Source organism: Pinus tabuliformis, chromosome J (assembly GCF_031772625.1).
Source record: "Pinus tabuliformis cultivar Carrire ecotype Pingquan chromosome J, CPIR1, whole genome shotgun sequence".
In the NCBI taxonomy this organism is placed as follows: domain Eukaryota; kingdom Viridiplantae; phylum Streptophyta; class Pinopsida; order Pinales; family Pinaceae; genus Pinus; species Pinus tabuliformis.
Window position 1 is genome coordinate 1,210,663,149 of NC_142295.1, and position 246,539 is coordinate 1,210,909,687.

Genomic DNA, 246,539 nt, shown 5'->3' on the forward strand with positions numbered 1-246,539 from the left:
TCCAGAAGTTTTGGACCTGAAAAAATGCCAAAAATAGTCATTTGTGCTACAATTAAGGAAACTGAAAAGAAATAACAATAGGGGTCCAAGTGGAACAGGCGAGTGGCCACAAATATCCACCTAGATCAATCCTCCCGCCTTAGGAAGCAATGGTCCCCATTGCGTTGAGTTCCTCCAAGAGATGGGGAAACTTCTGCTAAACTTGGTCCCTGGTGAGCCACTTTCCTTGGTGCAGGAGTTGGCCAACTTGTTGTATACCCTGTTCGAAGGTGTTCTTGATTTACGTGTCCATGATCTGATCAGTTGTGGTATGTTCCATGCAGTCTCGATTTAACTCTTTTGGTGTGAGTTATTCTGCAATGTCTGATGTGTCTAATAATGGTGGAAATTATGGCCGAAGGTAGTCCACATTGAACACTGGGTGCAAGCCAAGTAATAGGGGAATGTTTAGCTCAAAAGCAATGTCTCACATAGCTTTGGTAATGGTGTAACGCCCATATCATAACAGGTGAGGCTTGCGGTGGAGCCTAGCGAGGTGCTCCTTCTACAAATGTAACCAAACTTTATTGCCCACCTGGAACATGTGGCACCGATGTTGATCATGACGTTGCATGTACTTAGCATTAGCTCTTTCCAATATGTCATAGACCTGGTGGTGAATGTGTTAAATGTGATCAATGAAGATGTTAGCCCTCTCAAGTTTGGACTGGACATGAGTTGAATCTGCCTGAGTAGCTGTAAATAGTATGGCCACATCAATGGGGCATAGTGGTTGGAATCCCAACCCCACTTGAAAGGGGTTATGACTAGTTGAGCTATGGAGAGCTCTTTTGTAGTTGTTCTGGACATAGGGGAGGCTTTCATCCCATGTGCGTGGATGCTTCAAGTTGTACATATGAAAAATGTGCATGATCATCCTATTAATGACCTCTATTTGGCCATCAGTTTGGGGGTGGAAATTCGTGGACTTAGTGAGTTTGTTATCCAACATCTACCAGAGACTTGACCAAAATTTGCTTAGGAACCCGATGTCCCAATCTGAGATAATGGACTGTGGGATCCCAAAATGTACCCACACTTGTTTAAAGAAGAGCTTAGCAGTGCCTTCTGCTGTGATACTCTTCTTGTAGGCCGCCATAATGGCCATCTTAGAGAATCTGTCGACGACCACGAAAATGTAGTTGTTTCCATGCTCAGTAGAAGGAAGGCCTGAGATGTAATTCATGGAGATGGATTCCCAAGGTCGACTAGGAGTAGGCAGAGGATTATATAGGCCTTGCTTGTTGATGGTTAGTTTGGAAATGGCACAGGCAATGCAGGATTTAATGTACTTCCCAACACCCTGTCGAAGGTCCAACCAATAAAAAATACTTCTGCAACATTGCCACTATTTTCTCTACCCAAAAATGTCCAGCGACCCAATTGTAGTGCGCCTCCCAAATCATCTTTGCATGCTCGCTTGAAGGAACACATATGTGTCCCAAGTGGCATAACAGTGCATCCTGGAGGTGAAAATTTGAAACTTACTTACCTTCCAGGAGTGTCCGGTATGTGCTGCCAAATTCCAGATCACTTTTGTAAAGATTCGGCCACCCCGTAGTCTCATGCCCACAAGAGTCGAGCACAGTGGTCAGTTGAGGCAGCCTACAACATTATTGGTGCTTCCCTTCTTGTACTTAATGTTCAAATGGAATTTTTGCAGGTATGTGGACCATTTTTTATGGTGATTATTCCACAACTTCCCTTGTGTCTGTATGAACTGTAGGGGTCGGTGGTCTGTGTGGATGACCATTTCTTTCCCCATAATGTAATGCTTCCATTGTCAGTGGGCCTGCACAATGGAATACATCTCTTTGTTATAGGTGGGATAATTTTGGACTATGTCTGAAAGTGTCTCACTATGATAGCCACTGCATGCCCCTGCTGAGTAAGAACTACACCAATAGCAAAGTCGGAGGCATTTGTCTTGGTCTCAAATGATTGTTGCAAGTCTTGTAATGTGAGCACTGGTGCAGAGCAGAGATGATGCTTCAACTGAGAACACACCTTCTGTTGGGATTCAAACCAAAAGAACTTTTCTTTCAATCTTCCCTTGGTGACTTAACTTAAAGGCCAAGTGATATGAGAGAACCCCAACACGAGCCTACGATAGAAATTGGAAAGACCCAGAAAGTTGCACAGCTCTATTAGAGTGGTTGGGGCTGGCCAATCCCAAATGAATTGTATCTTGGATGGGTCCACATGCACACCCTTCTCATCAATGATGTACCCCAAATATTGAACCTAGGTCATGCCAAAAGTACATTTCTCCAAATTGGCACACAGCTTGTGTTGTTGCAAGGTTTGAAGGACCTATCAAATATGGTGAAGGTTCTCTTCCCAAATCTAGCTAAAGATCAATACGTCATCTAAATACACCACCACAAATGCATTGCTGAAGGGTTGCAAGATGTCGTCCATCAATCTTCATGAAATTTGCGGGGGCATTCTTCAACCTGAAAGGCATGACCAACCATTTGAAAAGGCCCTCCTTGGATTTGAAGGCAGTCTTCCACACATCATAGGGTTCAATAGGCACCTAGTGATAACCGGACTTCAAGTCAATCTTGCCGAAATATTTGGCCCCCTTGATGTGGTCAAGAAGGTCATCAATCTTTGGGATTGGGTACCTATTATGGACAATGATCTTGTTGAGCGCCCAATAGCCAATACAGAGTCTCCAGGTCCTATCCTTCTTCTGTACCAATACGATCGAGCTCCCACAAGGTGATGAGCTTGGCCTGATGTTCCCTCTGCAACAATTCCTAAGTATGCCTCTTGATCTCATTGTTTTCTAGAACAGAGTGTCAATAGACCAATCCACTGGGTAGTGGTGCGCCTAAGGTCAGATCTATGGAGTGCTTGAACTAACAATGCAGAGGTACCCCTGTAAGTGAGGCGAAAATGTGCATGTACTCCTCCACAACCTTATCCATATTTTGTTGATATGCGAAGGAGCCCTGTCTAGAAGTCATGGTGACAAACTTCTTCTTTCCTTGAGGAGAATCATAAGGAAAGCAAATTTTCCTGGTGTGGGAAATGATCTTACTTCATTGCTTTGCAGTGATCAAAGAGATGATGGTAGGCAGGGCTACTTCCGGTATCCTATACAACTTATCACCCAAATTAATAATCACAGGGTGGGGTCTAGATTCATATACAGCATGTCGCTTCTACAAGTATGGTTGTCCTAATAATACATCACAAACTTCAAGAGGAGCGACATCACACAGTACCTCATCCATGAAGGGCTTGATGTTGTAGGGAAGGTGACATTGTTAGATGACACGAAGATCTTTTCCTTGATGAAGCCACCCGATGGTGTATGGCTACGGATGTGTTGTAGTCGGTAGGCCCAGCCGCTTCACGACCTCTATTGAAATGAGGTTCTTTTGGCTCCCACTATCGATCTGTTTCCCTTTGTCCTTCCCCTTATTGGGTTCTAACTCAGAGTCAGAACATGTGTTTGATTCGGAAGCCTTCAACTCGGCCATGAGTGACTGTTTAGTCCGACATTCACTTGTGTTGTGAGTGGAGCTCTTATGGAACTCACACCATTCCCCCGTGTCCTTCTTTGTCTTTATGGTGTTGTTATTTTCTTGCGTCTTCGGCAGGTTGTTTTGGGTCGCCCCACCTTGGGCTTTTTCCTTTTCTCTATGATTTGGAGGCGCCTTTTCCTTGCTTTGGATTCACAGATCCAAAGTCTCACTTCTTCTATTTAAACTTCTACTCAATCTTAACAGGGTATCGGTATGTTGTGCCGAGCAAGGAGATGTCCAGGAAATCAATATCGTCCTCGATGTACTTGTGTAGGCAGTCACGGTACTTGAGTACCAAATGCTGCTCATAATCCTTTATACCCAGCTTCGTGCAAAGGGTATGGAAAATATTTGTAAAATCTGGCACATCTTGGTCCCTTCCCTGCCATAACATGGTCCACTTTATGTATTTATCTTCATAGCTCCTGACAAGTTAATATTGTTCCTTGATGGCGTGTCAAAAGAATTCCAAGTGGGTGTGGCTGAAAACAGTGATGGTTCCCTCTCATCCTTTTGTTCACAGTGGGTTTCCCACCAATCCTTGACGTGTGGGGTGGCTTTGATAAGTGAAAAATAACCTTTTCCTAATTGGAAAAGTTAAGAACTGAAAAATATCCTTCCAATAGATTTAACAATTTATCTACGGTGTCTGCATCTATCTAGCCCTCAAATATGGGAATGTCAAAGTTAAATTGTACCATAAAAGGAGTGGCGCCTCCAGAGTGGATGTTGGACGAAGATGTGTCACCTCTAGGTAGTCGTCAAAGGATCTAGGCAAAGTTATCCATCATCGCATTCCTTTCTCGCTTGAGGGCTTCCTTGAGTAGTGTCTTGAAAGGATCTCCTACCCCCTCGTCTTTCTTTTCTTCCACCATGGGAGGTCATCAGGTTTTAGGAGGCTGGTCTTGCAAAGGTTCAACCAAATCGAGCCCTAACTCCTTATACCCTGACCTCATCAGTGACATGCAAAGAAAAACGGAGGAAGAGCAGACCGCTCTAATACCACTAATCCAGACTTATGCAGGAACGCAACAAAATATAGAAATACCCATATACACAGAGATGCAGCAGAAATAAAAACTTCATTTCATTGATATCAAAGAACTGAAATATGCTTACATACAAAAATAAAAATAAACTAGCTCGAGTGATGGGAGATTATCTTTGAGAAGAGATGCGGTGGCTACATGCCTCTGAACTGTGTTAAAATGAGGCTCAAAGGCCTATTTATTATTGAGAAACAATGGAAAACCATAAACATCCAAAAACCTAAATCTAGGAGATGAAGCGCCAAAATTGTGGGCACCGTTTGGGTAAATTGGTACATCAACTTCCCGGGATCATAACTTTGGCATACGATCTCTGTTTGGCTATCATAATACCTCGTTTCGAACATCTTGGAGGAGAAATCCGAGATGGTACAAAAAGATATGAGGGAAGGAGACACTTAATTGTTGCTTGTCCTTAATTCGTTGAATAATGGGAGCCAACTTTTATTCATCTCCAGGACACCACCTATGTTCATGTTTTCAAGGTTATTCATATTTCCAAGGTTTCTCTAACCTATCATTTATAGTAGTGATTTCTTATGTGAAGATTTGATTGTCATCTATTTAGACATGATGTTTTGTTTTGAGTAATTGTTATGCAAGGGATGAGATGCAATTCTTTCATTTTTTACATCAACCTCATTTTATTTCATCCTTATTTTAAAAGATCTTCCTATTTCGCCAATATAGCATAACTCATAGGAGCAAGAAATTTTGTAGACACCTTTACGTTGATGGCTACTAATGTTATCTTTCACAAATTTCATTCTTTGTTTCATGATTAAGGGTTTGAATGAGGTTTTGAGAGCTTTCTTTCTTAGGATTTTGACAATATTATCAATTACTCCTTGAATATATGTGGGGTAGGCTTTTTTGGCATTATTATCATGTGGATTAATGCTTTAGGATTGTGTTTTTCTTCTTGCATATTGTTAAAGGCTTTCCCCATATATTTGTCCTTGTAACTGAATACTTATATTAGATGACATTTTTTTTTTCATAGTACCCGTCGTTGAATATTCTTACTCAACAAATTGGTCTCGAAGATCAATTATGCTGAGGATTTGAAACATCAACCCCTCTAGAAAATAAATATTGTGAAAAGATTCTCCAAAAAGCCTTCAATCAAATAATCCATCCCACAAGAATCTTAAATGTGCCATCAATAATGATAGCCATTTGGAAAATGTAAAAAGCAAGAATACATAAATAAATAGGGATTTAAAACATGACCAAAGCAAGAGGTACTGTGCCAAAACATATAAACACAATTACAAAATTAATCATAATATTTACTATCATTTGCGATGTGAGAGCAATGGGTGGAACTATATGTTAGAATAAATTCAAAATGATGTTCTTTATTTTTTTATTATGCTTAGAGGTATTTTTATGTTGAAATAGGGATTTGGGTGCTAGAGGATAAGCTCTTCAACGAGAGGCAAATATGCATGGTCAGGATTGAAGATGCTCGGAATATATTTTTCCTCATTTTTGAATAAAAGATAGAGATTAACATTGCAATTAAAAATTGATTAGTTACTATTTAAAATTTAATGGTTCCATTTAATAAAAAGAGTTAAAATTTACCTATCACCATGCATTCAAGTGAAGTGGAGTCGAAAGGATGAAAAATCATTGTGATAAATATCATGATAATGCGTATAAGTGCTCATCAAGTCACAACTTGTGTGGTTGTGCTACTATATTTACACTGATAGGCGTGGCTATTTTAGAATAGGGATTTTAGAATTTTAACTTAATTATAAATTATTACTAGGTGGATGGTAGATATTTGATCTGAATTTGGAATATTAGATTTCTATGCTAAGATCCTCATCAGAATATAACAATGTGCTTGATGTTTGTACTCCAAAATAGAAAGTAAAAACATGAGTTTTTATGTGTGTTTTCTTAAGTTAGTTTCATGAAAAAAATTAAACATGAAATCAAAACACTAAATGGAAGCATGCATCAATCAGTGATACACCAGCCATTGTTAAAGGATTTCACCCCTCCTGGTCTACATCTCCTCGGATCAGCTCTAAATGCATGACCCCTTCTCATTATTCTCAATGTCTAGAAAAGAAGAGTACATAAACTGCTGAAATGGAATGGCTAGTTTCTCCTTCAAAGAAACAACTTCTGTAAGAGTTCTCAATCCATACACATGTTAACCTACAGTCAAACATGTAAACCTTCAACAAACGTAAGCGTCTTACACCAAGAACCCATACTCCAACTTCAAAGAGCATAAATAGTACCACAATCCACTTGAAGTACATAAACAAGTCTCTTCTCCAAATCATATATAGAGAAAATAGGAATAAAATCTACAACACTAATGTAATGGTTGTTACAGAAGCACATGAACGCTGGAAAACCCCTGCAAGGTCATCTCCATCTTCAAACTCCTCCATAAACTGAATTAACACTCTGGTTGACCATGGCACCCCTAGGCTTCAATTCTCAAAAAGCTTATCCAGAAGTGCTCCTTTGCTCCTGAAACCTGCTCCAATGAGTCCATAATGTCCAAAAATAGCTATCTAGCCTCTTTTTGCACCTAATTTGGTCGAAAACTAGATAATTTATGGCCTCTCATAGTTAGGCCACTATGCGCTCCACAAATTGCTAAAAAATTAGCAATGTTCCTACAATTTTGCCCCAAAAAGCACTAACTGGGCGAAATTGTAGGACTGTTGAAAAATCCTATAAACCTAGCGCGGTCATCAAAAATACCAAGTGACTTGGTCACATGCAGCGGTTAGGCAGTGGCAGTCTTCTGGGTGGTCACAACAAATGTTGCAGTCAGGAGGTAAAGTGGTCACATGCCGCTTGGACCAACAGTTGCGGTGACGTTGACCCTGGCGGTCACAATAACTGCTACGGTTTGTTGTAATGCATTCACATGGGAAGGCCACTGGCAGTCTCCCCCCAACCTCTGCGGTGTTACATGTTAATACAAGCCCGTGCCCCATTGTAGTTAAGAACTAACGGTAGGTAGCACGGTAAGTCTTGGCACTGTGTGTTGAGAGGTTCTAGTTTCGATTTCTGTGGCCTCCGGTTCAGTTGTTGAACCAATTTTTGGTGCCCTCCTAGGCTGTCACATGGCAGCCTATGGTTGGCCATAAACCCACCAATAAAACACTGCCATTGCACCCCAGTCATGGAGTAACACTTGTCACCTTCTAATTCGCCACTTGCACAAAATATTCCAAGAGATATTCTTTTTGCTGACTGAGATGTATGGATGCCTAGTTAGCATCCCTGCCAACTCTTGCACCAAATTTGCCTGTTTTGGAAAACAAACAAATCGTGTTTCTGGGAGCATATGGTGTATGTTTCACGCAAAATGAGTTGCGCCGGATTTAGGATGGCAAGCACTACGTAGTTGTTCGGGTTCCACACCGTTATGAAAACTTTGATTTTTGGGTAAATTTTGAGCTCCTGATCACTCTTCCCCACTAAAAAACTTTTGGTCTCCAAAAGTGAGACCAAAATTTTACTTTCAATTGTTCAGCATTTGAAGGTACAGTTCCTTCATTTTTCCAAACTCGATCCAATCGATGTTTGTAGTGCCTTGACTTTTACTTGTCTTGGCTCTTTCTCAAGCTAAACTTCAAAAATAACTTAACCAAATAATTCAAGTTCAATGTTCTTATCGACTTGTCCATGTTGCTATGGCCATCCACAACAACATCCTTCCCAAGAAGAATTCCAAGGCTCTCATCTGCAAAATCCTTATCGAGGATAAGATCCTAAAAGACTTTGACAAATGAACCAAAACAAGCTTCACATAGTGAATACTTGTATAACTTGAGTGCTTAACACATTTGTAACATATTGAATGTGCTACAACTACTCATACAACAATTTTAAAATTCTTTCTTAAACTACAAATAGAAATGCATTTTACAAAATGGAATAACTTGACTCCCAAATTTTCCATTCAAATTGACTATCAACAAGCCAAACTAGCATAATAATGCCCAAAGAAAACATTGTTGCATATAAGTGATTTATTTATTAACATCACTTTTACAAGTTACCCAACTATGACGATATGCAACTAGTGCAAAGCAAAGATTTACAAACTTCAGCTAGACAAATAGTTCACCCATTTCTTACCAAACCAGGTAAATGAACCCTCTATTTGAACTTTTTCTTCTTCTAAAGCTTCTTTAGGGATAGTCACATCTTGCGCCACTTTTTCTTTTGTCGCTTCCTCTTCTGGTGATTGCGTAATTTTCTTGCTCTTACGAGGATGAAGTTGTGGAAACAATTTCCAACACTTCTTGACCCAATGTCCACTGATATTGCAGTGAGTGAAAAAGTTATTTTGAGCTTCCCTTGGCTCACATGCCTTTAACCTTGGATGAGATTTTCTCTTTTCAGTCTCAATTCCATTAGACATGAACATCTTCTTGACGATTTCTTTCCTTTTATCACACTTATCTACACAATGGTTAGATGAAAGGAAAAAGGTGCATGGAAACACATTCCTCAACATGTTATTCAAATCAGCATGTTGTTTTCCATTATGAAAAGCATTTGAATTAACAGGACGATTATACCTCCTTTCATTGTCCTTTGGCTTACGCTTCTTGCGTGAGTAACTTGCATGGCAAGAATAACTTAACTTTGTTTCTTCTTCAACTTGTTTATCTCTCTTTGGAGATGTTTTTCACTTCAAGTCCTCCTTATTCTTGAGGAACCAAGCAGGTACCAATTTTGGATGCAAATCCCAACATCTTGCCTCCTCGTGTCCTCTTTTATGGTAGAAGGAACACGATACCCAAGAGTTGTCACTAGAAGACCATTCTTCTTTTGCAATATAACCTAAGCCTTCATATTTAGGCCTCTCCTTGGCCTTAATTGTATTTTTAATGCCTTGAAGGTTTACTCCAAAGCCTCCTCCCTTGTAAACTATTATCCATGATAACCACTAAAATAAATTTTTAGTTTTATTAGTCAAGGTTTTCCACCACTGATATTTTCATCTATCTGTTGTTCTTCTGAAAGAGGTTGTTGTGCTTTATATTTGGAGATTAAGGAGGAAGAACAGGTCTATTCTATTTGTTTCGAAGAAATTCCCATATTCCCATATTCTCATCCCATTTCATCTGTAGACCCATTTCCAACTCTAGCCGTAACCCATTTCTCTCACTCGACCCATTTCCTACTCTAAGCCGCATTTATCCATTTCCAAACTCTAGCCATGACCCATTCCCCTTTGAAAACCTTCATAAAACATGTCGCAGTCCTTTTATAAGGTTGTTCTTGCAAAACGTATCGTTATCATCCCTTCCCTTTTTCCCTTGCATATATCTCCGCCCGTCCCCCTTCCCGATTACGATTGTGATATTGTATATCGTAATATCCATTCTCGTCGATTATCATATCCAAGTCCTCCTCCACTATCCGATTGCGATATTACATCCTCCGCTGATTGTGATATTACAGTTCTTCGCCGATATCGCATATCGTAAAACTTTCCCACTTGTTGCAATAAAGTTCTTCTCCCCCCCTATCGATTTCGATATCGCATTTCTACGCTGATATCGCATCGCAAAATCCCTCTGTCGTCGATATCACATATCACTTAATTCTTCGTTGATATCGCATATCACTTAATTATCTGTCGATATCGCATATCGCTTAATTCTCTGTTGATATCGCATATCTCTTAGTTCTCTACCAATATTGCATATCGAATAATTCTCCGCCGATTGTCATATCCAAGTATCATTACCACTCCATCTGCCACTTGCGATAAATTCAGCCGATTGCGATAAATCCTTCTCCCCGTCGATTGCGATATCGCAATCGAGGATCGCACAGTCATAAGTTTATGTTCTACTGAAGTCCTCTCCAACTTGCGATTGCGATGTAAAAAGGCCCAAATCAACAGCCCAGGTTAAATCAGCTCGGATCAACGGCCCAGATCATGAATATTAAAATATCTATTCTGCTTCCACTCCGTGAGACAACGAGGGTGTTTTTTGGCGTTTCTTCAGCAACATGGTCATTAAATGAAATGTGAGAAAAGAGGGTAGCGAGACACAAAGGGCAGTGAGGCACTCTCAACACATTTTACCAGAAACAACACAACAAGATTTCGAAGAGCCAGATGTTCGAGTTTCCACAAATACAGTGCCACACTACAACAATTTGATTTTCCTAAATAATTGTAACTGTTAGATAGGTTTTGTTCATACGAATCCCATTTGTATTCAAACTCTGTTGTAATAGAAATTCCTATGAAGGCTCAAAGTTTTATTAATCAGATAGGATTAGATCTCATAGATATCGATGGAATCTAGCCTAGGTGGCAGATTTTGTAAAAGAGATCTTTCTCTATAAATATGTAGATTTTCGACTCTGCAAAGGGGGATCGATGTAGTGAGAAAACCACTATTGTATTGTTTTCAATTAATAGAAAATACAGTTGCAGCATACTCTGTTTTAACTTGAGATTCATTCCGGTTTCAGTCATATCTTATCATGTTCTTTTGTTATTAGTTTTCAAAGCTTATTTGATTACTTGGAATACAATGTTGCATTTCTCCAACTTCCTTCAATTTGTTGTGATCACTGTGAATGTCCATTTCCACATTAGTAAACCAAATATGCCTCAACTTCCATAAAATAGTGTTGTTTATTGTTATTTTTATTTAATTGACTCCATGCCCAATGGTGGTTGTCCTCACACTCTTTCACCTGAAAAATCACATAGAAAACAAAAGTTAGCCATCTTTATTTTTATAAAAATATTGAGAGAGCCCTCTCAGATTGGAAGGGCTAACTTCCAATCAAAAGTGGTTTTAAATAGTTATGCTTGGCTGAAGGGTTGACACAGCCCAACCCCCACCAACCCGGTTGATAACATAACCCATCTTGGTCAAGAGGTTGGATCCAATGCCTTTACTATGTTTTTCAAAGGCTGCAAATGAATTTACATCAACACTTTCATGTAAAGAAGAAGCATGTAAATGCTTACCATTTGCCTCATCTTTTGATTGACATACAAAGATGTTTTCAAACTTCCTTTTGATTTTGGAGGTGTCCTCTTGGACTCTTTGTCTCTCTTCTTTTAGCTCCTTGAATTTGGATGCTAATAGAACCTCATCTTCCACATCATGTGGACAAAAGGTACAAACTTGTCCATCTTCCTTCTATTAGGGACTTTCTACACTTGCATATTACATAAGAGTTGTAGAAAAATATGAAGATTGTGGAGAAGATGGTAGTTTATCACCATTGTTGCTACCTTCTTCCCTTGGAGAACATTCTCCTCTTGGAGGTCTAGTTGCAATTTGGTATTCATCTCTTCATAGAGGGTTTTCACCATTTCTACCATGTCTAAGAAAGCCTTTCTAAAAGCCTTCACATCCTCTGACATTCTTGCAGGCTCTCCTCCTTGGGACATGCTTTTCTTGAAGCTTCTTCTGCAACTTGAGGTAGAACTAGTGGTAGAGATTGTAACAATCTTGCTCTCCTTTCCAAAACCTTCTCCTCACTTGAGCTTCAAAACACATTCACTTGCAAACAATAGTCAATTCCTCCTTGCACAAAGAAAACCAGTGCTCTAATACCAACTTGATCTGAATTTGGAATATTATATTTCTATGCTAAGATCCTCATCAAATATAAAAATGTGCTTGAGGTTTGTACTCCAAAATAGCAAGTAAAAACATGAGTTTTTATGTGTGTTTTCTTAAGTTAGTTTCATGAAAAACTTTAAACATGAAATCAAAACATTGAATGGAAGCATGCATCAATCAGTAATACACCAGCCATTATTAAAGGATTTCACCCCTCCTGGGCTACATCTCCTTGGATCAGCTCTAAATTCATGACCCCTTCTCATTATGCTCAATGTCTAGAAAAGAAGATTACATAAACTGCTGAAATGGAATGGCTAGTTTCTCCTTCAAAGAAACAACTTCTGCAAGGGTTCTCACTCCAAACACATGTTAAGCTATAGTAAAACATGTAAACCTTCAACAAATATAGGCATCTTACACCAAGACCCCATACTTCAACTTCAAAGAGCATAAATAGTACCACAATCCACTTGAAATACATAAACAAGTCTCTTCTCCAAAACACATATAGAGAAAAGAGGAATAAAAGCTACAACATTGATGTAATGGTTGTTGTAGAAAGCACATGGAGGCTGGAAAAATCCTGCAAGGTCATCTCCATCTTCAAACTCCTCCATAAACTAAATCAACACTCTAGTTGACCATGGCACCCATAGGCTTCAATTCTCAAAAATCTTATCCAGAAGTGCTCCTTTGATCCCGAAACCTGCTCCAATGAGTCCAGAATGTCCAAAAATTGTTATATAGCCTCTTTTTGCACCTAAGTTGGTCGAAAATGGGAGAAGTTATGACCTCTCATAGTTATGCCACTATTCGCTCCACAAATTGCTCAAAAATTAGCATCGTTCCTACAATTATGCCCAAAAAAACACTAATTGAGTGAAAATTTCACTTCGTGGCAGGTGAAATTGTAGGACCATTAAAAATTCCTATAATCCCCGCATGGTCATGAAAAATTCCAAGTGACCTGGTCACATGCGGCGGTTATGCAGTGGCAGTCTTCTAGGCGGTCACAACAAATGTTACGGCCAGGAGGTAAAGTGGTCACATGCCGCTCAGACCGACGATTGCGGTGATGTTGACCCTGGCGGTCACAACAACTGCTACGGTTTGTTGTAATGCATTCACATGGGAGGGCCGTCGATGGTTACGTTGGCAGTCTCTCCCCAACCTCTGCAGTGTTACATGTTAACATAAACCCGTGCCCCATTGTAGCTAAGAACTAACGATAGGCGATATGGTAATACTTGGCGCTGTGTGTTGAGAGGTGATGGTTTCAATTCCTTTGGCCTTCGGTTTGGTTGCTGAACCAATTTTTGGTGGCCTCCCGGGATGCCATGTGGCGGCCTCCGGTTGGGCCACGTGGCAACCTGTGGTTGGCCATCAACCCACCAATAAAACACTGCCATTGCACATTAGTCATGGAGTAACACTTGTCACCTTCTAATTCGCCACTTGCAAGGAATATTTTGAGGATATTCCACATAATATTCCAAGGGATATTATTTTTGTTGATTGGGCTATACGGATGCCCAGTCAACATCCCTGTCAGTTCTTGCACCAAATTTTCTTGTTTGGGAAAAACAGATCGTGTTTCTAGGAGCATAGGATGTTTTTTTCGCACGAAACGAGTTGCACTAGATTCAAGATGATGAGCACTATGTGGTCGTTCAGGTTCCACACCATTCAGACAACTTTGATTTTAGGGCAAATTTTGAGCTCTTGGTCAATATTTAGCTTAATGGATATCTATGGAATATTTTTAACATGTCATCTAGTTAATAGATGGAATGGCCCTTTTCCGAACACTTTTCCTAGACAATTTTGTCCGTTTGAGTTGTTTAATCTGTAACATTAGTGACCTTCAAAATTCAGGTCGATTTCGTTGTGTAACACAACCTACAAAATGATCTGAAAAATCATTGTCTCCAGGATCAAGACAACCTTATCAAAATACATCTCTCCTAAACAATTTGGGTTTCTAGAACATCGTCAAATCCAAGACACGATGGTGATTACACAATAATGTTTACATTCCATCCATGTTAAAAAAAAAAAAAAAATGTTGTTATTGAAATTAGACTTGATTAAGGTTTTCGACTGTGTTGATTGGGGATATTTGAGACTGGTTCTACATGAGATTCACATGTTTTATAAGGTATTGGAATGGATTATGGCATGTATCACCATTGTTAACTTTGTGGTGGTTTTAATAAATGGAGTCCCATGTTGGTTCTTCAAAGCTACACGTGGGCTAAGACATGGGTGCGCCCTCATCCCGCTCTTATTCTTGATTGTCATTGATGACTTTAGTAGGAATATCTCATAGTGATGCTCTAGTGGTCTATTTTTTGGGTTTTGGATCACCAAGAATATATCTATTGCCCATATCATTTTTTTTGGTGATGTTTTAATCATGTGGTATGTTTCCTATTGTGAATGGAATATCTTACATCAAATCATATCCTCCTTTGGTGATACTACTAGTCTATTTCTAAGAAAAAAAAAATCACAACCGATTATGGTGCCCACGTATGAGGATACAACATAAGAGATTGAAAATTTATTTCAAGTTGAGTTGCTCTGCTTGATAGCAGGTTTAAGTATTGGGTTTCTTTATCAAACCTAACAAATATGGTCTCGGAGACTAGTGTTGGATTATTGAAAAATTTGAAAGGATGTTGTCAACATGGTCACATAAGTGGCTTACATTGGGTGGTAGGGTGGTTCTCTTTTAGTTGGTTCTCTAGAGCATCAGGATCTATTATATGAATCTCTATCTACTGCCAAAATTCATTCTCAAGTGGATCAGTTAATACATCTCCAATTTTATATTCGTTAGCACCAAGGGTGAAAAGAAATTTCATCTAGCCCGTTTGGAGGTCATCTCCTCGAGGAAGGTTGATGGGGGTTAATGAAAACATAACTATTAAAATTGGTAACTAAGGTAAAATTCCACTTTTAGAACCTCACTTGATGTAGATAATGATTGCATTGAATTCCTCTTTTCGAGAGGACCAAAATCGACTTAAACATCACTCAAATCGGATAAGGTAAACTGTACTTATGAAGAAATTCCCACATGTGCATATTTGATCAGGTCGACCCTAAAGAAAATTGGAAACCCTTGGAAGGCTATAAATACAAGTGACCTCAACCTGATTTGGACATCATCATGAGACATTATTCTATTCTCTTTCTTGTTTTTAGCTCGCATAGGAGAATTGGTTCACACGAAGGAGAAATTATAGGGTTTGAAGTTCACACACACTTTTAGGGTTTCTAGGTCGCAGTCACAGGCTTGCTAAAGGCAGAATTCAATTGTAGTCGCAAGCTTGCCAAAGGCAGAATTCGAATGTAGTCGCAAGCTCAAGGGAGTGAAAGAAGCTTTTCAGTCGCACGCACAACATGTCCTCCATGCGACCAACATCTAGGGTTTATTTTTTCAATTGTCTGAAGTTTTCGCTCGTTGACCGCAGGGTTCAATAGTTGACCACAGACAATGACAGTTCATTACAAACTTTTGAATCAGGGTTTTGAATACAAGAATTGTTGGGTTCATTTCATAGATGTTGTAATTATTTTTGCTGGATAGTTGTATGGATGAAGATATGGATCATTGTACTCTCTTTTTCAAATCATTCAATGACAATATAATAAGAAGAAGAATTTGAAAGGGTTTTCTCCATAGTGGGTTTTGCCTAGGTCTCTGACCAATCCTGGTGTCTCTATGTGTGAATGCTTTTCTTCTATTATTCCTTTATGTTCCACTGTATTGATGATGATGATATTTTTCTTTCTATATAGTTGCATATGTTGTTGAATAATGATGTGAATTTGAATAATGTTATGATGTTATGGGGTGAATGTAATGTTTTAATGAAGAAATGCAATGATCAAAGCAAAGAACAATATAGCCCTAAGAAAAATTAACATGGTATCAGAGATGGACTGAATGAAAGTCATTGGAGATCACCCATATGATGACACCATTGATGGAAGAAAGAGAGGATGGGGGAGACCGAAAAGAATTCTAGGGTTTGAAGGTAACCTTATGCAATTTGGTTATTAGGGTTTGATGGATATTATGAGGTTAGGTGATCTGAACTTAAACAGGAATGCGAAAAATTACAGATATAACCATAAATACAGAGATGCAGCAGAAATAACACTTCATTTCATTAATATCAAATAGTGAAATATGCTTACAAATAGAATGGAAATAAGACTAGCTCGGGTGATGGTAACTTATCTCTGAGAAGAGATGTGGTGGCTACATGCCTCTGAACTGAGTTACAATGAGGCTCAAAAGCCTTTTTATTAATGAACAATAAGAGAAAACCCTAAGCAACCAAAACCCTAACCCAAGGAGATGTAACACCAAGAGTTTATGGGCCCTTGGGGTTAGTTGGGCAACCAACTTCCCAGGGTCGTAACTTGGTCATATTATCTTCATTTGACGTGTATGATACCTCGTTGGAAAGATCTCTTCAAGGAATACAGCTGACAATGTGATTTCCATAGCAATTGACATGGGAAATTATTCCAAAAAAACATTGTTTAGGGCCTCAAAATGGCTCTGGAAGTTCAAGACCCGAAAAACTGCCAAAAATAGTAAATTGTGCTACAATTAAGGAAACTGAAAAACTGAAAGAAAAAATGGTGACGGTCCAAGCAGAATAGGCGGGTGGCCACCGATATCCACTTGGATCATTAGGGTTTGAGAGAAACCCTGGTTTATGGCAAATATTTGAGGTATGAAATCTAGATCGATGGGAAAATTTCCAAGCACTTGTGTCATATTTAATGAAGCCCTAGATGGGATAGTCTCTAGTAGGCTTGGTTGTTGATAAAGTTGGTTGAAATAATGAAGGAAACATTGTCATATGGACAATGGACAGTGATGGCTCTTGAAGATTGGTTCAAGAGGGATATGATCACGTCTCATTTAAGATAAGTACTTTTTGATTTATGGTGCTCCTTTATGTCTTTAATTTTGTTTAGAATTATTGATCTCATTATCCTTTTTATTATTACTTATACCACCTGCGTGTATACTCAAGTATTTAGATTCTTCTAACGTCATGATGAGTTGTGATAAGTGGTTTTCTTGAGGATCACATGAGATGCAAAAAAGATGGCTAGTGCAGGAAGAGAAGAACTAACATTGGAGAAAGTAAAGAGGAATTTGATGAAAAAGTGATAGTTGTTGATGTAAAATAAGAAGGTGCATAGGTATCTAAACACTACAAGGTATGTATGGTGTTATTTCAATATTATGTTTCAGTTGCAATATTAATGGCAAGGTGTTGTGGCCACAACTACCACCCTATTAAAACATGCTCTGATAGCAAATTTTGAATGGATCCCCTATAAGTCTAATCTATCATCTCTCTAAATGATCCTTTTCATCCTAGTGATTTTAACTCTATGAAGAGCCAAATCTTTCATTCACAAATGGGTAAAGCCCTTTAACGAATCCCTCACTTAAACCCTTCATTCCTATGTTTATCAGGATTTGTTTAACCCCTCAAAACCCTCATCGCATTATTATTCCCATTACAATGCCTTATAGCGGAGATCCTTCACAAAGCATGCATAAATCCTTTTCGGGGCCTATCGCAATCAACACAACGCATTCATGGTTTCTGGACCCGACAGGATTTATTAACCCCAATACATGTATTTTCGGGTCTGAAAGCCCCGTCGCATATCGCAATCGGCCTAAGTCCAAGGTTTACGCATATATATGGCATGCCACTAACCTCCGGACCCGACGGCATTATTAACCGCATTGCATACATTGTTAGTTCCGGGGCCGCATCGCATATAACATATCGACGGAGCATGGACCTTATACATAGTGTGCGCGGCGATGTGGTGGATCCGCCGATTTCTATGAACTCGAGCGTATAACATTTCAAGTCCGGCATTATGGCTAGACATGGTTTTCCCTGTATATTCCTTTGTTTCTCAAAAATATTGAAATCTCGGTTTTCAAAGGCAAACCTATACTGCAGACCCGCTAGCAGTATTAACGTGTATATATATGTTTTTGGGTCCGGGGCCATATCACATATCGCATGTCGGCAGAGCCCCAGGCTTATGCATATTGCGATATATGATCTGTCGAACCCAACGATATTTATAAGCACCGATATATAACATTTGAGGTCCGGATTGAGTGATCAGGGCGGGATTTTCCTTGTTTTCCTATGTTTTCCAAAGTTTCCGAAATAACAAAGGGATCAGGTTTTTAGTGTAGAAGGCAACGCTTGTGTTTTATGTGAATATTTCTGTTATATTGTTCACAATCATGAAGCTAATGATAGCTATCTCTGTAGGTGAGAAGTAAAAGACACAGGAGTGGATTCGAAGAGCCATATGTGCAGAAGCATTGTGTTTGAAGGTCTGGCCTCAAGCGTTCCGAGTCGGAGCCCCACGCGTTGGTTGTACAGTCCGAGAGCAAAGCTGGCCCAGTTTTCATCATGAGGAGGCGACACACAACCACCCCTTTTGCCAACATCTGTTCACTTCTTCATGAAACTAATCGCTCCAGCAGATATGCTTCCTATGCGGCAGCAGTTACGCTGATGGTTTTATCTCTGTATACTCGATTTGCATATCGAAAGCAGTAGGGAAGATGAAGAGGCAGGGTAGACCTAGAGTCAAGAGCTTTTGCATAAATATTGCCTCTGAAGAGGAAAAGGGGATTTTTGGGCTTGGAGAAGAACAGTTTTGATTTATTGTGAATAAAGGGGACTATTTGGTTCAAGGAGGAGCCATAGTTTCAGACTCATTGTATTGTTTTGGATCAGAGTGTTGTTACTGGCATGAATGTAAATGTGATTTGTGTTTATGCATATTGATGACTTACAATTCACTATTAGCCTTGTTAAATTCAATGTGATTCAGTTTCATGGTTAACTTGTGAATGATCTCTGATTTGAAACTAAGTTAAACATCAGTTGCAAGTTTTAATTCCATGGAAGAATGTGGATTCCTACATGAGTGATTGGATTGAAATTTGGCTTTAATACAGTCTTGTCCAGCTGTGAATTCAGTGATTGATTCATTTGGACTTGAATTTATGCATGATGTTTAACCTTCTTTATCACGCTCCTGAAGAACATATATGTGATGTTTAAACCTCTGTATTATGCTCCTGCAGGATAGATTAGGATAGCTAGGACTAGATTAGAGTAGTTAGAAGTAGTATAGATAGGATTTAATACATAGAGGTTAGTTGTTTTATCTTTGGTTCTCTAATTGAAGTCTCCCTCTCGGAAGCAATCTTTCAACATGTTCAAACAGTTTACGGGGTCCCTTAAAACCCGTCGAAGCTAGCCATTCCAAACGAAAGCAGGTCTAATTGGGGCTTGCGATCGAGTTAGTTCCCCTTGTTGGCATCGTGCACATTTTCCATGTCAACACAAGGTAATGAGTACATCACCTTCAAAAATGGCTCATGTATGCATATGAAAGGAAGTTTGATTCATGATACCTATGATGAAATGATGCACTTTGTAGTGAACAAGTATCTTATCTTTTAGACATGATGAATTTCTTGATTCTATGAAGATACTTAATATTGATCTATGACATATTAGTATACTTGATGTTTGTCTAATATATATCATAAAGAAGGTTAGCACCTTGATTCTAGTAGATGGTAACTTGGTACTATTGATATTGTTTATAGCATGGTAGCCATGATGATAGAATTGTAACAATGAAATTGATATTTAGGATCTTTTGGTTACCATGGTTATGTTTTGATGTGCTTAGTAATTATGGCATATGGTAAAATTGAATGCCCTGATTTGATGGATTGATTTATGTGACAAAGAATTAATGTTGTGATCGTGAGTCTTGAAGTACACTCCTATTAGCTATTTGACACTAACCCTTGATGAAATATTGTTGTCATGATGTAATGGTGAAGTAGTTGATGCTAACATGATATGACCATGATAAATATGTGATATGGTTTGACTTTATGATCTAACAGATCTGCTAATGCATGACAGTATTATAGACATGTTGATGACTTGAATGAAGATGACTGAAGTGGATTCCCATTCAAAGGGAGAATCTTTCCATAATATCCCTACTCATATTATTATTTGCATTATATGTATAGAAGATTCCTTATTGTTGAAATATGATTTATGGACATGAATAGACAAATATCTGATATTGTTGGTCTGCAACAAAGTTTTGATCTAAGAAGAGAGAGTTTCCCCTTACTATAAGCCCCAGTCGGACAAAATAAGGCTTAAGGGTGCGATTGTAGCCTCTCTACCACACAAAAGAAGGCCCATGGGTGCATTTATGCCTGTAGGACACAAAAGTGAATTTTTGTGCATGAAATTAGAAGTTCACCTGAAGGATGACAATCCTATAGACATGGAGAAGACAATAGAAAGTTTTATGAGCAGGGAAGTTTGAATGTTTGACTTACTATAATATGAATATGTTGACTAAACTTTTGTTTACAGGTGACCGGGATATGCATATGAATATGTCATTAATATTTAACCATTGAGGCTTGTTCATGGCAATATTTGATAACGACTGCAATGGTTTGACTAGATATGGTTGATTGATAATTGAGATATGTTTTTGGATATAGATCTCACCGTGATAGAAAATTTGGGATTTGACATGATGACTAATGATTTGATCTGAAGACATGATTGAGATATGTTTTTGGATATAGATCTCACCGTGATAGAAAATTTGGGATTTGACATGATGACTAATGATTTGATCTGAAGACTCATGATTTGCCTTGATAATAATGTTATATGGGCATAGTGACTTTCAATTGCTTATATTGGTATTCTGTGTTGACATCATTAGCTTTGATACATTGGTTGAAGTATAAATAGTTGTGATTTTATATGAAGTAATCTTACAATAAATGGATGGAACTTGCATGACTTACATTCACATCTAGTGACTTATATTATGACCATGAGGATGAATTGATGAAGTTTGGTTTGATATTGCTTGGTAAATGACAACTTATTGTCATGATAATAGATAAAATCATAACTTGATATTTGGATGACAGCTCTACCTGGCACCTAATCTAAAGAATTTGATATAGTGACATTGATGATTTTGATATTAGTTTGATAAGTTGACTTAGTTGATTTGGTTACACAATATTGATCTATGTAAGTCTGAGCATATTGGTTTGGTAAGTTTTATGAAGCTACCTAGTGAAGCCAAGAAGATGTGTCGATCCAAACCTCTACTTCAAAAGTGGTACAAGGTATAACTTTGATTTTGGTTGTATATATTGATGGTCTTTTCTTGACAGATAATGAGCCTCTGATGATCAAATTAAGAGGGACCTCTGAAGTTCAAAATGAAGAATCATGGCATGATGTATTACGTCTTGAAGTTGGGAAAATAAAATCTATGCTATTAAAGAAAGTGGAAATGAAAATCCTTGGAAACTTCGATCAATTCTCAAGAAGTTATGAAGAGACGTTGTTGAACTTGACTTGGCAACCGATAGTTGATTGAATCATTGATGTTCTATTTGAACACCCGTCCGTATATATATGTGTGTGTGTGTGTTGTGCATAGAACCTAAGTAAATTCTTTATTTAGTTGTTTTATACACATTAAGTTGCCACCGAGCACCCTTCGAGATATTTTCATGGGAAGATCAATTTTTGGTCTAAGATATTATTCCTATGATATGTAACTGCATGGATGTACTTATGATGATTGGGATCATTATTGATGAGATGAGCACGTCTAGGTGTTGCCTTAGCATGAGATCTTCCATGATATTTTGATGAGAATTCCATAGATTCAAGCACGACTGAGGTTGAGTACGAAGACACTATCATGAATAGGTATGAGGCAAGATGAAGAAGCTCTTTGGAGAGATGTTTGAGCAGGTTCTGAATATGGCATGGATACACTGCGATGACAAAGAGTGGGATTTGATTGGGAGATAATCCCATATATAGTTGGGACTAAGATACCTTCATATATTGAGTCAATGTTGCTATATGAGACAAGCTTAGGCTTGTGGTTGCTACATCCGAGAGAGGGAGGAAGACTATGGTATCCTTTTTGTGATATATATATATATATATATATATTCGTTCTAATTTGTTCTAATATGATATTTGATTTGTTATCATGCCAACAAGTTGCCATTTACCATAAATAATAAAGTACTTATATTGCTTGGTAAATGACAACTTGTTGGCATGATAATAGATAAAGTCATAACTTGAAATTTGGATGACAGCTCTACCTGTCACTTAATCTAAAGAATTCGTTATAGTGACATTGATGATTTTGATATTAGTTTGATAAGTAGACCTAGTTGATTTGGTTGCACAATATTGATATATGTAAGGCTGAGTATATTGGCTTGGTAAAGTTTTATGAAGCTACCTGGTGAAGCCAAGAATATGTGTCGATCCAAACCTCTACTTCAAAAGTGGTACAAGGTATGACTTTGATTTTGGTTGTATATATTGATGGTTTATTCTTGACAGGTAATGAGCCTCTAATGATCAAATTAAGAGGGAGACGACCTCTGAAGTTCAAAATGAAGAATCATGGCATGATGTATTACGTCTTGAAGTTGGGAAAATAAAATCTATGCTTTTAAAGAAAGTGGAAATGCAAATCCTTGGACACTCTGATCAAATTTCAAGAAGTTATGAAGATATATTATTGAACTTGACTTGGAAACCGACAGTTGATATATATATGTATATATATATATATATATATATATATGTATGTATGTATGTATGTATGTATGTATGTATGTATGTATGTATGTATATATATGTATATATATGTATATGTACACACACACACACACACACACATATATATGTTGTGCGTAGAACTTCAGTAACTTCTTGATTGAGTTGCTTTATACACATTAAGTTGCCACCGAGCACCCTTCGAGATATTTGCATGGGAATCTAAGATATTATTCCTTATGATATGTAACTGCATGGATGTACTGATGATGATTGGGATCATTATTGATGAGATGAGCATGTCTAGGTGTTTCCTTAGCATGAGATCTGCCATGATATTTTGATCAGAAGTCCATAGATTCAAGCATGACTGAGGTTAAGTACGAATGCACTATCATGACTAGGTATGAGGCAAGATGAAGAAGCTATTTGGAGAGATGTTTGAGCAGGTTTTGAATATGGCATAGATACAATGCGATGACAAAGAGTGGGATCTAACTGGGAGATAATCCCATATATAGTTGGGACTGAGATATGTTGAAAAGTGTGCAACAAGAAATGCTTGTTGAGATTGCAACAAGATGATGGAGCTTAGTGGAAAGGAGTCGCCTTCACTAAGTGGGCCCGCAGGCAAATTATGGCGCAAGTTCTATTTTTTATCACAGTGTGGATGATCACAGTGTGGATGATCACAGTGTGGGTGACCACAGTGTGAGTGATCACAGTGTGAGTGATCAAAGTCTATTTTTAGACTGGCTGTCAAAAATAGAAAAGTCAAATATTATTGTCTCATAATAATATTTGGACTATAAACTTGATCTTATTCTCTTGGAGCACTTCAGGATGAGCTACGGATGTGGTACATGCAGATCCCAAAGGGAAATACGTGGTTACCTATGGGATGACTAATATTTTCATGTAGGACTTCAGTTAGAACTCAAGTGAGTTGAGTTTAGTGGACTGGAGGTGCAGTTGATGGAGTTGTGTTCAGTTTAGCTTTGTTAAACTAGTTGTATTTAGTCTAACTGGAAAATAGACTAGAGATGAGTTGGGTGAATTAGTTAATAATTAATTCACAAGTTATTAACTCATAATGCAACTATAGAATACATCAGTTAACTCAGTTGCATGTCAGTGCATGTTCAGTTCAGCAGGGAAAGGTGTTAGAGGATCAAATTGCTATCAGTTGTGACTATAGCTGTGCATGATGATTTGCACAATCAAAGGGATTGAGTATGCCAATGAATTGGCCAATATCAGGAATTGTAGCCTGTGCTCACGTCCAACAAAGTGTGAGTGATTATTTGCATGTCAAATACGAGTTTGGTAAGCCATTCTCATCAATTCTTGAGCAGGTATTGAGCTGGAGAGGCAGGCAAGCAGTGGAATAGATTTGGAGATCAGATCTGAGCTGTATTGTGTGTAACAGGTGGAGTTGGTACTGGATTGCTTGTGATAAGCATTGTACTTTGTAATGTTACATGATTCAATCAATATAATATACAAATAGTGTGGGGTTTTTAGCGAGATGCTTTCCCCGGGATACATACTGTGTTAATGAGTTTGATTGATGCTTCTATGTGTGCCTATGAATGTTTTTGCTTCTATAAATTGATGATCAACGTAGAGGAGATTATGTATTATACATGTTCCTCTTATAATTGTATGATCAGGATAATCTCTGTGAATATGTGTTAAATTATTCAAAATTTCTACATGGTATCGGAGCTGCTTGATTTGTAGAAGAGATTTTTACAGGATATCAAGCGAGGATTGATCATCAGATCTATTATTCAGAAAGTGTTTACATTTTATTTCTTCAGGCAGAGTCTGTAATCGGGCCAGGTAGCCTCTGGATTCATCCTTCTTTTGGAAGGTGAGATATCCGGTGAATGCCCATACAGTCGATCTCTGTACAAGAAATACTTTGTTCTCACGAATTCTAGATCGGAAGCGGTTGAGTTTTGTGCTGGTGGAATTCGAATTTAATTCCAAAGCAAGAGATAAAACTCAGAAACATTAAGTGTGAGAATGGAGACAGTATGCCCCAGTATCTCACGAAGTTCACTCAATGTCGGGATGAACTGGGAAGTGTGGGGGTGACTGTCGGATGAGGAGGGTGAGTCTAGGACTCCTTGACCTTCCTAAGAGTTGGAATAGCTACCAGGACTCGGTGAATGGAAGGGAGAAACTGCCAGGATGGGAGAGACTTTGGTCGGATCTTGTGCAGGAGGAGATTAGACGGAGCACCAGAGACGATTCTTCATCCATGCAGGATGAGGAGAACTGTGCCTTAGCGAGTAAGGCGAAGAAGGGGAAGGGGAAGGTTTCTCTTTTCGAATCCAATTCTTCCAATGATGGGAAGAAGGTTGACAAGGCGAAGGTGAGATGCTTTCGTTGTCATGAGTTGGGTCATTATGCTACTAATTGCCCAAAGAAGAAGTCCAAGAAGGGATCCGGGGAAGGATCTGAAGGTGAGGCACTTGCTTCACAGTTTGAGTTGGATTTCACACTCTTCGCATGCATGGTTTCATCCATGATGGGAAGTGGTTGGTTTCTTGACAGTGGAGCTTCTTTCCACATGACCAGTGACAAAAGTTTGTTCAGTACTTTGGAGGAGAAAGATCTCCAGATACTCATAGGGATGGGTAATGATGAGAAGTATAGTGTCTCAGGTGTAGGCACGGTTATTTTTTAGAGGGAGCATGGAGCTCGCCTTACCTTGACCGATGTCAAGTATGTACCAAGACTGAAGAGAAACTTGGTGTCGATCGCGATGCTGGAAGACAGAGGCTATGATGTAGTCTTCATTAAGGGAAAGGTTTTCCTTAGACACATCATCACTAGACAGGTGACGCAGATTGGTTCACGGGTCAAGAACTTGTATGCTCTTGAGGTTCAAGAAGCATGCAAAGCCTTGAGCAGCGAGGCAACTGATGGAGACTTGGTGGTTGAGAGGGAGCGTATATTACCGCTCAACATGCAGAGCCAGAAGAAGTCTCAGACGATTGTGGAGGAGCCACGATTGGTGCAGCAGCTTCAGGAGGTTGTGGAGGAGCCACAACAGGGGAAGCTGAGAGGAGATCGAGTATAGACATCTACTCATGCAGAGACCTCGAGTAGGGGGAAACTTCGAGCGAGGTGGGCTGAGGGATCGCATGCAGGCATACCTCCAGGTAGGAGGTGGGGTGATGTGGATTGATCGTCCCAAGGAGGAGGGGCAGGATCCTTGAGGTACCCAACCTCTTGGATGAGACCTTGCTACGGGAGCCCCAGATGTGTAGTAGCAGGAACTGACTGATTGGGTAGAGACAGATGCGGATGGAGCGACAGAGAGAGCAACAGTGCAGGGAATCCCAGGACAACGCATAGCTAGCAGGTTGCAGCAATGCGAGAGGCACAAGTGTTTTGCACAGTGCTAGGTGGCACAGAGAGGTGTGCAATGGTGCGAGATGCATGGAGATGTTGCAGTAGCGCAGATGTCAGAGAGGGAGCACTTGTCAGCAGCAGGTAGAGCTTCAGCATCAGAGGATGTTTCTAGCCCAACAGGGAGGTCAGTTGGGAGGTGCAGTGCGGATGCAATGCTGGGAGATAGAACCAGCAGCAGCACGGATGCAGTCAGAGATCAAAGTGACAGAGGCTAGAGCAGTCAGATACTGAAGAGCACAGAGATGCAGAGTCTTCAGTCGACAGAGGCAATAGCAGTCAGAGACTTTGATGACAGAGCAAGTGGATCGGCCAGATGTGTTGCATGGAGAACATTCGAGAGTTACAGGATCGGGTTTGAGAGGAAGCCTTTCTTGTTGAGAGGGAGTGTTGAAAAGTGTGCAACAAGAAATGCTTGTTGAGATTGCAACAAGATGATGGAGCTTAGTGGAAAGGAGTCACCTTCACTAAGTGGGCCCGCAGGAAAATTATGGCGCAAGTTCTATTTTTGATCACAGTGTGGATGATCACAATGTGGATGATCACAGTGTGAGTGATCACAGTGTGAGTGATCAAAGTATATTTTTAGACTGGCTGTCAAAAATAGAAAAGTCAAATATTATTGTCTCATAATAATATTTGGACTATAAACTTGATCTTATTCTCTTGGAGCACTTCAGGATGAGCTACGGATGTGGTACATGCAGATCCCAGAGGGAAATACGTGGTTACCTATGGGATGACCAATATTTTCATGCAGGACTTCAGTTAGAACTCAAGTGAGTTGAGTTTAGTGGACTGGAGGTGCAGTTGATGGAGTTGTGTTCAGTTTAGCTTTGTTAAACTAGTTGTGTTTAGTCTAACTGGAAAATAGACTAGAGATGAGTTGGGTGAATTAGTTATTAATTAATTCACAAGTTATTAACTCATAATGCAACTATAGAATACATCAGTTAACTCAGTTGCATGTCAGTGCATGTTCAGTTCAGCAGGGACAGGTGTTAGAGGATCAGATTGCTATCAGTTGTGACTATAGTTGTGCATGATGATTTGCACAATCAAAGGGATTGAGTATGCCAATGAATTGGCTAATATCAAGAATTGTAGCCTGTGCTCACGTCCAACAAAGTGTGAGTGATTATTTGCATGTCAAATACGAGTTTGGTAAGCCATTCTCATCAATTCTTGAGCAGGTATTAAGCTGGAGAGGCAGGCAAGCAATGGAATAGATTTGGAGATCAGATCCGAGCTGTATTGTGTGTAACAGGTGGAGCTGGTACTGGATTGCTTGTGATAAGAATTGTACTTTGTAATGTTACATGATTCAATCAATATAATATACAAATAGTGTGCGGTTTTTAGCGAGATGCTTTCCCCGGGATACATACTGTGTTAATGAGTTTGATTGATGCTTCTATGTGTGCCTGTGAATGTTTCTGCTTCTATAAATTGATGATCAAAGTAGAGGATATTATGTATTATACATGTTCCTCTTATAATTGTATGATCAGGATAATCTCTGTGAATATGTGTTAAATTATTCAAAATTTCTACATGGTATCGGAGCTGCTTGATTTGTAGAAGAGATTTTTACAGGATATCAAGCGAGGATTGATCATCAGATTTATTATTCAGAAAGTGTTTACATTTTATTTCTTCAAGCAGAGTCTGTAATCGGGCCAGGTAGCCTCTGGATTCATCCTTCTTTTGGAAGGTGAGATATCCGGTGAATGCCCATACAGTCGATCTCTGTACAAGAAATACTTTGTTCTCACGAATTCTAGATCGGAAGCGGTTGAGTTTTGTGCTGGTGGAATTTGAATTTAATTCCAAAGCAAGAGATAAAACTCAGAAACATTAAGTGTGAGAATGGAGACAGTATGCCCTAGTATCTCACGAAGTTCACCCAATACTGGGATGAACTGGGAAGTGTGGGGGTGACTGTCGGATGAGGATGGTGATTCTAGGACTCCTTGACCTTCCTAAGAGTTGGAATAGCTACCAGGACTCGGTGAATGGAAGGGAGAAACTGCCAGGATGGGAGAGACTTTGGTCGGATCTTGTGCAGGAGGAGATTAGACGAAGCACCAGAGACGGTTCTTCATCCATGCAGGATGAGGAGAAATGTGCCTTAGTGAGTAAGGCGAAGAAGGGGAAGGGGAAGGTTTCTCTTTCTGAATCCAATTCTTCCAATGATGGGAAGAAGGTTGACAAGGCGAAGGTGAGATGCTTTCGTTGTCATGAGTTGGGTCATTATGCTACTAATTGCCCAAAGAAGAAGTCCAAGAAGGGATCCGGGGAAGGATCTGAAGGTGAGGCACTTGCTTCACAGTTTGAGTTGGATTTCACACTCTTCGCATGCATGGTTTCATCCATGATGGGAAGTGGTTGGTTTCTTGACAGTGGAGCTTCTTTCCACATGACCGGTGACAAAAGTTTGTTCAGTACTTTGGAGGAGAAAGATCTCCAGATACTCATAGGGATGGGTAATGATGAGAAGTATAGTGTCTCAGGTGTAGGCACGGTTATTTTTCAGAAGGAGCATGGAGCTTGCCTTACCTTGACCGATGTCAAGTATGTACCAGGACTGAAGAGAAACTTGGTGTCGATCGCGATGCTAGAAGACAGAGGCTATGATGTAGCCTTTAGTAAGGGAAAGGTTTTCCTTAGACACATCATCACTAGACAGGTGAAGAAGATTGGTTCACGGGTCAAGAACCTGTATGCTCTTGAGGTTGAAGATGCATGCAAAGCCTTGAGCAGCGAGGCAACTGATGGAGACTTGGTGGTTGAGAGGGAGCGTATATTACCGCTCAACATGCAGAGCCAGAAGAAGTCTCAGACGATTGTGGAGGAGCCACGATTGGTGCAGCAGCTTCAGGAGGTTGTGGAGGAGCCACAACAGGGGAAGCTGAGAGGAGATCAAGTATAGACATCTACTCATGCAGAGACCTCTAGTAGGGGGAAACTTCGAGCCAGGTGGGCTGAGGGATCGCATGCAGGCATACCTCCAGGTAGGAGGTGGGGTGATGTGGATTGATCGTCCCAAGGAGGAGGGGCAGGATCCTTGAGGTACCCAACCTCTTGGATGAGACCTTGCTACGGGAGCCCCAGATGTGCAGTAGCAGGAACTGACTGATTCGGTAGAGACAGATGCGGATGGAGCAGCAGAGAGTGCGACAGTGTAGGGAATCCCAGGACAACGCATAGCTAGCAGGCTGCAGCAATGTGAGAGGCACAAGTGTTTTGCAGAGTGCTAGGTGGCACAGAGAGGTGTGCAATGGTGCGAGATGCATGGAGATGTTGCAGTAGCGCAGATGTCAGAGAGGGAGCACTTGTCAGCAGCAGGTAGAGCTTCAGCATCAAAGGATGTTTTTAGCCCAACAAGGAGTTCAGTTGGGAGGTGCAGTGTGGATGCAATGCTGGGAGATAGAACCAGCAGCAGCACGGATGTAGTCAGAGATCAAAGTGACAGAGGCTAGAGCAGTCAGATACTGAAGAGCGCAGAGATGCAGAGTCTTCAGTCGACAGAGGCAATAACAGTCAAAGACTTTGATGACAGAGCAAGTGGACCGGCCAGATGTGTTGCATGGAGAACATTCCAGAGTTACATGATCGGGTTTGAGAGGAAGCCTTTCTTGTTGAGAGGGAGTGTTGAAAAGTGTGCAACAAGAAATGCTTGTTGAGATTGCAACAAGATGATGGAGCTTAGTGGAAAGGAGTCGTCTTCACTAAGTGGGCCCGTAGGCAAATTATGGCGCAAGTTCTATTTTTTATCACAGTGTGGATGATCACAGTGTGGATGATCACAGTGTGGGTGACCACAGTGTGAGTGATCACACTGTGAGTGATCAAAGTCTATTTTTAGACTGGCTGTCAAAAATAGAAAAGTCAAATATTATTGTCTCATAATAATATTTGGACTATAAACTTGATCTTATTCTCTTGGAGCACTTCAGGATGAGCTACGGATGTGGTACATGCAGATCCCAGAGGGAAATACGTGGTTACCTATGGGATGACTAATATTTTCATGCAGGACTTCAGTTAGAACTCAAGTGAGTTGAGTTTAGTGGACTGGAGGTGCAGTTGATGGAGTTGTGTTCAGTTTAGCTTTGTTAAACTAGTTGTATTTAGTCTAACTGGAAAATAGACTAGAGATGAGTTGGGTGAATTAGTTATTAATTAATTCACAAGTTATTAACTCATAATGCAACTATAGAATACATCATTTAACTCAGTTGCATGTCAGTGCATGTTCAGTTCAGCAGGGACAGGTGTTAGAGGATCAGATTGCTATCAGTTGTGACTATAGCTGTGCATGATGATTTGCACAATCAAAGGGATTGAGTATGCCAATGAATTGGCCAATATCAGGAATTGTAGCCTGTGCTCACGTCCAACAAAGTGTGAGTGATTATTTGCAGGTCAAATACGAGTTTGGTAAGCCATTCTCATCAATTCTTGAGCAGGTATTGAGCTGGAGAGGCAGGCAAGCAGTGGAATAGATTTGGAGATCAGATCTGAGCTGTGTTGTGTGTAACAGGTGGAGCTGGTACTGGATTGCTTGTGATAAGCATTGTACTCTGTAATGTTACATGATTCAATCAATATAATATACAGATAGTGTTGGGTTTTTAGCGAGATGCTTTCCCCGGGATACATACTGTGTTAATGAGTTTGATTGATGCTTCTATGTGTGCCTGTGAATGTTTCTGCTTCTGTAAATTGATGATCAACGTAGAGGAGATTATGTATTATACATGTTCCTCTTATAATTGTATGATCAGGATAATCTCTGTGAATATGTGTTAAATTATTCAAAATTTCTACAAGATACCTTCATATATTGAGTCAATGTTGCTATATGAGACAAGCTTAGGATTGTGGTTGCTACATCCGTGAGAGGGAGGAAGACTATGGTATCCTTTTTGTGATATATATATATATATCTATATATATATATATATATATATATATATATATATATATATATATATATATATATATATATATATATTCTAATATGATATTTGATTTGATGCCCTGTATGAACAAGAGACAACCATTATTGAGACATGATGATTACCAGATATGAGCACGATGATATGTTGATTATCTACAAAGAGCATCGCTGATCAAGGAAAGTGAGCTAGCTCTTCCCCCTATTTGAGCTCCCAGGGTGTGGAATTGAGATGGAGGGCTCCTGGGGTTGAGGGATCTTTGGAAAATAGGGTATTATCCCTATCTGTTATCCATAGGGTTGGAGATGTTGCTCCCCTATCCTGGTCTTTGTATAGTATACCCGAGTTGGTATCATACCCACAATCCGGGTTTGCTGGGATTGTCCATCCCTGTCTCGCGATTAGGTTGAGGAAGCATCCTTACATTTCGGTAGGTCGAGTATCTCGCCCAAGCTTAGATTATGATGCAGGTGTTCTACCACATGACTCTTGAGGGTCATTGCTGGGAAGATCGATATGCAATATGATGGGTTGAGATGTACTCCACTATATCACCTATTTCTCGATATGGGGTTGTATATGTTTTTCTCCCCCATAAGATTTCAGGTTGAGACTGAGCTCCCTAATGTGGTTCCAGATTGAGATGTGCTCCCTGATGTTGGTCCAGAATGAGCTAGGCTCTCCGATGTTGATGTGAGTCATAGATTTGGCTCCCTATTGATGTTTCACGAGTGGTAGCATTGGGCTCCCCACTGGCAGTGATTCCGGGTGGTAGCAATGGCTACTCGATAAATAGAGGATGGTAGCTTAGGCTCTCCTCTGATGTCAAATTCTTCTTCTTTTAGATTCGATAATGTTCATTTATGAGTAGGGACAATCAAGAGATAAGTAGGAATAAGCAAGAGATGAATAGAGACGAATAATGCCGATACGTGATGATGAGATACTTGAGATTGGATATGATTTAATGACAGGATACACCTGACATGATTTAGGTGGAATTCTCCTTAGTTGAGAGGGAGTATTCAAATTGGAAACTAAAGTCAAATTCCACTTTGGACAACTCACTTTATGGAGATAATGATTGCATTGAATTCCTCTTTTCAAGAGGACCAAAATCGACCTAAAGATCAGCCAAATCGGATAAGGGAAAGTGTACTTATGAAGAAAAGCCCACATGTGCATATTTGATCAAGTCAGACCTAAAGCAAATTAGACATCCCTGGCAGGCTTTAAATACAGGTGACCTCAACCTCATTTGGACATCATTATGAGACATTCTTTCATTCTCTTTCTTGGTTTTAGCTCGCATAGGTATGAGGCTCACCTGCGAGAATTGGTTCGCACGAAGGAGAAATTACAGGGTCCAAAGTTTGTGCACACTCCTAGGGTTTCTAGGTCACAGTCGTAGGCTTTCCAAATGCATAATTTGATTGTAGTCGCAGGATTGCCAAAGGCATAATTCAATTGTAGTCTTAGGCTTGCAGGCTCAAGGGAGCAACTAAATCTTTTCAGTCACACGCACAGTATGTCCTCCATGCGACTGACATCTAGGGTTTGGTTTTTCAGTTGTCCAAAGTTTTCACTTATTGACTGCAGACAATGACAGTTCATTACAGGCTTCAGAATTAGGGTTTTGAGTACAAGCATTGTTGGGTTCATTTCATGGATGTTGTAGTTGTTTTTGTTGGAAAGTTGTATGGATGAAAATATGGATCATTGTACTCTCTTTTGCTGAATCATTCAATGACAATCTAATAAGAAGAATAATTTGAAACGGTTTTCCCCATATTGGGTTTTTCCCTGGTCTCCGACCAATCTTGGTGTCTATATGTGTGAATGCTTTTCTTCTATTATTATTTTATGTTCTATTGTATTGATGATGATGATATTGTTCTTTCTATATAGTTGCATATGCTACTGAATAATGATGTAAGTCTGAATAATGTTATGATGTTATGGGGTGAATTTAATGTGTTAATGAAGAAATTCAATTATCAAAGCAAAGAACAATATAACCCTAAGAAAAATTAACAGGAACGTGTTGGATCGGTTGTTGACTAAGAGTTTGTGGCAAGCATTAAATGGAAGTGGCATATGGCAACAAATTATTAAAGAGAAATACCTAAGATCATTTTCTCTTCGAGTGTTGTTATAAGATGGGTGAGGGGTCCTTCCTCGACATCATATATTTGGAACAATTTTATGAAAATAAAATAGTGGTTTCTTGGAGATATGAATTGGGAGATTGGATTTGGTTCGTCGATGGTGATTGGACTAGATCCAATTAGGGGTTTTATTAGAGATCATACATTTTCTGTACAACTTATAAGGCTTTTGCGCAATCGAGGCATCTACGTCTTAAATCAAATTCAGGTTTTTGTTGATCCCTCCTCTTTTTGTCCAACATGGTTACGATCTTGGGATATTGGTTTATTTGGTGATATGGAAGTTATTTGGGACTAATATATTTCCAATATGTTTATGACTAACATTTCCCTGAATGAGGAGGAGGACATTTTTCGTTGGATGGAAAAAAATGACCATATCTTGGTTAAGGAGGCTTATGATTTTATCACTCCTGCTCAACATTTTATCAAGGATCCTGAGTGTTTCCATAAAATTTGGAAATGGCACATCCCACTAAACTTAAAGTGCTTTCGCTGGCTTGTATGGCAGAACAAGATTTTGACATGGGACAACCTGTGTAGGAGGGGTTTCAGGAGCCCAAGGAGATATGTTTTATGTGAATCATCACTTGAGGATGTTCTTCATATTTTTTTGGTTTGTCCTACCACGTGCTCCATTTGGACTTGTGTTTTAGAAATATTAGGATATCAACAGATTGGAATGCAACCTCCTTGGATGCTTGCTTGCAGGAGTGGTTCTCTAGATATTTGGACCTACACACATTGCCTTGTTTCATTTTTTGGGGCATATGGAGGTGTAGGAATGCTAAAATATTTGAGGAATCTCCTTTGGATATCAAGAGCATGAGTATTAATATTGTTGCTTTCTACAAATAATATGGGAATTAGATGCAATTGAGGCTTGAGAGATATATCCATCTCACCAAAATTTGGAATTACTTCCTGGTGGGTTTCTTCGATGGGGTTTCCTCCAAGAGTAGATGTGGGAGCAAGAATTTTATTGTATTATAACCTAGCACATATTTATGTTTTTCATGGAACAGTGGGGTGGGTTCAAACACTTACCAGTTTTTACTGCCCACCATTATTTATGTGTTCTTCGACATAAGTATGAGTAAAAATGTAAATGCGGAGACATAATAAGCAGAGTAAGGAGTAAAAATGTAAATTTGTTATGCCCACCAAAATTTATTTTTGCCTCTTAGTAGGCAATTGATTTTTCAATTTCTTAATAACAAAATGAAATCTTATCAACCATTAATTAATTAAAATGTAACTCAATTATTTATAATATTTAAATTACTTTTATAATAAATTAATTAATTAACTAGTTAAAATATTGTTAGTTAGTAGGTTTAAAATTTTATTAGTTGAATTAAATAACTTTATCCATAAACAAATACAATGAGATAAACTCATTAATAATTAAGTGAAAATTAATTCAAAACATCATTTTGTATTTGATGAGTACTTAAAAAAATTTAACAAATAAATTAAATTAAAGTAAAATTTTATATAATTTTATTTTCATAATGAAGACTTTGTGGGAAGAGTAATTTTGTTCTAGCGTTTTGGGATTACTCACATTTAAGTGCTCATTTATGTCCTCAAAATTAGACACACTTCATGGCTCGAAACATCCACCATTAACACATCTAAGTGCTCATTTATGTCCTCATAATGAGACGCACTTAATGGCTGGAAACGTCGACCATTAAAACTTCCATGCGAGTAATCTAGAAATAATAGAATATATATAATTTTACAAACTTCCATGTGAATAATGTGAAAATATTAGAATCTATAAAATTTTACTTAATATCAATACAAAATTAGTAAAAAAAAAAATATTAATAATAAATTAAAATGGTTATCAATTTAAATAACAAATAACTATTCAACCTATTTTCACTCACACATATATATGGCAAGAAGAATTACATTTTAAAATATATCTATCTATACTTTACACAGAAAATGTAAAACCTTTTAGACAACCCTCTGAATAAAAACATTATCACTATAATAAGACATTATTATTGTTGTTGTTGGGTATGACTCTATAAAAATGTAAAAGCTTTTAGACAATCTTCTGAATAAAAATATTATCACTATAATAAGACATTATTATTGTTGTTGTTGGGTATTACTGGATAAACATTATTACTACAATAAGGCATTATTATTATGTTACTGGATTCTCCCCTACCACAATGCAGAATTACAATTAACAAAATACCTCAATTTACCAATTAATAAAACCTAAATCACTGGATTGTAAACCTTAACACTAACTTGAATTCAACAATATTACTTTAATTTAGCTGTATTTAAAATGTAGCACTTGTTACTTATTGTTATTTTATTGTATTTTGTTTATTACATATTCTTTAGATGTATATATATTTAATTTATGTATTATTTTTTTTATAATTTAAAATCTATATATATATATATATATATATATTTTGATAATATAAAATGTATAATACATCAACATATAATAATTGGCTAAACTAAGTGTGTTGAAGGCCTAATATGATGGAGATAAAGATGTTGCACTGTAATGTTTAATATTTTGACTAACTTAAATTACATGAAAAATAAAATAAAATAAAAAGATTAATGTAATGTAATGTAAATTTTTTTAACTCAATCAAAATAAAATAAAAATAACAAAATAAAATAATAATAATAATCCATGGTATTTATGTGGAATATAGCCTATTTAAAGGGGAAAATTAAACTAGCCTAGATCCATTTTAACTTCCCAATCTACCAAGCACCAAGAGGGGTCAAATCTCTTGTGATGCAAACCTCTTTTAGAGTGAAAAGAAATTTGATCCCTCTCAGAGCTTGGTAAATCCAGAGTTAAGATGAATCTAGACTAGTTATAATTAAATCGAGAGGCACTCTTTAATATTTTGACTTAGTGAAAATAAATAAAATAATTAATAATTGAGCTGAGAAGCTCATTCTACAGTTGTCCGTCCCTCTTTAAAATAAAATTAGAAATTAGAAATTATGTTCTAAATAGAAAAATAATGTATGAGTAAGATGTTCAAATCTCATACTTTTAAAAAAATATTTCAAAAGAGATTTAAATAAACTATTTGAAGATCTATGTTAATTAATTTACATCAATATCAACTTCATATATATATATATAGAAGAAGAAGAAAAATTTGTTAAAATAAAATATTTTAATAAGAATTAATATTGACATATACTTAAAAATATATTAATAATAAATAATCATTTTAATTTGTGTGATAAAAATAATTGTATTTTGTAGTTTAAAAAAGTTTGCATGTGAAGAAATTTGATCCCTTTCAACCCATATTAGATCCGTACTTAAGATGGATCTATGTTGGTTATAATTATCAAACATTTTAACTCAAAAATAAAATAGAATAAAAAAAAACATAAAATTAATAATTATAATTATAATGAACTTAAATGAACTCGTACCATTTTACTACGAAACCCTTGTCTATTTCACACCCTTGTTATGATGCCAACCTGTTCGAGCCGGAGGCGGAGGTCAATTCTTTTTCGAATACCTGTTCAGTGCTCTGATTGTGACGCGATCTGAACCGCTGACCTCCGTCTATCATTCCCACGACTTGTTCCGTCACCAAATATAATATTCTATCTACATATAGAGACATATCGACGCTTGGAGACAACTTCCCATTAATCTAAGCCGCCCTGGGAAAAACGGTGTGAAGCATTTCCAACACAATGCAGAACAAAATGGGATCATCTCCTAAAATTCATAATCTTTGCACAGATTAAATTTAGCAGGCTGGTAATTCTAAACCTGTCTCAGACCAATTTTTGACAGTGGTATTGGAGCGATGTATCAGATTTGGAGTAGGGTCTTAGTTTCAAAAACTGGGAACAAGTCGTTCGTAGAAATTGAACAGTGTTATGCCTTAACCAAGTTGGGATTATTGAGGAGCAAGGGTTAAGGAGGATGGATGTCGAGGTTTGGGCCGCCTGATTGGATGTTGCTTTTATCTTTGAAGTTTTTTGTTGATAAGCAACGTGGACAACAATGTGAGAAGCGTGGTCAACAGTGAGAGCAGCAAGCAATGAACAATGAGCAGTGTGAGAGCAGGAAGCTTTTATGCAGCAGAAGTATCGAGTAGCGAGCAAGGAGCAGTGATAACCTGAACAACAAGGAGCAGTGCGAAGTAATCTTGGTATTTTATAGACTTACATCTTTCTCGAAACAAGTTGGACGACAATGTATTCAAACATGACAACGGGACAAGAAATTTTAGAACATGTGGAGACAAATGATTTAGGACAAGTGAAAATTGCCTCATCTGCCAAAGATGGGAAGTGGGTTTGGGTCAATGCCAAACAATATCGGGGCATTTTAAAACGAAGACTAGCCCATCTAAAATGGGAGCAGACAAGGAAAAAATGGTCTTAAAAGGAAAGTACTTGAGCCCTTCCTAAGAAGCACTCAAACAAGTCCCCTCTACAAGCACATGACAACAAGAAGTCTAGAGGAAAATTCATTGATTATTCTACCTTATATAGTCACACATCCACACCTCTCACATGGTCATCTAATCTTTATGTGAAATAATTGTTCAATGCAAAACAAGGGTTGGAGGTTTTAGAAGCTAAAGAGTAGGAAAGAGATCACGAAATTCATATAATAACAACTAAGAACAAGGCTTTAACAAAAAGTAATAAAGATTTAAAAGAACAAGTGGCATTGCTACAGGAAGCTCTCTTGATAGGGAAGACAGAATGGCAATGCATGAAGGCAGATGTGCAAAACATAAATAAATTTGTAGTGGAAAGTACAAAGGTGGTGAATGCGTAACCATCCCAGGATAAAGGGAAAATAATTGCCCAAATAGACAACCATGAAGAGAAAGAAACAGAAGAAAAGAAAGGAGATTCCACCAAAATTTCTAAAACTTGGGCTCAAGTTATTAGCAATTCTGCTAGTAAAGAAGGAGAAACAAACATTCAGGTTGACAACATGCAAGATAGAGAAGGCAAGGAAAGACAAAAAAAGGGCAGCAAACATAATTATTAAAGGGGTGAAAGACTATGGGAAAAATGAATGTGCTCTTGACCTTGCAAGAGACTTCTTGAAAGACAAGTTGCTATGGCAAGGACAAATATGCCAAGCATGGAGGGTGGGTATGTTTAACGGTGAGAGAGCCAGGCCAATAAAAGTCATCATGGCTAGCTTGCATTATAAATATATCATTCTAAGCAAGAAGCATCTCTTAAGGGGTTCTCGCTTTTTCCTTTAAGAATATTTCACTGTAAAACAACAAGAGGAAAGGAGGGAGGAAATGTTAAAGGTTAGGGCAGCAAGAGATGAAGGAAATAGAACATGGATTTATAAAGGAAAAGTTGTGATAACGAGATTTGGACCTCCTTGCAAAACAGAGCAACAAGATGGCAATAAAGAAGAGGCAACAAACTCTTCAACAGGAAATTAGGAAGCAAGGTCAGTATGGGAAAGCAAGGACAAAGACTAGAATGTGAGTCTTGCATGTCAAAATAAATAGCAATCAAGTCATACCCAGGTTTCCTTAAGATTAGTTTGTTGGAATTGCAGAGGTTACCCATGGAAACGAGGACTTGGGTTAGGGCCTATTGCGGAAGATAGAGACATAATTTGCCTCATAGAAACACATGAGCATGAAGGGTGTAAGACACCTCTGTTTGAAGGATACTGGAAGATGGCAATGTGGAAAAAGGTAGTAGGGAATGGAAAAGGGCATGGTGGTATCATGGTTTTGGGAGAAATAAGGTCATCTCATTCAATTAGAAAAATAAGACTCAAATAAGCAATTCATTTGGCTTAAAATATTAGAAAATGGAAACCACATCAGAATTGCAGCATGCTATTTTGCGACCCTATTTGGCTTACAGAAGAGAGTAATCATCAGTAGGATATAATTTCAGAGGACAAGGGTTGCAATCCCTTTGGTGAACAATTGCTTACTCTATGTGGGGCCTTTGATTTAGTCATTTGTAATGGCTCAACCAGATGGACAAAGTCTAGTAATTTCACTTGCAATACTTACAATGGAGAAAGTGTAGTAGATTATGTAATTTTCTCGCATGGTTTGTGTGAGAAAATGGAGGAATTTTTTATTGGAGATCAGTTGTGGGACCTAAAATCATATCACAAGCCAATTTATTTATGTTTCTCTTGGACTGGAAAGAAACAATTAGAGTTAAAATCTCAGCATGTCCAACAAAATCTCCCAAGGGGCAGAATTCTTTTGACTCCAAAAAATTGTAATACCTTCAAAATGACATTAGAGAGGCTCTTTGAGAAGGAGAAAATCACAATTCACAGCCTTCATAGCCTGTAATATCCCGTTTCAGAGATATTCCCTAAACCCCAGTAAACTCCAACCAAATACGTACAAATGATATAATAATCGGGAAGCTCAAAATGATGGAAATAACAATGGTGCAACATATAATAATATAAACATGAGATATAAGCAGATACTCAAGAAATGCAGAGAGGAATGCTAAGTCATTTTATTATACTGAGTAATAGAATGAGTACAGGAGGTGATCAGAAAGGTGGCACCTCGACTTGCACAAGGCAAGTGAAGAAATACACTCAGAATAGAAAAGGAATGGCCTCTCTCTGAACTGCATCCAAGTTGATGTTGCTGGAAATCAAATGAGGATTTGGGGTTGTTCCCCTCCTCAGAAAATGCTGAAACTTTGGAATTGGACTCTACTCAAGAAACCCAGAAAAACCTAGAAAGCTTTTCTGAAATAGCCGACCCTCGAAAATCATCCCCTTGGGGATCTACGCTGTCCCTCAAGGCTCTGTGCTGCCACTGAATGGAATCCTCCAAAACTCTGCCCGAACTCTGCCAAAAATCCTCCAATATGTAAGGGTTAATCCCTTGCTCAATCTCCCAGCTCAAATCCTCCACAAAACCCCCAATCTGGAACTGCCTCAAGAAGAACTGTGTCCCTCTCTCTCAAGACTGCGCAGTCCTCAAATGCTCAGCTCCTTCTCCATGCAAAAGATCAATCCTACTGCAAAATACTGTTGAAAACTACCTTGCCTGAGTAGGCACTCGAAGTCCCCTGGGGCTAAGGGTGAGATCTCCGAATGGAGACACTTTATGCACTAAACAGTGTTGCAGACAGGCTAAACAACCAGTGTGATCCAAGTCGAAGTGACTAGCTTAAATGCACATAATCGAATGCCAAAATGAGGAGGCTCCTCTCTCCTTTATAGTGTTTGCCTCTCTCAATCCCAAGGCCCACCTCCTCCAACGTAATTCCTCTCTTGCCACGTGTTTCTTTCCTTCTGTGCAGTCCCTCCAAGTGTCTGCGTGGGCTCCATCTCTACATGCCCCTTTGGCCCCCTTGGCTCCCCTTTAAGTCACAACATTGTGCTACTAGGGAGTGACTTTATTCTAAAAGTGAGTTATGTCCCCTTTCCCTCACTTTTTTATTTATAAATAACTATAGAAGGCAAAATTGAGCAAAATCGAATATTCCAATTAGCCATGGCTAATTAGGAATATTACAGTCTCCCTCGGCAAAATGTTGTTTGTCCTCAAGCAACTTAAGTGATGGATGCTACAAAATTTTCTCACTCTCCCAAGTGGCATCCTCATCTGGTAAATTCTTCCACCTCACCAAGAATTCCTGGATTGTTCTGTTCCATAGCTGCCTCTCCCTGGTATCAATAATAGCCTCTGGCTGCAACACCAAATGCCCCTCATCATCCGTGGGTGGTAGCTCATCTGTCACTGTCACATGCTACCCCAATGCCTTCTTCAGGCATGATACATGAAAGACGTTATGAATCTTGTTGCCTTGGGGCAGCTCCAACTCATACGCAACCTGTCCAATCTTGCATATCACCCTGTATGGCCCATAAAAACGAGGCTTGAGCTTCTCAACCCCCTTTTGCTTCAGTGACGACTGTCGGTATGGCTGTAATCATAGGTAGACCAAGTCTCCTACCTCAAAATGTCTCTCCACCCGACCCCTGTCAGCATACAACTTTTGTTGGTTCTGCGCTATAGCCATATTATCCTTGAGAGCTCAGAGAATATCCTGACTCTCTTGGATCCAAATCTTAGCTCTTGGAGCCTTGCGAGCACCAAACATCATGTCAACAAAAGATAAAGGATGATATCCATATAAAGCATAGAATAGTGACATACCAATGGACATGTGATGTGTAGTGTTGTAGTAGTACTCCCAGGATGCAGCCACTTCAGCCATGCTCATTGTTGCCCACTGACATAGTTACGCAAGTAGCCCTCCAGCCGCTTGTTAACTATCTCTGTCTGCCCGTCCGTCTGTGGTTGATAACTGGTATTCAGTGTCAACTTTGTCCCCACCAACCGGAAAAGCTCCTGCCAAAATCCGCCCATGAAACGACCATCCCTGTCACTAGTGATGGTCTTGGGAAGACCATGTAACCTGAAGATCTCTCTGAAGAACAACTCGACCACCTGTGCTACTGTGTAATGTGTGGATATGGCGAAAAAGTGTGATTACTTTGTCAGTCGATCAATGACGGCAAAGATGCAATCCTTACCCTATACCATGGGCAACCATGTGATGAAGTCCATCGAAATACATTCCCATTTCCCCTCCGGAATGGGAAGAGGCTGCAATAATCCTGCGGGATGGTTCATATCCCCCTTGTTCCTCTAGCAAACATCGCACTCCCGGACATGCTGGAGTACGTCCTCCATGAGGCCCTTCCATGAGAACCTCTCTCTAATGGCCCTGTAGGTTTTGGTAAACCCCTAATGGCTGGCCAACGATGAATCATGTGATGCCTGAAGTATCTTCTTCTTGAGTTGAGACCCCTCAATCAAGAAGATCTGGTCCCTGTAGTAGATGATCTCATCGACCACCCTGTACCTATCATCCGCCACCTGCCCATCCAGAACCTCACATGCAAATCTATCCTTGGAGTACTCAACTAAGAGTCGAGCCCTCCAGTCTGTGTCCAAGCTCATAAGAGACAACGTGGCTGGTCTACATGAAAGGGCATCTGCTACCATGTTGTTCTTACCCTTGACATACTCAATGTCAAAGTCATCTGCTTGGATCTTATTGATCCACTTCCGCTACCTCTCTTATAGTTGCTTCTGCTCCAAAAAGAACCTGAGGCTGTTGTGATCAGTCCTCACCCTGAACCTGTTACCCACTAGATACTGCCAAAACTTGGCCAATGCATGCATGATGGCCATCATCTCCTTGTCGTATACATAATACAACCTCTCATGCGGAAGGAGTTTCCAGCTCTCAAAGGCTATAGGGTGACCTCCCTGCATCAATACTGCACCGATCCCCTCTCCCGATGCATCACACTCCAAAACAAATGGCTGCGAAAAATCCGGCAATGCAAGCACTGGGCAACTGCTCATAACCTCCTTGAGCCTATCAAAGGCTCGCTACACGGTATCCGACCAACTGAATGCCCTCTTCCTCGTCAAATCCGTCAGGGGTGCAGCAAGCTGTGAGAAACTCTTGACGAACTTTCGGTAGTAGGTGCAAATGCCAATGAATCCTCGAAGTTCTGTCATGTTCCTCGACTCCGGCCAATCTCTGATGGCCCTGATCTTCTCCTCGTGGACCCTCACTCCGTCCACCCCTATGGAAATAAAGGGTCGACAAGACATTCCTTTAACTCGTACTGGTGATAATGTGAACCTAAGGGAGATCGAACAGAAAGCTGTTGAATCAGCCTGTTTCTTGCGTGTATCCATTGAAGATTTTGATTGGAAGGAGATTGAAAAGGGGGTGCTGGAAGGTCAATTGGTCACGATAAGAAAAGACCCTCACCCAAACTCACACTTGCAGAGCTTGGCATAGAACTGCTGCTCCTCCAAGATGCACTATAGTGTCTCAATATGCTGGAGATTCTCCTCCCAAGTCCTGTTGTAAATGAGGATATCATCAAAGAACACCAACACAAACTTCCTTAAATGACTACGGAAGATGTGATTCATGCAAGACTAGAATGTAGTGGGGGCGTTGGTTAGCCCGAAGGGCATCACCAAAAACTCAAAGTGCCCATAGTGACACCTGAAGGCGGTCTTGGGAACGTCCTGTTCCCTCATGCGAATCTGATGGTACCCAAATCTCAAATCAATCTTTGAGAAGAACCGTGCTCCTCTCAAATCATCCATCAACTCATCGATCCTGGGTATGGGGTACCTGTTCTTCAGTGTTTCCTTGTTCAAGGCCCTGTAGTCAATGCATATCCTCAATGTACCGTCCTTCTTCTTCACCAACACCATGGAAGAAGCAAAAGGACTCGTGCTCGACCGAATGTGCCCAAGAGCCAGCAACTCCTGAATGGCATGCTCAATCTCATCTTGATAGGCCTTGGGATGCTTATAAGGGGTAGTAATCACTGTCTGTATGCCCTGCTCAAGCTTGATGGTGTGCTCAAACCCCGGTCTGGTGGCTATCCCGGTGGAATCTCCCCAAATATTGTGGCATACCGGTCAAGGATGGACTGTATCTCTGGGTGCATTGTTTGCCCTGAAGTCCCTGCCTCTGATGCACGCAGCTCCATTGCCCACTCTACGTCTCCCTTCCGGAAGACTGCCTCCATCCAATGAGCTAAAACAGTCTAAGGCGGATATGTGTGCTGTCCCCGTATCTTCTCATGCCTCCCTGTCTTCTCATCATCCCACTCCATCTTTAGAGACTTCCAATATGTCGTGACCTTCCCTAGAGTGATAAGCCACTAAACACCCAGTACTATGTTGGTGTCTGGAATATTGACCACGAAGAAGTGGTCAGTCAGTTTGTAGGTGCCCATCGTCACTGATAACTCTGGAACATAACGAGCACACACCATGGTCTGATCTCCTAGGACCAGAACTGAAAATCCATCGAAGCTCTCTGTCGGTATACCTCTCCACTCAACCATCTGTGCATCGATGAAGTTATGGGTGGCCCCATTGTCAACCAAAACTGATACTCGCTAGCCACGTACTGTCCCCCGTACGTGCAACGTCAAATACTTGGGAACTCCTCGCAATGATGTAAGGGCCCCTCCGATAGGTGCAAAAGCTGCACCACTGCTACTGGTGGTGGAGGTGGCAAAGGACCCTGCACGACATGACTATCTCTTGCCTCCACATCATCCTCCTCATCTTCTTCCCCGCTGCTCTCGGAGAAGACCTCAATAAAGTGTGCTTTCCCAACACACCTGTGTCCTGGTGCCCACGACTCCTGACAGGTAAAACACAGCCGCTTCTTCTTCAACTCCCTCCTGGCATCATCATCAATTTGAACTCGTCCTGGATTCCCCTTTGGAGGTGGAATCCTCACATCCTTCCCCTTAGGTTGGAAAGCCTGTCTCTGGGGGTAAGGTGTCCGAGTCCTGGGTAAGGCATCCTATAAGTCTCGGGTCCTGCTAATAGAATCTTGGAGTGTGGCTGGTCTAGTGGATCTGACTAGACCTTGAAGTGGCTCTGCTAACCCCTCCACAAACATGTAGATCCTCCATGCCATGGATAGATCTAGCACCATCACCGAAACCCTCAAGAAGTCTGTGATGTAGGTCTCAGGGCTCCCGGTCTATTTGAGCCTTGTCAGCTCAACAAAATTCTGCTTCAGATCCCTCCGGTCAAACCTTTCCATCAATCTCCTGGTGAACTCGGCATACGTCGTCACTGTGGAATGTCCGAGTGTAACCATTCCATGGAACCACCAATCCTGGGCCTCACCATCCAAATGTAATGTCGCCACCTTGATGGCCTTTGCCTCCGACATCTGGTTAAGCTGAAAATAGATGTCCAACTTCTCCACCCAAGACCTTGCCGAACTGTTTGATGAACCATCAAACGTAGGCAAGTGGAATCTACTAGCTGTGCGGTGGGTGTCTCCATCGTGATAATGCCAGTGTCCTCTGTGATGGTCGCGGGGTCTACTATCCCGCTGGAGCTGAACAAAGTCTTTGAATGAGAAAGCATCCCTGAACTCCTGCCCATAGGCTTGGTACTCTGCAAAATAATCGCCCATATGACCGGGCTTTGCCTCCTGTTGGGCTCCGGCCCCCGTGTTTGCTCCTAGGAAAGTGGGCATGGTAGAGCGAGTAGGGGCATGTGAGGTCATCTGCGGAGTAATATCACACTGAGTGGCACCCTGCTCTGGAAAATGGTGAGATGTACCTGATCCCTCACCAACCTGGAAAACTCGTGGGTTCTCACACTGTCTAGCCTCCACTGCCGTGAATCTCTGCCCCATCACCTCAATCTGCCTCGACAGATCCTGCACCAATTTGAGGAGCATGTCCACAAATCTCTTCCCGTCCTCATCTGCCATCAGATCCTCCTACTCTGCGTCCACCACAGGCTCCTTCTGTTCTGCGTCCTCCACAAGCTCCTCCCGTTCTGCGTCCACCATAGGCTCCTTCTATTCTGCGTCCTCCACAGGCTCCTCCCGTTCTGCGTCCACCACAGGAACACAGTCTTCCTCCCCGTAGGTGTTCTCCAACCTACATCCAGTGTCTCTGTATCTCCTACTTTTGTAACAGATGTAGAGATTTTCCCCCGGTGTCATAGATTGCTAGCTCCACAAGCTGAGCCAGATCTATGCTCTGATACCACTGTAATATCCCGTTTCAGAGATATTCCCCAAACCCCAGTAAACTCCAACCAAATACGTACAAATGATATAATAACCGGGAAGCTCAAAATGATGGAAATAACAATGGTGCAACATATAATAATATAAACATGAGATATAAGCAGATACTCAAGAAATGCAGAGAGGAATGCTAAGCCATTTTATTATATTGAGTAATAGAATGAGTATAGGAGGTGATCAGAAAGATGGAACCTCGACTTGCACAAGGAAAGTGAAGAAATACACTCAGAATAACAAAGGAATAGCCTCTCTCTGAACTGCGTCCAAGTTGCTGGAGAACTGCCGTGTTAATGCTCCTGCTGGAAATCAAATGAGGAATTGGGGCTGTTCCCCTCCTCAGAACGCTGAAACTCTGGAATCGGACTCTACTCAAGAAACCCAGAAAAACCCAGAAATATTTTCTGAAATAGCCGACCCTTGAAAATCACCCCCTTGGGGATCTACGCTGTCCCTCAAGGCTTTACGCTGTCAGTGAATGGAATCCTCCAAAACTCTGCGCGAACTTTGCCAAAAATCCTCCAATATGTAAGGGCTGATCCCTTGCTCAATCTCCCAGCTCAAATCCTCCACAAAACCCCCAATCCGGAACTGCCTCCAGAAGAACTACGTCCCTCTCTCTCAAGTCTGTGCAGTCCTCAAATGCTCAGCTCCTTCTCCACACAAAAGATCAATCCTACTACAAAATACTGTTGAAAACTACCTTGCCCGAGTAGGCACTCGAAGTCCCTCAGGGCTAAGGGTGAGATCTCCAAACGGAGACACTCGATGCACTAAACAATGCTGCAGACAGGCTAAACAGCCAGCGTGCTCCAAGTCAAAGTGACTAGCTCAAATGCACATAATCGAATGCCAAAATGAGGAGGCTCCTCTCTCCTTTATAGCATTTGCCTCTCTCAATCCCAAGGCCCACCTCCTCCAACGTAATTCCTCTCTTGCCACATGTTTTTTTCCTTCTGCGCAGTCCCTCTAAGTGTCTGCGTGGGCTCCATCTCTGCGTGCCCCTTTGGCCCCCTTGGCTCCCCTTTAAGTCACAACGTTGTGCTACTAGGGAGTGACTTTATTCTAAAAGTGAGTTATGCCCCCTTTCCCTCACTTTTTTATTTATAAATAACTATAGAAGGCAAAATTGAGCAAAATCGAATATTCCAATTATCCATGGCTAATTAGGAATATTACATAGCCATGAATTAACACATTTAATTCTATGCGCACTTACAAAGTGCAAAAGAGAAAAAATTAAGAAGTCTGAAACAAATTGCTTTCCGGTTAATGCTTGGTTTGACGAAGAATGAAAAAGGGCAAGGAGAATGTGGAAAGATTCAAACAAGGATACCATAAAGCTCAAAGCTTACAAGTAGTTATTAAGCAAGAAAAAGGCCGATTTCATGGTTTCAAGGAGGGAAGAACTAATCTTCCTTGGGAAAAATAATCCCAAATTGTTTTGGAAGGAACTCCAACAAAAAAGATACAAACTGGAAATAGTATTACAACTTCTAAATGGTTTGACTATGAAAGACAACTCTATGAGAAGGACCCCAAGGTTGACCCTCCCCCCTTGGTCAACACTGATATTAAACTCTTCAAGGTGCAAGAGGTGGTAGAGATGGGTATCAAGAATTTGGGTGTTGGAAAAAAAAAGACTTAGCTGAACTCCAAGAAGAATATCTAAAGTGGGGCTCAAAGATCGTTGCACCTCACATTAAAAAGTTTTTCAACAACATCATACAACAAGGGCTCCCCACAGATTGGACAACTAGTCTGGCAATACCTCTTTTGAAGAGCGATGATGTCAATAATCCCTCCAATTATAGGACCATCATGATAAACCCATTGTTTTCAAAGCTATTTGGAAGCATGTTAGAAAATAAAATTAGCAAGTGGGCAGAAGAAAGGGATAAGCGTGCTAAAGGGCAAGTAAGTTTTAGACCTAAACATTCCATAGTTGATCATTGTATAACTTTAAGGCACATCATTGAAAAAGTTTGGGAGAAAAAGGAAGAAGCCTTTTGTTGCTTTGTTGATTTCAGAAATGCATTTGACTTGGTTCGTTGGGATAAGCTTTGGCACAGAATGGAGGAACTTGGGGTTCCTAAACATTTGAGAGCAGCGATGCATAGGCTGTATGAAGAGGTGAAAATCAAAATTAGAACTTCAACAAGCATTTTTGAAAGTTCTAGAAGCGATATCTGGCTCAAGCCAGGTTGCCCATTGTCTCCTACCCTTTTTGGTTTATATATCGACAAGCTTGAGGAGTGGTTAAATTTGCAAGGGGGTGATGGTATCTATTTGGGAAAGTTTGTTATAAGGCTTCTTTTGTATGCAGATGACCTAATTCTGATTGCTAAATCGACTCTTGGTTTGTAAGAGCACTTACCATCCCTTGAGCATTTTTGTAGAAGTGTGGGGATGCAAGTCAATATCATCAAAACAAAAGTAGTGGTTTTCTCTAAGAAAAGAAAACATAACCAACATAAGTTCTACTTTGAAGGCAACATTCTGGAAGAAGTTGCGGATTACAAATACCTTGTAATTGACTTCAACAAAAATCTAAGCTGGAATGGTTGTAGAAAGAAAAGAACTTTGGGGGATTGGAAAGCATTTTATGCTTTTCAAATGGGATTGGAAAATCACTCAGACTCTTTTTGGGCTTCTAGTGATTCCGATGATTCTCTATGGTTGTGAACTATGGGACAGTAGTACATTCGACATCAGTGGAGACAAATTGAGAAAATTCAGAAGCGTTTGATCACAAAAAAATTCAAGATTAAAAGTGCAGTTCCTTATGCTATCTTGTTAAGTGAAACTAGGGCTGCTCCCATTGAAGCAATTGCTATGGTGCGAGTCATAATATATTTAAAAAAAATTGAGCAAATGGAAGAGGGTAGATGGACTAAGGTTGTCTTTAATGACAGATTGTGCAACAAAAAAAAAAACTTGGATGCAACAAAATAACAAATGGTTTAGTATATGGGGTATTTGCTTGAACACGTGTCCCATAAACAACAAAGAGATAAAAGCTTTTGTTATGGAAAAGTTCCACAAGCGTACTTGGGATAAGGAGCTAGGAAGAAAGAAAAAGTACTATATTGAAGTGTTTAATCCCACTCATAATCATCAACCAAAAGCATACATAGATGCCAATATCTCTTGGAGAGCCAAAATTCTTATTGCTCAGTTAATGACTAATTCTCATCAACTTTGTTGTGAAGCAAGGTGCTAGAAAAGGCCAAAAGAAGTGAGGGAGGAAAGAGTATGCATTTTTTGTTCTTCCGGAAAAGTGGAAATAGAAAAACATTTCATTTTAGAATGTGAGGTCTTCAAAGACAACGGAGAAAGTTATGCAGATATGTTGGCAGCTAGCTCTTGGGATAATCTATTTAATGAGGGGTTTGTCGAGGAGTTGGGAACATTTATTGTGAAGCTTCACAAAAAAAGGGCTGAAGACATTAAGCAGATGAAGAAGCAATCTGTCCCATAGGTTATCTTTAGCCTCGTGGGCGTTAAAATAATTTCTTTATTTCTTCTTTCAACATTTGACTCACACTTTAGTCCATATCAAAATTTGACTCCAAATGATGAGTCACGGTGTAACACCATACTTATTACCTCTTATCACAAGAAAGAATAAACCTTATAAAAAATGAAATCTTTTGAGGTACAAACCATTTTTTAAAGTAAAAAAAAAAATTGAATCCTCTCCATCCGAAATTTCCTTAACCTACCATCCATATTCTTAATATTCTTCCACATCATATGTCAAACCATAAAAAAACAAGGCGCATAGCTGGTGTTCCCTGCCACTTAGTTTAATTATTGAACTTTGAAGAGATATGAACCAATGACCACATTTGAACAAAGGCTATATTGCATATACACTTAGTTTAAATGTAGCTAAATTAGAATAAAAAACGAAACTTTCATTGAGGGTGATTGAGAAAAATATAAGCATAAAATATCAATTACTTTTAATATATATATTTTTAATTTTATATATTTTATATATTTTAAAAAATATTTGTTGCAAAAAAATTATTTAGAAAAAACACTTTGAGTTGTAAAATTTCTTATTTGATAATGCCCATATGTTTGTAAAGAATTACTCTTATACAATGAAGTGATTTTCATTTCAGTATATACTCAAAGAGACTTTATTTAATTAAATCTTTTAAAACATACGTTAAACAATAGAAAATACCATTATCTTTCTAAGAGATTGTTTTTAAAGTTAAGTGATTGTTTAACTAGTAGAATTGAAATGAATGATCACGTTGTTAATTTAAAATATATTAAAAAATTAAATTAATTTTATTTTTAATCAAATTACAATTTTAAATTTGTCAGTAAAATATTTTAAATTATAAAAATTATTTAATTTTAACCATTAATACGTACAACTTTAATTACTCTTTTAAAATCAAATTAAATTTTAAACACAGATGTATAACTAAAATAAAAAAATTCAAATCCAAAAAATTAATATGCATGCAAGATGAGCAACATTTGTATGACAATTGTGCAGTAGTTGAATCAAATGTCAACAAGGATCCGGAGGCAATAAGGATTCAGAGGTAGGGGCGTATGTTCAGTGTTCAAAATTGAACATGTCGCAACCAGTCAAGAGGTCTCCAACACGTCAGAGAAGTATTAACTGAAAATCACTAGTAAAAAAAAAATTAAATTTTGAAATTTTATACGTTTTAAAAAAATGTAAGCAATATTTTAAAATGCCGCAAGAAGGATTGCCAATCCATTGGACATTTCTGAAAATTTAACTGCTATAGCCTTGCTGATCATCGTCAGCCTTGTTCCTCGACCACCTAACCTATAAGTTCTAGAGTCTAAAGTATGCCACTACTTGGCAGCAAGAGGTTGTTGAAGGAATAAATAAATGTAATGGAGCATGGATGTTGTTGGATTACCATCCAACAATCATAATGACAAATGTTCAACTTTCTTCCTCTATTAATTACTTAGTGGCAGGAGGTTGTTGAACGAATAACTAAATGTAATGGAGCCCAGAGGTTATTGGATTAACATCCAATAGTCAGTCCAACCTTCTTCCTTTGTTAATCAATGTAAAAATATTTACACGAGGGTTGTGATAAAAAGGCTTGGTTGTTCCCATTTTAGAACTCCTCAATGTTCACAACTAACCTTGCTAACTCATACAATGGAATAGAGCCCACCCATGAGGAAGTCTAATCTACCTTGGTGCACTCTTTTATATCAATTCCTCTGATTTGCTTATTTGGTGAGGGTTATTAGTCAAGGGTTCAAACCCTATGTCGAGGGCTTAAAATTGTAAGCTTTTTATTGCAAGACGCCTATCTTGAAGTAAGGGTGTAGAACCTAAGGGAGGTGCAACGCTGCTTGCTCGACTAAAGGGAGAGAAAGGAAGTCTAATGAAAAAAACATATTGATTTGACGCCAACCCTTGGAAGGGGAAACTCTGATTATGAACCAATCTACTTGTCTTATGATTACGAAAAACTACTAAAGTATATATGTTGTCCCTGCCGGAATAAGGCTAAAAAAATTGAGAGAAGGACATCAGAATTCCAAATTCCAACAGGTTTCACAGGGATTTCTCCGCATTGGTCATCCTTTTTATTGTCTTGCTTTTGTTTTGTTTGTTTTAAAACCGGATGCATGGTCTGTTTTACTATTGATTTTTGTTTTTATACCATTGCTTTTTGTTCCTTTGAAAATAGATCCACATTGAAATTCAATTATCTGCGATCCACATTGAAATTCAATTATCTTCATGGGTTGGTAGCTATTGGGAAATAGATATAAAATAAGAAACAAAATTGCAAAACACGTTGACAAAATTATACATCATAAGTATTTAGAGTTAAATGTTTGGATATAGAGAAGAACATTAATTTTGAACATATTATTCAATGTATTACAACACTACACCATTTTATCCAACTTTATGATTATCTAATGCTCTTCAACATGTCTGTAGCCATTTTTTAAATCAAATACGACACAAAACACTAAAGTGGGGATTTTTTATTTATGGAGTTTTGGGTTGGAACTTGGTAAAACTATTTTTAAATTATTTAAAATTTCTTTTGAATATTTAAATGAGTTTAACTAAACTAGTATAAAAGTTTTTATACATGAGGATTGTGTGGAGTTGATAAATCAAATTTAAAATTATAACTAATTCTTGTTAAATTCTGTACAAATTTGATTAAAAAATATAGCAAAAGACTTATAACACACAGAACCGTTAGAATAAGGCAAGCATTTAGATATTCACCTGAGATCCTCCATTGACAAGGGATTTTCCCATAAATAAGGTGGTTGTGGCATATATTTTACTATCAATGATTTTTTTTTTTTTTTTAAGTAACTACCAGAATGATATTTTATAGTTAGTTTTAGCCTTTGGGAATGCATTAATTATGTGAGCTATAAGCAACCTTGACTGGAATATTGAAACTGATATGAAATTGTTATTTATTTCATTCCTATGGAATTTTGAATTGACTTGAATATGGGAAAATATAATTCAAATAGCAAAACCCTATAAAATTACATATCTCAAATGACTTAGGATTCTAACCAATTGCATAAACCTTTGGCTAAATTGTGTCTAAGCCAACCTAAATTGTTGTTAATCATTTTTAAGTAGTTTTTTCGGCTTATCTACTAGTGAAATATTTGATCCTTCTGTTTCATTCTTGGTCCAACTAGTGTCATGTTCATAGTCAAGTTCATTAAATTTCACTGTGCAATGGTACACATTTGCTTTTGGTTGAGGGACGTAAAATAAAATTTTGCTTGAAAGTTGGAGGTTTATGTGTGTTCTTTTGCTGGAAAGTTGGTCGTTTATGTGTGTTCAATGTTAGTAAAGCTCAGTTGGAACCTTTTGTTTGTTTTGGGGCAGAGGTAAAACTTATAATGGGTAGGGAAATTTCGTTAATTTCAATGTGGTAGGAATAAACTTTGATATAGAAATTCAAAATAAATAGTATTGGTGACTTTGATTACCCATTTTCAAATCCAGATTACACCTTGCTTTTGATGGGATTTTAATTATAGTGAGGTTGAGCTGGTACACATAATAAGAGGGCCAAAATTGAAAAATTACAAAAAACATTTGCTTGATATAAATTTCAATAATACCTACACCAAATACTTTAATTTCAAAGGCTCAAAATGGAGTATGACCTAAAAAAATTCATCTAAACTTTAGAATAAAATTATTCCTATTTAAATGTTGAAAATATCTTTTTTATTCTTTCATAATGTGTTTTTTCTATGATAGTGCACAATCTTTTGGATAGATAAAGGAATATGACACTGAAAAGTCCATAAAACAGAAATAAGAAAAAAGAAGAAAATGATTTGCCTCCAAGACTCTGTCTATAATAAAGATTTAGTGTGTTTCATCCCGGCCAGCCATGCCATATCATGTTGATCCAACGATAGAATTGATAAAATAAAAGGAATATCGGATAATGGTAAAAGTTTTTATTGGAATGGTTAAAATAAAATGAATAATAATATATTTTAATGGTAAAAGTTTTTGTTGGATTTGTTAAAATAAAATGAATTTCTAGTAATATATTTTAATGGTAAAAGTTCTTATTTCGGTGACCTATACAGTGATAAAATTTAAAGAGTATGTTTTTGTATTTATTTTTCTAATTCATGGAAATGATATATTTATATTTATTTTTCAAACACAATAATTTACAACAATTTAGCGCGAGAGCTATTTATTAACTAAAGAGTGACGAAAGGGTAGTGGTTACAAAGTATAGCCCTTGTTAAGCTGTGCTGACATTAATCGGAATTGTTTGTTGGGCAGTGGTTACAGAGTATAGCCCTTGTTACGCTGTGCTCACATTAATAGGAATTATTTGTTATTCTGCGCTGACATTAGTAGCAGGGATTATTTTATGCTTAATTATTTCTTTCTCTTTAAAGGGTAATGGATAAAGGGTAAAGGGACATGGTGTAATCAAGAATTTAATGATTACTATAAATTGGGTATGTTCAATACAAATTATAAAAGACAAATGAATGGTTAATAAGGTTGATTTAGAAAGACACTATTTCATTTTTTTATTTTTTTTTGTGTGAAAAGTTTATTTAATATAAACTTGTCACTAAAAGTGCAATTTTTTTTTATAATTTTTCATCTCTGAAAGGTTAGATAGATATATGCCCTTCCAAATTAAATTGAGAGTAACCCTTCAAATTTGATCACTACGTGTGTGGCCGGAAGATATCTCACACACAACGAGGATCCCAGGTACAATTAATTACTAACCATAACCATCGATGTGACAAGTTCATTATGGTAAATTAAGTTCATTATGATAATGGTAAATGTCTAGCTCCTCTCCACCAATTAGAATTTAAATAAATAAAATTTAATAATTAAAAATAATAAATTATTTTTATTATTTCATGTCCACCTTACATTTTGTAGTCAGCAATAAATTAATTTAAAGATCAACCCTTGCCTACGTCAGAGATAATATGAAAATGTATGTTTATCTTATTAGTTACAATGTTTAAACTCCACCCAACATTACCCATAGTCTTATCTAGTTCTTATGCCACGCCATATCTCGAACAATAAGAAAATGAAAGTTTATCCGGTTATTATGCCACGTCATATCTCGAACAATTTGAAAAGGTAAAACATACAGTTATCTCGGCTTCTATCCTCTTCATAACCCCCGAAATGAAATCGATGGAAGTGTGATTTTACAGAAACAGAAGCACACATGCAAGCACACGCAGGACTTTGCATGTACTGAACTGCAGTGGTCCTCTTATTAGATCCCAAAACTAACTAGAATCAACACCCAATTTCACATCAATGGCTGATAGAAGAAAGGGAGACGAGTACATCATATCTCCTGAAGAAAAGGAATTATACAAACAAAATGGATACGTGCATCTCAAGGTATGCCCTGGGGCTCATTACTCTCTCCTGCTATTAGAGTTTTGAATTTCAGTGATCTCATTATGTTTGCTGATGGAGGGTGGAGGGATTTTACCGAGATACTATGAGTAATACCCTCCAAGACAGTTAACTGCTTGGGAAAACCTTTCAAAGCTTACAAACTTTGCTTGGTTTGCTTGAATCTGCATGGGGTGCATATTCACCTGCCGGTGGAATAGAATTCAGAATTATTCAAGGGAAGCTTTTAAAGGGAGCAGAGACCTAGATTTTCCTCAGAAAAAATAACAGAAACAGAACGCGAATTTAACAACGGTGCTGTTTCAAATTTCAAGTGACTCTATTCGGCCAACGTACTCTTGTTTCGCTTTTGAGATTAATTCGACATATTCAGGATTTAATCCTATCTATGGTCTGCCACACCCGAATGGCAATAGCATGCCAAAGATGGACGAAGCCGGGTAAGTCCCGAGCAACATTGGCGGAATGTAAACCTGATACTTAAGATGAAGAAATTCTGCTTTATGTGGTGTAAACCCCTACCTCATGGCATGATTGCATGTCAAAGACGGACAAGGCTGGGTGCAAGTTCCGAGCGTCATTGGTGGAATGTAAACCATGTCTGATTTTTTTTCCATGGAAATATTTGGGCAGATCACATTCTGCCAGCTTATTAATTGAGAGTTAGAGAGTTAGATTGAGCCTAACTCCAAAGGCATTGATGAAAATTGACCTGTGGCCTTGATTAGCAAGGTACTTTAGCGACCAAAACTGGACCAATTGAACTAACCCTCGGCATTATCCATTTTTGACACTTGAGAGGAAAGAAGTCTGCTTTATTTGGTGTAAACCCCTACCTTATGGTATGTTTCTCAAAGCAAATTAAAAAAAAAAAAGTTTCAGGACTTCCAAATGACTGCTTGCCTCTGTGATTTCTTCATTATTTTTCTCGATGTATCGATACAGTCTATGATTTCTTCGTTATTTTCCTCGATGTATTGATACAGTCTAACGTTTAATTTTTTTGTTGTTGTAAGTTTGCTAAGACTCTCTAATTTTCGAGTTTATATGTTTACTATTTAGGGTAGCCCAAGATTCGAACCCAAAATCTCCACTTGGGTGAGACTTCATTCCACAGCCATCCACTTAAGTTACACCATCACCCCAGACCCCAGACGGACAGTCTAACCTTTAATTTTGACTAGAATCCACGCTTTCTGTTTTTTGAGTTCCATGGGTGTCGGTTGGTAAGGCTACTGCTGCTTGTTGGTCTTGATGGGATGCTACTTTTGTCTCTTTTTTCCTTGCAATGGCTTCAAGAAACTTACCCAGAGGGGCTGCACTGCAGAAAACGGATTTCTTTCGACTTAGGTGTCAGATCCGAGGGTGTGTGTTTTCCCAAAATGACCCATACCAATGTTGCTTGGGAGCGGGAGCGACCATTTTCAGAAGCTCCCGGTTTGGGAGCGAATCCGGGAGCGATTTTTTAAAAATATATATATTTTTTATATTTTTTAATTTTTGATACATATATGTCAACCAAAACATGTAGAATGATGAATTAGACATAAAAAACATAAAAAAACATAGATTGATCATTGAACCATATCACATCAATCATCTAGAAATTATAATCATCATTAACCATGTCCACAAGTTAGTAAAATACATATTACAACTGCAACATATTGAGTCTCATCATCATGAATCATGATTCATCAAATTCAATCTTAAAGTTTCAACTTCAAGCTTTCAAAATTGAAAATTCAATAACATTTATCATCATTGATCACCAAAGTTGTACTTGTAAGCTAAGTTTAACCATTACAAGAAGTAATATCTAAGATATTTCTAAATCCTAACTTCTAACTGTTAACATGATATGAAATGTTATAAATTTATAAAATGAAGCATGAATAATGAAATGAAATGAAACAACTTTAGTCTTTCACGAAGCATCATATTCATAATTCACATCATTACCAATGAGTTATAATTGCCAAGGCCCAACTTCAAACTTCAAATTTTCATTGTCACAGTGATATATTGTTTACAAAAAATATCATTATGATATGAAAGAGTCAAGAGTCAAGAGTCAAGGACTCAAAACTCAATAGTTATGAAAACTAAAGTCTAATAGAAACTAAAAAATACAAGTAAACTGTAAATCAGAATCTACATGTGGCCCTTGGCACGAGAGTCTCCAGGAGTATAAGCAGGTCGTGGTGGTCTTCTAGGAGTCCTGCACAGACCGACGACCAGAATTAGAACCTCCACGTGAGGGTGTAGATGGAGGTGGCGACAACAAAGGAACAAGACTCGGACCACAAGCACTGCTACTCGATGGTGGAGGTGGAGGTGGAGGTGGCATGGCTGCTGCAGTTGCTTCATCTTCATCCCTTACAAGTTCCTCTTCCAGTTCTTCAATATGTACAATGCCATCCTCCAAATTGTCATCCTCTGGTTGATTGTCCCAAACTTTATATGTGGGATCCTCATAAGCCCGATCACAGTAATGACTCAACAACCTCAAGTTGTAGTGCACATAAACCAGGCTTTTTGCTCGGTTTTCATTGAGTCTATTTCTTTTCACATTATGTATGTAGCTGTAGGTGCTCCAACACCTCTCTGCAGAATAAGTATTTACAACCTGTGAAAGAACTTTTTTTGCCAATTTTGGCAAAAGTCCATGCCCGCCATATGTTTCCCACCATGTGAGAGTATCAAATCTATCTCTGTCGTCCATTGCATGGAAGTTACCATACAAACCAGTGCCACTGAAGTATTTGCCTATTTCAAGGCGCACAGCTGCACATTCCTCCCTGTCAGGTACCAACTTTTCTAATGCTTCCAAATATCCTTTAGTTACCTCTGGATCTAAATGGGGTTTGGTCCTAACCCCACCCCCTGCTGCAGGTTGGCCCAACCAAGATGTAGAGTAGTATTTTGGCGTAAGGATATACGCCAAGCAATGTAGTGGAAGATTAAGCCTATTCCACCGTTCACACACACAATCATGAATCAGTTTGTACAAGTTGGGATCTCTATTATGAACAATGTCTTTTATTTCCCCCAACATGGTATCCATTTGCTCATACACCTCGCCAATCACTGGTTTGTCTGTATCTGCAAACCGAATCATGTGATAAATTGGCTTGGTGAAATCCAATACCTGCCTCACAGTTGTCCAAAACTGCCCATCAAGAGCAGCCTCCTCCACCATTTCAAAACCTGCCATGTCAGCTACATTTGTATCCCTTTCCTTTAATACCTGCCAATGTGGACTTGATACCATGCTAGCTAATGCCTCTCTTACCTTCAAACGGCGCCTGAAGGTGAGGTAATAGCTACCAAATCTGGTCTTCGCAATCTTCAACAACTCCAATCTCGAGTGACTGCGGAAAAGGCCATGGGTATTGCTATGATTTGTAATAAATTTTATCATTTGTTTGCCTTTCTTGTAAAAATCACCAATCCATTGGTATTGTTCATTTTTGTTCTTGACAATATCATGCAACAGAAGGTTCAATGTGTGAACCAAACATCCAGACCAAAATATGTTCGGGTATTTATCCTCAATAATTGCTCCCGCTGCCTTACAATTAGGAGCATTATCAATGATGACTTGGATGACATTGTATGGGCCAATACGCTCAATTGTTTCAAGTAATGCTTCTGCAATGTTGATGGCGGTCTTGAACTTGTCTGAGTAATCATGTGCAGCTAGAAAGATGGGACCACTAACAGACACAGCAAGAACACTTATCAATGGCTTGCCTTTTACATTTGTCCATCCATCAGATACAATGGACACCCCATGGTCAGTCCAAGAACTTGTCATTCTATTCAAAGAATGTGATATTTTTGCTTTTTCATGATCAAGGCCAACGGTTCTTGCTTTGTCATACCCAGGGCTCTTGTATCCTTTAGGGGCATCATTTATGGCAGAAACCATTTCGTGCCAATAAGGTGAGCGAAGAACATTGAATGGTATCCCACATGCATAGAGAAACCTGTAAACCTTTGAATCCAAATCATTCCTACACCCCTCATCAAGGAAATCTGATATGGTTCTATGCCTTAAAGATGATGACCCTGTGCCTCCATATCCACTGCCTTGGGAGGATGCTGAAGGAGTTCTTTGTGAGTGTGAGCTTGGTTCAAAGAAACCCCTTGATTTTTTTGATCTGTATTGGGCTTCCTCCTCTTCTCTTATGTATTTGGCTCTATCCGCCGCTGACACCACTGTACAAGTTTTGATTCCTATTTGTTTGTCTCCATCCCATGGCCTTTTCCCGCAGAGGTGTCTTCTAGCACGGGTGTATGAGCCTGTGTAATCAGTGTTGCAATGGGGGCAATGAAATTTAGTGGTTCCACCCCCTCTCCCTGTTTCAGCCCTGTTAACATATTTCCACAATGGAGTTTGATCTTGTTTAGTTTTTTGAGGGTCATGTTCACCCTCCTCCAGCTCCTCCTCACCGGGGTTTTCACTAATTTGACTTTCTCCAGCTTCTTCATCCCCCTCTTCAGTTTGGCCCCTCCGTTTCCTACTCTCCAGCACCATAATAACCATAAAAGGGACCAAGAAGAGGAAAATGCCAAGAAATATAGCCAGGTCCATGGTGTTTGATGTTTGTAGGGTTTTGATTTTTGAATCTGCAAATTAATTTAATTTATTGGGATTAATTAATTTAATTTAAATACATGATTTTTAAACTCAATAAGCTAAATTAAATTAACTAAATTACTACCTAACCAGCTAAACTAACTAAATTACTAAGTTACTTACCTCTGCAGGCTTGCTCCCCGCTCCTTGGCACTTGCTCCTCGCTCCTCAGCACTTGCTCCTCGCTCCTTTGCTCTTGCTCCAGCTCCAAAATCAAGCTCAATGAAGTAACAATGAATTTTTTTTGGCCCATTGGCCTTTTAAAATCAATTTTTTTTTTTTTTTTTTTTTTTTTCTTCGGGTCTGCGGAATTTTTTTCCGCCGGATCGCTCTCGGCCCTGCGCGAATCGCTCCCTATGGCGATTCCTAACAGACCAGGGAGCGTAAATTTTTTTGAGGGAGCGTGCTCCCGAAAATCACTCCCGTCCCGGAGCGATTTTGGGAGCGCGCTCCCGAGTCGCTCCTGCCCGGAGCGCAATTCGGGAGCGGGTTCGAGGGGGGGGGGGGGCGCTCCCCAGCAACATAGACCCATACCCAGGGCTTGCATCTGATATCATCCCTTTGAAACTCCATGCTATGCTGGTAGGGCAGACCATAATAAGAACAAAATTCGGGTGGAGGGCCAATCACTCCGTTGAACTAACCAGTGAATCAATGCCCTTTTGGCAACTGCCTTTCTTTTCGAAGATGTGTATCTTTGTTTCATCTACTTGACCTTCCTTTAAGCCTCAGGGAAAGTGTTTGACCGAGTAACAAAAAGCGATTGTTTTGGTTGCTAGTTCTGTTTAAGTAGCTTGAGCAGGAACTTCTTTTACAAGTTTCAACGTGAATATGAAGTGGTTTGAGACATTTCAATGGTTATTACTCTGGAAAAGAGTTCATTAATTCTATTCCCAATGGATAAAGTGAAATATCTCATGTTTTTCAAGTGAGTCTGATAAACTGTTTTTAATGCATCAATGACTTAGATTTAATCTCTATTGTACATCTGCAAATCATATTAGAGTTTTGGTAGATTAGGGTTTCAGAAAAGCATAAATATGACAGGATAGAAAGGTATTGTACATAGTTGAATAGTTGAAAAGGTTGAGCAACCAGAAGATAGAACACAACACACAACAGGAAGAGGATCAACTTGTAGGTTTTTAATAGGCTGAAAATGATTAGTACAGCAGAGTCATACAATCGTCTGGATCTATACAATGGCCATACCACTGTTGTCTTCCTTTTCTCTGCAGCTAATACCTTCTTTGTAGTCAGTGCATCTCAGTTTGAGGTGATTTTGATAACCATGCAAACTGTGATTTTGGCGGCTTCTGGTGGTTTCCTTGTGAGCTTTGATTAAGGAACAAAAATCTGATTTTGAAGGAGTAATTATCTGTTATGTTCTGTTTAGACTTGAAATTTTATGTTCAATTTGAACGTTTTTTTTCGTTTAAGAGAAATTCTTTGGCGTAAATCATAAGATGAATTATTTGTCGACGCGTTTCGAACCAACAAGTGTGGTTTTTTTTCGTATTTTGAACATTTTTGATGTAGTTGTGGAGGGGAAATTGTGAACATTGACATGGAGGAAAATTGTCAACTTGTAAATCCTATGGGTCAGAAAACTACTATCTTGCCATTTTCTCCTTGTAAGGATACCGGTGTTGACCTCTACTGGTCAACTACCCATGCAGTACACCCCCTTTTTCTTTGCAAGAAAGGGGCAGCACCTGATCAGCGTGTCCGTGCCATCCAGCAGTCATCAGCAGCTTGATCAATCTAATTGTAAACCCAGTCTGCATGTATTAATTGTAAATAATCTTAGCAGATATGAGTCGTGTATGTGAATTGCCTAGGTGGACCTAACTTTTTAGTGGTAATCTACGTTCCGGAAGGTTTTTCGTCTCACCGATCCATGGATCGGCAGAGTTTTCCTTCAAACCTGACCCCAAAGCCGGGATGGATTTTGTCATTGGAACTTTAGGAGAATCCTAGTGTGTTGATCTGCTAGATTATAGTTGTGTCGCAGAACTGGGTGATTTGTGAGGGTCTGTATTAAGTGGGTTTGTCCCCTTGAGATGTAAATTGTAAAAAGTCATGATGTAATGTGTCCTGAGGGTCGAAAAATGTTTTAAATCCCCTCATGAGTCCTAAGTCCTAGGTCCTAGGTGATGTTTCCGAAGGCTTAGTTCGATGATCCATTTTAAAATGAATTAAGAAATTAAAAAATGAATAAAAATAATAAAATAATAAAATAAATAAAAATTAAAAAATGAAATAAATAAAAAATAATAAAAAAAATAAAAAAAAAAATAAAGCAAAAACCCTAACTAATAAAATAATAATATTTTAAGTGAATAAATCGACGGATGAGATCAAGAGATGTCTTGATCCTCATCAACGGTCGAGATCATTTCAGCATGGATCACTCGAACTAGCCGTTGGAGGCATTTCCTTTAAGTAGGGTGCTAGGGGTCATTTTCAGATGATGGGATCTGTGAGTCTGATACTGAAGAAGCTCTCTTGTAAATCTGTTTCTGGTTAATAAAAGAAGACTTTGGGGTCCATATCTTGCTGGTGTTACTCTCTTAAAATGCTGTGAGATTGTTTTAGTTTCTGCATATTTTATTTTCAGTCATTGATAATAGCTTTTTTAAGAGTATTGTGAGCACAGGTATCTTGTTCACTTGCTAGGGTTTGGGTGCTGTTAGGGTTTCTGAAGTAATGGCAGGTATCTCCATTACTCTCTGAGATCTAGCAGCATTTTTGCCCTCTTTACTGATGGTTGTTTTGAGCTGTGCAGAAAGCATTTTCTGAAGGAATTTTGTGGGCGTTCGGGGAAGTTCTCGGCTGAACCAGCCAACTCCCGCAAGCATTTTTTGCTGAGCCCAGTTGGATTTGATCCTGGGTCTATCATTCAGTTTTATTTTTCTGATCTGCATGAGAGATTTTCTGAAGTTTTTCACAGTGACAATCTGAAATTTCTTTTCTTTAAAATATTTCTGTGCTTACTGCTAAATCTGGCTGTTAAGGGGCTAAATCTGTACATTAATCAGCTGTTTTAGGGTTTCAAAATTTTCTGATCTAGGGTTTCGATTTTAGTTTTGCTTAGGTCAGTTTTATTTAGGGTTTTGATTTTGGTTTTATGTATATATTATTTTTGGGTGATTTCAGGTGGCAGAAGCAAACACCAGGTATCGATCTGAGGGCCAAGCCAGGTCCAAGCAGCGAAGTATTTACATCAGCTCCCAGCATTCAAGTGAATAGATGGTGGCATTTACGCATTAAATCTCGGAAACAATCTACGTCTCTGCGTGTGGTCATCAGGGTAATCCATCGATTTATGAACGGTATCGAAATTTCATGGTAACAGCTAAACAATTTTTTACTGTTTTAATCGTATTGCACATTTCTGCAATCTGGTATCTGAATTAAAGTATATCCTTTGGTGAACATCTAAGAGGCTCTGCGTATCACCATATTTTCTTTTGCCTGTGTTAGAAATTTTTTGGTCCGAGCTAGGGTCACGATTTTTTGAATTCTGGCATTCATCAGCTCTTGGAAACCCTGTTACGCAAATCATTCTCACGCCATTGAATCACCCTGCATCTGTGAGGAAATGCGTCTTCGTGTTAGAGTTTATGTGCAGGTCCATAACCCCGTCAGCAGCGAGAGAAACAATTCTGCAATCTTCAGTGCTCAGCAAAATTAGAACTAAATCGATACGCCAAGAATGAATCCGAGAAACTGGCATATCCCCGCGTGAACATTTCCGTCGACAAACTCCCTGCACAAGTCTACGCACAAATAAAAGGATAAAGCGCTGAAACAATATCAGGTAAGGTTGATTCACAGCTCGGTCTTTTAAATTTCTGATAGCCACATTTTTTTTTGTGCAGTCACGTCTTAGACTAGGGTTATGATTTTCCTTATTTAGGTTTTCAGCGTTTGTTTGGTACACATCGTAGGTTTAATTTAGGGTTTTTGTTACGTATTTAGATTTTAATTCTTTTTTAAATAGTTTCATTTTATTACATATAAATTCATAAAAAATCAAATAAAAAAATGCGTTTATGTTTAGGCTTGGTTTGATTTTAGTTAGAATTTAACTTTATTTTTATTTTTTGATTTAGAGTTCAGTTTTAGGTTACGTTAGATTATTTAAATTTAGAAGTCAGGGTTTGTTAGATTAATTTTATTTTATGTTTTAGACTTTAATGTTTTATGGTTAGATTTCGATTTTGTTTAAATTAGATTTTAAATTTTAATTTTTAGTTTAGATTTTTAGGTTTTAAAATCTTTTCATTGAAAAATAAAAAATTGAAAAAAAAAGATTTAAAAAATATTAAAATTTTGTGGAAAATTAGTTTTGCCAGTTTCAGTGGTTTTTCATGTTATATCTTTCATGCTGAGATCTGATTTTTTTCAAGTCGAGATGCGAATATGATATCTAGTTAATGGTTTAGGATTCTCGTGGTGGTTTAAAGCATTTATCTTTTCGAAACTTTCAGTTGCTGGATATCGTTTTGGTTATTCTTAAAGCATTGTGTTTTAGCTGATGCCTTTGATGACAAATGATTGCTGTTCACGGTTTATTTTTCTACATCATCTAACAAGTAATCGTTTTAATAACAATCTTTTAAGGCACTGGTCTGCTCAATTAATTAAATCATTTTAGTGCTTATCTTGATCGTGTCTCGTGTCTCCCACCCAACTGTTTGGCAGTTGGTCTTCATTATCTCGCAGGGTCTACCCCCCTTAGCCGCGGGAGACAGGCTTAAACGGAGGGATCGGGGATCAGAGTGACAGCCCCCGGTCTGAGCGTTGTCGTGTCAATCCGCGCGACAACAACCGGTATTTTGGTTCAAGAAAAGAAATCAACCTCCCTCTCAGCCCAGAGGCAAGAGTGAGGTGGCTTGTACCAGGCCAGTCCACAATTATACTTAAGAACGTTTTTCTCAGGCTCGAAGCTAATACAACAATATTCTTCAAGGCATCAAAAATCAACATATCAGTAGCAGGGATGTGAACCTAGGTGGGTAGAATAACAATCATTGCGCTCAACCACTCAAGATAGCCCCGGTTGACGTTATAAGGATACCCTATGAACCGACTCTCATATATATATATATATATATGGTAAAGTAAGTGTTGTTACACTCTTTTCAGACTCTCGAGTTTGGCCGAGTCAAGTTAAAGTTGGGATGAGTGACTCCTAGAGACTTTCCTAACAGTCTCCTTAATACTTATTATTTGCTAAGATGTACCTAGCTGGGAGTGAAGACTTCATGGCCCAATGTACAAGGCACCAATCAATTATTTCAAGTTCAGAAGTCCAACAAGGCAATATTGACCTTTCTTCTTCTATCTTTTTTTCTTTATGCAAATTCTGTACCACCATGGGGAAATTGTAAAAAAATATCACTAGCATGATGAACTTACGTAAAAGACTTAGACCTTTGGATCCTGTTTATTAAGGAAGTTGTTCCAAAATATTTTCACTTAATTAATTATTTTTTCTTTTTAGAGAAAATAAATAATTTTTTTTTTACTCACATCCTCTGAAGCTGGAGTGTGTCTTAATAACTAAGCCTTGAGTGTGTTTTCTAAGTCTAGGGTCAATGTATATTACCATGCTAGACATTATCTTGAGTCTTGCGAAATTGCATTAGGTTTTAGTCATAGTTCCACCAAGTTTCTAGGACGTGGCGATGGCGGAGTGGGGAAACGCAGGCGCTGCCTATGCAAAAGCTCCCCACCAATTTTTAGGAAACGTGGGGGGACGTCGGGGTCTTTAACATACGAGACCCTGACAAAAATAGTAAAATTATAAATATATCATTGGAATTTATAATTTAAATGTCTTTGTCATTATATAACACTTACATCATGAAGGATAAATTGATGAATTGAAACAAATTTAAAACGAAAAGTATGATATAGTCGTACATGTAATTGTAACATTGTAGAATGAAAATAAAAGTTTAAACCATATTGAAGTTCCAATTGTGAATACTAAATATTGAAATAAAAGTCAAGTCTAATACATCAAGATTCAAATTTTTAGAGAGTCAAGTATAATGTAGCATATATCAAGATTCAAAACAAACTAAAGTCTACAACTAAAGTTTGAAACAAAAAAGCATATAACGTAAAAACATATCAAATGACAAATGAGCACAATTGCTCAAGGTAATGCCCCGCTAGTCTCTACATCCAGCTGCTCCATGAATAAATCAGGATCAACCATGTCACCATCTGAATCATAATCACTTGCATCTTCAAACATGCTAAGTGGCACACCAACCAACTCCATCTGTGTCTCATCAAGTCCCTCCTCCATATCTACCTATGCATCATCCTCTGGATCAACATCCCACTGTGTTGCTGGTCCCTTCAAATATGAAATAACCAAAAAAACCCTTCCCCCCATCGATTCATAGTATATTTATAATATTTTATAATTTTTTTTAGGGATTTGACTTTGTTTTTTATGATTTGACCTCAATTTTTTTTTGGAAACGTAGGAAACGTTTCCTCTTTTGGGAGGAGATGCCCCCCCCTTCGAGTTTCCTCATGTTTTTGTTTTTTAGGGATGTGGGGAAACATCCCCCAGACGTCCCATGTCCCTGGAGCGCAAGGAGGTGCGGTGACGTGTTTCCCATGTGGTAGGATTGTTGAAGAATGTAACTAGTGTCGGTCTTCATAATTGTATTTGAGTCATGATGTAATGTATTTATCAAAAAAAAGAAAAATAAATTTTATTATTAAAGAAATTGACTTATTAAAGCATGGTTTTCATGCTTGGGTCAATTGTTTATAGGTCAAAGCCTCCATTGCAGGCTTCTAGAGCTTATGCCAAGTGTCGTTGTCCATGTCATAATGTAAAGAACCTTTCTTGGGATTTATTTGTCAAGAAGGAAATTTATTTTATTGTAAAATAGGTCAATTAGGCCTCCTCCACCAAGTCTGCCTCAAGGAAGGACAAGTCGGCCTCAAACAAGGGAATTCAACCTCACAAACTCAATATATATTGGAGCAACTCAACTTCATTTGGTGGAGTCATTCAACAAGTTTTAATTGCAATCGCTGGAAACAAAAAAGTGCGAAATTCGAGAAGGAAGAAGGAAAGGAATAACGAAGGAGGAGGTCATTATCTAGCCAAGAAAATCGAAATTTTCTCTCGTCCCACACGTGCGAAGTTTTGGAGTGTTGCAGCGGGGCCGAAATTCTGCAGTAGCTGGGAGGCCGAAAATCTGAAGCTGGGCCAAAATTCTAGAGAAGTTGGGGCCAAAATTTCTAGGTTGATGCTGGACTATAGCTGTTGAACAATAAGAGACTATTGAAGGTTGCTGGAAGGATGACTTGGTGGAGGAGGAAGGTCTTTGGTCTAAGGTCTTGGTCTTTCTCATTTTGAATCTACTAAAGGAAGAGTTATGATTGGGTTTTTGTTAAATTATGGTATGTTCTATGCTTAGAGCAGTTTACTTCTTTTCTTCTTATTAACCACTGATTAGCAATCACATATTCATTAAGTAAAGTGCAGATAGAACATTAAATGATCGACAAAAAACAAGCCAAGACAAGAGACACAAGATGTGGCGGCTAGCCAAGGACAAACTCCAATGCTGGGAAACCCTTTGATCAAATCTTCTTTTATCTTCAATAGTTCAGCAGAGAGAAATAGTACAAAATCAGAATTCTGTAATTTTATATCAGCAGCAGTAAACCCCAGATCAGCAAAGCCAAACTTAGTCAAACGAGATGAAATTGACCTCCAATATGCTAGGTCAATTTCTCGATCATCTATTCCTGAAACAACTTGAAGAAACAGCCCATAAACAGCGCCAAAAACACAGTCAAATTGCTGTTGACTGAAGTCAACCTGCTGCCCCAAACTAGGGCAGTCAACGCTGGTCAAACCAGAGGTCAGATTGCCTCGGTTTGCGTGCCAAAATCTGTGGCCTGCCTAAGAGAGGCAGCCACACCAAAACCGCACTCGTGAATGGTTAACGCGTGGTCAATGCTGGTCAAAGAGATGATCTGCAGCTTCTGCGTCTTCTTTGCCCTACTACGTCTTCCTTCTTTCCACGTGTGAGCTGCTCCTTGTGTAACCCAAAGCTAAGGGGAGAGAGAGAAGAATGAGTGAGATGAGATGAGTTGATAATGAATCAACCTCACTTGTACTTATATGATTTGCTGGACATGTGTGCCACACATTTAGCTGCTGGCTGACCTTGACAATTTGTCAAGCAAATACAAATAAATTCGTATCTCCATAAATACTTGTCGGAATCGGATGATCTTTAGATCAATCCTACACCTCTCAATAAGAGGAATCTAGGAAAAATATCAACTGCCATAAATAAGATGACCCACATGGAGTTTGGCCCTAGTTGCCAATTTTAACACTCCCTCTCAACTAGGGAGAACTCCATTTGCTAATCCGTGTGACCGTTGGTACTGTCTCAGCCATCAAATGCACTGCCTTGCACTGCTTTGCTCTGCTTTGCTTTGTTGAACTATGAAGAAGAAGAGATGTTTGAGAATGTATCATACCATCCTCCACTGACCCGAAGTCAGTCTCAGAGTGTGTCAACCACTCTCACTGATCCCAGATCAGTATCATTTATCCCAGATCAATGGAGGTCATCCTAGCATAGGGGGTACGGTAGATACAACGATGCGTCCATCGATAGTACTACTAATGGTCCCTAACCCCATTTCCCTACTCATTGATCAGATGAGAGGTACTTCCCATGAGTCCTAGACAGCATGGGTAGGATGCCTCGACTGGAGAAATGATCATCCTGTCCATAGGAGAACGAATCATCCTGTCCCACAGTTGCCATGGGAGAACTAATCATCCTGGCCCATAGGAGAACTAATCATCCTGTCCCACAGTCGCCACGGGGTGTCATAGGGAAAGGTTGAATCTTTCACCATGTACATAGCGCACCACCAGGGGATGGTGAGTCGCCCTGTGGTCGCATGTCGCTCCAAGTACCCCGCACCCCCCTAGAGCTCCCAGAGCTCAATATATGCATCATACACGACCCTCATAAGAGGGTCTCTCAACGACACCAAGTCGTTCTCGGAAAGTCAAGAATTTGACCTTTCCCAGGGGCTTCGTCAAAATGTCGGCGACCTGTTCATCTGTACCGATATGTTGGAGCCTTATTGCTCCCTGCTGTACCATATCCCGGATATAGTGGTACCTGATATCGATGTGCTTGGAGCGATCATGAAATACGAGATTCTCTGATAAACGAATCCCGCTCTGGTTGTCACACAGGATCACAATAGTATCCAATGTGAATCCAAACAGCTCACTGAAGAGCTTCCACAACCAGAATGCTTCACAAGAGGCCATACTAGCAGCAATGTATTCTGCCTCAGTAGTGCTCAAAGCCACCGACTTCTGCTTCCTGCTCATCCAGGATATCGAGGCAGATCCTAAAGAGAAACAACACCCGGAAGTGCTCTTTCGATCCACCACACTGCCTGCGCAATCAGCATCGGTATATCCATGTAGTCTCACATCTCTTGTAGTGTATCTCAAACCATATGTGATTGTGCCACGAAGATATCTCAACAGATTCTTGGCACCAATCCAATGTGTGTGGTGAGGCTCAACCATATGTTGACTCAACGTGTTGACTGAAAAGCATATATCCGAACGGGAGTGCACCAAGAACATCAATGCTCCAATGAGTTAACGATACTTGGTAGCATTTCGTAAAACAGGTCCGGCAGCACTACCGCTTAACTTCTTGAAGTCAAGCTCCATTAGGGTAGTCATGGGCTTGTAGTCCACCATACTGAACCTTTCCAATATCTTCACCACATATTTTCCTCGAGATAGGAAAATCTCCCCTAGTTTCTGCCAGACTTCCAGTCCTAGGAAATAGTGCGTCAATCCTAGGTCCTTCATCTCAAACTTAGAAGCCAACTCCCTCTTACATTTGTGAATGAGAGGGTCTGCACCTGTTAGAAAGAGGTCATCAACGTACAACACCAGTATGAGAGGTTTGTCATCTTCAACCTTAAAGCAAAGGTTAGGGTCGGCTTCACTCCCTGTGAATCCCAGCTTCATCAGGTAGCTATCGATCCTCTCATACCATGCTCGGGGTGCTTGCTTCAGCCCATAGAGGGCTTTCTTCAACCTGCACACGTGAGATTCCCGATCATGAATCTCAAATCCTTCGGGTTGTTCCACATGGACTTCCTCTTTGATCGAACCATGCAAGAACGCAGCCTTGACATCGATCTGATGTAGGTTCCATCCTTGCGAAGCAACAAGGGCTATGATTGAGTGGATGGTGGTATATCAGGCAACAGGTGCAAATATCTTGTCATAGTCTATACCTTCCTTCTGAGAGAAGCCACGAGCGACAAAACGAGCCTTATACTTTTTAGCACTTCCGTCAACTGCATGCTTTATCTTGTAAAGCCATTTCGAAGTGACAACTGCTTTGTCTTGGGGTCTGGGGACCACATCCCAGACATCGTTTTTCATGATGGACTCATATTCCTCAGTCATAGCATCCTTCCATACTTGATGCTTGACAACTTCTGCAAATGATGAAGGCTCATTTTGGATGATCGTGCTCATGATGGTCAAGTATTCTTGATACTTGGCCGACTTCTTACTTTCCCGAAAGGTCCCTCTGGGTGCAATGTGTCCTTCAGCATCATCAAGTGCCCCCCTAAGACATGAAGGCCTTTTCCTAGAAGAGGAAGGCTCTTGCGGAGGAGGATCAATAGGATCCATAGGTTCTTCCACATCGGGCATCATCTCATCTTCCTTTTCCTTCGGTTCCGTGGTGTCAGCTTCTTTAGACCCCCTTTGAGTATGAAGATTGTCAACTTTGCTAAGAGCCATATCTTCATCAAAGGTGACATCATGGCTAATCTCGATTTCCCTTTGACCAACCACATAGATTCTATATCCCTTAGTATTTTCGCTATAGCCCACGAAGATTCCTTTCTTTCCAGATGCATCCAATTTATTCCTTTTCTCCTTCAGCACATGAAAATATATAGGACTTCCAAAAATTCTAAAATGAGATACATCAGATTTCTTACCAGTGAACATCTCTTCGGGAGTCTTGGAACCCAATGCTCGATGAGGGCATCGGTTTTGCACATATACGATGGTATTCGCAGCTTCGGCCCATAGAAACTTCAGAAGTCTTTGATCATAGAGCATAGCATGGACAGCGTCCACAATCGTACGATTCTTACTTTCTGCCACACCATTCGACTTAGGAGTATATGGTGTTGTAGTATCCCTCTTAATGCCAGCCTCTTTGCAAAAGTCATGGAACTCATTGGATTCATACTCAGTCCCATTATCAAGCCTTAAGATCTTGATCTTCTTTTCGGTTTGATTCTCGATCAAGGCTTTGAAGTGACGAAACCAAGTGAACACTTCTTCCTTCTTTTTCAAGAAGTATATCCAAGTCTTGCGAGAATAATCATCTGTAAAAGTGAGGTAATATAAAGATCCTCCCAAGGAGTTCACAGGGATCATACCAGATATGTCTGAGTGAACCAACTGCAATATATCGAAGGTCTTGCTTTGGCTTGAGGGGAATGGTCCCCTTTTGAGCTTCCCTTCGGCACATCCAGGACATACACCTTCTTGCTCTACTCGTAACTCGGGCATCCCTATCACCATTTGTCTTGCATAGGGTAGAGATTTACAATTAAGGCGAGCAAACCTCCGATGCCATAGTTCGGATTGAAGTGATGTGTCATAAGACATGACACCCAGCGGACTTCCTCCGACCTGATATAATGAATCGACTTGAAACCTAAGAGTGAATGCTTCTTTAAAATTCCTTTTCCATACACATACCTTGCCATCGATGAAGATCACCTTGTAGCCTTTGTCTTCCATTGTCGAAACGGACACTAGGTTATTTTTGAGATCAGGTACATATATGACTTCTTGCAAATGAATTGTATTACCTTGATTCAATTGAAGAGTGGCATTCCCTATGCCTTTCACGGGATATTTTGTGTTGTCCCCAAGAATAATTTCCAGGTTGGTCTCCTGCTCTATCAGATTAGAGAGAGCTTCTTTGTAACCGCAAAGTGCCTTGAGGCACCACTATCAATAAGCCAATTTCCCAGCGAGTCCAGGGGAGCAGTAGTAGAGAAGGCCACTGGTAGACAATCTTCATCTTGCTTATTGTTAACAACGTTAGATTCATACTTGGAGTTTCTTTCCTTCTTGAAGGGTTGTCCTCTTCCTTGATTTCCAGCATTTCTTTTACCTTTGCCATTGGACCTGCCATTCCTTTGATTGCATTGAGAGTGATTTTGTTCATCGTCATGGTGTGAGTCCCTTTTATCAGGGGACTCCCTTGCATAGTGGCCCATTTTGTTGCAATTGTAACATCATCGTTTTCTTCCACCCTTTGGTCCAACCTTTCCTTTGGATTTAGCCCTAGAATTGTTTCTTCTTTTAGCATGAGAAGAAAAGGTAGAGGGATTGCCTTTAAGTGCGGGCATTTCTTGCTCTTCCATCGTTGTTTCTTCTTGAATACATCTAGCCATCAATTCCTCAAATCCTTGGGATGACATTATTGTTGAAAAGAGTAGTCCTGAATATCTACCATTCAAGTGGCAGTCCTCCAAGAGTTGTGATAGTCATTTCCCCGTCAAGAACTACTTCCCCAATATATAGGAGATCATTCTTGATCTTGGTGATCCTTAAGAAATATGCTTGCATACTCTCATCTTTGCCCTTCTTAATTTCCTTCGGCATATTTCTAAGGAACAAAACTTGATTTGCATCATTAACTTTAAATAAACTCACCAGTCTATCGTAGATTTCCTTGGAGGTGGTCAGCTCGGAAACATAGGCCACCGGGCGCTTGTTGATAGAGTCCCGGATGATCTTCTTTGCTTTGACTTCTCCCTTGGTCCACTTGCTTCTGGCAGCAACGAATGCATTTGATGGAGGCGCAACAATATTGCCTCTCACATGGTCCAACACTTCCTGATCTTCTAAAGTCAGATTGAGAGACATCTTCCATCCGTGATAGTCAGACTTCTCACAGAGCTTGTCTTCGGCGGGGAAGAGTGTTGAGGACCCCATGAAGTTTTTAGGATAGCCTTGCCAACCTTCGGTGATTGCTCTTGCTCTTGCTCTTGCTTGGGCTTTGTCTTCACCTCAGCTCTGATACCATGTTAAATTATGGTATGTTCTATGCTTAGAGCAGTTTACTTCTTTTCTTCTTATTAGCCACTGATTAGCAATCACATATTCATTAAGTGTAGTGCAGATAGAACATTAAACGATCGATACAAAACAAGCCAAGACAAGAGACACAAGATGGGGCGGCTAGCCAGGGACAAACCCTAATGTGAGGAAACCCTTTGATCAAATCTTCTTTTATCTTCAATAGTTCAGCAGAGAGAAATAGTACAAAATCAGAATTCTATAATTTTATATTTGCAGCAGCAAACCCTAGATCAGAAAAGTCAAACTTAATCAAATGAGATGAAATTGACCTCCAATATGCTTGGTCAATTTCTCGGTCATCTAATCCTCGAATAGCTTGAAAAAACAACCCCAAAAACACAGTCAAACTGTTGTTCACTGAAGTCAACATACTGCCCCAAACTAGGGCAGTCAACGCTGGTCAAACTAGAGGTTAGATTGCCTTGGTTTGCATGCCAAAATCTGTGGCCTGCCTAGGAGAGGCAGCCACACCAAAACCGCACTCTTGAATGGTCAACGCTAGTCAAAGAGATGACTTGCAGCTTCTGCGTCCTTCTTTTTGCGCCTTCTTTGCCCTACTACATCTTCCTTCTTCCCATGTATGAGCTGCTCGTTGTGTAACCCAAAGCTAAGGAGAGAGAGAAGAATGAGTGAGATGAGATGAGTTGATAATGAATCAACCTCACTTGTACTTATATGATTTGCTGGACATGTGTGCCACCCATTTAGCTGCTGGCCGACCTTGACAATTTGTCAAGTAAATACAAATAAATTCATATCTCCATAAATACTTGTCGGAATCGGATGATCTTTAGATCAATCTTACACCTCTCGATAAGAGGAATCTAGGAAAAATATCAGTGGCCATAAATAAGATGACCCACATGGAGTTTGGCCCTAGTTGCCAATTTTAACAGTGTTCCCCTATATAGGGGTTTTAGCCCTGACTGAGTGCCTACATCTGGTGTCTTTGATCTTCGTGTCTTGCTTTTGGTAGTTTCTTGATGAAACAAAGATAAAAGAAGAACGTAAGAAAGTTAATAAGAACACAATGATATCACAAGTATTTATCAACATAAGAAAATCTTTCTGCCTTTCTGATTTTCTAATAGGACGTGTTCTCGTGGAAAACTGGTTTTAGTAGGATTTTTTAATAATTAAAATTTTCCTAGGAATTTTTAATTAAAATTTATGTAGCAAATAAAAAAGCAGTACTAGGGAATTGTTGTATGGCATGTGAGTACTCATTTTCATCCTTAAGTACTAACACTACCTACCGACTTTGGGGTGGAAAATATTATTTTTTCCCCATGAAAAATCACTTTCACTCAAAAGGTGAAGAAAAAGACATGAAAAATCAGGATATTAAATAATTGGGAACATGCCATAAACATGTTTTTAATCAACTATGTCTCTCAATCACTTGAGAGGAGCGAATGACCACTTAAGAATCAATTAAGTGACAACGTGGATGCCAACTCAAGGGCATGAGTTGGAGGCCGAGTAAAACTCCCAAAGAGGCTGATTTATGCAAGTAAAGATGCTGAGTTTGGAGGATGAGTGGGTCCTTTAATGAGGTTGAGTTAACAATGAGGCCGAGATACAGTCAAATATGGAGGGAGGAAGGTAGTGCAATTTCACTCGTCATTCCACTTGGCCTATGTATTGCACAATTGGGGCACTACGCAACCCTCTCCTTTGCCTATGCACTCCTCTCTTGGCATACACATTCTCCACTAGCAAACTCGTGTTATGCGTTGGGATCATCATTTTCTTGGGATCTCTTCCCTCCCTTGGAATATTCTCCCTCTTTTTCTATAAATTAGAGTCCTCTCCTTCATTTTAATCTAGTATGGAAGCTTGGAAAAGCTTGGGGTATTGCTGCTACTATTGTATTGTTCTATCGCTTTAATAAAAGAATGCTTTGGAGGCTACATGGTGTAAAGTTTGTGTGTGGTTGCTTGGATTCAAATGGAGGTATAATTGTTTTAATTGTATTTACTTCAAAATTTCTTGGTTATTGTAGACCTTTGAAGGGATTTTGTCACCCAATATGAGTAAACTCTTCAAAGTCGGTTATTTGATTAGTCTATTTGCTTTCTTACGCTTTGAAATTTTAGATTATATGTATATGTTTATTTCAGTTGATTGACATATTTTTGAGATTTCATGTGTACTTGTAGGGGGCACCTATCTATTAACAACTTTTCTTGGCAAAGATCTTAAGTTTTAAAGGTGCCTCAAGCTTGAAGATTTGGAATCCTCCTCAGTTGGAGTATCCATCTTCAAGCACATAAGAAGGCTTATTCCCATTAAATAGTGTCTCCAAGTGCCTTGAAGACTCCTCTCTCTCTTCCTTTTCTTTACATATATTCTCTAAAAAATTCTCTCAATTTCTTGGGCTCATTTCTATGAGATTTATTGTTAAATCAAGAAGTGCTAATCTTGTTGCTGTCCTAACAGCAGTAAAATCAACCAATTTCTTGGGCTCATTTCTATGAGATTTATTGTTAAATCAAGAAGTGCTAATCTTGTTGCTACCCTAACAACAGTAAAACCAGCCAAAAGAAGCTGATTAAACTTAAATTTTCTTGGTTGTTGTAGAGTAGGAATTTATATATTTGAATGTAGATTGTTACTCATAATTTTTGGGCATTTTTGTTGTTAATTTTAGGATAACAATGGTATGTTCTATGCTTAGAGTAATTTTACTTCAATTTCTTTATTAGTCCAATATCAATATCCAGTTTAGCAATCACATCAACATGATAGTAAAATGCAGATAGAACATAAACAATAACAATAGAAGACAAGCCAACACAAGAGGACACAAGAATTGGCACCAGCCAGGGACAAACCCAAATGTGGAGAAACCCTTGATCAATTATTCTTATAATTCTTCAAAAGGTCAGTAGAGGGGGAGAGTACAATGTATATATTCACTTGCCCAATTACAGTGAAAATTTGATCAGTCAAATAGCAGAAACAGAAAGCTCTAACCAAAATGTCAACGTTGGTCAACAGGACAGAAATTGACCTCCAAAACAGCGCGGTTAACCTTGGTCAACTCGGCCTCCAACAACAACAACAGAGAGAGAGAGGGGACAATGTATAATATTCACTTGCGCAATTACAGTGAAAATCTGACTAGTCAAATAGCAGAAATAGGAAGTTTTAACCAGAAAGTCAACGCTAGTCAACAGGATAGAAATTGACCTCCAAAACAGCGCGGTCAACCTTGGTCAACTCGGCCCCCAACAACAAGATAATGCAGCCCAAAACAGTTTGAAAATAACCAGTCAAATATGGTCAACAAAAGTCAACGTAGCAACTTGAATTAGGGCAGTCAACGCTGGTCAACGCAAGGGTCAAACTACCTCGGTTTTTGTGCCCAGAACAATGGCCTGCTCAAACAGAATTCCTCCACCCAAAACCTCACCAAAACAGGTCAATGCTTGGTCAATGCAAGTAAAAAACAACCTCTGCAATTTTGGTCAACTCTGGTCAATGGCTGGAACAAAAAACCCTTCCTTTCCTTTGCACATGTGGAGAGCAACATCTAAATTTCGTACCCAAACAAATGAAGTTGAGAGAAGATTGTGAGTGAGTGAAGTGTCCAAATGAGGAGGAGGCACCATGTATTTATATGCAAACGTTGAGGATGAATAGATGTGATTGTTGGGCTTCTGAGCCTACATGAGTTTGCTGGCCGACCTTGACAATTTGTCCATAATCAAAATAAATTCATAATTTCATTTGTACATGTCAGAATGGGATGATCTTTAGATCAATCCTACACCTCTCGGAGAGAGGAATCCAAGAAAAATATGAGCTGCCTCATATGAGCTATCCAATGTGAAGTTTGGCCCTAGTTTCCAAATTTAACACTCCCTCTCAACTAGGGAGAACTTCACTTGCCAAACTGTCTGACAATCTGTACCATCACTGTCTCTGCTCTGCTGAACTATGAAGAAAGAAGAAATGATCGAGAATGTATCATACCATTCTCCACTGACCCGAAGTTAGTCTCCAATAATAGAGAGTGTGTCATACCACTCTTAACTGACCCGAAGTCAGTTTCCATTGATCCCAGATCAATATCAACATCCTAGCATAGGGAGTATGGTAGTACACGATGCGTCCATTGGTAGTACTATGGTCCCTATCCTCATTTCCCTACTCATTGGCCAGATGAGAGGTACTTCCCATGAGTCTCGGATTGCATGGGTAGGATGTGCTGACAGGAGAAGGTGAACCACTCATCCTGCTCATATGCCATAGGAGAAGGTGAACCACTCATCCTATGCATATCTCAACATGGGGTATCATAAGAGAAGGTGAACCACTCACCTTGTACATTGTGCACCATTAGGGGAAGGTGAACCACTCAACCTATGGTCGCTCATCGCTCTAAGAAGTACCCCAAGTCCGCCAGAGCTCCAAGAGCTCAACATCCATCTCATACGGGGCCCTCATAAGAGGGTCTCTCCACGACTCCTAGTCGTTCACAGAAGGCTAAGAATTTGACCTTCCCGAGGGGCTCCATAAGAATATCGACGACGTGATCATCAGTGCCAATGGGTTGGAGCCTTATTTCTCCCAGTTGTACCATATCACAGATAAAGTGGTACCTGATATCAATATGCTTGGAGCGGTCATGAAACACGGGATTCTCTGAAAGATGAAATACCACATTGGTTGTCGCAGAAGATCACGGTGGTATCCAGTACATGTCCAAACAACTCACTAAAAAGCTTCCTCAACCAAACATCTTCCCAGGAGGCCAAACTAGCAGCAATGTATTTAGCCTTAGTAGTGCTCAAGGCAACTGACTTCTGCTTCCTACTCATCCATGATATCGAAGCAACATCCAGATCTGTTTTTACGATCCATCACACTACCAGCCCAGTTTGCATCAGAGTAGCCATGGAGCCTCACATTCCCGACAATGTATCTCAGTCCATAAGTGATTGTGCCCTAGGGATATCTCAAGAGATTCTTGGCAGCAATCCAATGTATATGATGAAGCTCAACCATAAACTGACTCAATTTGTTCACTGCAAAACATATGTCCGGACCAGAGTTCACCAAGAACATCAGGGCCCCCATGTGTTGACGATACTCATAAGGATTTCCCAAATCAGGCCCGACAACACTTCCGCGTAACTTCTTGAAGTTAAGTTCCATCGGAGTAGTCACAGACTTGCAGTCCACCATCCCAAATCTTTCAAGTATCTTCACAATATATTTTCCTTGGGAAAGGAAAATCTCCCCTGGCTTTTGCCAGACTTCCAACCCTAGGAAGTAATGCATCAATCCTAGGTCCTTCATCTCGAATTCGGAAGCCAAATCTCTCTTACATTGATGAATAAGAGGGTCTGCTCCTATCAGAAGGAGATCGCCCACATAGAGTACCAAGATGAGAGGTCTATCATTCTCAACCTTAAAGTAAAGGTTCAAATCAACTTCACTTCTTGTAAATCCCAACTTCATCAAATAGCTATAGATCCTCTGATACCAAGCCCGGGGTGCTTGCTTCAACCCATAGAGGGCTTTCTTCAACCTACATACATGTGTTTGACGATCTTGAACAAACCCCTTAGATTGTTCTATATAGACTTTCTCCTTAAGTGAACCATGCAAGAAGGCAATTTTGACATCCATTTGGTGAAGATTCCATCCTTGCGAGGCAACAAGGGCTATAATCGAATAGGTGGTGGTGTAGCGGGCAATTGGTGCAAATATCTCATCATAATCTACACCTTCCTTTTGAGAGAAGCCTCAAGCAACGAATCTTGCCTTGAACTTTTCAGCACTGCCATCAGTTCCATGCTTGATTTTATAGAGCCATTTCGAGGTGATAACGGATTTGTCCTTGGGTCTAGGAACCACATCCCAGACATCATTCTTCATAATTGACTCATACTCTTCGTTCATAGCATTCTTCCATACTTGTTGCTTCACAGCTTCTTCGAATGAGCAAGGTTCAGATTGAATAATGGTGCTCATAGCAGTTAAGTACCCTTGGTACTTATTAGGCTTCTTGCTTTCACGAAATGTCCCCATAGGTGCAACATGTCTCTCGACATCTTCGAGAGTTTCCTTAAGCCATGAGGGTCTCCTTTTCGAGGAGGAGGTCTACTGAGGGGGTGGATCAATGGTCCTTCAGCATCGAGCATCTACTCATCTTGCGGTTCTTCTTGCTTTCTAGAATCTACTTCTTTGTCTTTCCTTGGAAGAGGAAGGTCACTAATCTTCCCAAGGGCGGCATCCTCATCGAAAGTGACATCATGACTTATCTCCATTTCTCTTTAACCAGGCACATAGATTCTATATGCCTTAGAAGTTTCACTGTAGCCCACAAATGTTCCTTTCTTCCCAGAAGCATCCAATTTGCTTCTCCTTTCTTTCGGCACATGAAATATACAGGGCTACCAAAAATTCTGAAGTGAGAAACATTAGGTTTCTTACTAGTGAAAACTTCTTCGGGAGTTTTGGAGTCCAGTGCTTGATGAGGGCATCGATTTTGAACGTATACAACATTGTTGGCAGCTTCTCCCCATAGGAACTTTGGAAGTCGTTGATCATGAAGCATGGCACGAGTGGCTTCTATAATGGAACGATTCTTCCTTTCAGCAACACCATTTTGATCAGGAGTATATGTAGTAGTAGTCTCCCTCTTAATGCCAGCTTCTCTACAATAATCTTTGAATTCATTTGATTCATATTTGGTTCCATTATCGTTCCTCAATATTTTGATCTTCTTACTGGTTTGATTTTCGACCAAAGCTTTGAAAGAACGAAACCATGAGAATACTTCGTCCTTCTTATTCAAGAAATATATCCAAGTCTTACGAGAGAAATCATCCATAAAGATGGCATAATATAAATATCCTCCCAATGAGTTCACGAGCATTGCACCAGATAGATCAGAATGAATCAATTGCAATATGTCAGTAGTCTTGCTATCACTTGACGGGAATATCCCCTTGTATGCTTTCCTTCAGCACACCACTAACAAAAACCTTCATGTTCTACTTTAAATTCGGGCATACCTGTCACCATCTTCCTCACATCGAGTAGAGCCTTATAATGTAGATGAGCAAACCTCCGGTGACATAGTTCGGATTAAAGAGATGTGTCGCAAGACATGGCTCCCAGTGGACTTCCTCCAACTTGATATAAACTTTCTAACTTTGAATACAAGAGTAAATGCTTCTTTGAAATTTCTTTTCCACACACGTACCTTTCCATTGATGAATGCCACCTTGAATCCTTTGTCTTCCATCGCCGAGAAAGACACTAGATTCTTCTTTAGATCGGGTACACATAGTACTTCTTGTAGATGAATGGTGTTACCCCGATTCAATTGAAGAGTAACATTCCCAACTCCCTTCACAGGATAGGTGCCATTGTCTCCAAGGATAATTTCTAAATTTGTATCCCTTTCAATCACATTTGAAAGAGCTTCCTTATACCTGGTGAAGTGCCTTGAGGCACCACTATCAATCAACCAATTTCCTAAAGTGTTCGGAGGAGATGCAGTAGAAAGGGAAGACATAAGATAGAATTATTTTTGCTTTCTATCAACAACATTAGATTCTGTTGTGGTTGTCATCATCATGAGGTGTATTCCTTCTATTAGGACACTCCCTAGCATAGTGACCAAACTCGTTGCAAATGAAGCATCTTCCCTTCCTTCCATTTTTGAAACCCGACTTTCCTTGACATTGCTTCTTTGAACCTGCATTGTTCTTCTTTTTAGCATGAGCAAAGAATGCAGTAGGATCATTCCTATTTGAAGGCATATTTAGTTCCATCATCCTTGTTTCTTCTTGAGAGCATCTAGTCAGCGATTCTTCAAAACCTAGAATCCTGTTGTTGTTAAGAATAATAGTATTGAACACGTGCCATTCTCGAGGGAGTCCTCTAAGGGCAATGAGAGTGAGTTCCCTGTTAGCAATAGCTTCACCAATCGAAAGAAGATCATTTTTGATCTCGGTAATCCTCATGAAGTAGGATTGAATATCCTCACCTTTTCCCTTCTTTATATCCTTCAACTTGTTCTTGAGGAAAAGAATTTGATTTGCATTGCTAGATTTGAACACGCCAACCAACCTGTCATATATCTCCTTTGATGTATTCAAATCGGAGATGTAAGCAACTAAGTGCTTATGAATAGAATCCATCATGATCTTCTTGGCTTTGACTTCACCCTTCTTGTACTTTGTCTTTAGCAATAGCTGGTGCATTTGAAGGAGTTTTCGAAATCTTTCTCTGCACATAATCCATAACATCTTGCTCTTCTAATGTCAAATCAAGAGACATCTTCCATGCATGATAATCAAACTTATCATGAAGCTTATCATCAGACTTGAAGTAGGATGTGGAGGCCATTGAATCTTGTCTTTGATTAGTGATTGCTCCTCTTAGTGATTGCTTTTCTCACTCTTGCTTGGGCTTTGTCTTCACCTCAGCTCTGATACCATGTTAATTTTAGGATAACAATGGTATGTTCTATGCTTAGAGCAATTTTACTTCAATTTCTTTATTAGCCCAATATCAATATCCAATTTAGCAATCACATCAACATGATAGTAAAATGCAGATAGAACATAAACAATAACAGTAGAAGACAAGCCAACACAAGAGGACACAAGATATGGCACCAGCCAGGGACAAACCCCAATGTGGGGACCAGGAAACCCTTGATCAATTTTTTTTATAAATCTTCAAAAGTTCAACAAAGAGAGAGAGTACAATGTATAATATTCAGTTGCGCAATTACAATGAAAATCTGATCAATCAAATAGCAGAAACATAAAGCCCTAACTAGATAGTCAATGCTGGTCAATAGGGAAAAAATTGACCTCCAAAACAACTCGGTCAACCTTAGTCAACTCACCCTCCAACAGTAAGATAATGCAGCCCAAAACAGTCCGAAAATAACCAGTCAAATCTGGTCAACAAAAGTCAAACAACAACTTGAATTAGGGCAGTCAACGCTGGTCAACGCAGGGGTCAAACTGCCTCGGTTTTTGTGCCCAGAATAGCAGCCTGCTCAAACATAATTCCTCCACCCAAAACCGCACCAAAACAGGTCAATACTTGGTCAATGCAAGTCAAAAACAGCCATTGCATTTTCGATCAACTCTGGTCAACGGCTGGAACAAAAAACCCTTCCTTTCCTTCGCACGTGTGGAGAGCAACTTCTGAATTTCGTACCCAAACAAATGAAGGAGAGAGAAGATTGTGAGTGAGTGAAGTGTCCAAATGAGGAGGAGGCACTATGGATTTATATGCAAACATTGATGATGAATAGACGTGACTGTTGGGCTTCTGAGCCTACATGAGTTTGCTGGCCGACCTTGACAATTTGTCCATAATCAAAATAAATTCATAATTTCAGTTGTACATGTCAGAATGGGATGGCCTTTAGATCAATCCTACACCTCTTAGAGAGAGGAATTGAAGAAAAATGAGCTACCTCATATGAGCTATCCAATGTGAAGTTTGGCCCTAGTTGCCAAATTTAACATTTGTACTATCAATTGGAGGTGTTCCAAGAGCATTTTAGGCATCATTCACTTTGGTTTGTTTGCTGGTTTTTTGCGGGTCCATGAAAGTGCAAGGGGAGATGCTGCTGAAATTTCACTAAATTTGATCATCCAAAGCACCTAAAGGAGACCCATAACCATCTACTTTGTAAATCAATAATAAAACTGAGATTTCCCTTTATTCACAAGGGATACCCATCACTACAAAAGCATTGTAATCTTGAGGGAGCTAGGAGAGTCTCCTAGGCATCCCAATCCCCCTACCCAATGGGGGCCTCTTGTGTTTTGTGTCTCATTTTCATGGCACACTTTACTCGGGCTTAAAATTAACCTTGGACCGCAAAACATTAGAGTAGTTTAATTTCATTTTAATAGATTAGATTTCAATTTATGCTTTTAAATTAGATTTCATTTTTGCAAAAGTAATGAACCTCTTCAAGTCCTGATATGCTCTTTGTTGTTGCAAGCTTAGCTTGATCCTCATGCATGATCAAAGAGGACTTGTTGGTGACAGTTTAATTAGGGAAAACCACTTTAACCATTTATCTTAAGATTGGGTGAAAGTAAAGGTTGACTTGTGAGATCAAAGGTGTGGGCCAGTTTCCCTCCTATTGGATCTCCTTGCAACTGGTGAACTTGTGAAATCATGGGAGCCATTGGAGCGAAGCTTCCTCTTGTTGGATCTCCTTATGATTTTCTGAAACCCATTCGAAGGATAAGGGTAGAATGGAAAACACATATTAGATTCGATTTATTTTCATTTCAAATCACACGTATCACCACATATGTCTTACATTCACTAGTAATTCCAAGTAAAACTAATCTATTAAATTTTACCAAGAACACTTTCCACAACATTTTCTACAACATATTCAGTTGAGCTACACTTACATTCTTTTGGGATCTATTTTCAAGCAACACAAACATTCTTTCATTGGCACTGGTCTACATTGTTATATCTTTTGCTTATGAATTTTCCATTTATGTGATTATTATTGTTGAATCATTCACTTATCAATTGTGTTTACATGCTGTGAAGTATGTGCTGAATGGTTAAATGTACTTTTGGTAAATTAAATCAACTCCTATAATATTTCTTGTTAACTATAGTTTAATCAGCCTTAGTTGTTTTTAGAGATTACCCTCCTTGGCTTCGCTAGGAGTTAGCCTAGATGAAGGAGTTGAGATTTGAGAGACAACTACTCAACTTGAGACTTGCCCCCAAGGCCACACTTAATGAATTAAAAATTTCTTCCATGTAGCCCAAAGGTGTTGATTAAGCGACAACACATTTTTTGGTGTCGTTGCTGGAAAAAATATTTTTAAACCCGAAATACGAATTTTGTTTTGTTTTATGCATGTAACCCTAGTTATTAGAGCTTGATTTGTATCCGTCTGGCCACTCCACTTATAAAAAACTCTACAAGGTATTCTACTAGAAGAAATCCAAAGAGTTTGATTAATCTCAGTTCTGAACCTGAAAAGGTTTATAAATTCTTCTCATAGACTCCTTGAAAATCTTGGAGATGAATTAATCCCTGATATCCATTTTCTTTTTGAAGCAAATAATAGTAGAAATGGATGACTTGTATGCTCCCATTGATTTTTCAAATGTTGTTGGTTATCCACATGCTATTCTTGACAAAGCCTTGGAGAAGTTGCCTTATTTTCAGGGAACTAACACAATAAGTGCAAAGACTCACATTAGAAACTTCAACCTTTGTGTTAGCAAGTGGTGGAACAATCATAATTATGAAGGTGTGAAGATGAAACTTTTTGTCTTGTCCTTAGAGGAAGATGCCTTAAATTGGTTTACAAAATAGGATGATTGAAAGTCTTCAACTCTCAAATATATTATAGATACATTCTTTGATAGGTGGGGCGATAAGAAAGAGGATCGACACTTATTAGCCACCCTAAATAGAATTAAGAATATTGAAAATGAAACCGTGGAAGAGTTCAATAAACGGTTCAATGATCTAATCAAGAGTCTTCATCAAGATATTAAGCCTTCAGATGCCTCCATTCTCGTATACTATATTGATGCATTTAGTGGGGATATGTGTTGTGAATTGAGGGATAAAGAGCTAACCACTTTGAAGATTGCATAGAATATGGCTATAAATATATATAAGAACTAGCCAACCTCAGGAAAGTCAAATCTCCTTGGCTTCTCAAGAGGGACTTATTCAAAGTCCCATGAGCATAATAACATAGTAGAATTTAAGAAAGCACCTAGTGACCCCATCAAGGAATTGACTTAATTGATGAAGACCATGGAAGTCAACCAGGCTCAATTGATAAAAACCATGGAAATCAATCATGCAAATCAAACGAATGCCATGCAAAATAGGTTGATTGCCATGGAGAGGTCACATGAAAATAGATTCCCTCCCATGCCAAATGATAGGTGGCAAAAGAAGAGGACTCCTCAAGATCAAAGACCACCAAATTCTTTGGAATCTACAAATATGGTTGATCATCAAGCCTCTCCTTATTGCAAACCCTACAATTATTTTCATGAAGAGTCTACTTGTTCCATCTTCTGTCGGATTGTTGAAGGAGATATGGAAAGTACAAGCGAACATATAAACATGGTTGGAAAATGATATACTCTCTCTATGGAGGATTGGATAGAAACTATTGAATGAAGCCAAAGTGTCAATAATATTTCTGTTGTTTGTGGTGTTAATAATGTGTCTGCTGTTTGTGATAACGTCACTAGAGTCTATGGTGAGAAGCCTATGCCTGAACAAGTCCTTGAGATGGCTAGGCATAAAGGGGTGACTTATCAAAGAAAAAGTAATAAAGGTCATAATAAACCACAACAAATTATGTCAAGGGATTTTCCTCCTCCCCCTTCAGATTTGAACATTGATTTGGGTGGCTGGATCAATGATGATAAGGTTTTGGTTCTAGTAGTTGAACTTCTAAAGATACTGTCCCAAAGGTCTAAGTTGTTAAAGGCTATAGAAGGAAGGGGTGGTGAAAAGATGCCAAAGGATACACCTAAAGATGCTCCAGTTATATTACAAAGTATGGATGTGGTCATGGGAAATGAACAACATCAACCCTTCTTCATCACTTTGTTGGTGAATGACTACCTTTTGCATAAGTGCATGCTAGACTCAGGTGCTTCGTCAAATGTCATGACTAAAAAGGTCATGGAGCAACTGAACTTAAGATTATCTAGGCCTTACCACAATATTTATGCCATGAATTCAAAGAAGATTGAAGTTTGTGGTTTCATCAAGGACCTCCAAGTACATATTGTGACATACCCAGACATTTCAATTACTATGGACATTGTAGTCATAGATGTGCTTAATGCATGGGGCATGCTCTTATCAAGAAAATGGGCTGTAGACTTGGGTGGCAGTATTCAAATGGACTTATGATATGTTACTATCCCAACAACTGATAACACATTTGTTAGGCTTGATCGAGAACTTGAAAGAAGGTATCATGTGGAAAATCCCAAGGAACCAAATAATGAGCTATTTTTATGAATCAGAAGAGCTTGGGAGTTGTACGGTGCTATCAAACTTCCTACCACCTGTAGAAGACAAGATTAAGGATGAGAAGGCTGATGAATTTGGGCATATGAGCTTTGAAGGAGCCCATTCAGGATTGGGAAAGGATGTTGGAATCATGAACTTTGATGCATTGGATCCAGTAGTAATCCCTAGGATAATGAGTGACAAATCAGAAGAGTTGGCAGGAGCAACCTCGACACTTTAACTCACACAGGGAATAATGAAGGATAAAAATAAAATAAAAGGAAAATTGAGACTGATGACCACACAGAGGTTGGGACATATTAGGATACCAAATTGATCATAATTGGAAGGGGTACATCAGAAAAGGAGCCACGGAATTTGCCTGCAAATGGGAAATTACTCAAGCTATTCTTCACTGAAAGCATTTGATTCCTAGGGAGCATCCCTTGTAATGTATTTCTAACCTTCTCTTGCTTTCCATTTTTGCATTTCAAACATTTTCATTTTAGCAATATCATTTCTTTTTAGTACGTAGGATATTGGGAATTTTATATATGGTGCATGTGCTACTAATATGTTGTGGCAAGATGTTTCTAATCAATGCAGATTCTGGAGTTTTCACACGATTTCCTAAAGATCAAGCACACGTTCCCATGTGCAGCAAAATGTTACCTGCCAAGATGTACCTAGTAGGGAGTGAAGATTCCATGGCCCAATGGACAAGGCACCAGTCAATTTTTTTAAGTTTAGAAGTCCAACAAGCCAATCTTGCCCGTTTCTTCTTCTCTCTTTTTCGATTTTCTTTCTTCATGCAAATTCCATACCCCCATGGGGAAATTGTAAAAAATGTCACTAGCATCATGAACTTATGTAAAAGACTTAGACCCTTGGGACCTGGTTACTAAGGAAGTTGCTCCTGAGTGTTTTTTTCACTATATTAATTATTTTTGCTTTTTAGCGATAAACAATAAATTGATTTTTTTTATTCACACCCTCCAAAGTTGGGGTGCATCTTAATAAGTAGGTCTTGAGTGTGTTTCTAAGTCTAGGTCAATGTATATTACCATGCTAGGCATTATGTTGAGTCTCGTGGAATTACATTAGGTTTTAGTAGGATTTTTTAATAATAAAAAATTTCCCAAGAAATTTTTATCAAAATTTATGTAGCAAATAAAAAAGTAGTGCTAGGGATTGTTGTATGGCATGTGAGTACTAGTTTTTCACCCTTTCGAGTACCAACATTACCGTAGTACCCACTTTGGGGTGGAAAATATTAATTTTTCCTCATGAGAAATTAGGATATTAAATAACTGGTAACATGCCAGAAACTTGTTTTTAGTCAACTGAGTCTCTCAATCACTTGAGAGGAGTGAATGAGCACTTAAGAATCAGTGATGATCGAGGCCAACTTTAGAGCAGTGTTGGAGGCCGAGTTAAACTCCCAAAGAGGACGAGTTATGGGAAGTGAAGATGTCGAGTTAACTCTTGAAATGAGGCTAAGTTACACTCAAATATGGAGGGTGAGTTGGAGGAAGGTAGTACAAGTTCACTCCTAATTCCACTTGGCCTATGCATTGCACACTTGAGGGGCTACACAACCCTCTCATTTTCCTATGCACTCATCTCTTGGCATACACACCCTCTACTTGCAAACTCGTGTTATGCATTGGGATCATCATTTTCTTGGGATGCGAGGAAAAAGACACAAAAAAATCATGATATTAAATAATTGGTAACATGCTGGAAACATGCTTTTAGTCAATTGAGTCTCTTAATCACTTGAGAGGATTGAATGAGCACTTAAGAATCGGTCAAGTGATGATGTGGAGGCCAACTGAAGAGCAGAGTTGGAGGTCGAGTTAAGCTCCCAAGGAGGACGAGTTATGGCAAGTAAAGATGTCGAGTTTGGGGGATGAGTGGGTTCTTTAATGAGGTCGAGTTAACTCTTGAAATGAGGCCAAGTTACACTAAAAGATGGAGGGTGAGTTTGAGGAAGGTAGTACGAGTTCACTCCTCCTCTTTCCACTTGGTCTACGCACTGCACACTTGAGGGGCTACAGAACCCTCTCCTTTTCCTATGCACTCATCTCTTGGCATACACACCCTTCCACTTGCAAACTTGTGTTATGCATTGGGATCATCATTCTCTTGGGATCTCCTTCATCTCATAGGGTCTCCTCTCTCTTTTTCTATAAATTGGAGCCCTCTCCTCCATTGTAATCTAGTATGGAAGCTTGGAAGAGCTTGGGGAATTGCTGCTACTATTGGATTGTTCTATCATTTTAATAATAAAGAAGGCAATCGAGGCTACATGGTGTAAAGTTTTGTGTGGTTGCTTGGATTCAAATGGAGGTATAATTGTTTTAATTGTATTTTCTTGGGAATTTCTTGGTTATAGTAGGCCTTTGAAGGGGTGTTGTCACCCAATAGGAATAGACTCTTCAAAGTCAGTTATTTGATTAGTCTATTTACTTTCTTACACTTTGAAATTTTAGATTATATGTTCATCTTGGTTGATTGACATATTTTTGAGATTTCATGTGTAGGGGATCACCTATCTATTAACAAGTTTTCTTGGCAAAGATCTTAAGTTTTATAGGTGCCTCAAGCTTGAAGAATTGGAATCCTCCTCGGTTGGAGTATCCATCTTCAAACACATAGGAAGGCTTATTGCCACTGAGCACTAAGTGTCTCCAAGTGCCTTGAAGACTCCTTTCTCTCTTCCTCTTCTTCACATACATTCTCTAAATTTTTTTCTCAATTTCTTGTGTTCATTTCTATGATATTTATTGTTAAATCAAGCAAAGATAAAGTACCAATCTTGCTACTGTCCTAACAACAGTTAAATTAGCCAAGAAATGCTGGTTTTTTGCAGGTCCATGAAAGTACAAGGGGAGATGCTATTGAAATTTCACTGATCATCCAAAGCACCTAAAGGAGACCCATAACCATCTACTTTGTAAAGCAATATTAAATTTGAGATTTCCCTTTATTCACAAGGGATAACCATCACTAAAAAGGCATTGTAATCTTGAGGGAGCTAGGAGAGTCTCCTAGGCATCTCAATCCCCCTACCTAAGAAGGGACCATTTGTGTTTTGTGTCTCATTTTCATGGTGTGCTTTAGTTTGGGCGTAAAATTAACCTTGCACTCCAAGCCATTAGAGCATTTTAATTTCATTTTAAGAGATTATCAATTTATGCTTTTAGATTAGATTTCATTTTTGCAAAAGTAATGAACACCTTCAAGTCCTGATATGCTCTCTGTCATTGCAAGCTTAGCTTGATTCTCGCGCATGATCAAAGATTACTTGTTGGTGACATAGTTTAATTAGGGAAAACCACTTTTACCATTTATTGTAAGATTGGAGGAAGGAAAGGTTGACTTGCAAATTGTCAACTTGTGAAATCAGGGGAGTCATTGAAGCAAAGCTTTCTCCTGTTGGATCTCCTTGCGACTTTCTGAAACCGATTCGAAGGGTAAGGTTAGACAAGGAAACACATATTAGATTAGATTTATTTTCGTTGCAAATCACACGGATCACCACATATCCCGTATTTGTCTTACATTCAATACTGATTCCAAGTAAAACTAATCTAATAAAAAATTACCAAGAACACTTTCCACAACATTTTCTACAACATATTTAGTTGGGCTACAATCACATTCTTTTGAGATCTATTTTCAAGCAACACAAGCATTCTTTCATTAGCACTAGTCTACATTCTTATATCTTTTTCTTATGAATGTTACATTTATGTGATTATTATTGTTGAATCATTCACTTATCAATTGTGTTTACATGCTTTCAAGTTATATGCCGTGAAATATATGTTGAATGGTTAAATGTACTTTTGGTAAATTAAATTAACTCCTAGAATATTTCTTGTTAACTATAGTTTAGTCAGCCTTAGTTGTTTTTAGGGACTACCCCCCTTGGCTTCACTAGGAGTTAGCCTAGACAGAGGAGTTGAGATTTCAGTGACAACTACTCAATTCAAGACTTGCCCCCAAGGCCACAGTTAAGTGGATTAACAATTTCTTCCATGTAGCCCAAAGGTGTGGATTAGGTGACAACACTCACTCACCAAACTCGACTAAGACTCACCTAAATTGGCAAACTTGGGAGTTGGACCCAAAAGCAACAACCAAAAAACCTTGTATTTGCAATTCGATCGAGTCAGACTTGTTTTGGAAGGAGTTTTAGGAGGGAAATGAAGTGTTTCACAGGGTAGAAATCTTTATAAAGACATTTCTCCTCTCATTCTTTCTCATTTCATATACTTTTAAGATACATTTTTTCCCTTAAAAGTATTCTGCGTTGTCACTATGAGGGGGTTGAGTTCGCCATTAGAAATTTCCATCAAAATTTTGAGTTAGCCATGCAACACTTCAGGTTGTAAGTGCACTTGGTCAGTGTTTGGGTACATCCATACCAAAAATTGCAACAGGTTGGGGGATGAGTAGTTGGAGAAATCGGTCTTTATCTACTGCTACAAAATCTTCGGATGCTCACAAAACAATTGTGAGCAAAGGATCTGGATCCAATTTTATTAGATAAGATTGATCTAGTCTCTGATTAGGTCTTGGAGGATGAATCTCTTGTTGATGATTTGAGTTGGCTCGATGAAGAGACTCTAGAACTCCCTAATGTTCCATTATTCAAATGAAAACACCAAATACACTGGCTTCACAGTTGTTGCTTCAGTCTAGTGATGTCGACACTAGCTCCTTGGGGCTTATTCTAGGCATTCTTGTTGTCATGCATTAGACTTGAGATTGGAATTGCAGGCATTGTCTACTTTGTTTTTTTAATTATGCTATGAGACTGAGTTATGTAGTTAAATCGAGTAATATTTGTGAATTTGATGATGGACTCATCTTTCAGTTCACTATTTTGCATATAATTATTGAGTATCTAATGTTGTGTTATGGAATTTTATGAGATATCTTACAATTTCTGCATAGATTGTGGTTTTATAACTTATATGGATTAGAAATCAGATCATTCATGAAATAATTTGGTCATTTGTAAACATTAATAAAAATATCTTAATTCACAAAAATATTTTTATTAATGTTCATGAATGTTGTTGAAGCTAAAGTTGAGAGGCTACTAATTTATGTGAATGTAAATTGAAGGACAGGAAAAACGTCATTATTTTTTTTGGTAATCGACAAGGGTGAATGTGAAATTTCAACACTGCTGTCAACGGTTCATCGTGTTGAATGCATTATATGATTAATGTGCTATGGCGTTTGCTATGTTTGATGAAGCTGGAAAAAGGGGCTTCCTCTTGATTCTCTGTGGCCGCATCTTCTGTTGTCGTATCTTTAATTATCTTCATTGGATGTTTCTGGGGAATCTTTTCCTTGTGTTTTTTATGCCTACTTATGACACTGATATTGAGCTAGGGCCTCAGTCGTTTTAAGGTTTTCCTAGCTGTTGTTTTCTTCTTTCTTTATTGTCATTTATATCTCTTGTATGTCAATAACATTTTAGCTCTATGAGTGTTTTAGACACTCCCACTGTCTAGTGATTTTAATCTGTAGTCCCATTGATCTATAATTTGGTTATTTGTGAACATTAATAAAAATATATTATTTCTATAAAGTTATAAATTCTCAACTTCTAGTGTTTAGCCTATGCTATCACTGTTGTTCTTGATCTAGGACCACTTTTGTACTTGCTAGGACCTTCAACTAAGTAAACAAACTGGTAAAAGAGACTCAGGTATTTCATGTCAATATAACTTCAGATATTTGCTAAAGCTGGTTATTAGCTGCTTTATAACTGGCTATACGTTTAGTTCAATGGAAGGTCATTTTGCATGGGCTCTTATCCGGTTATAACAATATATTTAATAACAACCATAAGCATGATAAATTTTCTGAAGTGCTTTCGTATTCTTTTAATGGCCATGTTGCACTGGCTGTTACATTTGAACATACTAAAGATAGGTTAAGAAAGATAGCTTACAACAGTAACAAATTATCTTAAAGAACGTCAATATGTACCTTGACAAAAATGTGGAAAACTAATAAAATTTGGCTGAATTTATCCTTCATAATTGCCTTATGCTTAACAGAATAATGGGAAACAGAGAAAGTGTAGAGGTTCATTCAAAAGTTATCTTAAATTGCATGCATGAAATGGTTCCAGGGAAGTCATTGGCATTATGTGCTTTTAATAGAGCTTAGTTGGCTCAATTCAACACTACAATTGTCTCGGTGAAATTTTATCTCGATAGTGGTTGTGTTCCACAGCATTGTAATATTTTGATTCAAGATTCCAATAGGATCAAAGTGGAACTCACCTTTGGTCCCACTTGAGTCAGAGAAAATTCAAATATCTTGTTAGAAATTAGGATAATATACATTTGTCTTTAGAAAAGAAACATCTTTATTGTCATGAACTCATCTGCTAAGCGGCAATGCAAACCTCTGCACAATAGACCCAACTCTTTCTGAAATCTCAAATGTGAGACACTAGAATGCTGCCAATGTTTTGCAAATTCAATGAGCTCCTATCTAGTTTTACCCTCAAGAAGAGAACCCCTCACACTGAATATGTTTAATCCCTCACAATGAATATGTTTTGTATCCTCGCATTATTTGCATTGCTCTTGTACCATTGTTAAGCCATTTTAAAATTCTATCTTATTTTGGCATTTTTGTTTTCCATTTCTCACAATATTTCTAAGCTAAAGGTTATCATGTCCAATTTTTCTCAACTCCTAGCCTAATGGAGTGTTGTACTTTCATATAAGACATCAAATTCATACCCAATCATGTTTGGAAGCTATTATCATAAGGAAATTCCATTAAATAGAGTTATTCCTACGACTTGGATAGTTTGTTTGCAACATACATTTGTAACATGTTCTTAAGTACTTGGCTGACTCCCTTGCCTTTCCATCCAATTGTGGATGGCATGCATTGTTAAAATAGCGCTTGGTACCCAGTGCTGGATTATAGCTCTTCCAAAACTTGGAAGTGAAATTGTATTTTGCATTATTCCATTTAACACTCTAGTCTCCAACCTCCATGATAATTCCAAAAATGTCCAATGCTTCACATGTGAAGAGAGTTCACATGAAGTGATTGCTCTAGTTACTTTATGCACTATCGCGATTATGAAATCATGTTTCTTTACTGTGCTTGGCACTCTGGTGGTGAAGTATATTGAAATTGTCTTGTATTTCCATTTTGACACTCAAGTAGTCAAAGACCAACTCATTATTGGTGCTCTGTTATAACTTTTGACTCATTTACATTGAAGAAAGCCTTAAATATATTCAACTATGCCCCTTTTAATTCAATGTCAAGAGATACTGGTTTATTGTTGTAGTTTTGTTTGATGGTTTGGGTCTCCTACATATGTTTGTATTCTGTGCTTTTTCTAGGAGGGATCCTCAAAATTCCAATTTAGCATATAAATTTGTTGTTAGACAAACAAGGCCATCATCTTTGGTCTCATAATCCTCATATTTGTGTTAGGCATTTATTGTAGCCCATTAATTTTTTGATGCTTGGTTGATTGCCTTCTTCATTTCTTCATAACATTTGTCATGGGCAAGTTCTTCAAGTTGTGTTTTGCGTTGAATACGAATTTGCAATGGTCATTGTAATAAGATCTCTTCCTTAGTTGAATCCCTTTGCAACCTTGTCCTCTTTGGCTTGGATTTAAAAATCATGTTAACTTGGAGAGCTAGCCATCTTCTTAGTCTAGCATTTAGTTTGGGTTGAGTAAAAAGATATTTAAAATTATTGTGGTCAATAGTTAAAGTTTCATGCTTATTAAGGTAATGTCTCTGCATTTCCAAGGCATGAACTAACACTACTAGCTCTAAATCATGAGCTGTCTAGTTCATCTTACAATCCTTTAGATTTTGGGCCTCACAAATGATGACATTCTCATTCCTCACTAACCCTTAATGGTGGTTCTAGACCTTAAAAATAAATAAGCATCTAAGTGCCTAGGAGATAGAATCAGATCAAGACACTCTACCCTCTACAAGATGTCAATAAAAATAAGAATAAATGTCTCAACTATATGATGTGTATATGATGCACTCTTGATGCTAGAATGTGGGGTGATATTTGATGACAAAAATAAACAATAATGAATAACAAAATATCATATAAGGGCCATTGGAGAAGCACATATTATAGAACAAGATAACAAGATAAAAGGATGATTGAAGATAAATCAAGGTGTTACCTTTTAAACTCCTACTTTTTGAGATAAATCCCTAAAGCTCAAGCAAGGCCTTGGAGGAACTAACAGGAAGGCCATGTCACCTCACCAACCCTCTTCACACTTTAGGCTGACTCTCCTCTAGGTCCAGGGGGGCTACCCTATAACAAGATTTCTAAAATTTGAAGCTATGAATTGCAAGGTGAAATGAAGAGTAAAAATTTCAGCAAAACAGTTTTGTGGGTTAAGTGAATAAAGTAGATGAATGGACTGGAGACTTGTGTTTTTTGATTGGACAAATGGAGTCAAAAAAGCCTCAATGAGAGGCTGTCCTATTAAGGGAAAGAGGAACAATATGGCTGCAAAGTATAGGCTTTATTAACCCTTTCCTTGCTGTACCAAACTTCTGGAATTTATTGGGGAGAATACTAGTGTAGATAAACTCCAATGGCTAAGAAAATTGTACCGATGAGGAATAGATTGCAAGTGCATACAACCAAATATAGAGAGACATGCATCAATATAGAACACCCCAATGATAAATACAATAGAAAAGGAATGGTGTTACCTTATCCAATATTTCATCAACATAATTCAAAAAGATTTAATGAATGTGAGGTAACATATAGATATAGACGAGTTCCTCATCCATTAAACAATTTACTCATCGTACAAATACATCAATAGGTGTTCAACTAAGCTCCAATGGATTTCTCTCTATCCTCATCAACAAATTCCTTACAGAAATTAGAAGTGACTTGTTGGGATCCACTCTCTTCTCTTGGAAGAGACAATAAAATAATCATCCTCCATAAGGAAAGCAATATAATAGTGTTGGAAATATAGAGGGGAGGTGAATCAATATTTTGTTACTTGTGACAAATTTTCTCTTAGTTAATCTTGAAATTGAATTTACATCACATAATCAATCATCCACAATGTATGAACACAGAGATTAAAGTGCAAATCAAAATTTGAAGAAAAAATACTTGAAAACAATCTTTACTTTATTGCAATTTCTTGTAAGGACACCAATCCTTTGTAAGCACCAACTTACAAAAATTCCAAGCTCCAACCTATCAAGAAGATGAGGATACCAATCCTCAATAAGCACCAACTTATAGTAATTATAGGCTCCAACCTGGTCTCAACCTTCACTACACTAGAACATGGATTTCAAATCGGGCATGAACTAGATTTTCAAACAATAGAACTTAGCCTTGAAATTCGGCCTTCAAACAACAAAACTTGTCCCATGAAGCTCAGCCTTCAAATAATAGAACTCGCCCCCTGAAACTTTGTCTTCAAAAATAACAATACTTAGCCTAGCCCTGAAAAGCATACCAAAACCCATTCACAAGATCAATGCTAAAAATCCTTCAAAAGATGTGCCAAAACCTTCCACAGAAAGTTGCTTCAATGCGACTTCTCTTCACTTCTTCTTAGTTCATGAGATATGAACTTTAGACCTACTCCTTCACTCTCCTAAACACGAGTGGTTAGAAGTGCTTCTTCTCATGAATATTTAGAGTGTGTTTGGACGCTAGGTTAGGGCTGATTTGTCCACTGGCTAGGCCCGACTAGTGCAACTAGCAGATCGTATAGTGAATATTAAAAAAATCATTTCTTCTCAATTGTGAGGAGTTAGAAAACGTGCCATATACCGTTGTTCAGCCTTGGAAAGAGCTTTCCAACCACATATCCTATGCTCACATTTGAGCTAAGTAATTGGAGTAAAAATGCTTTAAAGATAAGGTTTCTAATTAGGGCCTACTTGTACTTTGGTTGGGTCATCTTGTCAAAATATTTCATATCTCTTAATTCCTATGGAATTAGGAGTGCCAAATTCCATTGGAAAGGTCTCAAAATATGCTATTTGACTATGTAATTTCCTCTTTCATTTGGACAACCTTGGACATCAATAACAACCAATTTTAACAATCTCCCCCTTTCTCATTGATGGAAATACTTTGATATTTATTTCTCTCAATGGTTGTCCCTCTTCTGTGTTCTCTTCATGCTTATTGTAAGTGGTTCCCCCTGTTTGCATTCTCTTCACACTTCTTGTTAGCTGCTTCCCTTTATTTTCATTCTCCCCCTTTGACATCAATAGCAATGTGGGTGCTCCTTGTTAGTTTGGCAACTCAGGGACAAATTCCCTCCTTTGGATAGTCTTCCTCATCAAGAAAGACCCCTCCTAGCCTTTGGAAGAATTTAATTTGGTTAAGGAAAAATGTATTTTTAAGGAGGAAACCCACATGTGCACAAAAGTATAGGTCGACTTTAAGAGAAATTGGACACCCTTGGAAGCATATAAATACAAGACAAGTTAACCTCATTTGGACATCATCATCAAGCATCTTCTTCTCTCTCTTCTTTGGATTGGTTCGTACAGGTTTGAAATTGGTTCCTAAAAGTCCGTTGTAGGGTCCGAGCTCACACATGTGAAAAGAAGATATTTAACTGGAGCTGTAGGGTTGGTTCGTGGAAATATCGACAACAACTGCTCACTTCAAAGGGTATTCCCTGCGGCTGGAGAGCTTCAGCTGCGCTCATTGTCACTGGGTCTATGTGACTGTGATCTTGACCTAAATTCTGTTGATCGTTGACCACAAACTTTAGAGATTTTGACTTTGATCAGATTTGTCTACATGGCTCATCTATTGGATATTGTTTGGTTGGCTTTGGGATTGACTTTGACTCTTGATTGATGAATTGGAACATTGTACTCTTTGTTGAACATTTTATGACAATCTAATAAGAAGAAGAATTTGAAAGGGTTTTCCCCATTGTGGGTTTTTCCTTGGTCTTTGACCAAATCCTTGTGTCTCTTATTGCTCTTGATTGTCTTCTATTGTCTATTGCATTTATTGTTCTATCTACAATTGCTATTGATCATTGGAAGATTAAATTGTGTTGAAAGATTGCTAATTAAAGAAAAGTATTGGGCTAAAGTGATTGTAACAACATAGAACAGTGAAAATTTAACATGGTATTAGAGCTAAGGTGAAGACAAGCCCAAGGAGATAAGAGACAAGAGAAATCATTCTTGAAAGAAGCTGAATGATCCTATTTGATTTGGTCAAGATGTCTACCTCTTACTTCAAGGATAATGAGAAGTTGGGTGACTCATCTAACTTTGTTGCTTGGAAGATCAAGTTGGAAGTTATACTAGATGACAACGATGTTTTGGAATATGTGAAAGGAAAGGGTACCTGAGCCTCCGTCAAATGCTTCTGACTGCTGTCAAATCCAAATACAAGAAAGGTGAGCTCAAAGCCAAGAAAATTATCATTGATGGTTTGAAAGATCATTTGCTTATTTATGTTGGTAACTTAAAGAAGTCTAAGGATATTTATGACAAGTTGGTTGGGATGTATGAAGTCAACAACTTGAATCATATCCTATCTTTGAAAAATCAACTCAAAGAAATGAAGATGAACAAAGGGGAATCCATGCAATCCTATATCATGAGAGTATCCCACCTAAGGGATCAATTGCAATCTTCAAGGTCTTCCTCCTATTTGGGACCTTCATTACTACTTTAAGCAACAATAATGTTCTTCCGTCATTTGATGAGCTCGTTGGTAAATGCACTCAAGAAGAGGCCAGGATGATTTCCAGAGGAAGAATTCAAAAGCATGAAGAAGGAGAGCCCTCTGCATTTGTCACTCAAGACAAGAAGAGAAAAGGAAGGGGAAAACCATCTGGTTCAAGAAGGCCTCCTCCTGAATCAAAGGACTCTAATAGAAGATCAAGGGATATTGAATGCTACAATTGTCACAAGCATGGTCACTATGCCCAAGACTGCCCAAAGAAGAGAGATGCTTCAAGGTCCAATTACAACAACAATCGTGGCTTCAACAATAATAGGTTCAACAATAGAAGAAGAGGTGATGATCGAAGAAGAGGAGATGATAGAAGAAGAAGGGATGATAGAAGGAGAAGAGATACTTTGAATGACTATGAAGAAGGCCATCATCCTCAAAAGAGGTAAAGGAACTCCAGGTACGAAAATAATGTAGCTACCAATTAATTTAAATATATTCTTATTTCTTCTCTTTCTAGTTCTTCCCCTCTGGATTCGTATGATAGTTGGTTGGTAGATAGTGGGGCTTCTGGACATTTCTTTGGGTACAAGGAAGTCCTCTCTAACCTGGTTGAGAGGGAGACAAGTTTGAAATCATTCTTGGAGACAACTCTACTCATCCTGTGAAGGGTTTTGGTTCCATCAAATTTCATTTGGACTTTGGTGAATCCATTCTTCTTCATGATGTGATGTACATTCCGAGATTAAAGAAGAACTTGGTATCTATTTCTGCTTTGGAAGACAAGGGTATGAGAGTAGCTTTCATCAAAGGAAAAGTCCTCACATGGCCTATGGAATCCCACATGAGGGATGCTTTTACCTTGGGATCTAGAGTTGAAGGACTCTATAGAGTCAATGGAAGACCTCTACTAGCAATGGTCCACAACACTAATCATCAAAGTGAGCTATGGCACCGAAGGTTGGCACATCTACATTATGAAGCTCTACCGAAATTGAAGAAGTTAGTCTCTAGGATGCCTGATGTTCAAGCCAATCATGATGGAGTATGTTCGGGATGTGCTAATGGAAAGAAGACAAGGGGACCATTCCCCTCTAGCAGGAACAAGACCGATGATATTCTTCAACTCATTCATTCTGACCTATGCGGACCCATGCCTGTGCACTTTATTGGTGGACATCTGTACTATATAATCTTTATTGATGACTTCTCCAGGAAGACATGGATATACTATTTGAAGCATAAGGATGAGGCTTTTGATATGTTCAAGGACTTCAAGGCATTGATAGAAAATCAAACAGGGAAGAAAATCAAAATCTTCAGGTTTGACAATGGTGGAGAGTACATTTCAAATGAATTCATTGACTTTTGCAAGAAGGAAACCATTGTACCTTATAATCCCGAGCAGAATGGAGTGGCTAAAAGAAAGAACAAGTCCATCGTGGAAGCTGCTTGAGCTATGCTGCATGATCAAAAGTTGCCGAAATTCCTCTAGGGAGAAGCTACAAATACAACAGTATATGTTCAAAACTGGGTTCCTCATCAAGCATTGGACAACAAGACTCCCGAAGAAGTATTCACAAGTGTGAAGCCCAACATTGGACATCTCAGGATATTTGGTTGCCCCGTATATTTCCATGTGCCGAAGGACAAGAGGAACAAGCTGGAAGCCACCAAAAAGAAAGGTACATTTGTTGGTTATTGTGAAAATTCTAAAGCATTTAGAATATACATATCTGGTCAAAGGAAGATCAAGTTTAGCAGGGATGTAACTTTCGATGAAGATGCTGCCCTTGGAAAAGCAAGGGACCTTCCTCCACCTCCTCCTGCTGAGAAGAAAGATGATGATATGAACATATTAGAAGGTCCTTCTGTGCCGGAATTTGAGAAGGACATTGTTGATGATCCCATGGAGCCTATGGACCCCTTGGATCCTCCTCCAAGTGATCCCCTGCCAAGAAGAGACCATTATGGCTTCATGATACTTTACAGGATGCTGAGAGATATGTTCCTGCCAAAAGGACCTTTAGAGAAAGTAAGAATCCATGCCGATATCAGGGATACGTTGTAGCTATGAGCACTATGATCCAGGCTGAGCCTTCTACCTTTGAAGAAGCTGTGAAAGAACAAGTTTGGAAGGATGCCATGGCCGAAGAATATGAATCGATTATGAAGAATGATGTATGGGATGTTGTGTCGAGACCTAAGGGAAAGTCTGTCGTAACTTCAAAATGGCTATATAAGATCAAGCATGGAGTTGATGGAAGCATTGAGAAGTACAAAGCAAGGTTCGTGGCCTAAGGTTTATCCCAAAAAGAGGGAGAAGACTATGACAATATATTTTCTCCCGTTGCTTGTTACACTACTATTAGATCGATTGTTGCCCTTGCTGCTAGTCAAGGATGGACTCTTCACCAAATGGATGTAAAGACGACATTTCTTCATGGCATACTATAGGAAGAAGTATATGTTGAGCAACCTCAGGGATTTGAAGTGAAGGACAGGAAGACTCATGTTTGTAGGTTGAAGAAAGCACTATATGGTTTGAAGCAAGCCCCCAGAGCCTGGTATGCCCATATTGACAGTTACCTGGTGAAGCTTGGATTCACGAGAAGTAGTGTCGATTCGAACCTCTACTTCAAAGTGGTCCAAGGTATGCCTTTGATTTTGGTTTTATATGTTGATAATATATTCTTGACAGGTAGTGAGCCCCTGATGCTCGAGTGTAAGAGGGAGTTGGCCTCTGAGTTTGAAATGAATTAGAGGTTTGGCATTACTTCCTAGAATTAGAGGTTTGGCAAAGACTTGGAGAGATTTTCCTTTCTCAAGGAAAATATGTCATGAAGCTATTGGAATGATTTGGAATGACGGAATGCAAATCCTTAGCCACTTTGATGGAGATAAACTTCAAGAAGTTATGTGGAGATGCTGCTGGACCTGACTTGGTAGACCCTTCCGAGTACCAATAGTTGATTGGGGCATTGATGTTCCTTGTGAACACTTGTCCGGACATATGCTTTGCAATGAACACTTTGAGTCAATTCATGACTAAGCCCCGTCATGCACATTGAGTTGCTTCTAAACACGTATTGAGGTATTTGCATGGGATGATTAACCTTCATCTAAGATATATGGCTGGAGATGTGCGACTTCATGGTTACACTAATGCTGACTGGACGGGAAATGTTATTGATAGGAAAAGCACATCAAGGTGTTGCTTTAGTTTGGGGTCTGCGAAGATATCTTGGATGTCCATGAAACAAAAGTCCGTGGCTTTAAGCACAACCTGTTGAGAAATCTAGGGCATGAATAGTTAAAATATTTCTCTGCTTGATAATTGCTTGTGATATACTTTTACTTCTTAGCTTATAGTCTTTTCTTCGCTTTGTTGTTATTATGTTCTTTTCATCAAGACAATTACCAATATGCACAATAAAAGGCAAGTGACATAGTATGTAGGCTTGTCAGCCAGGGCCAAAACCTCTCACCTCTTGAGAGGAAAACCCGATCAAAATTCTTCTTCTAGATCTTCAATTGACGAGTACCAAGACCATGACACAGACCCTTGACTCTAGTATCCTCCCAAGAACCTTGTCACTAACCTTGATGCTCTGCCTCTTCCCTTCCTCAACTTTCTTCTTGATCTCGAACTGCTCTCCTCGGCTCCTTCTAGAGAAACTCGGTCTCTATACTTCACACTGCTTCTTCTCGACTTCTCCTAGAGAAAATCAGTCTCTATGATCTTACTTGCTTCCTCTAGATAATGTCTGTCTGTAGATCTCAGTTACCAGAACAAGTATCCCAGAAGAATCCTTCCTACGCTGCCCCAGAAGAAACCTCCTCTTCGCTGCCCTAGAAGAATCTCTTCTTCGCTATGCCCAAAAGAATCCTCCTTCGTTTGCCCAGAAGAAACTTCCTTCACTTGCCCAAAAGAAACTTCCCTCTTATCACTCCTTCGCACTTCTCAATCGAAATGTAAGTCGAGTTACTTGCCTCTAAGTGAGGTCGAGTGTGGCTATATATACACTTCTTCTCATGTCCTTTAGGCCAACATGATCTCAAGATTTAGGCCAACTTCTTCTAGCATGTTCTTCCATCGTTGTAGGCCAACTTGAAAAGGATAAGTGGCAAGGTCTTGGAGGATACTTTACATAGACAAGTTTGACCTTTTACAAAGTGTAACATGACTTCATTACATGACAATGATTCTAACATTTTATAACTAGATGACAAATAAATCCTAAAGACTCTCAATGTGAGTCTTGACTCAAAAATAAAATCTCTTGCTCATGAAACCCATGAAGCAAGTCAATACAATAATTTTATTTTTCTTCTTTACATCTCATTACATAAAATCATAATTACATGTTATTATGAAGACCGAACCTAGTTACACTTTTCAACACTCCCTCTTAAGTAGGGAGGCATTCATAATGGTACTTGTACTTTCTCATCCTGAAGAATTTCTCATAAGAAGAATTCGGATTGGTAACTCATTTGTACAGCATCATATCAACCAACATTGTTACATAGCAAGGCCTTGACTAACAACTCCTTATCTCCACAAGATTTGAGCTCAATGCTGGCGAGACCAATGATTTATAGACACTCTCATCATTGTCTCTCTCGGAACATCCCCTACTCGGATACTTAGGGTATGTTCCATGAGGACTATTCTTATCTTGGACTTCCCAACCCTCAAACAATATCGGTCCTCCATGACTACTCTTTCTATTGGATGTCTCATCTCATCCTCAAAGAGTATCAAATACCAAATGATTACCCAATCCTCCATTCTGTCTTCCGAGGTGAATACCAGAGTGTCATGTCTTTCTCTCCCTCTCAAATAGGGAGGACATATTCCAATGAAGGAATGTACCTAAAGTTCCCTGTTCGCTAATTTCCAAGTTTCTTCCAAGTAAGAAACTTCTTTTCAGGCTCCCTCTCAACTAGGGACCTATAGCAACTCCTCATGTGGAACAACTAGTTGCTAGAAGAACTCGTTACTCCTCTCTTCTTCGATGTCGTAAGTTTCTTTTGTCATGGAGTCTTCATCTTTTGGGGACTTCTTCATAGGGCATAGACCATCCATCACTTTCATTCATGAGTATATCATCAGAAAGTGATCCATCAGTTTTCCATCTAGCTTTGCTTCAGGTCATACTGCTTTCATGCCATATTTTCCGAAAGGATCTTACATCCTTCAATATGGTCCTCTTGGAAGTTATCCACAGATCTTCCCTTTGGCAGTCCTACATAAGCCCATCCAGGTATTAGTTCAAAAATAAGTGAACACTTAAATCAAACATTACCTTTGTGATCATCTTTCATCATGACATCTTCTTGTAGGTATCACATCCTGCATACAGATCGACAGATTTCCCAAAGATATTCATTGTCAAGGGTCTCCATCTTTTTCCAACTCCTATAAGAGTCTTCATATCTTTTTGGGAGATATTCTAGTCAACTCTTCTTGGTCTTGGATGTTGAATGCCTTCTGCCTTTGTTGCACATTCTACGATCTCATCCTTTCTTTTCACACACTCCATTCCCAAGAGCTTCTAATTAGAGTTCCTTAATTGTATTCAAGTTCCTCATGATTCATATGAGAACATATTATGTTGATTTCATCTAGTGCGACTTATGCTTTTCCGCATTCTTTCAGAGGAGGAGATACTTTCTTCTTTTGATCATATTTCCCAAGATGGAAATAGTGATCCATATTATCTGCAACCGCATTACTTTCATAATAATCTATGTAAGCATACATACCTCATCTTTCCTTTCGGTCATCCAGACTTCCTGTAGCAACTTCATTTGATTGAAAGAACTTTATCCTTTAGACCTAATTTCCTATTATGTCATCATACCATCATCCCTTGAATCCCACGAGTTGGAATTCCTAATGAAACTCTTGCTTCCTTTCTAGATCGGTGAATCCTTTGATAAGGATTCCATCATAGAAACTTGAGGATCTTTCATATCCTCACCCAACATATGTTTCCTTATTGACTATTGTATGATGATCCTAGTCGATGATGACCTCTACTTCTTTTTATTTCAATGAGGTTTCCAAGAGCTCTCATTCTTTGTAAACAGTAGAATTTATTCCAGACATTCTTTCTGCTTCTCATGTCACGAGCTCTTACTTCTAATGCTTCATTTACGATGCTATATATATATATATATTTTTTTTTTTTTTTTTCTAATCTGATGCATCCTATCTTATTTACATTGCTTCCTATCTATAAATTACAAGTGAAAAGTACCTTCTAGTGAAGAAGATCATCTCAGTCATAGTAGAGATCTTTTACTTCTTCATTCTTAAGCTTCTTTGACTCAGGCTCTTTCACTTCTTCAGTAATGTGGGCTTCTTCCCTATCCCTCTTGTCCTTACTACGTTTAGGACAATCTCTTCTATAGTGCCCAAGTTCTTGACATCCATAGCATCTTACCTTATCCATGTTCTTCCTTTTCTTTTGAGGACCGAACTTTCCAAATTTCCCTTTTCTTCTTGCCATAGCAACATATGCTTGATTCTGCTCATTTGGTCCAACATCAACCTTTGCCTTTAGTCTGGTTTCTTCGATCTTACAGAGTGACCATAGATCTTGAAATGGAGTAGTTTCTTTCTTCCCATATAAACTTGAAGTGAAGTTACCCCATTCTTCCGGTAGTGCATTCAGTACCACTGTGGTCATCTCTCTATCAGACATGACTTCTCCTAGTTCTTGTAGTTGATCTCGAATTTCTGATATCCTCATAAAGTATGAGGCTATTCCATCTTCCTTGGATATCTTCAGTTTGTAGAGTTCTTTCCTTAATGAGATTACTTCTCCCTTCATGAATCTTGCATGTGCTTGAGTATCTTCCTTTGGAGACTAGGTTATCGATCCCTTGATATGATCGTGGTCCTCATTCTCAATAAGAGTTAGGTTTATCCTTTTCTTCCATGCAAGGAAATTTGCAGCCCCAACCAATTTATTGCTTTCCTTGCAAAAGGACATTTTGTTATTATCAGATATAGTCATAGACTTACTTGAGAGATTGATGCTTGCTTCCTCCTTAATCTTGATGTTGATAGAGGATTTGCTTCTTGAGAGATTGATAAGAGAGAGCTTGATTCACGATCCTCCTTGAATGATTTAGTCTTCCTTCTTTCTTGAAGATGATTTCAAGACTCTTGCTGGTGTAGATTTCTTCGATCTAGGGTTTTGAAGATCTTGACCTTAGCGACCCTAGAATCTGCTATGATCCTTCTTCCACTATTTGATATCTTCTTGATTGAAGGCCCCTTCTTTACTTCCAACACCTCAGCTTTGAAACCATGGTGAGAAATCTAGGGCATGAATAATTAAAAGATTTCTCTGCTTGATAATTGCTTGTGATATACTTTTACTTCTTAGCTTATAGTCTTTTCTTCATTATGTTATTGCTGTGTTCTTTTCATCAAGACAATTACCAATATGCACAATAAAAGACAAGTGACATAGTATGTAGGCTTGTCAGCCAAGGCCAACCTCTCACCTCTTGAGAGAAAGACTCGATCAAAATTCTTCTTCTTGATCTTCAATCGACGAGTACCAAGACGATGACACAGACCCTTGACTCCAGTATCCTCCCAGGAACCTTGTCACTAACCTTGATCCTCTAACTCTTCCCTTCCTCGACTTTCTTCTTGATCTCAAACTGCTCTTCTCGACTTCTTCTAGAGAAACTCGGTCTCTATACTTCACACTACTTCTCGAATTCTCCTAGAGAAACTCAATCTTTATGATCTTACTTGCTTCCTCTAGAGAATCTTGGTCTCTTGATCTTGGTTACCCAGAACAAGTATCCCAAAATAATCCTTCCTTCGCTGCCCCAGAAGAAACCTCCTTCGCTGCCCCAGAAGAAACCTCCTCTTCGCTGCCACAAAAGAATCTCTTCTTTGCTGCCCTAGAAGAAACCTTCTTCACTATGCCCAGAAGAATCCTCCTTTGTTTGCCCAGAAGAAACTTCCTTCGCTGGCCCAAAAGTAACTTCCCTCTGATCACTTCTTTGCACTTCTCTTTTGTAGCCCTTCTTCTTTGCACTTGTTCACCGAAATGTAAGTCGAGTTACTAACCTCTAAGTGAGGCTGAGTGTGGCTATATATACACTTATTCTCATGTCCTTTAGGCCGACATGATCTTAAGAGTTAGGCCGACTTCTTCTAGCATGTTCTTCCATCGTTGTAGGTCGACTTGAAGAGGATAAGTGACAAGGTCTTGGAGGATACTTTACATAGACAAGTTTGACCTTTTACAAAGTGTAACATGACTTCATTACATGACAATGACTCTAACATTTTATGACTAGATGACAAATAAATCCTAAAGACTCTCAATGGGAGTCTTGACTCAAAAATAAAATCTCTTGCTCATGAAACCCATGAAGCAAGTCAATACAATAATTTTATTTTTCTTCTTTACATCTCATTACATAAAATCATAATTACATGTCATTATGAAGACCGAACCTAGTTACACTTTTCAACACAACCGAGAAAAGTACATTGTTGCTAGCATGGCGAGTTGCAAGGCAGTTTGGTTGAGAAAGCTCTTTGGAGAGCTATTTGAGTAGGTTCTGGATATGATAGTCATATACTGCGACAACAAGAGTGGGATCCGATTGGCAGAGAATCTCATATTTCATGACAAGTCCAAGCATATTGAGATCAAGTATCATTACATTCGAGATATGGTGTAGAGAGGAGCTATGAGACTCCATCACATTTCGACCGATGAGCAGATAACAAATATACCTACCAAGGCTTTGCCGAAAGGGAAGTTCTTGGTCTTCAGAGAGCAGCTTGGATTGATGGATGTGACCCTCTTGAGTAAGGGTCTCGACTGATCAAGGACACTGAGCTATGCTCTTCCCCCTTGTTTGAGCTCCTAGGGTGAGGAATTGAGCCTTAGAGCTCCTAGGGTTGAGGGAACTCTGGATAGTATTGACAGAGTATACCCCAATTGGCATCTAGTTTCCCACCCATCTGGCCAATGGGTGTTAGCTGCTTGAGTTAGGCGCGATCCTTACCATTTATGGTAAGTGGCATCTTGCTCAAGCTAGAGATGCAGGTGTTCTACCACTGACTCTTGAGGTTCAAGTTGGGAATATCAACAGACAATAGGATAGATGCGATCCTTACCATTTATGGTAAGTGGTATCCCTCCTATTGTCACTAGGTAGTGGGATAGACACGATCCTTACCTCGTAGGGTAAATTGCATCCCTCCTATTGTCCGTGGATTTTGGGTGGTAGCGGAGGCTCCTTGATGATGATGTTTCTGGGTGGTAGCAAGGCTCCTCGATAGAAAGAGGGTGGTAGCTTGAACTCCCCTATGATGTCAAATTCTTCTTCTTTTAGATTCAAGACTGTTCAACATTGATGAGCATAGATGAGCAGAGACGAGCAGAGATGAGTAGTGACGACATTTGATTTCATGATGACAAGATATTTGAGATGGGACATATGTTGCAGCTGGTAATTTCTCCCTAGCTGAGAGGGAGTGTTAATTTGGCAGCTTAGGGATAAATTCCCTCCTTTGGACAATCTTCCTCATCAAGGAAGATCCCTCGTAGCCTTTGAAGAATTTAATTTGGTTAAGGAAAAATGTATTTTTAAGGAGGAAACCCACATGTGCACAAAAGTACAGGTAGACTTTAAGAGAAATTGGACACTCTTGGAAGCATATAAATACAAGACAAGTTAACGTCATTTGGACACTCGTCATCAAGCATCTTCGCTCTCTTCTTTGGATTGGTTCGTACAAGTTTGAAATCGTTTGTACAAGTTCGAAATTGCAGGGTCTGAGCTCACACGTTTGAAAAAAAGATATTGTTTTGGAGCCGCAGGGTTGGTTCTGTTAGCGCTTGAAATTTCACCTCATGCTGAGAAAGGTAAACCTCAAGGCAACATCAAACCATTTAGCCTCGTAGCTAGCCCTACAGGGCAGGAGAAGGCTCTCTTCGGTCTATCTCGATAAAATCTTCAATAGATGAGATGACCAATAAGGTAACACTGATATTAGGCTAGTAAACTGATCAAAAGGGTTGATTGGGGTTTTTTGGGTTTTTGGTGGCAAATTGAGGAGAGGGCAATTTTGGGTGCGGGGATTGGACACAGTTTCTGCAGGGGGTTCTTTGGGGCGAGGTAGGAGACAGTATTGATGCCTTTCATTGAGGTGGATGGTCAGGAATGAAAGGTGAAGAGCTAAAGAAAGCAAACAATAACTTTGAATTCTCTTTAGACAGAAGAAAACATTGAAATTAAACAAACTTAAAAGCAGAGCATGGCAAGCATGAATTCTTACTTTAACACTTCATTTGTTTAATGTGCAGAAGTAAAAGAAAGGAAATGAATCACATAACAAGTTTACAAGTACATTGAGAAACACACCATCAACACATGAGTCCACAAGAATCCCAAAGAGGACTGCAAAACCCTGGTCTTCCTTAGCCAAAAATTGCAGAGATACAGTGAATAATACAATGATAGTTTATTCCTCAAGAGTCCAACCATGAAAATGAGCAAGAAAGTACATAATATAGATGATCTAACCTCTTTCCCTGCCTCCATGGGTCGAGCTCACTATCCTAGGAGCTGTTTCAACCACTTCTAAACTAAGCACTACAAACTAGGCAGTCAAAACAACTTGCCTCTATAAGCTAGGAAACCAATTCATTCATTTAATATTTACTCTTTTCATGAATGAATCTTCTAGAAGTGTTACATAAGAGTAAAAGTGTTTTAAAAGTACAATAATTACATCAAAAAGAATCATAATTCACCCCAAAAAGTCAAACTGGGTCAAATTGCGTTTTTCTGAGCTGTACAGTGCATTTTGGAAAAATCTGCCTGACGGGTCGCGCGCCCCTTCCTGATGGGTCGCGCGCATTTGGAGCCACTTTTGGGGCACTTGCAGGTGTCCAAATTGGGCAAGAGTAGGCTTGTTGGAAAGGTCTGTGAGTCTACTTTCCAACCCAACTGGAATTTTTGAATTTGGAGTTCATTTGCCCTGTCAAAAATCAAATCTCCCAAGACTGCTTTCTGCAATTCAAAAAAGTGGCAGAAAGTCATTTTTTGCTAGTTTTTTGACTTTCTGGAGGCCCAAAACTTCACCAAATCTCAAGTCCATCCATGAGCATGTGTAACTTTGCATGACAAATCTGGAAATGCTGAGTTTTTGTCAAATGGAGTTGCCATGATGAAGGGTCGCGCGGGGGGTGAGACCCGTTAATGGGAAAAACCTGCAAATTGCCTAAAAATGCCAAAATTCACCCAAAATTCTCAAAATTTCTTGGGATTTGTGCTGTGGCTAGGCTATTTAGTGCCATGCTCAGTCAAAGAGGCTTTGGCCAAAATTTGAAGTGGATCGGGCCTTTTCCGTCGTTTTAGTGCCTTGGCCAACCTCCTTGGATCCGGCGATGGTAATTTTGACATTTCTCTAAAACCATGACACCTGTGCAAAAAGTGAAGGAGGTTTTTCTTCTTTGGCATGTTGTGGACAAAAACTTCTCTCAGTTTTCCAAAATTCATCTTTGATTGCTCTGGAACATCATTTGAGTGCGACTTGTCCCGATGTGTGAAACAAGGAATTTTGTCGAAATGGAGCGAAATGAAGGGGATAAGAGGCTTCTAAATTCTTGGGGAAATTTTTGGGAGTGGGGAGGGATGTTAGGAAGCAGGGGAAAGTGGAATCTCAGAGATTGAGTGAGGGGAAGGGGTCCAAAAGGGCAAAACACAGGCCCAACCTAGAAAATTGCCAGGTTGTAGCAAGAAACTAGGGTTTGTGCAAAAATGAGGAATTTGGCGGATCTAAGGGATGGGAAGTGTTTGATAAGGTACTTTAAGGATAGGGGAAGGTGTATGAACATCAGGATACAAGTTTTGCTGATGATTTGACCGTCCAAGAGAAATTGGCTTCAAAACCCTAGGAGAGGAAAATGACCTTGCCTAGGTGCAACTGAAGCATGAACAAGATGTAAAATGACTCATTAGACATTGACATGATAGTGACAACCCTATGAATGATGATAGACTCAGCTGAATGATGACATAGACTGACATTTGGACAACTTTAGAAGGAGTGAAAGCAAACCCTAGACCTAATGCCTAGTGACCAAATTTTGCTTGAAAACTCTTTGAAATGACAAAATTTGACCTTGACACTCTGAGACCACTTTGTAAGAGCATATTTGATCACTGGAGGAAGGCTGGAATGACTGACACTAACAGGTTCGTGGAAATCTCAGCTGCAACGGCTCGCTTGATAGGGTATTTCTTGCGGCTGGAGAGCTTCAACCACACTCACTGCCACTGCGTCTGTGCGATTGAGATCTTGACTTAAATTCTGTTGACTGTTGACTACAAACTTCAGAGATTTTGACTTTGATCTGATTTGTCTACGTGGCTCATCTATTGGATATTGTTTGGTTGGATTTGGGATTGACTTTGACTCTTGATTGGTGAATTGGAACATTGTACTCTCTTTGCTGAACATTTTATGACAATCTAATAAGAAGAAGAATTTGAAAGGGTTTTCCCACTTGTGGGTTTTTTCCTGGTCTTTGACTAAATCCTTATGCTCTTATTGCTCTTGATTGTCTTCTACTGTCTATTGCATTTATTGTTTTATCTACAATTGCTATTGATCATTAGAAGATTAAATTGTGCTGAAAGATTGCTAATTAAAGAGAAGAATGGGGCTAAAGTTATTGTAATAGCATAGAACAATGGAAATGAGTTTGTGCTTCCTTTACTGAGATAAAAGAGAGATCACTCTCAACTTCTACTTGAGATATTCAAAAGTTTATCTGGGCAAAGGCTTGGTAAAGATGTCAACAATCTATTCTTTAGTGCCTATATATTCCATCTTGATATTCTGCTTGACTACTTGTTCTCTGAGGAAATGATACTTGATTGGAATATGATTTTTTTTTAAGTTCACGACAATTCACAGAAAATAACAGTGGTCTAATCATATTCCACTTCGATGTTTTGTAAAGTTTGTTTCATTTAGATAACTTGGGTACAACAGTCTTTTTCTGCTACATATTCAATTCAACTATAAAAAGAGAAATTAATGTTTGCTTTTTATGTGACCACGATACAAGACAATCTCCCAAGAAAAATGCACTCGCGTGGGTGCTTTTTCTATCGTTAATGCTACCTGCCCAATCAACATCTGTGTATGCTGTTAATGCGAAATCTGTACTCTTGTGATACCCAAGCCCAAAATCTATTGTGCGCTTTAAGTATCAGAATATCCTTTTTATCACTTGCATATGTGATTCCTTTGGTGTTGGTTGAAATCTTGCAACCATTCCAACTACTTGCATAATGTCTAGTCTCAAAGCTATCATGTATAGTAGACTCCAATCATAGATCTATAAAGTGTTGAATTAAATTTAGTAGATTCATTATCCTTGTTGCATCCGGTAATCATAGGGGTGCTGAATGGTGCACATTTTTCCATTCCGAATCGCTTGAGCATCTCCTTGAGGTATTTGGTTTGGCTAATGAATATTCCTTTGTTGGTTTGAGAAACTTGTAGTCCAAGGAAGAAGGATAATTCTCCAATCATTGACATTTCCTGAGCAAATCCATGACTCATATCATCGTTATTGCTTCCAAAAATGAGATCATCCACATATACAAGTGTAATTAGTAAGCTACCCTTTTCCATCTTGATGTGGAGATTGTTGTCAGCTACCCTTGTATTGAAGCCTTGTTTTTGAAGACAGTGGTTTAGTTTGACATACCAAGCTCTTGGAGCTTGTTTTAATCCATAAAGAGCTTTCTTCAATTTGCACACATAGTCTTTATTTTTGGACAAGTCAAAGCCTTCTGGTTGTTCGATGTATACCTCTTCCTTTAAATATTTATTTATAAAAGTTGATTTAACATCCATTTCCTGAAAATTTAGAGCCTTTCGAACATGCAAATGCCAAGAACATTCTTATTGCTTCTAATCTGGCAATTGGAGAAAAAGTTTCTTCAAAGTCAATTCCTTCAATTTGTGCATAACCCTTACAAACAAGTCTTGCCTTATTTATGATAATTTGTCCTTCTTCATTCATCTTGTTCTTGAATACCCACTTAGTCCCAATCATGTTTTTATCTTTTGGTCATGGAACAAGTTCCCAGGTTCCATTTTTCTCAATCTGATTCAATTCTTTCTTCCATAGCATTCACCCAATGTTGGTCCTTATTGGCTTCTGCAAAATCCTTTGGCTCTATTTTGGATAGTAAAGCAAAATTGCCTTTTCTTGGTCTATTGGTCGTTCTTCTTGTTGAAAATTGGTAGCTTCGGTCGATATTTTCATTGGCAAATCAAAGGGGAAAATTTGTATTTTCATGTTGACCAAGTCGACCTCATTTGGTCAAGTCGGCCCCACTCATTGAATGGGTTTGACCCTATGGTCAAAACCCTCCTAACTCACATATAAATAGAAGTTCGGTTGAACTCATTTGGCATCTGATCTCATCACATCAATTTGATCTGAAACAAGCAGATTCATCCACACGTGCGAAGGAGAAAATAGGAAAAATATTTCTGAATTGACCAACTTTCTTATCTTTTGTTTGACCAGTGTTGACTTTGGATTATTTGCTTCTGTTTGATTGATTTTGACTAGCTTTTGGAGGTTGAGATTTTCAGTGGTTCGTTGGTTTGTTGGTTGGAGGTTGAGAAACTTGGCATTTTTGAGGTTAGAGATTGGAATTTGACTGGAATAATATTGATGAATTGAACTCTCTCTCATAAGGAAAGATTTGCTGGGTTTTCCCATTGTGGGTTTTACCCTAGTCATTGACTTAAATTTTGATGTCTCTTGTCTTATTGTTTATTGTGATCTCTATTGCTCTATTGAAGAAAGTTAATGGTTGAAAATTTTCATGTATAACTGCTTAATGATTTGAATGCTCTAAAGAAGTCTAATTGTATCATTCGAAGTAGTTATTAGTTTGACAAATTGCACTAGTCTTGATTGCACTAGAAAATCAACATGGTACTAGAGCTTTGGTGAAGGGAAAGAACATTGAGATCACCTTGAAGATCACTTTGAAGAGCATTGGGATTCTACATCTTTTGTTTTGATTGGTCATCTTCATCATGAATTCCTTCATGAAGATAGAGAACAAGCTTGAAGGAGCTACAAATTATAGGGCATGGAAGACTAGAATTGACCTAGTGCTTGCAAGGAATAAAGCCTTGGGTATTGTTTTGGGAAAAGTTACTGAACCAACTGATCAAGCAAGAAAGGACAAGTTTCATGAGGATGACATCTTGGCCATGAGCATCATTGTGGAATCTGTTAGGGATCATCTGATTCCTTATATTGCTGATCTCAAATCTTCCAAGGAGATGTATAATGAGGAGATCTGATTTCTCATTGAATAGTACACCATCAACAACATCAATCAATCTATAAGTCTAAGGGGTCAACTTCATGATGTCAAGATGACAAAGAATGATACTGTGGCATCATACTTCGTAAGAATATCTCAAATAAGATATCAACTCAAAGCTATTGATGAACAAGTATCCGACAAAGAATTAGTAGTTGTAGCAATGGGTGGTCTGCCTGAATCTTGGGATTCTTTTGCAGCAAGCATTAGTGGCAGAGAAAATGCACCTACCTATGGCAGAGAAAATGCACATACCTCTAACAAGTTATCGACTGCTTCAACTCAAGAAGAATCAAGGCTCCTACCCAGAGGCAAGATTTCAAAGCCAGGTGAAGATTTTCAAGCTTTTGTAGCTCACTCAAAAAATAACAAAGTAGAAGAAATTTTGGAAGATTTCAAAGAAGTACAGGTAGAAGACCTAATTCAAGATCTGCTCCAAGATCTTCTCCAAAGAGGACTTGCTCCACAAAGAAGACCTCCTCCTCCCTCTCAAGATAGAAGAGACATGACAAATGTTCAATGCTATCGTTGCCAAGCATATGGTCATTATCAAAATAGGTGTCCTCAAAGGAATGATTATCAAAGGAATGATGATCGAAAAAGGAAAGGGAAGCACCATGATTCTGAAACTGATCTTAATGACCATCTCATAAGAGGAGGCTTAGAAAAAAAGATTTTGATGATGAATATTCATTTTATTTCGCTTTTGCAGGTTCCATTGCAGGTTGTGATGAAATTTTGTTGGTGGACAGTGGTGCCTCTAGGCACATGACTGGAAGTCGTGAGAATCTCTTTGATTTGGTTGAAAAGAAGATAACTCAAAGGGTTGAGCTAGGAGACAATGGAAATTATGAAGTCAATGGAATTTGTTCTTCATCCTTCTAATTGGAATTCGGAGGTAATGTATTTATTAACAATATTTTATATGTTCTTGGTTTGAAGAAGAATTTTTTGTCTATTTCATCTCTTGAAGACAAAGGGTATAGAATTGCATTCATTGATGGACAAGTTCTAGTATGGAAGGACTCCTTTGAATTTACCAAGGTCATTGGTGTACGAATTGGAGGCCTATATCATCTCCTTGGACACTCAATTCAAGCCTTGATACACAACACATCTAATCTTTGTGAACTATGGCATTGAAGGTACACTCATGTTCATTATAAAGCTTTGTCTAGAATGAAAGATTTTGTTAAAGGTGTACCCGAAATCAAGATTGAACATGATGGAGTTTGCAAAGGATGTGCTCTTGGGAAAAATGTCAAAGGACGATGTACTAGCAGTGATAGTAGATCCAAAGGAATCTTGGATCTTGTGCATTTTGATGTTTGTGGACCTATGTCTGACAAATCCTTGGCTGGTTATTTGTACTATGTCACTTTCATTGACGACCACTTTCGCAAAACATGGATTTATTTCTTGAAATCCAAGCATGAAGTATTTGAATGGTTTTGAGAATTTAAGGCATAGGTTGAAAATGCTACTAGAAGAAGGATCAAGAATTTAAGGTATGACAATGGAGGAGGGTATGTATCCAAGGAGTTGATTGCTTTTTGCAGGGATGTTCGAATGAAGAGGGAGTTGATACTAAATAGTTCCCTACTATCCTCAACAAAATTGAATTGCCGAAAGGAAGAACAAAACTATTATGGAAGCTGCCAAAGCTTCATGATCAAGAGATGCCGATGTTTTTATGGGGAAAAGCTTCAAAGACGATTGTTTATGTTCAAAATAGATGTCCACATCGAATCACACCGAAGCTTGGATTACAAGACTCCTGAAGAAGTCTTCATAGGTGAGAGACCCCATGTTGTGCATTTGAGAATTTTTGGTTGTCCTGTTTATATTATAAAGCTTTGTCTAGAATGAAAGATTTTCTTAAAGATGTACCCGAAATCAAGATTGAACATGATGGAGTTTGTAAAGGATGTGCTCTTGGGAAAAATGTCAAAGGACAATGTACTAGTAGTGATAGTAGATCTAAAGGAATCTTGGATCTTGTGCATTCTTATGTTTGTCGAACAATGGCATTGAAAGTACACTCATGTTGATTATAAAGCTTTGTCTAGAATGAAAGATTTTCTTAAAGATGTACCTGAAATCAAGATTGAACATGATGGAGTTTGTAAAGTATGTGCTCCTAGAAAAAATGTCAAAGGACGATGTACTAGCAGCGATAGTAGATCAAAAGGAATCTTGGATCTTGTGCATTTTGATGTTTGTCGACCTATATCTGACAAATCCTTCGCTGATTGTTTGTACTATGTTACTTTCATTGACGATCACTCTCGCAAAACATGGATTTTTTTCTTGAAATCCAAGCATGAAGTCTTTGAAAGGTTTCGAGAATTCAAGGCATTGGTTGAAAATGTTACAAGAAGGATCAAGACCTTGAGGTATGACAATGGAGGAGGGTAGTGTCCAAGGAGTTGATTGCTTTTTGCAGGGATGATAGATTGAAGAGGGAGTTGATACTAGATAGTTCCCTACTATCCTCAACAAAATTGAATTGCCAAAAGGAAGAACAAAATTATTATGGAAGCTGCCAAAGCTTCATGATCAAGAGCTGCCAATGTTTTTATGGGGAGAAGCTTCAAAGACAACTGTTTATGTTCAAAATAGATGTCCACACCGAATCACACCGAATCTTGGATTACAAGATTCCTGAAGAAGTCTTCATAGGTGAGAGAACCCATGTTGATCATTTGAGAATTTTTGGTTGTCCTGTTTATATTATAAAGCTTTGTCTAGAATAAAAGATTTTCTTAAAGATGTACCCGAAATCAAGATTGAACATGATGGAGTTTATAAAGGATGTGCTCTTGGGAAAAATGTCAAAGGACAATGTACTAGCAGTTATAGTAGATCCAAAGGAATCTTGGATCTTGTGCATTCTGATGTTTGTCGAACTATGGCATTGAAGGTACATTCATGTTCGTTATAAAGCTTTGTCTAGAGTGAAATATTTTCTTAAAGATGTACCTGAAATCAATATTGAACACGATGGAGTTTCTAAAGGATATGCCCTTGGGAAAAATGTCAAAGGATGATGTACTAGCAGTGAATCAGTGATAGTAGATCTAGAGGAATCTTGGATCTTGTGCATTCTGATGTTTGTCGACTTATGTCTGAAAAATCCTTGGTTGGTCATTTGTACTATGTTACTTTCATTAATGATCACTCTCACAAAACATGGATTTATTTCTTGAAATCCAAGCATGAAGTCTTTGAAAGGTTTCGAGAATTCAAGGCATAGGTTGAAAATGCTACAAGAAGAAGGATCAAGACTTTAAGGTATGACAATGGAGGAGGGTATGTATCCAAGGAGTTGATTGCTTTTTGCAGGGATAATGGAATGAAGAGGGAATTGATACTAGATAGTTCCCTACTATCCTCAACAAAATTGAATTGCCGAAAGGAATAATAGAACTATTATGGAAGCTGCCAAAGCTTCATGATCAAGAGTTGCCGATGTTTTTTGGGGAGAAGCTTCAAAGATGACTGTTTATGTTCAAAATAGATGTCCACACCAAATCACACCAAATCGTGGATTACAAGACTCCTGAAGAAGTCTTCATAGGTGAGAGACCCCATGTTGAGCATTTGAGAATTTTTGGTTGTCATGTTTATATTATAAAGCTTTGTCTAGAATGAAAGGTTTTCTTAAATATGTACCCGAAATCAAGATTGAACATGATGGAGTTTGTAAAGGATGTGCTCTTGGGAGAAATGTCAAAGGACGATGTACTAGCAGTGATAGTAGATCCAAAGGAATCTTGGATCTTGTGCATTTTGATGTTTGTTGAACTATGGCATTGAAGGTACACTTATGTTCATTATAAAGATTTGTCTAGAATGAAATATTTTCTTAAATATGTACCCGAAATCAAGATTGAACATGATGGAGTTTGTAAAGGATGTGCTCTTGGGAAAAATGTCAAAGGACGATGTACTAGCAGTGATAGTAGATCCAAAGGAATCTTGGATATTGTGCATTCTGATGTTTGTCGACCTATGTCTGACAAATCCTTGGCTGGTCGTTTGTACTATGTTACTTTCATTGACGATCACTCTCGCAGAACATGGATTTATTTCTTGAAATCCAAGCATGAAGTCTTTGAAAGGTTTCGGGAATTCAAGGCATAGGTTGAAAATGCTACAAGAAGAAGGATGAAGACTTTAAGGTATGACAATGGAGGAGGGTAAGTATCCAAGGAGTTGATTGCTTTTTGTAGGGATGCTGGAATGAAGAGGGAGTTGATACGTGATAGTTCCCTACTATCCTCAACAAAATTGAATTGTCAAAAGGAAGAACAAAACTATTATGGAAGCTGCCAAAGCTTCATGATCAAGAGCTGCCAATGTTTTTATGGGGAGAAGCTTCAAAGATGACTGTTTATGTTCAAAATATATGTCCACTCCGAATCATACCAAATCACACTCAATCTTGGATTACAAGACTCTTGAAGAAGTCTTCATAGGTGAGAGAGCCCATGTTGAGAATTTGAGAATTTTTGGTTGTCCTGTTTATATTATAAAGCTTTGTCTAGAATGAAAGATTTTCTTAAAGATGTACCTGAAATCAAGATTGAACATGATGGAGTTTGTAAAGGATGTGCTCTTGGGAAAAATGTTAAAGGACGATGTACTAGCAGTGATAGTAGATCCAAAGGAATCTTGGACCTTGTGCATTCTGATGTTTGTCGAACTATGGCGTTGAAGGTACACTCATGTTGATTATAAAGATTTGTCTAGAATGAAAGATTTTCTTAAAGATGTACTTGAAATCAAGATTGAACATGATGGAGTTTGTAAAGGATGTGCTCTTGTAAAAAATGTCAAAGGACGATGTACTAGCAGTTATAGACTATAGTAGATCCAAAGGAATCTTGGATCTTATGCTGTCTAATGTTTGTCGACGTATGTCTGACAAATCCTTGGCTGGTCATTTGTACTATGTTACTTTCATTGACGATCACTTTCGCAAAACATGGATTTATTTCTCGAAATCCAAGCATGAAGTCTTTGAAAGGTTTCGAGAATTCAAGGCATAGGTTGAAAATGCTACAAGAAGAAGGATCAAGACTTAAAGGTATGACAATGGAGGAGGGTATGTATCCAAGGAGTTGATCGCTTTTTGCAGGGATGTTGGAATGAAGAGGGAGTTGATACTAGATAGTTCCCTACTATCCTCAACAAAATTGAATTGCCGAAAGGAAGGACAAAACTATTATGGAAGCTGCCAAAGCTTCATGATCAAGAGTTCCCAATGTTTTTATGGGGAGAAGCTTCAAAGAAGTTGCCAAAGGTTGAAGGTACACTGATGTTGATTATAAAGCTTTGTCTAGAATGAAAGATTTTCTTAAAGATGTACCCGAAATCAAGATTGAACATGATGGAGTTTGTAAAGGATGTGCTCTTGGAAAAAATGTCAAAGGACGATGTACTAGTAGTTATAGTAGATCCAAAGGAATCTTGGATGTTGTGCATTTTGATGTTTGTCGACCTATGTCTGACAAATCCTTGGCTGGTCATTTGTACTATGTTACTTTCATTGATGATCACTCTCGCAAAACATGGATTTGTTTCTCGAAATCGAAGCATGAAGTTGTTGAAAGGTTTTGAGAATTCAAGGTATAGGTTGAAAATGCTACAAGAAGAAGGATCAAGACTTTAAGGTATGACAATGGAGGAGGGTATGTATCCAAGGAGTTGATCGCTTTTTGTAGGGATGCTGGAATGAAGAGGGAGTTGACACTGGATAGTTCCCTACTATCCTCAACAAAATTGAATTGTCGAAAGGAAGAACAAAACTATTACGGAAGCTGCCAAAGCTTCATGATCAAGAGCTGCCAATGTTTTTATGGGGAGAAGCTTCAAAGATCACTGTTTATGTTCAAAATATATGTCCACTTCGAATCACACCGAATCAGACCGAATCTTGGATTACAAGACTCTTGAAGAAGTCTTCATAGGTGAGAGAGCCCATGTTGAGCATTTGAGAATTTTTGGTTGTTCTGTTTATATTATGAAGCTTTGTCTAGAATGAAAGATTTCCTTAAAGATGTACCCGAAATCAAGATTGAACATAATGGAGTTTGTAAAGGATGTTCTCTTGGGAAACATGTCAAAGGATGATGTACTAGCAATGATAGTAGATCCAAAGGAATCTTGGACCTTGTGCATTTTGATGTTTGTCGAACTATGGCATTGAAGGTACACTCATGTTGATTATAAACCTTTGTCTAGAATGAAAGAATTTCTTAAAGATGTACCCGAAATCAAGATTGAACACGATGGAGTTTGTAAAGGATGTGCTCTTGGAAAAAATGTCAAAGGATGATGTACTAGCAATTATAGTAGATCCAAAGGAATATTGGATCTTGTGCATTCTGATGTTTGTCGACCCATGTCTGACAAATCTTTGGCTGGTCATTTGTACTATGTTACTTTCATTGACGATCACTCTCGCAAAACATGGATTTATTTCTCGAAATCCAAGCATGAAGTCTTTCAAAGGTTTCGAGAATTCAAGGCATAGGTTGAAAATGCTACAAGAAGAAGGATCAAGACTTTAAGGTATGACAATAGAGGAGGGTATGTATTCAAGGATTTGATCGCTTTTTGCAGGGATGCTGAAATGAAGAGGGAGTTGATACTAGATAGTTCCCTACTATCCTCAACAAAATTGAATTGCCGAGAGGAAGAACAAAACTATTATGGAAGCTGCCAAAGCTTCATGATCAAGAGCTGCCAATGTTTTTATGGGGAGAAGCTTCAAAGAAGCTGCCAAAGCTTGAAGGTACACTCATGTTCATTATAAAGCTTTGTTTAGAATGAAAGATTTTCTTAAAGATGTACCCGAAATCAAGATTGAACATGATTTAGTTTGTAAAGGATGTGCTCTTGGAAAAAATGTCAAAGGAAAATGTACTAGCAGTTATAGCAGATCCAAAGGAATCTTGGATCTTGTGCATTCTGATGTTTGTCGACCTATGTTTTGACAAATCCTTGGCTGGTCATTTGTACTATGTTACTTTTGTTGAGGATCACTCTCACAAAACATGGATTTATTTCTCGACATCCAAGCATGAAGTCTTTGAAAGGTTTCAAGAATTCAAGGCATAGGTTGAAAATGCTACAAGAAGAAGGATCAAGACTTTAAGATATGACAATGGACGAGGGTATGTATCCAAGGAGTTGATCGCTTTTTGCAAGGATGCTGGAATGAAGAGGGAGTTGATACTAGATAGTTCCCTACTATCCTCAACAAAATTGAATTGCTGAAAGGAAGAACAAAACTATTATGGAAGCTGCCAAAGCTTCATGATTAAGAGTTGCCAATGTTTTTATGGGGAGAGGCTTCAAAGATGACTATTTATGTTCAAAATATATTTCCACTCCGAATCACACTGAATCACATCGAATCTTGGATTACAAGACTCTTGAAGAAGTCTTCATAGGTGAGAGAGCCCATGTTGAGAATTTGAGAATTTTTGGTTGTCCTGTTTGTATTATAAAGCTTTGTCTAGAATGAAAGATTTTCTTAAAGATGTACTCGAAATCAAGATTGAACATGATGGAGTTTGTAAAGGATGTGCTCTTGGGAAAAATGTCAAAGGACGATGTACTAGCAGTGATAGTAGATCCAAGGAATCTTGGATCTTGTGCATTTTGATGTTTGTCGACCTATGTCTGACAAATCCTTGGCTGGTAATTTATACTTTGTTACTTTCATTGGCAACCACTCTCGTAAAACATGGATTTATTTCTTGAAATCCGAGCATGAATTCTTTGAAAGGTTTCGAGAATTCAAGGCATAGGTTGAAAATGCTGCAAGAAGAAGGATCAAGACTTTAAGGTATGACAATGGAGGAGGGTATGTATCCAAGGAGTTAATTGCTTTTTGCAGAGATGCTAGAATGAAGAGGGAGTTGATACGTGATAGTTCCCTACTATCCTCAACAAAATTGAATTGCCGAAAGGAAGAACATAACTATTATGGAAGCTTCCAAAGCTTCATGATCAAGAGCTGTCGATGTTTTTATGGGGAGAAGCTTCAAAGACGACTGTTTATGTCAAAATAGATGTCCACAACGAATCTTGGATTATAAGACTCTTGAAGAAGTCTTTACAAGTGAGAGACCCCATGTTGAGCATTTGAAAATTTTTGGTTGTCCTATTTATATTAATGTGCCCAAGGAGAAAAGGATGAAGTTAGAACCTTTCGGGAAGAAGGGAACTTTTGTTGGCTACAATGAAAATTCAAAGGCCTTTAGGGTCTATGTACTAGGACAACGTTCTATTGAAACTTGCAGGGATGCCATTTTTGATGAGGATGCTGGTTTTTGGAAGTCTAAGGGATCACACTTGGAATGTGATGATGAGATGTAGGTAGCTCCAAAGAATGTGCAATCGAGATCCTAAGAACCTAAACCTATGGAAAAATATCCTCATGAAGAGTCTGATGATCCACATGAATTTGTTGACTCACCAAGAGTCACTGTACCTGAGACTAGAAAGAGACCTGCTTGGCTTGAAAGAACTTTGAAAGAAACTGAAGGACATGCAACACCTTGTGGGACATTTAGAGAAAGCAAGAAGCCAAAGAAGTATTTAGGTTATGCAACATTGATGAGTAAGATCATTGAGTCCAAGCCATCCACATATGAAGAAGCTGAACATCAAGTTTGGAAAGATGCTATGATTGAAGAGTACAAGTCTATATCGAAGAATGATGTTTGGGAAATCGTGCCAAGACCTGAAGGGAAATATGTTGTAACTTGTGTGTTCCAAATGGATCTACAAAATCAAGCATTTAGCTGATGGAAGTATTGAGAAGTACAAGGCATGATTTGTGGCCTGAGGATTCTCCCAGAAAGAGGGAGAGGTTTATGAAGACACATTTGCTCTTGTTGCGAGGTATTCTTCTGTTAGATCTGTTATTGCTCTTGCTTCTATTTCAAGTTGGAAATTGCATCTAATGGATGTCAAGATTGCCTTTCTGAATGGAGTCATTGAAGAGGAAGTTTATATTGAGTAGCCTCAAGGCTTTGAGATTCGTGATAGAGAGACACATGTTTGCAAATTCAAGAAAGCCTCGTATGGGCTTAAGTAGGCTCCTCGTGCACGATACTCTGGCATTGATAACTATTTGTTGAGCCTTGGTTTAAAAAAGAGCGACACTGATCCAAATTTGTACTTCAATGTTGTTGAATGTGAGCCCTTGATTTTGTTGCTATATGTGGATGATTTCTTTTTTATAGGGGCTGAAGTTATCATTGTCCAGTGTAAGAGGGAGGTTACTTCTGAATTTGAGATGAAGGATCTTGGTCCTATGCGTTACTATTTAGGATTGGAAATTTGGCAAAAGCTTGAAGAAATCTTTGTTGGACAAGGTAAGTACACCGTTAGGATCCTTAAGAAATTTGGCATGATGCACTGCAAGTCCATGGACAATCCCATGGTGACAAATTTGAAGAAGTTGCGAGATTGTGATTCCAATCTGGTTGATCCCTCTATGTATCACAAATTGATTGGCTCATTGAACTATATAGTGAACACCGAGCCTGATATCTGCTATGATGTGAACACATTGATCCAATTCTTGGTTGAGCCCTGTCATGTGCATTGTGTTGGAGCGAAACATATATTGAGATATCTACATGGCACCAATGATTACGGTTTGAAATCTGTTTCTAATGGAAAATGGCAGCTGTATGATTTTACTAGTGCGGATTGGGCTGGATGCAATGATGATAAAAAGAGCACCTTTGGTTTCTGTTTTAGTTTGGGCTCTGCTATGATTTCATGGTCTAGTAAGAAGCAAACTCTTGTTACTCTTAGTACGGTTGAACTTGAGTATATAGTTTCATGTTTAGCTTGTTGTGAAGTTGTGTGGGTTCAAAATATGTTTGCTGGTTTGTTTGATCAGGTGCTAGAATCGAACATTGTACATTGTGATAATCAAAGTTGTGTAAAGCTTTCTGAGAACCCATTTTTTCATGACAGGTCAAAGCACATTGAGATCAAGTATCATTGCATCCAGAATATTGTCCAAAGAGAAGTTGTGAGGCTCAAATATGTGCCTACTGATAAGCAGGTTGTTGATGAAACCATTGTCCCGGATGAAAATTGCTTATTTCAGAGAACAATTTGGAATCCCTCTCTAGGAGAGAGGGAGCACTAATTGTATAGAATCATGTGATTGACAATCTTCCTTGGGCTTAGCTGAGATACCAAGGTTTATGGTCGGGAAGATTGTCCTGGTTACTCCCTTGTGTCATTAAGATTGACTAAAAAACCAATGTGGTTGGGGAGTTTGGTTTTGAGGCTTCGAGTGATCCCTTAAGACATTGTGTTTAATTGAGAGACCAAGTGGGTTTGGTCGGGGACATTGATTGAGTTCTCTCCCTTGGGTCATTCTATTTCACTGAGAGACTATATAGTTGGGGAGTTTGGTCTTGAGATAGGGATTCCTCCCTTGTGTTATGAATCGAAAGACCTTGTTTATCGTCGTGGAGATGGACCCTATGTACTCTCTTGGGTCATTGTGCTTCACTAAGAAACCATTTCATATGGTTGGAAAGGTTGGCCTCATTGATCCCATGGTTAGTTGGGCACTGACTTTGATGCCATTAGGTTTTGGCTTATGGGATGAGTTTGATGCTATGTATCTTTCCTTATGATGAGACTTGTACATCTGATCTCTCCCTTGGGTTATTACTGAGAGACCAATGGATTGGTTGGGGAGATTGATCTTGAGAGAGAGAGAATGAAAAGTACCTCCCTAGCTAAGAGGGAGTGTTGAAAATTGGTAGCTTCGGTCGATATTTTCATTGGAAAACCAAAGGAGAAAATCTGTAATTTTCATGTTGACCAATTCTGCGTCATTTGGTCAAGTCGACCTCACTCATTCAATGGGTTTGACCCTATGGTCAAAACCCTCCTCCTAACTCACATATAAATAGAAGTTCGATTGACCTCATTTGGAATCTCATCTCATCACATCAATTTGATCTGAAACAAGGAGATTCATCCACACGTGCGAACGAGAAAAGTTAAAATAGGGAAAGTATTTCTGCGTTGAACAACTCTCTTATCTTCTGTGAACAGTGTTGACTTGGGATTATTTGCTTCTATTTGACCAAGATTTTGACTAGTTTTTGGAGTCCGATATTTTCAGTGGTTTGTTGACTCTGTTTGACCAAAAGTTCTGCTCCTGTTTTGGCTTGTTGAGAGAGGGTTGACCATAGTTCAACTTCTGTGTTTTGACCAAACTTTTACTGTGGTATTGCAGGTCAAATTTTGACCCTTTGACCAGCTACCTTAGGCCGAAATTCAACCCCTGTGTTGCAGACTTTGACTTGTACCAATGTTGACAATTTTCTCTCTCCTTTGACTAGTTTGACTTGGCATTATTGAGGTCAGAGATTGGAATTTTGACTAGAATATTTTGATGTAGATTTTGATGAATTGAACTCTCTTAGGAGTGATTTGCTGGGTTTTCCACTTGAGGGTTTTGCCTTGGTCATTGACCTAAATTTTGATGTCTCTCGTCTTCTTGTTTATTGTGTTCTCTATTGCTCTATTGAAGAAAGTTGATGGTTGAAATTTTTCATGTATAATTGCTTAATGATTGGAATGCTTTAAAGAAGTCTAATTGTATCATTGGAAGTAGTTATTAGTTTGAAAAATGACACTAGTCTTGATTGCGCTTGAGAAAAAACACTTCTTTGGGTTTGTATCCCTGCATCAACATCTCCAATGGTTTGGTTCTCTAGGTGATGCTTTTACACAAACTTGAAAGTTGTTTTTGATGGAGATTATGCTTCTTATTCTTGTTCTTCCTTTGTAGTAATCTCTTATTGTTCTTCCTTTGTAGTAATCTCTTCTTACACCACGTAGATGGCATGTTTTGAATTCTCACTTGTTTGTTCTGCTTCTTTCTCTGGCCATGCTTCGTCTATTCTTATGTCAATACTTTCCACAACTTTGCGTAGTCTTTTATTGTAGCATTTGTGAAATTTAGTTCTTGTTGAGCATCCAAGGAAAATTCCCTCATCTACTTTAGAATCAAATTTTCCCAATTTATCATCATTTATCTTCCTGTAACATTTGCTTCCAAAAATTCTGAAATATTTAACTGAAGTTGGTCTACCTTTCCATAGCTCTTATGGTGTCTTGTTGCTGTTAACTTGGAGTTGCACTTTGTTCATGATGTACACTGATGTAGAAAATGCTTCTCTCCAAAACTTATATGGTAAGTTGGCCTCTAACAACAGGGTTCTTGTTATTTCTTGCACTGATCTGTTCATTCTTTCTATCTACAAATCCATTATGTTGTGGAGTTCTTGCATCTTGATTTTGAACTTCTCACAAAATTCATTGAAATCATTTGAGGTAAATTCACGTCCTCTATCTGATTAGACATTTGATTCTTAGATCAATTTGATTTTCAACTAAGGCTTTAAATTATTTGAAAGTATCTAGTGCTTTTGATTTTGCTCTAAGAAATGAAACCCAAACCATTATAGTATAATCATCAATAAACAACATAAAGTACCTTTCACCTTGCAGGGTTGGTGTTCTTGTTGGTTCGCATAGATCTGTGTGAACAAGCTCTAGTGGTCTTGATGTCGAGCACTCCTTTGATTTGAAGCTCACTCTTATCTGTTTCCCATGTTGGCAAGATTCATAGATGATGCTTGTTGGTTTTGAGATTTTGGGCATATCTGTGACTGCCTGTGTTTTGCTGATTTTTACCAAACTATCAAAGATCAAGTGTCCTAGCCTTTTATGCCATAACAAACCCTCATTTGTCTATCCAATGTAGCATAACCTTGATCGCACATTTGGCTGACACTTAAAAGATTATGTTTGAGTCTTTCAACATACAAAACATTTTGTGCTTTAGTCCTATCATTGTCAAAGTTTACGGTACCTATTTGAGCGATTCTTGCAATCCATTGTCTCCAAAAGACACATTTCCTCCTTTTTCTTCTTTTAGAGTAATACATTTCTTTTGATCTTCAGTCACGTGCTTAGAAGACCTGCTATCAATGTAACATTGACTTTGATTGTTCTGAGCATACATAACCAATATGCATTTTTCTGTTGGTGATTCTTCCTTTTTTTCTTCCAAAACCCTTCTCTTGACTTTGTAGGACAATCTTGTGCCATATGTCTAAAATTGTTGCATCTGTAACACTCTATACTATACTTGGATAATGGAGCAAATGAATTATGATTTCTATTATTGAAGCCATCAATATCTCTAATTTTGTTGTTTACAAGCTTATTCTTAGAGGTTTGGTGAGAACCTCTATCATAATCATTATAAGCTTTACACTCTCTTACTTGATGTCCAAAATTTTTGCATAAGAAACAATGACCAAGAAAAATAGTTTGATACCTGGCTGTATATAATTGTCGTAATGGAGCAGTTCTTCTAGAGTTGCTCTTCTTGCAAGAAGAATGTTGGTTGTTGTCCCTTATTGAATTGCTACTTGCATTGTGAATGGACTTCTTGAGAGCATCAACATAGCTTTTTGGTGTAGTAGTGTTTCCAAACTCCTCTCGTCTCTTGTCCTTGCTCTTATTGAGATTGGAGCTTTCAAGTTTTTCTTCAACTTCCTTACTTAGTGACTTGGTGTTTGCATCTTCTTTGTATGAAGTATCACCCATATAACCAAAACCGGTCTTGTCATAAGGTTATCTTTGAATGCTAAGAATAACATCCAAGGTTTGAGAGCTTTTCATGTTTTTGTTGAGCTTATCTAGCTCTTTCCTTAATGAGACAATTTTTGCTTCAAGCTTTTCATAGTTTTCTTCCTTTTCTTTTAGCTGATTGTTCAACACTTCTTCCACTCTTTTTGCTTCCTCTCTTTCAGTCTTGATGAAGATGATTTCCTTGGATAGTCTCTTGTTCTTCTTCCTGAGGTTATCAATTTCTTCTAATGCACTGATAAGTTCTGCTTCAAGATCCACTATGCCTTCAACACTTTCTCCTACTTTTTCTTTTTGCTCCTCTGATTTGTCTATGTTGGATTCCTCATTTGTGGCTAAAAATAAGATCTCTCTTCTATCATCATCAAAATCATATTCTTCTTCTCTAGAAAAATCATTATCCTCTTTGGAATAAAGATTTTTCTTTTTTGAAGATTTTCCTTTGAAGACCCTTTTTCTAGGTTCTTCTTCATCATCACTATCTTGTAAGGATACTCAACAACAAAATGCCCTATCTCACTATAGTTAAAATAGATGAGAGGCAACTTACCTTTGAATTTGGATTTTCTCTTTAGTTTTTTGACTAGTTAAGCCATTTCTATATCAGATTCACTGGGAAAATTACTAGACTTGCATTTTCTTGACTTCTTAGATGCTTTAAATGTTGCTTCCTTATGCAATGGGTTTCCCATTATTAATTGAAGTTAGAGATGTAAGGGTTCTGCTAAATTTGGCAGTGGAACCCACAAGTGAAGCTAAGGCACAATTATACTTTCACTTAATTTTGACTTAGGAAAATTCTAATTTTCCTATCCTATCGTCAAAAAGTAAATTGATCTTAGCAGTTTGACTTGGGTTAATGGGCTAGTTCGACTTGAGTTGATGGGCCATTTTGATTGTATAAAAGGGTAAGGGTGCAGACTTGCCTATCATCATTACACACTAGAGACTTGTGTGTTTTAGTTCAACAAGAAGAGATTCCAGTTCAACGTGCTAGGGCAAAGAGGCAAAGGCCAAATAGCCTCGACGATTTCTTCAATAGCGTGCTCACTTTCCAAGGCTGAGTCAATCTACGTAGAAGGCCAAATAGGCTGTACGATTCCATACAGTTGCGAATGTAGAGGCCAAGTTAGATAGAGAGACGTAGAACAGTGTGTTGAGGAACAAGGAATTGAAGGGGAATTTTTCCCAGTGTTTGTAATCAATTTTCTAAGATTTTTGTCGAGTAGAATTATAATAAAACACACAAGTTAGTAGGTTTCCTCCAGTTGGGGTTTCCTGGGTAAATTTTGGGGTATTATTTATCGTGTTCTTGTGTCTTCATGGTTTTATTTTCTATTGCTATTATTTGTTAGAATACTCAACATATTTAGTTAAAGAGTTTGGAGTTCAGTTTTTGTTTTCTTCATCTCAATTTTTTTATTAAATTAGCAGTTGGGTATTAGAAAGATAACATGGATGGTATCAGAGCAAGTCTCTGATTGAAGACCAAAAAACATGTTATTTTCCTCAGGGGCAAGTGAAATACGCAAGAAAGGGGACACAAATCACTTTGGGGTTGCGCAAGGGTTTTGGTTTGCATGACCAAGGCATAGTCTGTGTAGGGGTTTTCAAGAAGGCTCTCCGCAAAGAATTCTGAGCAATTCAAACTTGCAGAATGACATATTTGGGGCTGAGATTTGAGGATCGCCTTGATGGGGCCTCAAATTTCTGTTCTTGGAAGGAGAGGATTGGTATAGTTTTGGAGGAGCAGGGAGTTTGGGAATTTGTGGAGAGTCCACCAGCTGCACTAGCAAATCCTCAGCAATTGGCCCAACATAATAAGAAGGACGCAAAGGCCAAAAGAATAATCCTTGAAGGAGTCAAGGATCATATCATACCTCACCTTTTCGAAAAGAAGATAACTCAGGCCATGTGGACAACTATCTTAGGGCTGTACTAGGGTATGAGTGAGGCTAGGAAACTGGTACTCAGAGATAAACTCAAAATATCAAGATGACTACGTCTGAGTCCGTGATTTCTTACTTGACCAGGTTCACCCAAGTGAAACACAAGCTAGCCAGGGTTGGGGAGACAACCTCGAATAGAGACCTTGTCAATTTTGCACTATTGGGCTTTCCCAAGTCATGGGGAAACTTCACTGAAGCAGTGAGTGGCAAAGAAAAGCTTCTAGATTGGGAGCAGTTGTGGAGTGATTGCGTGCAAGAGGAGATCTGGGAGCAAGCTAAATCTGGGTCTCTTGCAAAGGTTGAGGAAGAGGAAAACTTTTCCCTAGCTAGCAAAGGGGGCAAGGCCAAGAAAAATCTAGGTGGGTTCGAGTCTTGTTTAGGAGGCAAGAAGAAGAAAGATCTCAACAAAGTGAAGCACTTCTCTTGTCATCAGTTTAGGCACTATTCCACCAAGTGTCCAAATAGTGAGAAGGGATCCAAGAACCTGGAAGCACCAACAAAGGTGGAGGAGTTTTCTCTCATAGCTTGCATGGCAAGCTCAATGACTAGCAACGTGTGGTATATTGACAATGGAACATCTTGTCATATGACCAGGAAGAAGGGATATTTCAACCAGTTGACAAAGAATGATATGTAGTTCCATATAGAGATGGGAGATGATGGAAGGTACCTAGCACAAGTCGTGGGCACAATCAAGTTTGAGAGGGAGTCCGAAAATCCTCTCTACCTTAGCGATGTCATCTATGTCCCAGGGTTGAAGAAAAACCTTATTGCAGTCTCAACCTTGGAAAACAAAGGTTTTGCGGTTATTTTCAAAAGAGGAAAGGCTTTCCTCAAGCCCTTAAATTCCAGAGCCATGAAGAAAATTGTTGTTAGGGTGAGGAACCTCTACAGGTTACAGTTTGAGACAAAAGCGATCTTGAGTAACATAGAGATCATTGGCATAGAGGTGGCCTTGGGGAGCTTTGGGATAGGCATATGGGTCACTTACACCATGGAGCACTAAAGATGACTAAGTCTAAGTTTGTGTTTTCTTACTTGACCAGATTCACCAGGTGAAGGATGAGTTACCCAGGGTTGGGGAGGTAGTCTCGAACAAAGACATTGTTAGTTTTGCATTATTGGGCTTTCCCAATTCATGGGAAAACCTCATTGATGCAGTGAGTGGTAGAGAAACGCTTCTAGATTGGGAGCGATTGTGGAATGATTGTGTGCAAGAGGAGATCTGGAAGCAAGCTAAATATGGGTCTCATGCGAAGGCTGAAGAAGAGGAAAACTTTACCCTAGTTGGCAAAGAGGGCAAGCACAAGGGCAAGAAAAATCCAGGTGGGGCCGAGTCCAATTCAGGAGGCAAGAAGAAAGATCTCAGCAAAGTGAAGTGTTTCTCTTGTCATCAATTTGGGCACTATTCCACCAAGTGTCCAAATAGGAAGAAGGGATCTAAGAAGGATCACCAGGCAACATCAACATAGGTGGAGGAGTTTACTTCTCTGTTTGAGGAGTTTTCTCTCATAGCATCCATGGCAAGTTTTATGGCCAGCATCATGTAGTATATTGAAAGTGGAGCATCCTGTCATATGACTGGGAAGAAGGGATATTTCAGCGAGTTGATAGAGAAGGATATGCAGTTTCATATAGAGATGGGAGATGATGGTAGGTACCTAGCATAGGACATGGGAACAGTCAAGTCTAAGACGGAGTTCGGGAATCCTTTCTACCTTAGAGATATCATCTATGTCCTAGGGTTGAAGAAAAACGTTGTTTCAATCTCAACCTTGGAAAACAATGGTCATGTGGTTATCTTCAACAGAGGAAAGGCTTTCCTTAAGCCCTTATATTCTGGAGCCATGAAGCAGATTGGAGTTAGGGTGAAGAACCTCTACAGGTTACAGTTTGAGATATAAGTGGCCTTGAGTAGTAAAGAGATTAGTGGCGTAGAGGTGACCTTGGGGAGCTTTGGCATAGGCATATGGGTCACTTACACCTTGGAGTGCTGAATATTTTGAGAGAGATTGCTATAGGGTTACCACAATATAGTGTGGATCAACATGATGTGTGTAAGCGATGCACGGCAAGTAAGCCAAGATATCCTTTTCCAGCAAAGACAACAGGGTTGAGAGCATTTGGAGCTAGTACATTCAGATGTATGCGGACCATTTTCCTCTCCATCCTTGTAGATATTATGTCACCTTTATTGATGACCACTCGAGAAAAACGTGGTTCTTCTTCATGAAGAAGAAAGATCCGGTCTTCTATAAGTTCATGGAGTTCAAAGCCTTGGTGGAGAATCAGATTGGTAGGAGGATCACGACATTGAGGTCGGACAATGGTGGGGGGTACATCTCCTACTCCTTAAGAGATTTGTGTGCCAAGAAGGGCATCAAGAGGGAGCTCACCACAATACATAACCCTCAATAGAATGGGGTTACTAAGCGCAATAACAAGAGCATCATTGGAGTGGGCAGGGCTATTTTGCATGACTAGGGGCTACCTATGTTTCTTTGGGCAGAGGATGCAACACTGGAATCTTTTTGCAGAACGAAAGTCCACACAGGGTGCTAGGCAGAGTCACACTAGAGGAGGCTTTCACATGCAAGAAGCCTAATGTGTCTCACCTATGATTTTTGGCAGTCTTGTTTACTGCCATGTGTCTTTAGATAGCTGGAAGAAGATGGATCCCACAATAGAGAAGGGCATTTTTGTGGGCTAGAACGAGACATCTAAGGCATATAGGGTGTATATTCCAAAACTTAGGAAGACAGTGATCCAACATGATGTGAAGTTCGAGGAAGAAAGGGCTCTCAAGAATTCCTTGGAGTGTGAGTAGGGTGCAACACAGGAGGTGGATTAGCAGGCTTCCAAGCAGGAGGTTCAGCTAGTTTCTCAAGCTTCAACAAAGCCAGTTGTTGGGCAGGTTGACCAACACGCAGTTGAGGAGAAAGCACAGGAACAGGAGGAGAGAGTAGAGCTAGAGTTGCCCACTCAGCCAGTGACTCCCAGTGCAGGGAGAGTACAAGCCAGGTGGGCAAATTAGTTGATTAGGGAGGCTCAGGAGAGAGTTGGAGCTCCTAGTTACACATTTAAATGGAGTAACAACCACAAAGATATACTGGGTACATGGCACTTATGACTAAGGTGATAGACTCAAAACCTTCTTGATACGAGGAGGCAACTTCTCAGTAGGTATGGCAAGATGCAATGGTGGAGGAATATTCCTCTATCATGCAAAATGACATTTGGGAGATTGTGCCAAGACCAGTTGGCAAGTCAATGGTTGGTTCATGTTAGATGTACAAGATTAAGCATGCAACTGATGGGAGTGTGGAAAAGTGTAAGGCTAGATTCGTGGCCAAAGGTTTCTCTCAGGTCGAAGGGATAGACTATGATGAGACGTTCGCACTAGTGGCCCGATATTCATCCATTAAGACTATCTGGCGATTGCAACACAGATGGGGTGGAACATCCACCAAATGGATGTGAAGACTGCCTTCCTTAACGAAGTTGTTGAGGAAGAGATTTATGTTGAGCAACCTGAGGGGTTTGAGACTTTCAACAGAGACACACATGTGTGCAGGCTGAAGAGAACTCTTTATGGGCTCAAGTAGGCACTGAGGGCATGGTATGCTCGAATAGACAACTACCTTCTCGGATTGGGCTTCACCAAGAGTGAAGCTAACCCTAACCTGTAGTATATTGTGGTTGAGGGCCAACCTCTCATTCTTGTGTTATATGTTGATGATTTAATAAAAACAAAGGATGAGGAGCTCATCCGTGACTGCAAGAGAGACCTTGCAAAAGAGTTTGAGATGAAGGATATAGGGCTTATGCACTATTTCCTTGGATTGGAGGTTTGACAAGGTGATAGGGATATATTCTTGGGACAAGGCAGGTATGCATAGGAGATTCTCCATGTAGGATTATAAGCCCATGACCATGCCTCTAGTCACAAATTGGATGAAGGTGGATGTTACCAGAGGTGAGAAAGTGGATCCCAATATCTATAGGCAGCTCATAGGGTCATTGATGTATCTAGTGAACACATGACCAAACATTTGCTTCCTAGTCAACTAGTTGAACCAATTTATGGTTGAGTCGACTAGAGTGCATTGGGTTGCTTCCAAGCACTTGTTGAGGTATCTTAGGGGAACAAAAAAATTATGGGCTGTTGTACAAACAAGTTGATGGAGTGAGTTTTCAGGGATTCAGAAATGTAGATTGGGCAAGGGGTTAAACAGACAGAAAGAGCACCTTAGGTTGTGCTTTCAATGTTCGGTTAACAATTGTTTGTTTGTTAAACAAGAAGCAAAGATCAATGGCACTGAGGTCATTCGAGGCCGAGAATATGATTGCCAACTTGGCAGCTTGTGAGGCTATTTGGTTGAGGAAGCTACTTGTCGAGTTGTTCAGTTAGAGGTTGGAGCTCACAGTCATAAACTATGATAATCAAAGCTGCATCAAGCTCTTTGAAAATCTAGTGTTTCATGACCGCTTCAAGCACATCAAGATTAGGTACCACCATATCAAAAATTGTTTTTAGAGGGGTAAAGCCAAACTCCAGTATGTGCCTACAAAAGAGTAGCCAACATATATCTTGACCAAGGCATTGGCAAGACGTAGATTTGTCTACTTTAGGGACAAAATGGGTGTAGTACATAACACCTTCCTCTTTAAGAGGGAGTGTTAATTGAAGTTAGAGATGGAAGGGTTTTGCCAAATTTAGAAGTGCGCTAAATTTGGCTATGGAACCCACAGTGAAGCTAAGGTGCAATTACACTTTCACTTAATTTTGACTTAGGAAAATTCTAATTTTACTATAGTCAAAAAGTAAGTTGGTCTTAACAGTTTGACTTGAGTTAATGGGCCAATTCGACTTCAGTTGATGGGTGAGTTCGATTTTATAAAAGGGGAAGGGCATAGACTTGGTTATCATCATTACACACGAGAGACTTGTGTGTTTTACCTGAACAGAAAGAGATTCTATTTTAGCGTGCTAGGGCAAAGAGACAAAGGCCAAATAGCCTCAGCAATTTCTTCAACAACTTGCTCAGTTTCCAAGCTTGAGTCAGTTTGTGCAGAGGGCCGAATAACCTTTATGATTTCATACAAGTGCGTATGCAATGACCGAGTTGGATAGGGAGATGAAAAACAGTGTTGAGGGACAACGAATTGAAGGGTAATTTTTCCCAATATTTGTAATCAATTTTATGAGATTTTTGTTGAATAGAATAATAATAAAACACACAAGTTGGTAGGTTTTCCCTAGTTAGGTTTTTCTGGGTAAATTCTGGTGTATTATTTATTGTGTGATTGTGTCTTTGAGATTTTATTTTTTGCTGCTATTATTTGTTAGAATACTCAACATATTTAGTAAAAGAATTTGGAGTTTAGTTTTCGTTTTCTCATCTCAGAATTTTTATCAAAGTAGCAACTAGGTATTAGAAAGCTAACACATGTCCTCATTTTGTATGTAGTGAGAATTTCATCGAGCTTGTCCATTTCTCCAAATCCCTTAATTCTTCTATGGTAGAGACTTTGGCATCAAAACACAGAGGAAGAGACCTCAAATTTTTTTTGAACAACTATTGTTTCTTTAACTTCTTCACCAAATACTTTGAGAGAATTAACCACTTCATCTACTTGAAGAAAATAAGCAACAACATCTTCTTCATCATTCATTTTTAGGCTTTCAAATTTGGAGAAAAGTCTGAAGCTTTGCCTTCTTTACTTTGTCATCTCCTTCATAGTTGCTTACAAGCTTGTCCCACATCTCTTTAGCTGATTCACACTGCATAACTTTAACAAATTCTGAATCTGACAAGCCACTTAAAATGGAGTTCATAGCTTTTTCATTGGAGACATAAGCCTTTCTCCCATCTTGATCAGTTGGAGGAGAGGATGGGACTTATATCCATCTGTAACAGACAGTGAACCTTTAGCATCAAGAGACATCAAGTGTGTTCTCATTCTTATCTTCCAAGAGACAATTTGTTCCATCAAAGAAAAGAATTTTGATTGATGCTTCTCTACTAGCCATGGCCCCTTATAAGATCTTCTTCTAGTTGTTAGATTGTTCTTGAAGAAGCCAACTCTGATACCAATTATTGGAAATACTTAGAGGGGGGCGAATCAATATTTTATTACTTTTGACAATTTTTCACTTGGTTAATCTTAAAACTGAATTCACATCACATAATCAACCATCCACAATGTCTGAACACATAGATTAAAGTTCAAACCAGAATTTGAAGAAGAAATACTTGAATTTTCTTTTAATTTATTGCAATCTCTTATGAGGAGACCAAACCTCTGTAAGCACCATCTTACAAAAATTCCAGGCTCCAACCTATGAAGAAGATGATGACACCAATCCTTTGTAAGGAACAACTTACAGTAATTGCAGGCTCCAACCTGAACCAGCTTTCAATACACAAGAACATGGACTTCAAATCAAGTATGAACTAGATCTTCAAATAGCAGAACTCAGCCCTGAAATTCAGCCTTCAAACAATAAAACTCAACCCCTAAAACTCGACCTTCAAACAACAAAACTCGTCCCCTGAAAATCAGCCTTCAAAATTGCAGTCCTTAGTGCTGAAAAATATATCTCGAACATTCCAGAAACCCTTCCCAAGAACAATGTCAAAAACCCTTCAAAAGATGTGCCAAAACCCTTCCATAGAAAGTTGCTTTAACTCAGCTTCACTTGAATTCCTCTTAGTTCATGAGGTATGAACTTTGGACCTGCTCATTTGCTCTTGTAAACACAAAACCAAATCCTTGAGAGGAGTGGTTAGAAATGTTCCTTCTCACTGTCATAATTCGATGCACCCTAGATCTAGTTGATGTTTTGGCAGTTTCACACAACAAAAAACATAAACACGTTGAAACTTTAAAAACTTTTGCACAGTGGAATATACCAGCAATTATATCATGCACAATTACAAAATTTAATGCCCAAAAGTAATTTCTTATTAGTCCTTCAATAAGAAAACTCAGGGCTTGTGTCTCTGGGAGAGTGGCACTTTACAATCCTTTGTGAAGACCAAATACATAAAGAGGCTATTTTGTCTCATCAAACTGTTGTCTTATGTAACCTTGCACAAGTTAGCCCTTTTGCCAGGTCACTTTGGCACCATTCCTAGGCCCAATGGCCCTCCTTCAACTTTGTAGCTCCTTTTAGGTTCGCAGTCTTCTCAACAACAAACTTTTGCCTGAATATCATCGTTATGGCAGTTCTTTGACCACAAAGACTCCTACATCCAACTTCCTTGTTGCTGTAAAATCACAAAAACACTAACAGTCAATTGCTATAGCAATTTAGGGCTATTGAGCCCTCCTTATCCAACCTTTCTCCAACTCGGCCTGGCCTTTCAGGCCTTCAAAACACAACAGCTATCTCCTATAGCTCTCAGCCTACTTCCTCAACACCTTAAAGGTCCGTGGTCCCCTTGTAGCAAACTTTAGCAAGCCTTAAAACCGTTACACAAGTCCTTGGCCTACCTTTTATTGTTGTCCCCTGTGTCAACCTATTACAACTCCCTTGGCTGCCCTTACTGTTCACCTTGGCCAGCCTGTAGACCTCCTCGACCTACCTTTTTTAGTTGTGGATTGATCATACAAACTTGTAGCCTGTCCAAACTATAGTCTGACCCTTCTACCAGGTTCAAACCTCCTTCAACTACCCTTGGATGCCTTGTGTAGGCCTTAACCTACCCTCCTTTGTGTTGCCAACCCACAACGAGTTCTTTCTAGGGTTCAACCCTTTTTCTTCAGCCCTCGACCTCGTCCTTTAGGCCATGGTCTATTCCTTTAGATCTTACCTCAGAGCACCACACGCCCTTGGTGGTACACTTTGCCACATGTATATACAAGTCATGAGGGATGCGAAGGTGTGCGAGTAGCCTAACTAACACGTTGGTTGGCTCTTCAACTCCCTAGCTGGCCCTTCAACTTCTCATGAGGCAACTTGTCATCTCCTAGCCGACCCAAAAAGTACGTCTTGAACTACCAAATTTTCAACACTCCCTCTTAGTGAGGAAGGTTTTTCCACCACCACCTGGAAGTCGCCTTGCGCTTGAATCTGATTTGCAACCACATCCTTCTAGAAGACCTAGATCTTCAAAGACACTATGCTCCTAGAAGCCTCTCGATTCAAAGCATCCTGCATGGCCATTCAAACCATGACTTTCCTTGTTCCTAGAAATCTCGGGCTCCATGACTTTTCCTTACATGGTCACGACTTCCTTGCATGTACCATGACTTTCCTTACATGATCGTCTTGCATCACGACTTTCCTTGAATGGTAAATGACTTTCTTGCATGTACCATGAGTTTCCTTGTATGCACCATGACTTCCTTGCATGGTCCATGACTTTCCTTGCACACACCACGACTTCCTTACATGGTTCGTGCCCTTCCTTACACATGCCATGACTTCATTGCATGGACCGCGACTTTCCTTGCATGCCCTGAAAAACTCCACTCTCTCACTTGAACCTGAAGGTTAGACTTCCCCTAGGCAGTCGACTCTCCCTCAGAAACTGCAATCTCCCTCCGAAGCCAAACTCCCTTTGAGCCTATAATACCTTCCCTTGGCTCACTCCGCTTTCCTTCCTAGAAAGTAACCTCATGAAAACCTATGCACATGTTGCAATTCTTGTGTCCTTTCAAGGTCAGTTCCAAGGTGCGGTTGAACACTTGGCCTAGTCCATTCTAGACCACCACAACTCAGCTCTACAAGTGTCCTCATCCTCCTGGGTCAAACACCTCATATGCACATGGATCCACTGTGGGATGTGCAACTTTTCAACCCAATGAAGATACTATCTCGCAAAACTCATCACTCTGCAATCCATATGAAGCTACCTTGTCCATGCCAAAGCACTCCATGCCAAGGCACTTGAGTTGTTGCAACTTACTTTGACAACCCATCACTCAACTCCCATCGTGCCACCCCAAGTTGCAATAATCTATAACTCCTTGTTTGAACATTCTGCTCCATGTCTCATAAGGCATACCTAGCTCACTTGGCAACATTGTTGCTTTCTGCAACAATCACACAACTTTGACACCTGTGCATATCTCGGATCCAATAACTCTTTTTTCCAAGCCAATGCTCTGACACCATGTTAGAATTCCATGCACCCCAAGTCCGATTTATGTTTTGGCAGTTTCACACAACAGAGACATAGACACATTGAAAATGCCTAACTTTAACAACTTTTGCGCAATGGAAGATACCAACAATTAGATGATGCACAACACAAAATTTAATGCCCAAAACTTATTTCTTATTAGTCCTTCATTACTTAGTGCTCTCGTACCAGGGAAAGTGGCCGTTTACAATCCTTCATACAGACCATATACACAAAAGAAACAACAACTGTTTTGTCTCTTTAAGTTGTTGTGTTAAGGCACCTTGCATAGGTCAACCCTTCTGCGAAGTCACTTTGGCACCTTTCCTAGGCCTAATGGTCCTCCTTCCTCAGTTGCGTAGCTCCTTTTAGGCTCACATTATTCTCAACAAAAAAATTTCTGCCCAAATATCATCACTGTGGTTGTCCTTTGACCAGAAAGACACCTACAACCAACTTCCTTGTTGCTGTAAAATCACAAAAACACTAATAGTCAACTACTGTAGCAATTTAGGGATACCCTGTAAGTCCCCATCCGCTTAGGAGACAAAGGGAAGATTCCACTAGCCTAATTAAGTTCTTGTAGGCTAAGACGAGAAGATTAATCAAGGGAACACAATTCGCCTAGGAGAAAACTATAGAAAAGCTAGAGTGGAGAAAAAAGGGACATGGGTTCTAAACTAACGAAAAGTCACTTTTAAATTATAAAGTGAGAAAATCCACTAAAGTGATTTTATTAAAATAAAAGGTAAAAAGGTGGCAAAAGAGTCAAGTGAGTTATAAAAATGGAAAATGAAGAGTCTCTCCTCATTCTTGCATTCACTCACTTGAAAAATAGATTTTTGGAGAGCTCTTGAGAAGAGAGTCTAGGGTTTTTGGAAACCCTCATTCTAATTCTTGGTTTTGGGGGTTGAAACTATACACTCTAGCTAGTATTGGAGCGGGATTACTCAGATTCTGACATTGTACTTCACTGTTGATGGAGAAGAAGACAGTGGTAGAAATGGAGTAAGTTTAAAAGGTGTTATCAGTTGATTTTATAACTCCATATTTGGTATTCCATATTCTCTTTGTAGGTTGAGTTCTGGGCTTAGTGGGGTTGAGTCTACATTTGATTAAGAGGCCGAGTCTTGTCATTTCAAGAGGGTCGAGTTCAGTATTTTGTGGGGGTCAAGTTTTGTTGGTAAAGGGGCTGAGTTGCTCCTGTTTAAAGAGGTTGAGAGCCTCATTCCCTTGATGGTCGAGTTCTATCAAGGGGGTCGAGTTACCAAGAAGGGGCCGAGTTCTATGGCATAAGGGGTTGAGTTTACATAAGGGCCTAGTGTATAGAGAGAGGTTGAGTTTACATAAGGGTCGAGCTGTAAAAAGAGGGGCTGAGTTAGTATTACTTTTGAGTTTTCAATCATCTTGGAGGGATGAGATTTAATTGCTATTCAGAGACAACATTTATGGGTTGTCTATATCTCTGTGAAGGCCGAGTTTCCCTTGTTTTGGCGCTGAGTTGACAACTATGTGTATGTGGAGGCATTTCTGGGTTACATCGCTATTTGGGGATTTATTTCCACTATCTTTCTAGGCTGAAATATTCTGGGTTTGCATTCATTGTTTGGAGACTGAGATATTTCCAAATTTTATATTAGTGTTTTGTACACGTCAACTACAACTTGTGTATTAATGAAAGTTTGTTGATAATCCTTCATTTATCCTATTCTATTATTGTTGTTGTGGGTGCCTTTCATGGGTACGCACCATTTCTGAGTTAAATATAAACTATATTCTGCCGTGTGAAGTATTTTTATTGTGTCTTTTTGGTACATTGTGCATTTGTTTTAAATAAAATACAAAGAATACACCTACAACCATATGCATGCAAACTGCTTGACAAAATACCGTAGTGACAAACCCAAACAAACTTAGAAACTTTAGTGGGAAAATTTGATATATTCCAAGGGGGTATCTTACATACCCAACCCTTCTCCAACTCGGCTTGGCCTTTCAAGCCTCCAAAATCCCACAACTATCTCTTGTAGCTCTCAACTTGGAAAGGTCTTGGAAAGAAATTTTTAGCCATATATCCTATGCTCCCATTTGAGCTAGATAATTAGAGTAAGAGTGCCTTCAAAGATAGGGTTTCCAAATGGGGCCTGCCTGTGCTTTGGTTGGGTATCTTACAAAACATTTCATATCTCCCCATTCTTATGAATTAGAGAAAGTGCTATATAGCATTGGGAAGTTCATAGAATATTCTATTTGACTATGTAATTTCCTCTTTCATTTGGACAACCTTGGATATCAATAACAACCATTTTCAACAAATAGTATTATCATCCAAGTAACTCCATAAGAAATTTCAGCGATTAATAAAATAACGAGTTAGATAGAAACCACATCCAAAAATAACTAAGGAAACAATCTCCTCAAAGCAATTGATCCATTAAACTTCCTCAAAGATGTGCAATAAATCACTATGTGGATCGACCCCTTCCAAATGCAATTTGCAGTATGAGTGAAGTGGATTAACGTAACTCCATAATACTTCATGGCATTAATACATAAACAAATGAAAGCAACATCCATATACATCCAAGCATCCCCATAAAGAAACGTCAGTCGTCATGCTCTCCTTCATCAAAATGGCGATGGCACAAGATTCAATGGTGGTCTTCTAAGGTTCATATGGCCCTTCAATTATAGGAAGTACGCCACATAAAATGATGGCCCACAAACGCACCTTCGAAATTCAATAATGGGTTGATGGTGGAGAAGCTCATCTCCACCAAATTACAACATTAATGAGGAAGGAGGCCAAGTTGCCATATGCCAAATGGAATGGCTCCATGCTAATGTATTCTTGATGAATTAGATTAATTCTATGCCATAATCGTATGGCATCACCTTCCATCGACCTCTTAACGTAGGTGGCTATGGTGATGATAACCCACAACTCTATAAAGTCGGTTCCATGCTCTCAATAAAATACAATATGATTTACCTCCATTATGTGTTCCATTGCATGGGTTAGTGGTTGAAACTGATGGCCCCATCTCAGTATGAACATAAGAAATCCATCATCGAAGGTATCAACTTGTCCCCATAACCTCAAGCTTAAAAAAAGCTTTATGAAACAACATGAGGACCCACGACTTCACTAAGTAATGCCTTTAATAAGTGGCATATCAAATGGTTAGCTTCAACATATGTTCCAAAGTGGATTAAGGGGTTAGCCCATGCTTAGAATAATATTTGATTTACATTCACATGGTTTCCATCCCCAAATAAAGTATACGATTGCCTTGGGCAACATTGGTATGAGATGACCCACCTATGTTATAACATAACTTTGATTTGCCTCAACACATGTGCCCTCACCATGGTTTAAGGTGAAAAAGCGGCGACCCTACTAAAATAATAATAAACTTGCCTCTACATGTGTTAATGAACGATATACTTCATAAAGTTTTGTATCATGAAAATAAAAGTGGTATCTCATAGTAAACTCCACCATAAACTAAAGTCATAATCAAAGGGAAAATGTGTTGTATTTTTACTATACCATCATGAGTGAGAATTATAGTGCGTCACTCATCAATAGCTATTAAGGTGTTCTACAAGTGGGATTTATGAGTGTTAGGCTAGGCTACTTATGAACAACATGATCAACCACTAATGATATATATCATAACACCAAAAAGCATCTCACAACCATAAACCAAGGTATCAAGTGAAATCATTAACTTCAACGTAAAGTTCTATCAACCAAAGCATTAGGTGAAATCATAAACTTCCAACCTTGAAGTTTCATGAACAAAAGATATGCAACCATACGAAGAGAAACAAACTACCAAGACAATCCACTTAAGTCATTTCTCAAAAGTATGCATAATTGGTAGTTGTTGGATGTGGAATTTAATTCCCCATCCAACGAGTGTCTAAACTTGAAATTTGAGTAAACCTATAAGGAAATAAGCCAAAAATGCAGTTAAAAAGGTAGTTTTTCTTTTTTTTCCCTCCAAAATTTTACATATACCTCTTTTTAAATGTAAAGGATTTTGATTGGTGTAGATATTATGTCATGGAAATCACATGAAAAATTCATGGGCACTTTTAGGTTGAAATTTCTTCTAATGCATGAACGAAGGTGCAACATCTTATAGTTATAATGAACAACTATATCGATTCAACAACATGACGAGGTGGAAGACTCCATAATCATCAAGCATGTATTCAACCAAATATTAAAGGTGTGTACCCCAATCCATCGAAAACTCAATGGTACCATGTTACAAATCATATTTGTGATGAAAATCACAAAAGTTATCCTCATGCAATATGAAGGGGTAACTCTATTAGTTTTTGTAGCATTGGGCAGGTGTTCTAGTCTCGACTTTGGTCAGAGAGGCTAAGAAACACAAGATCTCCAAAACCTAGAAAAGGTTTCGTGAGAAAACACCTAAATACAGCTCAATTAAATTAATTGGTTGATAATTAAAAAATGCCTAAGTCTAACTAAGGGAAATCGATTAGTTAAAGAGAATTAATTGAGAAAGGTTAGAATGTTCTAGACACTCACAGATTGAGTTTGATATGATCTTAGCCGTTGATGGGGATCTAATCATGGTCGTTGGTCCTGTTAGCGCTTGGAATTCACCTAGGCTGAGATAGACAAACTCTCAAGGCTACATCAAACCATTTCACCACGTAGCTAGCCCTACGAGGTATGAGAAGGCTCTCTCGGGTCAGATTTGATAGATCTTTCAATATGATTAGGCTGACCAATTAAGAATAAAGATTTTAGGCTAGTAAATTGATAGGGGGGTTGATTTAATGATTTTTGGGGTTTTTGGTGGCAATTGGAGGGAGTGCAATTCAGGGTGCGGGGATTGAGCACAGTTTTTGCAGGGGAATCTTTGGGGCAAGGTAGGAGTGGGCGCTGATGCCTTAATCTGAGATGGATGATCAAGGATGATAGAGGAGGAGCTAAAGAGGGCAAACAACCATTTTGAATCCTCTCTAGACAGTAGAAAACATAAATATTGAACAAACTAAAAAGCTGAGCATGTCAAAGCATGAATTCAAACTTTACCACTTCATCTGTCCAATTAGAAGCAAAAGAGAGATGTGGAATACATAAACAAACTTACAAGAACATGTAGAGAACACACCATCAACACATCAATCCACAAGAATCCACAATGATGTCTGCAAAACCCTGGCCTTCCTTTCCTTAAATTGCAGAAATAGATGTACAATACACAATAATAACTTTCTCCCACAAGAGTCCAACCATGAAAATGAGAAGGAGAGAGCATAATATAGACCATCTAGACCATCTAACTCCTTTCCCCACCTCTAGGGGTCGAGCTCAGCTTCCTAGGAGCAGTTTGAACTAATTCTAAACTAAGAACTAGAAAATAGGCAGCCAAACAACTTGCCTCTATTACTTAGCTAACTCATCCATGCATTAATTTTTCACTTTTTACATCATGGAAGCTTCTAGAAGGGTAAAGAGAGATAAAATCTATCAAAGTGCCATGAAAATATTACATTTATCCATCATCTACAAGTAAAAATGGTCAACCATAGTCAAAACAGTGTTTTTTGACAAAAAAGGTCAATTCTGGCAAAGCTGGCTCGAATGGTCGCGCCCCTTTGCAGCTACTTTTGAGTGGGTTCCACTGATCCAAATCAGGGGCAAGATGGCTCATTGGAAAGCTTGGTCTGTCTACTTTCCATCCCAAGTGGAATTTCTGAATTTGGAGTTGTTTTGCCCCCTCAAAAACCATTTCTCCCAAGGTCACTTTCTGCAACTCAAAAAGTGGGCAGAAAGTCATTTTTTTGATGTATTTTGAGCTTTTGGAGGCTCAAATCTCAAAATCAGGCTTCTCCCAAGTATTGGTAATTTTTCTCTTTGCATGCCCTTTCCAAAAATGCCAAGTTTTCAAAATTCCGAGCAATCCTCTAGAATGGTCTCACCCGGGGTGAGACCATTCCACGGCCAAAACCTGTAAATTACACAAAAAATTCACAAATGACAAAATTTTCTTCAAATTTCTTGAAATTTGGGCTGGGAGTCCCCAATCAAGTACCATGCTCAGTCAAAGAGGCTTTGGCCAAAATTTGGAGTGGATCGAGCGTTTTCCTTCATTTTTGTGCTTTGGCCAATCGTCCTTGGAGCACCTTCGTTCTCGCCGGTATTTTTGACATTTCTCTCAAACCATGACACCTGTGTAAAAAGTGAAAGAGGTTTTTCTTCCTTGGCATGTTGTGGACAAAAACCTCTCTCAGTTTTGCAAAATTCATCTTTGATTGCTCAGAAACAGCTTTTGAGTGAAACTTGTCCCGATGTGTGAAACAAGGGATTTTGTCGAAATGGAGCGAAATGAAGGGGATAGAGGGCTTCTAAATTCTTGGAGAAATTTTTGGGAGTGGGGAGGGATGTTAGGAAGCAGGGGAAAGTGGAATCTCAGAGATTGAGTGAGGGGAAGGGGTCGAAAAGGACAAAACACAGGCCAAACCTAGAAAATTCCCAGGTTGTAGCTAGAAACTAGGGTTTGTGCAAAAATGAGGAATTTGGCGGATCTAAGGGATGGGAAGTGTTTGATAAGGTACTTTAAGGATAGGGAAAGGTGTATGAACATCAGGAAACAAGTTTTGCCGGTGATTTGACAGCCCAAGAGAAATTGCTTTCAAAACCCTAGGAGAGGGAAATGACCTTGCCTGGGCGCAACATGAAGCATGAACAAGGTGTAAAATGACTCATTAGACACTGACATGATGATGACAACACTCTGAATGATGATAGACTTAGCTGAATGATGACATAGACTGACATTTGGGCAAACCCTAGACCTAATGGCTAGTGACCAAATTTTGCTTGAAAACTCTTTGAAATGACAAAATTTGACCTTGACACTTTAAAATCACTTTGAAAGAGCATATTTGATCGCTGAAGGAAGGCTGCAAAGACTGACACTAACATTGGCTCCAATGGGGATGGTAGCTCCTTGGAGGTGCCAAGAACCTTAGACCTCTGGGAGAGCAGACCAGTGCCTTATCCATTGGGCAATGGAGTCAAAAACTCAAGCTGAAATGCATGACTGAAAACAGAGTACCTAACAACACAAATTGACTCTCACTCAACTAAAAACTGACTCGATACTTACACACAACCTACAAACTGAAAATGATGCTCAAAGGGGAGCTTATTCATCACAACCTACTCTAACAGTTTCGTTCATCACCTGATCAAGTGAAATGAAACAACCAATGCAACCAAGTAAGTATCACATCTGCTGGTTGAAACCTCCACAAATGTTTGCTTATGAGCAACAAGAGAGAACTACTAAAAGGCAACTCTGATTGCAACTGAGAAACAGATCCATTGAATGATATGAACTCTCTATCCGCCTCCAAAAACACTGCATAAGGATCTTGAAATTCAAGCTCACTGGAACTTAGCTCATCCAATGGATTACTTCTCTTTCCCTCATACCATGCATGCAAACTTTGATTTGAGCCTTGTGACGAGACCCCTGCTGAAAATGACGAAGAAACTGGCTGCCGGATCAAATTCATATCAGCACATTTTTCAAGCTCACACATAGTAAATGGAGAAAGACTTTGACTGCAAAACTCATCCAAAACATCAGCTATTGGATCATGAAAAACTTGAAAAGACTGCTGCAACCCATTTTCTATTGGTTCCAATGTGACTACCTGATTTCCTACATGTTGCTCATCTTGTTCTTTAGAGATAATATGAAAATTCTGCCTTATAAATTGAAATGCTTCGAAACAAAAGGGTAAAGAATCTTCCTGCATCATCACATCATGTATTTCATCTTCCACAACTTCATCTATAATCTGACCTTCATCCTCAACATTAAAACTGAGTGATTGTTGATTTGTTATAGGCTTTTCATTTGAAGATGTACTATGCAATCGACCCTTCAAAAACTGAAATGATTCAAAACAGAATGGCACGGAGTCACCTTGAATCATTAAATCAGCTGCAATTTGACAATCAATGGCTTTCGGGGGTTGCAAATCTGAATATGAGGAGTCTTGAACAAAGTTTTCATCGCGCTCAAGAGGATCCAAATCAAGACTAGTCAACAACGGATTTGTGATTGCATGGAAGTTGTCTCTAATGAACTGACATGAATCAAAACAAAAAGGCAAAGATCCTTCACTTACTTCAAAATTTGCTGCACTCTCCTCATCGATGTCATAGCTGATATGTGATGGCTGAACATTGTATTCAAGCTGCTGAAAATGAACTTTTTCCTCCCACAAACTAGCTGCTGATTTGTCTGTAAGATTAGCTTCTGTTTGGAGAACATAATCATCATCATACTGATCATAATGAGGCAAATCATCATCAAACATACACATCATATCAACAGCTCTCTCTTCTTCACAATGATCTATAAAACAATCACTACGACAACTAGGGTAAGAAACAAAATGTTTTGGATCAGCAACTTGTTCTTCTTCAATCAGCGAGCCATGAGCTTGAACATCATAATCATTCCTTGTGTTGATCTTGTCCATCATCTTTTCTACTGCACTTACCAAAATATCAAGCTTTACCTCTAAAGATGTTGATTCGGCCGGATCTATGTTTTTCATCTCTTCTTCCTTCATCCTTGCCCGTCGGATCAGCAGATGCGCCTCTACATTCACTGCACTGTTTTGCATCTCGTGAAGTGTTGCAATATCCCTTTCTCTCAACTGAAACTCCATCTCCGGATCAAAGGCACCCGGATAGTGCAAGAGAGCAGATCTAGGAGTAGGCCTTATATCAACTGGGATTGAATAATAAACTTGGTTAAATCTCGCTGAAAACTGTTGTACTGTCTCCCCTGGCAATCTTTTGAGCTGGTTATACTCTTCTACAATCAAGAAAAGGTTTCGCCCAATCATCCACCTATCGAGAAAAACTTTGACGAACTGCTGGAAATCTGAGATGCTCGCATCAGGCAGGGCTTTGAACCAACTCTTCACTTTGGCTTGCAAAGAAAGAGCAAAAAGCCTTATACTAACATCTTCTTCATCAACTTCAAAAAGATCTAGAAAATTCTCAAAATTCTGGACATGTTGTTCAGCGTTGACATTCTTACATTCACCATCAAACATCGGCAAGTATAGATCATAGCTTTTGGGGAAAGCATGAAGAAAAGAAGGTAAAACAAGAGGTTTATACCGATCTGGAATTTTACAAGGTATAGGGGTATGTACAGCAGGTATGGAATTAGTTTTGGTCACTTGAGGCTCATCAACTTGAAGATGGCCATCACAAAATTCGGAAAAAAGGTCTTGATCAAGCTCAAAGGTATGCAAATCTTTAGTACTCACAATCTTCGAAGGAAAAGAATTAACTGTAGGTCGAGGATCTCTTCTCAAATACAATATACTTTGCAAAGCCTTCTTGACATTCGTGGGAAAAGAGAAGAAATAATTTACGACAAGGAATAAAATATCTTGGATGAAATTCCAACTTGAATACCTGATCTTGCCATATTCTCCTTTCATGTTTCTGCTGGTCGGGATCATCCTCCAGTGGAGTCTTTAGATCTGATCTCGAAAATGTTTTAGAGTCGCCAAGTGAATGATTTCAGCCTTGTCAGTGTCTGATCGTTGTTCACCATCAACAATCAGATCCGAACTTGATACATGTACTGGGGTAAAATTCAAATGAAGTGCTGTATTCACAAGCTCACGGAGATTGACTGAAGCAGCGTTTATCTACTTACGCTGATGTAAAACAAGAGCGTTTTCGAAGGCTTCTGGCGTAACTTCAGGCTCCGTCTAAGACTTATGAAACAAACACATCAACACACAAACAAGTTTGTTCTCCCCAGTATGGTCGCCACTATGTTAGCGCTTGGAATTCACCTAGGCTGAGATAGACAAACTCTCAAGGCTACATCAAACCATTTCACCTCGTAGCTAGCCCTACGAGGTATGAGAAGGCTCTCTCGGGTCAGATTTGATAGATCTTTCAATATGATTAGGCTGACCAATTAAGAATAAAGATTTTAGGCTAGTAAATTGATAGGGGGTTGATTTAATGATTTTTGGGGTTTTTGGTGGCAATTGGAGGGAGTGCAATTCAGGGTGCGGGGATTGAGCACAGTTTTTGCAGGGGAATCTTTGGGGCAAGGTAGGAGTGGGCGCTGATGCCTTAATCTGAGATGGATGATCAAGGATGATAGAGGAGGAGCTAAAGAGGGCAAACAACCAATTTGAATCCTCTCTAGACAGTAGAAAACATAAATATTGAACAAACTAAAAAGCTGAGCATGTCAAAGCATGAATTCAAACTTTACCACTTCATCTGTCCAATTAGAAGCAAAAGAGAGATGTGGAATACATAAACAAACTTATAAGAACATGTAGAGAACACACCATCAACACATCAATCCACAAGAATCCACAATGATGTCTGCAAAACCCTGGCCTTCCTTTTCTTAAATTGCAGAAATAGATGTACAATACACAATAATAACTTTCTCCCACAAGAGTCCAACCATGAAAATGAGAAGGAGAGAGCATAATATAGACCATCTAGACCATCTAACTCCTTTCCCCACCTCTAGGGGTCGAGCTCAGCTTCCTAGGAGCAGTTTGAACTAATTCTAAACTAAGAACTAGAAAATAGGCAGCCAAACAACTTGTCTCTATTACTTAGCTAACTCATCCATGCATTAATTTTTCACTTTTTACATCATGGAAGCTTCTAGAAGGGTAAAGAGAGATAAAATCTATCAAAGTGCCATGAAAATATTACATTTATCCATCATCTACAAGTAAAAATGGTCAACCATAGTCAAAACAGTGTTTTTTGACAAAAAAGGTCAATTCTGGCAAAGCTGGCTCGAATGGTCGCGCCCCTTTGCAGCTACTTTTGAGTGGGTTCCACTGATCCAAATCAGGGGCAAGATGGCTCATTGGAAAGCTTGGTCTGTCTACTTTCCATCCCAAGTGGAATTTCTGAATTTGGAGTTGTTTTGCCCCCTCAAAAACCATTTCTCCCAAGGTCACTTTCTGCAACTCAAAAAGTGGGCAGAAAGTCATTTTTTTGATGTATTTTGAGCTTTTGGAGGCTCAAATCTCAAAATCAGGCTTCTCCCAAGTATTGGTAATTTTTCTCTTTGCATGCCCTTTCCAAAAATGCCAAGTTTTCAAAATTCCGAGCAATCCTCCAGAATGGTCTCACCTGGGGTGAGACCATTCCACGGCCAAAACCTGTAAATTACACAAAAAATTCACAAATGACAAAATTTTCTTCAAATTTCTTAAAATTTGGGCTGGGAGTCCCCAATCAAGTACCATGCTCAGTCAAAGAGGCTTTGGCCAAAATTTGGAGTGGATCGAGCGTTTTCCTTCGTTTTTGTGCTTTGGCCAACCGTCCTTGGAGCACCTTCGTTCTTGCCGGTATTTTTGACATTTCTCTCAAACCATGACACCTGTGTAAAAAGTGAAAGAGGTTTTTCTTCCTTGGCATGTTGTGGACAAAAACCTCTCTCAGTTTTGCAAAATTCATCTTTGATTGCTCAGAAACAGCTTTTGAGTGAAACTTGTCCCGATGTGTGAAACAAGGGATTTTGTCGAAATGGAGCGAAATGAAGGGGATAAAGGGCTTCTAAATTCTTGGGGAAATTTTTGGGAGTGGGGAGGGATGTTAGGAAGCAGGGGAAAGTGGAATCTCAGAGATTGAGTGAGGGGAAGGGGTCGAAAAGGACAAAACACAGGCCAAACCTAGAAAATTGCCAGGTTGTAGCTAGAAACTAGGGTTTGTGCAAAAATGAGGAATTTGGCGGATCTAAGGGATGGGAAGTGTTTGATAAGGTACTTTAAGGATAGGGAAAGGTGTATGAACATCAGGAAACAAGTTTTGCCGGTGATTTGACAGCCCAAGAGAAATTGCTTTCAAAACCCTAGGAGAGGGAAATGACCTTGCCTAGGCGCAACATGAAGCATGAACAAGGTGTAAAATGACTCATTAGACACTGACATGATGATGACAACACTCTGAATGATGATAGACTTAGCTGAATGATGACATAGACTGACATTTGGGCAAACCCTAGACCTAATGGCTAGTGACCAAATTTTGCTTGAAAACTCTTTGAAATGACAAAATTTGACCTTGACACTTTAAAATCACTTTGAAAGAGCATATTTGATCACTGAAGGAAGGCTGCAAAGACTGACACTAACAGGTCCAACAACAAGAGATTATAAGAGCAGGATGCTGGATGGAGATAGACACATCGAGTGGGGGAATGATCCAGGCAGATCAAATTTCCTAGAGAGCAGAGATTCAACTGGGAAGAGAATTCGAGCTAGGAGATCGGTAGCAGAGGTAGAGGAGCAACAATAGAGATTTCAATGGAGATTTCCAGTGCCGGAAGAGGTAGCAGAGAAAGGCAGTGTTATTCCTCAGTGAGGATGCACACGCAACTTCAAAGGGAAATTCAATTTAGCTTTAGAGGAGGTCGATTTAGTTGTCGGAGTTCGGGATAATTTTCCAGAGGGTCGGAGAATCACTTCCAGTAGCAGCAATAGGCAAGAAGTCTTGATCAGAGGCAGATTCAGGGAGTGTGTGTGAGGGTCTGGGCAGACTCCAAAGGCCTGCACAGGGGTCTTGGATAGCCAGTTTGAGTGGCCAAATTGTTGCCAGATTGCTTGTGGAGAAGGGAAAATTTCCCTTAATAATTTTGCCAGTGATTTCTCAGGAGAGGATTCCTAGATTGACATCCAGTTTATTGTACTCAGATTTCGCTGTTGAAGAATAATAATAAAACCCTCATCTGCTGCACTAGTTTTCCCACATTGGGTCTTTTTGGGGACATTTGTCCAAAAATGCTGGTGTCAATTTTATTGTACGTGCTCTAATTTTTTCTCAGTTCCAGATTTATTTCCACAACGTATTTTATTTTAGGTGAAAATTGTAGTTGTGATTTTATTCGTTGTTTGCTGTAGCAAATAAACTGCACTTAATAATAATCAATTAGAAGAATAATTTCCAGTTGCTACAATAGGATTAAAAAATTTCACATGGTATCAGAGCGGTGTTGAAGACAGATCAGGAGCTCAGTAACGAAGGTGAAATTTCGCAGCTTCAGAGGGCGTCTTTGAGAAAATTTTTCGGGTCTGTGTAGAGGCCAGCCAGGAGTGCGAATTAGCAAAGGGTTCTGTTTTCAGTTTGTAGGCAACAGAAAAATCAAAGACACTCAGTTGTAGTGATTTGCAGGTAGTGGTGTTGCCCGGATTTCGTTCCAGTGAGCAGATCTGGGTGCAGTGTTTTTGCAATAGTTTTGCAGTAGAAGATCAATGTTGAGTGGAAGAGAAAAGCACACAGAGGAAGGAATTTCCAGATTTTCCTTGAGGGTTTCTAGATTTAGTTTTTTGGAGGAAATCCGTGATTTCTAGTAGCAGAAGGTAGTAGAAACAAGAAATATTGTGCATTCCAGGAGGGAGTGCGAGTAGCAGAGAAAGAAATCAAGCAAGAAAGGGAGGAGATTCTTGTTTATCTTACTAGATTTGAGTTTTGCAGAAATGGCCTCAACAAGACATCGAGATCAACATAGGCTAGATGGAGCCTCTAACTATTGTATCTAGAAAGAATGTATTTCCTGCTAGATGAGCATGGTTTGAAGACAAATTCAGAGAGAGTTGTAGCCATACCTATAGTCTCGCAACAATTAGAGAATTACAATAAGGAGATGGCCAAGGCAAAGCGGTTGATTCTTGATGGAGTTCAAGATTATATAGTCTTACACTTAGCGGCCAAGAATACAACCAAAGAAATGTGGGACGCAGTTGCTATGCGTTTCCAGAATCCTTTGGAGAACTAGAAGATGTTCTTGAAAAAAAGTTGAGGACCACTAGGATGCGAAAGTGTGAAGGAGTCAAAAGGGTGAAGGAGTAACGAATGTGAAATTTTGCAGCTTTAGAGGGAGTCTTTGAGAAAAAATTTCGGGTCAGCGTAGAGGCCAGCCAGGAGTGTGAATTAGCATAGAAGGGTTCTATTTTCAGTTTGTAGGCAACAAAAAAAATCAAAGACACTTAGTTGTAGTGATTTGCAGGCAATGGTGTTGCCTAGATTCCGTTCCGGTGAGCAGACCAGAGATTTCATTGAGCAGATCTAGGTGCAGTGATTTTGCAATAGTTTTGTAGTAGAAGATCAACACTGAGTGGAAGAAGAAAGTACACAAAGGAAGGAATTTCCAAATTTTCCTTGAGGGTTTCTAGATTTAGTTTTTTGGAGGAAATCCGTGATTTCTAGTAGCAGAAGGTAGTAGCAACAAGAAAAATTGTGCATTCCAGGAGGGAGTGCGAGTAGTAGAGCAAGCAACCGAGTAAGAAAGGGAGGAGATTCTTGCTTATCTTCCTAGATTTGAGTTTTGCAGAAATGGCCTCAACAGTACCTCGAGATCAGCATAGGCTAGATGGAGCCTCTAACTATTGTATCTAGAAAGAATGTATTTCTTGCTAAATGAGCATGGTCTGAAGAAAAATGCAAAGAGAGTTGTAGCCATACCTACAGTCTCGCAACAACTAGAGAATTACAATAAGGAGATGGCCAAGGCAAAGCGGTTGATTCTTGATGGAGTTCGAGATTATATAGTCTTACACTTAGCGGCCAAGAATACAACCAAAGAAATATGGGATGCAGTTGCTACGCTTTTCCAGAATCCTTTGGAGAACCAGAAGATGTTCTTGAAAAAATGTTGAGGACGACTAGGATGCAAAAGGGTGAAGGCGTCACTCCTTATCTCACTAGAATTCAGAATGTCTAAGATGAGCTTGGTGCAGTAGGAGAGACACCTCTCGAGAGTGAGTTGGTGCATACAACTCTCAACGGTTTCACCAAGGAGTGGGCAACTTTCGTCCAAGGTATTACTTGACGAGATCAACTACTTGGATGGGATCGATTGTGGGCCGCTTTCACTCAGGAAGAGATGAGGCTTTCTCTAGTCGAGAATAATATTAATGGCAACAGTAGCAAAGGACCAAAGAGTGTGAAAGAGGAGGAGAATGTAGCTCTTCCATCAAAGGGGAAGGTAAAGAGGAGTCCCAGTCAGGGACACGACTCAAAGGGAGAAGAAAAGAAAAAGGACTTGTTGAAAATCAAGTGCTTTAGATGTGGTGAGTTTGATCACTACAATACCTAGTTTCCCAAGAGAAAGAAGGACAAGAAGGAGAAGCAGGAGCAGGCAACAACTTCGGAAAAAATCGATAATTTATCCAACAGGTTGGAGGATGAATTCGCCTTGTATGCAACTATACCTCTTGCAGAGAGTTAGGGAGCCATTGAGCTTTAGTTCCCCAAGTTGTAGAGACTTGGGTAGGGTCCATAAGGGAGCAACAATAGTTGTAGTTTACTCCTCGTATGGATCATTACCCTTTCTACAGGGGCCCACTGTATTCAATAACAGATGGATTAGTGTCAGTATGATGCAACCAATTCTTGAGGGATAGTTTTTGAACTAGTTGTAGTCAATTATTGAGGGGCGTAGACTAACACAGTAGACAGTGCAGAGGCTAGTTGCAGTCAGATACTCAGGGGACAACGACAAAGTCAATACAGGGACACCGTTGATTTAGAGTTTTTAGTTCTTAGTTGCAGCAGTTGCAGCAATAGTAGTAGCACGGATCAGTTGCAGCGTAGAGTAGTGTTGGCAACAATACAAGAGGTATAGTGTAGTGTTAGCAATAGTGCAAAAGCAACATGATTCAGCTACAAAGTGGTAAATGAATCAGAGTATGACCAGTGGCTTGGTGGGTAATGGCAGGTTGTCATTGTTGCCAGGCATCAGCAGTGTGAGGGAAGATGTTACAAGTGAAGAGAGAGAGAACACCTTCCTCGCTAAGAGGGAGTGTTAGTTTTTGTAGCATCGGATAGGTGTTCTAGTCTCGACTTTGGTCAGAGAGGCTAAGAAACACAAGATCTCGAAAACCCAGAAAAGGTTTTGGGAGAAAACACATAGAGACCTCAATTAAATTAATTGATCAATAATTAAAAAATGCTTAAGTCTAACTTAGCGAAATTGATTAATTAAAGGGAACTAATTGAGAAAAGTGAGAATGCTCTCAAAACTCACAGGAATTGAGTTTGAGATGATCTTAGCAGTTCATGGGGATCTAATCATGGTTGTTGGTCCACCAATGAGAGATAATAAGAGCAGGAAACTGGGATGAATATAGACACATCGAGTGGGGGAATGATCTTGGCAGATTGAATTTCCCGGAGAGCAAAGATTCAGTGGGGAAGAGAATTCGAAGCAAGAGATCATTAGTAGAGGCAGAGGAGCAACGACAAAGATTTTGGTGGAGATTTCCAGTGCCGGAAGAGGCAACAAAGAAAGGCAGTAGTATTCCTCAGTGACGCTGCATATCGACTGTGAATGCAGTGTCAGAGGGCAGTTCGATTTAGCTTTAGAGGAGGTCAATTCAGCTGCCGGAGGCCGAGATGATTTTCCAGAGGGCCGAAGAATCACTTCCAAGAGCAGCAACAGGTAGGACGTCTTGATCAGAGGCAAATTCAGGGAGTGCGTGTGAGGGTAGGTGTAGCATTTGCGCTAAGGCCTATTTAGGGGTCTTGGGTAGCCAGTTTGATTGGCCAAATTGTTGCTAGATTGCTTGTAGAGAAGGGAAAAATTCCCTTAATAATTTTGCTAGTGATTTCTCAGGAGAGGATTGACAAATTGGCATCCAGTTTATTGTACTCAAATTTTGCTGCTGAAAAATAATAATAAAATGCTCATCTGCTGCATCGGTTTTCCCACATTGGGTTTTTCTGGGGACATTTGTCGAAAAATAACGGTGTCAATTTTATTGTGCGTGTGCTCTAATTTTTTCTTAGTTCCAGAGTTATTTCCGCAACGTATTTTATTTTAGGTGAAAATTGCAGTTGTGATTTTATTTGTTGTTTGTCGTAGCAAAAAAATTGCACATAATAAAAATCAGTTAGAAGAATAAGAATAAAAACATGCAAAGGAGAATGATATTGACATCTTATCACTGTGAAAGCCTACAAGCAAAACAAAGAGACATATATTCACAACTGCAATTCCAAGGAAATAGGTGGTATAGCCATGGATGCATGATCCATTTGGAATCAAAAGAAGAATGGTTGTATGATATGATATTATCAATAAACAACAACTCCAACAAAATGGAAAAGTGATGGGCATACATGGATTCAAAGACAAAGTAATAATATGATAACGTATAATGAAAGGTCGACACCAATTAAAAAAAATGTTATGGATAGGTTGATGATCAAGAATGATGTTAGGAAGATTTTACAAATGACTTTCGTCTTATCCTTCAAGGATGAAGCTTTTCCATGAAAGAGAGAATTAGTGGAATCCCTTTAACCAATATAAGGAATCACGTGTATATGTAAATAATAGGTTTGGCTAGAAATTGTGAGCCTACATGAGAAATTATTAAGAAATTAGTGTTTGTATATGAGATTTTACTCATTTATAGCAGTGTTGTAATTGTTACAAAAATATTAGCAACATTGCTATATCTCATCAGTTTTCCAAACTCGTGATAATATTGCCATTAAAAATTATGATTTTTCAAATTTTGAATATATTATTGCCATAAATTGGGAGAAAATGGAAAATATTGGCTGAGTCGACTTCTTTTGGATTTTTTAATCACTCTGAAGAGGGAAAGGAAGAGACTAAGAACAAAGAGGTTACTCCCTATTATATTTGCCCAGAAAAAGGCAAGAGGGAGGGGTTCCCATAAATGTTTATAAAATTGACAAATAAATATTTTTATATATTTTTAAAGTTTGTTGATATTTTTTAGTATTTTTCCCCATGGTGTTGATAAATTCTTTCTATATCCTCAAAGATATATTCATTAACATGATATTTACAACATTGATTTACATAAACAAACGCATATGATTATTTGATACTACATTTGGGGTTATTGTTAGATATTCTGCTATTTCCTTTTGCTTGCTATGCAACACATTATCATTCTTTTACTCTGGAGCCACTTTGCAAATCCATTTTTAGTATATTCAACATTTCCTTATTTTGGGTGGTTGTAATTATGTTAGAGATCATTTACAATTATATGCATGTATTCAATTTTGTTTTCTCTCTTCCCTAGTTTTGCTCTGTAATTTTTATTTTCTGGTGCTTCTTGTGATAAATGCCTTTGTACATTTGACTATTACATAATTAACAATGGTGATAACCTATTAATCTGGTTTTTATTAATGATAAAATGAAGGGTTACTTTTCAATCTACCATGAATAGAATATTTTTAATTGAGATGTTCAGATAGCCTCTGGAAAAGTAACTTGAATTTATAATATTGGACTAAGTTTTGGAAATATGTTTCAGGGAGTCTTGTCAGAGGAGGAAATCAATGATTTGGAAAAGGAATTTATGGCATTCATCAGACGTGAGGTTGAAGTTGAGGGTAGAGATTTTTGTGACATGTCAGCAGATTATTCAAAGCCTATTGAAAGCTTTTCGATAATCAATATCATGCTTCCTTCAAGGTAAGAATTCGTAGTCTTTGATTAAATATTATAGACGACCATTCAAGAATGGATAAATTTCATGGACAAAAATGCTGCATCACAATGGGTAAGATATTGTTCCATAAAAATAAGAAAGCTACACAAGCATCAAATGTCATTCCATTATTTTCCAGTTTTTTTCTACCTTTTTTTTTCTATTGGTAGAGTGGTTCTCCAACTATCGCATCTTTCCAGCTTTAACTTATGGTTTACATTTACTGGATTGGAAAAATAGATTATCCTTTCAAGAATCAAAGATCGGATACTATGCTTTTTTCAAGGTAGTAATTTGTACTCTTTGATGAATTATGAAACATAATAGATGACTATGTGAAATAAATATCCAACAAAATAAATAGGATAATAGAAATGAACCTATATGGATTAAAAGTTATGTTGCATTGGTTTTGGGGACAGGGAATGGTGGGGATAGGGGAACGCGTCCCTGTAATGGCTATAGTGGACCCCCAAAATTTTCAAGGGACAGTGGGTTGGGATGGCAATATATATATATATATATATATATAGATTTCGGTATTAACATTTGTAGTTGTTTCAAGCTTGTAAGCATAACAAGCTATACTTTATAGTATTATGCACTACCCTTACACTCGTCAATTAAAATCTCGAACAATTTAAAAAAGGGTTGAGTGACATTCCATTATTGGCCACTAGAAATGAGCTTTAGCTTTAGGAAACTTAATTATAACTACTTTCAGCTAGAAAATTCCTTATTGTCGTCTCCTGACTATAGAAAATCCTAACACAATTAAAAAAAATCCTTTCAGCTATGCAAATTTACATACCTTATGACTACATACCTTAGTTGACAATGATCACTGAAACCGTACCTTATATTGCTACAATTTTTCTTCAATGCTAACGTCTTTAATTCAAGGTACAAAACGCCAAAGATGTCATGGTCACAGTGTTAATTTTAGGCAACAATGTTATGTTCTATGCTTTAGAGCAATTTTACTTCAATTTCTTTATTAGCCCAATATCGATATCCAGTTTAGCAATCACATCAACATGATAGTAAAATGCAGATAGAACATAAACATAAACAATAGAAGACAAGCCAAGACAAGAGGACACAAGATGTGGCACCAGCCAAGGACAAACCCCAATGTGGTGAAACCCTTGATCAATTCTTCTTATAGTCTTCAATTGTTCAGCAAAGAGAGATAGTACAATTTACAAATCCGATTATTTATAACAGTAGCGAAAGGGTCCTAGCTAGAAAAGTCAACGCTAGTCAACAGGGCAGATTTGACCCTCAACAATTAAGTCAACTTCGACCTCCAAACAACAAGATGAATCAACCCTCAAAACAGTATGAAATTAGCCTAGTCAAAATCTGGTCAAACAGTCAACCTACGGTCAACCCTAGATGCAGTCAATGCTGGTCAAAGTCAACGGATTGCCTCGATTTTTGTGCCCATAAATGTGGCCTGCTGGGACAGAATTTCTCCACCAAAAGTTGTAGTCAAAGATGGTCAACGGAGCCCAAAAACAACCTTTTGGATTTGGTCAAACTTGGTCAATGTTGAAACAGAAAATTGCCCTTCTTTCCTTCGCACATGTGGAGAGAGATGTTGCCCAGAAATGCGTACCCAATCAGATGAGGAGAGAGAGAGATGTGTGAAGATGAGTGTGTCCAAATGAGGATGAGGCATCATGTATTTATAGCAAACGTTGAGAATGAATAGACGTGACTCTTGGGGTTCTGAGCCTACATAAGTTTGCTGGCCGACCTTGTCAATTTTTCCATAATCAAAATAAATTCATAGCTTCATCTGTACATGTCAGAATCAGATGATCTCTAGATCAATCCTATACCTCTCGGAGAGAGGAATCCAAGAAAAAGCTCAGCTGTCATAAATAAGATGACCCATGTGGAGTTTGGCCCTAGTTGCCAATTTTAAGACTCCCTCTCAACTAGGGAGAACTCCATCTGCTAATCCATCTGCCAATCGTACTATCTCACCATCAATGCACTGCTCTGCTCTGTTGAACTATGAAGAAGAAGAAGTGATCAAGAATGTATCATACCATTCTCTACTGACCCGAAGTCAGTCGCAATAAAAAGAGAGTGTCTCATACCACTCTTACTGACCCGAAGTCAGTTCTAATTGATCCTAGATCAATATCAGTCATCCTAGCATAGGGAGTACGGTAATACACAATGCATCCATCGGTAGTACTATGGTCCCTATCCTCATTTCCCTACTCTTTGGCCAGATGAGAGGTACTTCCCATGAGTCCCAGACTGCATGGGTAGGATGTCTCAGTAGGAGAAGGATGAACGACTCATCCTACCTACATGTCGCCAAGGGGTATCACAGCGGAAGGCTGAACCACTCACCTTGTACACAAAAAACCACTAGGGGAAGACTGAACCATTCACCCTATGGTTGCTCACCACTCCAAGAAGTACCCCAAGCTCCCTAGACATTCCAGAGCTCAATGTCCATCTCATGCAGGACTCTCATAAGAGGGTCTCTCCACGACTCCAAGTCGTTCTCGAAAGGCCAGGAATTTGACCTTTATTAGGGGCTTTGTCAGATTATCGACGACTTGCTCATCAATCCAATGTGATGGAGCCTTATTACTCCTCATTGTACCATGTCCCGGATAAAGTGGTACTTGATATCTATATGGTTGGAGCGATCATGAAACACGAAATTCTTTGATAATCAGATCCCACTCTGGTTGTCGCAGAGGATCACGGTGGTATCCAACACGTCCAAACAACACACTGAAGAGCTTCCTCAACCAGACAACTTCACATGAGTCCATACTAGCAGTTATGTATTCGACCTCGGCGGTGCTCAAGGCAACCAATTTATGCTTCCTACTCATCCAGGATATCAAAGCAGAACCCAAAGAAAAACAACATCCAAAAGTGCTCTTGCGATCCACCACACCGCCAACCTAATCAACATCAGAATAACCATGCAACCTCACATCTTTGACAATGTATCTAAGTCTATTAGTGATCATGCCCCAAAGATATCTCAAAAGATTCTTGGCGGCAATCCAATGTATATGATGAGGCTCAACCATATATTGGCTCAATGTGTTAACCACAAAACATATGTTCAGACGGGAGTTCACCAAGAACATCAATGCTCATATGAGTTGACGATACTCATAATCATTTCCCAATTCAGGTCCTACAACACTACCACATAACTTCTTAAAGTTAAGTTCCATCAGAGTAGTCACAGGGTTGCAGTCCACCATCCCAAATCTTTCCAATATCTTCACAACATATTTTCCTTGTGAGAGGAAAATTTCACCTAGCTTTTGCTAGACCTCCAACCCTAGGAAATAGTGCATCGATCCTAGGTCTTTCATCTCAAATTCAAAATCCAACTCCTTACATTTGTCAATGAGAGGGTCTGCACTTGTCAGAAAGAGGCTGTCCATACAAAGTACTAGAATGAGAGGTTTATCATTTTCAACCTTAGAATAAAGGTTTGGATCAGGTTCAATTCTAGTGAATCCCAACTTCATTAGATAGCTATTTATCCTTTGATACCAAGCCCGGGGTGCTTGCTTCAACCCATAGAGAACTTTCTTCAACCTGCATACATGAGATTCCCGATCATGAACCTCAAACCCCTCAGGTTGTTCCACATAGAATTCCTCTTTCATTGAACCATGCAAGAAGGCGGTCTTGACATCCATCTGATGTAGGTTCCATCCTTGCGAGGCAAAAAGGGCTATGATCGAGCAGATGGTGGTGTATCGGGCAACATGTGCAAATATCTCATCATAATCTACACCTTCGTTTTGAGAGAAGCCTAGAGCAACAAAGCGAGCCTTGAACTTTTCTGCACTTCCATCACCTCTATGCTTGATTTTGTAGAGCCACTTAGAAGTGACAACCGATTTGTCTTGGGGTCTAGGGACCACATCCCAAACATCATTTTTCATAATTGACTCGTATTGCTCATTCATAGCATTCTTCCATACTTGATGCTTCACGACTTCTTCGAATGATGAAGGCTCATTTTGAATGATAGTGCTCATGGTGGTCAAATATCCTTGATACTTGTTCGGCTTCTTGCTTTCATGGAAAGTCCCCCTTGGTGCAATGTGCCTCTCAGCGTCTTCAAGAGTCTCCCTAAGCCATGAGGGTCTCCTTTTGGAGGAGGAGGGCTCATGAGGAGGATCAATATGATCCATAGGTTCATCAACGTCAGGTATCGTTTCGTCCTCTTTTTCACCTTGGTTTCCAGTGTTAGCTTCTTTGTCCTCCCTTAGGATAGGAAGGTTGTTGATGTTCCTGAGGGCCATATCTTCGTTGAAGGTGACATCATGAATTATCTTAACTTCCTTTTAACTAGCCACATAAATTCTATATCCCTTAGAATTTTCACTATAGCCCACAAAGATTCCTTTCTTCCCAGATGCACCCAATTTGCTTATTTTCTCTTTCCGCACATGAAAATATACGGGGCTTCCAAAAATTCTAAAATGAGAGACATCGGGTTTCTTACCAGTGAACATTTCTTCGGGAGTCTTGGAGTCCAATGCTTGATGAGGGTATCGATTTTCAACGTACACGACGGTATTGGCAGCTTCAGCCCATAGAAACTTCAGAAGGCCTTGATCATGAAGCATGGCACGAACAACTTCTACAATAGAGCGATTCTTCCTTTCAGTCACACCATTATGCTTGGGAGTGTATGGTGTTGTAGTCTCCCTCTTAATGCCAACTTCTCTGCAATAATATTGGAATTTATTGGATTCGTAGTCGGTTCCATTATCAGTCCTTAATATCTTGATTTTCTTCTCGAATTGGTTCTCGATCAAGACTCCGACTTTGAAGTGTCGGAACCAGGTGAACACTTCTTTCTTCTTCTTCAAGAAGTAGATCTAGGTCTTGCGAGAATAATCATCCACAAAGGTGAGATAATATAAGCATCCTCCCAAGGAATTTATGGGCATCATACCAGATATGTTGGAGTGGATCAATTGCAATATGTCTGTGGTCTTGCTATTACTTGAGGGGAATGGTCCCCATGTAAGTTTTCCTTCGGCACATCCCGTACATATGCCTTCATGCTTTACTTTGAACTCGGGCATACCTGTCACCATTTGTCTCACATCAGGTAGGGCCTTATAATGAAGTTGGGCGAACGTCTAGTGCCATAGTTTAGATTGGTAGAGATGTGCTTAGGAGTGTATGGCGTAATTGGTCCCATAATCAATCCTTAATATCTTGTTTTCTTCTCGAATTGGTTCTCGATCAAGGCTTTGAAGTGTCAGAACCAGGTGAATACTTCATCCTTCTTCTTCAAGAAGTAGATCCAGGTATTTCGAGAATAATCATCCACAAAGGTGAGATAATATAAGCATCCTCCCAAGGAATTGATGGGGCATCATACCAGATATGTTGGAGTGGATCAATTGCAATATGTCTTTGGTCTTGCTATTACTTGAGGGGAATGGTCCCCTTGTAAGTTTTCCTTCGGCACATCCCAGACATACGCCTTCATGCTCTACTTTGAACTCGGGCATACCTGTCACCATTTCTCTCACATCGGGTAGGGCCTTATAATGAAGATGGGCGAACCTCTAGTGCCATAGTTTAGATTGGTAGAGATGTGTCGCAAGACATGGCTCCTAATGGACTTCCTCCAACTTGATACAAAGTGTCAACCCTGAACCCAAGGGTAAAAGCATATTTAAAATTTCTTTTCCAAACATGTACCTTTCCATCGATAAAATCCATCTTGAATCCTTTATCTTCCATTGCTGAAATGGACACCTTCTTCTTGAGATCAGGTACATATAGTACTTCTTGCAAATGAATAGTGTTACCTTGATTCAATTGAAGGGTAACATTCCCTACTCCCTTCACGGGATCCGTGGCATCGTCTCCAAGGATGATCTCCAAGTTTGTCTCCTTTTCTATCAAATTAGAGAGGGCTTCCTTGTATTTGGTGAAGTGCCTTGAGGCACCACTATCAATTAGCCAATTTCCCAAAGTGTCCGGAGGAGACGCAGTGGAGAGGGCCGATATAAGATAGTACTATTTTTGCTTATCATTAACAACATTGGATTCTTCATACCTGGAATTCATTGATATCTTGGAGGGTCGACCATTTCCTTGACGTCTCGCATCCCCTTTTCCCTTGGCATTGGACTTGCCATTCCTTTGATCGTTGTTGTTGAAGTTGCCCCTGGAATGATTGTGATCATCATCATGTGATTTGTCCCTTCTATTTGGACACTTCCTTGCATAGTGGCCAAACTTTTTGCAAACAAAGCATCTTCCCTTCCTTCCATTTTTGAATCCTGATCTTCCTTGACTTCGCTTCTTTGAACCTACATTGTTCTTCCTCTTGGCATGAGTAGAGAATGTAGTGGGGTTACTTCTATTAGAAGGCATTTCTTGCTCCACCATTCTTGTTTCTTCTTGATTGCATCTCGACATCAATTCTTCAAACCCTGGAATTTGATCATTGTTTAGTATAGTGGTTCTAAATACATACCACTCAGGTGGGAGTCCTCCAAGGGTGGTGAGAGTAAGTTCCCTGTCAGGAATGACTTCTCCAATCGAGAGTAGATCATTCTTGATCTCAATAATCCTCAAGAAATAGGATTGAATGTCCTCGCCTTTGCCCTTCTTAATATCCTTCAACTTATTCTTGATAAATAGAATTTGATTAGCATTACTAACCTTGAGCATGCCGACCAACCTGTCGTAGATCTCCTTGGAGGTCTTCAATTCGGAGATATAAGCCACCAGATGCTTGTCAATGGAATCCCTGATAATCTTCTTTGCTTTGAATTCAACCCTATTGTACTTGATCTTCATAGCAGCCGGTGCATTTGAAGGAGGTTCAAGGATTTTACCCTGCACATAATCCATCACTTCTTTTTCTTCCAAGGTCAAATCAACATACATCTTCCAACCATGATAGTCAGATTTATCATGGAGCTTGTCTTCAGCCGGGAAGTAAGATGAGGAACCCATTGAACCTTTTGTCCTTGTCCAATTGTCTTTGGTGATTTCTCTTTCACTCTTGCTTGGGCTTTGTCTTCACCTCATCTTTGATACCATGTTAATTTTAGGCAATAATGGTATGTTCTATGCTTTAGAGAAATTTTACTTCAATTTCTTTATTATCCCAATATCGATATCCAATTTAGCGATCACATCAACATGATAGTAAAATGCAGATAGAACATAAACAAACGATAGAAGACAAGACAAGACAAGAGGACAAAAGATGTGGCACCAGCCAAGGACAAACCCCAATGTGGGGAAACCCTTGATCAATTCTTCTTATAGTCTTCAATAGTTCAATAGAGAGAGATAGTACAATTTACAAATTTGATAATTTATAACAGCAGTAAAGAGCCCTAACCAAAAATGTCAACACTGGTCAACAGGGCAGATTTGACCCTCAACAATTCGGTCAACTTTAGTCAACTTCGACCTCCAAACATCAAGATGAATCAACCCTCAAAACAATCCGAAATCAGTCCAGTGAAAATCTGGTCAAATAGTCAACTTGTGGTCAGCCCCTGCAGTCAACGTTGGTCAAAGTCAAAGGATTGGCTTGATTTATGTGCCCATAAATGTGGCCTGTTGGGACAGAATTTCTCCTCTGTAGCCAAAGATGGTCAACGGAACCTAAAAGCAACCTCTGAAATTTGGTCAAACTTGGTCAATGTTGAAACAAAAAATTTCCCTTCTTTCCTTCGCATGTGTGGAGAGAGATGCTGCCTAGAAATGCGTACCCAATCAGATGAGGAGAGAGAGATATGTGTGAAGATGAGTGTGTCAAAATGAGGATGAGGTATCATGTATTTATAGCAAATGTTGAGGATGAATAGATGCGATTGTTGGGCTTCTGAGCCTACATAAGTTTGTTGGCCGACTTTGACAATTTGTCCATAATCAAAATAAATTCATAACTTCATTTGTACATGTTAGAATCGGATGATCTCTAGATCAATCCTACACCTCGTGGAGAGAGGAATCCAAGAAAAATATCAGCTACCATAAATAAGATGACCCATGTGGAGTTTGGCCCTAGTTGCCAATTTTAACACACAGATTGCCTTCAAAAGTTACTGCAATTTCATGATTTTTCTCAAGATACAATGCCAACTAGGATGCTCTCCATATTGTCATAGTATGTAGCTTCATCAAGCTTTGCTTCTTTGCCTTTCACGTTTACTATTGTCATGATTTTCAAGATGTCAAAGTCAAATATTGACTTTTAATGATCTAAGTGTATACTTCCAACATGCTTCAAACTTTCATGATTGTTAGATATTTTGCCCTTTGGTTAGGGTTTCCTCAATTGTAAGAAAATGTTTATAAATCCTTCTAGGTCAGCCTAGTTTCTTTGTTAGGTGTCATCCCTATATAAAGGATTAATGCCACTGTAAGGTGGTAAGGTGGGTCCATATCTGCAACTTCAATTTTTCTTCATTCTTCTGGGTCCATATAGTATAAAGTACTGCTATAGGATTTGAGTGTGACACTATGATTAATGCTTTACCAATCTATTCCTTGTTCTTGAAGGTCGGTATTCTATGCCACAGTAGAGCTTAGCCTTTACATTCATTTATATCCACATACTTTGATTACAGGGATCCCAACTTTTGTATATAGAGACTGTAGTTTTATAATAAGTAAATTCTTTATGGTCTTTTCTCATACTTAGGACTGAGATTGTAATGTACCTTCAAGTGGCATTTGTAGCAACGTTTACACCTGCAACTCGGATGGCACCTTTAACCTTAAAATTGTAGCTTGGATGAGACTATTATCTTGTAGCTTCATATGACCCTGTTTCTCCTTTAGACTTCTGGTTTCGGATGACATTTAGACTGGTTTCCCTTCGGAACTGTGGTAAACTCTTCTTCTTTCGGACTTGTGGCACCTTTTTTTGGACCTGTGATATTCATGATTGCTTCTTGTATGAACTTCAGATTCTATTTGAGCATCTTGGTTCCTCAAAAAAAAATCTTCGTTGTTCTAGCTTAGTCCTGTGGTGTACCAACAATAATCAATTTGTAGAAAATTGCCCAGAATTTGTTCTTTCGGACTTCACTTTTCTTCTTTGACATGAAGCCTTTAATGACCTTCTTCCTGCCCTTATACAAGCTAACCAAGCTTTGATACCATGTTGAGAAATCTAGGGCATTATATTTCTCGTAGATCTTTGACATTTACTTGTGAAAATTCTTAAGTGCTTGTTAGTTCTTATTCATATTTTTCTTTCATCAAGATAAATGCCAAACAATAAACAAAAAGGGACACAAGGTGTAGGCACACAGCCAGGGAAAAATCCTTAGGTAGGGAAAACCCAAATCAAGAACTCTTCCTTTAGTAGATTCATATCACAGTGAGACAACCGAGATCTTAACCTAAAACTTCTCTCCATCCAGCATGTCAGCGTTTCAGTTGAAGTGGTCTTCTTTCAGAAATAAGAGATGCTCCTTCAAACATAGAACAACTTCATCTTCTGTAATTGTTAAGAATTTCGATCCTGAGTTTATGTCATCCTTTAGTACTTTTCTGTACTGTACGTGATCCAAAACCAAACCTATCTGCACTTCTAACTTCGCTGCATGTAGCCCATACGAACTTCTTGACATCCTCACCATTTGGACGACTTCACTGAGGTATATATAGTGGTTTATGTTTGTAGTTGAGGCCGACATGAATAATTTGAGGAGCCATCTAGTAGAAGATTACTTTTGAGGCCGACTTGCAAGGAGACCAAGGCCGACTCGATGGAGGAGAGGTAGGACTTCAATTGACACTTAAATATATTTCTATCATGTTCCCAAGAAGGGTGTAGTACATCAAAGTTTGACTTTGATTCAATAGAAAAATCCTAGAAGCCTACAATGGAGGCTTGACCTATGACTATTGACCCAAGCATGAAACCCATGCTTTATTAAGTCAAATCAATAATAATGATAAATTTCTTTTGGCAAATATATGACTCATGTACAATTATGAAGATCGACACTAGTTACATTCTTCAACAGTCCATAGAAATGCATTGGAGCCTCACTACTCCCTTCTGTACCATGTTCCAAATGTGGTGGTACCATGATCTCAATGTGCTGTGAATTGTCATCACTATCGTCTTCTACACCTGATACAACAATCCCGCAAGTAGCTTCTGAAGCCACATTGCTTCACAACTTGCCAAACAAGCTACAATATATTTTGCTTTAGAAGTGCTCTCAGCTTCCTGCTCATCATAGCAGATCCCAAGCTGAATCATCATCTTGATGTGCTCTTCTGCCATCTCTGACGAAACGAAATTTGTGTCCTTGCAACTGTACTTCATAATTTGAGACATATCTCAATCATATCCAACTATACCATGTTGATACCTCAACACATGTTGTGCCACATGTATTTTCATGGCTGGGTGCTCCCTTTGTCATTGAAATAGATCCTGTTGTGGCAATCCTGGTTTCTCCCTTTGCCACGCGAGTCTTTCTGTCAACAAGCGATTCCTCAAATTCCTTTCCCTCTTCCTAGGAGAATCCTTGCTTTGTACTTCTCTATGTTGCCATCACTACTAACGCTCCACAGATCTCATCACAACGACATCCTTCAAATTTGCTGGGCTGCCAACTCCCTCTAAGCTAGGTGCTCTTTCGGTCATAAGGTACGATTATAAATGTCAGTGCAATTTCTCCCTCTTGAACACGAAGCACTCTCGAGTGAGTCTTTTTGCCACATATTTTGCTTCATTATTCCAAATGTTTCCATTTGTTGCCATGCAGCCATAGCCTTGGCAACCTTTATGATGTACCTGCAATCCTCACTAGGAGGCCATGGAAGAACAATTATAACTTAGCAAAAGAAACAAAAACAAGATACTAACAAAAAACATAAACAATAATAATCAAGGAAGACAGATATAGAGTACTTATCATTTGAGGATTGTAGGCAATTGTCTGCTCCCTCTTGCTCTTAGCCTACTTGCAAAAATCACCGAAATCTATTTGCAATATTATCAACTTAGTATAATATATCCTCGTCCTTATCATCATCTACTAATGCTTTTGTAGTGTCATTCTTGGATTTATTTAGATGTGGATGCGTATCTTCATCACTATATGCAGTTGAGGCATGATGCTTGCCCTTTCTCTTCCTATCCTCCTTCCCTTCAAGACACTTCTTTTATGACCAAACTTGAGGCAACCAAAACATTGGATATTCTTCTTTTCTTGAGAGCTAGTCTTCTACCGGCATTCCTTTGAAACCTTCCAAAATTCCGCCTTCCTTTGCCATTTTTAGAGTGGGTTGTAAACGCTTGAGAGTCACCATCTTGAGGTCTTGGAATCTTCCCCTTTGAGACAAGTCTAGATTCCTCTTGAGTACATGAGGTCCATAATTCCTCAAAACTTGGAATTTCCTTTCTGCCACAAATACTAGATACAAACAAATCCCATGAGCAAGGAAAAGCCATTAAGTGCTATAGTCACAAGTTTTGTATCAAGAATAACTTCATCAATAGCTTGAAGTTGATCTCTCAATTGAGAGATCCTTATGAAATATGAAGCCATAGTATCATCCTTTGTCATTTTAACATCACAAAGTTTTCTGGCCAATCTTATTAATGGTATACAATCCAACTAGGGCATGCCGCATCATACTTCTTCTTTGAAGAATCCAAACCTGAAACATATGGAATTAGATGATCTCTGATGGATACCACATTAATCCTCAAGGCTGTGATTTCATTCTTCTTGTATCTCTTTTTTCCTTCATCATCTCGTGGTTTAGTAATTTTGCCCCTCACATGATCCAAAACATCATTTTATACATGAATAAGATCAATCCTTATCTTCCATGCCCTAAAGTTTGTAGCACCTTCCAACTTGTTTTTTGTGTTAGTATAGGAACCCATGGTCATAGATTTGGTCAAACAATCAGAGTGCAAAAGTAGGTATCTTTTAAGAGTGATCTCAATGCCCTTTTCCTTCACCAAAGCTTTGATACTATGTTGATTTTATGTTTAATTTAGCACAATTTTCTGTTTGAGATAATTACTTCCAATGATACAATTTTATCTTTAACACATTCTAGATCATTAAGCAATTATACTTCAAAAAATTTGAACCATAAATGCAGTAGGGTGGTATAGATCACAATAAAGAAATAAAGATGCACAAGAGACACAAAATTATCCTGGGAAAGCCCTTAACCGGGGAAAAACCCAACAACCTTTTCTTATGAAAATTTTCCAATTCAAAGAGAGATACAATCTGATATTAGTTAAAGTCAAAGTCAAACTAACCACACCACTTTCAAGTCAAATTGGTCAAAGGAGAGAAATAACAGTCTTTTGTTCAGTTGTCAAATTTGGTTTGTTGAAGAAAGTGTAACTAGGTTTGGTCTTCATAAATGTAATTTTGATCTTTGTACTTGTAAAAGAAAAGAAATATTATTTTTGTAGAGTATAAAAATGCGTTTCTTGCTCATTGTATAGGTATAGCACATGTCAAAGCGCTATAGGAAAGTCAGAGTCAAAATAAATGTTGAAGACCCTTAAGGGCATGTTACACCATGTATATTTATGTATTAGAGTCCAAGAAAGACCTCCAAGCAAAGTCACAAGCCTCCTACACATGTCGGCCTCATAAAAGGGACTAATTCGCATCTCCAAAGTCAAGTCAGCCTAAAGTCATCAAGTTGGCTCAAAAGGAGGGACAAACCACTATATATAGGGTCACTCATCCTCACCAAAAGGCAAAAAAAATCACCTCTGAAATCAACGAGGAAGAAGGAAGAGAAAAGGGTACGGAAAAGGACGAAGAAGGTGTCTCTCTTGCAGCGAAGGAGGAGGGATAGAAGACCGAGTTCACAAGGCGTATTTTTGGCCTAGTTACAGTCACACATGTGAAGAGAAGGAGGCTCAACCTGCTGTCATAACTGACCTCCTAGTGCAGTCATACAAAGAGGCTTGGTTGGGCTAGAAAAAGGGTGCCAATTAGGCCTCTCACTCAAGTGAAGGTAGGAGGGCATTCAAGGCTGCTATTCTTGAAGATATCCTCCACACGTGCGAAGAAAAAGGAAGACATACTACTGTTGTTCCTGATCTGCAATCACATTGAAGAAAAGAGAGCTCGGTTAGGGTAGTAACAAGGTCATCTCCTTGTTTAAGAAAGGCTCTATCTCAAGCATAGTAAGAAAAGAAGAAAGGTCCTTCTAGGGCATACAATCTAGGGCTGCTGCAGTAAGGCTATCAGTTGCTAGAAGGAGGAGGACAAAGAGCTAAGGAAGTGATCAAAGGAGGGCTTGACTTGTGCTTGGAGGATCTTCTTGTCAAGGGTCTATGGTTTGGCATTTGTCAATTGAAGCTTCAATAAGAGAAATTTGAAAAGGGTTTTCCTCTCTAGGAGAGAGGTTTTTCCCTGGCGAAGAGCCAACATCTTGTGTTCTTGTCTCTTGCATTTTGGTAACTGTTTGATGAAGTAAGAAAAACACACATTGATAATAATAAGAGAAGATTGTGGTAATAAGAAAAGTAAAAGTACTTCACAAATTGTTATCATTGAATAGAAGAATCTCATTATAACTCAGATGCCCTAGATTCTTCAACATGGTCAACTAGCCGAATTTCGACCTTTGCTGCTTCTGGTCAATTTTGGTCAAAGAGGTTGAATTTCAGCCCTGCAATTACCTCAGAAATTTCAGTCAAACTGTCACATTTTATTCGCGGTCAACTCAAAATTTTGCCCAAAAATTTGACTAACATCTAGTTAAAGTTTCAAGTCAAAACAACTCAGAAAATGCCAAGTCAACATTGTTCAAACAGAGATAGAATGACTCAAACTTCGTTGGTCAAAATGTCTTCTTCCTCCTTCGCACATCTTAGGTCCCTATAATACTAGTGATGCCCCCATTAATATTGTAGTTGTATCCCTTATTAATATTGTTGTGCCCCTATTGTCCCCATATTGTTATTACTGTGCCCCATAGAATCCCTCTATTGTTATTTTTGTGCCTTTATATTATTATTGTTAGGTCGGCTTGGTTATATTGTGACCCCTTAGACTCTTATATATAGAAAGGAGGTTTTGTCATTTGAATCATCAAAGAATTGTTCATTTATGTAATGTAAAGGAGGTTGCCCCCTCGAAGAGGCTGAATTCTAAGGCATTCATCTATCTTTTTTATCTTTTTGTGAGTTGGTTTCATAACATTTGGTATCATAGCTTTTGGATTCTAGGGTTTCGCTGCTCCTAATAGGTCATCGTGGCATTTTCACTATAACTTTTTTTCTGCGATGTTTTAGAAGCGAAAAAAAAACCCATTTGAGATGAAATCGCACTGAACCTCGGGTCCGAATTTCAGAGCTTTTCGCGCTATATTTGCGGAGATATGATTTGAGGAAGTTGGTCTTTTTGCAGAGTCCTGAATTACATTTCAAACAGGTGACCTGGGGAAAATCGTCATAACTTTCTCTCTGAGCATTGTATTGAAATTTTGTAAGAAGGTACAGAAAGAGGACAGACTATAGTTTTCTGTATATATTTTTCAGAGCCAAAGGTCGAAATAGTGACACGTGGCACTTCATACAAGATCGCTCTTCTGGAAAGATCTATAATCAGGTCATCTTAGGAGATTGTGCATAACTTTTCCTTGGAGAATCCAATGTGGATCAGACTGGTGGCATTGGAAAGAGGATGCAGAGGGCTACTATAGGTCGCAATTTCAAAACTGGATGATTCGAAATTACAGAGATACATCAGATTCAATATCAAGCTCCTACAAAGTGAAAAAAGGTGTGTAGTTTTTTTTAAATTTTTGCATAAGCTTGGTTTGAAAAATTAGTTTGAAGGAATTCAAAGGGCATAGTAAAGAATTATTATCGGTAATTGATGCCCCGAGGAAAGAAAATGCAAACACCTAGTAAGCAACCTAAAAGCTCTAGCATGACTCATGAAGAAGAGGAAGAAATGCAACATGATATATCAAAATTACGAGACCAAGTGCAACAAGTGTCACTTGCACAAAAAGTAACAGAATCTAAGATGGATGGTTTAAAGAAAGATGTAGAAGCTAAGATGGATGGTTTAAAGAAAGGTGTAGAAGCTAAGATGGATTGTTTAAAGAAAGGCGTAGAAGCTAAGATGGATGGCATGGAAGCTAAGATGAATGGCATGGACGCTAAAATGGATGGCATGGATGATAAGATGGAAGAATTGAAGATAAATATGAATAAGTTGCTACAAGAAATGGTCACTAATGGTGAAAGGGTAGTAAAAGAAACTCATGATGAGAACAAAAGAAATGTTAATCATGATTTCATCGACTCTAATGTTGGATCGAAGACCCACCATATTCCAAAAATCGATATGAGGAAGTTTGATCGCAAGGATTCCGCAACATGGATATTACAGATGGAGCAATTTTTTGATCTCAATAATGTGCTAAACACACAAAAGGTACGTATTGCAACTTTATATTTGGAATCAAATCAGTGTGTATGGTATCAATGGCTTTTCTCTCGTAAACAAATTATCACTTGGGGCAATTTTTATGGAAGAATTGACAGCACATCATGAGGATACAAAAAACAACACTTTTTTTAGCCAATTGATAAGTCTCAAACAAAAGGGTTCAATAATGGAGCACATTGAGGAGTTCCAAAAATTGAACATAAGGGTAAAAAATATTCCAGAGGAGCATAGGATTGATGTGTTCATAGGGACTTTACAGGATAATATCCAACATGATGTTCACCTTTGGGAACCTGATTCATTAGAGAAGGCATTCAGGTTAGCAAGAAAAATGGAAGCAAAATTATGGCAACTAGGAAGCATACCACTCACAACTGTAAAGATGGAAGTGTTGTTGTCCCTAGCCTTCCACAACCTATAAGGTTGACACCACAACAATTGGAAGAAAAAAGAGCAAAAGGGCTTTGTTACAGTTGTGATAGCAAATATACTAAAGGTCATAAGTGTGCTGAGAAGAAATTATTCTACATAGATTGTGAAGAGGAAGAAGAAAAGGAGCAAGAAAGGTCAAAACAAGAGGATATACTCCAAGAACAAAGCCTAGATAAAGAAGAAATGAATCCGACCATATCTTGTAATGCATTGGCTGGAATTACCACTCCCCAAACCATCAAGATAGAATGACAAATCAAGAAGAAAAAGGTAATAGTGTTGATTGATTCAGGAAGTACCCGCAATTTTATTCATTGTAAGATATCAAAAGAATTGAATTGCTTCCTATATCCAGCACCAGATTGTCAAGTGATGGTTGCAAATGGAGGAACGATAAATTGCTCTGGAAAGTGCCATAATATCAAGCTATCCATGGGAGAATATGTTTTGAAAAGCCCAATGCTTTCCATTCCAATGGGAGGTGCTGATGTTGTACTAGGAGTCTAATGGCTACAATCCTTGGGTACAATAGCTTTTAACTTTCAAGAACTTTTCATGAAATTTTATGTGGAAGGAAAGGAAGTTGAATTAAGGGGTATTGCAGGGAAACCGGGAAAGATAATAAGCTCTAACGGTATGACAAAGCTTTTAAAAAAGGAACAACGAGGTGTAATTGCACAATTTAGTTCGCTAGATGTTTCCACATCGAAATCATCTATTGCTCCAGATCTCCAAAAAGTCTTGGACAATCATTCCAAGGTATTTGAGACTCCCAAAGGTCTCCCAGAGTCCCACCTATTCGTGATCATGATCATGCTATTCATTTGATTCCAGTAAGTGTTCCTTCAAACATCAGGTCGTACAGATATCCCTATGCCCAAAAGAGTGAAATTGAACGTATGGTTGCAGAAATGCTTGAGGCTGGTATATTTCAACCTAGCCAAAGTTCTTTTTCTGCTCCAGTAGTATTGCTGCACAAGAAGGATGGATCATGGCGCATGTGTCCGGATTATAGGGAGCTCAACAAGCTCACTATTAAAGATAAGTTTCCCATTCCTGTCATTGATGAATTATTGGATGAATCCCCACATCCATAAAGCATTTGCGAGGATTTTTCGAGTTGACAGGGTATTATCGCAAGTTTGTTAAGAATTATGGGAAAATAACAGCACCTCTAACAACATTGTTGAAGAAAGATGCATTTTCATGGACTCCAGAAGCAACAAAGGCCTTCGAAGATCTTAAAGAGGCAATGTGCCAAGCACCGGTCTTAGCTACACCAGACTTTACAAAAACCTTTATTGTGGAATGTGATGCTTCCGGAAATGGAATTGGTGCTGTTTTAATGCAAGATGAAAGACCCATTGCTTTCGAAAGTCGTCCAATCAAGGGAAAGTATACACAGCGATTTATGAGAAGGAAATGTTGGCAATACTGCATGCACTTAAGAAATGGCAACCCTACCTAATGGGAAGACACTTCAAGGAAAAACGAATCATGATAGCCTTAAATACTTTTTAGAACAAAGATTATCCTATGAAAAACAACAAAAATGGGTCACAAAGATGTTGGGTTATGACTTTGAAATCATATACAAAAAAAGGAAGCAAAATGTTGTGGCAGACGCACTCTCAAGAAATTATGAGGATGTGGAAGCATTGTTGTGTGCCATTTTTATTATCCAACCAGATTGGATAAACGAAGCAAGGGAGGAATGGAAGAATGACGAAGAAGTGTGGGAACTTATTCGAAAGTTACAACAAGATTCCAATACATCTGATACATTTAGCTGGAAAAATGATTCGTTATGGTACAAAGATCGCTTATACCTTTGTAAGAATTCCCAACTCAAACAAAAGATTCTTCTGGAATTGCACGCTTCTCCCTTAGGAGGGCACTCAGGATTTTTAAAAACTTACCACAGGGTTAAGAAGGAATTTTTTTGGGATGGCCTTAAATCAGATATTCAAAAGTTTGTGGCAGAATGTTTGGTATGCCAACAAAATAAAGCTGAAACAATTAAGACACCAGGTCCAGTACAACCTTTATCCATTCCAAGCCAACGTTGGGAGGAGGTTTCAATGGATTTTATCATAGGTTTTCCCAAGTCTGAGGGAAAGAGTGTCATCATGGTGGTAGTTGACAGACTTACCAAGTATGCACACTTCTGTTCATTATCACATCCATTTAAAGCCAGTACAGTTTCTACGGCATTTATGGAAACAATTCAAAAGCTACATGGAAACCCAAAGATTATTGTAACTGACAGAGATCCCATTTTTATAGGAAATTTTTGGACAAAATTATTTTCTTGTCTTGGTACTCAGTTAGCTCATAGCTCATCTTATCATCGTCAATGTGATGAGCAAACGGAGATAGTAAACAAATGTTTGGAAGGATATCTTCGTTGCTTTGTATCTGATAAACAGACACAATGGGTCAAATTGTTGTCTCTGGCTGAATGGTGGAATAACACTTCCTTCCATACTGCAACAAAAATGACCCCATTTATGGCACTTTATGGATATCAGCCACCATCCATCACATCATATCTAAGAGAAAATTCCAAGGTTCAAGCAGTGGAACATCACATCGAGCATCAACAACAAGTTCTCCAACTCTTAAAGGATAACCTTGTGTTGGCACAAAATAGTATGAAACAACAGGCAGATCAACATTGCAGTGAAAGAAGTTTTGATGTAGGGGATTGGGTATTCCTACAGCTACAACCATATAAACAAATGTCCCTCAAGCAAGCTAAGAAGGATAACAAATTGTCACCAAAGTATTATGGTCCGTACAAGGTGTTGCAAAAGATTGGTACTATGGCATACAAATTGGAGCTTCCTGCAGCTTCTCAAGTGCACCCAGTTTTCCATGTTTCATGTTTAAAGAAGGTTATAGGCGACAAGCTCCCAGTTCAAACAATATTGCCAGAACTTGACGAGGAAGGAAAAATTATATTGGAACCGGAAGTAGTCATAGAAACAAGAACTCGACAACTACGAAATCGATACATTTCAGAGTATCTCATCAAGTGGAAGAACTTATCCGCTGAAGATTCCACATGGGAGGATGAGAATTTTATACAAAAGCATCCAGAACTACTCAAGCATTGAGGACAACACTTTTTTGAAGGAGAGGGGCATGTTAGGTCCCTATAATACTAGTGATGCCCCCATTAATATTGTAGTTGTATCCCTTATTAATATTGTGCCCCTATTGTTCCCATATTGTTATTACTGTGCCCCATGGAATCCCTCTATTGTTATTTTTGTGCCTTTATATTATTATTGTTAGGTCGGCTTGGTTATATTGTGACCCCTTAGACTCCTATATATAGAAATGAGGTTTTGTCATTTGAATCATCAAAGAATTGTTAATTTATGTAATGTAAAGGAGGTTGCCCCCTCGAAGAGGCTGAATTCTAAGGCGTTCATCCATCTTTTCTATCTTTTTGTGAGCTGGTTTCATAAGAACACATGTGAACATAAATCTTCTTCTTGTGATGATCCGAGTTGTTGATGATGATGCCAAATGTGGAGTACGAGTGGTCAATATATATGAGTCAAATCAAGGGTAATTTGACCAAGGTTCAAACCCCTTCAAGAGGTGGGGCCAACCTGTCCATCATGGAGCCTACATGAACAATCAAATAAAATTTTGTTTTCCCTTCGACTTGTTGACATGAATATTGACTGTAACTGCAAAATTTCAACACTCCCTCTTAGCTAGCCAGGTATTCATTTAACTTCTTTAGATGTATCTCTTTGTTAAAAAAAGAATATTCTCATAAGAAAAGGTTAAATGAGCTCATCTATGTTGATGAATCCATCCACTATATGTGGAAAGCATCATGCAAAGGATCTAGTTACCCACTAGTCACATATCTTTTGAAAGGGATCTAGTCATCCATAAGCCAAATCCCCTTTGGCTAGTTAGGTTACCCCTGACACAAGACTAGTCCTTGCATGACCAATCTACCAAGTCATCACTCAGAGTCATGTCAGGGAACCCCCTAACCCATGGTGAAACACTAGGCCCATTTACCATTCCTGCATGTCGTCACGTCATTGAATGGTAAAAATACTAGCCCATGCTACGAGGCACTCACTCAACCCACTCGCCAAGTAACCCTTAGCAATTTGGTCAGGTAACTGAGGGAGCACTCAGGGTATTGATGCTCACTAGGCCAATATCCCTAGCCATATTATATGCCTCCTGGTCGCTACCCATGACCTGGTCAATACACTTGACCGAGGGAGAATCTTCACCCTATTGATGCTACAACATTCTCACTCCCTCTCACTGAGGGAAGCATTCTCAATCAGTCCAAGCTTGTCCCAGAAGTATGTCAACTTCATCGAGGGACAAAGGATTTGTGAGAATGTCAGCAACCAGCTCATCCATAGAAATGCATTGGAGCCTCACTGCTCCCTTCTGTACCATGTTCCAAATGTGGTGGTACCATGATCTCAATGTGCTGCGAATTGTCATAACTGTTGTCTTCTGCACTTGATCAAACAATCCTACAAGTAGCTTCTGAAGCCACATTGCTTCACAACTTGCCAAATAAGCTGCAATATACTTTGCTTCAAAGAATCTTGATGTGTTCTCTGCACTCTCTGACCAAACCGAATTTATATATCCTTGCAACTGTACTTCATAATTTGAGACATATCTCAATCCATATCCAACTGTACCATGACGGTACCTCAACACGTGCCACAAGTATTTTCCTCACTGGGTTCTCCCTTTGTGAATTGTTAAAATTGGCAATTAGGGCCAAACTCCACATGGGTCATTTTTCTTGGATACCTCTCTCTGAGAGGTGTAGGATTGATCTAAAGATCATCTAATTCCTACATGTACAAATGAAGTTATGAATTTATCTGAAATTTTAGGAGAGCAAAATTTCAAGAGGCCGAGATTTTAGGAGCGAAATTTCAAGAGGTTGAAATTTCAGGACGCTGAAATTTCAGGAGACCGAATTTCTGGACAATTTGACCAAGCGTTGACCAACATGCATTGACCTCCTTTGACTGCGTTTTTGTGAGGGCCATCTCTTGTCTTGGCTTGTCTTCTACTGTTTATGTTTATGTTCTATTTGCATTTTACTATCATGTTGGTGTGATTGCTAATCTGAATATTGATACTGGGCTAATAAAGAAATTGAAGTAAAATTGCTTTAAACCATAGAACATACCATTGTTGCCTAAAATTAACATGGTATCAGAGCTGAGGTGAAGACAAAGCCCAAGCAAGAGTGAAAGAGCAATCACCAAAGACAGTTGGACAAGGAAAAAAGGTTCAATGGGTTCCTCATCCTACTTCCCGGCTGAAGACAAGTTCCATGATAAATCTGACTATCATGGATGGAAGATGTCTCTTGATTTGACATTGGAAGAAAAAGAAGTGATGGACTATGTGCAAGGTAAAATCTTTTAATCTCCTTCAATACCATAGGCTCTAATGCCTCCTTCCTTCTCCTATTGTGTCATATTTGTAAATCCTTCAATCCTATCCCAAGTTGTTCTTAAGGGGGGATGTTAGGATATTCCGACACATAGGAAATAGTTAAGTATAACTTGGTTTAGTGTAGAGTTAAGTAAAGTGTGTTTCTTTACTATGTACTTTTGTAACTTACAATCCGACGGTCACGATATCTAGTGATCCGATGGTTCATTCTCTCCTCGGTTTTACCGACACTTGATCCGTGGCTTAACACCCAATTGGTCCATGATCTCTATTTAAAGAGCATGGAGGGTCATTTGTAGGGTAACCTCCAAAGAGATCTACGACAGGTTGGTCGGCATGTTCAAGGTTAGTAATGCTAATCAAATTCTATTTCTTAAGAATAAGTTGAAGGATATTAAGAAGGGCAAGGACGAGGATATTCAATCCTATTTCTTGAGGATTACTGAGATCAAGAATGATCTACTCTCGATTGGAGAAGTCATTCCTAACAGGGAACTTACTCTCACCACCCTTGGAGGACTCCCACTTGAGTGGTATGTATTTAGAACCACCGTCTTCAACAATGATCGAATTCCAAGGTTTGAAGAATTGATGTTGAGATGCATTCAAGAAGAAACAAGAATGGTGGAGCAAGAAATGCCTTCTAATAGAAGCAACCCCACTGCATCCTTTGCTCATGCCAAAAGGATAAATAATGCAGGGTCTAAAGGTCATTTCCATGGAAAGCTTGGATATAAGGGAGGAAGGAAGGGCAGGTGCTTTGTTTGCAATAAGTTTGACCACTATGCAAGGGAGTGTCAAAATAGAAGGGACACATCGCATGATGATGATCACAATCATTCCAGGGGCAACTTCAACAACAACAATCAAAGGAATGGCAGGTCCAATGGCAAAGGAAAAAGGAATGCGGGACATCAAGGAAATGGTCAACCCTGTAAGAAATCAAAGAACTCCAAGTATGAAGAATCAAATGTTGTTAACAATAAGCAAAAAGAGTACTATCTTATATCGGCCCTCTGCATTGCCTCTCCTCTGGACACTTTGGGAAATTAGTTGATTGATTGTGGTGCCTCAAGGCACTTCACCGGATACAAGGAAGCCCTCTCTAATCTGATAGAAAAGGAGACAAACTTGGAGATCATCCTTGGAGAAGATGCCACCTATCCCGTGAAGGGAGTAGAGAATGTTACCCTTCAATTGAATCAAGGTAACACTATTCATTTGCAAGAAGTACTATATGTACTTGATCTCAAGAAGTACCCGGTGTCCATTTCAGCCATGGAGGACAAAGGATTCAAGGTGGCATTCATCGATGGAAAAGTACGTGTTTGGAAAAGAAATTTTAAAGATGCTTTTACTTTTGGGTTCAGGGTTGACACTTTGTATCAAGTTGGAGGAAGTCCATTGGGAGCCATGTCTTGCGACACATCTCTACAATTTGAACTATGACATTGGAGGTTTGCCGATCTTCATTAGAACGCCCTACCTGATGTGAGACAGATGGTGACAAGTATGCCCAAGTTCAAAATAGAGCATGAAGGTGTATGTTAGGATGTGCCGAAAGAAAACTTACAAGGGGACCATTCCCCTCAAGTAATAGCAAGACCACAAATATATTGAAATTGATCCACTTCGACATATCGGGTATGATGCTCGTAAACTATTTGGGTCGATACTTATATTATTTCACCTTTACGGATGATTATTCTCGCAAGACCTGGATCTACTTCTTGAAGAAGAAGGATGAAATGTTCACCTGGTTTCGACACTTCAAAGCCTTGATCGAAAACCAATCCGAGAAGAAAATGAAGATATTGAGGACTGATAATGGGATTGAGTACGAATCCAATGAATTCCAAGATTATTGCAGAGAAGCTGGCATTAAGAGGGAGACTATGACACCATACACTCCTAAGTAGAATGGTGTGGCTGAAAGGAAGAATCTCTATATTGTAGAAGCAGTTCGCACCATGCATCATGATCAAGGTCTTCTGAAGTTCCTATGGGCTGAAGCTGCAAATATTGCCGTGTATGTTGAAAACCGATGCACTCATCAAGCATTGGACTCCAAGACTCTCGAAGAAATGTTCACTGGTAAGAAACCTGATGTATTTCATTTTAGAATTTTTGGAAGTCCCATTTATTTTCATGTGCCAAAAGAGAAAAGAAGCAAATTGGGTGCATCTAGGAAGAAATAAATCTTTGTGGGCTATAGTGAAAATTCCAAGGGATATAGAATTTATGTGGCTGGTCAAAAGGAAGTTGAGTTAAGTCATGATGTCACCTTCGATGAAGATATGGCCCTCAGGAAGATCAACAACCTTCCTATCCTAAGGAAGGACAAAGAAGCTGACACCGGAAATCAGGGTGCAAAAGAAGATGAAACGATGCCTGATGTTGATGAACCTGTGGATCCTATTGATCCTCCTCCTCATGAGCCCTCCTCCTCCAAAAGGAGACCATCATGGCTTAGGGAGACTCTTGAAGATGACGAGAGACACATTGCACCAAGGGGGACTTTCCGTGAAAGCAAGAAGCCGAACAGGTATCAAGGATATTTGATCACCATGAGCACTATCATTCAAAATGAGCCTTCATCATTTGAAGAAGCCGTGAAGCATCAAGTATGGAAGGATGCTATGAATGAAGAGTTCAAGTCAATTATGAAGAATGATGTCTGGGATGTGGTCCCTAGACCCCAAGACAAATCGGTTGTCACCTCTAAGTAGCTCCACAAAATCAAACATGGAGCCGATGGAAGTGCAGACCCTCCCATTGACAAATGTAAGATGGAGTTGGCTTTTGGATTTGAGATGAAGGACCTAGGACCGATGCACTATTTCCTAGGGTTGGAGGTCTGGCAAAAGCCAGGTGAAATTTTCCTCTCTCAAGGAAAATATGTTGTGAAGGATATTGGAAAGATTTGCAATGGTTGACTGCAAGGCTGTGACTACTTCGATGGAACTTAACTTTAAGAAGTTATGTGGTAGTGCTGCTGGACCTGAATTGGGAGATGCTTCTGAGTATCGTCAACTCATAGGAGCACTGATGTTCTTGGTGAACTCCCATCCGGACATACGTTTTGCAGTTACCACATTGAGCCAATATATGGTTGAGCCTCATCATATACATTGGATTTCCGTCAAGAATCTTCTGAGATATTTGCGGGGCACAATCACTCATGGACTGACATACACTGCAGGAAATGTGAGGCTACATGGTTATTTTGAAGTTGATTGGGCTGGCAGTGTGGTGGATCGCAAGAGCACTTTTGGATGCTGCTTTTCTTTGGGTTCTGCTTCGATATCCTGGATGAGCAAGAAGCAGAAATCGGTTTCCTTGAGCACCGCCGATGCTGAATATATAGCTGCTAGTATGGCCTCCTGTGAAGCTGTTTGGTTGAGGAAGCTCTTCAGTGAGTTGTTTGGACATGTGTTGGATACCACCGTGATCCTCTGCGACAACCATAGTGGGATCCAATTATTAGAGAACCCTGTGTTTCATGATCGCTCCAAGCATATAGATATCAAGTACCACTTTATCCAGGAGATGGTACAACGAGGAGCAACAAGGCTCCATCACATTGGGACTAATGAGCAGGTTGTCGATATTCTGACAAAGCCCCTGGGGAAGGTTAAGTTCTTGGCCGTCCAAGAACGACTTGGAGTTGTGGAGAGACCCTCTTATAAGGGTCCTGTATGAGATGGACATTGAGCTCTAGGAGCTCCGGGGGGGCTTGGAGTACTTCTTGGAGCAGTGAGAAACCATAGGGTGAGTGGTTCAGATGTTCCTTAGTGGTTTGCTTTGTACAGGGTGAGTGGTTCATTCTTCCCCTGCGATACCCCTTGGCGACATGTAGGCAAGATGAATGGTTCATCCTTCTCCTGTTGAGACATCCTACCCATGTAGTCTGGGACTCATGGGAAGTATCTTTCATCTGGACAATAAGTAGGTATATGAGGATAGGGACCATAGTACTATTGATGGACGCATTGTGTACTACCGTACTCCCTATGCTAGGATGACCGATATTGATCTGGGATCAATTGGAACTGACTTCGGGTCCATAAGAGTGGTATGAGACACTCTCTTTTGATTGGAACTGACTTCGAGTTAGTAAGAGTGGTATGAGACACTCTCTTTTGATTGGAACTAACTTCGGGTCAGTAAGAGTGTTATGAGACAATCTCTTTTGATTAGGATTGACTTCGGGTCAATAGAGAATGGTATGATACATTCTCGACCACTTCTTCTTCTTCATAGTTTAGCAGAGCAAAGCAGTGCATTGATGGCAGAGATAGTACAGATGGATTTGCAGATAGAGTTCTCCCTAGTTGAGAGGGAGTGTTAAAATTGGAAACTAGGGCCAAACTCCTCATGGGTCATCTTATTTATGACAACTGATATTTTTCTTGGATTCCTCTCTCCGAGACGTGTAGGATTGATCTAAAGATCATCAGATTTCGACATATACAAATGAAGTTATGAATTTATTTTGATTATGGACAAATTTTCAAGGTCGGCCAGCAAACCTATGGAGGCTTAGAAGCCCAACAGTCACGTCTATTCATCCTCAACGTTTTCTATAAATACATGATGCCTTAGCCTCATTTGGACACACTCATCTTCACACTTCTCTCTTTGTCTCCTCATTGGTTGGGTACAAATTTTAGGGCCTCTCTCTCTCTACACGTCTGAATTTTCAGGAGAGCGAAATTTTAGGAGGCTGAGATTTTAAGAGAGCGAAATTTCAGGAGGTCGAAATTTCAAGAGGCCAAAATTTCAGGAGAGCGAAATTTCACGAGGCCGAAATTTCAGGAGACCGAATTTCTAGACAGTTTGACCAAGCGTTGACCTCCTTTGATTGCGTTTTTGTGAGGGCTATCTTTGTTAAGGCAGGACACATTTATGGGCACAAAAATAGAGTCTAAACGTTGATTGTTGAGCAACGTTGACTGCAACTAGTGCTCACTGTAGGTGCGTTGTTTGACCAGATTTTGACTGGGCTGAATTTCACTGTTTTGAGGGCTGTTTTATCTTGCTGTTTGGAGGTCGAAGTTGATTGAAGTTGACCGATTTGCTGAGGTTCAAATTTTCCTTATTGACCAGCGTTGACTTTTTTGGTTAGGGTCCTTTCGCTGCTGTTGTAAATGATCAGATTTGTAAATTGTACTATCTCTCTCTGCTGAACTATTGAAGACTAAAAGAAGGTTTGATCAAGGGTTTCCCCACATTGGGGTTTGTCCCTGGTTGGTGCCACATCTTGTGTCCTCTTGTCTTGGTTTGTCTTCTACTATTTATGTTTATTTTCTATTTTCATTTTACTATCATGTTGATGTGATTGCTAATCTGAATATTGATACTGGGCTAATAAAGAAATTGAAGTAAAATTGCTCTAAAGCATAGAACATACCATTGTCGCCTAAAATTAACATGAATGAATTAGATCCTGCTGTGGCAATCTTGGTTGCTGTCTCTACCATGTGAATCCTTTTGTCAACAAACGATTCCTCATAGTCCTTTCCCTCTTCCTGGGAGAATATTTTCTTTGTACTTCTCTATGTTCCCATCACTGTTGACTCTCCACAGATCTCATCACAACAACATCCTTCAAACTTGTTGGCTTGCCTGCTCCCTCTAAACTGGGAGCTCTTTCGGTCATAAGGTACGATTATAGATGTTAGTACAATTTATCCCTCTCGAACACAAAACACTCCTTGGAGAGTCTTCTTGCCACCTATTTTGATTTGTTCTTCCAAATGCTTTTGTTTGCTGCAAGCGGCTTGACAACATTTATGATGTACCGGCAATCCTCACTAGGAGGACATGGAAGAACAATTATAACCCAACAAAAGAAACAAAGACATGATGCTAACAAAAAAAAAAGACAACAATAATTAAGGAAGATAGATATAAAGTACTCTTCTTTTGAGGATTGTAGGGAATTTTCAACTCTCTCTTGCTCCTAGCCTACTTGCAGAAATCATTCAAATCTATTTGCAATCTTATCTACTTGATAAAACATATCCTTGTCCTTATCATCAACTACTAATGCTTTTGTAGTGTCATTCTTGGATTTCTTCAGACGTGGATGCTTATCTTCATTGTTTGGAGTTGAGGCATGATGCTTGCTCTTCCTCTTCCTATCCTCCTTCCCTTGAGGACACTTGTTTTTATAATGATCAAACTTGAGGCAAATAAAACATTAATATCCTTCTTTTCTTGAGGAGCTAGTCTTCTACCTACATTCCTTTGAAACCTTCAACAATTTCTCCTTCCTCTGCCATTTTTAGAATGGGCTATACACGCTTGAATCACCATCTTGAGGCCTTGGAATCTTCCCATTTGAGATAAGTCTAGATTCTTCTCGAGTACATGAGGTCCATAATTCCTCAAAAGTTGGAATTTCCTTTCTACAACAAATACTAGATGCAAACGAATCCCATGGGTTAGGAAAACCATTAAGTGTTGTAGCCACATGTTCTATATCAGGAATAACTTCATCAATAGCTTAAAGTTGATCTCTCAATTGAGAGATCCTCATGAAATATGAAGCCACAATATCATCCTTTGTCATTTTAACATCACGAAGTTCATTCTTCAAACTCATTTTCTGACCAATGTTATTAATGGTATACAATCCAACTAGGGCATCATACATCTTCTTTGAAGAATCCAAACCTAAAACATATGTAATAAAATTATCTCTGATGGATTCCATAATAATCCTCATGTTTGTGATTTTATTCTTGCATCTCTTTTTCCTTTCATCATCTTGTGGTTCAATATTTTTTCTCTTCACATTATCCAAACCATCATTTTCTGCAAGAATAAGATCAATCCTTGTCTTCCATGCCCTAAAGTTTGTAGCACCTTCCAACTTGTTTTCTATCTTAGTATAGGAACCCATCATCGTAGATCTGGTCAAACAATCAGATTGCAAAAGTAGTTATCTTTTAAGAGTGATCTCAATGCCCTTTTTCCTTCACCAAAGCTCTAATACCATGTTGATTTTTAAGTGCAATTTTCTGTTCTAGATACTTACTTCCAATGATACAAATTTATCTTTAGCACATTCTAGATCATTAAGCAATTATATTTTAGAAAATTTGAACCATAAATACAGTAGGGCGGTAAAGATCACTGTAAAGAAATAAAGATGCGCAAGAGACACATAATTTATCTTGGGAAAACCCTTAACCAGGGAAAAAATCAACAACCTTTTCTTATGAGAAATTTTCCAATTCAAAGAGGTACAATTTGATATTCTAGTCAATGTCAAAGTCAAACTAACCACACCACTTTCCAAGTCAACCTGGTCAAAGGAGAGAGAAATAATAGCCTTTTTTTCAGCTGGTCAAATCTAGTCGACATGTCAAATTTTGGCCTATGCTGCTCTTGGTCAACTATGGTCAAAGAGGCCAAAAATAGGTTCAATCAACTCATAATTTTGCCTAGAAATTCGGTCAACATCCAGTCAAAGCAGTCTTGAAAATGCGAAGTCAACACTGGTCAAATAGATAGAAAAAGTCAAACTTTGCTAGTGAAAATGTCTTGCTCCTTCGCACATGTGAACACAAATCTTCTTCTTGTGATGATCCGAGTTGTTGATGATGATGCCAAATGTGGAGGATGAGTGGTCAATGTGTATGAGTCAAATCAAGGGTAATATGACCAACGGTCAAACCCCTTCAAGAGGTGGGGCTGACCTGTCCATCTTGGAGCCTACATGAACAATAAATTCCCTTTGACTTGTTGACCTAAATACCGACCACAGCTACAAAAGTTCAACACAGGAAGGAATGAATTAATCTCTTTGAGAAAGCACAACCCTAAAGGATTTTGGTGGGAACTACAACAAAAGAGAAACTAAATAGATAATAATATCTCGGATACACATTAGTTAGAATACGCAAAGCTCCTCTATGAGAGAAAACAAGAGAAAAGTAGCCCTCCCATAATCAATATTAAAACCGAGTTATTTTTAGTGGAGGATTTCAAGAGTAGTATAAAAAATTTAGCAAGTGGTAAAGCTTAAGACATTGATGAATTGATAGGCAAATTTTTTAAAATGGGGTGTTGAGATCTTGGGCCCAATCATCAAAAATATTTTCAACAATGTCACGCAAAGCAATTTTCCAGTTGAATGGACAACTAGTGTTGCTATCCGTCTTTATAGAAGTGGAGACATCAATAATCCCTCTAGTTATCACACTATTATGGTCAATCCTCTTCTTGTAAAATTGTTTGGGAGCATGATGGAGCATAGAATCAACAACTGGGCAGGAAAAAAGGGTAAAAGAGCAAAAGGGCAAGCTGGTTTTAGGCCAAGGCACTCTACCATTGATCATTGCATCACTCTTAGGAACTTCATCGAAAAAGTATAGGACATCCAAGGTGGGGAGGCCTTTGGTTGCTTCATTGATTTCAAGAAAGATTTTGACACTGTTCTTAGGGATAAGTTTTGGAGAAGAATGGAAGAGGTTAAAATTCCAAGTGACTATAGAGCAGTGGTTCATAAACTCTATGAGAAAGTTAGTTCTAAAATTAGAACTAAGGAAGGCTTTTCTGAATGCTTTGGTAGTGACATTGGGGTCAAGCAGGGGTGCCCCCTTTCCCCCAAACTATTTGGTTTATATATTGATAAGATGGAAGAATGGTTAAACAACACTAGTGGAGAGGGTATTCAATTAGTGGGTTATGTGGTGAAGCTACTTTTGTATGCTGACGATCTTATCCTAATTGCAAAATCCGTGCATAGTTTGAGAGAACATTTGAAGGTGTTAGAGTACTTTTGTCAAGAGGATGGGATGCAAGTAAACACTAGCAAAACCAAAGTCATGATCTTCTCTCTGAAGTGAAAAAAGCAACAGGTTAGCTTTATATTTGAGGGAAAATCCTTCGAGATAGTGGAAGAGTACAAGTATTTAGGAATTGTTTTTCACAATAGGCTCTGTTGGGAGACATGTAGAACTAAAAATATTCAAGGGGGATGGAGAGCTTCTTACCTTCTTGAGAACAAATGCAAGAAAGCATAATTATGGGACAGGAAAACCAAGAAAACTCTTTTTGGAGGGTCGGTTACCACAGTTGTCCTTTATGGATGTGAAGTTTGGGGGAGCAACATGTCAAATCACAATGGGCATAATTAGAAAGAGTTCAAAAGCACTTCAATCACTTGTAACATCAAATTCAAATCAATGGTCCCATATGAGATCCTGCTAGCTGAGTCTAGTATGTTCTCGATGGAGGCTTCAACTATCATTTGTTTGGTAAATTTGAAAAAGGTGGAAGGCATGAATGAGCACCATTGGCCCAAGATGATTGTTGCAGAGAAACTAAAGCGCAGGAAGAAAATTTGGAGGGATAAAAATGACAAGTGGATGGGAAAATGGGGAATTAATTGGCAAGATTGTCCTAATTCTAAAGTGGAGATAAATGATTGGGTGCTTGAAAAATTTAGGACTGCCATGTGGGAAACACAGGTTGGCCGAAAAAAAACACTATATGTCAAAAATTTCAACCTAACACGGTCACATGATGAAAAGACTTATTTGAGTGTCGCTATCAAGGGAACGACTAAAATTTTAATAGGTCAACTTAGGACCGGATCTAACCATCTTAGATGTGAAACAGGTAGATGGATAACCCCCAAGGAAGAGTGGGAAGAAAGAACTTGTGTATTTTGTAGGAAAGGAGTGGTTGAAACTGGATGGCATTTAATCATGGAATGTATGGCTTATGAGGACATTCAAAATCAATTTGAAAGCCATCTGAAGGTGGACAGTTTGAATGAGTTGTTTGAGGAAACAATGCTTCACAAAATTGCGAACTTCTTGATCAAGATTCATGGCAAAAGGGTTGCTTTAGAGGGAAACTTGAAAATGTGATGTTTAGTTTGGTTTCGAGCTCTAGGTCTCTTAGATTGCTTGGTCTTGTGGACACCATTAAAATTCCTTCAATTCAATTCAATTCAATTCAATGTGTCCCCAAAATGTTCTTTGTACATGATTTCACTTGGATTTAGATTAAAGGGCATTTAATAATATTTAAATGCAACGTATAGTCATAACTGTTAAAATTGGAAACTAGGGCCAAACTCCATGTGGGTCATCTTATTTATGGCCACTGATATTTTTCTTGGATCCCTCTCATCGAGAGGTGTAGGATTGATCTAAAGATCATCCGATTTCGATAAGTATTCATGGAGATATGAATTTATTTGTGTTATGGGACAATTCGTCAAGGTCAGTCAGGGACCAAATAACCCCCACGTGTGCTCAACGTTGTAGTATAAAAGGAGGTGACTTGATAGTCATTTGAACACACACTTCACTCTTGATTTCTCTCCACTTGTTTTGGGTTTTAGTGGAAGAGAAGTCTAAGAGGAGGAAGCCCTAGACGCAGGAGGAAAGGAGATTAAGGGAGCTGCCCTAGCCCTAGACACTATCTAAAGAGACCTAGACGTAGGCACTAGGGACGCAGTCATGAAGGATGATTATCATTGGAGAGGCACCTGCGCTGCCCTAAAGGAGGCTCTCCTACGCAACCCTTGAAGAGGCCTTATCACAGATAAAGAGACGTCCTAATTGCAGCCAGGAAGGAGAAGCCTTATCACAGTAAGAGAGACCTTAACGATGTCTTGAAGGAGAAGCTTGAATGCTGTGAAAGAGGCTTCCATAACGCTGTATGAAGAGGCCTAAACGCAGTTCTAGAGTGTCCCTAACCATAGTCTTAAGGATGCCCTAACTAGCAAAGAGGGATAGAACAACGTGGGCTGTTTCAGGGTCATTGTGAAGGCCGAGTTGCTGTTAGGAGGGCCGAGGTACCTTCCTAGAGGGCCGAGGCAAAGGAGGTTAGTTTCAAGCTGTTTTGCATTTGATGTGTGGGCTAAAAACTCAGTTTGGAGGAGGCCGTACGCTACAACAAGGCTGTGTGGTAGGCCACAGGCCATACCACCACAAGAAGGGATAGCGTGGGCTGTTTTGGAGTCATGTTATATCCTAATCTTCAGTGTGGAGGCAGAGGGTTCACACTAGGGTAGGCCGCAAAGATTAAGCCCTGTTTGGGTGACTGTTTGAGGGCTGTTGCAGCACTGTGAGGTGCCCTAACCAGTCACTATCATAACAACAAGAAGTACATGGTGCAACAATGGTTCATGGTGAATAAATGGGACAACAAGGACATGGTGTAGCAATCATAGTGCAACAATGATACTTGGGACTGCAATGGTTCATGGTGAATACATGGTGTAGCAATGATTCATGGTGGAGCAAAGGTACATGGTGCATCATTGGTACAACAATGGGAGCTGCAACGAGTACATGTTGTACAGTGCAACATAGTGCACATAGGAGCAGCAATGCATAGCATAGCTCAACATAGTACATCAATACAATGATGGGTACAATCACGATTAGTGAAGCATGATGAGATGCAACATAGTGATGATGGATGCATCATGGTGCAGCACAGTGAGGTGCAGCATGATGATGAGGAGCAACACAATGATAGGTGCAGGATGGTGATAGAGTCACCTTGGAGAATCTGTTGAAGCAACATGTCTTCAACTGAGTTCAACTACCTCATGTATCATCTTCTTAGAGATGATCTATGCTCTTATTTAGATAAGTCAATGTGTTGACTTTTGTGTATATGTACTATCTCTCTCTCTCTGTGCTGAACTATTGAAGAACATGTAAGAAGAATTGATCAAGGGTTTCCCCACATTGGGGTTTGTCCCTGGCTAGCGCCACATCTTGTGTCCTCTTGTCTTGGTTTGTCTTTTGCAATTTATGTTTATGTTCTATCTGCAATTTACTATAATGTTGATGTGATTGCTAATCTGGAAAAGATATTGAGCTAACTGTGAAAATTGAAATAAATTGCTCTAAGCATAGAACATACCTAAAATTAACAATGGCCTCGTGTCCTTCATCGATGACTTATCTCTAAAGTCAAACACCACGACATGTAATGTCTAGGAGATTGAATGATCCTGTAAACTTCGCTCGATAGCTATTGGTGGCATGTTTGAGGATACCTTAATCATTTCCCAGAGATACGACTATTAATATTTCGATGGTGGCTACTTGTTTTTGGTAGTTGTTCCAGGGGTTATTTCTTGATGGCAGCAACCTCTATAGTCATTACTATTCCAACAGTTAATTTGTGCCCATGGTAGACACTGTTATACTATTGACAAACAAAGTTTATTCTGGCAGTGTATGTTTCCTGCTTGCTGGATATAATTTAATATGATAATGTACATTTCCCGATTGTTGGACGGAAGGATTACCATCATCTCAATTATGAATTTTTGGGGATTGTGTTTGATAATTGACCATGAAGCAATCTTTGTTTTTTAGCTATTTATGCCTATGATTCTTCTTAATTCCTGGCTTTGTTTTCAATTTTTGCTTCAGAGAGATTTTTCTTCGAAGTTGCAATGGATTTTTTCCCCTTTAAATAGCTAAGGGTTGATTCTTTTGGTCGAATACCTACAAGCTAGAAAGAATTTAAAATCCTTTTGGGTGTGCTAAAAAACTGGATTAGAAGGTAGCTCAGATGCCAAATGAAATGAACTTTCCTGAATATGACATCAACAACTTCGATCATAAATTGAATATCTAAAATAAAAAAGATAACATAAAAGAAGCTTTTATTGCTAAAATCATGAATGTCCAAAATAAATAAGATAACATAAAAGAAAATTTTACTTTCAAACTGTGACTTTATCAAAAAATGTCAACCACAAGTGTAAGAATAGAGATGCAAGAACAAAGTTGCAACTACTAAGGGGTACTAAGAGCAACAAACGCAGTTGCGCCTCAGCGATACTAAGAGCAACAAAAGTAGTTGCATCTTAGCCATACTAAGAGCAATAGAAATTTGCTTCTTACTAGAGCATGATATCATAGCAAAGCCCAAGCTAAAACAAAAACCAAAGGTGCCAAAGGTGCTCTTTCTATCATCAGTGCATCCAACCCAATCAACATCAGTAAAACCATGCAACTGCCATTTTCCATTAGAAACATATTTCAAACCATAATCAATGGTGGCACAAAGATATCTCAATATATGTTTCACTACAATCCAATGCACATGTCGGTGCTCAACCAAGAATTGGCTCAACATGTTGATAATATGGCAAATATCAGGTATGGTGTCCTCTAGATAGTTCAATGAGGCAATAAATTCATGATACATAGAGTGATCAATCAGATCGGAATCACAATCTCGTATCTTTTTCAAATTTGTGACCATGGGAGTGTCCATGGACTTGTAGTCCATCATGCCAAAATTCTGTAGGATCTTAGTGGTGTACTTGCCTTGTCCAACAAAGATTTCATTTGGCTTTTGCCATATTTCCAATCCAAATAATAGTGCATAAGACCAAGACCCTGCATCTCAAATTCAAAAGTCAGCTCCCTCTTACACTAGATAATGAGAGCTTCAACCCTTGTCAGAAACAAATCATCTACATATAACAACAAGATCAAGGGCTCACCTTCAACAACTTTGACGTAAAAATTTAGATCAACATCACTCTTTTTGAAACCAAGGCTCAACAAATAGCTATCAATGCGAGAGTACCATGCATGAGGAGCCTGCTTAAGCCCATACAAGGCTTTCTTCAATTTGCAAACATGTTTCTCTCTATCATGAATCTCAAAGCCTTGAGGTTGCTCAATATAAACTTCCTATTCAATGACTCCATTTAGAAGGCAGCCTTGACATCCATTTGATGCAATTTCCATCCCGCAATAGAAGCAAGAGCAATAATAGATCTAATAGAAGCATACCTGGCAACGAGAGCAAATGTGTCTTCATAATCCTCTCCCTCTTTTTGGGAGAATCCTCAGACCACAAATCTTGCCTTGTATTTCTCAATACTTCCATCAACTGCATGCCAATGTTTTAAAACTCCGACTCCAACTCGGTCGAGGGTCGACTCCGACTCTGACTCTGACTTGGTATCGACTCAGTCAACTCGATTTCAATGACTCGGTCGTTGTAAAAAATACATTAAATATTTATTTCTTATAAAAACACATAATTTTAAAGATTTTCATTCATATTTCCAAACACACAGCATTAGAATATAGATAGAAGACAACATATGATCAAAGTAGGCTCATGAATATATCCATTATATCAAAATGGCACCCAATGCACTATCCAATACATACATGATGATGATATAGAGATCAAAACAAAAACACATAACCAAGGAGGCTTATAATGGCCTCTACAACAAAAGTCTGTGACCAATACTACTGGGTACTGCTAGAGTTTCCAACATCATCTGGCTCAGTGTTACTTGGGAGTGGGAGCGAAAGCGGGGAGTGAGAGCGAAAACGGGAGCGGGAGAGACATTTTCAGAAGCTCCCAGTTTGGGAGCGAATCCTGGAGGAGTTCGACAACCAATGTCACTAACATCAAGGTACATAGAGGGATTGGTGCTCTTGATTAAATACGAGTTCCATACGCTAATACATGACAAGATTCAATGGAAACATTGCAATCCCCTAATCCTGAAATCCTGAAAAACTAATAAGTCTGCTGGATTTTGAATGAAATCTAAAATTCTACTTTCTCCATATGAAATCCAATGAGGCCGGAACCACTCTCAAACATCCTGAGTCATTTCATGGTAATGTTAAAAATTTAAGTAAAAGGATCACTTAATCTTCATTTTCATCCTTTTACTTTAAGAATTTAACATTACCATGAATAGCATATCAATACTAGGGATCAGAGTCAGACAGGGAAACCCATGAGTCAGACAGGGAAGCCCAAGGAGTCCCCAAAAATAAAAATAAAAATAAAAAAGCCTTTTTTTTGGGTTCACTGGCCACTGTACGTAACCCGACCGGGTTGATAAGGACTCGGCCGAGCCGGTCGGGTTAATACCGAGATGACCAAGCTGTGTAAGAACTCGGCTAGCTGAACCGGTTCAATGGCCGGGTCACAAAATCCAAGGCTGGCTCGGACCAACTCAGCTGAGTCAATTCCGAGCCGACCGTTTTTAAAAACATTGCTGCATGCTTGATTTTGTAAATCCATTTGGAAGACACAACAAATTTCCCTTCAGGTCTTGGCACGATTTCCCAAACATCATTCTTCAATATTGATTGGTACTCTTCAATCATAGCATTTTTTCGAACTTGTTGTTCAACTGTTTCTTCATAGGTGGATGGTTTGGACTCAATGATCTTACAGATCATTGCTGCATAACCTGAATACTTCTTCGGCCTCTTGCTTTCCCTAAAGGTCCCATGAGGTGTTGCATGTCCTTCGTCTTCTTTCAAGTCAAACATGTCTCTTTCTAGTCTCAGGTATAATGACTCTTGGCGAGTCAACAGATTCATGATCATTAGACTCTCCATGAGGATCTTGTTCCATAGGTTCAGGTTCTTTGGATTTTGATCCACATTCTTAGGAGACACCTGCATCTCATCATGATAGTCCAAGTGTGATCCCTTGGACTTCTAGAAACCAACATCCTCATAAAAAATGACATCCCTGCAAGTTTCAATAAAATGTTGTCCTGGTACATAAACCCTAAAGGCATTTGAATTTTCATTGTAGCCAACAAAAGTACCCTTCTTCTTGAAAGGTTCAAGCTTTGTCCTTTTCTCCTTGAGCACATGAACATAAATAGGACAACCAAAAATTCTTAAATGTTCAACATTGGGTCTTGCACTTGTGAAGACTTCTTCAGGAGTCTTGTAATCCAATACTTGGTGTGGACATCTATTTTGAACATGAACAATTTCTTTTGAAGCTTCTCCCCACAAAAAAATCGAGAACTCTTGATCATGAAGCATGGATTTGGCATCATCCATAATAGTTCTATTCTTCCTTTCAGGCAGAAATTCCATTTTGTTGAGGATATTAGGGAACTATTAACTCCCTCTTAATTCCAACATCCTTGCAGAAAGCAATCAACTCCTTGGATACAAACTTTCCTCCATTATTAGACCTTAAAGTCTTGATCCTTCTTCCTATAGTATTTTCAGTTGAAATATGTAACTAGGTTCGTTCTTCATAATATCTTATGTAATATTGTTTTTGTATTTGATGTAAAAAAGAAGGAAAATTTATTATTGTTATTTTATAGCACAGGTTTCATGCTCAAGGCCATTTTATTTATAGGTTAAGCACCCATTGTGTGCTTTTAGGGCTTTGTCATAGAGTCAAAGTAGTTAAAGAGTCATTGTTATATGTAATAGACCCTATTGGGCATCTTGTATCAAGTCAAAATAATTTATTTGAGTCATAAATTGTGTCAAATTCCCTTCAAGGCCAAGTTGGCCTGCAAAAGGACAAGTCGGCCTCATGATGACAGTTTGAGCTCCAAGGAAAGAGTATACATGAAGGCACTCCACCACTTTTGAAGAAGTACATACATCTAAGTTCGATCTAAAGAAGAAAAACAAGAAAAGGGAGCGAAGGAGGAGGAGAAAAAAAAAGGAGACAACCAGTGAAGCAGAAATCTGAGTTTTTGAGCTACAATCTCTCACACGTGTGAAGGAGTTGGGGGCATCATTTGTTGTAGCAAGATCAAAATTTCAGTCCTCTAAAGAAGCTGAATTTTGGTGCCATAAGTATCAAATTTAGAGGCCGAAATTCCAAGGAAGAAGGAGCTCTCTGAGCGAAGGAAGAAGGAGACACATTTTACCATCTTTTCCCCACACGTGAGAGCTAGGGTTTCTGTAGTAGAGGTTGAAAATTGCAGACTTGAAGCAGTGGCCGAAATTCTGAAGTAGAGGCCGAAATCTGAAGTTTTTGAAGCAATTTGACTTGGGTTGACTTTGTGAAGAAGAAGTTCATCTAAAGAAGGTTGACTTGGTCTTGGAGGGGTCTTAGTCTAGAGTTTAAAGGTCTTGGAATTTGTCATTTGAATATTCTATGAGAAGAGAAAATTTCTTGTGGGTTTTCCTCTCTAGGAGAGGTTTTGGCTATGGCTAGCAGCCTATGTGTCCTCTTGTTCTAATGATTTTCATAGTTTGGTAGATGTTTGATGATAAGAACCCTGTAATAATCAAGTAAAGAAGTTAATTACAAGTACATCAAGTTGAAGTAAAGAACATCACAAGCAGTTATCAAAGTAAAGAGAAATCATCCTAATCTTGTTTCCCTAGATTTCTCAACATGGTATTAGAGCTAAGGTGACAAGAAGAGGTAGCTTGAAGATCACTCAATTGAAGAAGGATACCTAAGGGCCAAATACAAGAAGAAGAGCATCAAGGAGTACTAGTCAACACATCACAAGAAGAAGAAGAAGAAGACCTCAATGACCCTACCTCCATCCAAAGAAAGAAGGACTCTACACTTGAAGTATTCTTGGAAGTCTCCACATTCTACAATCATCAACCAAAGGAAGCAAGACGAGCACTTCATCATCAAAATCAAAGTGATCTCCCTCACATTGAAGAAAGGATCACATCTCAAATATATTTGAAGAAAGAGGAACATCTCTTCTTATATTGAAGAAGAAGCATTGTCATTCTTGAAGAAGGAAGATCATCATCAAGAAAGACATCCAGTGAAAGACATCATCATCAAGGAGGCATCTTCATTTGACAAGTAAGTACTTTATATTTAATGTCTCAATATACATCCAAATGACTTCTTTCTACAGGAGAACAATAAACTTTTTGGGACATCGAACTACCTTGCATGGAAGAAGAGAATAGATTTGATCCTAATAGAAAATAAAGTTATTGAATATGTCAAGGGTTCAATCTCCAAACCTCCACAAGTGCAATGTCAAGCACTATCAAAGTATATGAAAGGAGAAATAAGGGCTCAAAGAATCCTCATTGAATCGATCAAGGATTCTCTCATCCCCTATGTAGCAAAGTTGAAGACATCGAAAGAGATCTATGACAAGTTGGTGGAGTTGTTTTCTGTAAGCACTACAAGGGAAATAATATTGTTAAGAACCAAATTATACAAAATGAAAGTATCAAGGGAAGAAGGGGTAGCTTCATATCTCATGAAGGTATCTCAAATTAAAGATCAACTACAAGAACTTGGAGAAACTATGTCAGATCCAGAGATGACCACTCTAGTACTTAATGCATTACCAAATGAATGGGGCAACTTTGTATCAAGCATCTATAGAAAGAAGGAAGCCACTCCATTCAATGATCGTTGGTCATTATGTAAAGTTGAAGAAACCAAAATAAAGGCAAATAATGATGTTGGATCAAATGAACAAGCACAAGCATATGCTGCTATGGCAAGAAAGAAAGGGAAATTTGGAAAGTTTGAGCCTTGAAAGAAATTTCAAAAGAAAATTGACATGTCTAAGATTCAGAGCTATGAATGTAATGAATATGGGCACTTCAAAAGAAATTGCCCTTAACTCAAGAAGGGCAACTAGAAAAGAAAGGAAAGAAGTTCAAGAAGAAGTAGAAGACGCGGAAGAGAAAAAGTCAAAGAAGGAAGAAGTAAAAGAACTCTATTATTAAAAGGTCCCTAACATGCATGACACTTTATTCACCAACGGTTATCAATATATGACAGGGATTCTTATCGTAACCTGACCACGTATAAGTTGAATAACTTGAAAATCCAAAGATAGTAAACCAATCATTGACATCACACTCGGGTAGGACCATATGCACTAAGTCAATCATTGACTTAAAATTCTAGCGAAATTAAAAATATTTCTAAGCAAGCTCTTTGACACAAATATTATATATGGTCCTTAAGGGTTTCATAAATTTGAAAAAAAATTAAAATTAAATATTTCAGAATAATTAAAGCTTTTAAGCTCTCCAACATTCACTTATTGAAGCCCTTCAAAACACAATCAACATCTAATTTTTTGTAAATAATCTTCAATTTTAACGTCTACCTCATACACCCCTTAACGTTCACCTCTTGTCTATAAAAGGACGGTTAATGTACTTCCAAATGGATCATGAAAAAAAATAAAAAGATCTTTTGAATAACACTCTCTGCAATCCTCGGCTACCCTAGAAGAGCTATAACGAAGACATCATTAGGAGGGTTACGGTCTGTCTTGGGTGATTCACTGACTATAATTTTGAGCAAGAATACCTCAGTCAAGTCAACGCATGAAGTATTGAGGGTTAAGGATTGTTCATTAGGTGATTCGTTGGTCTCTTAATATACAGGATTGTAATTTTATCCCAGCCCAGTCAACGCAGGACTTTTTTTGATGACAGGGACTCTATACCAGCAACAAGGGATTCAGTTATAAATTTTCTTTCACAAGATTCTACCTACAAGTAATCCTAAAGCTACCATTATCTTGAAGTCTGGTTCGTTAAGGAATAAATCATTTTGTAGTTATCTTAAGATCAAAATAGTGTCTAAGGGCCACATTAAGTCTAGTAGTGTTGTGCTGCGTTTGGGCTAGTATTTAGGACTGTGTCAAGTTTTGTGTCAAGTCTACGCCTGTTTCTAAGGCTAGATTGGGTCTAAGTTTAGTTTTGAGTCCAAGTTTTGACCAGTGTTGAGTATAGGGTTGTATCAAGTTTGAGTTCATGTACAGTTGGAAAGTATATGTCAAGTGTGGAGTCAAGGTCTGTGTTAAGTCTATATGGATTTGAGGTGTATTTTTAAGTCCGTTAGGAACATATATATGTCATTAGCGTCAAGCAATAGTGTACAACAAGCAAGGGGACACTTCATCACATCAAGGCAACCCAGGTTTGTTTTGTAATCATTGCAGAATTATTACAATCATTATTATTATTATTAAACTGACTTGTGATTGCAGGAAAAGGTAAATAATCATTGCAAAATTATTACAATCATTATTTTTATTATTAAAGTAACTTGTGATTGCAGGCAAAGGTAAGTATTTAAGGTTGGGATTTATTTTGAATTTTTCTTTTGGGTTGGGATGTATGGGCACCTTCTCTTGCAGGATTGACCATTACACTGAAGACAAGAACAACAAGCAGTGAAGTACTGAAGAGGAATTCAAGACAAGAAGGCAGTGACAATAAGATCAAAAATATCAAAGCAATAAGACTTTCTTCAGTTCAGTACAGCCTAATCATCAAGAACAGGGTAGACATATTATTGAGGCAGAAGCATTATTGAAGGATAGATCGTTGTGGGATAGTGAAAAAGATTGGCATCTCTCAGTGTTGCAGTACATCAAATACATTGGTTTCATCACCAAGTTTAAAATCAACAACAAAGTAGAAGAGACAGGTCATTAAACAAGTCATTGTATAAACATTGTAAGTCTTGTAAGTAGTTTGTCCAAGAGTCGGTGTTATTTGTCAAACATTATACGTCATTGTAAATGGGTCAGTATCCCTTGTAAGGGAGCCCACATTTGTAAGGAATTTGTGTCATTGCCTGGAGTTGAAGAAGGCAAATTTGTTTTGGGATAAAGGCTTGTGTTGCTATTGGACAAGGGTTTAGGTCCTACAGTTGTTGGCCGGCCAAAGAAAATGCATTGAAAAATATCATTGTAATGCCTGGTACGGGAGTCCACACTTCTATTTTATTTTTGTCTTTTTAGGGTGGTACTAGGCAGGTGAATGAAATCGCCTATAGGTTGGGGCATGTAAACACTTCAGGGTGGTAGGGTGGTGCTAGGGTGAGTTGTGGCTCGCTAAGGTGTTGGGGCATCCATTCAGCTGACTGCTGATAAAACTAGGGCGTTGGGGCGTCCTTCTAGTGGGAGTAGGAGAAGAATTCTTTTTTAGAGTTCTAGGAAGTCGTAGCTTTCTTTTCATTTGGGGCTGAAGATTAAAGAACTTAGTAGAAAATTGTTTGGTGGTTTTTCCACCTAAAAATCTTGTGCCTGTTGTCTCTAATTTTGCATTTGTTGTTTACTGTGCTTATTGAACAATAATAATAATAACTGAAGATTAAGTAATGCTCCGAAAAGATTAATAAAGTGCTAATTGCTAAGAAATATTGATTCACACCCCACCCTCAGTATTTCCAACAATTCTATCCAAAAATTTCCAATGAAAATGGGATCTCTATCACTTACTATAATCTTTGGGTTTCCATGAAGCTTTTGAATTGTTTCCATAAATGTAGTAGCAACTGTATTGGCTTTCAAAAGGATAAGATAATGCAGAAAAATGTGCATACTTGGTAAGTCTATCAACTACCACCATGATGACACTCTTTCCGTTAGAGTTTGGTAAACCCGTGATAAAATCCATTGATACCTCCTCCCAACACTGACTTGCAATGGCTAAAGGTTGTAACAGACCCGGGTTCTTAATTGTCTCAACTTTATTTTGTTGCCAAACCACACATTCTGCCACAAGCTTCTGAATATCAGATTTAAGGCCATCCCAAAAAAAATTCCTTCTTGACCCTATGGTAACTTTTTAAGAATACTGAGTGCCCTCCTAAGGGAGAGGTGTGCAATTCCAAAAGAATATTTTGTTTGAGTTGGGAATTCTTACAAAGATATAAGCAATCTTTGTACCATAATGAATCATTTTTCTAGCTAAATGTATCAGATGTACTGGGATCTTGTTGTAACTTTTGAATAAGTGACCACACCTCTTCATCATTCTTACATTCATCCCTTGCTTTGGTTATCCACTCAAGTTGGATAATAGAAATGGCACAAAGAAATGCTTCCACATCCTCATCCTTTCTTCAGAGTGCATTTGCAACCACATTTTGCTTTCCTTTTTTGTATATGATTTCAAAGTCATAACCCAACATCTTTGTCACCCATTTTTGTTGCTCTTTTGAAGATAATCTTTGTTCCAAAAAGTATTTAAGACTATCATGATTTGTTTTTACCTTGAAGTGTCTTCCCATTAAGTAAGGTTGCCATTGCTTTAGTGCATGTAGTATTGCCAACATTTCCTTCTCATAAATAGGTTTGTGTAAATAATTTCCTTTGATTGGACAAATTTCAAAAGAAATGAGTCTTCCTTCTTGCATTAAAACAACACCAATTCCATTTCCTGAGGCATCACATTCCACAATAAAAGTTTTTGTGAAGTCTGGCGTAGTTAAGACCGATGCTTGGCACATTGCCTCTTTAAGATGTTCAAAGGCCTTCGTTGCTTCTGGAGTCCAAGAAAATGCATCTTTCTTCAATAATGATGTTAGAGGTGCCGCTATTCTCCCATAATTCTTAATAAACTTGCGATAATACCCTGTCAACCCGAGAAATCCTTGAAGATGCTTTATGGTTGTGGGGATTTTCCATTACTTAATGGCTTTAATTTTGTTAGAGTTTACCTTAACACCCTCATGAGATACATTATGACCCAAATATTCAACCTCTTGTACTCCAAAGAAACATTTGGAGGTTTTTGCATATAATTGTTTCTCTTCCAATAGTTTGAGTACCCTGTCAACATGTTGAATATGATCCTTCCAAGACTTGTTGTAGATTAGTATATCATAAAAAAATACTAACAAAATTTTTCTAAAGGGTTTGAAAATGGAATTCATCAAACCTTGAAATGTGGAAGGTGCAATAGTAAGGCCAAAAGGCATGACCAAAAATTCATAATGACCCTCATGAGTTCTAAATGTTATTTTGGGAATGTTTTCAGTTTTCATTCTAATTTGATGATATCCTGAACGAAGATCCAACTTGGTGAATTAAATTGCTCCATATAATCCATCCAACAATTCGTCAATGAAAGGAATGAGAAATTTATCTTTAATAGTGAGCTTGTTGAGCTTCCTATAATTTAGACACATATGCCATGATCCATCCTTCTTGTGCACCAGTACATTGGAGTAGAGAAAGAACTCTGACTAGGTTGAATTATACCGGCCTCTAGCATTTTTGCAACCATACATTCAATTTCACTCTTTTGGGCATCTATAAAGCCTGATGTTTGGAGGAACACTTCCTAGAATTAAATGAATAGAATTATCATGATCACGAATAGTTGGGAGGCCTTTGGGAGTCTCAAACACCTTGGAATGATTGTCCAAGGCTTTTTGGAGATATGGAGAAATAGATGATTTCGATGTTTAAACCTCTAGTGAGCATAAATGTGAAATTACACTTTGTTGTTGTTTCTTTAGAAGCTTTGTCATGCCATTAGTGCTGATTATATTTCCCAGTTTCCCTGTGATACCCCTTAATTCAGCGTCCTTTCCTTCCTAAAATTTTTTCAAGAAAAGTTCTTGAAAATTGAAAGCTATGGTCCCCAAATATTGTAACCATTGAACTCCTAGTACAACATCAGCACCACCCATTGGAATGGAAAGCTTTGGACTATTCAATACATATTCCCCCATGGTTAGCTTGATATTATGTCACTTTCCAAAGCAATTTATAGTTTCTCCATTTGCAACCATCACATGACACTCTGGTGTTGGATTTAGGAAGCAATTCAATTCCTTGGCTATCTTACAATGAATAAAATTATGGGTACTACCTGAATCAATCAACGCTATTACCTTTTTCTTCTTGATATATCTTTCTATCTTGAGAGTTTGAGGAGTGGTAATTCCTGCCAATGCATTACAAGATATGGTCGGATTCATTTCTTCTTTCTCTAGGGTTGATTCCTAGTGTATATCCTCCTCTTTTGATGTTTCTTGTTCCTTTTCTTCCTCCTCTTCACAGTCTATGTAGAATAATTTCTTCTCAGCACACTTATGGCCTTTAGTGTATTTACTATCACAACTGTTACAAAACCCTTTTGCTCTTTTTTCTTCAAATTGTTGTGGTGTCAACCTTGTAGGTTGTGGAAGACTAGGAGCAACAACACTTCCATCTTTATAGTTGTGAGTGGTAGACTTCGTTGTTGCCATAATTTTTCTTTCAATTTTTCTTGCCACCCTGAATGCCTTCTCTAATGGATCATGTTCCCAAAGGCGAACTTCATGTTGGATGTTATCTTTTAAAGTCCCTAGAAGACATCAATCCCATGCACCTCTGGAATATCGGTTACCCTAAATCAATTTTTGGAAATTTTCAATGTGCTCCGCCATTGAACCCTTATGTTTGAGATTTATCAATTGGCTAAAAAGGGTGTTGCTCTTTGTATCTTCATAATGTGCTCTCATTTCCTGTAAAAATTGACCAATTGACAAGTGGTTTACAAGAACAAAGCCATCTACACCATACAAACTGATTGAGTTCTAAATATAGAGATGCAATCCGTACCTTTTGTGAGGATTGCACATCTTGTAGATCAAAATATTGCTCCATCTGTAGTATCCATATGATGGATCCTTGCCATCAAACTTCATCATACCTATCTTTGGAATGTGGAGGTTCTTAAACCCCACATTGGAGTCTTTAAAATCATAATTCATATTCTTTTTGACCTCATCATGATTTTCATGGATTACCTTGTCACCACTTGGAAGCCTTTCTTGCAACAACTTTGTCAGTCCTTCCATCTTGACATTCATCATTGCTTCCATGTTTGCTTTTAAACCATTCATGTTGCCTTTTTCTTCTATTTTTAAACCATCCACGTCGCCTTTTAAGCCATCTATGTCCTCTTTGGTTGCTCTTTGTGAGAGCGAAATTTGTTGCACTTGGTCCAATAATTTCGATATATCATGTTGCAATTCTTCCTCTTCATGCGTCATAGTAGAGATTTATGAGGGCTTAATGGGTGTAAAATTCTTTTGTTTTGGTGGCATTTTAGAATTGAATATTGATATCTATGCTTCAATATGCCTTTTGAATCACTTCAAACTGATTTTTCAAACAAAAGTTATGCAAAATTTAAAAAATACACACATTTTTCTTGCTTTTTAGGAGCTAGATATTGTAGCTGTTATATCTCTGTAATTGTGAATCTCCAATATCTGAAATTCCGTTCTATAGTATACCTTTAAGTCTTCTTTCCAACCCAACAAGTCAGACCAAGATTGGATTCTTCAAGAAAGAGTTATGCCCAATTTCCCACGATCACTTGATTATAGACTAATTCAGTAGAGTGAACTTGTACGACGTGTCACGTGTCACTGTTTTGACCTTCTTCCTTGAAAATGACACTCAAAAAACTATAGTCCATCCTCTTGCTGTCACTTTTTATGAAATTCAAATTCGATGCTCAAAGAGAAAGTTATGATGATTTTCCTTAGGTCACCTGTTTGAGATGGAATTCTGGAGCCTGCAAAACACTAACTTCTTCGGACCGTATCTCAGAAAATATAGCGAACCAAGATCTGAAATTTTGGCACAAAGTTCACCTAGATTTCAGCTCCACACGGTTGCAATTTTAGCTTCTGAAGCTTCGTAGAAAAAGAGTTATAGCGAAAATGGCACAATGACCTGTTTGAAATGTTATGGAACCAACTCACAAATAGATAGATCAATGACTTAAAAATTATCCTTTTCGAGGGGGAAACCTTCTTTACATTACATAAATGAAAAATTCTTAGATGATTCAAATGAGAAGACCTCCTTTGTATATATAGGAGTCTAAGGGGTCACAATATAATAAGAGAGCCTACATAACAATAATAATGTTAGGGCACAACAATAACAATAGTGGGCTTCTATGGGGCACCACAATAACAATATGGGGGCTACATGGGCACAACAACAACAAGGGGGCTACACTAACAATAACAATAAGGGAGCCACACTAGCATTATAGGGACCTAACAGAGGTAACACCTTAACATGCTCAAAGCCCCAAATTTGGAAGGGAAACCCATTATGAAGTCTCATTTGTGCCCTTGACAAACAAACTTGATTCACTTAGATGCATTAATGAACTATTGTACCTAAAGGTGAGGAGACACATTGAATCTTATAAAGGATTGGCAGTTGGTTTCATCATGGGTTGGGCAACTTAAATGGGACCCAAGCCCACCAGAGGATTGTATTGACACTTGTAAGGGATGCGTTTGTTCAAAAATTTGGAGACTTCTAAATTATAACTTATTTTCCTTATCTTGATAATCACTTGTGATGTTAGTTGGTCTTTTATTACTCCTTTAATTTTGTTCATCAAGCAATTACTAGAACATGAACATCACAAAGAGACAAAGTACACAAGATATAGGCTCCAAGCTAGGGCAAAACCCCTCCAAGGGGGAAACCCAGAAAATGCTTCTCTTCTTCTTTAGAATCTGCTTTAGAAAGAGACTTCCAAGACCCAATGACTAAAGCCAACAAGCCCTCCAAGATCCAAGCCAACGCTCGGTATGATCTGCTTCAGAACAACTTCCAAAACTTTGATATTGCAACATTGCTACTTTGCCCTGCAACTTCGCCCCCTACAACAATATTTCGGCCTTGCAACTTCGTCCCCCTGTAATGTTGAAATTTGATGACTAAAAGTTTTCTTGCAATCCCAACCCAGTTTTAATTTCACCTTATCACTTCCATTCAGTTAAATTCCCTTTCCCATAAACATACATTCAACATATAGAATTATGGAAATGAAATTTTCAGATTAAAACAGATGGGACTGTCAACACATGCTGGAAATAAATATGGACATAAACAGACCAACAACACATAAAAATATGCACATATTTTTGGTCAAATTAGACCCAGGTAAAACCCTTCAATCTTCTCCTGGGAAAACTTATTAGAGAGCTCTTCAAATTTATTTATCTTTCAAGTTCAGGAAAAATACATTTGCAGACAAAACAAAACAACAAAATACAATTTACCTCTTCAGCCCAAAACTTCTTGAAACCGTTACCACTTTGCCTTGATTTCCATGCTCACTTGAAGCAGAAAATATGTATTGTACAAATACAAACTGTACGGACTGTACTGTACAGATTCCGTACGGATTTCCGTACTGCTATACGAATTGTACGAATTTTTCTTTTTTCAATTTTTTTCTCAAAAACTTCTCTCGAATGGCATGCAACTCACAGTGTTAAATGTTGTTCATACCAGTGTTGCACACATCGCGATCGGGATTTAATCGGCGCCGGGAAAAAAGCGGAAAAAATCGTTAAAATCGGGAAAAAATCGGAAAAAAGCGGGAAAAAATCGTTTGGCACAAAAATATTCATTTTTTTTAAAAAATTGAAAAAAATTGAAAAAAAATGAATATTTTTGTGCCAAACGATTTTTTCCCGCTTTTTTCCGATTTTTTCCCGATTTTAACGATTTTTTCCCGATTTTAACGATTTTTTCCCGATTTTAACGATTTTTTCCCGCTTTTTTCCGATTTTTTCAAAAAATCGCGATTTTTTCGATAAAAATCGTTATAAAAAAAAGTGGCGATTTTTATGTATAAAAATCGCGATTTGAATCGGCTAAATGAAAAAATCGCGCTTTTACGATAAAATCGCGATTTTATCGCGATTTTAACAACACTGGTTCATACTGTACCTTTTGTTGTCTTCTATGCCTTTATTTCTATGCCCAACTTTGCCCAGAAATCACTCCTTCAACTTGCTGTAACAAATTTCTCCTTCAAAAATTTTCTCTAGCTCTCAGCCTCCTTTCCCCCAATCCGCTCATGAAGAATGAATGCAGTCTCTCTTTTCTTCTCCCCCTTTTGTTTCCCTAAATGACTTTTGGGCAACCCTAAGATCTAATGGGTCAGATGCATTTAGATCAAGGGATGAGAATAAATGTGCATTTAATTTTCACTTTCTATTTTTTAACTCACCCATTAAATAAAGTACCCACTTTGTACTTTATGTCTAAAGTCACAAGTCTCTTTATAATTTAACATTGACTTTACCACTTATAATGTCACTTTCACTTTATAAAGTCACACTTAGGAAATTGATTATTTTGGACACTTTTGCGTAGGTCTCTAACCCATGGGAAACCACAAGTCCAAGGTACATTAAAAATCAACACTCCCTTTTATCGAGGAAAGTGTTTCTCACCACACCCATCTTGTCCCTGCAATGGACATGCTTGCCTCTTGGCAAGGACTTCGTGAGAACATTGGCCACCTGCTCATCTGTCGATATATACTCCAACTTCACTGCCCCCTTCTGAACATAGTCCCTGATGAAATGATATCTGATGTCAATGTGTTTTGACCTGTCATGAAACACTGGATTCTCCGTGAGTTTAATGCAACTCTGATTATCACAGTGAATAATTGTCGGTCTCAACTCCTGATCAAATAGGCCATACAACAACTTGTGAAGCCAAATGGCCTCACAACTAGCCTGGCTAGCAGCCATATACTCAGCCTTAGAAGAGTTGAAAGAAACTAACTTTTGCTTTCGACTAAACCATGACACCACTGCTGAACCTAATCCGAAACAACACCCTGAAGTGCTTTCCCTGTTAGAAGCACACCCTGCCAAATCTGAATCTGTGTAACCTGCCAACCTCACTCCATCTCCCCGCCTATAGTCTAGACCATAATCAACAGTCCCCTGCACGTAGCGAAGAATGTGCTTTGCAGCTGCCTAATGCACCCTCCTGGGCTCAACCATGAATTGGCTAAGTGTGTTCACTGCAAAGCATATATCTGGCCTAGTGTTGACCAGATATATCAAGGACCCAGTAAGCTGCCTATATAATGAGGGATCCACCAAACTAGAATCTAAAGCGTGAAGCTCCTTCCAGTTGGTGATCATAGGTGTAGACATGTGTCTACAGTTTGCCATGTGAAATTTTCTGAATGCATCCAACACATACTGCCCCTGCCCCAAAAAGATATGCCCTTCCTTCTGCCACACCTCAAGCCCCAAAAAGTAATACATCAACCCAATGTCCTTCATCTCAAACTCCATAGCAAGATCCTCCTTGCAACCACTAAACAGTCTCTTTGCCCCACTACTGAACAAGTCATCAACATATAGCACAAGAATGAACGGTGTTGACCTCTACTGGTCAACTACCCATGCAGTACACCCCCCTTTGCTTGGCAGAAAGGGGCAGCACCTGATCTATGTGTCCGAGCCATCCTGCAGTCATCAGCAGTTTCATCATTTTGATTGTAAACCCAGTCTGCATGTATGAATTGTAAATAATCTTAGCAGATGTGAGTCATGTATGTAATTTGCCTAGGTGGACCTAACTTTCTGATGATAATCTACGTCCCGGAAGGTTTTTCGTCTCACCGGTCCATGGATCGGCAGAGTTTTCCTTCAAACCTGACCCCAAAGCCGGGATGGATTTTGTCATTAGAACTTTAGGAGAGTCCTAGTGTGTTGATCTGCTAGATTATCGTTGTGTCGCAGAACTGGGTGTTTTGTGAGGGTCTGTATTAAGTGGGTTTGTCCCCTTGAGATAAAAATTGTAAAAAGTCATCATGAAATGTGTCTTGAGGGTTGAAAATGTTTTAAATCCCCTCGTGAGTCCTAAGTCCTAGGTCCTAGGTGATGTTTCCAAAGGCTTAGTTCGATGATCCATTTAAAAAATAAAATAAAATAATAAATAATAAAAAATTAAAAAATTTAAGTGAATAAATCGACGGATGAGATCAAGAGATGTCTTGATCCTCATCAACAGTCGAGATCATTTCTACATGGATCATTTGAACTAGCCGTTGGGATCATTTCCTTTATATAGGGTCTTAGGTGGTCATTTGAGATCATCGGATCTGTGAGTCAGATATTGAAGAAGCTCTCTTGTAAATCTGTTTCTGGTTAATAAAAGAAGACTTTGGGGTCCATATCTTGCTGGTGTTACTCTCTTGAAATGCTGTGAGATTGTTTAAATTTTCTGCATATTTTATTTTCAACCATTAATAATAGCTTTTCGTAGAGTATTGTGAGCACAGGTATCTTGTTCACTTGCTGGGGTTTGGGTGCTGTTAGGGTTTCTGAAGTAATGGCAGGTATCTCCATTATTGTTTGAGATCTAGCAGCATTTTTGCCCTCTTTATTGACAGTTGTTTTGAGCTGTGCAAAAAACATCATTGAAGGAAATTTTGTGGGCGTTCGGGGAAGTTCTCGGCTGAACCAGCCAACTCCCGCAAGCATTTTGTGTTGAGCCCAGTTGGATTTGATCCTGGGTCTATCATTCGGTTTATTTTTCTAAGTTTGCATGAGAGATTTTCTGAAGTTTTTCACAGTGACAATCTGAAACTTCTGTTCTTTAAAATGTTTTTCGTGCTTATTGCTGAATCAGGCTGTTAAGGGGCCAAATCTGTAAATTAATTAGCTGATCTAGGGTTTCAAATATTTTTTACAGTTTTCATTAGGGTTCTGTTTTTCTTTTGCAGAGAATCATGTGCTGGGCATCATTACGGCCACAAAAGACTGTTCCATAAGTGATTTCAAGCCGCCATTTAAAGGGAAACGTGTGCAGTCAGTTCTGCGTGATGCACAATTAAGCTTCGATCAGAGTGGAAACTCCAGTCTTTTATCCACGTATTCAGCATCAAGGGTTATGATCATCGTATATCATTTGATTAAACGCGCCCTTATTGACTTCACATGGTTTTATTTTCATTCTGTTTGCCGTCGAGAGTTGGAAACCACAGTTACGCAGGTAAAAACAAGCCACGGTTTCAAAGGTCATCCGCATCAGAAAATGAGTATCTTTGTGGTTGAACGATTTGGTAAATCGACTCTCAGCTCCATAACTCTCAGAAACGCCTGAAGGGGCCGCGGGTTAGCTAGGCACGGGGGTTGAAATTCGACTGATAAGGTCTCATTTTTGTATTTCTCGGGTCGATTTCTCATTCAAACGTTCATACCACCGCCTCAGGCCATGCTCCAATCCTCGCCGGCAGCAGGGGTTACGATTCATCGCCGCAGGTAAGCTCCAATCATTCAATATCAGGAAAATCGATCTTGTTCTGCGTGGTTACGTCTAGGTAAGCATTGTTTCATTTTATTGCTGCCGTCTGCCATCAAAGCTGCCCAGGTAAAACCGATTCCATTTTAAACGCAGTCAATCGCATGAAAAATCGAGATTGGTTTTGGGCACAGTTTGGGTTCTTGACTGTTCGTTGTTTTTTTTTCTTTTCAGAAGTTGTATATTTGATGTAGTTCCGTCATCGAATCCCTGCATCTACGATCCCTCTCATGCGAACTGCCTGGTCGCCCTCCTTGCCCATCCGCAAACCTGCATTATGAACATCAAACAAAAAACAAAAAACATGCAGTTTTTTTTAATTTCATTTGATGGTTTAGCGTAAAGCAGCAGTCATTTCGTTTGATACGCCCAGTTAGCAGTTAGGGTTTGTATGTAGTTACGATTCATTTGACTTCGATTTTGTTTAGCGTAGCTTAGGATAGATTTAAAATTTGATTTTGTTTTATTTAGTTTTATTTGGTTTAGACTTTTATAAAGTTTTCAATAGATTAGATTTAGAATTAATTTTTTTTATATTTTTGTGTTATATTTAAAATAGATTTTAATTTTAGATTGTAATTTAAATTAACATAGATTTTAATTTATTTTTAGTTTAGGTTTTGGTTTTATTTAGATTTTAAAATAGTTTTAATTTTTGTTATAAAAAAATAAAAATAAAATTGTTTTTTTGGTTAGATTTTTTTAAATTTTAATTTAATTTTTAGTTTAGTTTAGTTTAAAAAAAAAAAAAAAAAAAAAAATTTAAAAATATTGTGGAAATTTTTAGATCCAGTTATTTTCGGGAATTGTCATATTTTTTCATGCTGAGATCTAAAATTTTCAAGTCGAGATACGAAATTGATATCTGGTTAATGATTTGCGATTCTCGTGGTATTTTAAGGCATTTATCTTTTCAAAATTTTCAGTTGCCGGATATCGTTTTGGTCATTCTAAGAGCATTGTGATTTAGCAGATATCTTGCTTTTAATGACAAATGATTGCTGTTCACGGTTTATGTTTCTACATCATCTAACAAGTAATCGTTTTAATAACAATCTCTTAAGGCACTGGTCTGTTAAATTAATCAAATCCATCGAGTGTTTTTTATATCGTATCTCGTGTCTCCCAACCAACTGGTCGACAGTTGGTCTCATCATCTCACAGGGACTACCCCCCTTAGCCGCGGGAGACAGGCTTAAACGGAGGGATCGGGGATTAGAGTGACAGCCCCCGGTCTGAGCGTTGTCGTGTCAATCCGCGCGACAACATTTTTTGGCGCCGTTGCCGGGGATAGAGTTTTTCTATCCTTGGTTTTTCAACATCTTTTCATCATTCATCGTTCATCTGCCTATCATTCGTTTGAGCCGGCAACGCCAACATTTTTTGGCGCCGTTGCCGGGGATACTTTTTCTCGGTGTTTCAAACGACAAATCATTTTTCTCATTTCTTATCTCTTCATTTGGCCCGGCAACGCCAACATTTTTTGGCACCGTTGCCGGGGACAGAGTTTTTCTGTTCCTGGAGTTTCATCGACATTCATCTTCTCATCTTTCTCATCTCTCATTTGAGCTGGCAGATTCAACCTTTGGGGTTATCATTTGGATCTTTCATTGCCTTATCAGTGTCTCTTCGGTGTGTTTCTTGTTTGGGTGGCGACTCCACTTTCTCATTTTTCCCAGACAAGAAACTTTCCTCATATCTGCTTGTGGTTACTTTTTGGATCCTAGAATCAGATTCATTGTTCAAGTGGCGACTCCACTTCTCTCATCTCTTAATTTTCTTGAGCAGAAATCCCTTTCTATCATCCATTTGATCCTTCATTGTTCATCATGGATTATTCATTTAAACCATGTCATTTTACTGATAATCTCCATGATCTTCCGAAAGAGGCCGTTGGTAAATTATTTAAGTTTTCAGGTGGTAATTCGGTCACTGTTAAACAACATTTAAACATGTTTACTTGTGTAATGACTTTATATTGTAGATTTCCTCAATATAATCATGAAGATTTCAAGATGCGTCTATTTGTCCATTCTTTAGAGGGTGATGCCTTGAATTGGTTTAATAATTTTCCTCATGATTTTTTCACTTCTTTACAAGACATTCTCAATGCTTTTAAAGATAGATATGATAGTCCAAACAGCTTGCCTTCTGCCTCTAAAATTGTGCAACAGAATGAAAGTAATTTGATAAGAGGTCCAGCTGAAAGATCCCAAGACAATTCATCATGTCAGAATGTGTCATCCACCGGAAATATTGCAGATCAAGTTCATGATAGTGAAAAATCAGGGACAAATGACAATGAAAGGGAAGAGCAAAAACAAATTTTACGAGATCTAATGATGCTGGTGAGAAATATGGAAATCAATCAAACTAATTATGTCATTTGTCCCAGACAAGAAACTTTCCTCATATCTTCTTGTGGTTACTTTTTGGATCCTAGAATCAGATTCATTGTTCAAGTGGCGACTCCACTTCTCTCATCTCTTAATTTTCTTGAGCAGAAATCCCTTTCTATCATCCATTTGATCCTTCATTGTTCATCATGGATTATTCATTTAAACCATGTCATTTTACTGATAATCTCCATGATCTTCCGAAAGAGGCCGTTGGTAAATTATTTAAGTTTTCAGGTGGTAATTCGGTCACTGTTAAACAACATTTAAACATGTTTACTTGTGTAATGACCTTATATTGTAGATTTCCTCAATATAATCATAAAGATTTCAAGATGCGTCTATTTGTCCATTCTTTAGAGGGTGATGCCTTGAATTGGTTTAATAATTTTCCTCATGATTTTTTCACTTCTTTACAAGACATTCTCAATGCTTTTAAAGATAGATATGATAGTCCAAACAGCTTGCCTTCTGCCTCTAAAATTGTGCAACAGAATGAAAGTAATTTGATAAGAGGTCCAGCTGAAAGATCCCAAGACGATTCATCATGTCAGAATGTGTCATCCACCGGAAATATTGCAGATCAAGTTCATGATAGTGAAAAATCAGGGACAAATGACAATGAAAGGGAAGAGCAAAAACAAATTTTACGAGATTTAATGATGCTGGTGAGAAATATGGAAATCAATCAAACTAATTATGTCATTTGTCCCAGACAAGAAACTTTCCTCATATCTGCTTGTGGTTACTTTTTGGATCCTAGAATCAGATTCATTGTTCAAGTGGCGACTCCACTTCTCTCATCTCTTAATTTTCTTGAGCAGAAATCCCTTTCTATCATCCATTTGATCCTTCATTGTTCATCATGGATTATTCATTTAAACCATGTCATTTTACTGATAATCTCCATGATCTTCCGAAAGAGGCCGTTGGTAAATTATTTAAGTTTTCAGGTGGTAATTCGGTCACTGTTAAACAACATTTAAACATGTTTACTTGTGTAATGACCTTATATTGTAGATTTCCTCAATATAATCATAAAGATTTCAAGATGCGTCTATTTGTCCATTCTTTAGAGGGTGATGCCTTGAATTGGTTTAATAATTTTCCTCATGATTTTTTCACTTCTTTACAAGACATTCTCAATGCTTTTAAAGATAGATATGATAGTCCAAACAGCTTGCCTTCTGCCTCTAAAATTGTGCAACAGAATGAAAGTAATTTGATAAGAGGTCCAGCTGAAAGATCCCAAGACGATTCATCATGTCAGAATGTGTCATCCACCGGAAATATTGCAGATCAAGTTCATGATAGTGAAAAATCAGGGACAAATGACAATGAAAGGGAAGAGCAAAAACAAATTTTACGAGATCTAATGATGCTGGTGAGAAATATGGAAATCAATCAAACTAATTATGTCAATGATGTGAAAACTTTATGCACCCACCTGGAAAAACGTAATAGGGAGATTGAGGTCACGCAAAGTCACCATGCTAAAGAAATTGAGGCCATGAAGACTAATCATGAAACAGAAATTAGAATCATGCAAAGCAAGATGTTAGTCTTAGAGGAAAATATGGTGACCATGAAAGCTGATCATGATAGGGAAATTGACTCTATGCAAAACAAGTTACTAACTATGGAAGAGGAAATGACTATCATGACGTTCAATCATAATAATCAGTTGGCTGACATGCAAGCGAATCATAAAGAAGAAATAAATTTCATGCAGCGTTACTTGATGGACATAAAGGAAAAGAACAATAAAATGATAAAAAACATGGAAGAGCATCATGCCAGACAAATCGGTGATATAAAGGTTGAACACTCTAGACAGATGGATGCCGTTAGAATACAGGTTCAAAGGTTTCAGCAATTGGAAGATGAAAGAAACCAGGTAACATCAACAGATTAGGAGTCTTTTCATTTGCTGCAACAAGCTCCATCTTATTATGAGGAGGTTATTGATTCGATTGAAAGATGGTTAATTGAAGGTGATCCGGATAGACTTAAGAATGATAAAGATCAGATGTGGGCTAAAGAAAGACATATCACGCATACTTCATCTGATATTTTTGAAACAGAAAGTTCCAGGTCATCAGTAATTCAACCTGCCAAAAGGAAAAAGCGTAAGAGAAAGAAAATAAGAAGAAGATTTGATGCATCAGACGGCCGTGAGCAGCTTGATTTTCGGATAGGAAAGAGTCCTACCATATGCAAAATTGGACATGGCACATCCGACAAGCAGCCGATAGATTTGCCTGAAAGCAGGGAAATGCTCAGTATACACTATATTGAACACATCTGATGCCATGGGGCATCCTTTGTATCGTATTTCTAACCCTACTCCTTGTTTTTCCGCATTTTTATTTTTGATAGTTAATGAATGAAGAGCTTTTATCTTTCCTGTGCTTAATGTATATGATGATTTTTGGGATGGACGCTACTTATTTTTTGTGTTGTATGGATGCAGATTCTGGATTCTCACATTCCTGCAAGCAGCAACGTGTCCCCAAGTAGAGCCAGATGTTGACCACTACTGGTCAACTACCCATGCAGTACACCCCCCTTTGCTTGGCAGAAAGGGGCAGCACCTGATCTATGTGTCCGAGCCATCCTGCAGTCATCAGCAGTTTCATCATTTTGATTGTAAACCCAGTCTGCATGTATGAATTGTAAATAATCTTAGCAGACGTGAGTCATGTATGTAATTTGCCTAGGTGGACCTAACTTTCTGATGATAATCTACGTCCCGGAAGGTTTTTCGTCTCACCGGTCCATGGATCGGCAGAGTTTTCCTTCAAACCTGACCCCAAAGCCGGGATGGATTTTGTCATTAGAACTTTAGGAGAGTCCTAGTGTGTTGATCTGCTAGATTATCGTTGTGTCGCAGAACTGGGTGTTTTGTGAGGGTCTGTATTAAGTGGGTTTGTCCCCTTGAGATAAAAATTGTAAAAAAGTCATCATGAAATGTGTCTTGAGGGTTGAAAATGTTTTAAATCCCCTCGTGAGTCCTAAGTCCTAGGTCCTAGGTGATGTTTCCAAAGGCTTAGTTCGATGATCCATTTAAAAAATAAAATAAAATAATAAATAATAAAAAATTAAAAAATTTAAGTGAATAAATCGACGGATGAGATCAAGAGATGTCTTGATCCTCATCAACGGTCGAGATCATTTCTACATGGATCATTCGAACTAGCCGTTGGGATCATTTCCTTTATATAGGGTCTTAGGTGGTCATTTGAGATCATCGGATCTGTGAGTCAGATACTGAAGAAGCTCTCTTGTAAATTTGTTTCTGGTTAATAAAAGAAGACTTTGGGGTCCATATCTTGCTGGTGTTACTCTCTTGAAACGCTGTGAGATTGTTTAAATTTTCTGCATATTTTATTTTCAGCCATTAATAATAGCTTTTCGTAGAGTATTGTGAGCACAGGTATCTTGTTCACTTGCTGGGGTTTGGGTGCTGTTAGGGTTTCTGAAGTAATGGCAGGTATCTCCATTACTGTTTGAGATCTAGCAGCATTTTTGCCCTCTTTATTGACAGTTGTTTTGAGCTGTGCAGAAAACATCATTGAAGGAAATTTTGTGGGCGTTCAGGGAAGTTCTCGGCTGAACCAGCCAACTCCCGCAAGCATTTTGTGTTGAGCCCAGTTGGATTTGATCCTGGGTCTATCATTCGGTTTATTTTTCTAAGTTTGCATGAGAGATTTTCTGAAGTTTTTCACAGTGACAATCTAAAACTTCTGTTCTTTAAAATGTTTTCCGTGCTTACTGCTGAATCAGGCTGTTAAGGGGCCAAATCTGTAAATTAATTAGCTGATCTAGGGTTTCAAATATTTTTTACAGTTTTCATTAGGGTTCTGTTTTTCTTTTGCAGAGAATCATGTGCTGGGCATCATTACGGCCACAAAAGACTGTTCCATAAGTGATTTCAAGCCGCCATTTAAAGGGAAACGTGTGCAGTCAGTTCTGCGTGATGCACAATTAAGCTTCGATCAGAGTGGAAGCTCCAGTCTTTTATCCACGTATTCAGCATCAAGGGTTATGATCATCGTATATCATTTGATTAAACGCGCCCTTATTGACTTCGCGTGGTTTCATTTTCATTCTGTCTGCCGTCGAGAGCTGGAAACCACAGTTACGCAGGTAAAATCAAGCCACGGTTTCAAGGGTCATCCGCATCAGAAAACGAGTATCTCTGTGGTTGAACGATTTGGTAAATCGACTCTCGGCTCCATAACTCTCAGAAACGCCTGAAGGGGCCGCGGGTTAGCTAGGCACGGGGGTTGAAATTCGACTGATAAGGTCTCATTCTCGTGATTCTCGGGTCGATTTCTCATTCAAACGTTCACACCACCGCCTCAGGCCATGCTCCAATCCTCGCCGGCAGCAGGGGTTACGATTCATCGCCGCAGGTAAGCTCCAATCATTCAATATCAGGAAAATCGATCTTGTTCTGCGTGGTTACGTCCAGGTAAGCATTGTTTCATTTTATTGCTGCCGTCTGCTATCAAAGCTGCCCAGGTAAAACCGATTCCATTTTAAACGCAGTCAATCGCATGAAAAATCGAGATTGGTTTTGGGCACAGTTCGGGTTCTTGACTGTTCGTTGTTTTTTTTCTTTTCAGAAGTTATATGTTTGATGTAGTTCCGTCATCGAATCCCTGCATCTACGATCCCTCTCACGCGAACTGCCTGGTCGCCCTCCTTGCCCATCCGCAAACCTGCATTATGAACATCAAACAAAAAACAAAAAACACGCAGTTTTTTTTAATTTCATTTGATGGTTTAGCGTAAAGCGGCAGTCATTTCGTTTGATACGCCCAGTTAGCAGTTAGGGTTTGTATGTAGTTACGATTCATTTGACTTCGATTTTGTTTAGCGTAGCTTAGGTTAGATTTAAAATTCGATTTTGTTTTATTTAGTTTTATTTGGTTTAGACTTTTATAAAGTTTTCAATAGATTAGATTTAGAATTAATTTTTTTTTATATTTTTGTGTTATATTTAAAATAGATTTTAATTTTAGATTGTAATTTAAATTAACATAGATTTTAATTTATTTTTAGTTTAGGTTTTGGTTTTATTTAGATTTTAAAATAGTTTTAATTTTTGTTATAAAAAAATCAAAAAAAAAAATTGTTTTTTTTGTTAGATTTTTTTAAATTTTAATTTAATTTTTAGTTTAGTTTAGTTTAGTTTAAAAAAAAAAAAAAAAAAAAAAATTAAAATATTGTGGAAATTTTTAGATCCAGTTATTTTCGGGAATTGTCATATTTTTTCATGCTGAGATCTAAAATTTTCAAGTCGAGATACGAAATTGATATCTGGTTAATGATTTGCGATTCTCGTGGTATTTTAAGGCATTTATCTCTTCAAAATTTTCAGTTGCCGGATATCGTTTTGGTCATTCTAAGAGCATTGTTATTTAGCAGATATCTTGCTTTTAATGACAAATGATTGCTGTTCACGGTTTATGTTTCTACATCATCTAACAAGTAATCGTTTTAATAACAATCTCTTAAGGCACTGGTCTGTTAAATTAATCAAATCCATCGAGTGTTTTTTATATCGTATCTCGTGTCTCCCAACCAATTGGTCGACAGTTGGTCTCATCATCTCACAGGGACTACCCCCCTTAGCCGCGGGAGACAAGGCTTAAACGGAGGGATCGGGGATCAGAGTGACAGCCTCCGGTCTGAGCGTTGTCGTGTCAATCCGCGCGACAACAAACGGATCATCCCCTACAACAATGTAGTATAGGTTCGGATCTGCATCACTCTTCGTGAAACCCATCTGCTGCAAGTAAGTATCTTCAATTGTTCTTTGAGTACCATCTTTTTGCTCTCATTGGTACTTTGATAGAGAGTGGTTAGAGCTGTCCACATCTGATATGCATATGTGTTTTCTCTCACCTAAGGAACTACATGATCTTTCAAACTGTCCATCAAAATCCTTTTTGCCTTTGCATTATTTTTTGTGAATTTAGCAAGTTCATCTGCAGCAGTAGGAGGTACAACCACTTGCCGCACTATGTCCCAAACTGCTGCCTCCTCAAACACTGTTTGAATTTTGTCATTCAAAACAGCATAGTTGGATATCCCATCCAGTTTGTCCTCTATCCTTAAGAACATGGTCATGACTGCTGTCCAAAATTTACAAAACCAAGAAAATGGAGAAATGAACTTTCCATCACACCTTGTCGTCCCAAAAGTTCAGTCTGTGTGAAATTTCACCTTGCTGTCCCAAAATATCAGTTTGCTGTCCAAACTAAGTTTGTTGTCTTAAAATTCAGTTTGTTGTCCAAACCACAATTTGCTGTCCCAAATTACTGTCTGTTGTTCAAACTACAATTTTAAGCTTGTAGCTTTGATACCATGTTGAAATTTGATGACTAGAAAGTTTGCTGCAATCCCAACCTGGTTTTAATTACACTTTATCATTTTCATTCAGTTAAATGCCCTATCCCATAAACATACGTTCAACATATAGAATTCTGGAAATAAAATTTTCAGATTAAAACACATGGGATTGTCAACACATGCTGAAAATAAACATGGACATAAACATACCAACAACACACATAAATACACACACAGATTTTTAGTCAACTTAGACCCAGGCAAAACCCCTTCAATCTTCTTCGAGGAAAACCTGTTAGAGAGCTCTTCAAATTTATTTATCTTTCAAGTTCATGAAAAATACATTTTCAGACAAAACAAAACAACAAAATACAACTTATCTCTTCAGCCCAAAACTCCTTGAAAACTGTGCCTAGTTTGCCTCGATTTCTATGCCCACTTGACGCAGAAAATATGTACTATACAGATACAGAGTATATGGATTTCCGTACCGTTGCATAGATTGTACAAATTTGTCAATTTTTTTCTCAAAAGCTTCTCTCGAACGACATGCAACTCACACCATTAAATGTTGTTCGTAGTACGTACTGTACCTTTCGCTGTCTTCTATGCCTTGATTTTCGTGTCCAAATTTGCCCAGAAATCACTCCTTCAGTTTGCTGCAGCAAATTTTTCCCTCAGAACTTTTCTCCAACTCTCAGCCTCCTTTCTCCAATCTGCTCATGAAGAATGAATGCAATCTCTCTTTTCTTTCCCCCCTTTTGTTTCCACTTTTGGGCAACCCTAAGATCTAATGGTTCAGATTCAGTTAGATCAAGGGATGAAAATAAATGTGCATTTAATTCTCACTTTCTATTTTTTAATTCACCCATTAAATAAAGTACCCATATTGTACTTTATGTCTAAAGTCACTTTTCACTTTATAATTTAACATTGACTTTACCACTTATAAAGTCACTTTCACTTTATAAACTCACATTTAGGAAAATAATTATTTTGGACACTTTTCCCTAGGTAGAGACTCACCCATGGGAAACCACTTGTCCAAGGTACATTAAAATCGACACGCAATTGCTTCAAAATTTCAGCATCCTGCAACTGACAGCTTCACAAACCCTAGTGGGACAAAGAGAAAGGTAACCCTTAACAAATTTCAACTTTTGCTCCTTTTCTTTGTCCTCCAGTTGCTCTTCATCACCTTCGCTATTGCAGATTCACTTGCTTGAGATGATTATCCAAATGAGGTCGAGTTCCCTTGCATTTATAACCTTTCTTGAGGGTCGAATATCCCTCCTTTAGGCCGACTTGATCTTCCTCTTGGGTTGTCTTCGTCTCGGGCTTATCCATGGATTTTTCTGGATAAAACATATATTTTCCTTCATTACAATGAGTCCAAATGGGACTATGACACATGATCAATATTATTTTTATCATAGAAAGACCTAGAAAGACGTAGAAGACCTAAAAGCACAAAGAACATGCTTTTGACTCAAACTTGAGTATGAAACCCATAATCCAAAATAAAATAAAATATAATTTCTCTCTCTTTCATTTTTCTTTCTTTAAAAAGAATATACAATATCATGATTACAATTACATCATAATGAAGATCGAACCAATTTCCAATGCTCCCGCCTAACCAGGGAGGTGTTCATGGTGCAAGGAATCTCAATCTTGAAGCATTCTTATAAGAAGAGTCAGATTGATAAGCCATCTTTTATCAAGCATCTTTATATCATAACCAACTTTGTCTCTAAAGGCCTTAACTGGACAAGCTCATCTTTAATTATGAGCGTTATGCGGGTAGGCTTTATGTGAGTTGCCACACACTACCTCTCAAGGCACATACCCCATCTGAAGGTCTACAAGGTATGTCCTTATAGGACTATTTTTATCTTGGACTCCCAAACCTGGATCCTGAAATAATATTGGTCCTCTTCAATTACACCTATCTTGGATGCCCCACCTCATCCTCAAAGAGCATCGATCGTCAACTTCTTTCCCTGGATTCTTCAATCCATAAGAAGTTTCAATCTAGATGCTTATCCAATCCTCTAGACTCCATTATTTCTTTATGACCTTCACTAAGATTTACGACTGTTAGTCCTCATCCAGTGCCTGAGCCATAAAGACAAAAACTATTCGATATCACTCCCTCTGAACTAGGGAAGAGATACCCACCAAACCAAGCTTACCTCTTAGGTACTCAAGCTTCTTGTTTGGTAATGCTTTAGTCAATATGTTAGCTATCTGTTCATTTGTAGGTAGATAGTGTAGCTCCACGACCCCATCTCATACCAAGCTTCTTATGTAGTGGTACTTGTTATTTATATGCTTCATCTTAGCATGAAACATCGGGTCTTCAGTCAATCTTATGCAACTCTGATTATCACAATGTATCCATGTAGGGTGAGTAGTCCTTCAAATAAGTTTGATAACAACTTCCTGAGCCAAACTGCTTCTCGACTGACCTCGCTTGCAACAACATATTCAGATTCAACACTACTCAAAGCAAATGTATCCTTCTTTCTGCTCATCCTTGAACCCATGGAAGATCCAAGGTTGAAACACCCTCCTATTGTGCTTCTTCCATAAGTTGGATTTCATTCCCAGTATAGTTGAGGCAGTCATGTATAGTCCCACGCAAGTACCTTAGGATATGCTTAGCTGCAATCCAATGATCATGTTTTGGCTCTATCTAAAACTCACTGAGGACATTTACTGCAAAACAAATGTCTGGCCTGGTATTTACCAGATATATCAAGGACCCAATAAATTGTTTGTAGCAAATCAGATCTACTGGACTAGACTTTGCACTCCTCAACCTTTTCAAATTTGTAGTCGTAGGAGTCATCATGGGTTTGCAATCCATCATGCCAAATTTTTGAAGTATCTTGATCACATATTTGTCTTGACCAAGATATATCTCTCCTGGCTTTTGCCATACTTCTAGCCCCAAGTAATAATGCATTATCCCAAGATCCTTCATTTCAAATTTGACTGCTAATTGCTTCTTGCATTCCTAAATACGATGCTCTAAACTTGTAGAGAGCAGGTCACTACATACAATAGTATGATAACTAGTTCTTCTTGGACCACCTTGATGTATAGGTTTGGATCTGCAGTACTCTTGGTAAAACCAAGTCTCAAGAGGTATGCATCCATTCTTGCATACCATGCTCTCGGTGCTTGCTTCAAGCCATATAGAGCCTTCTTCAACCTATAGACATGAGTTTTGTTATGCGCTTGACCTGCGAGAAGATACCAGAATACCAAATATGCGAAAAAATATACCTAGGACACAGAACAATAAGAAATAACAGCATGTATTTTATTATTCGGAAAGAAAAGCAATGTTCACTTGCCTCTTTGAGGGGGCAACCTCCAATAGAGCTGGGCTCAATTACAAAATAAGACACGACGCTTCTCAAGGGGAGTCTCTATCCTTTATATAGGATTCATACATGCAAGACCATGGTTCAGTACCATGGTTCTTATTAATACCATCTATCTAATATCATGGCCCATTTGCAATTAACTGTGGTCCCTTCTTTAAGTGCGGGTCAACCACTTACAATTACTAATATGGGCTTTATTGACTCTTTAACCAACTATAACTATGACTCGACCCTATTACATAAATAAGGGGTTAGGGTTGGACCCTAACACGCCCCCCCCATAAAAATAGCCCTATCCTCAAGGCTGAAGCTGCGGAAACTGCTGAAGAACAGTGGCTGGTTCCCAAGTCGCATCTTGTGGAGAGGTGTCTTTCCACTTGACAAGGACTTCCTTGATTTTGCGGCCGCGCAGGTGCCGTTCTCGCTTGTCAAAAACCTGTTCAGGTTGGAGCCAGATTGAACCTTCTTCATCCAATTCCAGTAGACTGGTTTGAATTCTGCAATGGTTCCCAACCACTTTCTTGAGGCATGAGACATGGAAGATGGGATGGATTTTTGCAGTGGGTGGCATGGCTAGCTTGTAGGGTACTTCTCCGATGCGCTGAAATATTTGATACGGTCCGTAGAATTTTGGAGATATTTTCTGACAACCCTTGTGTTTGAGTGATGTTTGCTTATATGGCTATAGCCTCAAGAATACCTGATCCCCTTCTTGAAATTTGCGCTCTGAACGATGTTGGTCTGCCTGTTGCTTCATGTGATTTTGAGCTTGATGGAGATTCTCTTTGAGGTGGGCCAGCATGGTTGCACGGTTCTGTAGGAGTTGATCCACTGCTTGTACCTTCGAGCATCCCTGGATATAAGAAGTAGGTGAAGGAGGGAGTTGACCATAAATTGCTTCATATGGAGTCATTTTGGTGGTGGCATGATAGTTAGTATTATACCACCATTCGGCTAGAGGTAACCACTGTACCCATAGATGTTGCTTTTCTGAAGTGAAACACCTGAGGTAGGTCTCCAGACATTTGTTGACTGCTTCAGTTTGACCATCAGTTTGGGGATGATAGGAAGTATTGAGTTGTAGTTGGGTACCTTGTAGCCTGAAGAGTTCCTGCCAAAAGTTACTGGTGAAGATCGGGTCACGATCAGACACAATGGAAGTGGGCATGCCATGCAATTTGAAGATCTGGTCCATGAAAGTTTGAAGATCTGGTCCATGAAAGATTGAGCCACCAATGCTGGTGTAAAAGGGTGGGGTAGGGCGCAAAAATGAGCATACTTAGAAAGTCTGTCCACAACCACCATGATGACTGACTTGTTGCTTGACTTCAGAAGACCCGTAATGAAATCCATAGAAACCTCCGTCTAGATTGAGGCAGGGATGGGCAATGGCTGTAATGTGCCTGGGGATTTGACTGTTTCTCCTTTGTGGCGCTGACACACATCACACTCAGCTACAAAAGTAAGAATGTCCTTTTTCATGCCTGTCCAAAAGAATGAACGTCGAGTGTGAGCATAAGTCTTTTGAAAGCCTGAATGGCCTGCAGTGGGAGATGACTGCTGTTGACCTCTACTGGTCAACTACCCATGCAGTGCACCCCGTTTTTCTTGACAGAAAGAAGCAGCACCTGATCAGCATGTCCGTGCCATCCTGCCATCATCAGCAGCTTGATCATTTTTTGTTGTAAACCCAGTCTGCATGTATAAGTTGTAAATAATCTAAGCAGATCAGAGTCATGTATGTAAAGCTGCCTAGGTGGACCTAATTTTCTATGATAATCTATGTCCCGGAAGGTTTTTCGTCTCACCGATCCATGGATCGGCAGAGTTTTCCTTCAAACCTGACCCCAAAGCCGGGATGGATTTTGTCATTAGAACTTTAGGAAAATCCTAGTGTGTTAAATCTGCTAGATTATAGTTGTGTCGCAGAACTGGGTGTTTTGTGAGGGTCTGTATTAAATGGGCTTGTCCCTTAAGATTTAATTTTGTAAAAGTCATGATGTAATGAGTCCTGAGGGTCGAGAAATGTTTTAAATCCCCTCATGAGTCCTAAGTCCTAGGTCCTAGGTGATGTTTCCGAAAGGCTTAGTTCAGTGATCCATTTTAAAATGAATTAAAAAATTAAAAAAATGAATAAAAATAATAAAATAAAATTTAAAAAAAAAAAAAAAATAATAATAATAATAATAATAATAAAAAATTAAAAAATGAAGCAAAAACCCTAACTAATAAAATAATAATAAATCGACGGATGAGATCAAGAGATGTCTTGATCCTCATCAGCGGTCGAGATCATTTCTACATGGATCACTCGAACTAGCCGTTAGGATCATTTCCTTTATATAGGGTCTTAGGGGGTCATTTCAAATCATCTGATCTGTGAGTCTGTGCTGAGAAAGCTCTCTTGTAATCTGATTTTTTGATTAATAAAAAGACTTTGGGGTTCAAAACTGGCTGGTGTTACTCTCCGGAATTGTTGTGAGATGATTGTTTTTTCTGCATATTTCAGTTTTCAGCAGTTAATAATAGCTGGTTTTCAGAGTATTGTGAGTACAGGCATCTTGCTGACGTGCTAGGGTTTGAATGTTGTAGGTTTTCTGGAATAATGGCAGGTATCTCCATTATTCCTTGAAATCTAGCAGCATTTCTTGCCCTCTTTACTGATGTTTGCTTGAGGTGTGCAGGAGATCTTTAGGTAAAAGGTACAGGTGGGCGTTTGGGGAAGTTCTAGGCTGAACCAGCCGACTCCCACAGGCTTTTCTGTGCAGAGCCCAGCTGATTGTGCCCTGGGTTAATCTTTTAAATTTTATTTGCGTGTTTTACATTGAGAGATTTTCTTTATGATTCACAGTGAAGTTCAAGTTTTTCTGATATTTCGAAAGTATTACTGCTGCTATAGCTAAATCTGGCATTTCAGGGGCCACAATCTGTAAATTATTGGGCTGTCTTAGGGTTTTTCAAATTTTTCTGTTCTAGGGTTTCATATTTTTGTTCAATTTTTTTTAGGGTTTTGATAAATTTCTCAGTTTTTCTGGAGCAAAATGAAACTGAAAATTTTCTTGAGCTCTTCATTTGTCGAAAACTGATACATCGAAAGTCTGTGCAGGCAGTTCATCGATCTAAAACGGTAGTGCATGTGTACACAGGCATAAGAGATAAACGCGTGTGCATCCATCAGCGTATTCTCAGAATCGATCCACGATTGCCACGACTTGGACAGCAACTTTCAAAGCCCTGATCCAGCATAATCATCTGCGTGCTGGATTATTCGATCGAAATCAGGATTTCTAAAGGCGTGAGCGTATGCATTGCCGGGGTGATGGTTCTTTCTTTCTCCATTGAGCATCATTGCAGCCGTGCACCAACTGTATAAAAGGATTACTCCGCATCATTTTCAAGCCGTCGACAGCATCAGAGGCTGCGGTGTAAGCCAAAGCCATCACGTCCAAGTCGCACCTGCAATTGCACAAAGAAATCAAACGATACACGGCCCAGCTCATCAAAAATTCGATTTGCAGACCCATCACCTGCGTATTGAAGCCGTAAGGTTTTAAGTGTTCAGCGTTTTAATCGTGAAGAAACCCTTGAATGCATCGATGGCATTCTGCATTTACTGAAAGTTGCTCACGTCAGTCGTTAGGGGTTACGTATCAGCCTTTCCAAACGCACGCCGGCAACCAGGTGATCCCTTTCACGTTTTACGCACAGGTTTTCTCGTCCCTTTCCGCTGGCATTCACGTTGGCATATCAGTCGTTGCTGAGGGTTCAGTCTTGGTATCGTTTCAATCTACTGCGTATTTGAATGATATTCCTGTGTATGCGTGGTCTAGGGTTGCGTCGTTTAGGTAATATTCGAACCAATCCATGTGTTTGCCCTCCGCTGTCGTTTTTCTCTACGGGTCACGATTTCTTTGTTCTGTGTTATTAGATGCATTCACGTATTTTGTTTTAGGTTAAGTTAATGAAGTTTTAAAATCGTTATTTCTTTTGTAGTCATAGCATTGGATAGGCTAGCGTAGTTATTTTTAGATTTTAATTTGTTTCATATAGTTAGATTTCATATAATTAAAAAAAAAAAAATCATAAAAATATTTGTATTTTAGTTTTTAGTTTTGTATAGTTTATTTTTATTTTATGTTTTAGTTTTTAATGTTTTAGATTAATTTTAGTTAGATTTAGCTTTATTTCATATTTAGATTTTAACTTTAAATTTTTGTTTAGAATATATATATATATATATTTTTTTTTTTTTTTTTATAGATTTTAATTTTTAGTGAACCGTTTTCTTTTTTTATAGATTTTCATGATATAAAAAAAAAAAAAAAAAATTGAAAAAAAAATAAAATAAATAAATTTGAAAAATTTATTTTTGCCAGTTTCAGCCTTTTTATTCATGCTGTATCCTTCATGCTGAAAGCCGAAATGCGAAATTGATATCTGGTTGATGGTTTATGATTCTCGTGGTGATTTAAAGCATTCATCTTTTCAAATTTTTAGCTGCTGGATATCGTTTTGTCGTTATAAGAGCATTGTGTTTTTAGCTGATGATAGATGATTGCTGTTCATGGTCCATCTTTTTATATCATTTAACAAGTAATCATTTTAATAACAATCTCTTAAGGCATTGGTCTGCTAAGTTAACCAAATCCATCGAGCCCTTTTTATATCGTATCTCGTGTTTCCCAACCAACTGGTCGACAGTTGGCCTCATCATCTCACAGGGACTACCCCCCTTAGCCGCGGGAAACAGGCTTAAACGGAGGGATCGGGGATCAGAGTGACAGCCCCCAGTCTGAGCGTTGTCGTGCCAATTCGCGCGACAACAACTGCAACTATGCCAAAATGCGGCTTTTGAGAGTGGATGTTGGTGATATCACTACTTTGTCCTTGTAGCGAAGAATCTCTTCCTGCCAAGAGTAGCTCGCTGTGGAATTAGGATCCGCCTGCAATTTATTAATGAGTTGGGAGAGCAAAGGATGTGAAAACCATTCCTTGCGAGCCTCTTCAATCCACTCTGGAATGGGAAGAGAGATTGCTAGCAGGGTGCTTTCCTCCTCAAATTGGCGTGATAAAGCATCTGCTACGACATTTTCTCGCCCTTTCTTGTAAATTATCTCATAATCATATCCCAACATTTTGGCTAGCCATTTATTTTGTTGTGGCGAGGATAGGCGTTGCTCCAAAAAATATTTAAGGCTTTGATGGTCTGTGCGGATTTGGAAATGCCGCCCCAATAAGTATGGTCGCTAGGTATCCACTGCATGTAAGATGGCCATCATCTCCTTCTCATAGGTAGATTGTCCTAGATTTGTCCCACTTAGTTGTTGGCTAGTGAAGGCCAAGGGTCGACCTTCCTGCGTTAAGACAACCCCAATACCTATACCTGAAGCATCACATTCAATCACAAAAGATTTGGTGAAATCGGGTAGTACCAATACGGGAGTGGAACACATGGCATGTTTGAGAGCTATAAATGCCTGTTGCGCTTCATCATTCCAGAGGAATGAATTTTTCTTGAGAAGGTGAGTGAGGGGTCTAGCAATGCGACCATAATTGTGGACAAATTTGTGATAGTAGCCGGTGAGACTCAAAAATCCTGTCAAGCTCTTCAAAGTCTTTGGTTGAGGCCAATCTTGCATTTCCTGGATCTTTTTGGGATCCACCCTAACACCTTCACGCCCCACAATGTGGCCCAAATACTCAACTTCTTCCATGCCAAAAGAGCACTTGGACAATTTGACAAATAATTTATGCTTCCGGAGCAGTTGCAAGAGCAGATCTACATGTTGAAGATGTTTTTCCCAGGTGAGGCTATAGATGAGGATGTCATCAAAGAAAACAAGGACAAATTTTCTGAGATATGGTTTGAGCAGGTGATTCATGAGGCTCTAAAAAGTGGATGGGGCATTACAGAGACCAAATGGCATGACCAAGAATTCATAATGGCCTTCATGAATTTGGAATGTTGTCTTTGGAATGTCTACTTCTTTCATGCGAATTTGGTGATAGCCTGAGCGAAGGTCGAGCTTAGTAAAGAATTGAGCCCCATTTAGTTCATCCAGCAAATCATCAACATCCGGGGTGGGAAATTTATCTTTGACCATCAGCTTTTTGAGGGCCCTAAAGTCTGGATACATACGCCATTCCCCATCTTTCTTGAGCCCCATGACCATAGGCGATGAATAAGGACTAATGCTAGGATGAATGACACCGACTTCTAGGAGTTCCTTGATGATTTTTTCAATTTCATTCTTTTGGGCAAAAGGATATCTATATGGGCGCACATTTGGTGGTTTTGCCCCTGGGACCAAAGTAATGCTATGATCATGTTCCCCTCTCGGGGGTGGAAGCTCATGAGGCTTGTCAAAGACCTGCAGATGGTTGTTTAAGACCTGTTGCATCTCAGGATGAATATGAAGAGAAGGGGGTTCAAAGGCCTGTATGGAATTAAATTGGGCTATAACTCCATGGTGGCCCTTTTTTAACAATTTTTCCATCCTATGCGAGCTGATGATAGAAGGAGCAACTGCCTGGAGTCCTCGGAGGGTATGTGTGTGGTTATTCTGCTTGAAGCTCATATATAACTCCTGGAAATCCATTGTGATTGGGCCGAGTGTGTGGAGCCATTCAGCACCCAAGACAATGTCACACCCACCCATGTTGATGGCAAACATGTGGGTCTTTAGGTGATAATCCCCCATTTGAAGTTTGACATTTTCACAGCGGCCTTCACATTTCATTGTCCCCTCATCGGCAATCTGGACCTGGAAATTAGAGACTGCTCTGACAAAACAATGCACTGCTTCAACAACTCTTTGATGGATAAAGTTATGCGTACTGCCACTATCAATCAAGACTACTATAGGGCGATGCTTAATAAAACCTCTGATTTTGAGAGTTTGGGGAGAAGAAATTCTTGCCAAAGCATGAAGTGAGATAACTGGTTCTTTAGGTGTAGCTGGGAGCTCATTGTCCAGTTGGTTCTCCTCATCTTCCTCCTCGGGTCCCTCAAATGGTGGGGCTTCCTCAGATGAACTGTGATCAGTAGCATCCATTTGAAAGAATTTGGGTTCCTTGCATTTATGCTCCGGGGAGTATTTCTCATCACAGTAGTAACACAATCCTTGCTTTCTTCTTTCCGCCATTTCCGCTGGTGACACCTTTTGAACCTTAAGTGTTTGGGTAGTGCTCGGAGCCTAGGTGGGGCGTCCCTCGGCTATGAAATTTGGACGAGTCGATTGGGCCGCTAACGCGCGTTCTACTTCATGAGCTATCTTGCAAGCTGGCAGCCATGAGACTGGGTGTTGTAGTCGGACGTGGGCTTGTATGGCGTCTTTGAGACCATTGATAAAACATTCCAAGTAGAATTCACATGCTATACCTCTTGTGCAGAAGGCTAATGCTTCAAAGGCTTTAATATATTTTTGCACTGTGCTTGTCTGTCGGAGCTTAGTAAGACGACCCAAAAAGTTAGATTCATGGTCAAAGTGATCAGAAAGGGCTTTTGAGAATATCTGCCAAGTTAGTGGCATTGCATAGCAGCGTTGATGCCACTGCCACCTGTTGTCGCATAGATTGTCTAGGCAGTGCGACAATGCTCAGACCGGGGGCTGTCACCCTGATCCCCGATCTCTCCGTTTAAGCTATCTCCCTATAGGAGGCTAAGGGTGGTAGACCCTATGGGATAAAGGAATACCAACTGGGAATCAGCTGGCTTGGGAGACACAGTAGGGGGAAACAAGCACTTGATCGATTTTAGAAATTAATGTACCAGTGCCTTAATGGAGTTAATGATTAAATAATTGTTTATCAAATGCTGCAGAAATATGAAATTTGTAGTTCCACGACTAACAATCATTTATCATCAAATAACCCAAGCAAAAGCAAGATATTCAACAAACGCACAATGCTTTTTCAATGCTCCAACAATTAAATTTCTAAAAATCAAATACTTTAAGCAACCACGAAATTTAAATGCTAACCAATTTCAAATAGGATTAACTAACTATTTGAAACTGGTTAGCATTTAAATTTCGTGGTTGCTTAAAGTATTTGATTTTTAGAAATTTAATTGTTGGAGCATTGAAAAAGCGTTGTGCGTTTGTTGAATATCTTGCATTTGCTTGGGTTATTTGATGATAAATGATTGTTAGTCGTGGAACTACAAATTTCATATTTCTGCAGCATTTGATAAACAATTATTTAATCATTAACTCCATAAGCCACTGGTACATTAATTTCTAAAATCGATCAAGTGCTTGTTTCCCCCTTCTGTGTCTCCCAAGCCAGCTGATTCCCAGTTGGTCTTCCTTTATCCCATAGGGTCTACCCCCCTTAGCCTGCTATAGGGAGACAACTTAAACGGAGAGATCGGGGATCAGGGTGACAACCCCTTGTCTGAGCGTTGTCACACTGCCTAGACAATCTGTGCGACAGCATAACCATTGCCATCTTTCTTGGTCCAAGTACAGGCTTACCACACTTAGTCGCATCATCTCTGATGTGATTCAATGTGAAATATTTTTCCATTTGTGCTAGCCATATGGACGGATGAGAGCCATCAATTTTATACATGTTCAGCTTGGGTGGTTGAAGCTGGGACTGTTGGTGGTTTCCATAGAAGTGAAGAGAATGGCTAGACTCGCCCTCAAGGGTTTCATTAAAATTATATGCCTCTGATTGTTCCCCCGACTTGACCTTTGTGATTGTGTCAGCTAAGGTCTGGATCTACTTCGTGAATGCATCCAACTTTTGTTCAAGGGTGTCGATCTTCTCATTGGCCATAGCTTGAGCTCTGGTTTGTACCATGCACCGATCTGGTGCACTTGTCATTATTGTAAAAAAAAAAAATTGGGACCACTCGAAATTTTAACGCTGAGAAGTGAATGGTACCACTTTGCTCAGCCCGTCGACTTGATTCGTATGGGCTAAGTCTCCTATAAGCGTCCTTGGAGGGTCTCACACTTTTTTTTATTACTCCGAAAGGAGTTTCACTCCTCGCTTAGGAATACTGCAGTAGCTGATTCCCAGAAAAGTTAATTCTGCCCAATGTCCTGCGAGAATCATGCCCAGGTATAGGAGTCACACAAATAGTTAGATCTGTCGGCGAAACCCTCAACTGCAGAGTATGAGTAGGACTGTGGCAGTGATCGAACCCCTGCTGCTAGATCTGAATGGCGGATCTGATTGTTGCGATTGCTACAGAGCCCAAACTACTAGATCTGAATGGCGAAACTGATTTTTGCGGTTGCGACAGAACCCAACCTGCTAGATCTGATCTGGCAAAGATGATGCGTGATCTAGAGAGAGACAAGGGAACTATGGTCTCAAGGAGTGTCAGGTGCTATAGATTGCAATATACATAAGGGTCCGACAGTAGTACTCGACCCAATCTTTCAGGACACTAACCAAGGAGGATCAATCGTACCCTTAGCCATACAACCCGACTACCCTATCGTACGCACGAGTAATCTCCCCGAGTGTTGTTCTCAGTGTACTGTAGTAGCAAGACAACTGATGGTTTATCTATGGCGAGGTTTCAAGAGAGCCTAGTGGGCTTCTGATATACCCAAAGGGTACTTTGGAAGACATTCCGTGCGCGGTTTTGTCTAATGCGCTACTACTCGAAGGGGTACCCACAGGGGTTACAAGGGAGTCCAACAAGCGTGACCACCTCTTGTATTTCTTGCATGCATGCCTCCCCAAATCCATAGGTTTATGTGCTCAACGACAGATCCCATGGTTTAAAGACATCGGAACACGTCTCTAGCCAAAATTTTTTTTGCTAAAAATGGAGATCCCATCGGCCCTAGAAAGTGCTCTAATACCACTTGTTATGCTTTTGACCTACGAGAAGATACCAGAATACCAAATATGCGAAGAAATATACCCAGGACACAAAACAATAAGAAATAACAGCATGTATTTTATTTTTCAGAAAGGAAAGCAATGTTCACTTGCCTCTTCGAGGGGGCAACCTCCAATAGAGCTGGGCTCAATTACAAAATAAGACGACGCTCCTCAAGGGGAGTCTTTATCCTTTATATAGGATTCATACATGCAATACCATGGGTCAGTACCATGGTTCTTATTAATACCATCTATCTAATACCATGGCCCATTTGCAACTAACTGTGGTCCCTTCTTTAAGTGTGGGTCAACCACTTACAATTATTAATATGGGCTTTATTGACTCTTTAACTAACTATAACTATGACTCGACCCTATTACATAAATAAGGGGGTTAGGGTTGGACCCTAACAAGTTTCGCTTTGATTTATTTCAAATCCTTGAGGCTACTCAATGTAGACCTCCTCATCAATAGTCCCATTCAAGAAAGTTGTCTTGACATCCATTTGATGGATGTTCCATCCCATAGAAGCAACCAACGAAACAAGTGATCTTATTGTTCTATACCTAGTTGTGGGAGCAAAGGTTTCTTCGTAATCAATCCCTTCCTTTTGTGAAAATCCCCTTGCTACAAACCTTGATTTGTATTTATCGATGCTCTCATCTCCAACGTCCTTTATCTTATAAATACATTTTGAAGTGACTATCGATTTGGCACTTGGCCTAGGTACAATCTCCCATACATCGATTTTCATTATGGACTGATATTCTTCTTGCATTGCATTCCTCCATTCTTGATGCTTCTTTGCATCGTCATAGAAGGAAGTTTCTACCTCAATCAGCTTTGTCATGTATGCAACATATCCAAAATACCTCTTCAATCTCTTACTTTCATTGGATGTCCCTTATGTTGTATGTCCTTCTACCTCTTGAAGAGTAGTTTTCAACCAAACATGTCTCTTTCAATTTTCTAGAAGAATTACTTGTTGTATAGGCTCACAAGGACCTTCAACATCTTCTTGAGTAGGTCCTGTTTCTTGACCATCATTATCCCTAGAGATAGGAATTTCTTCTTCATCAGAGTTAATTGGAACATCCTTCGATTTCTTGTAAGCTATGCTTTCATCAAAGATGACATCCTTGCTTACCCAAATTCGATGATCCTCCTTAATATAGATTCTATATGCTTTAGATGAAGCACTATACCCAATAAAGATGCCCCTTAGACTGGTAGGATCTAACTTCTTTCTCTTGTTCTTTGCTATATGAATATACACAGGACACCCAAATATACCAAGACGATCCACACTTGGATTCTTTCCTGTAAATGCTTCCTATGGAGTCATGTTGTTAAGGATCCTGTGAGTGCTTCGGTTCTACAAGTAAACAACTGTCATACATGCCTCTACCCATAGGAATTAAGGGAGATCTTGATCATGTAGCATACCTTTAACACATTTTTCAATAGTACAGTTCTTCCTTTATACAACACCATTCTGTTCAGGATTATAGGGAACAATGAGCTCCCTCTTGATTCTTGCTTCCTTGCAGAAAGCTATTAATTCTTTGGTGGTGTATTCTCCACCATTATCTGACCTTAGAATTTGGATATTTCTCTCGGTTAGATTTCCCACTTCATTCTTGAACCACTGAAACTTTTCGAATACCTCATCTTTATTCTTGAGGAGATACAACCAAGTCTTCCTTGAGTAATCATCAATGAAGGTTACATGGTATTGATACCCACCAAGAGACTTAACTGCCATAGGTCCACGTACATCTGAGTGTATGAGATCTAAAATTTCTTTAGATCTTGTTTCACTACTTGTGAATGGTTTCTTTACATTCTTGCCTAGAGCACATCCCTTACAGGCACCTTCATGATCTTCCTTTATTTCGGGGATGCCATTGACCATTTGACTCAGAGATGGAAACATCTTATAATGAAGGTGTCCCTACCTTCTATGCCATAGTTCGGAAGGACTCACTTCCAAGTGAACTAGGGCTTGAGCTAGAGGTGTATAGAGTTTATACAATGTTCCCTCACGAACCACCTCAATCACCATTGCTTCATTATTACTAGAGCCTTTACCCCAAACCAAAACCTTGCCATCAATAAAATCAACTCTATCACCCTTATCCTCTAGACAAGAAATAGAAAGTAATTTTTTCTTCAAACCTGGAACATACAAGATGTTGAGGTGAATGCTTCCACCTGATTCGAACTCCAATGATGTAGAACCAATGCCTTTCACTGGATAGCTCTTGTTGTCTCCAAGTTTGATTGAATGAGATGAATTTCCCTTTGACAAGGTCTGAAGTTGATTGCATTCTCTCGTCATATGTCTGGAGGCACCACTGTTGATAACCATACATTTTCGTCCTTAAAGGTGCCAGATAAGGCAGAGAACATACTTCCTTCTACTGCTTTCTTTGTTGTCTTGGAGATGATATTCAATATGAAGTTCTTGATAGAGGTAGCGAGATTTCTAAGAAACTTGAAATTCTTTAGTGTCCTTCTTGAATCTTTGCTCTGAAACCATGTTGGAAAATCTGGAGACTTGTAGATTATTATTTATTTTCCTTAGCTTGATAATTACTTGTGATGTTAGTTGGTCTTTTATTATTTCTTTAATTCCATTCATCAAACAATTACCAAAACAAGAAGATCACAAAGAGACAGAGTACACAAGATATAGGCTCCAAGCCAGGGCAAAACCCCTCCAAGGGGAAAACCCAGAAAAGGCTTCTCTTCTTCTTTAGAGTCTTCTTTACAAAGAGACTTCTAGGACCCAAAGACCAAGCCAACACACCCTCCAAGACCCAAGCCAACCCCTAGTAGGATCTGCTTCAGAACAATATCCAAAACTTTGATACTACAATATTGCTACTGCCAATTCAACCCTTGCAACAATATTTCAGCCCTGCAACTTCGGCGTTCTGCAACTGCTTCAAAATTTTGGCTTCCTGCAACTGGCAGCTTCACAAACCCTGGCGAGACAAAGATAAAGGTTACCCTTAACAAATTTTGACTTCTGCTCCTCTTCATCATCCTCTAGTTGCTCTTCTTCACCTTCGCTATTGCAGATCAAACTTGCTTGAGATGATTGTCCAAATGAGTTGAGTTCCCTTGTATTTATAGCCTTTCTTGAGGGTCAAATAACCCTCCTTTAGGCCAACTTGATCTTGCTCTCTGGCCGACTTGGTCTTGGGCTTATCCATGGATTTTTCTTGATAAAATAAATATTTTCCTTCATTACATTGAGTTCAAATGGGAGTCTCTATCCTTTATATAGGATTCATACATGCAATACCATGGTTCAGTACCATGGTTCTTATTAATACCAGCTACCTAATACCATGGCCCGTTTGCAATTAATTGTGGTCCCTTCTTTAAGTGCGGGTCAACCACTTACAATTATTAATATGGGATTTATTGACTCTTTAACTAACTATAACTATGACTCGACCCTATTACATAAATAAGGGGTTAGGGTTGGACCCTAACACGCCCTCCCCCATAAAAATAGCCCTGTCCTCAAGGCTGAAGCTGCGGAAACTGCTAAAGAACAGTGGCTGGTTCCCAAGTCGGATCTTGTGGAGAGGTGTCTTTCCACTTGACAAGGACTTCCTTGATTGTGCGGCCGCGCAGGTGCCGTTCTCGCTTGTCAAAAACCTGTTCAGGTTGGAGTCAGATTAAACCTTCTTCATCCAATTCCAGTAGACTGGTTTGAATTCTGCAATGATTCCCAACCACTTTCTTGAGGCATGAGACATGGAAGACGGGATGGATTTTTGCAATGGGTGGCATGGCTAGCTTGTAGGGTACTTCTCCGATGTGCTGAAATATTTGATAGAGTCCGTAGAATTTTGGAGATAATTTCTGACAACCTTTGTGTTTGAGTGATGTTTGCTTATATGGTTGCAGCCTCAAGAATACCTGATCCCCTTCTTGAAATTTGCGCTCTGAACGATGTTGGTCTGCCTATTGCTTCATGCGATTTTGAGCTTGATGGAGATTCTCTTTGAGGTGGGCCAGCATGGTTGCACGGTTCTATAGGAGTTGATCCACTGCTTGTACCTTCGAGCATCCCTGGATATAAGAAGTAGGTGAAGGAGGGAGTTGACCATAAATTGCTTCATATGGAGTCATTTTGGTGGTGGCATGATAGTTAGTATTATACCACCATTCGGCTAGAGGTAACCACTGTACCCATAGATGTTGCTTTTCTGAAGTGAAACACCTGAGGTAGGTCTCTAGACATTTGTTGACTGCTTCAGTTTGACCATCAGTTTGGGGATGATAGGAAGTATTGAGTTGTAGTTGGGTACCTTGTAGCCTGAAGAGTTCCTGCCAAAAGTTACTGGTGAAGATCGGGTCACGATCAGACACAATGGAAGTGGGCATGCCATGCAATTTGAAGATCTGGTCCATGAAAGATTGAGCCACCAAAGCTGGTGTAAAAGGGTGGGGTAGGGCGCAAAAATGAGCATACTTAGAAAGTCTGTCCACAACCACCATGATGACTGACTTGTTGCCTGACTTCGGAAGACCCGTAATGAAATCCATAGAAACCTCCGTCCAGATTGAGGCAGGGATGGGCAATGGCTGTAATGTGCCTGGGGATTTGACTGTTTCTCCTTTGTGGCGCTGACACACATCACACTCAGCTACAAAAGTAAGAATGTCCTTTTTCATCCCTTTTTTAACAATTTTTCCATCCTATGTGAGCTGATGATAGAAGGAGCACCTGCCTGGAGTCCTCGGATGGTATGTGTGTGGTTATTCTGCTTGAAGCTCATATATAACTCCTGGAAATCCATTGTGATTGGGCCGAGTGTGCGGAGCCATTAAGCACCCAAGACAATGTCACACCCACCCATGTTGATGGCAAACATATGGGTCTTTAGGTGATAATCCCCCATTTGAAGTTTGACATTTTCATAGCGGCCTTCACATTTCATTGTCCCCTCATCGGCAATCTGGACCTGGAAATTAGAGACTGCTCTGACAAAACAATGCACTGCTTCAACAACTCTTTGATGGATAAAGTTATGCGTACTGCCACTATCAATCAAGACTACTATAGGGCGATGCTTAATAAAACCTCTGATTTTGAGAGTTTGGGGAGAAGAAATTCTTGCCAAAGCATGAAGTGAGATAACTGGTGTAGCTGGGAGCTCATTGTCCAGTTGGTTGTCCTCATCTTCCTCCTCGGGTCCCTCAAATGGTGGGGCTTCCTCAGATGAACTGTGATCAGTAGCATCCATTTGAAAGAATTTGGGTTCCTTGCATTTATGCTCTGAGGAGTATTTCTCATCACAGTAGGAACACAATCCTTGCTTTCTTCTTTCCGCCATTTCCACCGGTGACACCTTTTGAACCTTAAGTGTTTGGGTAGTGCTCGGAGCCTAAGTGGGGCGTTCCTCGGATATGAAATTTGGACGAGTCGATTGGGCCACTAACGCGCGTTCTACTTCATGAGCTATCTTGCAAGCTGCCAGCCATGAGACTGGTTGTTGTAGTCGGACATGGGCTTGTATGGCATCTTTGAGACCACTGATAAAACATTCCAAGTAGAATTCATCTGCTAGACCTCTTGTGCAGAAGGCTAATGCTTCAAAGGCTTTAATATATTTTTGCACTGTGCCTGTTTGTCGGAGCTTAGTAAGACGACCCAAAAAGTTAGATTCATGGTCAAAGTGATCAGAAAGGGCTTTTGAGAATATCTGCCAAGTTAGTGGCATTGCATAGCAGCGTTGATGCCACTGCCACCTGTTGTCGTATAGATTGTCTAGGCAGTGTGACAACGCTCAGACCGGGGGCTGTCACCCTGATCCCTCATCTCTCCGTTTAAGCCGTCTCCCTATAGTAGGCTAAGGGGGTAGACCCTATGGGATAAAGGAAGACCAACTGGGAATCAGCGGGCTTGGGAGACACAGTAGGGGGAAACAAGCACTTGATCGATTTTAGAAATTAATGTACCAGTGCCTTATGGAGTTAATGATTAAATAATTGTTTATCAAATGCTGCAAAAATATGAAATTTGTAGTTCCACGACTAACAATCATTTATCATCAAATAACCCAAGCAAATGCAAGATATTCAACAAACGCACACCGCTTTTTCAATGCTCCAATAATTAAATTTGTAAAAATCAAATACTTTAAGCAACCACGAAATTTAAATGCTAACCAGTTTCAAATAGTTCAAATACATTAAGCAACCACGAAATTTAAATGCTAACCAGTTTCAAATAGTCAGTTAATCTCCAGATAACTAACTATTTGAAACTGGTTAGCATTTAAATTTCGTGGTTGATTAAAGTCTTTGATTTTTAGAAATTTAATTGTTGGAGCATTGAAAAAGCGTTGTGCGTTTGTTGAATATCTTGCATTTGCTTGGGTTATTTGATGATAAATGATTGTTAGTCGTGGAACTACAAATTTCATATTTCTGCAGCATTTGATAAACAATTATTTAATCATTAACTCCATAAGCCACTGGTACATTAATTTCTAAAATCGATCAAGTGCTTGTTTCCCCCTGCTGTGTCTCCTAAGCCAGCTAATTCCCAGTTGGTCTTCCTTTATCCCATAGGGTCTACCTCGCTTAGCTTGCTATAGGGAGACAACTTAAACGGAGAGATCAGGGATCAGGGTGACAGCCCCCAGTCTGAGCGTTGTCACACTGCCTAGACAATCTGTGCGACAACATAACCATTGCCATCTTTCTTGGTCCAAGTACAGGCTTACCACACTTAGCTTAGTCGCATCATCTCTGATGTGATTCAATGTGAAATATTTTTCCATTTGTGCTAGCCATATGGACGGATGAGAGCCATCAATTTTATACATGTTCAGCTTGGGTGGTTGAAGCTGGGACTGTTGGTGGTTTCCATAGAAGTGAAGAGAATGGCTAGACTCGCCCTCAAGGGTTTCATTAAAATTATATGCCTCTGATTGTTCCCCCGACTTGACCTTTGTGATTGTGTCAGCTAAGGTCTAGATCTACTTCATGAATGCATCCAACTTTTTTTCAAGGGTGTCGATCTTCTCATTGGCCATAGCTTGAGCTTTGGTTTGTACCATGCACCGATCTGGTGCACTTGTCGGTACTGTGAAAAAAAAAAAATCGGGACCACCCGAAATTTTAACGCTGAGAAGTGAATGGTACCACTTTGCTCAGCCCGTCGACTTGATTCGTATGGGCTAAGTCTCCTATAAGCGTCTCGGGAGGGTCTCACACTTTTTTTTATTACTCCGAAAGGAGTTTTACTCCTCGCTTAGGAATACTGCAGTAGCTGATTCCCAGAAAAGTTAATTCTGCCCAATGTCCTGCAAGAATCATGCCCAGGTATAGGAGTCACACAAATAGTTAGATCTGTCAGCGAAACCCTCAACTGCAGAGTATGAGTAGGACTGTGGTAGTGATCGAACCCCTGTTGCTAGATCTGAATGGCGGATCTGATTGTTGCGATTGCTACAGAACCCACACTACTAGATCTGAATGGCGGAACTGATTGTTGCGGTTGCGACAGAACCCAACCTGCTAGATCTGATCTGGCAAAGATGATGCGTGATCTAGAGAGAGACAAGGGAACTATGGTCTCAAGGAGTGTCAGGTGCTATAGATTGCAATATACATAAGGGTCCGACAATATTAGTCGGCCCAATCTTTCAGGACACTAACCAAGGAGGATCAATCGTACCCTTAGCCGTACAACTCGACTACCCTATCGTACGCACGAGTAATCTCCCCGAGTGCTGTTCTCAGTGTACTGTAGTAGCAAGACGGTTGATGGTTTATCTATGGCGAGGTTTCAAGAGAGCCTAGTGGGCTTCTGATATACCCAGAGGGTACTTTGGAAGATAGTCCGTTCGCGGTTTTGTCTAATGCGCTACTACTCGAAGGGGTACCCACAGGGGTTACAAGGGAGTCCAACAAGCGTGACCACCTCTTGTATTTCTTGCATGCATGCCTCCCCAAATCCATAGGTTTATGCGCTCAACGACAGATCCCATGGTTTAAAGACGTCGGAACACGTCTCTAGCCAAAAAGAATTCTGCTAAAAATGGAGATCCCATCGGCCCTGGAAAGTGCTCTGATAGCACTTGTTATGCTCTTGACCTACGAGAAGATACCAGAATACGAAATATGCGAGGAAATATACCCAGGACACAGAACAATAAGAAGTAACAGCATGTATTTTATTTTTCAGAAAGGAAAGCAATGTTCACTTGCCTCTTCGAGGGGGCAACCTCCAATAGAGTTGGGCTCAATTGCAAAATAAGACGACGATCCTCAAGGGGAGTCTCTATCCTCTATATAGGATTCATACATGCAATACCATGCGTCAGTACCATGGTTCTTATTAATACCATCTATCTAATACCATGGCCCATTTGCAACTAACTGTGGTCCCTTCTTTAAGTGTGGGTCAACCACTTACAATTATTAATATGGGCTTTATTGACTCTTTAACTAAATATAACTATGACTCAACCCTATTACATAAATAAGGGGGTTAGGGTTGGACCCTAACAAGTTTCGCTTTGATTTATTTCAAATCCTTGAGGCTACTCAATGTAGACCTCCTCATCAATAGTCCCATTCAAGAAAGTTGTCTTGACATCCATTTGATGGATGTTCCATCCCATAGAAGCAACCAACAAAACAAGTGATCTTATTGTTCTATACCTAGTTGTGGGAGCAAAGGTTTCTTCGTAATCAATCCCTTCCTTTTGTGAAAATCCCCTTGCTACAAACCTTGATTTGTATTTATCGATGCTCTCATCTCCAACGTCCTTTATCTTATCAATACATTTTGAAGTGACTATCGATTTGGCACTTGGCCTAGTTACAATCTCCCATACATCGATTGTCATTATGGACTGATATTCTTCCTGCATTGCATTCCTCCATTCTTGATGCTTCTTTGCATCGTCATAAAAGGAAGTTTCTACCTCAATCATGTATGCAACATATCCAAAATAGCTCTTCAATCTCTTACTTTCCTTGGATGTCCCTTATGTTGTATGTCCTTCTACCTCTTGAAGAGTAGTTTTCAACCAAACATGTCTCTTTCAATTTTCTAGAAGAATTACTTGTTGTATAGGCTCACAAGGACCTTCAACATCTTCTTGAGTAGGTCCTGTTTCTTGACCATCATTATCCCTAGAGATAGGAATTTCTTCTTCATCAGAGTTAATTGGAACATCCTTCGATTTCTTGTAAGCTATGCTTTCATCAAAGATGACATCCTTGCTTACCCAAATTCGATGATCCTCCTTAATATAGATTCTATATGCTTTAGATGAAGCACTATACCCAATAAAGATGCCCCTTAGACTGGTAGGATCTAACTTCTTTCTCTTGTTCTTTGCTATATGAATATACACAAGACACCCAAATATACCAAGACGATCCACACTTGGCTTCTTTCCTGTAAATGCTTCCTATGGAGTCATGTTGTTAAGGATCCTGTGAGTGCTTCGGTTCTACAAGTAAACAACTGTCATACATGCCTCTACCCATAGGAATTAAGGGAGATCTTGATCATGTAGCATACCTTTAACACATTTTTCAATAGTACAGTTCTTCCTTTATACAACACCATTCTGTTCAGGATTATAGGGAACAATGAGCTCCCTCTTGATTCTTGCTTCCTTGCAGAAAGCTATTAATTCTTTGGTGGTGTATTCTCCACCATTATCTGACCTTAGAATTTGGATATTTCTCTCGGTTAGATTTCCCACTTCATTCTTGAACTACTGAAACTTTTCGAATACCTCATCTTTATTCTTGAGGAGATACAACCAAGTCTTCCTTGAGTAATCATCAATGAAGGTTACATGGTATTGATGCCCACCAAGAGACTTAACTGCCATAGGTCCACGTACATCTGAGTGTATGAGATCTAAAATTTCTTTAGATCTTGTTTCACTACTTGTGAATGGTTTCTTTACATTCTTGCCTAGAGCACATCCCTTACAAGCACCTTCATGATCTTCCTTTATTTCGGGGATGCCATTGACCATTTGACTCAGAGATGGAAAAATCTTATAATGAAGGTGTCCATACCTTCTATGCCATAGTTCGGAAGGACTCACTTCCAAGTGAACTAGGGCTTGAGCTAGAGGTGTATAGAGTTTATACAATGTTCCCTCACGAACCACCTCAATCACCCTTGCTTCATTATTACTAGAGCCTTTACCCCAAACCAAAACCTTGCCATCAATAAAATCAACTCTATCACCCTTATCCTCTAGACAAGAAATAGAAAGTAATTTTTTCTTCAAACTTGGAACATACAAGATGTTGAGGTGAATGCTTCCACCTGATTCGAACTCCAATGATGTAGAACCAATGCCTTTCACTGGATAGCTCTTGTTGTCTCCAAGTTTGATTGAATGAGATGAATTTCCCTTTGACAAGGTCTGAAGTTGATTGCATTCTCTCGTCATATGTCTGGAGGCACCACTGTTGATAACCATACATTTTCGTCCTTAAAGGTGCCAGATAAGGCAGAGAACATACTTCCTTCTACTGCTTTCTTTGTTGTCTTGGAGATGATATTCAATATGAAGTTCTTGATAGAGGTAGCGAGATTTCTAAGAAACTTGAAATTCTTTAGTGTCCTTCTTGAATCTTTGCTCTGAAACCATGTTGGAAAATCTAGAGACTTGTAGATTATTATTTATTTTCCTTAGCTTGATAATTACTTGTGATGTTAGTTGGTCTTTTATTATTTCTTTAATTCCATTCATCAAACAATTACCAAAACAAGAAGATCACAAAGAGACAGAGTACACAAGATATAGGCTCCAAGCCAGGGAAAAACCCCTCCAAGGGGAAAACCCAGAAAAGGCTTCTCTTCTTCTTTGGAGTCTTCTTTACAAAGAGACTTCCAGGACCCAAAGACCAAAGCCAACATACTCTCCATGACCCAAGCCAACCCCTAGTAGGATCTGCTTCAGAACAATCTCCAAAACTTTGATACTACAATATTGCTACTGTAAATTCAACCCTTGCAACAATATTTCAGCCCTGCAACTTCGGCGTTCTGCAACTGCTTCAAAATTTTGGCTTCCTACAACTGGCAGCTTCACAAACCCTAGCGAGACAAAGAGAAAGGTTACCCTTAACAAATTTTGACTTCTGCTCCTCTTCTTCATCCTCCAGTTGCTCTTCTTCACCTTCGCTATTGCAGATCGAACTTTCTTGAGATGATTGTCCAAATGAGTTGAGTTCCCTTGTATTTATAGCCTTTCTTGAGGGTCAAATAACCCTCCTTTAGGCCAACTTGATCTCGCTCTCTGGCCGACTTGGTCTTGGGCTTATCCATGGATTTTTCTTGATAAAATAAATATTTTCCTTCATTACAATGAGTTCAAATGGGAGTATGACACTTGACCAATGTTATTCTTTATCCTAGAAAGACCTAGAAAACCTAAAAGCACGAAGAACAGGCTTTTGACTCAAACTAGACACAACCTGCCAAACTGCCCACACCCTCTTAAGTGGGTCAGAGCTTGAAATCATAAAGGCTTGACTATTCCCAATTATCTCACACAACTAATAAGAACCTTTAATACTGTGAATGTGCTCAGCCTGCAGAATCTGGTGCTGAACTAAGAATTTGTTGAGAGTGACCCCCTCCACTACATACTCCATACATACTGAAATCTGATTAAAATATAGAGTCACAGTTGGCTTGCTTTGTCAACATTACTAGGAGTTCAGTGCAGAACCAAAATTAATCTTAACACTTGTACTAAAAATAAACTAAAAAAGTAAGATTATTGGTAAATATGTTCAGAATCAAGATCAGAAACAAAGATGCTTTCCTGACAAGTGGATACAAAACGGTACAAGATTATGAACTCTAACTAGTAACATGGTTACTGTGATTATATGAGAGAGGATTGTGTGTGAATCCAATCTTTACTGGTACCAACTACTCTTAATAATTTCCTCAGCTCATTTCTAATTTCCTAGTCAATTCTGGATATGGAATTATAGGATATTTTTCATGGTATGCCTAATAAACTAATGATTATGTACAACATTGACATTTCAGCTACTCAATGATTAATTCATTTGAGATTGGTCTATATTTTAAATTCATGTTTCTATATTTTTCTTCTTCGAAGCTTATGCACATGGTATTGATAGATTAAAAAGGCTACCTGCTGGCAGAAAATGTTCAGTTTTTCCAGGGTAGTATATTTAGTTACATAATAACAATAATCTAATTTTAAGCTTAGAGCCTAATCATACACCAAATTAATCATACAGCAATTTGACTGCTTGAGTCTATGAAGGTGTACATACCTCATCCTGTTTTGGATTTGAACAGATGGCATTCAGTTTAGTCTGATGGATCACTTTTGACTTTGAAAACATGAAAAGGATCACTTTTAAAACTATTTCCAGATGTCAGGCAGAGATCATTGAAAATGCTATTATGAATGTGTTCGCAAATACAATGAAGAATGCATCTAGGAAAGTTTATATATTAATATATGATAATTTATCATGAATTCTGTTTTATTTCCGCTGAACCTCTGTTTAATATTGAGGTTGATGAATGGGATTAAAAGGTTATAGGGCTATAATTTTTTACATCAACGTGTGATTACAGGCTTTTGATTGGTATATAGTATATACATACAGGTATAAACAATCCCTGAAGAACAACATATATGAAAAGAGAGCAGCATCGATATCAAAACAGTTACTGGGTCCTGACATGACATTTGACTATGATCAGCTTCTTGCTAAGCCACCAAATAAACCTGATGCTATATTTCACTGGTGAGTTTCATTCCATTGTTCCAGACTAAAAATGACCTTTAGTATCCTGTGTGTTCTGTGTAAGAAGTTCAGTAATCCATCTTTATATAGAGGCTTCTTGTTCATTAACATATGAAATCACCAAATAAGCATAGTGCTACATTTCACTGATGAGTTTGAATGTTCATTCTATTGTTCCACACTATAAATCATCTTTAGTGTTTGTTGTATTTTATGTAAGAACTTGTGTAAGTTATCTTCATATAGTGACTTCTTGTTCATTATCATGTGTATTTTAACAGATTGGGTTTTGACAAGAATAGCTATATGCAGTTGCAGTCAATCGTTTTTGTTTTTGACAATCTGCAACTTTGGACCTGTTACTTCCTAGGAGGTACCCTATGTTTTTTCATGACAGCACCATTGTGAGGCCAATGAGGTGCAAGTTCCAAAGGCTTGTACACCATGTGGATGATTATGTATATGGTGTCCTATACCTTTGATGGTCAGACATGCCTGATCCCATTAGTCTCCACTCTCAGTTTGTTAAAATTGGCAACTAGGGCCAAATTCCACTTTGGACAGATCATTTGATGGAGATAATTATTGCATTGAATTTCTCTTTTCAAGAAGACCAAAATCGATCTAAAGATCAACCAAATCAGACAAGGAGAAGTGTGTTTTTGAAGTGAAGCCCACATGTGTAAATTAACAAGGTCAGCCACACCATCATGTAGGCTCATGAAGCCCAAGCGACATGTCTCTTGACCCTCAATGACTTGTATAAATAGGGATGACCTCAAATCTCATTTGGCACCTCATCAACTCACACATTCTTATCTCTTTTCATCTAATTGGTTCGTACACTTCATTGGGCAGCTGATTTTCTCACTTGTGTGAAGAAAGAAGGATGAAAATTATAGGGCCGAAAATATGAAGTTTTTATGCAGTTTGATCAGCGTTGACTTTGACTTTCTGGGCAGAATTTCAGTTCGATCTTTAGGGCATGTTTGGGCAGGCCATACTGTTTGGCACAAAAACTAGAATTTTTGGGCACTTTAACCTGCGTTGACTGCAGGCCTGTTTGACCATAGAGTTGACTTCAGGTTGACCAAGTTTGACTACTATTTTGATGACTGTTTTTGGCCGATTTTGACCAGCGAGAGGCTGAGTTCCTCTGTCCCTTGACCGAGCTGTTTTGGAGAAGTCTGACCAAACTTTGACTGCTGTTGACTTTTTGGCTAAGGCTGATTTGACTGCTTTTGACTTTTTGGTTAAGGCTGATTTGACTGCTGTTGACTGAGGGCAGAATTGAATATTTGGCAGGGCTGTTTTGGACAGTGGTTTTGATCATCTATTGGCAAGTCAATTTTGACTTTATTGTACTCTCTCTCTTCGCTGAACATTTGATATAATAATAAGAAGAATTGATCAAAGGGTTTTCCCGATCTTGGGGTTTTTCCCTAGCATTTGCCAAATTTTGGTGTTCTCTTGTCTTGGCTTGTCTTTGCTTTTATTATTCATGTTCTATCTACAATTACTGTCAATGTGATGGTTAATGTGATTGCTATTGGAAATTAAATTGGAAATTGTCATTGGGCTAATTAAAGGACATTGAAGTAATTGTTGCAAGCATAGAACATACCATTGTTATCTAAAATTAACATGGTATCAGAGCCCAGATGAAGACAAAGCCCAAGCAAGAGAGAATAACAATCACTAAGATATCTGTTGGTCAAAGATTATTGGACAAGTCTCAATGATCTCTACATCTTACATAAAGACCGAGGACAAGCTCAATGACAAATTTGACTATCATGCATGGAAGATGACTTTGGAGGAGCATGAAATATTGGACTTTGTAGAGGGAAAAGTGGTGGAGCCTCCTTCAAATGCACCGGCTGCTGCTAAGACGAAGTATAGAAAAAGTGAGGTTAAAGCAAAGAAAATTTTGATTGATTCCATTCAAAAGCATTTGGTTGTCCATATTTCTAAATTGGGAATTTCTAAGGAAATATATGATAAGCTGGTTGGGATGTTCAAAGTGAACAATGCAAATCAAATCCTTTTCTCAAAAGGAAGTTGAATGATATCAAAATGGATAATAGAGAGTCTATCCAATCCTACTTCATGAGAATAACATAAATACCATTCTCACTACCATTCTCAACAATGACAGGATACCTGGTTTCGATGAGTTATTGGCTAGATGCACTCAAGAGGAGACTAGGATGATGGAGAGAGATAAGCCCTCCAATGGAAATGAACCTACTGCCTTCTTTGCTCATGCAAAAAGGAAGAATAATGTTGGTCCAAGGAGACAGGGTCAAGGATCTAAGAAGGGATTCAAAGAAGGAAGAAAAGGAAGGTGCTATAATTGCAACAGATTCAACCACTATGCTAGAGACTCGAGAGTGTGGCCACAAGAAGAATTCTCCAAGGGACGATGACAACAACAACAACAATTTCAAAGGCAATGGCAATCAAAGGAACAACAGGGTCAACAACAAAGGAAAGAGGAATGCTCCCATTGCTCGAAATGGAAATGGTTGACCTCCCAAAAGGACAAAAAATGTCAGATATGACGAAAGTAATGTTGTAGAAAAACAACATGAATTTTATTTTATTTCCACTCTATCTACTGCCTCTCTTCTAGATACTTTGGATCATTGGTTGATTGATAGTGTAGCCTCAAGACACTTCACTGGATATAAGGAGGCCCTCTCAAATTTGGTTGAAAAGAAAACTAATCTAAAGATCATACTTGGAGATAATGCCACCTACCCCATGAAAGGGATAAGTACTGTCACTCTTCACTTGAATCAAGGTCAAACCATACATCTACAAGAAGTATTGTATTTGTGATGGAAAATAAAGGCTTCAAGGTGGCATCCATTGATGGAAAGGTACTATTTGGTATAGAAATCCTAAAATTACATTTACTCTTGGAATTAGGGTTGATGGTCTCTATCAAGTTAGAGGAAGTTCCTTTGGGAGCTTTGGCAAGTGATACTTCTCTTCAATGTGAATTATGTTATTGGAG

At 38.9% G+C, this 246,539-nt stretch overlaps 1 protein-coding gene across 1 annotated transcript; it reads left to right on the forward strand.

The window, feature by feature from the left end:
• The first annotated feature begins 54,826 nt into the window (after positions 1 to 54,826).
• On the forward strand, positions 54,827 to 243,521 carry LOC149231492 (uncharacterized). The gene is made up of 4 exons (XM_089381652.1): positions 54,827 to 55,129; positions 89,484 to 89,550; positions 156,456 to 156,616; positions 243,377 to 243,521. The coding sequence occupies exons 1-4, from the start codon at positions 55,110 to 55,112 to the stop codon at positions 243,519 to 243,521; spliced, it is 393 nt and encodes a 130-aa protein (XP_089237778.1). The 5' UTR covers positions 54,827 to 55,109.
• The last annotated feature ends 3,018 nt before the right edge of the window (positions 243,522 to 246,539 follow it).

Coding starts and splice junctions, on each gene's coding strand:
- LOC149231492 (XM_089381652.1), top strand. CDS start 55,110: ATGGATACGTGCATCTCAAG. Junction 55,130..89,483: donor ATGGATACGTGCATCTCAAG/GTATGCCCTGGG, acceptor TTGTGAAATCAG/GGGAGTCATTGAAGCAAAGC. Junction 89,551..156,455: donor TTCTGAAACCGATTCGAAGG/GTAAGGTTAGAC, acceptor AATATGTTTCAG/GGAGTCTTGTCAGAGGAGGA.